This window comes from Spermophilus citellus, assembly GCF_964194105.1.
Source record: "Spermophilus citellus genome assembly, chromosome: 8".
NCBI classification, from domain to species: domain Eukaryota; kingdom Metazoa; phylum Chordata; class Mammalia; order Rodentia; family Sciuridae; genus Spermophilus; species Spermophilus citellus.
Window position 1 is genome coordinate 122,073,942 of NC_138189.1, and position 288,358 is coordinate 122,362,299.

Genomic DNA, 288,358 nt, shown 5'->3' on the forward strand with positions numbered 1-288,358 from the left:
GAGAGAGAATTTTTTAATATTTATTTTTCAGTTTTCGGTGGACACAACATCTTTATTTTATTTTATGTGGTGCTGAGGATCGAACCCAGCGCCCCGCGCATCCCTAGCCCATCCCACTGCCTATTTTAATGCTTTTTTTTTTTTTATTAATGCCTTAAAGTTATACAAAATAGTAGGGTTCATTTTGATATGATCATATAAACATGGAACTTAATTTGCTCCATTTGTCTTTTAAAAATGTAGTTCACAATCAAATATAAATTAATAGATGAGTGAAAGGAAGTCCAGTAGAGCAGAGGAAGGAGAGTGAAAGACAGGAGGGAAGATGAGAGGGAGAGGAGGAGGGATCATGAACTCTGATCGATTTCCATGCATGTATGAGCTTATTGGGATGAACCCAATTACTGTATATAACTATAAAGTTCTAATAAAACAAATCAGTGGGGCTGGGCACATTGGTACATGCCTGTAATCCCAGCAGCTTGGTGGCTGAGGCAGGAGGATCCCGAGTTCAAAGCCAGTCTCAGCAATGGTGAGGCGCTAAGCAACTCAGTGACACCCTGTCTCTAAATAAAATGCAAAATAGGGCTGGGGATGGGGCTCAGTGGTTGAGTGCCTCTGAGTTCAATCCCCAGTATCCCTCCCCCCCCAAAAAAAATAAATAAAACATAAAAAAATCAATGGGTGATAAAAGAAAGAAAATCAAATAAAAATTCAAGGTGGTGTCATCTTGAAAATTGTAGCTAAAAATTTTTTTCTTTTAAATAAAAATGTAGTTCAGCCAGGCACAGTGGCACATGCCTAAAATCCCAGGAGGCTGAGGCAGGAGGATCACCAGTTCAAAGCCAGACTCAGCAATTTAGCAAGCCCCTAAGCAGTTTAGTGAAACTGTCTCAACATAAAAAATAGAAAGGGCTGGGGATGTGACCCAGTGATTAAGTGTCCCTGGGCTCCATCCCTGGTATCTAAATAAATAAATAAAGTAGTTAATATCTGGCCATTCCTGTGCTCAAAATGCTCCAGTGATTTCCCCATTTCCTTAGAGTGAAGAATGAAGGTTTTGTAATGACTTAGAGGCCCCGAGAGCCCCATAGAGGTCCTACCCCATCCATACTTACTTCTTACTTCCCAGCTACACTGGCCTTCCTGCTGTTTCTATCACCTGCTTGCACTCTTCTGCACTTGGTGTTCTGCCTGAGCTGTTCTACCCCAAGTGTTGGCATAGGTTGCTTCCTCACCTCCTTCAGGAAAGGTCTCTTTCCCTGTCAGGAAAAGACTTTTTAAAACTGTATTTCCCTAGAACTGATGGTCAAAGGGCATAACATTTATGTTTTTGTACATGTTGCCAGAGTTCTTTCACCAATAACGTATGAACATGTACATTTCCTCATAGTTTCTCCTGGCCAATTAAAGTTATTGACTTTTGAATTTCTGACAGAGTGCAGTTGTGAAGTGCATTTCTTATGAAGGAGTTATAATATTAGCTTTTTTGATATACACATTTTTTTTTTATTTTAGATGGACACAGTATCTTTATTTTATTTATTTATTTTTTATGTGGTCCTGAGGATGGAACCCAGTGCCTCACGCATGCAAGGCAAGCGCTGTACCACTGAGCTACAGCCCCAACCCGTGGAACATTAGTTTAAGAGACATTTATATTTCCATTTCTGAGAATGGTTGTCTACTTTTCTAGGGATGCTGGTTTTTCTCTTATTTATTTGTAGAAACTCTTTGTACATTAGGCAAATGAACCTTTGGTCTGTGATAGGATTTGGAATGAAATTTTTACATGCATATGTTTTATCTATCTGGAATTCATTTTTGTACAGGTGCAAAGTATACTGCTGAATTTGTTTTTTTCCAAGATGGTTAACCATTTGTCCGACCACCATTTATTAAATGCTTCATGTTTTCTCTGTTGGTGTGAAAGGCTTCCTAGGAGAGATCCTTAGGCAGAATTTAATGGATGGGAGCTGTAGTTGAGGTACAGTGTGTTTTCTTCATGAAACCTGTCCTGACAGACTTCAAGCATGCCACTGAGAGCTACAAACAAGTCAAACCTGTAACATGCTGAAAGCCCACACCCAGTAAATACATGTATAATGTCTCCAAATTGTAGCTTAAGGTGTTGTAAGCACATGATTCTTATATAGTTAGTTCCTCCATCCCACATACATTCTCTCCAATAATGTCAGAGGGTGGCGGGGAATAGCCACATGGTTTCTGGTAGTTTTGTTTTGCAAACTGACTCCATTTATACTCAAAGAAGCTTAATATTTCACTCTGAGCTCTACATAAAAGAGATTTTAAGCCTGCTATTGTGACTTTAGCATTCTTGGCCTATTTAAGTTGGTATAGACATCTTTCTGTACTCAACTAGCTCTGAAACTGAGCCACTGAGTGTGGATGATGAGGGCTCAAACTTTGGACTTGGGATGAAATTTCCAGAATTGACAATATCATGAGACCATTAAAAGCAATTCACTTGGCATCTATTAACTAAGTCACTTTTAGTTTAATCTAGGACAAACATCTATTGCTCAATGATAATTATACTGATCATGATGACACTAAGATACTGTAAAATCCTACTAAACTTTTTGAGCACAATTCTGAATCATCAAAAATAATCTTGAGAAATACAATTTAAGGGGGCTGAGGTTGGGCTGGGGATGTGGCTCAAGCGGTAGCATACTCGCCTGGCATGCGTGCGGCCCGGGTTCGATCCTCAGCACCACATACAAACAAAGATGTTGTGTCCGCCAAAAACTAAAAAATAAATACTAAAATTCTCTCTCTCTCTCTCTCTCTCTCTCTCTCTCTTTTAAAAAAAGGGGGGGGGGCTGAGGTTGTGGCTCAGTGGTAGAGCACTTGCCTAGTATGTGTTGAGGTACTGGGTTCTATTCTCAGCACGACTTATAAATAAATGAATAAAATAAAGGTCCATCAACAACTAAAAATAATTAAAAAAAAAGAAATACAATTTCAGTGTTAAGATTTGGGGGCTGTATTCTTTAATGGGAATATTTACTGATTAGGGGTTTTGTTCAAGATGTAGGCAGAATAAAATTAATCTTGATTCTTCCATTTTTTAAAATTTGAATGACTTAAAGCAATTTACCTAATCTGCATAAACTTTAATTTTCTCACATGTAAAATGATCATAATACTGTTATAAGGATTAGTGAAAAAAATCTATTTAAAGTACAAGTGCTGAGGCACTTCCCCATCTGATTGGCAGAGATTAAAAAGCTTAAAAATACATTTGTTGGTGAGAGTTTGGTGGAACCAGACATTCTTATACATTGCTTGGGGGATATAAATTCGTACAACCATCACATAGAAGAGCTGAGCAATAACTATTAAAATTAAATTAAAAATGTACAGGGACTGGGGTTGTGGCTCAGCAGTGGAGTGCTCGCCTCGCACATGCAGGGCTCTGGGTTCAATACTCAGCACCAAATAAAAATAAATAAAATAAAGGCATTGTGTCCGACTACAACTAAAAAAATATTTTAAAAAATGTACATACAGACTTTTTGACCTTTTGCTAGAATTTATCAAACAGATACAAGTGAGTAAATTTATATCTGTATGTGGATATTTATTGCAGTAGTTTATAATAGAAAAGGAGTGAAAACAATCTAACCCTCCATCTATAAGGAGCTGTTTTAATGGACTGACAATCAAATACCATGCTTAAAAAGGAATGAGAAGCTGGACGTGGTGGTTCATGTCTGTAATTCCAGAGGCTCAGGAGGCTGAGACAGGTGATCACAAGTTCAAAGCCAGCCTCAGCAAAAGTGAGGTGCTAAGCAACACTGTCTCTAAATAAAATACAAAATAGAGTTGGGGATGTGGCTCAGTGGTCGAGTGCCCCTGAGTTAAATTCCTGGAACCAAAGGGGGGGGAAAAAAAGAAGAAAAAGAAGAAGGAATGAGAAAACTTTTATGTTATGGTAAGTGATATTGCCAAGATATATTGTTAATCAGAAAAATCAAAGTGTAGAACAGCATAAATATGGAGTGGAGAGTAAATAATACATGCAGAGTTTGTCTTCTGTAGTGCTGGGGATTGAACCCAGGGCCCTGCACATGCTAGGCAAGCACTCTGCCACTGAGCTACACACCCAGTCCAAGAATATGTGTGTGTATATGTGTGTGTACAAATGCATTTGCTTGCATACTCACAGAAATGCTCAAGAAAATCTCCTAAGAAGAGAGTAGCATTGATTTTCTCCAACTATGGAATTTGGTGTCTGATTAGCCAGGAAACTTTTCACTATGTATTCCTTTTCATCATTTGATTGTGTTTTGTGAATGTGTTTACTTAAAAAAAATAAAATGAATATAAAACATATAGTGTAAGGGTCCGGCGAAGCATCAGAGAAAGAGACCACACGAGACTAGCTTCATGCAATGGCAAGGGGGATTTATTAGGGATCCGTTCCAGTGCGCTGGGGCTCCGTGCTCACTCAAGAAGGGAGAGCAGCCCAGAGCCCAGAGCAGAGGTCAAGCAGAGCTTAAGTACACTTTTTGGAGAGGGCGGGGGGCTTTGCATGCATCAGAACAAATCATCATGAAGCACGGGAAAATTGAACAACAATTCTGATACATGATTAGTCCATTCATTGGCGGGAACAGTTTGGGCAGGGGTGATTGGTCACTTCTAAACGGGGTACACATTTAAACTGATTGGTTCTGGGGCCTATATGCTTACGTGCCATGCTACCTGGAGCCCTTAGGTATTAAACAACCAGGGAATCAATGGAGATATTTACTGGGCAGTTCCCGCATTGTCCTAACAACTTTACAGAGATTACAGGTTCCGGGGATAGCAGAGGAATTGTAACAATAGACTTTTACCTTTTAGCCCAGGCCTTGTAATCTAGAAGCTTTACAATGCCCTAGTCTTTAACACTTTAACTCAGACTTTTGCAGCTTAGAATCAGCTTAGAAATTTTACCTTTACAATAGAACACTCATGACAGAGTAAACCTGCATAAAATATTAGCACTTAAGATTTTAACTTAACGATGTAAGGATGATCTTTCACTATAATAAAGATATCCAGATAATTTTCTATTTATCTGTTTAAAATTTAAACAATAACTTTTTATAACCTATAAGTAATTTTAAACAATTAAATTGGTTTTGTAAATTACAAAGACACTTCCTTTTGTCCATGAAGTTCTACAATTTGGGCCTTTATTGTTTATATTTCTAGTAAGGCTATTAAAACATCTAATAATTTTTAAAGATCTTTTTTGTAAAGAACATGACTAGAAGGGAAAGTTTTCTAATACAAACAAGAACTTCTCATGATTTAATCTTTGACTTGGAAGACAATAAGTATCATTTAACCCTTTTTCAGGTATGACTAAATTTTGAAGAGGAAATGAAAATAGTGAACCTACTTGTTTATAGTTCTGAGTTTTGAGAAAATTTGGATGAATTGAAAACAAATGGAGTATTCTTTTTCCATTTGATTTATATATATTTAGACTGTGAGCAGTTCCTCATCCCAGTAAACAGCCTCACCATCCATTCAATTGCAAATGCCAGAAAGCCAGGTGTTATCCTTTAATCCCTTCTTTGTCACAGCCCATATCCAATCCCTCACCTGGTACTGTTGACTTTATCTGTATATTCCTTTCTCATCCATCCATTTTTATTTATCTTTACAACCACCACCTTAGTCCAAATTTGGTCATCTTTCATCACTAATAACTCACTCACTGTCCTCCTCACATTCATTTTGGCTCCCCTCAGGTCGTCCTCCATGCTAGATTCAGAAATATTCTTTAAAAACATGAATTTCAGGACTGGAGATGTAGCTCAGTAGTAGAGCACTCACCTAGCATTTTAAAGGCCCTGAGTTCAATTTCCAGAACTTCAAATAAATAAAAAATGCAAACCTCTTCATTATCAACCCTTCTGAACTTATTGTTGCTTTTGGCAGAAAATCCTAAATCACAAAAAGTCCTGTCAATCAATAAAACCCAACAGACCCTCTTTATTTAAACTTTCACTACACACAATCTTCTATCAGAGACACCAAGATCTGTTGTTTACAAATCTTTCTTTTAGTTTCCATCTCTGCCCAGAATTAGGGAAGTTCATGGAGATACCAAAAGATTGACATAAATTCTTTCTTTATTTTTTCTAATTTGTTATGCATGACAGCAGAATGAATTTTGATTCATATTACACAAATGGAGCACAATTTTTCATCTCTCTGGTTGTACACAAAGTAGAGTCATGCCTTTTTAAAAAAATGTTTATTTTTTTTAGTTGTAGGTGAACACAATATCTTTACTTCATTTTTATGTCGTGCTAAGGATCGAACCCAGGGCCTCACATGTGCTAGGCAAGCACTCTACCATTGAGCCACAACCCCAGCCCTCATTCACGTCTTTACACATGTACCTAGGGTAATGATGTCCATTTAATTCCACCATCTTTTCTATCCCCATACCCCCTCCCCTCCTCTACCTCCCCTTTGCCCTATCCAAAGTTGACTGACATCAATTCTTTAAATTCTAACCCTTCTGTGTGCAAAATGATTAAAAAGAAACTTTATTATTGTTTTTATTTTCTACAGAAGAATGTGCTATTTTTCTGTTCATATTCTATAGATATAAAATATCTTATAAAAGGTATAAAAACCTGATCCATTTTATCATGTCAGATCGAAGCCAAAATATAGAGCAAGTCTATAATGTTAATGACAGAGGGAGTTCAAGTTCAAGATTCTCTCTCTCTCTCTCTCTCTCTCTCTCACTATATATATATATAGTGACTTTTTTTTTACAAATACTTAGACCAATAAAGATTGTTTGATATTGGAGGGGAGGGTGACTCAGCATAAGTATTTGCCTAGCATGTGTGAGGCCCTGGGTTCCATCCCTAGCAGTTAAAAACAAAAAACAAACAAACAAACAACAACAACAAAAAAAAACAACATACATTGTTAGATTATATCTTTATGGTAAATTGACTTTGGAATCATTTGGCAACTTAATTAACCTCTCTTACCCTTATTGGCCTGGTGAGTAAAATTGAATAACAAGGTTATCTAAAATATAGAGTTGTTTGAGGACTAAATAAGCATGCTAAATAAGCATGCTCTGTGTACCTAGCACAGAGCCTGGCACATAGTAATGATCAATAATAGGTGCTAGTTTTGTTTGTGATAGTCACAAAATTATTTTTAAGGAAGTCTTTTTAGTTCTTTATTTACTTTTTTTTTTTTTTTTTGGTACTAGAAATTGAGCCCAGGGGTGCTTTACCACTCACCTACATTTCCCAGCTCTTTTTATTTATTTATTTATTTATTTATTTATTTATTTATTTATTTATTTATTTATTGGTGCTGGGGATTGAACCCAGGGTCTTATACATGTGAGGCAAGCACTCTACCAACTAAGCTATATCCCCAGCCTTCTTTTTATTTTGAGACAGGGTCCCGCTAAATTGCCCAGGCTGGCCTGGAACTCATAATCCTCCTGCCTTATCCTTCTGAGTTGCTGGGATTACAGGTCTGTGCTACCATGCCTGGTTTAATGTAACCTTTTTGTTTTCCTTTGGGGGAAAGAAATACTGAGGATTTGAACGAGTCTATCAATGGTTTCGTTTGTCAGATGAGGGTAAATAAATACTTTGCAACTGAAAACAGTTTAAATCAGTCTAATACTCCGTGGAAAAGAAAATAATCTTATTACTCCTCAGAAAAATTTTTAGTATTGTTCTGTATAACACAAGCCCTGTCTTTCTGGTGCTATTGTAAACTGATAATCAATATCTTTGTGTTTGTTTTTGTCATGTGGTTTTCAGCTGCTAGAACAATCTCGGCATATTGAGAATACTCAGGCACAAAGTTTGGGGCACCATTCTGAATGTGGGATGGTTTCTACTGGCACCATAGACTTTGCTGTCCCCTGGTGGCATCTGCTGTCTTTCATTGGTTCAATGTTCCTGGTCAGAAAGCCTACAAGTATGAGATACTTATAAATAGTCAGAGCCTAAGAGCTGTTCTTTCATTCTGATCTGTAAATTTTTTCTCTTTTGGAAGCAACACTCTGAATGGCTCAGAGCTGGGATCCATGGTAAGGAAGCTCTCCCACAAGTAATTACCTCAACACCAAGTATTCCTCTGGGAGCAGAATATTTTGTCTCTTTAAAGACTCACTTGTTAGCTAGGTGTAATGGTGCACATGTGTAATTGTAGCCACTTGGGAAGCTGAGGCAGGAGGATTGCAAGTTCAAGATAGCCTCAGCAATTTAGAGAGATCCTCAGCAATTTAGTGAGATTGTCTCATTAAAAAAAAAAAATACTGGGGATGTAACTCAGTGATAGTGGCCCTGGATTCAACCCCCAGTATGGATTTAAAAAAAAAAAAAGAGTTACATATTAACCTCTTCTTGAATTTCTAATTTTGCAGCAGAGCTTGATGCTACAAATAGGATCCTAGAATTTTTTTCCCCAACTATGGTGTCCTTCCTAACTTATTTCCCTTGACATATGACTTGGGCACCACTTTGTGTTTGTCTGGTGTCCTGATAAGGATTCAGTGGTCCACAACCTTTGCCCATGTAAAGGCATACAACTCAGATGTGTGTGAAATACAACTTTATCTGTAATTCACTTATATTCAATTTTGAATTGCTTGTTCTGAAGGATTGGTAATGTAATTGTTGTCAGTTTCTGTTATCCCTCCTTACCCTTACTGAGATTGGATCTTAATTTGAAAAGGTCTGACATGGTGGCAAGTTTTTAGGTTGGTATGCTCTGGTTCTCAATGTCATTTGTCTACACAGGCATCCAATGAGAAATCTGTTCTCTTACCTCAGTTCTCAGAGGCCTCTGCTGACTTCAGAGTTCCCTTCTGCAAGCTATCTTTAAATCTAGAGATTGTCTTTCCTTTTCCATGCCCACCTAGATGTGTAGGGATATTGGGAGCCTGTCTAGTTCCTTTCTACCTACTCCTACATGTTTTTTTCTCTCAGGGCTGCCGTTATTCTGGAGGCTGTTTAGGTATCAGGGTATATGTTTCCTCTGCTCCTGGATCTTAAAAAGCTCATCTATTGAGGTTTTCAGGGATGTGATCAGGGGACTAGGCAACACTCCCGACTCTGGGAAGAGGAAATCTGCTTTGTCCTTGCTTTCCCTCTTACTCTCCTCTCTCTGCCATTTATGACCCTCTCATTCTTTAGCATAGGAGATGGGGTTTGTTTCTGTGACTTAGTTTTATTTGCTTCTGAAAGTGGAGAGCCATGGTCTTACAAAAGATGTTTTGTTCAAATCTTTTGGTGTGTCAATAATTATTCTTTACTTCTGTCAAGCCACGTCTTCTGCAAAACCAGAAAGAGATTCCTTTTTATCCCTCTCCTTTCTTTGCCATTACATCTTTCTCTTAAAACAATAATCATAGAATACTTAGCTGCTTGGAGTGAAGTGATGGTCAATAAGAATTGAGAGAATATTGAGCAAGCTAGGTCTGATGGCATGTTTCTATAGTACCAGTTATTGGCAGGTGGAGGCATGAGAATCTTTTTAGCAATTCTGGAGTTCAAGGCCAGCCTGGGCAACATACTGAGACCCAAGTCTCAAAAACAAAATGAAACATAATATAGGGGTTATGTCTTAATATTATCTATACTTATGAGAAAGAGACTAATAACAATAATTATTATAAGGCTCTCAGCATCTCTGTTCCATTCAAGTGAAACCAGGTCCTTAACCCTAAGAAATAGTGCATGTTCTTGGCTCTTCTGCTATTCCTTGTGAAGGTAAAATGTCAGAATTTACAATCCCCCATCAAAATAAGCAATCTATCAGTAGAGAACATTGTCTACGAAAAGGTTTTTCTTTTCATTAGAAGTTCAGTTTGTTCATTTGGTTTTTACTGTACTAGGGATTGATCTCAGGGATACTTAACCAATGAGCTATATCCCCAGTCCTTTTTAGTTTTCATTTTGAGACAAGGTCTCGATAAGGTGCTCAGGCTGGCTTGGAACTCGTAATCCTCTTGTTTCAACCTCCAGAGTTGCTGGGATTACAGGTGTGTGCCACTGAGTCTGGCAAAATCCAATTTTGAGTGGTTTGGGGAGGTATGATTTTTTCATTTGATTTGGTTCTAGGAATATAACACTTTATATAAAGCTGTTACTTGATTGTGAAAAATCTAGGCACAATGAGAGTAACATTCGAATTAGTCTTTTTGCAAGCAGAAACCTATGTAACAGAAAGAATTACATTATTTTTTTCTTCCAAGAGTGTGGCAGCATCTTCAAAGCACCTTGACAGTGTTAACTTCCATCTTGAAATATATTGAAATTAGTAATAATTACAATATATACAACCAGAGATATGAAAAATTGTGCTCTATATGTATAATAAGAATTGTAATGCATTCTGCTTTCATATATAAATAAAAAAATAATTACAATAAAGTATTAACTATTCAAGTTTAACAATAGTTATTTACACTTATTGAGTCTTACTATGTATCAGGTACTAAAATGCCTCAATTTAATCATTATAGCAATCTTAAAAGAGGTATATATTTTTTATCCTAAGTTTTAGATGACACAAATGAGACATAGTTTAAGTAATTTGTACTTATCAAAACTCACATGCTAGGGCTGGGGATGTGGCTCAAGCAGTAGCGGGCTCGCCTGGCATGCGCGTGGCCCTGGGTTCGATCCTCAGCACCACATACAAATAAAGATGTTGTGTCTGCCGAAAACTAAGAAATATTAAAAAATTCTCTCTCTCTCTCTCTCTCTCTCTCTCTCTAAAACAAACAAACAAACAAAAAAAAAAAACTCACATGCTAATATCTATTAGAATTTTATTTGAACTCCAGAACTCTGATGGCAGAGTAAAAGTGCTTAATTAATAAGAGTACACATCATATAATGATTAGGAGGACAATGGCATAAAAATGACTATTTTAGCAATGATAATCTAAAAGCTGATTGTTAAGCTAGTAGATCAGAATAATAATAATTATTTTTTTGGTACCGGGGATTGAACTTAGAGGTACTTGACCACTAAGCCACATCCACAGCCCTATTTTGTATTTTATTTAAGAGACAAGGTCTCACTGAGTTGCTTAGCAATTCACAGTTGCTAAGCCTGCTTTGAACTCCCTGTCTCAGTCTCCCAAGCTGCTAGGATTACAGGTGTGTGCCACCGCGCCCAGCAGGATAAAAATTTTAATGTGAGTTTATTATTATGCAATTCACCAGTTTGCAGCCCAGACATGAGACTAGGTTAGAGAAAGATTTGACTTTCCTGGTATCAAAGGACATTGAGCAGTTTGAAGTTCATGGTCTACTTTTCAGATAATATTTGTAAATAAACAAAATTCACAGGATTGCAAATAAATCAGTTATTTTGAAAGTTATCAAACTATTAAAAAGCAAATTTGTGATATAATATGCTTTTTACAATGTACTACATTAAATACAACCTAGCAGCAAGTGTAATTATTACTGTATTATGAAAATGCTGAATGATGTGTACAGTATCTTCAGAACCTCAGCAACTGATGTGAAATGAAAATAAATGTGATTACTGTTGGTTAAAAAAAAAAGAATAAGAAATACAAATGGACAACAAATACGTAAAAAAATGTTCAGTGTCCTTAACAATGAAGAAAATGCAAATCAAAACTGCACTGATAGGGCTGGGGATGTGGCTCAAGCGGTAGTGCGCTCGCCTGGCATGCGTGCGGCCCGGGTTCAATCCTCAGCACCACGTACAAACAGAGATGTTGTGTCTGCCGAAAAAAAAAAAAAACTAAAATAAATAAATAAATTCTCTCTCTCTCTCTCTCTCTCTCTCTCTCTCTCTCTCTCTCTCCCCCTCTCCTCTCTCTTAAAAAAAAAAAAAAAAAAAAAACTGCACTGATATTTCACCCCCTCCAGTTAAAATGGCAATCATGAAGAATACAAACAAAAAAGGGACATTGTTACTGGGATGGCAAATTGGTACAACCACTTTGGAAAACAGCATGGAGATTCTTCAAAGACTAGCATCAGAACCACCACATGACTCAGCTGTCCTGTTCCTTGGTATCTATCCAAAATAACATAAATCAGCTTTTATAGTGATAAATTCATACCAATGTTTATAGCAGCACAATTCACAATATCAAGATATGGAATCAGGCTAGGTGCCTGTCAACAGATGAATGGTATATAAAATATGGCATTTATATACATTTTTTTTTGTACTGAGGATTGAATTTAGGGGCACTCAACCACTGAGCCCCAGCCCCAGCCCAGTTTTGTATTTTATTTAGAGACAGGGTCTCTCTGAGTTGCTTAGAGCCAAGTTTTATTCTCAACTAAAACACTCAGGGGTCACTCCAGTTAAACTGGGCTGACTGGGCTGCGCAAAATAACCACACAAGAGACACAAATACCTTTTTCTTTGAGGTTGCTGTGACGGCTCCTCTGACCTTAAGGGTCCACAGGAAGAGAGAGAGCAAGAGAGCAAATGCTGACCCTTTTTATTGAGGAGAAGCTATTCAAATAAGGCAAGGGGTCAGGTTTCAGGGGGCTGTGTCTAGCTTCATGATGTCTGCTGTCTGGTAGATTGACATCTAGGTAGGCCACATCCAAGGGCACAGTAAGATAAGGGGACACACAAAAGGTGTTTCCATGGAACATTCTATCCCAAATAGAGCAAAGGGTTATATTACAAAGGCACAGGTGAGCATAGCTCCACCCATGGGGCTGTAGCAAGACACACCCATGCAGGAGACACGTCCCTGGAACCCAAGAAGGGTGGGGAAAGCTCTGCCACATTTCTGCTACTGAGCGCCTCAGCACCCAGCCAGGGAGTGTGACTGAGTCACATGCAAGGTTGGTCTCCCACAGCTTAGCACTTTGCTTTTTGATGAGGCTGGCTTTGAACTTGCAATTCTCCTGCCTCAGCCTTGGGAGCTGCTGGGATAATGGGCATGCACCACTGAGCCTGGCCACAATTGAGTTTTATTCATCCATTAAAAAAGAAATTATGTCATTTGTTGGTAAATGAATAGTGAACACCATGGTAAGTGAAATACACCAGAGCCAGGAAGCCATAAGTTGCAGGTTTTCTCTCATAATATGGAGGCTAAAGAGAAATAAAGAAAAGGAATTAAAAAAAGGGATTCTGAGACCACACTTTCATTTATATATAATCATAATGCACTAATTAAAAGATGAATGATAACAGAAGGGAGATCAGTAAGTAGAGCAATCAGGTCAGGGGAAGAAGGACAGGGAGGGAAAGTGAATATTCTGGGCAATGAGATTGATCAAATTATCTTATGTATGTTTGAATATGACATAATTAACCCCACTATTATGTATAATTATAATGCACCAATTACAAAAAACCCTCAAACTAAAATTTCACCCTGGTCCCTTGGTCTAGGGTGTAGCTCGGTGATAGGGTGCTTGATTAAAAAGTCATTTTTTGTCCCCCTCCTTTTAAAACATCAACTTTAGTGCTTATATTCAGGGTATATTACATGCCACTTCAAGGTGAGAGTAGAAATCTGTTGCTTTTTTATAATTCTCATTTTTACATATCCTAAGATCAGGCAGCAAACAGAGCAGGAACCTTCATTTCACTGGATGGGAAGGGGGTAGTTCTGAGAGGTGAAAATGAGCTCTGATCTTTCCTTCCAAAAATCCACCCTAGCTGCTGCTACTCAAAGCTTGTGGCTTTTAAGACACTCTAAATGCTGCATTCAAATATCAACGGTTTTGTTTTCTCAGAAGAAAAAAAAGTATAAACATCTAAGGATAACTTATGCCTAAGCACACTGAATCCAAATTGCTTAGCTCTAACAGAACTACAGGTCAAAGCATTTACACAGGTTTTCTTCGTGGATGATCAAATTATAAAATTACAATAATACAGTTATTACAGGTTGGGTACCAGCCCGCAGTCTGTCGGTCATTATGTTAAGTGATTTATGTCTTTAATTCTCCAAATGACCTTAGGAAGTCAGCTTTTTTTTAATACTTATTTTTCAGTTGTAGTTGGACACAATACCTTTATTTTACTTATTTACTTTTATGTGGTGCCGAGGATCGAACCCAGCGCCTCACACGTGCTAGGGGAGCGCTGTACCGCTGAGCCACAACCCTAGCCCCTGAGATCAGCTTCTTTATTCCCATTTTCCAGACGAGAGAATTGAAATCCAGTTAGTAGCCGAGCTGAGGATGGAATGGGAACGACTCCAAAGTTCTCCACACCAAGAAAGGCGAAGAAATTAGCGAAAGAATACACCTAAGTAGGAGAGCAACGGGAAGGAGAGCACACGAAACAGCCACACCTGCGCTCGCCGGGGAGCGCACTAAGGCGGGGGGAGGCGGAGGCGGAGGCGGAGGTGGGATTGTGGATTTCCGGTCTGGCACCGGAAGTGGCTCCTCAGCGCCGCCGCCAGCTTTCCGCGGAGAAAAGCTGCACTGGAGTTTGTGCTGCTAGTGGTGCACGAGGTTCGTGGGTTCTGCTTTTAAACGCGTCTGTAAATCGAGATGTCGCACCCGTCCCCAGAAGCTAAGCCTTCCAATCCCAGTAACCCCCGAGTCTTCTTTGACGTGGACATCGGAGAGGAGCGAGGTGAGCGAAGTTGTTGGCTGAAGGGCCCCAAGAGGAGGGGCTGGGGGCGCTTGGGGGACTCGCAGGGTGCCTTTCGGGCCGGGGGCTGCTCGGTAGCACTGAGGCATGGCTGCCTGGGTCCCATCTGGAGCAAGATGGGCATGCGGCGTGACGTGGAACCAGGGCTTTTGTGCTAATGTTGTCGGTCATGAGGAAGTTTCTGGAAATTTCTAGTTCAGGAATTGTGGCGGTCTTAATATTTCACTTGCCTTCTACCTGTGCACCACCAGCTTGTCACAAAATAAGCTTATTTTATATTTGTCTTGGGGCTCTTCAGAAGCCTCGTGTGTGCGGGGCTCCAGTCACTCAACACGTCTTTTGGCGCACAAAATGTGTGTGTGTGTGTGTGTGTGTGTGTGTGTTTATGCACATATATGTGCACCTGCCATGTTACTTATAAATTAAAGCCACTTTGTTTGCTTAGTGCTTTTTCTTTACTACTAATTTTAGAGGTCAGATAAGCAAACGTTTTTTCTATTTTGGCATTGGGGAATTGAACTCGGGAGTAGCTCTGTTGCCTAGGATACCTACCTGCTTAAAAGTTCCTAAGGCCTTGTGAAGTTATATTTATAACTGAATTGGTCTTCTATAACATGTTACAGTTTCTGACCAGGCAGTGTGTTTGAATGCATGTATGGGACACACACATTTTACATGTACCTTCAGCTTGTTTTGGAGCTAATTCCAAAACAGTTTTGGAATTTTCGCATTTTAAGGCGTTGTATAGAAGAGGAATTTTTTCAGCTTTTATTTCAAAGACCGAACTAGGCAGTTTGCACAAAGTACAGAGAAGGGCTACAGATACATATAAAACTGGGCCAGCCTGACCACTGAAAGGGTATTTTATTTTATTTTTTGGTACTGGGGATTGAACTCCAGCACTGGACCATTGAGCCACATCTTCAGCCCTATCTTGTATTTTATTTAGAGACAGGGCACCTTGATTTTGCTGAGGCTGACCTTGAACTGAATTTGGGATCCTCCTGCCTCAGCCTCCTGAGATGCTGGGATTACAGGTGTGTGCCACTGTGCCCGGCTTCATTTTCTCTTAGTGGTTGGTTGGTGATTGGAAATTCTGAATACAGTTTATTTGGGGGCTCATGGTTTCAGAGCTCTCAGTACACAGACATCTGGCTCTAGTCCTTGGGGCTTTGAAGTGAGGTTGAACATCATGGCAAAGAGTGTGGTGGAGGGAAGCAGCTCACATGATGATCAGAAGCAAAGAGAGACTCCATTCACCAGATATAAAATATGTACCCCAAAGGGATGCTCCCAGTGACCTACCTCTTCCAGCCACACCCTACCTGCTTTGGGTTAACTGAGTGATAACTTAGGCATTAACCCTATCAGGGGATTAATTCAGTGATTGGGTTAAGGCTTTTATGACCTTTCATTTCACCTCTAAGCCTTTTTGAATCGTCTCACACATGAACTTCTATGGAACACCTCACATTCCAAACCATAACACCAAGGGAAATTAAATTTGTATATTGAGATTTCTGCATTCCCATGTACTGCAGCATTATTTGCAATAGCAGAAATAATAGCATCAACCCTGTAATGTCAGTGGATGATTAGATAAAATGTGTACATACACACACACACACACACACACACACAACAAGGAGTATACTATTCAACCCTAAAAAAAGAAGGAAATAGTGTCATTTGCGATATGGAAGAACCTTGAGGACATTATGTTTAAGGGAAATAAGCCAAATACAGGAAGACAAATAACACATGATCTCACCTGAATGCGTCATCTAAAAAAGTTGAACTCATAGAAGTAGAGAGTAGAATGGTAGATACCAGGGGCTAGGGAGAGGTTGCTCAAATGATATTCAGTTCAAGGAGCTATATGTTCATGATATTTTTTAAAAATATTTTTGTTTTAATTGTACATGGACACAGTGCCTTTTGTGGTGCTGAGGATCGAACCCAGTGCCTCACTTGTGGTAGGCAAGTATTCTACCACTGAGCTTCAACTCCAGCCTCTAAGTTCATGATCTTTTGTACAACATTGTGATTATAGTTAATAACAATTATTGTGTTCTTGAAATTACCAAAAAAAAAAAAAAAAGACCAAGAGAATTTAGTAATTCATGAGTGATTTGTTACCATAGTTGTACCAATTATCCTTTTGTCATTTGGTGGTTTGTTTTTGCATACTGACACAATTTCATTTTCTTTTCTTTTAGTTGGTCGAATAGTCTTAGAATTGTTTGCAGATATTGTACCCAAAACTGCAGAAAATTTTCGTGCATTATGCACAGGAGAAAAAGGCATTGGACCCACGACTGGGAAACCTCTCTATTTCAAAGGATGTCCTTTTCATCGAAGTATGTATACATTTTCTGAATTTACCTTCAAACAGACAAATTCTGTTCTTCAGGAGATAGGGAAGAAAACATTGATATGGGAATAAAGGTTAAAAAGTACTGGTGTAGTTAGTTCCTAAGAGGATGCTTTGACATGAGAAGGAATAGTTCAATTTCATAAAGACTGGACTGTGAGGTGGAATTAATTATGGGCGAGTACTAGGGTTTATCTATAGGGAAATGGACTACACCTGTCTTCACAAGTTTTTCTTCACTCCCAAACCATTTGATTGAGAAAGAAAGAGCATAGCCATGATAAAGTGAGCTGGCCTTAGGTAGTTGACTGCCTGGTGACAGAAAAGTTATTTTTACTTCTTGGGCAGGATTGCTTGAGAAGGCTGCAGATTGTAGATTCAGTGTCTTGGACACACTGGTGATTAAAGTATATCATTTTGCACTTTGTAATCATTCTTTTATTTAGTGTTTACTTAACAGTTCCCCCAATAGACTGAAGGTTCTATAAGTTTAACTATATGTTCTTATCACTTTGTCTTTTTAGCACCTTGTATAATTATTGAGTAATCACTCAGTAAATGTTTATTTATGAATAACATGAATACATTTTTTTTTTGTTTTTTCAGTGCCTCACTGCAAGCACTCTATCACTGAGCTATACCCTCAGTCCTGTGGTTATGTTTTTAAAAATAATTTATTAAGAAAAATTAGGATCAATTATTAAATGTTTTAAGCATTTATTTGCTTATGTGTTTCATAAGAAATCAATGTGCTAACAAAATATATGTAGAAAATAGTTAACATAGCAGGCCCAAGGCTGATATCCTTATAAAGGTCTGCTTCCAGGAGTAGCACTTAGCTGGAGTTTGGGAGCTTGGCACTTAAACCATTCCTTAAATCATAAGGGTGATTTACTGTCTCTAGACCGTTTATACAAATATATAACTTATATTGAATATCTGCTTTCTTTTTCTTTTTGGGAGTCTGGAATTTTGGAATATGCTAGGCAGAGTATCTGTGTGATAAGGCCTTCATAAATACCTGGGATGCTGAGTCTCTAATTGGCTTTCTTGGGCACAACTGTTGTACATGTTTCTACATCTTCATTGCTGGGAGAAATGTGTTCCATGATACTTCATGGGAGGGAGGCAGCATAATGAAGCCTGCACATGGATTTCTTCAGATCCTGCCTATGTGTTTTTCCAGCTGTGTATCCTTATGATTATAATACAATCAAATGTTGAGACCATGAGTCCTAGGGATCTCTGAACATGGGAGTGATTTTGGTAGCTCTTGATATAAAGGGATAATTTTACTGAAGTATTTTTATTAGGGTGTAAAAATACTAGGACTAATTGGTCTTCATTCAGCAAACATTATTGAATAGCTACATACATAGTTACAAGGAAGAAAAAGAGTTGCTGTACTTAAAGAACTCATTGGTGGAAGAAATAGATCATTATGTAAAATGAAGTTAGAGTCAAGATATGTTGGAGAAAATTTAAGATATCCAGAGTTTGGGTTTCATTGACAGTTTTACTTATAGGTGATTAGGTGGTAAAATGTAGATTGGACTCAGATTGCAAAAAGTATAGAGTTGTTAAGATAGGTGCGAAGAAAACCAAAGATTAAATGTTCTCTCTGATATGTGGATGCTGATTCACAAAAGGGAGTGGAAAGGAGTGGAGGGGATTGGAATGGGGGGAAGGAGGAGAAGGGAGTGGGAATGGGAATGGGAAAGACAGTAGAATGATTTGGACATAACTTTCCTATGTTCATGTATAGATACATGACCAGTATAACTCCACATGTACAACCACAAGAATGGGAAGTTGTACTCCATGTATGTATGATATGTAAAGTACATTCTACTGTCATGTGTAACTAAAAAGAATAAATAAAAAAGATAGGTGGAGAAAGACAAATGGGAGGATGTTGTGACTAAAATGCTTTAGGAAGTTGTTTTTATTATTACCTATTCATTAGTTAATATGGCTGAAGCTATCCATGTGTCAGTCACTAATAGCCATTCTCCTTTTTTTGTAGTTATTAAGAAATTTATGATTCAGGGTGGAGACTTCTCAAATCAGAATGGGACAGGTGGAGAAAGTATTTATGGTGAAAAATTTGAAGATGAAAATTTCTACTATAAGGTAAAGTAGAGGAGAAAGTATGTATTTTTGCTAACATAAAGGTTACAACACATGTGAAATATATTTGTTGGATAGTTTTAAAATACCAAAAAAAGACCTTAAGTGTGCCTAGATTATGCTTTACTTATAAAAGGAATCATTTTTTTTTTTTGGTGGTGCTTGGACTTTTAAATCTAGGGTCTTACACATACTAGGCAAGCCCTTACCACTGAGCTACATCTCCAGCCCAGCATCCATCTTAATATGGAAGGTCTTCATCCAGTAATAATTTTTATTTGTCAAAAATACTCTATTATTTCTTTGTGGTAGAGTTTTTACATGCTTTGTTTAAGCCAATGAGTTCTCTTAAGATATGTGATAAGGCCCCAATAAATACCTGGGATGCTGAGTCTCTAATTGGCTTGATAAAATGAGCCCATATGGCAAATTGATTCCAGGAAAAATGTTTTTGTTGTAAAGATGATAATTTGTGCATCTTTATTCTTGAATTTGAAGAGCAACAAAAATCATCGCTAATATCCATGATGTCAGGGGATTTGCAAACTAGTGGATGTGGTTAATGTCCAAGCTTCTAAAGGACATTAGTGGTACCTGTGCCTTCTTCATTGGCTCAAGATCTAATCGGGGTATATTGCATCATTCAAGTTTTAAGAATGGACATGTAAGTACAAAAGTAAAGTGATATCTTTGGAAATGAGGAATATGAGCAAGGTAATGAGGAAAGTTTGAAAAGCAAATGTCATCATTCTTTTTTTTTTTTTATATATTTTATTTTTTAGTTTTCGGCGGACACAACATCTTTGTTGGTATGTGGTGCTGAGGATTGAACCCGGACCGCACGCATGCCAGGCGAGCGCGCTACCACTTGAGCCACATCCCCAGCCCTGTCATCATTCTTTTAAATAGTACTTATTGGCTGTAGTTGTATGCTCAGTTCTATCACTGGAACCAGAAAGATTATAAAAATGAAAGGCCTTGATGACAAGGAATTTATAATTTTACCTTGGAGACAAGATTTAAAAATATGGGACAACTAGAGAATAATATGATACAAATAAATTCTAAATTGAGTGAATATACTTAACTTGTATAAATTTGATCCAGGTTGAGGATCCCTTGTATGAAATGCTGAGAAACAGAAGTGTTTCAGATTTTGGAGTTCCTTGGATTTTGAATATTTGCATCTGCTTTCCTAGTTAAGCATCCCTAATCCCCAAATCTGAAATCTGAATTTGTGAATGCTACTGCACAAACATTCAGATTTTGGAATCTTTTAGATTTTGGATTTTCACATTAGGGATTCACAACTCAGTAATATAAACTTTATGTGTGCTCTGGGTCAAGGGTGTGATTTATATGACCCAAGTTATTAAAGGAGACATTGAGGAGGAATGGGTAAGCCTGGCTTTGCAAGGTGACTGAAATTTTTTTAGGCAAGAAATAAAATAAGTAAAATTGAAGGATTATGGATGAGGACAAAGACAGTGGAAAACTGAGAAAAGTAGTTAAAATTATAGCTAATGTTTTGGGGAAAGCACCAAAAGAAGCTAATGGAAGAATGTAAACCAAGATAATGTAATGATTTCATGCATACCAAAAAAAAAAAAAAAAAAAAAAAGGAAGCTTCTGGAAAGGAGACCTGCTTCTTGTCTTCTATAATTTTGGTAGCCTTGAAAGCTGAATTATTTAGATTGGAGAGATAAAAGGCATTTTAGGTGGAAAAACTTAGAGAGTTAGAATTTATCACCAATGAGGAGGTATTTACAAAGCCGAAGAAATAAAATAGAAAAACGAAGTTTTCATGACAGAACTATTGAACAAGGTAGAATTTTGATTTCAAGATGTAGTTAGCAGTTTCCTTTGTACACTCCCTGAAGAGTTAATTTACCTGATATAAAAGCCACAAGGTTTAGATTCTTTTGTGATTAGGAAAGTACCTTAACTGAATGACTAGTCAAATTCAATATCCCATTACTGTTCCCAGTTGATGGATGTGTAAAGGAAGAATAATAATGTAGGCCTATTACTGAATGTGGGAAAACCCTTCAGGTCTTCAAGAGCATCCATCATAAAAGGGTAGAAATATATTATTAGATTATTTTAAAGATGAAGTGTATCATCTTCTTAAAGTGACCAATTTAGAAATTAACCCCCATTTCAGTTACCTTATTTGATTTCATTAGCTTTTCCTAAAGTTTAAGAAGTGATCAAATACCCCCTATTTTGTTCATTGAAGGTTTCAGTTTAAAGGTAATAGAACATTTCTTAAATAAAAGTATAGTCTGGGTATGTAACTCAGTGTTAAAATACTTGCCTAGTATGCTAGAGGCCCTGGATTCAGTCCTAGTACCACAAAACAAAAACAAAAAAAGTAAAGAAAGAACAATTAGTTTGATTTAATGGTAGAATGGCTCATGTTACCAACTATCCTGACTTTATGTGAGTGGTCAGTAAAAGAACAGTTTAGATTAATACCCTAATTTTCATTTTCTTTGAATGATTTTTTTTTTTCCTACAGCATGATCGGGAGGGTTTATTGAGCATGGCAAACGCAGGCCGCAATACAAATGGTTCTCAGTTCTTTATCACGACAGTTCCGACTCCTCATTTGGATGGGAAGCATGTGGTGTTTGGCCAAGTAATTAAAGGCATAGGTGTGGCAAGGATGCTGGAAAATGTAGAAGTGAAAGGTGAAAAACCTGTCAAAGTAAGTAAAAAGTTATAGTGAAATATACATATTGTCATAGTTTCTATCTTAAAATGTTCTAGTGATTATTAAATTAGCTGGAAAAATTGGAAAATGTTAGGATGATTTTGATTTAGGAGCCTGCATCTATCACTTTATTTTTGTACCTATTGTCTAAAGGAAGCTTTTTAATTCTTATTTCAAATTTAATGTATTTTTGCTAGATTACTTAAAAGTCTCCCTATACCAGCAAAAGTTTTGATCCAGACTGTGTAATAATACACAGTAGAAAAAGGATAGCAAACCTAGATTCTTATTCTAGAGATTTGGCCTTGATCATTTTACTGAATTTTTTTGGCCTGTTTTCCTCATCCATTGTTCCTAAAGTGTTTAGACTGTATGATTTCTGAAGATACTTGTGTTCTAGATGTCTGTGAATCAGAATGACCATAGTATTGTGCATCTTAAGTTGTAAGTGGGCATTGGAAACTTAGTTACTTGTAGGAGACAAGCTTTGGAATTCAGAGTATGAAGGGAATTATAGTAAATTAAAAGTTCATACCTCACCAAAAAATAATTAACATGGAGAATGGTAAAATTAACAATTTACTATGTGTACACTGAGCTTCTGAATACTTAAGTAGATAGTGATATTGTTATATTAGTTGGAATAAATAAGTAAAAAGGGCATTATTGTAATTACAATAAAAGTTTTCTAACTGAAGTCTATGACTTCGGTAGTGTTGTTATTTATTATTTATTTAAAAGTATAGCTTTTAAAGAAGACTTTTTAAAATAATATTTCATTAATATGGTAGTATATTTCTACAATTCCATTATTATTTTTACAGTTGTGCATTATTGCAGAATGTGGAGAACTCAAAGAAGGGGATGATTGGGGAATATTACCAAAAGATGGTTCTGGCGATAGTCATCCAGATTTCCCAGAGGATGCAGATATAGACTTAAAAGATGTAAGTACTTTCAGATTAGTACTTTAACAAATAAAAATTTTTAGTGCAAAAAGTTTGGGATTTTGTATCACTCTGTATAATGATAAAACCTATCATATTACTTGTTAACTTCCAATGTGTTTGTATTCCTTTGTACAGGTAGATAAAATTTTACTAATAACAGAAGACTTAAAAAATATTGGAAATACTTTTTTCAAATCCCAGAACTGGGAGATGGCCATGAAAAAATATGCAAAGGTTTTAAGGTAATTAAACATTTTAAATAAATTACTGTTAAGATCTTGTAAATTGAATTATAAATTGAAATTCTAAATTCCTCATTGTATTTTGGCAAATTCCTTGTGGAATAAACATCTGTGTTTGAAATAGTTGCATTTCTTTTGTTGCTGCAGCTTATTTTGAAAAATTTCAAAATACAGAAGAGTTGAGGTGTAGATAATATTGTATTTTTGCTATTATATAACATCGTGAAGGTGTAAATCAGTTTGACCAGAGTTTGTTCACTTTGTACCAGTGGAATGGATGTGTCTGTTCCAGGAGACCCTTTTCCCCATGAGGTGATACTGAGATTATATGGAAACCCAGAACCCAACAACCTTTCACACAGTAGTTTTAGTGTCATTAAAGATCCTTACCCTTACTTATTACACTAATTGTTGGAGAACTGTGATATTCTACAGTTGTTAGCTGGCATTCTGTGTAAGAAACCCCTGCCCTCCATTTGGTAATGTTGTAGACCTGTGGTTTTTTTCATTTTGGTTTATTAATGTAGCAATACTGTGATTCTTTTTGGTACTCAAAGAGTTTAATATTGTTCAGTGGAAGCCCATTTCATTTTGACTTGCTGGTTTTTTTTTTTTTTTTTTTTTTCAGAGCCTCACAAATGCTAGGCATTTTTTCAGAGCCTCACAAATGCTAGGCAAGAGCTCTACCACTGAGTTATATCACCAGCCTCATTTTGACAATCTGTGATCACTTGCTTGCTTTCTGACACAAGATTTGTTTCAGAGTCATCTTATAATCACGTGGCTTTTGTATCTGGTATCAGCACTTTCTCTAAGGAGCTCTGATTAATTTCAAAGAAAGAAAAGTTTAGCAGCTCAATTCTAGGGGCTTGGTATGCTCAGTTTCTTGGTCTTTTTCAGTGAACAATTAAAAATGAACACTTAATGGTTGTTCTTCACCTTTTGCCAGTCAGTACCCTTCTGGTATCTTCCTGGTTCCAAATACAATTACATTGGAAAGTACCTAATGGGACCTGAGTTTTAACTTAGAGGTGTGTTACTACTACTGCACAATTGATTTGGGAAATTCTTTTTTTTTTTTTTTAAACTGGGGGTTGAACACAAGGGTGCTATACCACTGAGCTACATCCCCAGCTTTTTTTTATTTTCAAACAAACATTGCTAAGTTGCTTAGGGCTTTGATAAGTTGCTGAGCCGTTATCTTGAACTTGGTATCCTTCTGCCTCAGCCTCCTGAGTTGCTGGAATTAACAGGTGTGTGCCACCACACCTGGCTCCTGGGAATTGTTTGTTCTTTTTGAACACTTTGGGAAAAAATGTTTTAGGAAATAAAAATACCCCATAAAGAAAATGACCTTCAAAAGAAAAATAATGGGTATGAGAGTAGAGCTCAGTGGTAGACTGTGTGTTTATTAGGGTGCTCGAGGCCCTGGGTTCAGTCTCTGGCCTGAAACAAAAAATAAAAATAAAAAAATGTTTAATAAGAAGATTGTGAAGATTGGATATTAAATTAGTATCTGCTTTTTTAAAAATATTTGCCTTTTAGTTTTAGATGGACACAATATTTTTATGTGGTGCTGAGGATCGAACCTGGTACCTCACGCATGGTAGGCGAGCGCTCTAACTCTGAGCCACAACCCCAGCCCTAGTATCTGCTTTTTTTTTTTTTTTTTTTTTTTTAAATATTTATTTATTTATTTTAGTTCTCAGCGGGCGAACACAACATCTTTGTTTGTATGTGGTGCTGAGGTTGGAACCCGGGCCGCACGCATGCCAGGCCAGCGCGCTACCACTTGAGCCACATCCCCAGCCCTAGTATCTGCTTTTTATATCAGAAATGATGTAACATTTTTTGGTATTTTTGAAGCAGTAGAGTAAGTCTTGTTTGTGTGGAATTACATATTGCTTTTATTAATTTTTTTTTCCAGATATGTGGATAGTTCAAAGGCTGTTATTGAGAAAGCAGATGGATCTAGGCTGCAGTCTATAGCCTTAAGCTGTGTGCTGAATATTGGTGCTTGTAAACTGAAGATGTCAAATTGGCAGGGAGCAGTTGACAGTTGTTTAGAGGTAACTCTGTGTAATATTGAACTTTTTGAAGGAGAGGGATTTTGGCTTACCAACTTGAACAAAACCACTTTTTACATATCTGAATATGTCTTATTGCATATTGTCTCTAAATATTTTGGACCTTCAGAACTTCCTTTCAATCCATTGATTTTGCTTTTTTTAAATAAATTAAAAAAATTTTTTAGTTGTAGATGGATACAATACCTTTATTTTATTTATTTGTATGTGGTGCTGAGGATCGAACCCAGTGCTTCACATGTGCTAGATAAGCACCCTATCACTGAGCCACAAGTCTAGCCCCTCATTTTGCTTTTTGACCCTGTGTACTTAATATCTTTGAAAGACTTTCCTATTTTTCTCTTAAAGCATTTGTCAGTTCATGTATTCATTTAAGAGCACCTATTATATGCTAAGCATTGGAACACAAAGTTAGGAATGACTAGGTATGTGGGTTGTGGAGTTAGGCATGCCACACCCCCAGTGCCTTTACCATTGAACTCTACCCCTAGTCCCAGCATGGTTTTATTTATTTATTTATTTTAAAATCAATTTTTAGTTGTAGTTGGACACAGTGCCCCTATTTATTTATTTATTTATGTGGTGCTGAGGATCAAACCCAGCGCCTTGCACATGCTTGTCAAGCTCTGTACCGCTGAGCCACAACTCCAGCCCCACCCAGCATGGTTTTTCAAATTAGACCTCTGCCATTCAGCTAATTTTGTGATCTTGTATAGATTCCTAATTTTTATAGAATCTGAATTTTGTTTTCTATAAATTGAAAATAATACCTACCTGATGGGATGGTTGTAAAAGATCATAAAGCAAGTTTTAAGTACTTAGCACTGTGCTTGGCACATTTTATGTACCCAGTGAATTTAGTTTGTTTTTAATTACAAGATTCATATTTCCAAGAAACTTAATAGATTTAGTTTAGGAGGGGGCCAGTTTCTATTTAGGGTCATCACACCTTGTATGGGAGAATGGTACTATTTGGAACACACAGAAAGGTCATTTGTCTTTATGAGGGCTATCTAGTTACATTAACTGATAAAGCTAGAAAGCATTACCTTTCTCAAAATAGATCGATTATGACTCTCTTTCCTCTTATATAGTTGTTTGAAAGTATTTCCAAACTAAATGTTTTGATTTTTGCCCACTAAGCTATAGATTAGCTATAGAACTGAAATGAGATTCTGTACTAGGGGTGTAGTTAAGTTGTAGAACACTTGCCTAGCATTCATTTATGAGGTCCTGGGTTGAATCCCAACACTGCTACATTTAAAAAAAAAAAAATCTGCTTAGAGTAGGTGAATAGAGGATAAGAAAATATATTTGCAGTTTTGGGATCAAATCTAAGACTCTTACTCATGTAAGGCAAGTGTTCTAGCAGTGTATACCCCCAGTCCTAGAATATATTTAGAAGGGAACATACAATAGAGGAAAAAACTTAAAAAAGAAAAAATTGATCTTTACTCTGGGTCTCCATAACTTGTGAGGCAGATGTTTCCTTTTCAGTAAATCTGTGATTATTGGCTTTTAAAATATATAAATAGAATGTTAATTTAAAAATGCTTATTTTAGTGAAAAGATCTTTATAAAGTTACTCCGGTTCCCAAGAAATTTAGATTTCAATTAAAAGCATGTATAGTTAGCCTTCTGTATCCATGGATTTCATATTCTAAGATTCATCCAGCCTCAGATTGAAGATTTCTTTTGTACTAAACATGTGAAGACTTTTAAATATATGGGAGGAAAGGTATAGGTTATTATATGCAAATACTGAACCATTTATATTAAAAATTTAAATCTCCAGATTTAATTTGCAGGGGGTGAGTTGAGCTGTCCTGGAACTATTCCAGAGACACTAAGGGACAACTTGCAAACTTTCATTTACAGTGTTTTCTTTTATAAATACATTAGTTAGGACTGAGTATGGAGAGAGAGAGAAACCACAGTGCTGAGGAGCATGTTAAAGATACGGACAAGAAACACCTTCCTCCTCCATATAGTGCCCTCTGCTGACAAATTGTCACACTATGCCAACTGGCAAAAGAGAGCTGTTCATAGTCTTCAGCTGAAGTGGATTTGAAGGTGTCAGGCAATAAATGAATCTGAAAAATGTATTTATTTAGATAGTTATAATTTTTTAATTTTTGTAGGCTCTTGAAATGGACCCATCAAATACTAAAGCACTGTATCGAAGAGCTCAAGGATGGCAAGGATTAAAAGAATACGATCAAGCACTGGTAAATTTTGTTTCAAATGTTTTACAATAAACAGTTACCTTTGTAAATTAGATCTTAATTTTTCACAACTTTTTTTTTTTTTTCCAATTAAAGGCTGATCTTAAGAAAGCTCAGGAGATAGCACCAGAAGATAAAGGTAGGTTGGCTGTTTTTGTAGTCAAAGTTCATTTAGCACTTTAAAATTATGCTCATGAACTGTTGTGCTCTTAACTTTGGCAGATATCAGGCATTTGTTCAGTGGGTCTTATAGAATGCCTGTTACTGGGCCATGTATATCAGTGAATAAGACAAGGTCCTCCCCTGATAGAGCTTGTTTTCATTCCTCTCAAGAATGCACTAGTTTTTCACAGTGCACTTAATATGGTTTATTCTGCCTTATCATTTGAGATCCTGTTTTTGTTACTATGACACTCTTTGAAAGGTCAATACTCAGGTATAGTATTCATTGTAAATCTAATTTTTGGGACCATTCCTTAAGTGGAACATCATGGCAAGTAATCTAGTATTCTAGATACTGGATATGTTTTGGAAAAGCTATGACAAATAAATTTATTTCTTTAAAATAAACCAAAAGTGAATAGCAACACCAGATCTAAATATTTATCTCTTTGGTCCCTTGTTGCTAAAATAAAACAAGGTAGTTACTACTCTCTCTAATGGAGATGGAGAAACAAGTATTGATGTGATTGAGTTCTCTCAGTTGGCAGTCTTCTGAAATTATGCTTCAGGGTTGTTGTGAACTCTGCTTTCTTGGAGTAGAGTTTTCTGTTAATAGGGTTGTTATTTTATCCAGAAGAAAAGTTTTGTCAATGGGGAGGAGGAGTTGTGATATTATAATCGTTTGTTGGTCATCCTAATTTTTTTGTTTTGAGAAATAACTCATTGCCTATTTTTTTTTTTTTGCAGCCATCCAGGCAGAATTGCTGAAAGTCAAACAGAAGATAAAGGCAGAGAAAGATAAAGAGAAGGCAGTATATGCAAAAATGTTTGCTTAGAAAGGATTCAATTTTGCTTAAATATTATGCATTTATTGTATAAAGGCAATAAGACAATGTAAGAGTTATTGTCCTTTGACATTTCAGTTCTTCATTGTTTACACTTTAAAATACTGATACAGGTTCCCTGTTAATAAAAAGTGGCAAAAAATACAGTGAAGTTGATTTAAAAATTCTATCTGTACTTTCATAAAGAATGGTGTGCAGTTTGCTTTTTTTTTTTAGTATTTATATTTTAGTTATAGGTGGATACAATCTTTATTTTATTTTTATGTTGTATTGAGGATTGAATCCAGTGCCTCACGCATGGTAGACAAGCATTCTACCTCTAAGCCACAACTTCAGACCTCCAGTTTGCTTTCAAACTCCTTAAGTTATATCTTGTTGAATGAACTGATGAACTTATTTGTATATTGTTTCCCTCAATCCTTATACATTATGTGGTAAGTTTGTGCTGGTGTTTTATGCTTAGAGATGACACATAGGATTTGGCAGTTTTTCTGTGAAGGGCCAGATAGTAAAATTTTTACAGTCACCATCTAGTCTGTTACAATTACTCAGTTCTGTAGTTATAACTCAAGACAGTGTATAACCGATGGGCATGGCTGGTTCAGTAAAACTTTATTCATAGTAAGTGCTGAGTTAGATGCTAATCCCTGGTCTAGAATGTATATTCATTTTTACATTTGAAGATTTAAATTTGGTAAATCAACTGTATAGTAAAGCCCAATAAGGCATTTTGCTGTTGGTGCTGAAATCTTGAACAATCAAAGAGGTAAGTAAATGCTACATAATTTTTAGTTTTATTGTATGTTTCATAATTTTTATGAAATTTTACATAGATATAGTATAAAACATTTATTTCACCAATAGTTATTTTGTGAAGGAAACTTGTTAACTTCTGAATATTTTAATGTTAGTTTGCTATACATTTACATTTTAAATGTAAATGTGCCTGAAATGAAATAAATTGCAGTTTACATTCCATTATAAGCTGGTCCTCCTCCACCTTCGGGCACCACCCAGTTAATATTCTGACTTGGATCTTTAATATCACATGTTTTACAGTGCACACAGTTCTGAGCATTTATCTGTAACCGAAATCCATCACCTTGTTCCAAAGGTACAAATTCATAAACTCCTGAAAGTAAAAATGAATAATGTTAATGGAGTGGTACTAGGGATTAAACCTTGGGCCTTGCATATGCTTGACGAACACTCTCTAAGCGGTATATCCTTAGCACTTTAATTTTTTTTTTTTTTTTTTTAAATTTTGACATGGTCTTGCTAAGTTGTCTAGACTGGTTTTGAACTTGTGATCTTCTTTCCTCAGCCTCCTGAGTAGCTAGTATAACAGGGGTATGTCACCATGCCCTGATCAACAGTAGAATTAAAAATCCTCACCTATAGAAACCTTAGAAGTTTTTTTCTGAATGCTAGAGAATGTCATTATATAATGACAATCTTGGTGTGTGCTACAGGCTGCTGTTAGTTTATAAATGTATATAATAAGATGAAGTAGAGCAGTACTGATTAGGTGAGTCTAACAAGGGTCTTTGGTACTTAGCCATCTTTGAGATACACAAACACACACACACACACACACACACACATGCTATAGCTAATAAAAGAAATCCACCTCTTGTCCTCAGGGAGTTTATAACCCCACAGTGATAACCTGATTTCTTAAAAAAAAAAAAAAAAAGTCTAAAAAAGGTCCTTGCATTCGAAGGGCTTGCTTACATTCTAATTTCACTTGAGAATGTGTTTATTCTCACATATCTGTATACTGTTGGTTCTACCATAGCATTTGAGACCTGGTTTGGATTAATCTTAGCTGAAAGCAGTAAGAAGATATCATATTCATGGTGAATTTAAAATTTAGGACCATTCCTAAACTCAGTATGGCCGTAACCTAGTCTAGCATGTGTGTGCACACAGGAGCTGCCATGACAAAAGTAACTTTTTTTTTTTTTAAGAGAGTGTGGGGGGGGGGGAGAGAATTTTTTTTTAATATTTATTTTTTAGTTATTGGCAGACACAACATCTTTGTACGTGGTGCTGAGGATCGAACCCGGGTCGCACGCATGCGAGGTGAGCGCGCTACCGCTTGAGCCACATCCCCAGCCCCAAAAGTAACTTTTTAATAACTGTTCTTTGTTACAAGAACAGAGGTGGTATTTTGTGTTCCATAATCCTTATCTTGGTCTGACATTTCTGGAGAAATGTCATCTGAATTAGGTTTAACCAAAATTCCCTATTATTTTATCATTGTTAACTATTAATGCTAATTGCAAACTCGTTTAGGTATGAATTTCCTAAAAAGAGCTGAGTGTAGTGGTCATAACAACAATTTCCAAACAATGGAAATAAATAATTCCTAAATGGAATAATTTCTAAAATATTTGAAGCAGATATCTATTAATATTTAGGAATGGAAGGAAATTATTACCTGCAGGGCAGAATCGCTGCTCAGGCCCATCATATATGGATAGATTTCTGTTTACAGGTATGCTGTCATCCTTTAAAGTTAAATGTGCTGGCTGGTCATGTTCATGATTAGTACCACTTAAAGCCACAGATGACAAGAGATCAAAACTGATCTGTCCGTCAGGTTTTGGATATTCAATAGGTGTGCAATCTTTGGCTGGCTTAAGCTGATCAGAGTCAGAACCTTCAACAATTTTCAGAAAAATAAAATTTAACATAACAACAGTTTTCAAGTATATGTATGTTTTTTTTTAAAGAGTGAGAGAGGAGAGAGAGAGAGACTTTTTAATATTTATTTTTTTTAGTTCTCGGTGGACACAATATCTTTGTTGGTATGTGGTGCTGAGGATCGAACCCGGGCCGCACGCATGCCAGGCGAGTGCACTACCGCTTGAGCCACATCCCCAGCCCTATGTATGTTTTTTGATGCTGGGGATTGAACCCAGGCTCCTGTGTATGCTAAGCACACCCTCTACCACTGAGCTTTATCTCCAACCCTCCCTACATTTCTACCTCTTCATCAGTGCCTTGTAAAAGACAGGCAAGTATTCTTAACACTGAACTGCACCCCTTCCCACCCTCAAGTACTTTCTTAACATTATAAAAACCTGAAAATAACGCCAAAGAAATACGGCTTTAATCCTCTAGTTACAGATCTTTGAAAGACAGCAATTATAATTTCTCTAAGCAAGCAAGCTTATAAAACATGAAAAGATAAGGTCTTTTTCTCCATTAATTAGTAGATCCCATTTATAAGCTTTTAAAGATTATAACATTGACATTTTAAAATGTTTGAATTACCTTTATGTTTTAGGGTCCATGGTTCCATTCCTCTCAATATCCAGTAAAATATTCCAGTGTAAATCATCCCTCCATATAAACCCAATGCTCCATGGCAGGAAGGTCTTATATTTCTAACAGAATACAGCTCTTTCCACACCCAAGATTTCTTCAAATTGTCCTCATACTCGGTTACATGGAGCCCTTTCATGAAAACCATGAAATGTTAACTGTAAAACAGCCTTAAGCTGCATAAAATACTCTATTGTTAAAGGTATTTTGATAATGAAATATCTGATTAGTAAGTCGTAAGTAATTTTTAAATGTTGGAATCTTCCAAAAAGATAATAATTTGATATACGTTTGTTGACAGTAAACATTTGCTTTTTATTGTTTGTGGGTGCTGGGGATCAAATCCAGGTCTTTGCTTATGACAGGCAAGTACTCTACAATTGAGCTACAGTCCCAACCCTGAATACTTAACACTGGTAGTAAAGAAAATTAGTTTGAAAATTCAGCAAAACTGAGAAGAAAGCTTAAAAAGTTCATGCTACCAGTAAGTGAAAATTTGTATAGTTCATCACAGAAAATACCAACTGTGTCTGGATTGAAATATTTCCATGTGAAAACGTATTTTGAAGTCCTAAACTCCAAAATTTAAGACTTTTACTTTATAATAGGGTGGTTCCAGATGTAATTAAGGCTTCCTGGAGTAGAATGGGTCCCTAATTCAATATGACCAGTGTTCTTTTAAAAAGATGGAGACAGCGACTAAATTTCCAGAAGCCAAGGAATATTTAAGGCTACCAGAAATTGGAGAGGCAAGATAAGATTCCTCTACAGAGACTTCAGAGAGGCAATATTCCTGTTAATCCTTGATTTTGTGCTTCTAGCTTACAGAACTTGGAAAGAATAAATTGTTGTTTTAAGTTACCTAGTTTAGGATACTTTGCTATGGTAGCTCTAGGAAATTGTAATACCTAAAATATGATACACTACCTTTAGGATTTAAGAAGACAATTGGTTCTTCTCATTGTCTTTCATGAACTCCACAGTGACTATGCTTTTTTCAGTTATTGTTTCCTGTCCTCGCTTCACTCCTTTTTCTCACAGGCTTTATTCCTTGCCTTTTGTGATACACTGGCTCTAGTACTACGTGTTGGTATTATGGGTATATGATACAGTTGAAGTATGGCTGGTGGTCCAATAAGGAACAATACTTGACAAAAACATTAGGAAAAATTTCTACCCAACCATTCCATTTCTGACTTAACTTTTCTGTGTTGTACCTCATCCCCTTCCACTCCCACATGCAAGGCCTCCATTCCTACAAAGACATTTGAAGGCATAACCAAGCTGCATAGTTTTTAATTTCCTACAGTGTACATGCTAGGTAATTACTCTACCAGTGAACTGTAACCTCCCATCCCCCAAGTTGTGTAATTCTAACTCGTGGAACATTTGTTATCTGTGATTTTAAGGAATAAAGCTATTATCAAGTTATCTATTCAGTTACTGCACTGTGTGCCAGGTCTTTAGGATTCAAAATGAACAAAGTCCTTGCTCTCTTGGAGTTTTCATCCAAGTGGAAAGTGTAAAAAGTATAAATAAGTAAATGATATAGTATGCCAAAAAGTGGGAAATGCTGAAGAAAAATGTTAGGGGTGGGGATGGGAGTGCTACATATTGCAGATTAACTGTTGTGGGCAAGAGAGGGTCACTAGAGTGAAGTTTGAACAAAGGTAAAGGATGAATGAGGGAGCAAGTTATGAGAAAAAACCTTAAGATAAGAGCAAGCATGGCATGTTTCAGGAATTACAAAGAGGCCCATGTGGCTGGAATGGAGAGTGATAAAAGGTGAAGTTAGAGGGGCAGGGTAACTTTGGTTTTGAGAAAAACAGAATCCCTTGAGGGTCTATTTAGATAAAGGGTTTACTGAGGTGTGAGTGCTGGCTGTTCTTCTCTACTACATTAGAAGGGTCATTTATATGCCTGTGCTTGCAGTGTTTGCTAAGGAATGCACACTGGTATTTGTGCATTCTTACTGTGTGCCTTACATGTATGCAGTATAAATGCAGTATTGTCAAATCTGGAATAGATTCTGGGGACACCACTGGTACTATTTTTTTTTTTTTTTTTTTTTTTGCTACATAGGAGACTAAGCCCAGGGGCACTCTACCATTGAGTGTATCCTCACTTTTTATTTTTATTTTGAGACAAGGCTTGCTAAATTGTGGAGGATCAGCCTCTAGAGTTGCTGGGATTATAGGCATATACCACCATGCCTGATAATTATTATACTTCTGATATGAAGAAAACAACATTGTTTTAAAGTTCTCTTGACAGTAAGTACTGAGAATATGTATGTATGTGTATGTGTGTGTATATATATATGTATATATATATATATATATATTTTTTTTTTTTTTGTATAGCATATACCTTAATACTGTTCACAAAGGAACAGATACAGTATACATCTTTAAGGTTAACTGTAACACACATAACCTGACAAAACTATTTCCTGTAGTAGGAATTTCTTACCTATTGTCTTTGATTGGAGATTTTCACTAGTTAGTTGATTAAAAATTGATTCTGCTGCCAAACTTCCACTTTTCATTGCAGTATGGGTACCTTTGATCTTGGGAACATTCAAGAAGCCAGGGCTACAACCAATTAGTAAACCACCAGGAAAGGTGAGTTTTGGTATAGACTGAGGAAAAAAGGTTCAGAATATACTGTTAGCGCAAATTAGGCAAAACTGAACACGCCAAAGTCTTCTACAGCTATAGGGAAAGGTTGAAAATAAATAAATGAAAATGAATGCAAGAAGGTAAAGAAATAGAGCAAGGGCAGTTTTCATTTGCCTTCCCTAAGAGTGAGGACTAGGACTATTGCTGTTTTTCTGTTAAAAAAGTTTTTCCTTTCCTTTCAGGACAGATTTAAGATAGAAACATGTTTTAAAATGATTTTATTTATACATATCTATGTCACAGTTAAAAATGTTCTCTAAACCTGGATGACTACATTCTTAAGTTGTGATTTGCTTTTACATGTATTCTGGGAAAATACATGATTTAGAAGAAATTTTTATCTATCCTTTTTATTTCAGTTTGATATCTAGGGATGGAAATCTGTGATATAATTATGTTACCACTACAGCTAGGCTAAACAATATATTTTGATTAACTTAATGAGCTGAATTTCCAAAAAAATTTTTTTAAAAAATATTTTTTAGTTGTTGATGGGCCTTTATATTATTTATTTGTATGTGATGCTGAGAATCGAACCCAGTGCCTCCCATGATAGGTAAGCACTCTTCCACTGAGCTACAACCCAGCCCTCCAAAATTTTAAGACACATATTTGAACTCCAGTAGAGTTTTTTTTTTTTTCCCCCTGTGGGGGTGAGAGGTTTACTGGGGACTAAACCAGGGGCAATTTACCACTGAGCTACATCCTCAACCCTTTTTTATTTTGAGACAGGGTCTCACTTAAATTGGCTAGGGCCTTGCTAAGTTGCTGAAGGTGGCTTTGAATTTGAGATCCTCCTGCCTCAGCCTCTTGATCCTCTGGGAATATAGGCATGTACTACTATGCCTGCCCAGTATACATTTTGGATTAAAAAAAGAATAATGTAATAAAGGGTGGCAATATTTTTAGTCAATAGGAGACTGTTTTTAGTTAACAGAAGAGTATATGCTGCTCACAAGTGTAGCAGTTGAAATAGTGATGGGTACATGGGAAAATGTACTCCATAGTTTAAAAAGGAAAGAGAGAACCAATGCAGAATTGTTCTTCCTTTCTGTATTTTTGTTCTCCAAGGGCTTCCTAAATTAAGCCATGGGCTTTTGTTGAGAAAGTGATGAGGTGGTAAAAGTTTGGCTAATAATAAAGACAGACTTGAAGAGGTGGTTAACAGGGAAACCACTGCCACCAGCTGCAAAAGAGACATGGTAAGGCCTGGCATGGTGGCACATGCCTGTAATTCTAGTGACTTGGGAAGCTGAGGCAGGAGAATCAAAAAATTTTGAGGTCAGCCTCAACAACTTAGTGAGACGCTGTATCAAAATAAAAATAAATAAATAAAAAGGCCTGGGGATGTATCTCAGTGGTAAAGCATCCCCAGTACCAACCAACCAACCAAAGACTAAGACATGGTGAAGGCTCTGTGTCATACCTCCTATCAATGACAAATAAGGATACGGAATAAGCAAAACTTACAGATAGAAGGAATGCTGGTAAAAGATAAGTATCAGGGCCCAAGTCCTTTCATAGTTTTTGTGGTAATAAATTCATGACTGTTCCTCAGACCAAACTCAATATTAGAACCACAGAACAGCAATGAATTAGGATCACAAAGCAGTGGAGAAAAAGAGCTTTTTGGAATGCTACCAGCTGAAAACAGATAATGGTTAGGGACTTTGATAATGCCAATGTTTTTCTTAAATGAGGTGGTGACCTTTTTGATGCTTATTTAAGAGCTAGAAATGTGTGAAGGACATATATTGTTAGTTTAAGTTCTTTGAAACTGGGGGCTTAAATCCCATGAACAAAAATGTTACAGTAGGGTGGAGGCAGGATGTGTTTATTTTTAAGTTCTGGGAGGATACTATCCTGGGGGGCAGTTTTACTGAAAGCTGGACATCATGTTAGGAAGTGAGAGACAAAGGAAAAGACATGCTGAAAAATGTTGGACAATATTTCTTAGTTCAAAATAATTAAAACAATGTTTCTAATTACTGTCTCTCAAGATTTTCCAAAAACTTAGTGGGAATAAGTATTTGAATCTTTGATTAAGTGAGTATATTCAGGTAAAAAGTGCTTGTTTGTAGTCATCTCTTTCTACTAATCTGCAAATCATTTGAGATGTTTAAGTACATAAGGCAATGTTTTTAAATGAAAATTTGTATACTGAGATCTTTATATTATAAATTACACAGCAGAATTAGATTAATAGACAATATGAACATTATTTAAAGGAATTCAGTAGGCTTGAAGAGTTATGCAAATCAATAAATATGTCTAGCAAATGAATTACTACTCCAGAAACAAAAATACCTAATGAGAGTAATCCCATAGCAGAACTTAAGACAGTGTTAAGATTTTAGTGATTATGTTTATAATATACATAATGATTTTACTTTTCAATTATTGTTACAGTAATAATGCATTTAGAGCTTCATTTTAAGGTTAAGCCAACCCTCTTCTCCCATTTTTCTATTATCTGTTTATTTTATAATAAATTTTAAAAATCCAGTTTCCAAAATAGTGTTAGATTCTTAGAACATTGGAGACAGAAGGGATCATCTTTATTTTTACATACAATCCCTTATGGCCAGAGAAATTAACTTGGTCAAAATCATTTGGTAAGTTTTAGAGCTGGTTTTTAGAGCATCTTACTTGTCTAATACTATTTTCACAATAATAATAATGGTTTTAATCATAGCCATCTAGATCTTATTTCATTGTTTAGTATATTATTGATACATTAACTATATTTGAAATGATTTATTTCAGACATATAAAATAGGGGAGTTAAGGTTAAGATTAAGGTTGCTGAAAATTAAATTTACCTTCGAGTTTCCTGGCAGTTAAGGACAATGGAAATATCATGTGTCACAGAGTTATCACTTTGTGGTTGAAAATAAACTGACAAGACCCTCATGAATCTCTAGAGATCAATATATTCTTAAAATTAAATTCATAGTATATACAATTTAATTACCATGTACATGGTTTTATAAAAATTTTCTTTCTATGAGATAATTTTCTATTCTTTCTCAGTTGGTTATAACTTATTTTCAATTTGGAATTGATAATACATAAATAAGGAAAAACCAATTGGAAGAGTTACCTGAAAGCCACCTTCATTGAGAGCTCTGGCTCCATAGGCAATTCTTTTTCCACCTTCCAATGTTGGCTGAATGCTGGGATGGTGTTTCCACCTTTGGAATTCTCTGAATGGACTCAGGTATGGATTTTGATAGTCTAGACCAACCTTAAAATGTGTACATTTAAATTTGACTATTTATAAGCAAATAAATATGTTAAATTTCTCACATGCAAAGTATCTGTAGAAACGTATACAATAATGCAAATTTAAACAAGTGATTATAAAATCTGTGTGGAAAAGAAAGCATAGACAAAAGGTTACCATGTGTTTATAATCAGCAAAACTTAAAAAATTTGGAGCATATTAACAAATCACTGCTCTGGAAATAAAAGTCCAATATGAAAAATATCTATAGGTATCTCAGATTATGCTTTTACAAAAGGAGTTGTAATTATTTATTATTCATTTATCAATACCAACTCTAGGAGTCAACTAATAATCCACTACTACAGTACTACTAGGGCAAAAATGAAGAAAAAGGATGTAAACTACATTTAGAAAAAAAAGAATAAGGGATATAGGTTATATTTACAAGGCATTACTAAAGTGCTGGAATTACTAACTACACCGTTTTTCTTTGGTTAGATTAAATGAATCAATATCCAAAGGTGATGCACTGAACACTTGACCAGAGGTAAAAACACCTATATGCATAAATTTAACAATGTGTTATGTACAATCCTACCCATGACACCAAATGCAAAGTATAGAAACTCTTACTTCTCTTTTCCTTGAAATGTTCACGATGTAATTTACTGCAAAGATGTAGGTGGTCAAGAAAGAAGAAGCTACTTATATTTTTAAAAAGTTGTAGGTTCAAATCCAGTTTGATTTCATATTTGGTGGCAGCATGCCATAGTGGAAATGGGCTTTGAAGGCAGATAACTTCACGCATGAATCCTGCTTCCATCATTTGGTGTGCTTGGAAAAACCGTTTAACTTGTTTGGACTTCAGCTTTCTCATAAACTCTAAGGATATGCTTACTTCATAGGACTCTTGGGAAAGTTAGTAATATCAGTAAAGTGTCTAGCATGGTGCCTGGAATGTAGTAGCTGCTATTATTATATGTGTTTCTAAGTCCACTGATTTTTATGATAGTGATAAGCACTTTACATATTGGTAAAATTGAAAAACAAGATTTAAATGAAAAGCATTTTATATTTCCTGATTCAAAACGCTTGCTTTACAAAACTGATGATCCTATAATTCTACCAGATTTTTTCTGTAATGGGGATATAACTTACCACAAAACCAAGAGCTACGAGGGGTTCACCTTCATTTAAATGATAGAGGAAAGATCCTCCGTAAGTATGCCTGTCTAAGGGCCATCCAACTGTGTGATCCACTCTCCCAGGTTTCCACTTCTTTTCATCAATAATCCATAACTAAAAAACAAAAATTCAAAATGTTCCTACAGTATTAATTATAACAAAAACTATAATGTGCAACAAAAAACTACTTCATATATCAAAGAATTATATCAATTGTAGCATATTTATTTATTTATTTTTATGTGGTGCTAAGACTCGAACCCAGTGCCTCACACATGCTAGGCAAGCGCTCTACCACTGGGCCACAACCCCAGCCCAATTTGTAGCATGTTGAATCTGAGTAAAGAAATGAGTTGGAAAAATTATGAACCCTTTTGGGCTGGGGCTGTGGTTCAGTGGTAGAGCACTGGCCTGGCACACGTGAGGCCCTGGGTTCGATCCTCAGCACCACATAAAAATAAAGGTATTGTGTCCAACTACAACTAAAAAATAAATATTTAAAAAAATTATGAACGCTTTTTAAGACAGAGTTTCAAACTGGCCAAACTTTTGTGTGATTATAGAAAACACCAGTGAAAGGATGAGGGAAACTTCTGGGGTGCTGGTAATGTTCTCTGTTTCCACCTAGGTGACAAGTTATATGAATGTGTTTACTGTGTTAAAATTATTGGGGCTGCACACTTGAGATATGTTTATAATACATGAGCTATTCTCCATATTTTTTTGGACTTAGGATTTAATCTAGGGACGCTCAACCACTGAGTCATATCCCCAGCCCTTTTTGTGTTTTTTATTTAGAGACAGGGTCTGGCTCAGTTGCTTAGGGCCTCACTAAGCTGCTGAATGAAGCTGGCTTTGAACCTATAATCCTCCTGCCTCAGCCTCCTGAGCCACTGGGATTATAGCGTGTGCCATCCTGCCTGCTTCCTAATTAAATTTTAGACTGCAGATCAATATACTATGCCTGGTGTGTACTGTATAAATTTTAAATTATCTTCATGATACTTTTTTTTAGTACTGGTGATTGAACCCAGGGGTGCTCTACCACTGAGTAACACCCTAGCCTAAAAAAAAAAAAAAAAAAAAAAAATATATGAGAGAGAGAGAGAGAGAGAGAGAGAGAGAGAGAGAGAGAGAGAGAGTGTTGTAGTTGGACACAATACCTTTATTTTATTTATTTTTATGTGGTGCTGAGTATTGAACCCAAGGCCTCGCATGTGCTAGGCGAGTGCTCTACCACTGAGCCACCACCTCCCCCGCCATCTTTTTATTTTTTATTTTGAGATAGGGTCCTGAAGTTGCCAAAAGTTGGCTTCAGACTTTTGAAACTCCTGTCTCAGGCTCCCAAGTAGCTTGGATTATAGTTGTGCACTACTGTGCCTGGCTCACCTTACAATTTTGAATAAACACTTCTCTGTATAATGTGGCTATGCTACAACAGCATATGGATAACAGGTCTGATTCTACTAGGGCAGATGGTATTATTATGAAAAAAAATCAAGGTTTAAATATTTCCAAGACTCATTTGATCAACACTTGATAAAACAATTTCAAATGTAATAATTTAGATAATAATTTGATCAGTAGTATTTTCTAGCCCTTTGAAAACTATCCCAAATATTTTTAGTTTAATGAATGTTTCAAGTCAATGAAAAATACAAATAAATTTAATTGAAAATTAAGTTCTACATATCAAAATTAGAATTGTAAAAACAAATCAGGATACCTCCTTCAGTCCAATCCCATAGGTTTGGGGATCACAATTGGCCCTCAAATCAAATTTCTTGTATAGTTGCTTGGCTAGGTGTCCATGGCAACCCTCCGCAAAAACTGTGACTTTGGCATGTAGTTCTAGTCCCCGCTCAAATGTTGTCTAAAAAAGAAAATCATGTTAAATGACAATATAACATACACATTTCATTCAGTCTTAACTCAGGTATAGAAAAGACAATGCAAAAATATAATAGGAACAGAACTAAGGATACTGTTTATTATTATTATTTTTCTACTTAGTTGTACATGACAGCAGAATGCATTTCAATTCATGATACAGAAATGGAGTCCAACATTTCAATTCTCTGGTTGTACACAATGTAGAGATGCATCATTCATGCAATCATACATGTATGTAGGGTAATGATGTCTATCTCTTTCCTACCCCCATAACCCCTCCCTCCCCTCCCCTTTGCCCAATCCAAAGATCCTCCATTCTTCCCATGCACCCCCCACCCCTGCCCCCAGCACAGATCAGCATCTACTAATCAGAGAAAACACCCAGCCTTTAGTTTTTTGAGATTGGCTTACTTAGCTTATCCTAATATTCTCCAACTCCATACATTTACCTGCAAATGCCATAATTTTATTCAATTTTAATGCTGAGTAATATTCCATTGTGTATATACCACAGTTTATCCATTTATCTGTTGAGGGGCATCTAGGTTGCTTCCACAGTTTAGCTATTATGATTCAGCTGCTATAAACACTGATGTGGCTATGTTACTACAGTATGCTGATTTGGGTATAGACTGAGGAGTGGGATAGCTGGGTCAAATGGTGGTTCCATTCCAAGTTTTCTGTGGAATCTCCACACTGCTTTCACCAATTTGTAATCCCAGCAGCAATGTATGAGTACACCTTCCCCGCGCCCCCATATCCTCTCCAACACATTGCTTGTATTCTTGATAACTGCCAAAGAATACTGTTTTAAGTAGAATCTAATTTAAATTTTATATCTTGTGTCTTGTTTTTACAATAAAGGATGCTCATGCTAAAACAAAAATCCTCTACAAATGCATATAAAGTGGAAAGGTCATTTTCCAACTGTTCCAGATTTTCCAGTTTTACTACTAGCAGCAAAACCCACTTAAATAGCTTTCTTGTGAATCATTCCAGAAAATTACTATGAATACAAAATTATAGAGAGCTTATTTATATCCTTTTATAGGATCAGGTTAAATTCTTCAGTTGATTTTTTTTTCTTTTTTGCTGAACAATTTGTATGAAATGAAATGCTTTTTCCTACTATAAAATGAACTACAATGAGCATTTTTCTCTTGTAATATATTTTGCATTTATGTCTGATACATGGTAGATGCTCTATTAATAAAGTTTTTGAACAAAATAAAAATAGTCAGGAAAAATCTCTTAGAAATATATCTTAATGTTTTTCTATTCATATGTTTGCATGAATATGTGTGCACAGATATAGTCATACAATTAAGAGGTTTAAAATGACATAATTTACAATTATTTTCACATTATAAACTGATTTGCCTAAAGCAATATACATCAAATAAAGCACTTATCTTCAATATTTGAACAGATTCTCAAGTTTTCAACCAAATTCCAATAGTTGAACATTTAGGTTGTTTCAATGTTAATTACTGCTAGGATCAATACCCTAGGTTCTAAATATTTTCAGTCTCAGTGGTAAGAATTATTTAATCATTAACTTATTTTTGGTTACTTGAGTTTGAACATTTTTCATGTTTTTTGGTAACTTATTTTTCTTATGAAGTGTTTATTCAGGTGAAGTAAGAAAAGACAGACTGACTAGTGAATTGGCAAGCTAAGGTATATGACTCTTAACGAGTTGTTTCAGTAAAATGTCAGGGAGGAAAACCTGGGTTAAACACACTGGTAAAACAGAGGAAGCAGAGGAATCCTTGATTTTTTTTTCCACTTAAAAAACTTAGATTTTGAGTCCCAAACACTAAGAATCCATTACATTCTTCTATGTTCTTTTAGGTTAATGTTTTTTTCTCTATTTTTTTTAAAAATTTTTTATTGGTTGTTCAAAACATTACATAGTTCTTGATATATCATATTTCACACTTTGATTCAAGTGGGTTATGAACTCCCATTTTTACCCCGTATACAGATTGCAGAGTCACATCAGTTACACTTCCACTGATTTACATATTGCCATACTAGTGTCTGTTGTATTCTGCTGCCTTTCCTATCCTCTACTATCCCCCCTCCCCTCCCCTCCCCTTCCCTCCTCTCTCTCTACCCCCTCTACTGTAATTCATTTCTCCTCCTTGTATTATTTTTCCCTTTCCCCTCACTTCCTCTTGTATATAATTTTGTATAACCCTGAGGGTCTCCTTCCATTTCCAAGCAATTTCCCTTCTCTCTCTCTGTCCCTCCCACCTCTCATCCCTGTTTAATGTTAGTCATCTTCTCATGCTCTTCGTCCCTACTCTGTTTTTAGTTACTCTCCTTATATCAAAGAGGACATTTGGCATTTGTTTTTTAGGGATTGGCTAGCTTCACTTAGCATAATCTGCTCTAATGCCATCCATTTCCCTCCAAATTCTATAATTTTGTCATTTTTTAATGCAGAGTAATACTCCATTGTGTATAAATGCCACATTTTTTTTTATCCATTCGTCTATTGAAGGGCATCTAGGTTGCTTCCACAGTCTTGCTATTGTGAATTGTACTGCTATGAACATCGATGTAGCAGTGTCCCTATAGCATGCTGTTTTTAGGTCTTTAGGGAATAGACCCAGAAGGGGAATAGCTGGATCAAATGGTGGTTCCATTCCCAGCTTTCCAAGAAATCTCCATACTGCTTTCCAAATTGGTTGCACCAATTTGCAGTCCCACCAACAATGTACAAGTGTACCCTTTTCCCCACATCCTCGCCAGCACTTGTTGTTGTTTGACTTCTTAATGGCTGCCAATCTTACTGGAGTGAGATGATATCTTAGGGTGGTTTTGATTTGCATTTCTCTGACTGCTAGCGATGGTGAGCATTTTTTCATGTACTTGTTGATTGATTGTATGTCCTCCTCTGAGAAGTGTCTGTTTAGGTCCTTGGCCCATTTGTTGATTGGGTTATTTGTTATCTTATTGTCTAATTTTTTGAGTTCTTTGTATACTCTAGATATTAGGGCTCTATCTGAAGTGTGAGGAGTAAAAATTTGTTCCCATGATGTTGGCTCCCTATTTACCTCTCTTATTGTTTCTTTTGCTGAGAAAAAACTTTTAGTTTGAGCAAGTCCCATTTGTTGATTCTAGATATTAATTCTTGTGCTATGGGTGTCCTATTGAGGAATTTGGAGCCCGACCCCACAGTGTGTAGGTCGTAGCCAACTTTTTCTTCTATCAGATGCCTTGTCTCTGGTTTGATATCAAGCTCCTTGATCCATTTTGAGTTAACTTTTGTGCATGGCAAGAGAAAGGGATTCAGTTTCATTTTGTTGCATATGGATTTCCAGTTTTCCCAGCACCATTTGTTGAAGATGCTATCCTTCCTCCATTGCATGTTTTTAGCTCCTTTATCAAATATAAGATAGTTGTAGCTTTGTGGGTTGGTTTCTGTGTCCTCTATTCTGTACCATTGGTCCACCCGCCTGTTTTGGTACCAATACCATGCTGTTTTTGTTACTATTGCTCTGTAGTATAGTTTGAAGTCTGGTATCGCTATACCACCTGATTCACACTTCCTGCTTAGCATTGTTTTTGCTATTCTGGGTCTTTTATTTTTCCATATGAATTTCATGATTGCTTTCTCTATTTCTACAAGAAATGCCATTGGGATTTTGATTGGCATTGCATTAAACCTATAGAGAACTTTTGGTAATATCGCCATTTTGATGATGTTAGTTCTGCCTATCCATGAACAGGGTATATTTTTCCATCTTCTAAGATCTTCTTCAATTTCTCTCTTTAGGGTTCTGTAGTTTTCATTGTATAAGTCTTTTACCTCTTTTGTTAGGTTGATTCCCAAGTATTTTATTGTTTTTGAGGATATTGTGAATGGAGTGGTTGTCCTCATTTCCATTTCAGAGGGTTTGTCGCTGATATACAGGAATGCCTTTGATTTATGCGTGTTGATTTTATATCCTGCCACTTTGCTGAATTCATTTATTAGCTCTAATAGTTTCTTTGTAGACCCTTTTGGGTCTGCTAGGTATAGAATCATGTCATCTGCAAATAGTGATAATTTAAGTTCTTCTTTTCCTATTTTTATGCCTTTAATTTCTTTCGTCTAATTGCTCTGGCCAGTGTTTCGAGAACTATGTTGAACAGAAGTGGTGAGAGAGGGCATCCCTGTCTTGTTCCAGAATTTAGAGGGAATGCCTTCAATTTTTCTCCATTCAGAATGATGCTAGCCTGGGGCTTAGCGTAGATTGCTTTTACAATGTTGAGGTATGTTCCTGTTATCCCTATTTTTTCGAGAGTTTTGAACAAAAAGGGATGCTATACTTTGTCGAATGCTTTTTCCGCATCTATCGAGATGATCATATGGTTCTTATTTTTAAGTCTATTGATGTGGTGGATAACATTTATTGATTTCCGTATATTGAACCAGCCTTGCATCCCAGGGATGAATCCTACTTAATCATGGTGTACAATTTTTTTGATATGATTTTGTATCCGATTCGCCAGAATTTTATTGAGGATTTTTGCGTCTAGGTTCATTAGAGATATAGGTCTGTAGTTTTCTTTCTTTGAAGTATCTTTGTCTGGTTTAGGAATCAGTGTGATGTTGGCCTCGTAGAATGAATTTGGAAGTTCTCCCTCTTTTTCTATTTCCTGAAATAGCTTGAAAAGTATTGGTATTAGTTCCTCTTTAAAGGTTTTGTAAAACTCTGCTGTATACCCATCCGGTCCTGGGCTTTTCTTAGTTGGTAATCTTTTGATGGTTTCTTCTATTTCCTCAATTGATATTGGTCTGTTTAGGTTGTCTATATCCTCCTGTCTCAATCTGGGCAGATCATATGACTTAAGAAATTTATCGATGCCTTCACTATCTTCTATTTTATTGGAGTATAAGGATTCAAAATAATTTCTGATTATCTTCTGTATTTCTGAAGTGTCTGTTGTGATATTGCCTTTTTCATCCTGTATGCTAGTAATTTGAGTTCTCTCTCTTCTCTTCGTTAGCATGGCTAATGGTCTGTCGATCTTATTTATTTTTTCAAAGAACCAACTTTTAGTTTTATCAATTTTTTCAATTGTTTCTTTTGTTTCAATTTCATTAATTTCAGCTCTGATTTTAATTATTTCTTGCCTTCTACTTCTTTTGCTGTTATTTTGCTCTTCTTTTTCTAGGATTTTGAGATGAAGTATGAGATCATTTATTTGTTGGTTTTTTCTTTTTTTAAGGAATGAACTCCATGCAATGAATTTTCCTGTTAGAACTGCTTTCAATGTGTCCCATAGATTCCGATATGTTGTGTCTGTGTTTTCATTTATCTCTAAGAATTTTTTAATTTCCTCCTTAATGTCTTCTATAACCCATTGATCATTCAGTAACCTGTTGTTCATTCTCCAAGTGATGCATGATTTTTCCTTCCTTCTTTTATCGTTGATTTTCAGTTTCATTCCATTATGGTCAGATAAGATGCATGGTATTATGTCTACTCCTTTATATTGTCTAAGAGTTGCCCTGTGACATAATATATGATCTATTTTTGAGAAGGATCCATGTGCTGCTGAAAAAAAAGTGTAACTGCTTGATGTTGGGTGGTATATTCTATATATGTCAATTAAGTCTAGGTTGTTAATTGTGTTATTGAGTTCTATAGTTTCCTTATTCAACTTTTGTTTGGAAGATCTGTCCAGTGGTGAGAGAGGTGTGTTGAAGTCTCCCATGATTATTGTATGGTGGTCTATTAGACTCTTGAACTTGAGAAGAGTTTGTTTGATGAACATAGCTGCACCATTGTTTGGGGCATATATATTTATGATTGTTATGTCTTTTTGGTGTATGGTTCCCTTGAGCAGTATGTAGTGTCCCTCTTTATCCCTTTTGATTAACTTTGGCTTGAAATCTATTTTATTTGATATGAGTATGGACACTCCTGCTTGTTTCCGAAGTCCATATGAGTGATATGATTTTTCCCAACCTTTCACCTTCAGTCTATATATGTCTTTTTCTATCAAATGCGTCTCCTGTAGGCAGCATATTGTTGGGTCATGTTTTGTGATCCATTCTACTAGCCTGTGTCTCTTAATTGGTGAGTTTAAGCCATTAACATTTAGGGTTATTATTGAGATATGGGTTGTCCTTCCAGCCATATTTGTTTATTTATGTTACTGAATATGGTTTGTTTTCCTCTTTGATTATTTTCCCCCCTTTACTGTCCTACCTCCCACTGTTGGTTTTCATTGTTATTTTCCATTTCCTCTTCTTGTAATGTTTTGCTGAGGATTTTTTGGAGAGATGGTTTTCTAGCTGCAAATTCTTTTAACTTTTGTTTATCGTGGAAGGTTTTAATTTCATCTTCCATCTTGAAGCTCAATTTTGCTGGATACACAATTCTTGGTTGGAACCCATTTTCTTTCAGTGTTTGAAATATGTTATTCCAGGATCTTCTAGCTTTCAAAGTCTGTGTTGAGAGATCAGCTGTTATCCTGATTGGTTTACCCCTAAATGTAATCTGTTTCCTTTCTCTTGTAGCTTTTAAAATTCTCTCCTTATTCTGCATGTTGGGCATCTTCATTATAATGTGTCTAGGTGTGGATCTCTTATGATTATGCACATTCGGCGTCTTGTAGGCTTCTAGGATTTGGGATTCTGTCTCATTCTTCAAGTCTGGGAAGTTTTCTCGTATTATTTCATTGAATAGATTGTTTATTCCTTTCGTATGGACCTCCATGCCTTCCTGTATCCCAATGACTCTTAAGTTTGGTCTCTTTATGTTATCCCATATCTCTTGGATGTTCTGCTCATGGTTTCTTAACTGTCTTGCTGAGTTGTCTATGTTCTTTTCAAGTTGAAATACTTTGTCTTCATTGTCTGATGTTCTATCTTCTAAGTGTTCTACTCTGTTGGTAGTATTCTCAATTGAGTTTTTAAGTTGGTTTATTGCTTCCTGCCTTTCTAGGATTTCTGTTGTTTGTTTTTTATAACTTCTATCGCCCTGTATAGTTGATCTTTTGCTTCCTGGATTTGTTTGTGTATTTCATTGTTGAAGAGATCTTTCTTTGTCTGATTTTGCTGTCTAATGTCTTCCTTGAGACTCCAGATCATCTGAAGCATGTATCTCCTGAATTCTTTATCTGACATTCCATCTGCTGCAGAAATTACCTCTTCTAACGTTGAGTTGACCTGCATTGCTTGTGGTCCTTTCTTTCCTTGTCTCTTCATACTGTCGCGTTTCTTTCTGCTTACTGAGACTGTTGTGTTGTTGAATTTTCCCCCTATATATTTGTATTACTCTTGTATAGTTGCAAAGTCTCCTGCGCAGGCGCGGGCAGGTGCTCTGCTCCTCCTCCAATTGGGGCGCTGTGCCTACCACATCGGCAGGCCGCTGGGCCTGTTCTGCTGGTTGGTAGCAGGTGCGCCTACCTTGCAGGCGCGTGGGGCGTCTCTGCCACTCCCAGGTTGCTGGGCCTGACCTGCTGGTGGGTTGCAGGTCCAGCTACCTTGCAGGCACGGGGGAAGGGCGCACACCTATTTGTATTTAGACAGTTACGCGAAATGGAGGACGTAATGCTTGGGATGAAAGTTGGGGGGAAGGGGAAGGTAGGTGCTCTTGAAAAGAAAGAAGGAGAGGGAGATAGATAGCATAGAGGAGAATGGAAAGAGCCGTAAAACTTGGAAGCGGAGGGAGAGAGGGCAAAGGGAGAGAAAAAGTTAAAATGAAATAGGAAATAAAATTAGGTCTTAGAGATCCATTTTCTTCTCTTCCCATAGGCAAAGCTGTGCCCTCCGGGCTGAGTTTTGCCCTCAATGTGTCAACAGCAATCCCTGTAAGGCGGTTCCTGGGAGTCTCTCAATCCTGTTGGTCCAGAGCCGTTTCACTTCTACGGCCCCTCCTCCCCTTCCTCCTGCCAGCCAGCCAGGTCCTGCTCACCGGAGGCAGTTCACCAAGGATTTGGTTACACTTTCAGCCCCACCGAGTGCTCTATTTCCCTAACTACTGAGCACTCTCGTTGTCATTCATCTAAGCCCCAGTGCTGTGGAGCTGTAGTCTGGGAGTCAACTGTTTGATTTTTCCGTACCCCTTTGGTGGGCACACCTTCGGAGTCTGGCAGCTAAGACCATTGGTGTCGCTGCTGGTGGTAATAGGAGTTGGGGGTCTAGGATCCCCTCTACTTCCCTCAGCCCCTTCAGGCACAACCACACTGCTGGCGTTAGGAGGAGTTGGGGGTCTGGAGTGTCCTCTGTTTTCCTCCGCCCCTAGCATCACTCCCTCTCAGTTCGCGGTTGGAGGATTTGGGGGTGGGGAGTCTTCTCTGCTTCCCTCTGCCCCTACAGTCACGCCCTCGTCATTGGCAGTAGGGGGAGTTGGGGGTCGAGAGTCCTTTGGCCCTTAGGGTCACGCCCACGGAGAGATTTTGAAGTTTCCCGGTTGTTTGTATCTGATGTGGGTGGGAGTCACACACCTGCTAAAGTAGATTCCTCTGGGAAGGAATCTCTTTGGCCGAACTTTGTGACTTCCCCTCTCTGCTATGGCGGGCCCCTGGCTCCTTGCCGGAGTGTCTGAAGGGAGGGGTGGAACTGGCTTTTCTCTGGTCTGACACAATCTCTGGTTTTAGTTCCCAGTTCGCTATTTCATAAAGGGTTGGTTATATTCCCTTCACGCTGTCTGGGGGGGGGGGAGCCGTTCACCGGGTGGGCGGGGCTATCTGCTGGGCCAGGCGGGGACACTTCTCGCTGCACCAGGCTGCCGGTAGAGCTGGGCAGCTGCGGCCGCGTGGCTAAGATCCGGGCGGGTGGAGTGGCCGTTTGCTGAGCGAGAGCAGGGCCTCTCGGGACGGCGAGGTGGCGGGCGCCGTCTGCGGGTTTGGGCGGGCCGCGCCGCTCGGGGCCTCCGGCCGCTTTCTGAAGCGGCTGGTGGCTGCGGGGCTGGACCTCCGCGCCCGCGTGGCCGGCCAAGATCCACTTGTCTGGGACAAACTGACACTTCTAATAAACCTACCAGTTCCCGGCAGGTCCCCTCTTCACGGAATTTTGCTAGAAGTTCCTCAGTAGGTAGACTGCCGCTGTTCCAAAGGGTCTTTCTGATCCCGTTAATGTGGAGACATTGGAATCGCTGCTTCCTCGCCGGCGGCCATGTTGGATCCCTTAATATGTTTTTTTAAGAGATGGGGTCGTTTTATGTTGCCCAGGCTAGTCTCCAACTCAGGGGCTCAAGTGATCCTCCTGCTTTGGCCTACCACTATGTATACTACCAAACCCTGTTTCTATCCTTTCATATCTATATGAATACAATATACAAAATATACTTTTATAAATATAAAGCACAGAACACAAAAAAATTTTGAACAAATATGAGAACACAAAAAATGAAATATCAGAATGGTAGAATTTGTGTGAATTTTGTTGTGACATTAATGACTTATTTGATATTGATAAATTATTGTCATCATGTAAGAAAAATAACCAATTTTCTTTTGTTACTATAAGATAACAGTTGTCTGTTCACTTGGCAATGACTCGGAATTTCTGAGTGCATGTTTTAAGAAACAACTGCTTAGCCAGTCCTGGTGGTGCATGCCTGTAATCCCAGTGGTTCAGGATGCTGAGACAGGAGGATCAAGAGTTCAAAGCCTGCCTCAGCTATTTCGTGAGGCTCTAAGCAACTCTGTAAGACTCTGTCTCTAAATAAAATATAAAAAGGGCTGGCGATGTGGCTCAGTGGTTAAGCACCCCTGGGTTCAATCCCAGTACCAAAACAAAACAACAACAACAAAAGAAACAGTTTCTTTACTGGGCATGGTGGTACATGCCTATAATCCTAGTGACTTGGGAGGCTCAGACAGGAGGATTTCAAATTCAAGGCCAGCCTCAGCAAAAATGGGCTAGGGATATAGCTCAGTGGTAATGCATCTCTGGGTTCAGTCCCCAATATTAAACAAATCCCCAAAGCCCAGTTTCTTTATCTCTACTGAAGGACTTGCTGAACCCTAATACCTCAGATGATTCTGATGTAGCCACTTAAATTGCTATATAGGAGGACTCCTGAAATAGGTATAACTTACAAACTTTGCCATTTGCTTTCTCAGCAAGAAGTAATGAGAAGCATGAAGATCTACTGGAGCAAACTAGACAAAGTCCTAGTTTAAAAAGTGGTAGAAAGGGGTATAAACTATCCATAAACATACATTTACTGAGACCTAATTATGTACCTGGCATGGTGCCAGGCATTAGATCATTTCATCTCTGTCCTCATGAAGCTTATGATCTAGTTGCGAAATCAGATAATAAAGCACAGATATGTAGTTAATTAGAATGTGAATTTGTGTTTTGCTCTAATTGGAAAGCAATGTACTTTTTTCTTGTCTTTTCCAATGAACCTTATAGGTGAGAACTCTATAAACTAATGGTTTTTCTTCCTCAGATTCAAAAACACAAATTGTGAAAATGTGAAAACCATTCAGCTGTACATTTTGAATGAGAAAGGCAACCAGTTTTATATCTACCAAAGGACTTGATGGTTAAAATCAGGTCAAAGTCTATCATTGTTCACCTACTGATAATAATATAAATGATTCTTATCCATAGGAATGAAAATTGTGGAGGTGGCAATGCAGGTGACTGATGACCTATATACACTTGTATGTGTTTTGAATTTTCATTGAACCGGTAGTGATATCTTATTGAGTGCCTTATCAACTGAATGAAGTAAAAATTTTGAAATGTATTTTTTTTTGTATATTTGCATGAATTATTGTATCTATTTAAAAATTATTCTTTTTTTAAAAGGAATCACTTTGTTTTTTAAATATTTTTTTTAGTTGTTGATGGACTTTTATTTTATTTATATGTGGTGCTGAGAATTGAACTCAGTGCCTCATACATGCAAGGTAAGCACTCTACCGCTGAGCTACAACCCCAGCCCTAAAAAGTTATTCTTAATTGTTGTATCTACTTGCATAAATCATGTGTAGCTCAAATTGCTTTTATATTTTTAAACAAATATTCCATACTAATAATTATATTCTAAAACCCACATAATTATGTGTAGTTGGAGCAAGACCTAAATTACTGAGTTTGGGTGTGCTCTCTTTTTTTGTCAATTTGGTAGCCATGTTACTATTACCTTTGGTGCACCATCCTTTTGTATTCCCACATCGTTAGTGGCAATTCCTTTTACACTACCATCCTCATGGAAAAGGATCTAAAATGACAAAAACAAATTTGTTATCACTTCAGGATTCATACTAACCTTGAAAAGGAAGAGTAAACAGCCTTTGATTTCTTAGAATGTGAACATGTTCTCTAGATTATAGAAACACAGGCTTTGAAATGTTAAGGCAAAAAAGAGACATGCTTTTGAGGTACTCTCTTCTGGAGTACAAAAGAACATGAGTCATACTGATGGAAATAACAGCAATGCCATAAGCCTGATGAGGAAGAAAAGGAGGAGGCAAAAAGAGGTTAGTAAAATAAACTGATAATATTAAAAAAGAGACTCTCTTCAGATATAAAATCATATGTAAAGAATCTGAAATGAGAGGCTAATAACATGGATAGAGAAAGAAACTTTGAAGAAAGCCTAACTTCAATGAATTGGGACCCCCCAAAACAAAAGGAGGATAAAAACTTCCCAGTGGTGATTATAGTTTATTTTCAGATCAAGAAGGAGGGAGGAAGATAGATCGAAAGTGTAATTTTGCAAATGAGAAACAGTATCACTCTATAATCCTTATATTGGTTCCATTACACATTTTGTACTTTTCTCTCCAAAGAGCATTTTTCTTCAGAGAGGAAACAAACGACAGATTATAAAGAAACGAGAGTAGAAAGGCAAAACAAGGGTTAATAGGAATGGATATGGGAAAAAATGAACTGAAGTCTAGTTTAGGGTATCAAAACAAAACTGGAAAATAGATCAATCTTCTGTTGGCAACAATCATTAAAGAACTGAGGAAAAGATATGGGGGGGAAATAGAGGAAAAGAGGAGAAAGACAAGACATTCTCAGTGTGTGCATATAATCAAAAAGTGAAAATCAGGTTCTACAAATCACCTACCTGTGATTTTGACACTGATCCCAATCAAGAATGTCTAATAAGGAGAAATGTAAATCCCACACTGGGGTCCAAAAAACCAAATGCATATGTATCAGCTGGGAAAACAAATTTGTAACAACATGTATAACAGGGATCTGTGTTTTATTTGACTTATATACTGTAATGGTCAAAACAAATTTTTAAAATCTGAATTTTTCTCAGTACCAAAGAAAACTGTCCCATCCCTCACTTTTCTTTCAGCATTTCTTCTAGCCAAGCTCTAACTGCAAATGCTTAATCTGTCCCAGATATATGGGAGTCTTTTAAAAAATCTAAATAAACACAATGATAGTTTTACATTCCAAGGATGTCTCCTTAGGGCTTTGGAGTTGTCACTCTGAAATGTGAACATCAAGAAGGATGCCATCAGGTCTTTTTGTCTCTGGGAGTTTGGGTTGCCTGAGTCCAAGTAATGTGCTGCTTATCAAAAGAACACAACTTTTATTCTTCCTTTCAATAATGACAATTATTATATATTTTGTAACAGATTGTATCTAGTTTGCTGCTTTAGAAGGAAGAGACTTCTTGACATTCTTTGCAGTCTTGGTTTAATGTTCATTCAATAATAAAGCTATTTCTTTTATTTTAAACAATTTGTGGAGAGGATTCTTCTGGGTTGGCAGAAGATTTTAATAATTTTCCCAATAACACATAATGAGGATCAACAGTTTGATGTAGTTGCCAAGAAAATTACTTTCAGGGAACAGAAGTTTCTAGTATGAAGAAGATAACAGTCCTGTTCTATATTAGACTTGAAGTAATTTATTCTGGGTGAAGTATAAAGGGGGATAAAATGATATGAAGTCAATTATTAAGGGGATAAAAAGGAACATGTTCTGAAGACAGCAACGAGAATACTCAAGGAACTCAAATTATATCATGTGATGACTGAAAAGAATATTTAGTCTTGGAAAGAAAAAACTCCATAGTAAAGGTGAGCCAGGAGACAGCAAGGCCTAAATATAATTGGAAAGTTGTCCTCGAAAGGGTATATGTATTTGTTCTGTATAGCATAAAATAGTATTTTCTGTTCAATATAAGGGAGAGGTTACTGTTAGTCTACACACCCAGAAGAGTATTTTTCATTCCTTATGGTGTTTAATCAGAAATTGGAAAATCACTTAATGAGAGTACAATACAAGGAATTCAAGTACTTTCAGATTTGATCTTTTTAAGGTTCCTCAATCTTATAATTGTTAATTCCTATGCCATTTCTAAAATATATCTTCACCTCTGTAAAATTATTGGTTTATTTACAGAAGAAAAAGAAATTGTTTCCTACAAACATTAAAAACAAGACTATACAAACCTCGGCAGCAGCATACCCTGGATACACTTCAACACCAAGGGCCTCTGCTTGTTCTCCCATCCAACTCACTAAATGTCCCAAGCGTACAATGTAATTGCCATGATTGTTCATTGGAAGACCTACAAATACATGCTTAATTTGTAAATCTGACTTTTTTGGTAATAAACATTTTAAAAATATACTTTTTAATTTAATACTTAAAATATACTTTTTAATTCTAATCAACTTGTACTTCTGCATATATGTATACGTTATCTTGATGGTCATAATTTCAATACTTTTTATAATTTTGATTTAATTTAGTTCTAATTTACTAAATTAAAAACATTAAATTAAAAATTCCTGGTTGGCTTCCAAGGCTATCATGATTTTTCCAGACTGGAAGTCAAAAGAACTGGGTTTTACTCCTGCTTTCCCACCAGTTAGTTGTATATCTTTGGCTAAATATTTCAAACCTCTGAATATCGGTTTTCTCATCTGCAAAGGAAGGAATTTCTCTAAATGAAATGTACTTCCTTTCAGGTGTGGAATTTCACTGTTCTAGAACTATTTTCTACCTGGAAGAATTGGCACAGGAATTCTGTATTTCTCTGTTAAAATCCCAAATCTGTCTTCTGTTACAGGAGTGTTAAGTGGAGCCTAGAAACAAAAGAAAGAAAACTTTTTAGTTTTAATTTGTAAGGGCAAAAAACCCCAACAAAAACAAAACAACAAACCCCACAAAAAACCAACTACCTTTTGAATTTAGTTGACACAATATGGAAAGGGAATCCTCTCCCTCATCTTCCTTTCAGGCTTTCCTTTGAAAATCTTTTAACTGCAAATCCTTTTTCTGTCTTTTTGAGTGGATGGGCATCTTTTTAAAAACCAAATAAGTCTCTTTCCAGTTTTGCATCCCAGAAACCCCTTTCTTGGGGGTCTGGGAAACATCTTTGCAATGTGAACATTATGTTTCCCTGTCCCTATAGGAGTTTGGCCTAGATGCTTGACTCCAAGTTGAAATTTCTTGCTTTTTGAAAAAAAAAAATTAGAAAAGTTTTATTTTTCCTTTGGATAAAAGCAATTAACATACATACAATGAATTTCATCTCCAAATATGTATGTGTTTGTGTGTATGTACATACATGTGTGTATGCGTATGTATCAAAGCAATAAAGGGGTCTGACACAAAAAATGTTTTCTATCAGAACTGATATCATACTGATAATAATTCAATGATATTTCTGCTATAATATTGACCAAATATTTAATTGAGCAAAATTACTTTTATTTTCAAGAGTACAATCTTTTGTAAAGGAGAGCAAAATGAAATTTACTCCATATAAAAAGAATACAGATGATATTTATACACTTTTTTGATTTTTGTTTTGTTTTTGTGTTGCTGGGGATCAAACCCAGGGCCTCATACATGCTAGTTAAGTGTTCTACCACTAACTTACATCCCCAGCCCAATATTTATAAACTTTTTTGTCCTTCAGCCAGAGTATTAAAAGACACTGAATATCTAACCCTAGAACAGGATAGGCATTAAAAAACTGAGACTGTAAGATTTTAATAAAGTTCACAGAAATTTTATTTGAAAGAAGTAAAACTAGCTCTTGGTCCTCTGCATATCACACCTGTAGCTTTTTTTGGTGAGTCATGAGAGGACACAGCAACTAATTTCTTTAGAAAATTACATTATCCTCTTTGGCTTTAGATATAACATTGTTCTAGAAAATTTTATATAATGCTTTAAGAACAATAATACAAATATCTATAGAAACAAGTTAAAAAATAAAAATAAAAAAGCACAAATACTCATGGATCTTTCCCAAATCATGCCTTCCCATAAGTCCAGTACATAAATATAATATGTAGAAGGCATTATATAAAAATAAGAGTAAAAAATCTTTTTTTTTTTTGGTACTGGGGATTGAACTCAGGGGCACTCAACCACTGAGCCACATCCCCAGCCCTATTTTGTATTTTATTTAGAGACAAGAGTCTCACTGAGTTGCTTAGCGCCTCACTTTTGCTGAGGCTGGCTTTGAACTCGTGATCCTCCTGCCTCAGCCTCCCAAGCTGCTGGGATTATAGGTGTGCACCACAGCGCCCAGTGAGCCAATATATTATAATTCTAATAAGAGCTAACATGTTTGCAATTTTCAAATTTAAACATCTATACATATGTATACAATTACCCCCTAAAAGAATTACATGATAAGGGTTCTTCTATTCCAGTAATTTGGAAAAAGAGATACAGTATAGACTCTATAAAAGAAGCAATTTTTCATACCCCCCTTTCCTTCCAGTCTGGGAAGAGTTCCTGAAAAGCACGCGGATCAAGGCAAGCCCCTGAGAGGGTATGAGCGCCTATCTGAGCAGCTTTCTCCACTAGACACACACGGATGTCCTTTTCATGTTCAGCAGCCAACTGCTTTAAACGAATAGCTGCAGAGAGCCCTGCAGGGCCGGCACCAACTATTACCACATCCGCTTCTTCTGCAAATCTTTCCATATTCACTCCTGTTAAAAATAAATAAAATTAATATTAATTAATTTTAATATTAAGATTAATATGACCTAATAATCACAAGAAATTACATCCTGGTATACAAACCACCTGCTATGCTTTAGTGTTACTTATAGAAATTCCCTCTGTTTTGCATAAAGATACTACATATATTATTGTATAAGTTTGATGCTCTCTTAGGTTCTATCCCAGCGCATATCTTATGTTAGCTTCCATAAAGCAACTTTTGACTTTGAGATTATCATAAATTTATTAAATATTTACTTATCTATGTAGTAATATATAACACACTTGGTAAAGCCATAAAATATTATTAGATGATTTTAAATTATCATGAAAAATAAAATATTCCTCTCCACAAAATGATATAAAGTATCTAGAAAAGTTTCAACAATTTTACACAAATTATTACTTACCTTCCCATCGCTTGTCTTTATCCCGGGGATAAATAGTATAGTGGGTAGTGATTTGAGGTACAACAGAAGTTGAAGACCATCTTGTAGCACAGAGAGGTAGATAATTTTTCTTAATTTTTAAGGCATGAAAGCAATGATAGGCTGTATAAAAATTATGAACATTATTTTATTTTTTAAAATTAGTTCTCGTTAGGAGTAAACTGAAAAAACATAAGCTGAATGACTTTTTTTTTTTTTTATCATTATTGTTTGTTTTGGTACTGGGGATTGAACCCAGGGGTAACTAAACCACATCTCCAAACTTTTTTTTTCAACGTTTTTATTTTGAGACAGATACTCCCTAAGTTGTTCAGGGGCTTGCTAAATTGCTGAGGCTGGCCTTGAACTTGCAATTCCCCTGTCTCAGCCTCCAGAGCCACTGTTGGGATTCCAGGCATGTGAAACTGAGCCCTGCTTGAATGGCTTCTTAAAAAATGATTCAAATGTGAGCAGATTCTATTCTTTCTTAGATAGGCAATTCAGTTAGCATTTGGTCACAAAGTTTGTGAATTTTAGATATTTAAAAACTATCTAATAAATAAGAGAAGGGACAGAATAATGAACTAATAAAAAGAGTTCAGAAGTAGAATACACAAAAGGATGTGGTATATGATAAAGATGCTATTCCAAATCATGAGGAGATAGTCACTTATTAGAGGTACAAAAACAGATGAAAGCCATTTGGAAAAATGTATATCCTATTCCTTATGCCAAATAAATTCCCTTTCAACAAAGATTTTGACAGAAATATCACAGTATAAAAAACTGAGATATGCCCATAAAATCTTTAATTTTCCTCCCTTTGAATGTGAGCTGGACTTATAGCATAGTTTCTAGCAAGAAAAAATACTAAAAGAGAAAAATATCACCTTTACAGTAGAGAAATATGACTTTAACCAAGTGATCAAGTTTAAATATCACCAGCAAGACCTATTGGTATCATACATCAATATGCTGCAATGAAAAGGATTCTTCACTTCTATAAAATACACGCTCAAAATCTTTAATCTCTTTGTAATCAAGATAAATCACAAGACATTCTACAAAATACCTGACAAATATACATAAAAGTCTCAAGGTCATGAAAGATAAGAATTAATATAGGAACTGTCACAATTAAGTAGACCAAATAAAAGCAAGGTGGTACTCTGGACTGAATACTGGAACAGAAAAAGGAAATCTGAATAAAGTTTGTAGTTAATTAGTAGTATTTCATTAATGTTAATGTCTCAGTTTTGATAATTATTCTATGGTTATGTAAGACATTAAGCTTAGCAAAGGGTATATGGGAACTCTGTATTATCTTAGCAACTCATCTAAGTTAAAAATTATTTTGAAATAAAAAGTTAAAAGATTATGGTAGTATAAAAATTAACTCAAAAAGAAGTTCAAAGACTGAAATATAAGAGTTAAAACTATAAAATATTGGTGTAAATCATTGATATGACAACCAAAAGCACAAACAAAAGAAAAAAATAATTAAAATGCATTTCACCAAAATGAAAAACTTTTGTGCTTCTAAGGATACCATTAGAAAGTGAAAAGTGGCCTGGGGTTGTGGCTGTGGTAGAGCACTTGCCTAGCATGTGTGAGGCACTAGATTTGATCTTCAGCACCACATTAAAAAAAAATAAATAAAGTTATTATGCCCATCTACATCTAAAAATATTTTTTTAAAAAAGAAAATGAAAAGATAATCCATACAAGGGAAAGCATAATTGTAAATCATATATGTGATAAGAGACTTGTATCTAGAATATCTTCAGTCTATACAAAGAAATCTTATATCTAATAACAAAAAGACACATAAACCAATTAAAAAGTGGGCAAAGGATTTGAATAGATGTTTTCCCAAAGAAACACATTAAAAGATGCTCAACATCATTGAACATAGGGAAATGCAAATCAAAACCACGAAATACCACTTTACATCCACTAGGATGGTTATATTCAAGAAGACAGTACTGGCAAGGATGTGGAAATATTGAAAACCTCACATACTGCTAGTGGGAATATAAAATGGTACAACTTTTTGGGAAACAGGTTAAACAGGGTTTTCAAAGATAAATGAAAACATGTCCACACAAAAACTTGTACATAAATGTTTATAGCCACAAAGTGGAAAAAACCCAAATGTAAACTAGTAAATGGATAGTGATGTACTCATACAATTAAATAATACTCAGCAATAAAAACGAAAAATTGATAGTACTGATAGATGCTACAACATGGATAATCCTTGTGAATAACATTGCAAAATGGAAGAAGCCAACCACAAAAATACAAAAGTGAAGTCTATCTCATCAGTATTTGAATTTATTAATAGCAATGATGTTTTTAGCAAGTTACTTCTCCTTATCCATTTACTATAAGGTTTATAGTCAATCTATGAAGGATCTAGAATATATCTTATACAAAGCAAGTTTTAAATACCTATTTGTTAACTGGATAGGTGCCTTTCTAGTTAACAACTGTTATAGAGAAGCCTGCAAATCTCTGTTTAATTTCTGGTATAATAACAATAAGGCCTTTCCTAACTTTCAAAGTGTCACTACTATGAAGCATCTATCTACAAATGAATAAACTTCTAAAAATGTGTTGTAAACAGTAAATAGCAAAGATGAACAAAATAATTGGATTTGGACTGTATAATTTACTCTTTTGTGGACATACTGATGGCTAAGAATTTTATCCTTTCATCACTTTATGAGATATATGAGGCAGCTACAATCCCCATTTACAGAAGATACAAATAAATTCAAATGCAATCTCAATTTTAACAGTCTGTCAAGTTATGAGACTATTAATCAACTTGAAATTATCTCTGAAGTCACTGAATTTGAGGCTGTGGTAAAATTGTTTTCTTTCTTTCCAATTAACTGAAGATGACATGTTTGAATAAAGATCAGCCTGGCAAACGCTAATTAATTTTTATTTAGTACCCAATTGCAAGGTGAATGTATCCTCCCCACCTCCATGTACTGGGGATTAAAATCAAGGGTGTTCTACTACCAAGCTACATCCCCAGTCCTGATTTCTTCCAGGGGATCTTAAAAAAAAAAAAAAAAGTCACAGCCTTTTCTGAAAACAAATGAGACCTCTTACTTTAGAGATTTCAACAGTTAGGCACTGTGAATTTGGGTTAAGAAGTGAAGTCACAAAGTCCACTGAACCCATAACACCATCATATCACTCACACTGATTTGGACACTGCAGAACACTGGAGTTCCAACTCTTTGCTCACACTAGTGCTAACACCAGGTTAGGAAAATGGCAATGAGTAAGTATTTAAAGAAAAAAGAGTTACTGGGCTAAGACTGAATGCACCTAAATTAGGCTGTAGAGTAGATAGCATCTGACATTACCAATGGTCAACAAAACAAAGAATATCCATGCATTAGGTGCACAACAGATTCATGGGTAACAGAAACTTTATAAGCGGACCAAATTTAACAAAATTCTACTTTCATGAAATTTAACATGAACATCTTGAATTTTAAACATTTATTCTTGTTTAAGGATTATTTTATAACCAAAACTTCGTTTAAAATATATAGCAAGTTTTAACTTGGAATTTAAGGTCTTCTAAACTTTGTTTGAATTTAAAAAATACATATTGTTTTAAAGTAAAACTTTATAAAAACGTGTAACAGCGTCAAGGTGCACCCATAACGATAAGCCTCTAGTTAATTTTAGATAATGCAGAAAAATTCCTAACTCCAGATATAATTTGTGACTTGGGCAGCATATGAATGTTAATCACGATGTGACAAATCAGACTTCAAATTCTTAAGACTGGACTAGGATCACTGTAAGACGAGTCAGGTCAGGACCAAGAAGAAAAACTGTACAAATATTATTTTTTCCCACTCTTAACAAGGCAACATATAGCACCTGAGCTTTGGGATGTGCATTAGGACCAAGATTTAGGAACACTCAATTCAGAAGTCCACTGAGGGGGCCGTGTTGACAACTTTCCTCTGCCCATGACCTTTAACCTAGTTATGAATTCTCCCAATTGTGGCAACCCCAAGGGGAGGAAGCCAGGGTCCATTTCCAGAGGCAGACAGCGTCCACCTCTGCCCCAGTCTAGCCTGAGAAAACAGACGAGAGGTGGGACGGGAGGGGTGTCTACAGCCCCGAGGCGTGGGCTAGTCTGTTTCGCCCAAACTCCTTCACCTTCCTTCACTGGTCCCCACCAGGAGTTCCCTCTCACCCGGGCAGGACAGCTTGGCTAGCCGCACCAACATGTTCAAAATAATCAGGACTTTCTCTGTCGGACACCACGGAAGAACTTGTCTGAGACTCGCGGAGGGCGCTGGACCTCTATGCCACGGGGGGCGCCATCACCTGCCAGGTTACACCTACTCTCCGGCTAAAGTTTGCCTTTCGGATCCACCGACCGCCCTTGCTTCGCGGCGTACCCGCCTCCCTCCCTGTCTGCGCGGGCGCCACGCATGACGCGACAGCAAAAACAGGTTTCCGGGTCAAGTAGCAAAAGAGAAAGAGACTTCAAGTCCCAGGAGCCCTGCGGCTTCAGGTTGAGGATTGAGCCTGCGCTTCCTCCTGACCCACGCACCAGTAGGCCAAAGGTCTAGCTCTAAAGCCGAATTGGGGCGGGAGAGTCGCGCAAGGTACTCCGAAAACGCATGCGCACGAGCAGTAAGAGGCAGCTGGAGTCGGGAGACGCGCACAGCACCCTGGGAGTTGTAGTCTTCTGCCCCGACAGAACTGGAGGCCCAACAGGAGGTTTGCGCAGGAGCGGTGAGCCGCCCAAGGTGACTTGACTGACGTCTGATTGGCTGTCGCGAAAAACGAAAAGTCTTTGTGGTCTTGGACGGGGCGGGACTTCGGGGGGGAGGAGGCGGAGCCTCTGGGCTTTGGGCGCGAGCGATTGAAAGACTGTTGGTGTCGGTTCTGCTGTTTAGGTCCGGCTCTGCGGTCCCAGCCTTTTCCTATGGCTGACCCTGAGGAGTTTCGTGTTTCTTCGCCTCCCCCACCGCCTCCCTCCTCTCCCTCTTCTTCCGACGTTTCTTCAGCATCTTCCCCCGGTGTCCCAATGAGTTTGGGCTGGCGGGATTCGAGCAGGAGCAGTGGCCGAACCGTGGACCCGCTGGAGGAAGTGGAGCTGCAGATAGGAGATGTGAGTGTCGCGTTGCTCTATAAGTCTGGGACCGCGTCCCCTTTGGGGATTCTCTTAAGATAGACCCTACCGAGCCCGGGAGGCGGAGGGAGCCGGGCCCAGCCCTACACCAGCTCCCACATCCGAAGGGTGGGCGATGCTAACGGCTAAAGTGCCAGCCCATACAAAAATTCTGCCTTTAGATTTCGAGTCGAGGAATTAAGGAGCTGTCTCTCCACTGCCCCACCCCTGTTGTCTTTTTGCTTCGACTTCTGGTTTCAATCATCTGCTGTAACCCGAAACCATGCATCTCATCTGCGCTTGTTGGTGCCAGATCTTTCTGCCCGCTCTTCTCCCACTTTTAAATGCGCGATCCGGTAGCCTTGCTGCCTGTTGGTGATTTGGACCCAGCTGTGATTTCTTTCTGAGGTACTTAGAGCTCGCTGTTCTACTTGGCCATCTGCCCAGAGCCAGCTGGTAATGCTATTGTCTCCCAGGCTTGCTTTGCGCTGGACCCATCTGGGAGGGCTTAGTCACAGCCCCTGACGTCTCTGTCGGTTTCTTTAACTGTTTAGTACAGGACTTCTCCCTATGAATGCTAAGGAATGCATAGTCTGGAAGATTTCTATTAAATCTCCGATTTTCAGAAACTAGCACCTAGCCTCCCAACCTTATCACATATACCATTGGAGCCCAGTGGTGGGGGTCACAAATTCCGTATTTATGGACGCTTGAGTGTGCCAAGTGGAGTGAAGTTTGTAACGCATGACCTTCCTGGGGTAACTTGTGGAATAGACCTTCCTGTGCACATTGGAAACTGGGGACTGAACTCGACAAATTCTTTTCCTTCCTTCCTTCTTTCTGTCTCTTTCTCTCTCTCCCTCCCTTCCTCCCCCCCTCTCTTGATGAATCAGGATCTATTTTTACAGAATAAGACTAGTTACAAGTAAATATGTAAAATTAATTCCTGGTGTGTTATCTGGGAACAGTGTTTGCTTAGGTTCCCTGAAAGAGTTAGCATATTAATTTGAAAATCTATTACTTTTAAAGAAAATAATTTGGGCATTGGGTTTAAAGTATTGAGCGAATTTAACTTAGACTATAAAATGAGATGAGAATTTTAAAAATAAACATTTTTTTTTTTTTAAATTTCAGGCAGCTTTTTCTCTAACCAAACTTCTCGAAGCCACATCTGCAGTATCAGCTCAAGTGGAAGAGCTTGCCCTCAAATGTACAGAAAATGCACGTTTCCTTAAAACCTGGCGGGACCTCCTGAAAGAAGGCTATGATTCTTTGAAACCTGACAACTGATTTGGCCTGCTTAGCTAGCTGTTCCAGCAATGGACCGTGTAACATACTTCTTAACATACGATTTTTGCACATGTACTGCATACATAGGATGATCTCTTTCCAGCAGTTCTGTATACTCACAGAACTTTTTCTTGACTTTTATGAAAGCAGAATACAGATATTTTTGATGCAGACCAGTATTTGTTTATTCTTAAATACTTTCTGCCATCTAAACTTGTGTAGAATCCTTTATGGAAGTTAATTCCATCAGTAGATAATGTTAATAGTGCCACAGGACTACCAGTAGCATACTACACAGAACATTATTTAAAAGAAGGTGCAAGAATAGTAGAATTTGAAGTTGAGCTTCAATTTATGGCCCAAAGGAGGTAACTAAGGTTTCTAATGATGAATCCACCTCCATTAGGGTAAATTCTCCAAAACCAGTGACTAAGTCTTGCTTTTATATCCTTAGCACCTGAAACAGTGTCACACAATACTTGCTAAATGCTTGTTGAATAAAAGACTTGAGAAACATAACTAAAAGCTTTTTTTCCTTCATGTTTTTAGCATGAAGACTGTAATTGTTTTTCAAAAATGTATGAATCTGAACTTCATTGACTTGAAGGAAAACATTGTTTTTTAAATGGGGATTTGAACTTTGATGATAGTTTCTTAAAATATAAATTTTTTTTGCCTTTCTAAGATGCTTTTTAAAAAAGGATGTCTGAAATGAAAGCACATCTGGAAAGAATGCATGTTTTTGCCCTATTTGTGGTTAATTGCTTTTATCGTTAATATTTCTTGTATTTTACGTTTTGAATGTTTGAGTACTATCTTAAAAATATCTTATCAAATTTTTGATTCAGTACTATTACTGAGTTGCAAGTTACTTACATAATAATTCTAAAGAAATTGCTCTGTTTCCAGTATATCAAATTTAAATGAAGTAATTGTTTTCATATTATTTGATCTCAGTGACAATATTCTATTTTATGTGTCTTGTATCTTATATTGCTTTTTGTTGGTTTGTGTCGTGTGTCAACAACTAAGCTAGCTCTAATGCTCTACTATATATAATTTTTAAACATATTTGATGTGGCATCTTAATTCTTTGTAGATATGGAGATGTGTACAGAAGTATATTCTTAAAGCCCCATAGTGGGGGTGATACAAGGGGACATATGGATGGGCAAAGAATAGTTTTGTTTAGCATATTAGGTCATAGTTCTTGATTAATTATTTTAAAGATCACACATGTTGTGTGATTTTTATACCAAAGAGATGCTTACTTCAGTATTATAAAAATATTTTTCTTATATATTCTGAAAGTTGCAATTTTTAAAATGTCTAAAAATAAACTTATTAAAAGCAAATATTGTTTTCATTTCTTTGGGCTTATTATTTTAAAGTTTTTGATATATTGCAAATAGGACAAATGATCGATTTAAAGAATCAGTGTATTCCAGGCTAGGGTTGTGTATCAGTGGTAGAACACCTGCCTCTCAGGAGTGAGGCACTGTGTTCGATCCTCAGCACCACATAAAAATAAATAAAAATAAATATATTGTGTCCATCTACAACTTAAAAAGAGAATCCATCTTCAACTTAAAAAAAAGAGAATCAGTATATTCCTACAATGAAGATTTTATAAATAGCATTTTCCTATTTTATTCAGATTTTTGTGTGTGTGTGTGTGTGTGTGTGTAAATGTTAATTTCAGATATATTGAAAGCCTACTTTGTTACCTCTTCGAACTTGTTCCCTCCTTTCTTCCCTAAACGTAACTACTGTCTTAGAGATGGTGTATATTCTAGTTTGTGTGTTCATATTTTTAGTGCACAGGTATTTTTTGAAGCACTACAAACTATTGTTTTATGTATTTTTATTTGGTAGCTGGCCTGCAGATGGCCCTAGTGGTCCCTTGCCTGCTGATATCCATGTCCCTGGGCACCACTCGGTAGTGCTGATGTGTATAACCACCAGAATATCAAGAAAATGCAGTGAATGATTTCTCAGACCCTATTTTTGTCCTTTTTCTATTTTTGTCTTTGATCTGTTAGGTATATTTCAACCACCTTATCTAGACTGGTTTGTCTTTATTTTGATTATGGAGTCTCCTTGACTAATGGTTTTTATTTTTAATGTACTCTTACCAATCTTTCATAGTAGTTCTGTTTTTTTTTTTTAATAGGAAATGTCAGTAAGATATCCTATTAGTCCTTCTAATAATTAAAAAATATATATTTAGGTGTTTAATCCAACTGAAATTTTTTTTCTTATTGTATGATTTTAGAATCTTTTTTATTTTTGCATGTGTATAACTGTTCCTCCAAGTACTCGTTTCAGTGCAACATCTGTTGTTCACTTACCATGTAAAAGTGCCAGTTCTGAGCTCCCTATTCTTTTCTTTTGATCTATTTGCTTACGCACCCCCAGCCAAGTCTCTATGTAAATTTCCCTTGTTTTAGCTGTACCATAAATGTGATTTGTATGTATTTCCCCGCATCACAGTTTTTTTTAAGTTAAAAAAGAAAAAAAAATGTTACTGATTTCTAATTGTTTTGAGTTGCAGTCATTTTAGGTTAATTCCTCCGAAGGATTTTATAACAATCGTTCTGTGGGTATTTTTTGTTAATTCCTTAGCTGTAAACTTAAAGCTGCTGGTGTTTGGAATCCAGTAGCCCACAGCTTAGCTTTGCATACATTGGTATTACCATGTGTGGTGCACAGAGAAGTTCATTTTTGTTTGGTATGGGGTCTTCCACCAGGGATCAAGCAATTCTGCTTCAGCCTCTCAAGTGCTCAGACTATAAGCATGCACCACCATATCTAGCCTGTGATGATGGTTAATTTTATAATGTAAATTTAACTGGTCCACAGGTGTCCAGATATATGGTCCAACACAGCGTTCTGGAATTTTCTTCTTTTTTTTTTTTTTGATGAGGTTAATTTTTAAATTTATAGAATGAGCAAAGTAGAGAACGTTCTGTAATATAGGTGGCCTCAACCAATCACTGAATGTCTGACTAGAACAAAGGGTTGACTGTCTTTCTAGCAAAAGGGAATTTTGCCTGACACCCATTGAACTGGGAATTGGCTCTTCCTGGTTCTACAACAATCTCCCATCCTTCAGACTTGAACTGGGTCATCAGCCACCAAAATCACAGGAGTCAATTCCTTGTAATTCTTTCAAATACACACAATTTAGATGCATATACATATATATATATATTTTTTTTCCTACAGAGAACTTAGTAATATACTATTCAAAAATAAAATGGTTGTATTTGTATAACATTCAATTTTTCCCTGAGATGACTTTATTTTTGAGAACTCTAAAAACCTATAAGAATCACTTGATGAAATAAGAGCTTAAGATACAAAGACTTGTTAAAGATATTTTCAGGGCTGGGGATGTGGCTCAAGCGGTAGCGCGCTCGCCTGGCATGCGTGCGGCCGGGGTTCGATCCTCAGCACCACATACCAACAAAGATGTTGTGTCCGCCGAGAACTAAAAAATAATAAATATTAAAAAAAATTCTCTCTCTCTCTCTCTCTCTCTCTCTCTCTCTCTCTCTCTCTCTCTCCCTCTCCTCTTTCACTCTCTCTTTAAAAAAAAAAAAAAAAAAAAAAGATTTTCAAATATCCCCATGAGACATGATGGTCCAAAGTAGGTACTGGAAATTGGGATAGACAAGTGAAAAGATTTAGATGTTTTGCAAGGTTGCCCAGGCAGCCTTCAAATCTGTGATTCTCCTATCTCAGCCTTCTGAACCACTGGGATTACAGGCATGTACTACCTGTATTTGAATTAACTTGGTGCTTCTATTGCGCTTCCTATGGAAGCTAGTAGAAGCTAGTTATATGGAACTTTAGTAATTACTTATCAAGTTAAATATAAGTTACTCTGGGGAGGGGGAAGGGTGACATCTAGAAAATCCTCTAAAACACTTTAAATATAAAAAGTTTCAGATGAATATTTTTGTAAATCCTTTGCGTTTCTAAGACATTTAGACAGGTTAGGTTCATGATTTTTGTAGGATTAAATTTTTTCTGCCTTTTTTTCCATGATTATTGCTTTTCTTCCATTTTAGAATTTTGTGTGTGTGTGTGTGTGTGTGTGTGTGTGTGTTCGCGTGCGCGCGCACACACTTTAGGGATCATGCTCAGGCATGCTAGGCAAACTACCACTGAGCTACATCTCTAGTCCTAGATATTTTTTTAAAAATTCTTTAATATGATTTAGAACTTTTCTATTATTTAGAAGTTCTATTTAGTAGTTAGAACTTCTAAATAATGAGTAATGAATAATCCTAAAATAATCTTATAAAAGAATGTAAATGTGTTAATTTGTGGAGATTTTATTATTTTTTTGTAGGCTATTTTAACATTTATTATAATTAAAATACTAGTAGTTATATTATTTAATGTTATAAGCAGAACTATAGCTTTCTAATATGTTCTGATTTTTGTTGAAAGTGTTTCACATTTTTCATATAGAAAATTTACTGTGATCATTCTGAGATAGGAATTTGGGGATACAAAAAAAGGGAGAAATACTGAATCTCAAAGTAAGGGCCCATAAACCATTGAAAATGCAGAAAACATCCTTGAACAGTTGCGATTCCTGAGCAACCCAACCCTTGCCCTTGACCCAAGAGATGGCCTGCAAAAAGTAACTGGGGCAATGCCAAGTGCAGGGAAAACAAGTGAGATATTGTGTAACTTGGCCATGACTCCTCCTTTAGTCCAACCCCTAGCAACTGTCCCTCTATAAATATTAACATGTTGTACTGACAGGTTGCTGTTTCTCCTTCTTGAGATGGTCCACATTCTGCTTTGAATGTGTATTCCTTGATTTACCTCCAAAAATTCTTGCTCTTACGATAGCCCACATTATGCCTTGAAAGTGCCTCTGCTTTCCTAAATAAATATGTCTCTGACTGGCACATGCTGAAATTCACATTTTTTTTGTGTGTGTTTGTTTTTTTGGTACTGGGGATTGAACCTAGGGACGCTTTACCAGTGAGCTACATCCCAGCCCTTTTTATTTTTTAAATTTTAAAAATTTTAAAATTTTTAATCAGCATCTTGCTGAATTGCTTAGGGCCTCATTAAATTGTTCTCAAATTTTTAATCCTCCTGCCTCAGTCTCCGGAGTTGCTGGGATTATAGGTGTGTGCCCCCTGGCTACGTGCTGAAATTCTTTCTAGAACGAATGCCAAGGACCCCACTATCTTGAGTGGAGTTTCCCCTTCTCTCCAGGAATTCCTCGGACTTTCTCTCAGAAATATCTCTTCTCCTGTGACAATTCCAAGTACAAACAGTAGGAACTCCAAAGTAATCCACGTTTTTAGGTAGTTTATTTTCAAAATGATTCTATACAATTATATATTCAATAAATGCAAATATTTTTGCTTCCCATATTTTTATGTTTCAATCATTTTTGCTGTATTTAAAACTACAGGAACACTCCAACTTGTTTAAAGGTTTCAAATTATGAAAGCAAGAAATTCTAATAGACCAATTAGAGACCACAGAAGAACAAGTAGCTAAAAAGTTATATCTTATGAACTGGTTGTGCAAATAGAAGGTAAAGCTATCTTTTGATGACAACTATTTTCTCCTTGGTATGAAACATCTAAGTGCAAACCTTTCCTGAAGTTAGGTTCCTGAATCAGTGCAGTCTAGCTCTTTTTTTCTTTTAACTCTTCTACTGAGACATAATTCACATACCCATAAAATTTACCCATCCAAATGATACAATCCAATGGCTTTTAGCATAATTGCAAAATCGTTTATCCATCCTCACAATCTTAGAACATTTTTTTTAAGCCCAGGAAGTTATCCTGCAATTCTTAGCACATTCTCAATCCCCACCCATCCCTTAGCAATCTTTCTGTCTCTTATGAATTTGCTTACTCTAGATATTTCAAGTAAGTGGAATCATACTGTACTTGTCCTTTTATATCCAGCTTATATTCTTCATGTTGTAGCATGTATCAGAACTTCATTTCTTTTAATGGCTGAATGATATTCCATTGTATGTATATATACTACATTTCGTTTATCCGTTCATTGATTGATAGGCACTTGAGTTGTTTCCATCATATGACTAGTATTAGTAATGCTGCAATTAATATTTGCATGAAAGTATATATTTGAGTCCTCTTTTAATTTTTTGGGGAGGTTTGTATCTAAGAATGAAATTTCTGGATTATGGTAATTTAAAAAAATATTTATTTTTTAGTTTTAGGTGGACAAAATACCTTTATTTTACATTCATGTAGTTCTGAGGATCGAACCCAGTGCCTCCTGCATGCTAGGTGAGCACTCTACCACTGAGCCACAACCCCAGCCCCTGAGTTATGGTAATTTTATTTTTAAATATTTTTGAGGAGTTGCCAAACTTTTACATGGGGGCTGCACCATTTACATTTTCTACATGCCTCTCCAACACTTACTTAATTTTTATTGGTTGATAACTATCCATTCTAGTAGGTGTGAAGTGTTTTCTCATTGTGGTTTTAATTTGCATTTCCCTGATAATTAGTGATGTTGAACATCTATTCATGTTCTTATTGACCAGTTTTTATGTTTCTATGGAGAAATGTTTATTATAATCCTCTGTCCATTTAAAAATTTTCATTGTTGCATAAGTTGTAAGAATTTTTCATGTATTCTGGATATTAAGCTCTTTTCAGATATATAATGCTCAATATTTTCTTTTATCCAGGAAGGTTGTCTTTTCACTGTTGATAACCTTTGATGCACAGCAAATTTTAAAGTGGATGAAATTCAAATTATTTTCTTCTTTTGTTGTTCATGCTTTTGTTGTCATATATTTAAGGATCCTTTGCTGAATCCAAAGTCTTGAAGATTTACCCCTATGTTTTCTTGTAAGAATTTTTATGGCGTTAGCTCTTACATTTAGGTTTCTGATTCATTTTGAATTGCTTTATATATATTTTGTGAAGTTTGGGTCCAACTTTATTCTTTGGCATGTGAATATCCAGCCAGTACACCATCTTTTGCTGAAAAGACTGTTCTTCACGTGACGATCTTGACACTCTTCTTGAAAATCAATTGACTGAATAAGTGAGGGTTTATTTGTGAACTCCCAATTCTGTTCCATTGATCTGTTTATCAATGCTAGCTTTCCGCCTTTACTCCTTTGCAACATTCTCATTCCTCTTCCAATCCCACGCGATGACTTTCATTTAAACCAAAGCACAAAGTGTGCAGGAAGTGACAGAGAGGTGCTGTTTTTGGATTTATAGCAAAGCATCCTTTGTTTATAATAATAAAGGTGTTTTATTGGAGTGTATGAAATAATAAGTATTCTTTTTTTCCCCCTAGTGCTGGTGATCAAACCCAAGGCCTTGTGCATGCTGGGCAAATGCACTACCAGCAAGTTATACCCTCCGATCAAGAAGGAGCCTTAAAAAAAAATACTAATATTTTGGAAACAATTAAACATTTTCTTTGATGCTGTTATATTGAGTATTCCAAAACCTTAAATCTTTACTTAAAAATGTCTATGATTCTTAAGTTTGCTTATGCATGACAGATGAAGCTCTAAACTAGGAACGGCTGACGGGCTTTGTGTGGCCTTTGTAGTTAAACACAATTTACAGATTGAAGAGATTCTGTACTGTCTACTTCTGGCAATTTACTGCAATGCAATGTGCGCTGTGGGTACTGAATAAATGTATTTAGAAGAATTAATCTCTCTGAGTATATATCTCTTAATTTTCTGTGCAAAATGTATATCTAATATATATGCAATATAATTACCTCCCTTTGTATGAGCATTAGATTCTTTATTTTTCCTTGTGTCCTTGTATACTAATTTGTCTTAGACATTATTATAAATTATTAACTTTTTGGTATTTGTTTCATACTAGGAAATGCCTCCTGAAGCATTCTATTCTCTGAGAAGAAGTGGGTTTCAGGGTTGGTTATGAAAAGGAATTGAGTCGAGTTGATTGAGAAATTAGTGACATTTCACAGGGGTCTGTGAAAGCAGCAGGCTTCTTTGACTCAGGTGGTATCTCCCGCAGTGGCCACATTTCCACCCAGAATGAGGAAGTGTATGTTTTCTGACTTCCTTTGCTCTTGAGAGACCTTCTTTGTCTGTAGTTATACCAAAACTGATGGATCATTTCTTTGAATGGTCTTGTGGTCAGAGTATAAAGAATTGGGTTCAAAGCACTGTTGATAGGCAGAATAAAAATCACAGCCCAAGAATTTATGGTATCTGGAAGAGAGAAATTAAATAGACTGAGTGTGTATATATATGTTTACAAGGTGTAGAAACCCCCTTTCCATTATCTTCTACCCTCAACCCCTTTTGAGTCTTATTTTTTTCCTTTGATGACACATAATTAATTATCAAGTGTACATTGTTTTCAGGTGTATTTCTTGAACACCAATATTTGATGGGGGTGCTGGTGACTCAAAGAAACAGTTTTACTTGCTAAGTAGCTTTTCCCAGGTAGATCAACAGAAGTACTCCAATAGGTAGGAAAATTTGCCACAAAGTCATGACATAGTAGTATGATTCCATTTTAGGAAGCACTAGCCTTCAGTATTTAAATTATACCTTTTCAAATGTTTTAATTACTAGGTGGCACATACACTATTCCTCAGAATATGTAGACTTCTCTTTAATAGATTCCTTTTGATTATTTGGTTTAAAAAATAGATATGAATGTTTAGGCTTTTGACCAAATATTCATTCCAGTAAAAACATCTCTGGATAAATTCATTGTAAAAGTCATCTTAGCAGCTGGGATGTAGCTCAGAGGTAGAGTGCTTGCACAGCATGCATAGGCTCTGTGTTTGATCCCTAGTCCTGGAAAAAATAAATCACCTTAGCATAAATGCAACTACCAAATACTCATTTTCTTAAAACTATTTTGTGGTACTGGGGATTGAACCTAGGGCCTTGCATATACTAGGCAAGTGCTCTGCCACTGACATACATGCCTAGTCCTCAGATGTTTATTATAATTTAATTGATGTTGTCTTTTTTTGGTTCATAAATACTATAAGATAAACAAAATGAAAATTTTTTGTGCGTATCTCCATGCATATATGTAAAATTTCAATTTTATAATTTAGTATATAAAACACATTTTAAAAACATGAATATATATGGCATATATTACCATTAATAAGGCTTTTTAAATTATGGTTAAATATGCATAATGAAATTTACTATTTAAACCCTTTTAAATATACAGTTCAGTAGCATGAAAGATGTTCATGTTGTTGTACAATAATCACCACAATCCATTTCCAGAACTTTTTCAACTTCCCATGTGGAAACTACCCCTGTTCAGCAATGACTTTCCATTCCACACCCCTAAACCCTGGCAACAACCATTCTAGGTTCTATGCATTTATTCATGTAAGAGGGATGATAAAGTATTTGTCCTTTTGTGTTTGGCTTATTTCATTTTCCATAAGGTCTTCAAGGTTCATCCATATTGTAGCCTGTGTCAGAATATCCTTCCTTTGTAATGCTGCAGAATAATCTGTTGTGTATATATATTACATCTTGTTTATCCATTTATCTATGTATGGACACTGGTATTGCTTATTTTTTTGACTTTTGTGAATAATGCTACTATGAATGTAGACATACAAATATCTATTTGGGTCCCTGCTTTATATTATTTTGGGTATTTTTCCAGAAGTGGAATCTCTGGACCATATGATATATCTATGTTTAATTTTTGGTAGAATCACTGCATACTGTTTTCCATCTCTGTCGCACCATTACGTTCCTGTCAACAATGCACAAGTGTTCCAATTTCTCCACATCCTTGCTAACACTTGTAATTTTCTATGTGTTTGAAAATAATAACCACCCTAATGGATGTGATATACATTGTTTTAAAATGATAACAGTGTTTTCTTCTATTATTCCTCACACTCTAGGGTAATGTTCTCTAAATTACATATATTACAGGATAAAAAAATTCTTACATTCTGAAAAAAATGAGGTAATTATTTGATAACTGTTTTGATATTTCTGTTTTCCTTGTTGGGCATGTGATTGATCTCAACCCTGCATGTCACGGATATTGGTTATTGTCCCTTTGTTGCCCCCACAGTAATTTTATTGAAACCGGGGATTGAACTCAGGGGTGTTTAACCACTGGACCACACCCCCAGCCCATTTTTATTTTTTATTTTGAGACAGAGTCTTACTAAATTGCTTAGGGCCTTGCTAAATTGCTGAGGCTGGCTTTAAACTTGTGATGCTCCTGCCTTAGCCTCCTGAGCTCCTGTTCCAGGCTTTTCCCCCTAGTAATTGTATCATTAGACTTTTATGAAAGAATGGAACAGCTTCCTCTCAGGAAACATTTTAGTGATGAGCGGAGTGTAAGTACATAAAACCTTCACTCATAATTCTTGAAACTAGTTAGTGTTAGGAATTTTAATGGCCTTTCTCAGAAGAACACTGCACAGATTTATTATTTCTTTACAGAAAGAAAAAAAAACTTTGTACCTGGTATTTCTATCTGAAGAAGTGAAAGAAATTTCAGTATAAAAATGGGTATCCAGCATAATGCATCAGTAAATACAATAAAGAAAAAACGCTTGGCAAGAATCATCTCTTTTTTAACTTGATTCCGTAATTCAGTTGCTGTTACAGTGCTTTGATGAACACTGTAAAACATTCTTCCATAGGAAAAAACTATAATTATAAATGCCACCAAGTTAATACCTGTTTAGAAAACAAAGAATAGTAATAATATATATGAACATTCTTTCAAAACAAGCAAATAAAACATGCCCTTAGGTGTTATTACTGAATATACAAAGGCCATGCTTTTTTTTTCCATACAGAATTATTAAGGTGCACAAAAACCTTGAGTTTCCTTTCTTGCAGCTCTGTGTATGAAACCCAGGATCAAGCACTCTGTTGATGAGCTGTATCTCCAGTCCATCATGAATTTTTTTTAAGTTGAAGTATTATTGAAATGATAAAGAATGATAAGATGTTTAATTTTAAAATGGCATATTAAGGTAAAATTCTGGTTATTCAATAAATATCTTGGGCCTTTAACTTTCTGTATTAGTCATTTTTTTCATAATTCAATTACATTGTACTACACTCCAGAATATTTTTATATTGCTAGTTTAGAACAGTTGTATGTATACTCTTAGGCCAAGATTGTGTGGTTACAATCCTGAATTTGAAAAGATAATAAATACCATTATGTTCATATTGTAAATATATGTGTCAAAGAGCTCAAACATTTTGCTTAGTGATATTAGGGTGAATACATGAAACTCTAGTGTTTAGTTCCTTTTACTGAATGCATCAGATTGACAGTTATATGATAAAAAAGCGATTTGGAGGAAGAAAGAATACCTATTGGGGATTCTGATAGAATTTAAATCCTCACTAAGAAAAATGAATGAGAGGATTTGAAATAAAAATTTGGAAACATTAGAAGGCACAATGAATTTCTTATTGTGAATTATCTCAAAATTTAATAAAGGGGCATATAAAATAAAGTTTCTTACCAAGAAAAATTGTCACTGAATAAATCTGGGCTCCAGTATTTTCTGTGTCTTCTGAATGGAGAGGGAAACATACTCCATTGGTGCCATAGTAGTTTTTGAAAAAATCCTTATTGCTTAGTGGAATGAGAGCCACTATGAACCCAGTCATCCAAATGAGAATCAGAACTGTAACTGTTCTACATTTTCGAGGTCCTAAACATCTAAAAGGATACACAATGCAGATGTACTTTTCCAATGTCAGAAATGTTAAGAGTAAAACGGATACTTCTGTGGACAGAATGGCCAGAGATCCGGTAAGCTGACAGTGAATACTTTCTCTCCACAGCTGAGCATGCTTATTGTATTCTCCTCGAAACTTGAGATCAAATGCTCCGATCACAAATAAATAGATTCCCATTAGGCAGTCAGCACCTAGAGGGATCAGACAGTTTCATAAATTTAGAGAAATAATAGGCATAATGAATTCATCAAGAAGCAAGAATTTTTTGTGTGTCATGTTGGAGTGGAACCCAGGGCCTCTAGCACTGAGTCACAAACCCATCCCAGTAATAATATTTTTAATAATGGAAAAAATAAACCATTTTTTTTCTGTCTTAGGAGGAGGCAATTTTCCTCTCCTAATATTTCACCAGATGGGGGTGTAGCTCAGTGGCAGAGTGCATGCTTAGCACGAGGGAGGCCCTGGGTTCATTTCCAGCCCCACCAAAACCAAAATTCATTTACTGATGAGGACCAATTCATCAACTGCCTTTGGTAACCACTCTTAGAACCATCTACTGTTAATTATCAAAGCATTTCTCCATTTTCCTTTAAAACACAAATCAATAACAGCAAGAACTTGTCTATTTTGTTCTGCATTATAGACCCATCACCTGAAAGTGTAGAATAAATGAATAAAGTCCAATTTTGTTGAATGTTCAGTCAGGGACTGGGGTAGGGACGGCATTCTTTGTTTCAGCTTTTCCATTGAAATTCTCCTTGCTCAACAAGCTGAGGATATTATCCAAAAACCCAAAGAAAGTAATTCAGGAGTTTCTGGATGGAGTAATGACTATGAATTTTGAAGTCTATCAATTTAGAAGATACAAATAATTACAAAGGGTTTCACAGTCGGTCCAATTTAGGAGGCTTAAATTACTTACTAGAGCTGTCCTAAGCAAAACTGTCCTCTCTTCCCATTTTACAACCTTCTTTGTCTACTTTTAGGTTCTCTCATTCCCTAAATCAGCTCTCAGTGTGTATACTACTTGGCATTTTTGCTTTTTAAGCAAATAGAAAGTGCTTGAAATATTTTGACTGTGCAAACATTCTGCACTAAGTCCCTAAAATCACATCATTATATAAATCACAAAGCTAGCCCTAATTCTTTAACACTGAAGTTAGACTGTAGCCTTCATTAGGAAAATTGAACTTAACTCAAACTTTTGTAAAAGAGTACAAGGTGGTAAACATTTGGACTTCTGCTTCTTACATAGTTTGTAAGGAAAAAAGCAATTAGCCATTAGACTTTGAATAAGCTTGGGGGTAGTTCATGTGACAGAACACATAAAACAATGAACATCTTGACATTTTACTTGCTTAAGGGATCCTAAATAGGTTCTATACTATGTGACCCAAACTGTAAACATCCTGAGGGCAGGTTTCTTGCTTGTTTTTCTTTGTAATCCTCATTAACAAAATATCTTGTAATCATATTTCAAAAACATTTAAAAAGTTAGTACTTATCTGAAAGCATTTTTATTTACATATTTCAAGTTATAAATGGAAAAGCTTCTAGTAGCTCAGAGACCAGAAAAAGAACTAGCTGCTAAGTCACTGTCTACACGAACTAGACATGCAAACAAAAATGTAAGCATCACTGTGGGTGTAAAAATGTGACCATAGAAGGCTACAATTTCACTTGTAGTAAAAGATTTTAAATGCTTTAACAAAATATCCCTTCAGAATCACTATATGAGAGAAAACTAGTGAATGAAAGCTTCATTAATCTATGTAAGGTGACTGAATATTTTTACTTTAAAACCTAAAGCTTTCTTATCACTAAAGTAATTCTATTTTTATTGTAAAAATGTGAAAATGACACATAAATAATAAGAAGAAAAATTAAAATTCCACAATTATATCAATGCTTTTGTTTATTTCAAAACTATAATTTCTCTTTAACCAGGATATACTCACAGCACAGAGAAATGATTGATATGGCATGCAGCTTGTTCTCAGATCTGATATAAGGTCGCATACAAATGACAAAAATATTTCCAAAGCAAGTAACCACAGATACAACCCAGACAAACACTCTCTGAATGATGCTTGCCAAAAGATTCTCAAGGGATGAGATTCCATCAGTGTTTGGTTTACAGCTTCGAACATGTGGTGCATATCCACAATATTGGAATTTCTTAAAATATCTGGTATACAAAGGCAAGACAAAATAAGATTTTAGATTTAATTCAGTGTCACCATACACTAATATTTATTTTCAGCATTTTCTCAGTAGATGGAAGATATCTTAATATGAGATTCAGAGGAACGCAAAGCACTAGAGATCCTGAAGTTTTAAATTTAATTCTCTTAAACTTGATTTCACTGTCAAAGAATATGTGAGTGAGAGTAGCAAAGAAGCATGATGAATATACAAGTGTTAAACATGTCTTAGAATATAAATGAAGTGTTAGCTTGTGAGCAAACTAATTTAGCCAAATAAATCAGCATTCATTCTATAAATGCACTGTTTGACAGCTCCATTGCTTACTCCATTGCATTGATCTTGCTTTTTAGCCCACAGGCGAAAAAATTAAGCGCTTTCTCTTTTGTGCACCTGTGTCCTTCCTTCCTTTCTTCTTTCTGTACTGTGCACTGAACTCAGGTGCACTTCTCCACTGAGCTATATATCCAGCTCTATTTATTTTTTATTTCAAGACAGAGTCTCACTAAGTTGCTTAGGGTCTAAGTTGCTGGCCTCAAACTTGGAATCCTCCTGCTTCAGCCTCCCAAGCCACTGGATCACAGGTTTGCTCCAGGCTTCCATGACTTTTCTGTTGTAGAAGTTATTATGGTATCTGTAATTAGCTGGTGACATGCTTATCTTTCACACTGGAACAAAATTAAGGGTTCAATGACTATTTGTTGAGTAAATGCTTTCATCAGTAGAGAACTCGCTTCTTGATAAAGACATCACCTGGGGCTGGGGTTGTGGCTCAGTGGTAGAGAGCTTGCCTAGCATGTGTGAGGCACTGGGTTCAATCCTGAGCACCACATATAAATAAATAAAATAAAGGTCCACTGACAACTAAAAAAAGAAAATGAAAAAAAAGGACATCACCTGGATAATTAATAAGTACTACTGTGTTGCTAACAACTCCAACACCATTTATTGAGCATTTTTTAGGCAACAGGAATGCATTCTCAAACAAACTCCACATATAGGTGTCAGTATTCCCATGAAAGGAGATGAATCTTCAACAGAGGCAAATTATTTCCTAAGAAAGTTTCTAGTAATTGTAGAAATTGGAATTCAAATTAGATCTATTTGGCTCTAAAGCCATGTGTGCTGGCAAAACATAGAAAGTATCTTTACACTTTAAATCTATTAATATGTTCAACTAATTTGCCAGCTATATACTGAACATTTGCATCCCCCTCACTCCAACAAAATTCATGTGTTGCTCTCCTAACCCCAATGCTTTTTGCATTCTAAATACACTTTCAAGAGCCATAGTAATGAAAGACAAAAACTTGATGATTACAATTTATCCCATCTCACTCAAGTTTGATTGCTGATAGTTCCATCCTGTGAACTTTTCTCTGTGCACTTTGGTGGCGATGAGAGCAGAATGTGAGGGAAGAAGGAGTGTTGACTGCCCTTTTCCTTTGCTTTATATATTTTAGGCCTAAGTTTTGTTTTTAATCAATAACATTATTGTAGATCTTTGTTTTCTAGTTTGGGAGCTTAGCCTGAAGTCACCCATCTAGTAATAGTATACTGATTTCCTTTGAGGGAATTACTTCTTCTCCCTATGAGAAGTCATATGGAAACTTCAATGAGGCATTCCTTTATCCCCAAGCAAGATCAATTAGACTCTTTCTCCTGGAAATCTGAGTTGTACTGACAATATTTAGACAGATCAGCAGTGCCTGGAGGAGACTGCTGTTTAACTCTTCTGCCTTTGGTTCCTACCCAATTCAAGCTTGCTTTTTTAGTTACTTCTTAGCTTTCATGAGCTATACTATTTTTTTCCCTAATAAACTGTTTTGGTTAATTTAGCAGACTGTTTTGTGTGCAATCAATACAGAGCACTCTCTGAAGAATCATGGAAAACAAAAACAGTACCCTGTGTAGACTTAAAGTATAAGCAAGATTACAGAGTTGGTAGGGACTGATAAGACACTTCTTACTGAAAATTAATTATCATGGTATGGAGATTATTTTAATGCTTTCGATAAGGTGGAAATCAATTAAAAATATTTTTAAAGCATATAATCAAAGGCACAACCAGACACACCATTTGAATAAAAATTTTCAAGGTTTCCATTTCAGGTATGCTTGCTCTGATCATGCTGGACATCGGGGACCCTTTTCAATGAGAAGTCCTCCTTTCCTTCTTTCTTTTACAGCAATTATTTATTTATGATTATTTTATATTGTTATATATGTATATGTATACACGCATATATATTTCTACTTCTTCTGATAATGTGTACAAATTCTTAGCTCACTAGGCAAATGTCAATATCTTTGACTATATTATCAGAGCTGAGAGCTTCTTACAAGAATGAGCAGGTTCCTCCTATACTCATGTTCTCTGATGCTTACAAAGTCTCCTATGAAATTCTTTATGACTGTGGAAAACTAAAAATCATCCACCCAATGTCAAAGTTTTTAGAGTTAATTATTGTTTATATATATGTGAGTCTGTTTAGGCTGCTGTAACAAAAATGCTATATATTGAGTGGCTTAAACAATACTTTCTCATAGTTCTGGAGGCTGGGAAGTTCAAGATCAAGGTGCTAGCAGTTTCTGTGTCTAGTGAGGTTCTGCTCCCTGGTTCATAGATGGCTGTCTTCTTGCTATGTTTCACATCATGGAAGGGGCAAGGGAGGTCTCTGGAGTGCCCTTTTTAGGAGCACAAATCTTATTCATGAAGGCTTTGCTGTAATAACCTAGGGATGGATATATATATATATATATATATATATATATATATATATGTATATATATTTTTTTTTGGCGGGGTGCAGTGCTGGGGATTGAACGCAAGGCAAACACTCTACCAACTGAGCTATATCCCCAGCCCCTGCCTTAATAACCTAATCACCTCCCAAAGGCTTACCTCTTAATACTGTCACATTGGGGTTAGGATAGCAACACATGAATTTTGTTGGAGTGAATGGGATGCAAATGTTCAGTATATAGCTGGCAAATTAACTAACATATTAATAGATTTAATGCATTGGGTACAGATATATTATCACAATACATGTGCGAACTTAAAGAGTTAAATAAAGTTGAAGAGCGAGAATATCAACTTACATGTGAGAAAGATTAAGAGGTCTAAACATCCTTTGTTGGATATTTGAAATTTCAATTCCTTCTAGGCTGCTAAAAATACCAAATTAATAGTCAATCAAAAAACATATGTTAAACATGATATAATAAAATAATTTTTTTGAAGGACAACTTAATAAATGTTTTAGTAAACACAATATAAATGAAATATTCATAATCAGCTTATCCTAGTCACCTCCCCAGCTCCTCCTTTTGATTGTGTTATGCATAAACATATATTTCTCCTATTTGAGTATTTTGGATCCTCACAAGTCATGGCACAATGCTTTTTGCATTCTAAATATTCAATAAATACTTATAGAATAAGTGAACAAGCACTACTTTCTGGAAAACATTGCCATAGACTTTAGCATCTGAAAATTTTCTAATAATTTTTGGTAACAATTTTTTTCTAAAAACATATTTCACTGAGAGAACACAAATTAAATGAACTAACGTTGATATTTTTAAGGCAATTCTTAGATGTTAACAGAATTTTGTCTTTGTGTGTGTGTGTTTGGTGCAAGTTATGATTTACATGATGTAGAATATTCCCTCCTAGAGTAAGGATGCCTTTAATAAATTCTTAAACACCCAGAACTAAAAGAGCAATATGCACAAATACCTTCATAAAGTCAAAGCAAACAATTTAAGTTCTTAGTGACTTACAGAAAAATATAAAATGAGTTATCATTACTTATTTTTTTTTCAGTACTAGGGATTGAACCCAGGGCCTAGCATATACTAGGCAAGTGTTCTACCATTGAGCTACATCCCCAGCCCCTTATTATTTAGTTTTTACTTTAGTTAACATGTAATACAAAAGTAATACCTTTCTGCTTGTTCCCATCAAACACTCATCTTTATATTTTTATAGAGATTTACTAAAATCCCCGAAATAAAGCTCATAAGAAAGTTTCTAAAACATATACGTTGTTAGTACTGAAATAATGATTTTTTCATAAAACTATCCCCAATGTTGTACTTACAGAGACTTGAGTTTGACTAGATAATCAAATTGATCTGCTTGAATTTCCTGGATCGGGTTGTAGGAAATATTCCTGTTTTTTAAAAAAGGCAACATTCTAAAAATGGCTGAGTAAAGAAAGTATATCTATTGACCTCAAATTACTAAATATTCACCAAGAAAATAAAAAGTATAGCACCACTCAGAATGAATAAAAGGCTTAAATGTAACACCTGAAACTGTAAAACTACTAGAAGAAAACACAGTAAGAAGCTCCATGACGTTGTTCTGGGCAATGGCTTTTTGGATATGATCCCCAAAACATAGGCAATAAAAACAAACATAGACAAATGAGACCAATTTAAACCAAAAAGCTTCTGCACAATCAAGGTAAAAACTCATCAGAGTGAAGAGACAATCACTAGAATAGGAGACGATATTTGCAAATATGGGGAGAGGTTAATATTCAAAATGTATAAGGTACTCAAACAACTCAACAGCAAGAAAACAAATAATTGAATTAAAAACAGACAAAGGGCCTGAACAGACACACAATTGGCCAACAGATACATAAAAACACTTAACATCACTAATCATCCGAGAAATGCAAATTAAAACCACAGTGAGATCTATAACCTCACATTATAGCTCATTGTGTCTTTAAAAAATGGTAAAATTAGGGCTGATGAGGATATGGAGAAAAGGGAATCTTTTTACACTGTTGGTGGGAATGTAAATTAGTATGATCATACGGTAATTAGTATGGAGATGCCTCAAAAAATTAAAAATAGAACTATCATATGATCCTAGCTATATATCCTAAGGAAATGAAGTACCTATGTTGAAGAGGCACTCCCACGTTAATTACAGCATTATTGACAATAGCCAAGGTACAGAATCAACCTACATGTCCATCAACAGATGATGGATGTTTGGTATGCTCTAGCCAATTCCATAAACCAAAGGCTGAATGTTCTCTCGCATAAGTGGATGCTGATTCATAATGGTGGGGGTATGGAAAGAATGGAGGAAATTTGATTGGGCGAAGGGGAGGGACAGGGCATGGGGGCAGGAAAGATGGTGAAAATGAGATGGACACCATTACTGTAGGTACATGTTTGACTGCACATATGGTGTGACTCTACATGGTGTACAACCAGAGAAACGAAAAGTTGTGCTCCATTTGAGTACAATGAATTGAAATGCATTCTGCTGTCAGATATACCTAATTAGAATAAATTTTTTAAAAAAGAAAATAGTATGGTGTACATACACAATTAAATCCCTTAAGAAAGAAGGAAATCCTAGCATTTGGAACAATGTGGATGAACCTGGAGAACATGACTCTGAGTGAAAAAAGTCAGGTCCATGATCTCACTCATCTAAAAAAGTTGAACTCACAGAAGTAGAAAGTAGAATATTGGTTTTCCCAGGGGCTGAAAGCAGGAGCAGGCAGCGGGAGGGAGGGATTGGGAAGGCATTTGCCAAAGGGTACAGAGTTTCAGTTAGAAAGAACAAGCGCAAAAGATCTGTTGCACAACATGGTGATGATAGTAATGATGTATTGTGTTCTAAAAATTGCTGAATGTTTTTGAATGTTATCATTAAAAATGCTAAAGATTTTGAATGTTATCTCCACACACACTCACAAAGTGATAAGTACCCAAGGTAATGCATATGTTAATGAACTCAATTTAGCTGTTCCACAATGTACACATATTTCAAAACATCATGTAGTACATGATAAATATGCACAATTTTTATATATCAGTTAAAAATGTGTAGGAAGTACACCTGCCTCATATAGTTGATTGTACATTTAAGTGAATGGATGGAGATAAACACTTAGAACAATGTCTGGCTGATAATAAGTACTTCATGGCAAGAGCTAATATAACTTGGGAAGAGGTGGAGCTGTCAAGAGGGCCTGGCCAGAGAAGTGATGGGCCACCCAGAGAGAGCCATACCTACTTCATATTTTGCCTAGGATTCGATGTGGTTTATATAAAACAAAAAGTATTTCATTTAATCAAAATTTGAATTAAAAGAATCACATTGTGTATCTTTTACAATAAATTTTATGTCAAAGAGTGACATACTGTATTTGCAGTTTGTGAAACATAAAATGAAAACTAGGCTTTTCATTTCATGTAGCTACTATTAGGCTATATCTAGGGACAAAGAGAGATAAGAGTGAAAGTATAGCTGAGTCCATAGGGAGGACATATCAGAATCTGTTTTCCCCTCTGGCTGCACTCCCACTCACTATCAAGATTCTTTGTAAAATACTTTGAAACAGAAAGCATTGATTAAGGGAGTTTCTCAGAGAAGTTTTAAGTTTAAGAAATTTACTCAGTGCTATAGGGACACAGCTACAACAATGTTCATAGCAGCACAATTCACAATAGCTAGACTGTGGAACCAACCTAGATGCCCTTCAATAGATGAATGGATAAAAAGAATGTGGCATTTATACACAATGGAGTATTACTCTGCACTAAAAAATGACAAAATCATGGAATATGCAGGGAAATGGATGGCACTAGAGCGGATTATGCTAAGTGAAGCTAGCCAATCCCTAAAAAGTAAATGTCAAATGTCTTCTTTGATATAAGGAGAACAACTAAGAACAGAATAGAGAGGAAGAGCATGAGAAGATCACCACTAAATAGGGATGAGAGGGGGGAGGGAAAGAGAGAGAGAAGGGAAATTGCATGGTAAAGGAAGGAGACCCTTATTGTTACACAAAATTACATATAAGAGGAAGTGAGGGGAAAGGGAAAAAAAACAAGAGAGAGAAATGAATTAGAGTAGATGGGGTAGGGAGAGAAGACGGGAAGGGAGGGGATGGGAGGAGAGGGGAGGGGAGGGGAGGGGGGATAGTAGAGGTTAGGAAAGGCAGCAGAATACAACATACACTAGTATGGCAGTAGGTAAAAAAGTGGATGTGTGACCGATGTGAATCTGCATTATGTATATAGGGTAAAAATGGGAGTTCATAATCCACTTGAATCAAATGTATGAAATATGATATGTCAAGAACTTTGTAATGTTTTGAACAACTAATTAAAAAAAGAAATACTATTAATGTTATAGATTGCAAAGTAACATCTATAATATTGATTTTGATTTTGACCAAATTCTAGAATTTGAGTTTTTAATTGGGGAGCAGTTTAATCCCTTTATATTTCTTATAGTAACTGATGAAGAGTATTCTTATTTTTGTGATTTGGTTTTTTTTGTTGTATGCTGTTTTCTTGTCATTTGTATCATGCTTTATCTCTTATTTTGATTTTATATCCTATAGTGTTTAAAGATAGAAATCTTATTTTTAATTTGATTTTATAAATAATCAGTCTGATTTTTAAAAATAAATAAATTGCATTTGGCAATGAGGAACAATTAATAACTTTCAAATTCTTATAGACATAAGAATTGTCGCCTACATTTTTTTATTCATTACAGTTCTGTATTTCCTACAGTTCATGATTTTCTCCTGAATAATATAGTGAGCCGAAGTTCATCCAGCAGACTCCCATGTACCTGGAATGGCTGGTGTCCAATCTCAGATCTCATTACTTTTAAAACTAGTAATATCACTGAGTATGGAACTATATTATTACTATATTATCATAGATTTATAATTAAAACTATCCCTATTAAGCATCAGTTTTAGCTTTTATAATGTAGACCTGCAATCATGGTATCAAGAAAATCCCACACACACATCATATGCTTTAGGTTGCTGTCATTTCATATGTCTTTCAGTCCTTTCATGCAAAACTAGACTGGAAACATTGGATAACACTTCTAAATTACTTGTTTGTTTTAGGTCAGTTTAATAGTAGTTCACTATCTTTTAAGACGAGAGAGAATACCTTATTGTTGCCTTTTGACATAAGGAACAACTTGACTTGGCAAGGAATCCTTTTTGTGTTTAAGGAAAGAAATATTTGAGAAGACAAGTGTTTAAGAAAAAAGTAAGCCTGATTATAGTTCACACTATGAAACTGATTTACTTTGCTGTTATGCATTTCTCCTTGCTCCTTAAAATGAAAAGCCTTGACGGAACCTGACTAGTAGTCTTTTCCATTGCATTTATTCACTATTCAATAAGTCTGTTTGTGTTATAGAGTCACACCCTCCTTTTGTTCAAGGACAACTTGTACATCACCTTCAATACTTGCCTCTATTTGTATAATATGAGCTTATTTCTTTAGAATAAATCAAAATTTGGCTTAATCTCTAAAAAAAAAAGAAATTTACTCAAATGTCATGTATAACAAAAGGAAGTGGACTCAGCAAACTAGGAATAAACAGAAACTACCTCACATAATAAAGGCCATAGGTAAACTCCATAAATAATATACTTGATGGTGGGCTGGAGTTGTGGCTTAGCGGTAGAGTGCTTGCCTAGTATGTGGGAGGCCCTGGGTTCAACCACATGAAAATAAATAAATAAAAATGAAGGTATCGTGTCCAACTACAACTAAAAAATAAATATTTAAAAAAAATATGGGCTGGTGTTGGGGCTTAGTGGCAGAGTGCTTGCTTGCACATGTGAGGCACTGGGTTGATCCTCAGCACCACATAAAAATAAACAACAACAAAAAAAAGATATTGCATACATCTATAACTAAAAAATATTTTATATTTATACCAAAAGGACTTAAAAACAGCATACTACAGGGACAGAGCCATATCAATTTTTATAGCAGCACAATTCACAATAGCTTAACTGTGGAACCAACCTAGATGCCCTTCAGTAGATGAATGGATAAAGAAAAAGGTAGCATATATACACAATGGAATTTTACTCAGCAATAAAAGAGAACAAAATCGTGGCATCTTCAGGTAAATGGATGGAGTTAGAGAAGATAATGCTAAGTGAAGTTAACCAATACCCCAAAAAACAAATGCCGAATATTTTCTTTGATATAAGGAGTCTGATTCATAGTGAGATAGGGAGGGAAGCATGGGAGAAATAGATGAACTCTAGATAGGGCAGAGGGGTTGGAGGGGAAGGGAGGGGGCATGGGGTTATTAATGATGGTGGAATGTCATGGACATTATTATCCAAAGTACAGGTATGAAGACACAAATTAGTGTGAATATATTGGGTATACAACCAGAGATATGAAAGATTGTGCTCTATAGGTGTAATAAAAATTGTAATGCATTCCACTGTCATATATAAATAATAATATTTTAATAAATAATATTTATATATTATATATATATTATTTTTTTAAGTTATAGATGGATGCAATATCTTTATTTTGTTGGTAAAATACCAGAAGCTTTTCCTTTAAGAACAGCTTATTTCTTTTCATCACTTCTAACTCACATCGTATTCAAAGTCCTAGCCAGAGCAATTAGAGAAAAAAAAGAAAAAAAAAGGATCCAAATTGGAAAAGAAGATAGATTATTTCTGTTCACAGATGATGTGATCTTTTATTTATTTATTTATTTATTTATTTATTTATTTATTTATTTATTTATTTTTATGTGGTGCTGAGGATAGAACCCAGGGTCTCATCGGTACTAGGCGAGCGCTCTACCGCTGAGCCACAACCTCAGCCCAGATGCTGTGATCTTAAATGTAGAAAACTCTAAATACTTAACAAAAACAACAAAAATGGTAACACTACTAAATCCAGCAAAGTTGTAGGACACAAAATCAACACATAAGAATCAGTTGTGTTTCTCTACCCAGCAAACAATCCCCAAAAGGAATTTAGGAAAATAACCTCATTTACATTAATATCAAATGAGTAAAGTACTTACTTAAGAAGGTGAAAGATATGTTGTATACTGAAAACCACAAAACATTGCTGAAAGAAATTAATGACATTTTTTATGACTGTTTCCTCCAAAACTTAGGTTGAAGTTTAATTGCCTTTGCAACAGTGTTGAGAGATGGGGCCTTTAAGAGGTGATAAGTTCATGAGAGCTCTGCCTCAAGCATGGATTCATTCCATTATTGCAGAAGCAGGCTTCTGATTGCAGGATAAATTTACCTTCAGCTGCTCCCCCATCCACTCTTTTCCCATGTGGTACATTCTGCTATGTTATGTTGCTGCAAGAAGGTCTTCACTAGATGTAGCCCTTCAGTTTTGTATTTCCCAGTCTCTAGAACTGTGAGCCAAAGAAGCTTCTATGGTTTATAAATTACACAGTCCGTGGAATTTTGTTATAAGCAGCAAAAAATGGATTAAGTCAACATCAATGAAAGGAAAAACATCCTATGTTCTTATGGAAATTCAAGGGAGCCCAAATGACCAAAAATCTTGAAAAAAAAGAATAATAAAGCTAGATATCTCATGCTAACTGATATCAAAACAGTATAAAGTGATAGTAATTAAACACTATGGTACTGGCATAAAGACAGACATGCAGAGCAATGGAATAGGATGCAGAGCCCACGAATAAACCCACACATAAATAGTTAAATGATTTTTGACAAGAGCGCCCAGGGCTATTCAATAGGGAAAGGAGAGTCTTTTCAACAAATTGTGTTGGGAAAACTGAATATTCACAACCAAAAGAAAGCAGTTAGACTTTCATCTTATACCATATACATAATTAACTCAAGATTGGTCAAAGGCCTCAACATCAAACCATAAATCTCCTAGAAGGAAATAGGGGGGAAAGTTTCATGATTTTGGATTTGGCAATAATTTCTTTATTATGGCAGCAAAAGCATAGGAACAAAAAAAATTGTAAGAACTGGATTATATCAAAATGAAAATCTTATGCATCAAGGGACAGTATAACAGAATTAAAATACAAATAAAGGGCTTGCAAATCTTATATCTGAAATGGAGTTAATATCCAAAATGTATGCAAAGAGCTCCAAAAAATCAGTAACAACAAAATAATTCAATTAAAAGATGGGCAAAGGACTTGAGTACATCTTTCTCCAAAAAAAAAAAAAAACCATACAAGTGATCAATAAACACATGAAAAGAAACTCAGCATCACTAATCATTAGAGAAATGCAGATGAAAACCATAAGGAGGTTCAATTTCATATCCATTAGGATGTCTATTATCAAAAAACCAAAATTATTACGTGTTTGGAGGACATAAAGAAATTGGAACCCTTGTGCACTGATAATGGAAATGTCAAATGGCTCAAATCCAGTGGAAAATAGAATCAAAGGTAGAATAAAAATGGAATTGCCATATGATCTAGCAATTCTACTTCTGGGGGTATACAGGTGGTCTCTGACTTAACATGGTGTGACTTGCGATTTTTCACTGTATATAGCATAAAAGCAATTCACCTTTGAATTTTGATTTTGGTCTCTTCTTGGGTCAGCAGTATGTGGTATGATAATTGTAGTGAGCTGCAGCACTCATGCATTCACAGGGTAAAAAAAAGGATAGTCTACAGTGTATAATGTTGGTAAATGATGCTGTGTAGTAGTTTATGTGTATTAAGTGCATTTTTTAACTTATGATATTTTCAATTTATGATGGGTTTATTGGGATGGCATATAACCTTATTGTAACTGAGAAACAAAGAATTAAAAGTAGAAACTCAAACAGGTATTTGTACACCCATGTTCATAACATTATTATGCACATAGCCAAAAGGTAGATGCAATCCTTTTCCATTAATTGATGAATGAATAAACACAATGTGTGGTATATAGGTACAATGGAATATTATTCAGCCTTAAAGAGGAAGGAGATTCTGACACATGCTACAAGATGAATAAAATTTGGAGACATCATGATAATTGAAACAAGCCAGCTACAAAATGACAATTACTGAGTGATTTCAACTGGATGAGGTACTTAGGCTAGTCAAATTCATGGAGATGGAAAGTAGAATGGTAGTTTCCCAGGGCTGTCGGGGAAGGGTGAATGGGGATTTAGTATTTCATGGTTACGGAGTTTCAGTTTTGCAAGTTGAAAAAAAAATTATGGAGGAGGTTGGTGGTGATGATTACAGACCAATGTGAATGTAGTTGATGCCATTCAACTGTACACCTACCAATGGCTAATTTTACCTTATGCTTATTTTATCACAATTAAAAACATAATAAAATAAAGCAATGAGGTGGGGAAATTAATAGAAGTCTTACAATTGTGACAGCTCCTTCAGATCCTTAAATATACGTGGTGGAAGATTTTCAATCTTATTACAACCTAAATCCCTAGGGAAACAATTGCAAACGTTATTTTCTGAAGATTTTATTTGTTGTTCTGATGTATGTTATGAAATCATCATATAACTTCTCAACAATGTTGTTGGTGAGTTGTGTTAATTAACAAAAGTTTAAGAGTGTATTTTTGGTGCTGGGGATTGAACCTAGGGGCCTTTTGCATGCTGAGCCTATGACTTACCACTGAGCTAAATCCCCAACCCTGTGAAGCCAAAGTGATTTTAAAAAATGGATAAAATGAGAAAATATTTAACAAATATTTTATCCCATTTCAGCACTTCATCAGAAACAAATACTTACGATTATTTAATCTGGTTTTAATAGTTTCAATGTTCTGAGTTTTCACTGTACAATAGTGTAAAAGCAATTTACCTTTGAGTTTTGAGTTTGGTCTCTTCCTGGGTCAGCAATATGTGGTATGGTACAGCAGTGGGCTGCAGCACCAATCGGCCATGCAGTCACAAGGGTATGTATGTATCACAATCTTTATTCCTCCCCTTCCCTTCTTTTTGTGTTAGAGTAAGAATATGGTTTGGAGTCTTATTTTTTTTTTCTTCTGCTTGAGTTTATTGTGATTATCAAATGGAAGTCTATTATTTCAAAAGCAAGTTTCTTTCCCGGTGAAATGCATGGGATCTCACATTCTCCTGGATAGGATTCTTTGTGATCTCATGTATGTCTAGGAGGTCTCCCTAATAGGGTATGACCCTGAAGCTTAGTTGTAAGGTTTTAACTGCAGAACCTCTCATGGAAGCTTTGACAGTGGCAGATTCTATGAGAAAGGACTCAGATTCTTGGAAACAAGAGACAGTTTCAGCAAGCTTGAGCTCTCTAAGGTGATGGGGAGACGGAAAAGGAAGCCTACCCATTTCCCCTCTCCACCTCCAAATTACTTACCAGTTGGTTTATAAATCAAAATTCAGGTTACTCAACTTTGGGGGACAGGATGATTTTAGGTAGAGTTCTAAACACTAAAAGTAAGTGGATAATATAATCTGACAAATGCTATCAATGCCTTTGCCGTGAATGCCTATTTTCATACTGCAAACTAAACCTGGAGACTATTTTTGTCGTTTACATATTTATGGGCAAATTGTCTATGCAGATGAGTTGTTCTGCTTTGATGATCAAATGAATCTTTCTAAAATTTCATTCCTTTCATAAAATCTCACAGTAGCTTCTTGTTGCCTAGATGATAAATTCAAAACTGCTTGGTGTGACATGAGATGTGTATCAATATCTGTCATTCTGACGTCAGTCTTTCCAGTCTCCTTTCCTATCACTTGCTATTCACTGTAACTTACACCATGGTCTGAAAGCACTTCAGTGTTCTGACCTCTGCACTTTGGCCTGGGTGCTTTTCTTTTGCCTATCCTGGCCTTTCCTCCTTGCCCTTTTGGTGATCTCAAATCATCCTTCAAGATTCCATTCAAATGACATTCCCTTTTAACCTCCAGTGCCCAGGAGGTTAGGTCTTCTGTCCCTATGCATTCTCCTACATATTCTATCCCAGCACACATGACACATATGGTACATGGAACATCAGGTGAACATTGCTTCCCTTCTGAAAGATGTGAGCCCCTTGAGGATACGAACTATACCCATTCAGTGTGGGCTATCCAGTGCCTCACTCAATTTTGGACTAGCTGTTTTTTCCATCCTGGAAAGAAGACTCTTAATAGGCTGAGTCTGCTTCATATTTAGGTAAGAGTTGATATGATTAAGTTCCTTGAACAGGAAGCCAAGTGAAATATTGATCATCTTAGAAAGGCGACGTGCAAAATTTAAAGTAGTCCTCTAGGTATTAAAACTCAAAAAATACGTTTAACAATTTCTGGTGGAAGTGTGGGTTTTGGCTATCAGAGCAAATTCTAATATATAGTTTTTATAGCGGGAATTATGTAATGAGATAGTATTGGCCTCAATCCTAAGTGACATGTAAAAGTTTAATTTTCTTAGCTTTAGTTTAGGACAGCTGGGATAAACTTAATTGGACTCAAGGTTCATTTCTGGAAATGAAAGGTTCATTTCGGGAAACATCTACTGTAGTTGTTGACTTTATTTATTTATTATTATTTTTTTTTGGGGTGCTGGAGATTGAACTCAGGTCTCACCCATGCTAGGCTAGTGCTTTGCTACTGAGCTACGCTCCCAGCCCATTAGCAGTTAACTGTAAACCATAAATAAAAGTAAGCACATGGCAAAGATTTCCTGTCACAGGAATAAGTTAAAGTCCTCTGTGACAAGTGAATCCTGTGTTGTCAATATATTTACCTTCATTAGCTCTATTGATGTGATAAGGGTCTGGAGGAACACACAGTAGAGCCCAACCCTCCTATGAAGGGGAAGTTGAGATCTAGACTCATCCATTAAAAGCTATCACTTCTTAGAAACCTTGCCATTTTTCTCCTTATAAATCTGAATTTTCAAGCAAGTGTCTACTATGGGATGGGGCAGGCCACAGGTAGGACTAATTATTGGCCTGTTACCCTCTTTGCAGCTTTGGTTATTCTTTCTTTTACCTCTGAACCTAGATTAGCACTGGTTACGGACTAAGCTATTTGTGTTCCATATTCTTGGTCTTTAGGGATATATAAAATCTGCACCTGGTTGCCACCATGAAGACTAGGTTGTGTAGTAATTGTCCTCTAGTGCTTTCAAGTTGGATAAAACAGGAGAAATATGGATCCCTTGACTAGCTTGTATTTTAACAGTTAAATAATATCTTTGGATCATCTAGATGGATTTTCCCTGTTACTGAAAATAATTTCCTATGTGCTGATGATAAGGTTCAGTTGCCATATGCCAGAAGTCCTCACAACAGGCCTTGGTTCTAATTATCTATTGAGATTTTCTTGCATGTTTGTGAATGATTGGGTATTGCCTATTAAAAAGTGTTTCAAGCTAATAATTACAGAAAAATGTTGGATTTTTTCTTTCCTTCTTCCCCCCTCCTTCCTTTCTTTCATTCATACTGGGTGTTAAACCCAGGAGTGCTTGACTACTGAGCCATATCCCCATTTCTTTTTATGTTTTTATTTCGAGACAGTGTCTTGCTAAGTTGCAGAGGGTCTCGTTAAGTTGCTGAGGCTGGCTTCGAACTTGTGATCTTCCTGCCTCCAGCGTCACTGGGTTGACAGTGTCCTACTAAAAATGTTTAGTTTTCAATGGTTTGTCTGAAAGTGTTTTGAAGCAGAATGCAAGATTGTTTTCTGATGAATGCTCCTGTTCAGGAATAGGTATTCTCTCTACCTGTTTCAGTGCTTAGCTTAGGTATCCAGGTGTCATTTCATAACATTCTAGTTATGTTCATTATGTTTCATGGAAAAACTTTAATAAACCAGTATTTTGCCCAGATAATTGTCAAAATGCACAGATCTGTCCATACTTTGGATTTTTCCCCAGAAAATTGATATTAAAAAATAAACATTTTTCTGAAGGTGTGCACTTCATTAATTGTTCCATATTTATTTTATCTTGACAATCAACTATTCTGTGGTTGGGCCATAAGGCTTTGCTTCACCTTTAGTCATTGGTATTCAAGCAGAAACATTATAAAAATACTTTTAAAATTATCTCTTTCTTCTGTTATTATAGATAGGGATGTTATTCATGGCAGTATCTAGTTTCCTTATGAATCCAAGGTTATCCTTTAGTTTCAGAATCAGCAAATTGAGGACTTTTAGTCTTTTTTTTTTTGTACTGGAGATTGAATCAAGGGGTGCTTTACCACTGGATCACTTCCCAGCCTCCTTTTTTTGAAGCTCTCACCTAAGTTGCTTAGGGCATCACTGAGTTGCTGAGGCTGGTCTCAAATTTGTGATTCTCCTCTCTCAGCTTCCTTAGCCACAGTAATAACAGTATGTACCACCATGCCCAGCTGGTGTCTTTTAATCTTATGATCCCTGAATACAAACCCTCTAGGAAACTTAAATACAAAATTGTGTCCCCTTTGAAACATTGGAACACGGTGGTATAGAATATATTTATTTATTCATTTTTCCCTGGCCTTATACTTTCTCTACAGCTGTGTTTCCTTTATCCCACTTTTCTCAAATATTTATTTCATGTTTATTTTTGCAAGCCATCTGAATTCCTTTGTGTCCCAAGGTACATATAATTAATGTTCAGAGAGAATGTTAATATGTTTAAAATATTTTCATGTATAACAAATATGAAATAAAATAATGGTAAAAAATTCTTAACAATTCTTTGAGTCAAACTTACAATTCATCTAGTTTCTGGAGATGTGCAAAACTATTTTCACTTAAGTGATTAATTTTGTTTTTCCTCATTACCCTGAAATAAAAAAAGAAAAATACATTTTTACATCCTGAGGTACTTATTGATTAAATTACTAAAGACATTATCAGTATGCAAAGATAACAGTAATGAATATACAGTGCATGTTTCACATGAGATATTTTGAATAGTATGATTAATGATCTAATTCAATTTTGATATAAAGTTCCCAAATTATCCCTCCATCTCTCCCTACTTCTCTTTTCATTCATCCTTTCTGTGCTGGGGATTGAACAGAGTGCCTGTTGCATGTTGGGCATGTGCTCTACCAGTGGGCTACATCCCCAGGCCTGGCATCCCAAATCTTTTAATGAGGATAATAAAATATACTTCTAATTTTTTTTAAGAGAAAGTGAGAGAGGAGAGAGAGAGAGAGAGAGAGAGAGAGAGAGAGAGAGAGAGAATTTTTAATATTTATTTTTTAGTTCTCGGTGAACACAACATCTTTGTTGGTATGTGGTGCTGAGGATCGAACCCCGGGCCGCACGCATGCCAGGCGAGCCCGCTACCGCTTGAGCCACATCCCCAGCCCCTAATTTTTTTTAAAAAATATTTTTCTTACTTGTAGATGGACACAATACCTTTTATTTAACTTTTTTTTTTTTTAACGTGGTGCTAAAGATGGAACCCAGTACCTTCCACATGCGAGGCGAGCGCTCTACCACTGAGCTACAACCCCAGTCCTATACTTGTAATTTTTAATTAGAAGTATAATTATAAACAGAAAAGTGTGTCTAACATAATACTCCAAGCATGCTTACTCATTTGGAAGTTGATGGGATTTAGGGTGGAGCTGAGTAAGGAAGGGAAAGTGATCTAAGTTAGATGATATCAGAAGAGTCTCAAGTTTGGCATGCTGAATGCTGAATCAGACTGTAACTCTTGATGGTTTCTTTTCCTTCCTTCCTTCCTCCCTCCCTCCCTCCCTCCCTCTCTCCCTTCCTCCCTTCCTTTCTTCCTTTCTTCCTTCCTTGCTTCCTTCTTTCTTTCTTTTTTTTTTTGGTGCTGAAGATGGAAGCCAGGGTATTGTGCAGGCTAAGCACACTCTTTACCACTGAGCCACACCCCTAGCCTCCTGACAATTCATTTTGCACTGATCTCATGTGTTACCAGCTAGCATAAAGGACTACTCATGGGAAATCTTTAAGGGGTTTCAATTCTTTAAACACTGTGTGACATGCCTTAAATTTGACCTTGTCTCATCTATAAATATTTAACTCCTCCTGGTACTCCAAACCATTACCACAGTCTCCTAATGACCCTGGGCCAAAAAAGCACAAACACTTGCCAAGAAGAAACCCACAGATTATTTCTTCATACAGAAGTTTCACTAAAATGAAATGCAAACAGAACAGAAAAGATGTTATTAGCATTTCAGATATCTATTTGTTCTGTGTTCTTTAGGTGCTCATTGGTTTCCTTTTGGGTAATTAGTATGAATGTCTTGCATAGCTGAATATGAAGCATCCTAAATCTGAAGATTAACTCAGTGGAAGAATTAAAAAATTTCAGTGACTTTGAACCCATATGGATGGAAGGGTGTATAATTGGATAAAACACATTGTTACATTAGTGGTAGCTATGGTATAGCTTACATACAGGGTCCTCTAGGATGATGATTTTAAGAGTTTTCCCATGGTAACCTCTAGTGAAATATGTTTACTCCTAGTAAAAATGCATTTTATATTGGGACATAAAATATGTATACACCCATAGCCTAAGTCTCATTTCTGCGTTGTACTATGATATAATCAATTAAATTCTATTTTATTTATAAATGCTGATCAGGACATTCTAAATTGATTGAGCTATACTGATTTCATTGCCTACTCATGAGTTGCAACCAAGAGTTTGAAAAATATTTAGGCAAAGTAAGCTGTGAATAAAGGAATTGGATTTTATTTTTGTGTATGTATATATGTGCACCACTGGGTACCAAACCCAGGGCCTCATGCATGCTAGGCAAATGCCCTACCACTGAGTCACACCCCCAGCCTGGAAGTTGGATATTTATATTGAAGGAAGTCCCCCTGTCCTTTACTTTCACAGGAAGGAAAGGTCATGTGGACTTAAAATAGGCAAGAGGAGGAAGAAGAAATTATACTCAGCAATATTCAAAGCTTTATCCTGGGCCTGGGGTTGTGGCTCAGTGGCAGAGCACTTTCCTAGCATGCATGAGGCATTGAGTTCTATTCTCAGCACCACATATAAATAAATAAAAAATAAAAGTACATCAACAACTAAAAAATATTAGAAAAAAAGCTTTATCCTTATGTTCATAATGACATCCTCAGGGGTTTCAGATAATACAGTGTCATTGTGATGCTTCATGTATGGTTAAATCTGTGGTTACCCTTGATTTGAACTTGGAGTCCTTCAGTTTCAACAAATGTGAATTCCAGGGTGGATGTTTGCCATAATCACAATGCATGTGTTTGGGCTCAAAAAAAATGATACCCCGAAGTATGGCACTTTGGTGTGCTGTGTACTTGAACTGAAGGACATTAGAAGGATCTCGGAAGCAAGATCTTAACTGCCATTCTTCTGCCCTTCTGTTGCTCCCATTTTTCCCCCAAAGCAGGCCATAGAATTTAGAGCCCGTCTCCCCCAATTCAGCCATAAAACCTAGAAATACTACTCTGGTCTTCTGCCACCTTTCTGCGTAGGAGCTGGCCTTAAGGACATTCTCTGACCTGCCTTGTCTGATGGAAGGTCATAAGATCCTCGTTCCAGGAAGGGTACTGCCCCACACCTGACAGGAAGGAATGGCATACACAGAAGCAAAGAAGAGTCTGGACAGGCCTGGCTGGGTTTCCTCTCTCAGTCTCTTACTAGTAGGTCACACCCTTTCATCCAATCACATTTCTATACTGCCGTCTGGTTTTCACTGAACCTAAGCATTAAAAAGGTCAGTTTCCCCATGGATCTTTGGGTCTTCCTAAGGCTCCTGGGCCATGCTAAGTTTTGATTAAATAAGGTCTGTTCTACTTTTCTCCTGTTAACTTGTATTTTGTTATAGGAGCATTGGTAGAGGCTGTTGTGGTGGACAGAAATCATACATTTCTCACCCTACACATGTTGAGGCTGGCTTTTGTCCATTTAAGGGCTTCATTTGGTTTGTAAGGAGACATAATACCACTTCAAAAGCACAAAAATATTACTTACAAAACAGTTAAATTACTGCAGGAACTAAACGTCAAATTTCTTAAATTATGGATATGGTTGCCTTCAAAGTCCCTGGAATATAAAACATAAAACATGATCAAGCTAAATTTTAATTGCAGATAGAAATAAATTGATTAAGAATTATTTGTGTTCTAATAAAATATATTGTTCTTTTACATTCTGTTTATTTCATGTAGACCTTCACTTGTAGCCACTTACATAATACCATAAATTATAATATGCATGTATGTAGGCATATATTAGCACTCTTACTGTTTTTTCTTTATTAATAATAAAAATGTTTTGAGTCACTCCTGTATCTTATGTTTTTGGAGACATGTTATTCTGAGAAATTAAAGAGAATGAGAAATCAAAGTGAAAACCTTTGTTATGATAAATACCTAATTTATTAACAGATATTTAATAGTGAACACATTAAACAATTATTCAGAATTACCAAGTGGCATTTCCCTAAGTGATATGATTTCATTTTGCTATAGGCTGCGTGAGATTCTATTATTGCTGCAAAGCTGCTACTGCCAAGATAATATTAAGCACCTGCCTTGTTAGTCTAAATACTCCTCAGAAAAAAATCTTCAGTAGCTTTTTTGCCCCTGGGATTATACTCTTTTTCTTTTTTTTCTTTCTTTTTTAATATTGTCACAAAGAGCACACTTTACCACCACAAGCAATCCTATCTGAGCAACAAAATCTTATCAAAAAGTTTATTTATTTGTTACGGTGATAATGATCAAACTTAGGACCTCTTGCATTCCAGGAAAGTGCTCTACCATTGAACTATATTCCCTACCCTTTCATTTACAAGCAGATATATGTTAGAAGTTTGTAGAGACGACAGCTGAGGTTTAAGGAGACACTACATTTCCAAGTTAAATCCTGGCCCTTAAGTCTACTTCGTGTGTCCCAACACAATTTACTGGTTACTAAGCTATTCACAAATTATTGTGATTGAAATACAGGGGTGGAGGTGTGATATAATTCCTAAAATTTCTAAGGAAAACATGGGGAGCATTAATAGATATGCCTGTAGTCTGTCAGTGAGTCTGTGGTGGGAATGCTCAGTTTTATTTTGGGCACTGCATTAAAAATAGACACTGACAAAGCAAAATATATCAGGAAGATTTGTAAAACTGGGATTAAGTGATCTTGAAACCATACCAACTGACGAAAAGGGAGTATGTATTACAGCAAAGAATAAGTTAAGAGATATATTTGAAGTCAGGCTATGAAAGAGATTAGAGTTTTTCTCTGTTTCATCAGAACACAAAATTAAATTTACTGGTTGAAGATACAAGTCATTTCAAACAGAAGCTCAACCTCTGTAGCAAGTTATGGCATTCAGAGAATGCTTCTCATTGGCATCTAGCAAAGGCAATATATCATATCTTGATAATTTTGTAGATAAGATTTCTGTACTGCAAGGAATATTGTATTAGAATCAGAAATCTTTATTCTAGATAACACCTATAAAGAAAAAGTTTTGTTATTTCATTAAAGTGGAAGGTAAGTGCTTATGGTATTACTTTCTTGGTCTTGGGTTTGGCCCAGGCTTTTGGCTTCTCAATGTCTATGGTCAATGACAAAGGCTATGGTTTCCTTTTATTTTATTGTTGTTACCATGAAACTCCCACCAGGTGGCGATGTTCTTTCAAACTTCACAAAGTATAGAGTTGAGCTACATAGGTAACTGCTTTTTTTGCAAGGGGGGGATAGATATTTTTTTAAATTACTTTAAGAATTTTGTTCTAATTAGTTAAATATTTTTATTGTATATTCTTAGTTGTATATGGACACAATACCTTCATTTTATTTATTTATTTTTATATAGTGCTGAGGATCCAACTCACTGAATTACAACCCTAGCCTATGTAACTTTTTTAAGCTTTAAGCAAAAATATTTATTAGTACTAATTTACTACTTTGTAAAATTCAATAAGAGGTGCACACTGAAGCACTAATTAGGAAGTTTTTAAAAAAATATTTTTCAGTTGTCAATGGACCTTTTATTTATATGCAATGCTGCGAATCAAACCCAGTGCCTCACATCTGCTAGGCAGGCGCTCTACCACTGAGACACCACCCCAGCCCCCAAATAGGCAGATTTGATTACATTTTTGTTTAATTTGATTTTGAGTTTATTTTAACCTTGAGTTATAAATTTGCTTTGGCTTTGTTCCTAAAATAAGGGAATCTGGTTTGTGAATATATATTAACCAAGGCAACAACAGCAACAACCAAAGAACAAAACAAAACAAAAATCTGCTTCTTGCTTCAAGGTCTAAGGGACAAGAGGTAATTTTCCCACAGAATGTCTAGACCACCTTTCCTAATTAGCAAGTCTCTGAATGTGACAATTTTATTTTTCCCTTTTTACATTGTAGAGCTGTATCAAAATGAAAAATTCACTATTTCTTTTTCTTTAAAAAAATTTTTTTTAGTTGTTGATGGACACAATACCATTTTTTAAAATTCATTTTTTTTTTTGTGGTGCCGAGAATTGAACCCAGTGCCTCACACATGCTAGGCAAGCTCTCTACCACTAAGCTACAACTGCCTACCCCCTTTACCACTTCCTTCTTCCTCTCTGTCTCTCCCTGGCATGTGATGTAAATACTTTTGCTCTGCGTATACTCTCACCATGATGTGCCACTACAGAGCCAAAAATGCGACAATTGATCATGGACTGGAAACTGTGAGCCCAAACAATCCTTTTCTCATTTTATAAGTTAATAATATCATGTATTTTGCTACCAGGACAGAAAGCTAACTAAATATAGGCAGTTTCTATTTTTATTTTTTTGAGCAACATCTATCCTGTTTTCCACAATGGCTTTGTTCCCTTTTCTCCACATCCTTGCTAACACTTATTGTCTTTTGATCAGGTTTCCTAAGAGGTGTCAGGTAATATCTCATTGTGTTTTTACTTTGCATTTTCTGATATCTGGAACCTTTTTAAAATTTTTTTGGTACTGGTGATTGAACCCAGGGATACTTAACCACTGACCACATCCTCAACAATTTTTTAACGTTTTATTTTGAGACAGGGTCTCACTAAGTTGCTGAGGGCCTTGCTAAATTGCTGTGGCTGGCCTTAAACTTGTTAAAGGTTTGATAGAGCCCTTTCTGCTTCTGACTCCTGAGTGGCTGAGATTACAGGTGTGCATAACCATTCCTGGTACCTTTTTGAGTCTTGAGAAATATCTATATGAGTCTTTGCCCAGTTTTCTTTCTTTTTAATATGACTAATATAGTTGGCCTTAGTTTGTTATTTTAAAATACATTATTATATGCTTTCATAGGTTAAAAACTTTCATTAGATGTTTTTTTAATGTATTTCTTCTGATATTTAGCCAAATTTGAAAATTCTTGGTTGCCTTCATAACTTTACCCAATGCACTGAATCTTTGCTTTCTTTCGACAATACTATTTAATTTCCTATTATCAGATATGATGAGATTAGTATATATTGTCTATGTTTTTGGTCCTCTACCTCTCTCTTGTCATATGATTTTGGTCATTTATATGCTATTTTTTTTTGGAGTTCACCTTCAGAATATCAAATATTCTTTCTAACATCCATCCATCTATGCATCATCTTATTTTCAAGGACATCTCCTGATTCCTAGCTAATTTCTTTATAGTTCTATGGTTTTCATTTTGTATTTTGCTTTATAAAATTTTTTACTCATCTAGGATTAGTATGTCTTTTTAAACAACTCTTTTATCCTTATATTCTTATTTATCCTTAATATTCTGAAATCTACTTTTCCCATATTAGCATAGACCCTCTAAGTTTTTTTTTTTTTAAATCACTGTTACATTTCCATCTCTATTTTGCAGTATGTGATATTTCTATTTTATTTTCTGGTTGCCATATGAATTTTTTCTTTAGTTTAGGTTTTTAGCAGTTTGGTGATGGCTTTTTTAGTGTTTTTCCTACTCTGCTTGAGGTTCCTACATTCCTGGATTATTGTATTACTTTAAGTTTGGAAAATACTGGGCCTTTCTTTCTTTCATTTTTTAAAATAGTTTGCTTAGTTGTAAATGGACACAATACCTTTATTTTGTTTATTTATTTGTATGTGGTGCTGAGGATCGAACCCAGTGCCTTACATGTGTGAGGCAAGTGCTCTACCGCTGACCCCAGCCCCAGCCCCTGGGTCATTATTTCTTTAGCCATTTCTTCTGTCCAGTTCTTCCTTTCTTCTTTTTCTGTGGTTTTACCTATACTTTTGTTAGACATTCTATATTTTCCTACAGCTTTGGATTCTCTGTTTGGACTTTAACCACATTTTTGTTTTGATTTGAAAGTTTTCAATTGGCCTGTTTTCAAAGTCATTGATTCTTTTCTCAGCTGTGTTCTACTGCTAAGCCTGTTGATATCATCTTCCAACGTAATTTTATAATTTCCGTCTCTTTGATGACGTTTTCCATATGTTCATACATTTTGTTCGCTTTTCCACTTATCTTATTAATCATAAGTATTTTACTATCCCAACTTGGAAGCTGTAATTCTGAGCTATTGCCAGGTTGGGTTTTCAGTTTATTGATTACTTTATAATTTTACATTGGACTTAGTTTTTCCTTTTTTAGGAAGTGGGACTTTCTCAGCATGGCTTCCTTTCATCCCCAGAAGCCAGTCTTATAAGACTATGGCTTGGATAGCATCCCCCAAAAGCCCATGTGTTAAAGGCTTGGTACCCAAGTGATGGTGTTATTGGGAGGTGGTGAAACCTTTAGGAGGTGTGGCCTAGGGGGAGGAAGTTAGGTCTTTGGGGGTATATCCTTGGAGGGGATATTGTGACTCCAGTTCTTTCTTTTTTCTCTTTTGATTCCTGGCTACTATAAATTGAGTAGCTTTGTTCCATCAAGTATTCCCTGCCATGACATACTGCCTTGGTGCAGGCCCAAAAGCTATGGAACCAACTGACCATAGACTGAAACCTCTGAAACCATGAACCAAATAAACCTTTCCTCTTTGTAAGTTGATTCTCTCAGGTATTTTGTCACAATGACAGGAGGTTGACTAACAGACAATTTCCTGCCCTGACCTAGAAGCTTTGTATCAGTGCGAGATCCTGGGATACAGAGGTTTTCTGCCAGTACCCCAGGACAGAGTGTTCTAGCCTCTCCCTCTCCTTTTGTAACAGTGGATCTTTCCCTAATCCCTGGGTGCAGGAGGGTTTCCTGTTCCTCTTCCAAAACTTCTTAAGAGATGATTTTTAGTCAAGAGAATCGGGTGGGGGAGGGGAGGATAAGGTTATATCTCCTGGGGGGGTGGGTGGGCAGGTTTTATATCTGTGTGTTGTCAAGGAGAGCTGTCTAGTTTTTCGTGTGAGCTGGTGAGGCCAGTCAAAAGCAGCCTGTTATGGATAGTGGACTCCCCTGAATGCAGGGTTCTCAGTTACTCTAACGTGTTACACTAACCCATGCTTAACTGTATACGTTTATTAAAATTTTAGCAGTTTTCTTTGCACCTGCTCTCTTGATAGCCAACTCTTATCCCTACACTCTGCCAAAGGTGAAATACAATATATGTCCCAGCTCTCTTTGTAACTCCTTAGAATTCCAGTTACTTGGTTGTCTTATAGCTCTCTGATGGGCTCTTGAAAATTAGGATTTTGTAGATTATAAAGCTCTTTCTTATTGGGAGAGAGAGAGCAATATTGTCTTGTAGCTTTCTAAATCCTAAGCACAATATTGCTGTAATGGAATTGCAATATAGTATATGTACTAGTCTGTGAATTTCTCTCTATGAACCATATTATGTTCTTGAAATTGAGCCATGTTGACTGAAGTAGTGCTGTTTTATTAATTATCATGCTGTGTATGTGTGTGTATCATGTTTTATTTCTCCATGCATATCTGTTTTCTATTGCCTTCCTCACCTGCATTTTCAAATTCTTCATATTGGCTTAGTCTGCCAATGGATAAATGACTTAGTTTCATCTCAGGATAAAAGTTTACTTCACTCTCTTGACCTTTGGGAGAGTACATTGGCTATTGCCCTATGTTCATCTGTTTTTAATTAATTTTATGTTTTACTTTTTGAATTTTCCAAACTTTATTGAGGTTTTTACATTTCATTCCTTTGAAAGAACTATATTAAAGATTTTAATCTATTATCTGTCAAGTATTGTGAAGCTAATTTCCTGAGCTGTTCTTTTTATTTTAATGTATTTTTTTTCCCTGAAATCTGAGTTAAAAATTTATTTTTGGCCAACAAATCGGTTTTTTAATTGCACTTTGCAAAATGGAAACTCATATGCAAAATAATGATATTATAATTGGTTTTAAAGTAGATGAATGCTTATGAAGCAAAAACTATTAATAACATTAAAATTGGGCTAATATTTACTATCAGTTACTTTTGATAGCTAAAATTTATAGATAATAACAAAAAATTGTAAAGTCCATCCTTTTAGTAATAAATCTTAATCATTTTGATGTCATCTGATACATGATATATATATTTTGCTGCCTTTTTAAAGGCAAAAGAAATATTTATTGTGATATGCATATAATAACTCTCATATTTGTTTCTGATCCTAATGCACAGGTTTTTTTCTTAATGATGGGGACAGAACCCAGGGCCTTGCTCATGCTAGGCAAGTGCTTTACCACTGATCCACACCCCCATTCCCGCAATGCACAAATTTTTAATTGCTAATTTACTTATGTGAATGCTGATCAATTGTGCTTCATTATTAGGTTTGGATTGCTAGGCATGTAATAGCTGTTAATGTACTTATCTGAAACAAAATTCAATTACAATGAAGAATACTGAATAAATTTGCCTGCCCTTTTATGACTAGCTTGTCATCAATGTTAACTGTCATACCAAGGTATCTCCTGGACTTAAAACTCCAAAAAGACTTTTTTACTAAAATCATCTCTTAATCAAATTTCTAAGGCTATTTATAGTTCTAACAATTTTTTAAAAATTGTAGTGGATACAATACCTTTATTTATGTGGTGCTAAGGATCGAACCCAGGGCCTCACATATGAGAGAAGAGTGTTCTACCAATGAGCCACAATCCCAGCACCTAATTCTAACAATTTTATAAAACATTTTGTTATCTACACTGTCAGCCCATCAAAACTGAATATAGTCTCACTATTGCATTTTATGGAGATGTTTTTAAGTACATCATTACTGCCATATATTACTCTCAGTAAAGGGAAAAATCATTCATGTTAAAATCACCTCTCACAACCCATTGTAGATAGGCCCATGATGATTGGCCAGTAATTATTTTTGTGAAGTTTCTTTTTCCCAAAGTGGTTCCAAGTTAGTATATTTTGAAAAAAATATCTTTGCTTTTCATGCATGTCTCACTTGTGTTCTATTATCAACTTGAGAGTTGATACTTCTCACTACAATCAATGTTTCTAACTCTAACTTTCACCCTTCGTTTTATTGGGTACTTCTAAACTGCTGTGAAGATAGAGATCAAACAACCACTTCTGGGAATTTCTTATAAAACAAGAGGCAGAAGGAGTTTTTATATATGTAAATTAGTTTGTTGATTAGCCTTTTAAATAGTTATTTTGGTTATTTTTAAAATTTTATATTTTTAGAGAGAGAGATGAGACAGAGGGAGAGAAGAGAAAGAAATAGAGAGTGAGGGAGGGGAGGAGGGAGAGAGAGAGAGAGAGAGAGAGAGAGAGAGAGAGAGAGAGAGAGAGAGAGAGAGAGAGAGAGAAGGGGGTTATTTCTTTATTATTTTAAACCTATATTTTAAGTAGACCAATTTACTGGATAATAAAATTAAATTCTGGATAGCAGAGTGACACTCATTATTAAAAGCAAAGCTATTGTATAAAAGTCCCATGGAATTCGATGGACATTATTACCCTAAGTACATGTATGAAGACAAGAATGGTGTGACTATACTTTGTATACAACCAGAGACATGAAAATTGTGCTCTATATGTGTAATATGAATTATAATACACTCTGCTGTCATATATAACAAAATAAAAAAACCAAGCACCAAAAAAAAAAATGTTCCATGGCACCTATTCTAATTAGCCTTGAAAGATAAGTACTACATATCATATTCTCAATATTCAGATTAAATTCTTAAATAAATGGAACTAAAATGATCTACTCTTTTTGTAACAACTTAATAGGTAAGATTGGTGGGGGAAGGGAGAAATATTATGTAGATCCCATAACATCCCTTTTGCCTTTCTTTTTCCTGGTTCTCAAGTTGTTGTTGTTGTTTTGAGATATTTCATTTTGGTGAGAGTTTAGAGAAGTTAGATCATGGGGATATAAAATACAAAAATAGGCCAAAGTAATTTGAAAAAATGTGATGTGATAATAGCAATACAAGATGAATATACAAGATTAATTAGGCAACGTAGAGATTTTAGTCGACTTCTTTCAAATGAGATACCATCACTTACAGCCAATGTAGCTTTGGCATGTGCTGACAAAGTTTATCTGGTAAATGTGTCAGGACATTATTCATCAGCACCCTGAAAAAGAAAAGAAACCAAAGATGTCACATTTTTTTTCTGGTTCTTTTTTTAAGGTACACATGGTGTTATCATTATTCTTATAAAACCATGCAAATCCACGAAGTTAGTTGTCTTCTCTATTTACTCTGTGAGTCTTGTTATATTTAAATGCTTGATACTAATAAAATTTCTACAAATAGCAGTTATCATATGGAGGAAGCAACAAAGTTAGTAACTGAAAAAAGATGATTTTAAGTGAATTTGCTTTTCTTTACTGAGATCAATGTGTGGTGGTAATGGTATGCTTAAGAATAGTTCAACAAAATGTGATAGACTATATTCAGTTTTGACAGACTGACATTCTAGAATAAAAAAGTTTCTTTTTTTTTTCGGGGGGTACAGGGGATTGAACTCAAGGGCACTTGGCTATTGAGCCATATCCCCAGCCCTATTTTGTATTTTATTTAGAGATAGGGTCTCACTGAGTTGCTTAGTGCCTCGATTTTGCTGAGGCTGACTTTGAATTCGTGATCCTCCTGTTTCAGCCTCCTGAGCTTCTAGGATTACAGGCATGCATTACTGTGCCCATCTTAGAAGACAAAAATTGTTACAATTATAAATAGCCTTAGAGAATAAGAATAAGAGATAGTTTTTAGTTGGAAGAGCTTTTTTGGGGTTTTAATAATTCCAAGTTTAATGTTATTATGTTTAAAGCATTATTTTTTTATTAATTTTTAAAATTTATATATGACAATGGTATGTATTACAATTCTTTTTTCCCCCCAGTCTGGATTACTTTATTATTAAAATTTTTTTCATATCTCTGGTTGTATAGAAAGTATATTCACACCAATTCATGTCTTTATACATGTACTTTGGATAATAATGTCCATCACATTCCACCATCATTTATAACCCTATGCCTCCTCCCTTCCCCTCCAACTCCTCTCCCCTATCTAGAGGTCATCTATTCCTCCCATGCTCCCACTTCATACCCTACTATAAATCAGCCTCCTTAGATCAGAGAAAACACTTGCATTATTTTTTTTTTTTTGGATTGGCTAACTTCACTTAGCATTATTTTCTCTAACTCCATTCATTTACCTGCAAATGCTATGATTTTATTCTCTTTTATTGCTGAGTAATATTCCACTGTGTATATATGCCACATTTTTTTTATCCATTCATCTATTGAAGGGCATCTAGATTGGTTCCACAGTTTAGCTATTGTGAATTGTGCTGCTGTAGTCAGAGAAATGCAAATCAAAACCACCCTAAGATACCATCTCACTCCAGTAAGATTGGCAGCCATTATGAAGTCAAACAACAATAAGTGCTGGCAAGGATGTGGGGAAAAGGGTACACTTGTACATTGCTGGTGAGACTGCAAATTGGTGCAGCCAATTTGGAAAGCAGTATGGAGATTCCTGGGAAAGCTGGGAATGGAACCACCATTTGACCCAGCTATTACCCTTCTTGGACTATTCCCTGAGGACCTTAAAAGAGCGTACTATAGGGATACTGCCACATCAATGATCATAGCAGCACAATTCACAATAGCTAGACTGTGGAACCAACCTAGATGCCCTTCAATAGATGAATGGATAAAAAAATGTGGCATTTATACACAATGGAGTATTATGCAGCACTAAAAATGACAAAATCATGGAATTTGCAGGGAAATGGATGGCATTAGAGCAGATTATGCTAAGTGAAGGTAGCCAATCCCTAAAAAACAAATGCCAAATGTCTTCTTTGATATAAGGAGAGCAACTAAGAACAGAGCAGGGAGGAAGAGCATGAGGAAAAGATTAACATTAAACAGAGACGAGTGGTGGGAGGGAAAGGGAGAGAGAAGGAAAATTGTATGGAAATGGAAGGAGACCCTCAATGTTACACAAAATTACATATAAGAGGTTGTGAGGGGAAAGGGGGGGAAAACAAGGGAGAGAATTGAACAACAGTAGATGAGGAAGAGAGGGAAGATGGGAGGGGAGGGGGGATAGTAGGGGATAGGAAAGGTAGCAGAATACAACAGTCACTAATATGGCATTATGTAAAAATGTGAATGTGTAACCAATGTGATTCTGCAATTTGTATTTGGGGTAGAAATGGGAGTTCATAACCCACTTGAATCAAATGTATGAAAGATGATATGTCATGAGCTTTGTAATGTTTTGAACAACCAATAAAAAAAATTGTGCTGCTGTTAACATCAATGTGGCTGTGTCCCTATAGTATGCTGTTTTTTTTTAAAGTCATTTGGGTATAGACAAAGGAGAGGGATGGCTGGGTCAAATGGTGGTTCCATTCCCAATTTTCCAAGAAATCTCCATACTGTAATGCATTAATTTTTATTTATGTCTTTCCCTTAAATTAAAATGTTTCCTTTAATTTAGTACTTACAAGAGAATAAGAGAATTTAGTCCATAAAATGTTAGTGGGGAAATTCGACTGAGGTGATTATCTTCAATTATCCTGCCAGGCAGAAGAAAAAATTGATTCACTTATCTATTTTTAGAACATAAAAACTAATACTACGTAATGCTACGTAAATTAAACATACAGCCATTCTAGTCTGTGAAGGTCTTCAAAAACACCTGGCTTCAGGAAGGTTATTCGGTTATGACTGAGGTACCTAGAAAGGGAGAAATGACTGTAATAAATCTGTACCTTTTTGACACTTCATAATTAGGAAAGTAAAATAGCTATCATTCATTTTAAATGTTCTTATATAACATTCTTACCCTGCCATTTCCCTGCCTTTGAATCTTTAGGAGTGCCTGTTAATTACTGTATCATCTGCAGCTTTAAATTTTCCCCATAATAATTAATCAATTTCTTTTCATTGACCTCATTTATCCATCAACTTGTTTTGAGTACCTACTCTATGACTACTATGGTTTGGATAAATTTCCCCCAATGGTCCATATGTTAAAGGCTTTGTTCCCAGGGTGGTGCTTTTGGAAGGTGCTGTGGATGGAAGATGGGGCCTAGAGAGAAGTCCTTAGGTCATTGGGGGTGCGACTTTGAAGGGGATCGGGGACCCATGGCTCCTTCCTTTTTTCCCCCTCCTTTTTCCCTAGCGACATGCACCTACCATGATGGCTTTAGGTAGGCCTAAAGCAATGGGGCCAATCTATCATAGATTGCAACCTCTAAAACTGTGAGCCAAAATAAACCTTTCCTCGTTGTAAGTTAATTGCCTCAGGTATTTCATGATGGTGACACAAAGTTTGAGTAACACTAATGATACTGTTCTAGGTTTATCATCCTATTCTTTGTGAGGCTTTGAATCTAAAGAGGAGACAGGATGTGGATGGGCTATTATGCAACATACAGAAAACAGAGGGAAATGTATCCTGTAGGGTTGTTCTGACATTGCAGAGCAGAAAGCACCTGATTTGCTAGTGTTAGAACTAAAGAGCACAGAGGAATGAGGAGACAGAAAAGTCTCACTAAAGGAAGCACAGCTGAGAAAGGTTTTGAATGAAGGCTTGGCATTCACAAAGCAGGAGTTATTTTAGACAGAGGAAATAGCTTATGAAAAGACAAGAAGTTCAAAGAGTAACAAGTTAAGGCATCACCAGGTAATTTAGTGAGGCCTCACCATGAAGGAAGACAGACAGGAGATGGGCCTGGAAGAGCTGGGGGCCTGTTCTGGGGAAAGGTGATCGCATGTTTTCTTAAAGAGCTTGACGCCTCACCCATCCAACTTGATTTCTCCTCTGCAAGTGGACAAACTCTCTGGTATATTGTGTTCATCTCTTCCTTTAGCCATGTTCATTTCTATCTCAGTCTCTCTAGTGTGATTATCCATACTTATCTGCTATGAAACAGTTTGATTCCTTACTCTTCTGTTTATTAAACATGACCTTGACCAAGCAATCAATTCCTGTAAGCTTCAGCTTCCTCAACTCTAGAATGGGCACAGTATCAACATTACTTCATAGGGTTATTGTGACATTTGGGGCAATGCGTGCCATAGCACTCTGTAGGTTAATTATTTATTACAACAATGTCTCTGAATTTTCCACTCCAATTTCTTTCTTTTTCTTTTTCCTCTTTGCTTGTGGTTAATATACAAGTTATTAGTTCAAATTTCACTCCTGTGGATATATGGAACCTATAGATTTCTTTTCTGTACTCTTACGTATTAGAGTTGACATCCTATAAAATCTTGCCAGGAATCTGTTCTTCATTGCCAGATTTGACTTTTTTCTTGGCTGACCCCCAGGTTAAAGCCACTTCCTTCCCTCCTTTGTAAACCTGGAGCCCATCTGGCCTAGACATGGGTAAGAAATAGCTTTAGGAGCCAGGTGCAGCGGCGCACACCTGTAATCCCAGTGGTTTGGAAGGCTGAGGCAGGAGGATCATGAGTTCAAAGGCAGCCTTAGCAATGGTGAGACGCTAAGCAACTCAGTGAGACCCTGTCTCTAAATAAAATACAAAATAGGGCTGGGGATGGGGCTCAGTGGCCCAGTGCCCCTGAGTTCAATCCCCAGTCCAAAAAAAAATAGCTTTAGTACCTCCCCTGAACACTTCTGAAAGCTGTTTTACTTCATGCTCATCTGTGTAGCCCAGTCCTGTTAATTTTTCAGAATCATCCTTGGCTTTGAGCCCAAAACCATCACTTTTTACAGCGAACCCTAATAGCGATTTAGGTCTGAACAATGCAGGTTTAGGAATAATGTTTTCTTCATCAGTCTCTAGTTATTGTGCACATGTTAGTGTTGTTTCCTCATCTTAGATCATAAGCTTCTAGAGAACAAGAGGACTGAACCTCCCCAATCTAGCTCAGCACTCTACCTGAACTACTCAGGTAGCAGCTCCTTGAGGCAGCGTGTCGGATTCATTAATCCTATGGCCCCCACAGTGTCAACCTGAAGACCTTGCACCCTGTAGAGGTTAATGAATACTTTTAGATAAAAGAAGAGTTGGTATTTTATGATTATTTATGAAAAAATAGAGTTATGTGGCATCTTTAACCCTCAAGCAATATTCTAGTGCCAAGGGACAAAAAGATGGAAAGAAATGGAGGACACTTTGACATGTGTTCTCCAGTTTTTGTGCTGCCTTTCTTCTTATCCACTGAATATCAACCAAAGAGATTCTGTTTAGAAAGTTTTGCACAGATTCATGGAGAGAAAGATAGTTAGGAGCCAGATGAGACTGTATCCTATACTGACTTTGGGCACTTTCATAAGAAGGGCAGGGGTGAGGGAGAAGGCAGGATGACACAGCCACAGTGGCTCTGTGAGTCTTTGAGTCTCCTGTAGCTTCCCTCTCCTTTGTATATCCTTGCTAGATATTCTTGGCCAAATTTCACTCTCTGCCATTATGAACTAGAAATAGGATGGGAACGAGTTTCTCTGGTTAGGATAGAGAATGGGGTAGGATAAAAACCAAAGGGACAGAAATGGGACTCCAGGGAGTTATTTATGTGATTCAGGTTGTATTTGCTTCTTCTAAGAGGCTGCTTGATACAAAATGGATGGATACATGAACTTTGAGAAATTCTATTTACAAAAGCTTTGCTCTTAAGCACAATGATGTACCACTTCACACTTATTAGGATAGTTATTGTCCAAGCAAACAAAACCAGAAAATGACTAGTGTTGGTGAAGATGTGGAGAATTTGGAACTCTTATGCATTGCTGGTGAGAAAGGAAAACGGTGCAAACAGCTGTGGAAAACAGTATGGAAACTCCTTTAAAAAAAATCAAATGTAGAACTACCTTGTGATCCATTAATCACATTTCTGGGCTTACAGAATTGGAAGCAGGGACCCAAACAGATTTGTACTCCCATGTTCATAGCAGCATTATTCACAATAGCTGAAATGTGGGACAACCCAGATGTTCATGACAGGTGAATGGATAAGGACAAGGTGGTCTACACATATAGTGGAATATTCTTCATCCTAAAAAAGGAGGAAATTCTGACACGTGCTACAGCAGGAATGGACATCAGAAACATTACATTAAGTGAAATAAATCAGATACAAAACACACATATTTTATGATTCCAATTATATGAAGTTCTTATAATAGTAACTTCAGAGAAACAGAAAGTAGAATGGTGGATGCCAGGGGCTAAAGGCAGGGGAAATGGACAATTTAAACAGATGTGGAGTTTCTACTGGAGAAGATGAAAAGTTCTGGAAGAAGATGGTTGTGCACAACAAAGTGGCTGTGTCTAATAACTAAATTGTACATTTAAAATGGTTAAAATGGCAAATTTTATATTATGTATATTTTACCACAATAAAAATCTTTGATGATGATGATGATGATGATGATGATTTGGTACTGGAGATTGAACCTAGGGGCACTTTACCACTGAGTTACATCTCCAACCTTCATTTTTTTTTTTTTTTTTTAAATTTTGAGACAGGATCTCACTAAGTTGCTTACAGGTGTGCACTACCACATCTGGCAAAATCTTTGTTTTTTAAAAACTTATGGTGCTTTATGTATTTATAAAAGCAGGATTAGTGAAAAAAGAATAACTGAAGGGCTGGGGGTATATTATTCAGTGGCAGAGTGCATGCTAGCAGGCACAAAGTCCTTGTTCAATCTTTAGCACCAAAAAGCAAAAATAAAACAAACGAAACTGAGTAACTGGGGAAGTCCTTGCATTTTTTATTCTTTATGAATATGCCATTAGGCTTTTTAAATTTGACTAAGTTCATTCAACCATCATGTCTCCATGGCTAATTTACACAGAGTGCTTACTATGTGTTAGGCTCAGAGTACTTAATGCTGCCTAGGAATTTTCTCATTTGTTTTCAACCATGATCCCGAGAGGAAGGTATTATTATAATTTGTACTTTACAGGAGAGGGAACTGATGCTTAATAAACAAACAAACAAACAAATAAATAACTTGCTCAAGGTCACTTGTAGTGAGTGATGAAATCTGTCTGACTCTGAATCCCATGCTCAGTCACAATGCCATGTGTCCCTTGGCATTGTCCTGAGCAGTGGGCTGGGCTGGATTGGAATAGGTCAGACTGATAGAGCTCTGTGGTGTGGGCAAATGAATTAGCAGTGGTACTTACAGTTTAGTAAGGCTGTGCAGTCCTTTGAAAGCAGAGATGGATACAGACCTAATCTTATTGTGTTGCAGATACCTGAAAAATGATTATTGATAAGGAAAACAATGAAACAGTTTCAGTTTTGCAAGATGAAAGGCATTCTGAGGATGGATGGGGCTGATGGTAGCATAATAATTCACATGTACTTAAGGCCTCTGAATATACATTTCAAAATGGTTAATATTGTAAATTTTATGTTATCTGTATTGAACCAAAATTTAAAAATTGGAAAAAAAGTTAAACATAATAAAATAACATAGAGAAAGTGGATATCATGTCTTTTTTTAAAAAAGTTTTTTAGTTATAAATGGACACAATACCTTTATTATTTTATTATTTTTATGTGGTGCTGAGGACCAAACCCAGGGCCTCATACGTGCTAGGCAAGTACAGTATCACTGAGCCACAACCCCAGTTCCAAGTCTTTTTGTTTTGCTATTAAATTCATGTATGCTTTGGTTAGTATTTATTTAGAAATTCTGGTTATAAAGATGTAGATATTAACTAAAATTTACAACTTGAATTTACTAGTGATAAAACTTTTATGTGTAGTAAAGCAGTCACTAATGAGTTAAGCCTAGATGCCAGACTTTTTAAAACATTTCCTGCTATAATTATTCAAATTTTTAAGTAGTCAAATTTTTAAGTAAATTTTTAACATAGTGCTGGCAAAACTGTAAGTGTATGACAGCTTTAATACTACACAGAATATTCCATGTTAATCACAAATCATCCAAGCCAATCAACTTTAATTTTATTAGACACCCCAAGCCTTGTTCCAAAAGTGTTTGAGGCAACTTACAAGGAATATAAATGGCAACAGTAAAAAATATATATTAAAAAAGTCAAGTCTGAAAGAATATAAATTAGACTGGAGTGAGTGTCAAAACAAGAATGCAGGCTTATATAGGCAACTCAAGTAATGCTGGCAGTTTGACCTTCAGTTAACTGGAGGTCAAAAGAAAGAGGTATCAGTCTATTGTAATGCATAAGCCCACATAAACCTTTGCATTTCTATGTGTATTTGTCCTAGGTTGTGGGAAATGACAAAATAAGGGTAGCAAGGCTGCATTCTTGTTTGGAATGTGGGTCGCCTTTGTTCTTTAGGGTGTTCTAAATTTATACATAATTCATTATAAATTTTAGGAACAATAGAGGGGAAATCAATGACCAGAATAGATTTGCTATTCTCCAACATGCAAAAAAATGTAACTTTGATTGTAAAATGTTTTATGAAATTTACTATGCATCTAAAAATTTCATATGACATGCTGTGGGCCTAATCATGTAACAGGTAATTAATCTTTCTCACTAATTCAAAGAAAAGCTTTAACATATTTATATGTTTATTGTAACTATTGTAATGACTTAGTCAAGCTATACTTTCAATAATCAAGTAGAAGCTTTTTTCTTCTTTTTGTTATAAAATTATTTTGATCATTTTGTTACTTGAAACAAATTGGCTGTTTAAGAATTAATTCAAAAAAATGTTTTTTGTGCAAAAATGCTCAACTTCTGTGTTATGTAAACCTGCATTTGAAAGACTTATAGTCTAACTCCTTTTAAACTTATGAACATAAGGTGGTGCTACAGATCAGAAAAATTCTTTAGACTTCAGAAATTAGAAACTAAAATAAGAAAGTAACTTCTTGAAGTTTTTATATTAGGTCTAATTTTAAAATTTAATTTATTTAATTTGTTGTTGTTATTATTTTTGTTGGTGTTGCGGATCAAAGCCAGGGCCTCTAGTAGAGGGTTAAGTTTGAAAAGCTCTTCTCTGTATATTGATTAATGTTCAGCAAGAAGTTCTAAAAAGTCATTTGCATTCAAATTTTAATTTTCAAGTATAAAATAATTTTTTTTCTGCAGATTATATAAGGTTTTAGAACATTTAGCTGAATGAGTAGTTATTTTTTTATTTTGATTCTATTCTATTTTTACCTGTTCTCTTTAAAAAAGTGCAGACATGGGGCTAGGGGTTGTGGCTCAGTGGTAGAGCGCTTGCCTAGGATGTGTGAGGCTGTGGGTTCAATTCTCAGCATCACATATAAATAAATAAATAAAATAAAGGTTTGCCAACAACGAAAAAAAATTTTACAAAGTGCAGATATGTATTACTACACCAGGTTTCTCTAGCATAAAAAGAAAACTAAAACCAATACATCTATAAAAATGATCTGAGGAACTCTGAGATGTTTTCTAGCGCCTGTGATTTAGTGACAGAGTTAACACAATAATTCAAGTATATGACAATAAGATTTAATCACAAAGTTAACCTGAATCACAGTTAAACATCACCTGGGTCACTGTGGATGTTGAGAGTACATACATAATTCTCAAGTGAAGGGGAAAAATCACGTCAGATACCACCTGAGGCCAACATAAAACGACATACAAGGCCAATGTGAAATGGAATCAAGTTCCCCCAGAACATGCCCAGAGGTTTCAAACCATGACTTGCTGTGTTATGTAGAGACCAGATTTGTAAACATATGGAAGAAAATTCTTCACTCTTTAGTCTTGATGGCAAATTTGGCAAAAGATCATTGCATTGTTCTCTAAGCTGGGCATTGAGGGGATCCACGCTAGGCTCATACAGAGTAAAAGCACCTGTGTACGTGTTTCCACTTTGGGGAAGTGTGGTAGAGAATTCACGCACACATGCTCCCATCTCTTTGGGAACAGGTATTTTAGGTTTTTTTCTAGAATTCCTTCTAGAACTATTCAGAAAAGTCTCCAGGTAACAGATGAATAATTCCCTGAAAGGAAATTAGATTTAAGCAATGGTATAAATGTTGGGTTCTACCACCCCCAAATATTAATTTTAATATCATGAATTTATTTTTTTCTTACAGCTTTTGAAGATAGTGGTACTTCCTGAAGCCATCAGGAGGAAGCTTTCTTAAGATGTTCCACTGGAGTGACCTGAAATAAATGTAAAATGTACATAAAGTTTTTTTTTTTAATTTGATTTCCTCACTTTATTACTTTTAAATTACAACATAAATAACTATAAACTGTATTTACTTTAGTACCAGATTTCAGGAAACATTTTACTTCACTATGTCACTCTCATATCATTTGAATTAGGTTTGTCAATTTTATATTGTTAAATATATTCAGATTTTCTTAAATTTAGATTACATTATAATTCTGACAAAAATTAAAAAATAATAAAATTTGGAGAAAATTGATTTTAATTTATATACTTTATTTTTAAATATTTTTTAGTTGTAAATGGACAAAATATCTTTATTTACTTATTTTTATGTGGTGCTGAGGATTGAACCTAGTGCCTCACTTGTGCCAGGCAAGCGCTCTACCACTGAGCTACAACCTCAGTGCTATATTGTTTATTTTTAATTAATAAATATCAGAAGGCATTTGATTTTAATGACAATGAAAACAGTGTTTTTGGGGGCTGGGGTTGTGGCTCAGTGGCAGAGTGCTTGCCTAGCATGTGTGAGGCACTGGGTTAGATTCTGAGCACCACATACAAATAAATGAACAAAATAAAGGTCCACCAACATCTGAAAAAATTAAAAAAAAAGAAAAAAAAAGAAAACAGTGTTTTCTGTTTAAAATATACTCAAAAGCTCAGTTTTGTGATTTTAAACATATCATTGCCTACATTCACCACCTTAAAATTAATTATTAAGGGAACTGCTAATTAGTATCTATAGTTGAACTATGTTTACTCAAGAAGTGGTCATTTCCACTTCCAATAAGTTGTTTGGAAAGATTTCCCTTGTATCACAAACTTACGAAGTTGTTTGTCATAGACCAGTGCCCCATAATTGTGGCTCTATTGGAAAAATTCTAAATTTTAATTTTTTTTAAAAAACAAAAGCAATGTACTGTACTAGAAACAAAACAAGCCAAGTTAAAAACAACAACAACAACAACAACAAAACAAAAATAAAAAAGCCAAGACAAAAGAAGCTGGGGTCTCCTGCATGAACCACTGATAACTTTTCCAAGTCAGTTTCCATAACTGGGAAAGGAGAGATTTGGATCAGAAGAGTGGTCATGTGATGGAGCATCAATGATTGCTTAACTATCTGAAGTCATCCCCTGAGCTGCTGGCTGTCACCTTAGCTGAGAATCCTTTCTAGTAATGATTCTAACTTGATTTAGATTCCAGATTATACTTCATGTCCTGTTTAAATGTTTGTATTATGTAAAGATAAATTGTTAAATATTTGGGTTTAAGATCTAGGTGAAAGTTCAGTGTGTTCTTAAAAATGCATTCATTCATTCTTCCATTCTTTTCTCAAAAAGCATGTGTTTTTGAGGCACTGGGTTCAATCCTCACCACTTGTACTCTGTCCTTAGGAAACTTATACTCTATTTGGAGGACAAAAGACATACTTTATCTACAAAAAGAGTCTTTTTTTTCAGTCAGGGCTTAAAAAGTAATCAGCATATTATATTTTTATTATATTTATTTACTTATAAATGCATTTCAACAACATTTATTTAGAGATCATTAAACTGTTAGAAATTTTGGAGGACATATAGGAAAAATCATGGTGTAGGACCCCGTAGAAATTATGGCATTTCCGTTTTTCAGAGAGAGACATTGAGAATCCCAAGACTGCAAAAGGGTGGGTCTGAAGGAGGCAGCATTTTGTATCACTCTGTGACCTGGACTCACTGAATCCCTTTCTCTCGCCATGCACAAAAGTTAACTCAAAATGGATCAAGGAGCTTGATATCAAACCAGAGACAAGGCATCTGATAGAAGAAAAAGTTGGCTACAACCTACATACTGTGGGGTCGGGCTCCAAATTCCTCAATAGGACACCCATAGCACAAGAATTAATATCTAGAATCAACAAATGGGACTTACTCAAACTAAAAAGTTTTTTCTCAGCAAAAGAAACAATAAGAGAGGTAAATAGGGAGCCAACATCATGGGAACAAATCTTTACTCCTCACACTTCAGATAGAGCCCTAATATCCAGAGTATACAAAGAACTCAAAAAATTAGACAATAAGATAACAAATAACCCAATCAACAAATGGGCCAAGGACCTAAACAGACACTTCTCAGAGGAGGACATACAATCAATCAACAAGTACATGAAAAAATGCTCACCATCGCTAGCAGTCAGAGAAAGGCAAATCAAAACCACCCTAAGATTTCATCTCACTCCAGTAAGATTGGCAGCCATTAGGAAGTCAAACAACAACAAGTGCTGGCGAGGATGTGGGGAAAAGGGTACACTTGTACATTGTTGGTGGGACTGCAAATTGGTGCAACCAATTTGGAAAGCAGTATGGAGATTTCTTGGAAAGCTGGGAATGGAACCACCATTTGATCCAGCTATTCCCCTTCTGGGTCTATTCCCTAAAGACCTAAAAACAGCATGCTACAGGGACACTGCTACATCGATGTTCATAGCAGCACAATTCACAATAGCAAGACTGTGGAAGCAACCTAGATGTCCTTCAATAGACGAATGGATAAAAAAATGTGGCATTTATACACAATGGAGTATTACTCTGCATTAAAAAATGACAAAATTATAGAATTTGGAGGGAAATGGATGGCATTAGAGCAGATTATGCTAAGTGAAGCTAGCCAATCCCTAAAAAACAAATGCCAAATGTCTTCTTTGATATAAGGAGAGTAACTAAGAACAGAGTAGGGACGAAGAGCATGAGAAGATGACTAACATTAAACAGGGATGAGAGGTGGGAGGGACAGGGAGAGAGAAGGGAAATTGCTTGGAAATGGAAGGAGACCCTTAGGGTTATACAAAATTACATACAAGAGGAAGTGAGGGGAAAGGGAAAAATAATACAAGGGGGAGAAATGAATTACAGTAGAGGGGGTAGAGAGAGAAGAGGGGAGGGGAGGGGAGGGGAGGGGGGATAGTAGAGGATAGGAAAGGCAGCTGAATACAACAGACATGAGTATGTCAACATGTAAATCAATGTAAGTGTAACTGATGTGACTCTGCAATCTGTATACGGGGTAAAAATGGGAGTTCATAACCCACTTGAATCAAAGTGTGAAACATGATATATCAAGAACTATGTAATGTTTTGAACAACCAATTAAAAAAAAAAAGAAGTGAGAATACTGCAGGAATCATGGCCGCAGTGCCTGTGCAAGGCTCCAGGCCTCAGGGTCAGAGTAGGTCTCCCAACTACTCATCCACGCAGGACTACTGGGTGTCCAAGCGGGACCATTGGCATCAGCACCTGTGCAAGACTTTCCGCCACCCACCAAAGCAGAAATCTCAGATGCAGCTCCCATGCAGGACACCTGGCAGCTACCCACGTGCAGGATCTCCAGTCACCACTCCTGTATGGACCCCCATCAACCAACATGGGGTTCCCCCTGTTGCCTCCATCTTGGGACTCTGCAGCAATGGAGATAATCTCCTACCTGCAGTAGCCCACCTGCACCAGGGAACTTCACACAGGCTCTGAAGACAGCCACAGCCACATGCTGCATGCCACAGACCCAGTCTCTGAACTCATAATCCAACACCATTGCCCAGCTCCTCTGACCAGACCTGACACCCCATCACTGAAAGCAAATATTTCCAACTTGGGTCACCTTCATTACCATCTTTACTGGGGGCAACTCCCAGTTTGGAACTCAACTGGCCAGGTACCTGGTTTCTAACTCCCTTCTCTCCCCTGCAACTGCTGGCCCGGTGCAGTATCTGCCTAACAAAAACCCAGCTCTCAGTGGGGCAGGTGCACAGCACGCCCAAAGCACCACAATCAGGAGCCCAATAAAAGGTTCCTAATTAGAAAGCAGTAATGGAGAGGGTGAGTGTGATACAGTTTAGAGACTAACAGAGACTAGGAACTGGGAGTCTTCAGGTGAAATAAGGAGATAAGACCAGACGCTCACTTCACAGAAGCAGGCCCAAAAAGAGATCCTTGAGGTGCAGTCTCCTTTTGGGGGACCAGCGAGTGCCACACCCCACTTCCAAATGCCCTCAACCCAGGACTAACCCACTCTCCCTGGTTACCTTCACCATCCTGAGGGTGGAAATACCAGCTAATAAGAGATGACCCCATTTATTAGATGAGAAAGGAAGCAGGAAAGATACTGATCTCCAACCAAAACAATCCTTGTTTCTTCCTTTGAGATTTTTTTCTTTCTTCTCCCACCCTCACATCCCCAACATATGTGAAACCAAGTACTTTGCATGAAATAGGGTATTGAGGACTGAGATGACTGAACAGTATATTATAGTTGTGTTATGTATTCTTTTATTTTTCTCCAATTTTTACTGTTTTAACATTTTTATTTTTCTTAATATATATGTATTTGTTTTATGTACTCTACTGTATTCCCACTTACTTGTCTACCCCAAATTTCCTCTCTACTCACCTGCTACTAATCTTCTTCTTTAGATTTTTCTTTCATACTTCCTATGATATAATAACTCTATATCCTCATCTCCTACCTCCTCTGCATATCTTCCTACACCTCACACCCGGTTCTTTGTCCACCATCAGAAACTATAAAACCTTTTACAAACCTACTGATTATATTATAGATAATAATTGAATTTACCATTTCTGAATATTGTGACAAAACCCTAAATGCCTATTAGCAACTATTTGTTTTTAGGTGGTATTTATATTGGGACTTGCTAACATTGTCCTACCCGGCAAAGGAGAGGTATTGGAACCCTACAGGGGCACTATAAGCCTATAGGGTAAAAATGGTAATGCTTCGGATTCACAGTGCTAGAAGGGAAGACACATGAGCAACATGAAAAGACAAGGGACGAAAGTGGCTCAAACAAATCAAGATACCACAGTATTAAAATTCATGGCCAGCACAGCAGAAGGAATGACGGAGAAATAATTGGTGATGTACATAATTAAAATGTTCTGTGAATTAAAGGATGATACAAGAGAGCAAATACAGGCAGCAAAAAATCATTTTTACAAAGAGCTACATAGGGCAAATGCAGGAAGCAAAAGATTACTTCAATAAGGAGATAGAGGTTCTAAGGAAAAACCAAACAGAAATCCTTGAAATGAAAGAAACAATAAACCAAATTAAAAGTTCAATTAAAAGCATCACCAGCAGATTAGAGCACTTGGAAGACAGGACCTCAGACAATGAAGACAAAATATATAAACTTGAAAAGAATGTGGACCACACAATGAAAGTAGTAAGAAAACATGAGCAGAACATTTAAGAATTATGGGATAACATGAAAGTACCAAATTTATGAGTTATTGGGGGTACAGGAAGGCACAGAATTCCAAATCAAAGGAATGAACAATCTATTCAATGAAATAATATCAGAAAAATTTCCAAACATGAAGAATGAATTGGAAAACCAAATACAAGAGTCTTACAGTGTGCCAAACATACAAAATCACAACAAATTCACACCAAGGCACATTATAATAAAAATTCCTAACATACAGAATAAGGAGAGAATATTAAAAGCCATGAGAGAAATGAATCAGATTACATATAGGGAGAACCAATTAGGTTATGTACAGATTTTTCAACCCAGACCCTGAAAAGAAGATCCTGGAACAAGATATATCAAGTTTTGAAAGAAAATGGATGCCAACCAAGAATCTTGTATCTAGCAAAATTAAGCTTCGGATTGAAGCTAAATCTAAATGATGAAATAAAAACCTTTTATGATAAACAAAAGTTAAAAGAATTTACAGCTAGAAAACCTGCATTACAGAACATCCTTGGCAAAATATTCTATGATGAGGAAATGAAAACAACAATGAAAATCAGCAGAGAGAGGTATTACACTAAAGGAAAAACTAATCAAAGGCGAAACAAAGTCAAGTTAAATAACAAAAATATACAAAAATGGCTGGGAATACAAATCATGTCTCAATAATAACCCTGAATGTTAATGGCCTAAACTCATCAATCAAAAGACATAGGCTAGCTGATTAGATGGAAAAAAAAAAAAAAGACCCAACAATATGCTGCCTCCAAGGGACTCATCTCATAGGAAAAGACATCCACAGACTGAAGGTGAAAGGTTGGGAAAAATCATACCACTCACATGGACTGTGGAAGCAAGGAGGGATTTCCATTCTCATATCAAATAAAGTAGACTTTAACTACAGTGAATCAAAAGGGATAAAGGACATTTTATACTGCTCAAGGGAACCACACACCAACAAGATATAACAATTATATATGCCCCAAACAATGGAGCAGCTATGTTCATCAAACAAACTCTTTTCAAATTCAATAGTCAAATTGACCACAACACAACACAATGATTTTGATTGACTTTAACACACCTCTTTCACCACTGATAGATCTTCCAAACAAAAACTGAACCAAGAAACTATAGAACTCAATAATACAATCAATAACTTAGACTTAACTGACATATATAGAATATTTCATCCATCAATGAGTGAATACACTTTCTTTTCAGCAGCATATAGATCCTTCTCTAAAATAGACCATATATTATGTCACAAAGCAACTCTTAACAAATACAGAAAAATAGAGCTATTACCCTGCATTCTCTCAGATCACAATGGAATGAAAGAAGAGATCAATGATAAAATAAGAAATAAAATCCACTCCAACACCTGGAGACTAAATAATATGCTACTGAATGAACAATGTGTTGCAGAAGACATCAAGGAGGAGATTAAAAAATTTTTAGAGGTGAATGAGAACTTAGATACAATATATCAAAATCTCTGGGACACTATGAAGGCAATTCTAAAAGGAAAGTTCATTTCATGGAGTTCATTTCTTAAAAGAAGAAAAAGTCAACAAATAAATGATTTAACATTACATCTCAAAGCCCTAGAAAAAGAAGAACAAATCAACACCCAAAGCAGCAGAAGACAGGAAATAATTAAAATCAGAGCTGAAATCAATGAAATTGAAACAAAGAAACAATTGAACAAATTGACAAAGCAAAGAATTAGTTCTTTGAAAAAAATAAATAAAATTTAAAAACCTTTAGCCATGCTGACAAAGAAAAGGAGAGAGAAAACTCAAATTACTAACATTTGTGATGAAAAAGGAAATATCACAACAGACACTACAGAAATACAGAAGATAATTAGAAATTATTTTGAAAACTTGTACTCCAATAAAATAGAAAATATTGAAGGCATCGACAAATTTCTAGAGTCATATGATTTGCTCAAATTGAGTCAGGATGATGTACACAAGTTAAACAGGTCAATTTCAAGCAATGATATAGAAGATGGCATCAAAAGCCTACCAACCAAGAAAAACCCAGGACTAGATGGATACACAGCTGAGTTCTACAGACCTATAAAGAAGAACTAATACCAATACTCTCCAATTTATTTCAGGAAATAGAAAAAGAGGCAGCACTTCCAAACTCATTCTATGAGGCTAATATCACCCTGATTTCAAAACCAGGCAAAGATACATCAAAGAAAGAAAACTTCACACCAATATCTCTAATGAACATAGATGAAAAAATTCTCAATAAAATTCTGGCAAATCAAATCCAAAAACATATCAAAAAGATAGTGCATCATGATCAAGTGGGATTCATCCCAGGGATGCAAGGTTGGTTCAACATACAGAAATCATTAAATATAATTCATCCCATCAATAGACTTAAAGATAAGAATCATATGATTATCTCAATAGATGCAGAAAAAGCATTCAACAAAATACAGTACCTTCATGTTCAAAACACTAGAAAAACTAGGGATAACAGGAACATATCACAATATCATAAAAGCTATCTATGCTAAGCCCCAGGCCAACATCATTCTAAGTGGAGAAAAATTGAAATCATTCCCTCTAAAAACTGGATCAAGACAGGAATGCCTTTTCACCACATCTTTTTAACATAGTTCTTAAAACACTGGCCAGAGCAATTAGATGAAAGAAATTAAAGGGATACAGATACGAAAAGAAGAACTCAAATTAGCACTATTTGCTGATGATATGATTCTATACCTAGAAGATCCAAATAATTCCACCAGAAAACTTCTAGAACTAGTAAGTGAATTCAGCAAAGTAGCAGGATATAAAATTAATACCCATAAATCAAAGGCATTTCTGTACATCAGTGACAAATCCTCTGAAAGGGAAATGAGGGAAATTCCCTCATTTACAATAGTCTCCAAAAGCATAAAATACTTAGGAATCAACCTAATTCAAATAGGTGAAAGACCTCTACAATGAAAACTACAGAATGCTAAAAAAAATAAATAAATTCAAGAAGACCTTATAAAATGGAAGGATCTCCCTTATTCTTGGACAGGCAGAATTAATATTATCAAAATGATCATAGTACCAAAAGCACTACACAGATTTAATGCAATTCCAATCAAAATCCCAATGACATTCCTCACAGAAATAGAAAAAGCAGTCATGAAATTAACCTGGAAAAATAAGAAACCCAGAATAGCTAAAGCAATCCTTAGCAAGAAGAGTGAAACAAGTGGCATCACTATACCAGAACTTAAACTGTACTACGAAGCAACAGTAACAAAAACAGCATGGTATTGGCCCCCAAATAGCCTAGTAGACCAATGGTCTACCAGAATAGAGGACCCAGAGACTAACTCACATAATTACAGTTATCTTATGTAGACAAAGGCACCAAAAACATACATTGGAGAAAATATAGCCTCTTCAACAAATGGTGCTAGGAAAACTGGAAATCCATATGCAACAAAATGAAATTAAACCCCTATCTCTCACCATGCACAAAACTCAACTCAAAGTGGATCAAGAACCCAGGAATTAAACCAGAGACTCTGAATTTAATAGAAGAAAAAGTAGGCCCAAATCTCCATCCTGTCAGATTAGGCCCCAACTTCCTTAACAAGACTCTTATAGCACAAGGATTAAAATCAAGAATCAATAAATAGGATGGATTCAAACTAAAAAGCTTCTTCTCAGCAAAGGAAATAATCAGGTGAAGAGAGAGCCTACATCTTAGGAGCAAATTTTTACCACTCACACATCAGATAGAGCACTAAACTGTAGGGTATATAATGAACTCAAAAACCTAAACACTAAAAAACCAAATAGCCTAATCAATAAATGGGCCAAGGAATTGAAACAAACACTTCTGAGAAGATTATATACAATCAATCAACAAATATATGAAAAAATGTTCAACATCTCTAGAGATTAGAGATGCTCTAAGATTTCATCTCACTCCAGTCATAATGGCAGCTATTAAGAACACAAACAACAATAAGTGTAGGCGAGGATGTGGAGAAAAAGGCACAGTCATACATTGCTGGTGGGGACTGCAAATTGGTGCAGCCAATATGGAAAGCAGTATGGAGATTCCTTGGAAAGCTGGGAATGGAACCACCATTTGACCCAGCTATCCTACTCCATGGTCTATACCCAAAGGACTTAAAAACAGCGTACTACAAGGACACAGCCACATCAATGTTTATGGTGCACAATTCACAATAGCTAAACTGTGGAACCAACCTAGATGCCCTTCAGTAGATGAATGGATAAAGAAAATGTGGTATATATACACAATGGAATATTCCTCTGCAATAAAAGATAATAGAATCATGGCATTTGTAGGTAAATGAATGGAGTTGGAGAATATGGTGCTAAGTGAAGTAAGCCAATCCAAACAAACCAAATGCTGGATTTTTTCTCTAATATAGGAGGCTGATTCATAGTGTGGTTGGGAGGGGGAGCATGGGAGGAATAGACGAATTCTAGATAGGGCAAAGAGGTGGGAGGGAAAGGGAGGGAGCATGGTGGTAAAAAAGATGGTGGAATGAGATGGACATCATTACCCTAAGTACATGTATGAAGACACGAATGGTGTGAATATACTTTGTATACAACCAGAGATATGAAAAATGGTGCTCTATATGTGTAATATGATTTTCAATGCATTTTTCTGTCATATAACAAATTAGAATTGAAGAAAAGAAAAAAAAAGAGAATCCCAAGACTAAGGAAGCACGTTTAACATAACTAAAAGAGATGTAAGACCCTGTGCCTAATAAAAGAAAAAATAGGTCCAAATCTTCACCATGTTGGCTTAGAATCTGACTTCCTTAACAAGACTCCTAAAGTACAAGAAGTAAAAATTAAGAATCAATAAATGGGATGGATTCAAATTAAAAAACTTCTCAGCAAAGGAAACAATTAATAATCTGAGGAGAGAGCCTACAGATTGGGAGAAAATCTTTACCACATGCACTTCTGATAAAGCATTAATTTCTAGGACATATAAAGAACTCAAAACACTTAACACCAAAAAACCAAATAACCCAATCAATAAATGGGCTAAGGAACTGAACAGACACTTCACAGAAGAAGAAATACAATTGATCAATAGATATATGAAAAAGTGTTCAACATCTCTAGCAATTAGAGAAATGCAAATCTAAACTACTCTAAGATTTCATCTCATTCCTGTTAGAATGGTGAAAATGTGGTGAAAAAGGTACACTCATACATTGCTGGTGGGACTGCAAATTGGTGTAACCACTATGGAAAGCAGTATGGAGACTCCTCAGAAAACTAGAAATGAAACTACCATTTGACCCAGCTATCCTACTCCTTGGTTTATACCCAAAGGACTTAAAATCAGCATACTATAGTGACACAGCCACATCAATGTTTATAGCAGCTCAATTCACAATAGCTAGACTATGGAACCAACCTAGGTGTCCCTCAACAGATGAATGGATAAAGAAAATGTGGTACATATACTTAATGGAATACTACTCAGCTTTAAAAAAGAGTAAAATTATGGCATTTGCCAGTAAATAGTTGGAGAATATCATGCTAAATGAAATAAGCCAATCCCACAAAACCAAAGGCGGAATGTTTTCTCTAATATGTGGATACTAGTTCACAATAAGGCAGGGGGCACTAGGAAAGAATAACATTACCTTATTTTAGGTAGAGGGAAGTGATGGGAGGGGAGGGAAGGGGATGTGGGGATAGGAATGATAGTAGAATGAAACAGACATTATTACTGAATGTATATGTGACTACATGACCAATATGATTCTGCAACATGTACACTTAGAAAAATGAGAAATTATATCCCATCTATGTATGATATATAAAAGTGCATAAATGCACTCTACTGTCATGTGTAACTAATTAAAGCAATTAAAAAATAAAAAAGATATGCAAATTAACTTTTATGAGAGGACTCAAGAGGAAGAGGCTAATTGTACCTACACAGAGAGCTAGGGAGGGCTTCTGAAGGGGAAAGGGAAATTCATTTGAGAATTCCTAAGTAATATTTCTTAGAAAGTGTGGCACCATATTAATCAAGAATACCTACAATTTATAGGGTATGCCTTTCTAAATACCAAATATTCTAACAAATAGTATTATTTATATTTTCATAATATCCTATTGAAATGGAAAAAAATAGATTCTATTTTCTTTGATGAGAACAAACCAAAATACTTTTAAGCGTTGGGGTTGTGGTTCATGGTAAAGTGCTTGGCTGGCATGCATGAGTCCCTGGGTTCAATCCCCAGCATCAAAAATAAGATAAAATAAAATAAAATAAAATAAAATAAAATAAAGTGCTTTTAAAACATAATAGATCATTATACTAAAAAATTGATATTATAACTGACTTTTTACAAAGGCATATATATGAGTATGTATATGTACATAGTCATGCACATGTATCCATATATATACACATGCATATATGTATATATATTGTGTATGACAGAGAAACTGACTAGTTTTGTCATTATCAAAGCTAGCTTTGGTTTTTATAAAGACAGCTCTGAGGATTGTAGATGTAGTTTTAGTGATTAAATTTTAGGATCTTTAAAAATTTTTTTTTGTAATTATAGGTGGACAGAATGACTTTGTTTATTTTTATGTGGTGCTAAGGATACATCCTTGTCCCTTACACATGCTAGGCAAGCACACTGCCATTGAGCTACAGCCTCAGCCCAAATTCTAGGATCTTAAAGTCAATTCTCAAACAATGTTTAGAAAGCCAGAACAAGGTATAAATATTCATTTCTATCTGTTTGTCTGTTTCATTCTTTAGCATTTATGTGAAACACTTTCAATAAGTCCCAACTTCAGTAAATGCTCCTTGGATTATAGGCTTCTTTGATACTTTACTTATATATGATTTAGTTCCTTTTGACATTTTCCTCCAAGAGTTCCAACTTAAAATCTGGAACTAACTCAGTAATGAAATTTGATATTTAGTTTTTTAATGTATTTGCTGTAAAGCCAAGAGTTCTTTTTCCTTATGGAATTGAACTAGCAGACTGGGCAAGGTATAAAGCTGAGCTAGTGTTCTGCAGAGAAAAGTATGGGACACTGGATTCAAGTGGTTCACCCAAAGTAATATATTTCCTCCCCACTCCCAGTGCTGTGGATTGCACTCAGAGCATTGTGCATGTAGGCAAGTGCTCTACCATCAAGCTATACCCACAGCATAAAAATGCTGTAGATACATACTCCTGAGCATTATTCCTGTGTCTTTCCAGAATTTCCAATGTCCATATCAAATTGAAAAACAAATAATTGTCCTAATTGTCCCCAGTTATGGCAACCATGCCTTCCCATTCTCAATTATTTGGCATGGGAAACTTGAAATCAGTGTTGAGCCTGCCTTCTTCCTTGCCTTCTGGTAGATAAGCATTCACAAAGATCTGGTTCTAATGTGTTTAATACTGGGGTTGAAAACTGGCAGGTCAAAGACTGACACACATGTCTTTATGTATGTGTGTATGTATTGGGCCAGAATAGCTTTTAAAAAATTGAATCAGAATGAATTCAACTGAATTATGCACCCTTTGGGTGGGCATGCTCTTTCTAGGAAGTTGCCTCACCCCCCTCCATTTCACCAGTTTTCTTCTTCTGTTTCTTTCTTTTACAAAGATTAGTTGAATTGTTGAAGAATGGATGCAAATCTTTCTTAGAGGAAAATGAAAACCAATATTGGCAGCATTGGGATATTTTTTGATTTGGATTTTCTAATAATTTGATATTAAGCAGTGAGGGTGATAATGATTTTTTTTTCTCTGAAGATAGGATGAAATTATAAATTCTTATACCCTGCATTTCCAGTTAAGATTTAAATCACACAAACTCTCCACAGGACCTCAGTTTCTTTGGGGAAGTCATTTTTTTTTTTTTTTTTGTAAAGTAGGACTAATTACTATGAAAAAGAGCTGTGCAGAGGCAAGGAGAGAACAGAATGTTGGAGAGCTTTTCTCTTTCCTTAGTTCAGGTGAGATGTTGGTTTCTTTGGAAAACAAGTTTTTGTGGTTTAACCTCCTGGTGTTTTCAGTTCATGTTCTCAGGTTGCTATCTCCCCAATTTCTGGCCAAATCCCCAGTTTTTATGATTGATATCACCCTGTATAAGACCTCTGCACTGTGGCTCTTCCATTCCTTATTTGTCAATCATTTGAGTTGTATAAACAGTTTGGTTTGAGAAAGGCAAGACTTGCCAACTTTGTAAACTCACATTTTGTCCCCTTTCACCCAAAAGTCAGAGCCAGAAGGCATCAAAACATCTGGATGAAAAAATTCAGTAAAAATATTGATTTAAAATATCCATCTTTCACTGATTTCTTTTTAAAAGTCTCAGCCAAATGCATGTGTTTCTGTTGCTGAGGTCTGGTTGAATTCAAATTAGTACCACCAGAAACTTAGAACCACAAGTACTAGAAATCAACAGACCATTTATTATGAGAGTGATCTTTTATACACACATAAGTTTGAATAGTTAGGAAAAATCAATGTCAATATCTCTGATTCAAAATGTGATTTGGAAGTATTAATTTAGATATAAAATTCTGGGAATATTTATCAAACTTATTTTGCTTGTTTTTATTTGTATCTGAGAGTATATTAAAACTTATGTCTAAGAAATTCTAAAAGAGGTCTTTGAATAAGTTTCAAGTAAAAACTCTATGTAAAAGTCAGATGTGGTGGCACATGACTGTAATCCCAGCAGCTTGGGAGGCTGAGGCAGGAGGATTGCAAGTTCCAGGCCAGCCTCAGCAGTTTAGTAAGGCTCTAAGCAACTTATTGAGATACTGTTTCAAAACAAACAAACAAACAAAGTAAAAGAAAGCCCTATATAATGGTATAATAAATAAGTGCCTTTTTCCCCCTTTAGTAGCACATGCAGTTGATGACATCTTTCATTTAGATAAAATATGGTGAGTTTAAATATTTCATGGGATTAAATAAGTTGGGATAATTTAAAAAAATATTTTTAGTTGTGGATGGACACAATACCTTTGCTTATTTATTTATGTGGTGCTAAGAATTGAACCCAGTGCTTCACACGAGCTAGGCAAGTGCTCTATCACTGAGCCACAACCCCAGCCCAAGTTGGGATAATTTAAGGTGGGATCTAGCATTTAATAAATGTGAAATAAATATGAGCACTCATAACTGACCTAGGAAACAATGACATCATCTTTGAATAATTTTAATAATGACACGTCTTAATTATGATACAGTTTTACAGGTACTATTCTGTTTGTAAGGATGAGCCATTCTTTTCTACTTACATTATAGTCACATTTGAAGAAACTGATGGAACAGCTCGTAGATTGGCTTCATCACAGTCAAGCTGTAGACCTCCGCAAAAACAATGCCCAGGCACAGAACCAAGCACTGAACAAACAGAAAGGGGTAAGGGGTGATGAAAGTGGGGGACCAGGAAGAGGAGGGCAATGAAAAGAATTACTTAGTACAAGAGTATGTCATTGCCTTACCTGAGCAATGCTTTAAATTAAGGTTCCAAAGTTGACTTTTAGTTTATCTTTAAAAGGATGCTAGAACATTAGCATTTGGAAACATACACACTTACCAACCCGTCCATTTTTTAAAAATAGAATAATGTTCTTTTCCATTTTTTGCAAAATGAATGAAATCATGTTCCTATGTCACCCAAGGAAAATGTGATATATTAGGGTTTGATGATCATGGAAGGTTCTATTTAAGAAGGAAGTACTTATTTATAGCATCATCAAAACTTTTATAGGACTAAGTCACTTTTAACCAACAAGGAAGAGGAGAATTAAACACTAAATGATTAGTGTGGTTAGATTTTTTTCCTGGAAAATTCAGGAGTTCTTCAATAGATTTTTGTTTTAAACAATGAAATTTTTAAAATATATTTTTTAGTTGTAGTTGGACACAATACCTTTATTTTTATTTATTTATTTTATATGGTGCTGAGGACTGAACCCAGCGCCTTGCATGTGCTGGCAAGCACTCTACTGCTGAGCCACAACCCCAGCCCCTCCCTTTTCAATAGATTTTTAAAAAAGAATGCTTCTTTGGCCTATGTAGAGATGATGGATCTCTAAATCTTCATTTATGTGAGTGGACATTTTTTTCCTGCACAGTCATTCTATTTTTACTCTTTTTGGTGTTGGAATAAGAAAGAATGAGATACACCCCTTTGGCCATCTGGCCTTGAGGCTTAAGGATGTGATTCAATGAATCTGAAGTCTATTAGAGCCTCATATGATGTTTTTATATAGCATGATAGAATTATTGTTCAGTGTAATAAATATAGTCTGATTCCTGCCATGATGGGGAATGGACAATGACTGAGAGCAATGAGGAATACTTCCCATATGCATTTACTTCTAGAGCCTTAAACTTTTTAGCAGTTGCTACGGACTCAAATATCTATCATGATCAGGCAAAGTAGTTTCTGGATGTCCAAATGGGTTGATTTCTCCTGTTGCCAACTTAAATAGGAATGAGTGCAGCCAAACCTACCAACATTTGCAAAGAAGCCAGAAATACAATATTTTATATATAATTACCCATTTAAACATGATAATAGTTAATTTAAAACATCCTAGGAAAAACAAAACTTTCTATGAGAAATTTTCTGCTTGCAAATTTCCAGTTTCTGATCTTTGCAGTAAAGCTTCCAGAGAATAGGCAAGTGTCTCAAATTTGAAGCAGAGGCTCCTGTGAAGGATTAGCGAGCACAGCTGGCTACAGGCTTTGAACTTGGAAAGTGCCTGTTTGCTCAGGTACTTGTGATGACAAGTGTTCTTCATCTCCTCCCGAGTAACTGCAGAGACTCTTTCCAGGGTTACAGGCGTTTAGGATCATAACCTAGTTTCACTGATTATGTATTTGCTGAAAACTCTTATTAAACAGCTTTATAGTTGGAGTACCCATTTTGGCCATGGATGGCTGTCTAAGTTAAATCCTATCTACCATGTGAGTGCATGTTTATGTTGTGAGGGTGGGATGATGAAGGCTGGGGAGGAAGATGTAAGTCCTGAGAAGAAGTGAATAGAAGATCAGGAAAAGAAGGCAATGAAACTAGCATTCATTGCAGTGTTTTTTCTATATATATAGACTGAATTAAGACAATACATATCTTAAGTACAAGGTTATCTGTAATAGGGAAAAATGAAAAAAAAAACATAGAAATATTCAATGACAAAAGAATAAGTAAATTATGTCACTTAAAAGATAACATTACATATATCATTTCCCAAGAGCTTATAATAACATGAATAGCTAATTATGCTAAAATGCTAATTGAAAATATGATAAAACTGATTGGTACAGGAAATTATTTGAAATTTTATTTCAACAAAGTAAAAAAAAAAAAAAAAGACAAGTAATGTACCAGCAAATGATGATAATAGCCTCTCAGTGATAAAAATGATGATTGGTAAAAAATGTTTTCCAAATCTTTCAAATTTAAACTTTAGACAGTGTATTGGTTAATCATAGATATTATTATTTTCCATGATATTGATCTTGAGGAGTGATTTTTAAAATGTGGATTCCTCACATTCTTTCATCTAGCCAAAATGATTATAAGCCATCTTCAGTTTAATTTCCAGTAAGTCCCTATAATAATCTGATTTAAAGAAAGTGGCACAATTAGGAACCTTAATTTAAGTTTCACCCCCAGATATTATTTGTCACTTTTCATTTCATTTTATTTACCATGTTTGAATCTGAAAAAAGATATTTAATTATTAATTGCAGTTCCCCAAATTGTCTCAAGAGGACTCTAATGAAAAATTATGTGTTTATATTATATTTACTGTGTACAGGAGTTTAGGATTCTTCTGTAATTGTACTTGTGACAAATTTTCTTCCAGAGTGCCAGATCAGGTAAAAACTTATTTCTCTTGCTGACTTGGTCTGTTTTTTTCCCCTTTGTTTTTCCTTTACAAATGAGACTATGTGAATTATATAACCTGTTATTTTTCCTCTTTGACTTAATGACTACAATATTCAGAACTAAGCTTTGTGTGTGGTTGCTGAGCTTTCTCAGTGAGGATTTAGCCATACTTTAATTGTAAGTTGCTGAAAATTTTCTTGGGAATAACATGAGATATAAAAAGATTCAATTAAAATTTAAGAAATGAAAACAAAATAATAAAGGGAAAAATGCATTTTAAGATAACACAGCTTAATTTGTCACTATTACTTTTTGGCATAATACTAGTTGTTAAATTATACCTGTTAACTCTTTTCTTTGCTAAAATCTCTTCTCTTAGCTGGGTTAGTGGCATATTCCTAGCAACTGGGAGGCTGAAGCTGCAAGATGGCAAGTTTGAAGCCTACTGCAGAAATTTTGTGAGGTTCTAAATAATTTAGCAAGATCTTCTCTCAAAGGGCTTGTGGTGTTGCTTAGTGGTAAAGTCATCCCTGAGTTCAATGTCCAGAACAAAACACACTCACAAAAAAGCATGTAGCTGTTTTTTTTTTTTTTTTGGGGGGGGGGGTGGGTGCGTACCGGAATTGAACCCAGGTGTACTGGACAACTGAGCCACATTGAAGGGTTATGGAAAATAATATTCCTACAAGATAGCCCCCAGGAAAAAAACAGAAAGACAGTGTGGCTCAGGAGGATGGAGGGAAATTAGCCAAATGTTACACCTCTCCCAGTAAATCCTTTCCCAATAACAATGGGAAAAAGCAAACATTCACCCCTTCCCAACCACAATGGGTTCTGCAGGGAGGAGGAGGATACTGAAAGGCTGGGCCCTAAACTTTGACCTTCCCCTATTGCCAAAAAGTCCTGAAGGAAGGCACAGTTAACTCTGGGAAACAATGAATCCCAGAGGAAGAAGAAAAGCAGTGGGTGGGATCTGAGCTCCTGTCTCCTTCCACTAACAGTGCGTTTCAAACTTTTGACCACTGCCTTCTGAGTTAAAGTTTTAACCTGCACAACTAGTTCCCTGACTGTCCCATCCGCCGCGTGTACGTTCACAGTTTCCAATGACTAATTCACCCTCATTGTAGACTATAAAACTCAGACTCCTTCTTAACCCGTGGGCTATTTTTGTACCCAGAAAATGAGAAAATCTGATTGACTCCACTTCGAATAAAGGAAAGCTTCTTGATCCAGTTGAAGTCTGCTTCTGTCCCGGTTATTTGTGCCTTTATAATGGTGCCCAAACAGTGTTGGTTATTTTTGCTTACATACATCCTCAGCCCTATTTTTAATGTTATTTAGAAAGAGAGTCTCACTGAGTTGCTTAGCCCCTCAATTTTGCTGAGGCTGGTTTTAAACTGAGATCCTCCTGTCTCAGCCTCTCGAGCTGCTGGGATTACAGGTGTGCACCACCCTGCCCTGCGCTTTTAGCTTTTTAATGATAAAATTATTTGGTCTCCATCCTCTTGGAGGCAGGTTCAGGGATGCTAAGGTAGATTGATGAGTAACACAGGAGATTCCCAGGGAAGGTTATCTCCTTTAATTCAGGACTGTTAGTATTTTATCTCATTTGGATAGTGAAGACAAAAGATATTGAAAATTTGAAAATCTAGGCTTTATAATTTGTGGTAGACCATAAGGGATTCCCCTCCTAATGCTTGTTGTCTGCTCTCAATGCTGGGAATTGAACCCAGGGGATGCTCTACTATCAAGCAACACCCTAGCCCTTTTTATTTTTATTTCATTTTGAGTCTGGCCAAGTTGCTGAGGCTGGTTTTGAACTTTAGATCCTCCTGCTTGAGCCTCCCGAGTAGCTGGGATTAAGGAAATCTGCCACCTGGTTCAACCCTCCTTCTTAATCAAGATTTTGAAAAGCTGAGGTCAAAATTGCAGATCGAAGGCACAGACCTTCATTTGCATAATTTATTAAAATAGAAAAAAATATTTAAAAGGAATTATTTTCATGATATAAAGCGTTATAGAATCAATCCTCAAGTTTATAGCCTTCTACATCCTCTCTGGTGTTTTTGTGAGTTTTTGAAATATTGACTAAACAGAGGTTATAATTAATAGGTTTTCATAGCTCTGAAATATAGCTTAGACGCCAGAAGATTTTTCACTTGCAGCCATTAAAATCAAACAGCTTCTTTGCTTTTCTATTTTCTGTTTCCTTTGCATCAGGTTTTATAGTGATAGTAAAAGGGAAATTACATAAAATAGTAACCTTGACTGACATTAATTTTACTCACAATACCTGACATGATTGATGACTTTCATCCTTAAGATTCCATGAGTTTATTTTAAAACAGAATTTCCAAATTTAGGATGCATCCCTAATAAAGTTTGAAACTGGAAAATTACAAATAACCTTTCCATAAAATTATACATAGAATCCAACTTTTAAAAGTTTCGTGTCTTATAAAGAGTTTACGGAAAAGGAGGCTCAATTACTCTGATTACTTACAGCATTCAGATGTTTTTGTCTCAAAGGAATATGAGGAGGTCATTTCATTGTGGTTGCCAAAATATTTGTCGAATTGCAGAGACCATCCATTGTTGTCTCCTGGGGGCAGGTGGGGAGGAAAGATCAGGAAATTAAGAATAGAACAAAACAGATATATTCTGGTGTGCTGGGGGAAAATAGGTCCTTAAAATAAGCTGGCGAGTCTCAAACTTAGTGAGAAAAGCATCATCTAGAAACCTACCAATGTGGATTTCTGGATCCCCTATGGGGTGCTGGGATGGGCTTGTGGTGTCTAACAAGCTCTGTAGTGATTCTGCCACAAGTAATACTTGGGCCATACTTGAACAAGCAGAATTTTAGGCATACCAGAATATGGCACACTGCTTTTAGCATTTTAATTGTTTCTCTAAATCTTCTTCAATCATTAAAACCGACATTGGAGATAAATAAACATGGGTGGGTGGCCATGATGATCATATTTAAAAATCAAAGAAAGCAACTGCCCAAAGCAATGGGGCCAACTAGTCACGGACTGAAACCTCTGAAGCTATGAGCTAAAATGTTATGTTTCCTCTTTTTAAGTTGATTTATCTCAGGTATTTGTTATAATAACCGAAAGCTAACTAACAGGAAGCTACAAGAGGAGGGAAAGAAGATAATGTTTTAAAGAATTTTATGACCTTTTGTTTTTAAACATAAGGGACAATGAAACTAATCATGTGATGAAATGGAGATGTAGGAAGCAGCTTCTATGGAGCTCTTTCTGTATGGAACAAATCTTTATCTTCCTGATGGGGATTTGAATGGGATCCTCTGTAGAGCTTTAAATTATTTTCCAAATGCCATGACTTTTTTTTTTTTTTTTTGGCATTGGAGATTGAAGCTTAAATATAAAACCACATCCCCAGCACCATCCCCCTTCCTCTTTTAAACCGATTTTGAAACAGGCTCTCGCTAAGTTGCTTAGGGCCTCACTAAGTTGCTAAAGCTGGCTTTGAACTTGCCATCCTCCTGCCTTGGCCTTCCAAGATGCTAAGCTGCTGTGACTACAGGTGTGTAACACAGTGCATGGCTGCTATGACTCTTTAAGAATGCTCAAACATGTAAAGACAGACAGACAGATAGATAGATAGAGATTGATAGATAGAGATATTGATTCTACAAATTTGTCCTATTTCTGTCATTATTAAATCTGGCACTGCTTTTAGGAATTATTTCTCTTATATACCAGTACAGTAGAGTTATTGGCCTTGTACTCATCCAGTTTTCTCCTCATTTTTTTTGCTGCAGTTTTCAAGGAAAAGTATAGAACATTCTGGAAATGCAGTATCCTGAGGTAGGAAGGAATTGCCTGAAACAGCCCAATCCTTTTTCCTATCCTTGTAGGGAGTGTTGACACCTTGAGTTAGGCAGTAACTTCCTGGGACAGTCAAGGCTTTGTTCCTCCCTTTCCTAGAAATGGGATGTCTTCAAAGCTTTTCCCAGGGAGTCAGGTTGCCCCTGAGATACATAACTAGAGCAGTTGCCTCCCAGGGTCCCTCAGCCCTGGTACATGTAGGGCAGGTGTAGTCAGCAATTCATACTGTCGGCAGCTTTCCCAGCTCACTATGAACCTCAGGCGTCTTTTGTCCCTTGCTACCTATTTCTATGTAGAAAATTTGCCCCATGTAATGTGTGTAGATGTTTTATCTTCTTGGAGTCAGACAAGTTGGTAACTAGCATACAGGGAGTCTGCATTGAATCATTTTTGTATAATTTATACCTGAGACTTGAATTCAGATATTACAAACCTATTTAGTTGCATGGATTTGATACAATTGACTTCCTGGTACCCATGGTTTCCACTCTGATCAGCAGATTTTCAGGTTATGTCTCTAGTCCACACTTTTTTTCTACTTTATAACACATACACAGTTTACCTCAGGTACCTCAAACCTCACACTTCCAGAATGGAACTCATTATCTTTTCCCATATAAACTTGTTACTCCATAAATTATCTGGATTTGTGAATAGTCCCCACAATCTATCAAACCGCACAAATGAGAAAGGTTAAATTTACCAGAGTTTGCTTATAAAGTGCATGATTTCCCTCTTTTTTGCAGACTATTTTCCTATTTTTCAGCTGCTCATTCAGACCTCCATGAAAATTTCCTTTGGGAAAGTGAAGGAATCTTAACATAAATGCTATCTACACTTGTAAAATCAAATGTCTTGTTAGCAGTCCTACTAAAAGTGAAAAATTAGAAGATAGATTATTTAAACAGTGCAATTATAACATTCCCCTTTCTTTTGCATTCCTCATGGGTTTCAAAACTTCTTTACTACAGAAGATCTCAAGTTGAACAAAAGCAGCAAAGTTTTATGATATCTCAATTCAGAGGGAAATGATGAATGGACCTCAAGTTTACCAAACATAGACTTCAGCGTGGGTCTCTGGCAGGCCACCAGTAATGAGGCGGACAAAGGACAACAACCAAGAAAAGAGCAAATACCAGCCATTGAGCACCCAGGAACCAGTTCAAGATGCCTATCTGACTCCTAACATAAGTGGATGATATCATAGGCTGAGAATCAGGAGGAGGGAAAAGGACATTTGAAAGACTGAGCACAGATAGCTAAATAGAGACTAACTTCTTGAGACTATGGTGGAGTTTCTGGGTTAGTTCTTCCTCCATTCTACCTTCAGTTAACCATGCTTCCTTCTTTGGAAATTGGTAACTTAAATATATATTTTCCAGATCCCAAGCAAGTAGGGTTCTTGTTATTGATAAACCTCTACTAATTGGCGGCAGTCTCATGAGACTTGAAGTTTGTAAATGCTAGCTTCCCCCAGTACCTAGTGGCAGTGGGGGTAGTTACTGCCTCCTGCCCAGTCTCAGGGCTTCAGCTCCATTGTGCACAGATTTAACAAGAAAATGGTGGATACAATCTGCAAAAAGAGGGAAATCACACAATTTATAAGCACACTCTGGTAGATTTCAACTTGATGTTGAACTTGCAACCACAGTGGAGTGATTCTCATCTCATACTTCTGCTTCTGCAGACTTTATATGGCATTCCCTGGCTGAAATCCCCGCCCCCCCACTTTTTTTTCCTAACCTCTTTCTTTTCTGTTCCCTCTGGAAGGGGTTTCGGATAACAGACTTTGAAGAAACATTAGGTGGGTTATCTAACCTGATTGGTTTTGAAGACAATGGGAATCCTGTTACCATTAGAAAATGGGACTTTCTGGGGAAAAGGACCCTGTACAATATCCTCTTCGCCTCCTTGCACCAGGCTAAAGGTCAAGTGTTTCCAGAGAAACTGTCCTTGTTCATGGGCCAGGTGGCCCCAGCCCACGTGCCCCATCATTCCCTTTCTGGAGCCAGAGCTTCTTCCCCAGATCCCCGCAGTGCTGTCCATTCTGTGTGCCCTTTGTGTAGTGACAGTCTAGAGGTGGCAATAGAGGTGTGTTGCTCTCTCCTGTCCATTCATGCACCTCCAGGATTTTAAAGTTCTTAGATTTTAATACAATTTCTATTCCTGACCCTGAAAAAAAAAAAAAAAAAGAAATGGGACACAGTGACAAAAACAGCCATTTAAATGATTTAAATGATCACTTATAGCTTCCTGGAAAGATGTGAAGTTTAGATTTTGGCAAAGTGGTTGCTGTGATAAATCATTAGACTAAAAATAAGAAATTGGAAGGGTTGTAAGATGGGATGGCTAAGGAGATAGGCTCTGGAGAGATTAAAGAAAGAAAATGATCAGCTCAGGTTTTTACATTATCAGCTTCAAAAAGTTCAGAGAACCAGGGAACTTCCATGATGACTCTATGATTATCTTTTATCTCCCATGGCCTTAGGTCATACAGCCACAAATCACATAGAATCTGATCCAAGGAGTCACTAAGTTACACTATAAGTTGAATTCACATTTTGCCATATTTTAAAAGTGAGCACTAGAGGATTGATTTAGAAGAAACCCTGTAAATTTTATTATTGGTGGATTGTGTATTCAGTTGGATTTGAGAACTCTAAATCCTGGTTCCTCATAACCTCTCTTGTCAGCAGAAGCAGCTCCCTTTTGCTGATGAGTTTAGATGGGGTTTGTTTGAAAACAACCTAATCACTTTATTTGAGGTAATAACTCATCAACTTTCCTCAGGTCCTTTCATTATTACCATGTTTCTTTGCTTCTTAATCAATTATAAGCAGACTCAGATCCCAGAACACCCCAGAAGATAACAACAAGTTGCACTTGATTTTTCTATTATATATATGCAGAAACCCAAGGAGTTTGTGAGGGACTGGTTTATCGGCGTGCTAGACCAGGTGGCAGGACTATAACCCTAGATCAGGCACAACTAATTCACATCTCAGAGTTTCTGGATTCAGTGTGATGGCTCAAGACTAATTTGCTGGATTGGAGACTGAAATATGAACCCAATGTTGGTGCTGTAGTTTGGTCTTAAATATCCCCAAAAGGCTTGATCTCTAGCTTGGCAATATTGGGAGGTGGTGGGATGTTGGAGAGGTGGCGCCTAGTGGGAGGAAGTTGGGGAGTTGGAGGTGTGCCATTGGAAGAGATGGTGGGACCCTGGCCCCTTTCCCTCTCTCTCACTTCCCAACCATGAAGTGAGTGATTTCACTCTGCCATGGACTCCCTGCTATGGGTTCTGCTTTTCCACAGGCCCAAAAGCAACAGGGCCAACTAATCATGTACCAAATACTCCCAAACTGTGAGCCTAAATAACAACGCTTTTCTTTTCATAAGTTGATTATGGGATCCTGACTAACACAGTTGGCTTGGAACAAATGAAGTTAGAGGCAAATGCATGTGCAGACTGAGGAACTGAGTGGGTAGATTATACAGGACATGGCCATTAAATTGTGCACCTACCACGGGCGTCTGGAGGAATATACTACAAATTGACTCACCTGGCCTCTATTTGACTCCACGCCATCAGTGTGTGCCTGTGGAGCAGAGACTGAAAGGCTTAAACATTAAGTCCTAAGTTTTCAATTCTGCAGATATTTTAATGAAATTGACACAGGTGCATTAAAATGGTTGGAAGTCATAATCTAGGGCTTATCTATTATTGTTCTAATTATTGTACTATAATTATATATGTAATTGTTGTATATCATATACTTTTTTTTTTATAGGTGTTCTACATCTGGGACAATAGGACAAAATAGGTAAAAACAGCAGTTCACATTTTCTACATAGCTAGGATTTGAGAAACATTGACACATACTTTGTTTGGTAGAAGACCTTGGGGAGTATAAGATCATTTTCCTGTTGCCGTGTCTCAAACTGAGATGCTTCCAGAAGCAACTGTAGCAGCAGCAGGACTCTGCAGGTACTACCCCTGCAGAGGAGTCCAGGGGCATTTGTGTTGGGACAGGCAGGGGTGGTGGCAACAGCACATCCGCTTCTCTATCTGTGGTTTAGTCACTGATGGGAGGGCCTTGTTGACTTCTGCTCCCCAGCCCTTTTCAGAATTTTGTAATAAATATGTAATTCCTGTTTAATAGGCCCAGAGTGGATTCTATTGCTTGTATTAAACCCTGACAGAAATAGGGACTAATTTAATTACTGCATTAAAATTTGGTTTAAATAAGGACATTTAGTAATTTTGGGAGCTGAGGTGGGATCTCCAAAAGTAGTGCATTTTTTTCCTGGGCCCATGAGTTTCGGTGTGGTTCAGCTGCATGGTCCCAAGACAGCGACGGTGATGATGCTTTTTAGCATTTTCCCTATGGGTTCTGGAGATAGTGCTGGGAGCCTTAGAAAACACCCTGTTCTGCTGGGCTCCAAATCCCAAATTGTTTCTTGGGTGTCAGGTTTTGAAGCTTGTGGTGTTGGATTTTCCCCCTTTCCTGGCATGGCAGTTTGTGGACCTCTTGGCACATGATCACTACTTGTTTCATATCTTTATTATAAGAAAGCGGAATTCTGTGAAAGATTTTAATTTTTTCATTTTAACAGAGACGTTAAATATAACATTCAGCACTGAGAGAACTGGTATTTAGTGTATATCTACTATTCTGTACTAGGTACTTAATTTTATCCTTATAATAACTCTGGCCATATTTATAATCTGCATTTACAGATGAGAAAAACAATTCTGAGAAGTTTAGTGATTTGTATTAGGAGCAGAATTATTGAAAAAGAACTAAAGCATTAAAATAATAAACTAAATTTGTATTTTCTTTTCCAGGCCCAATCAATTATTTAATCAGTTTATAGCTCACTTATAGAAGTTCAACTTTCAAGTTATATCAGCTTTAAATATTTAGATATGACTATTTGTTGTACATTTTTCTGTTATTTGTTTCTTTTTTCTTTTTTTGGGGGGAGAGGTACTGGGGATTGAACTCAGGGGCACTCTACCACTCAGCTACATCCCAACCCTATTTTATATTTTATTTAGAGGCTGGATCTCACTGAGATGCTTAGTGCCTCCCCATTGCTGAGGCTGGCTTTGAACTGGTGATCCTTCTACCTTAGCCTCCTGAGCTGCTGGGATTACAGGTGTGCACCACCAAGCCCAGCTCTTTGTTTCATTTCTGTTATTGAAACTTGTTGGGGCTCAGAAGATGAACCCCAAACAGCACTTTGGTGTGCTGAGTGCTTTTGACTAAATACATTGGATGACCTCAGATGCTGCTTTAGAGGCAAAGTTTCATTCTGAACGTCTTCTGCCCTCAGGTCTCCCATTGTTCTTCCTCTCCTAAAGTCGTAGAAACCAGAGTTTCTCTTCTCCAAGAAAGATCTTTGAAACTAGAAACCTTTCTTCAAAGAGTGGCATAACCCAATCTGTGAAATATGGTATATTAAGAACTATGTAATGTTTTGAACAACCAACAATAAAATATTATTAAAAAAAAATAAAATAAAATAAAGATGTTGTGCCCACCGAAAATTAAAAAATAAATATTAAAAAATTAAAAAAAAAAAAAAGAGTGGCATAAGACCTAGAACTATCACTCTAACCTTTCCCTGCTGTTCTGCATAGGAGCTGGTCATAAAGGAATTCTTTGACTTGCCTTGTCTGATAATATATTATAAAATTCTCATTCCAGAAGGGTCCTGACACATTCCTGGGAGGAAGGAATGCTACACAGAGAGGCCAAGAAGAATCTGAGCAGACAGTCTTGTTGAATTATCTCTGTCAGTCTAGCAGCATTAGGACATAAACTTTGTCCAATCACAATTCTATATGACTGTTCTTCATTGACTCTAAGCATAAAACCATATAGGTCTCCCTAGGTTTTGGGTTTTTATTTCTGAAGGCTCCTATGTCACATAAAACTTTGATCAAATAACTTGTTATACTCTTCTCTTGTTAGCCTTTTTTTCAGTGGGGGTTTGGAGATTGATCCCAGGGGTACTTTACCACTGAGCTGAAGTTCTTTTTATTTTGAGAAAGTTCCTGAGGCTTTCATTAAGTTGCAGAGGCAAGACTGGAACTTGTGATCCTTCTGCCTCAGCCTCCCAGGTTGCTAGGGTTACAGCTGTGTGCCACCTTGCCCAGAAGCCTATCTTTAGTTATAGGGGTATTGGCCATGATACCCCCTTTCTGCCCCTTATATCAGAATTGTGTGAATTATACAAAAATTCATTTAATTAACAACCAGAAGGAATTATTAACTGGAATTGAAGTTTATCATCATTTTTATTCCTAGAATCAGTGAGAGTATTGCAAACCATTGAGGTATTACTGGGAAAAAATGTACAAAGAAATTAATTTTCATAGTACTATGAATTATTATACATTTATAAATGTTATAAATGAAATATGTAAGTAGATGAATCATTTAGCTCTGGCTGTGTCTAGGCATTGATGATTCCTACAGCCAAGTTCCTGTGTACCTGCAGAGGATCAGTTGAGAAGTGGGCATGCGTGGGTCTGAAGGATTTGACCTCACGGGCTGCTGGGGGCTCATGTAACTCTGAAAGGAGCAGGTCACCCCGTTTGTGTTCATGTTTATGTTCATATTCCTGACACTCCCCTCTATGCTTCAGAAACAGTGAGGGAAACAGGTGGGGTGACAGCATTCTAGATGGTGGGGCTGTAATGTGGGCAGTGTGTCACTGCTGATATAAAACTGATGGCTGCCAGAAGATGCTGAGTTTTTCCACTCTGCTTCTTTAGTAGGCTCTATGTTTAGCTTAGTTTTTATAAATGAGCTATTTCAAGTTGTTGCATTTTTAACACTTATAGTGCAGTAACTTTAAACCAAGGCTTGGTGCCCTTTCCTGGTCCTTTGTCCCTCACCATTTTTCTTTCTTATTCAAAGGACTACAATTAGTGTGGCCTTAACTGCAATGTTTTAGTCCAACAAATCAAAATGATGTAGTGTTTCTGGTTTCTTCTTTGACTTTCTTGTTCCTATTCCCTTTCTTTCCTTTTCTATTTCATTGTACCTACACACACACACACACACACACACACACTTACACACACACACACACAAACACACACACACAAACACATGGGAATGGGGGAAAAAACCAGGGAGACAGAGGGAGGAAGAGAGTGAAAATGTCAGGATGGAACCGGGGAATTTTTGATCAGCAGAAAGAAACAGGACAAACCTGCTTGTACTTTCCCAGGTAAGAGCACGTATTTTGTGGAGAAATTTCTTTTTAAAGAAGTCAATGAGAGATTTATTTTTTTTTAAATAGCAATGTCATCAAACAAATAAACTTTAGTAATTAGTTTGTACCTTCCTTCTGCCTTCCCAAGGCATTTTCTTCTCCTTACCCTTTACTTCCTCCCACCAGAAGGCAGGAATATAGAACATGAGAAACGTTGCCAAAATCACAAAGTTGAAAAGTTAGCATTTTTAAGAAAACAGCTTTTGGTATATGTGTTTCTAAATTTTAAATCCTATATCCTGGATATTTTAAGGATGCATGGGGCAATGAGTAAAATGATTTTTTCATACATTAGTAAGTGTCTTGCTAAAAATTGATTCTCTGATTTTTCTTGAGGCAAGCCAGGATAATGTAAAGAGCACTTTCTATTAAAAAAAGAATTTTCACCTAAAATGATATTATGATTCTGTAAATAAAAGTCAGAAAATAGATCAAGAAAAGTCTGTTTTTGCATGCTGCCTCAGCTTAATATTTACTGAATAAATAGTACTGAAAAAAATCAATCAATGAATCATTGGAGCTCTTTCCTTAAACATATTTTGAGGAAGTGAATCATTCATTTCACAACTTGATGATATTCACCTTGGATATTTGTTTAGAAAAGGGAAGATTTCTGGGCTTTACTTCTTTTCCTTAGGTCAGCATCATATCTGGGAGTGGGGCTTAGGACTCAGTCTTTTCCAAGTCCCCCAGGTGGCACAGCTGCAGGTGGTCCTCCGCACACTTCTGGGATCATGCCTAGATTTCATGATGTTTCAGTTTTTTTTTTAATTCTAGAGGTTTTGGGGATCAAACCCAGGATGTTGTGTACACTAGGCAAGCAGTGTAGCACTGAGCTATACCCCCAGGTCTGGATTTTGAATAATCGAAAATTGAGAGACTTATCTCTTCATTAGGTGGGGTGCCAGAACAAAGCAGAGTGTGAGATGTTGTGTGCTAAACAATCTGTCCTTTCATTAAAATGAGGGAAAACATCTGCTAGACTATAAAGCATACATACTATTGGCTCATGAATGTGAGCCAATATATAAAGTTTGGATCTATGCAAAGTGGATCATTCCTTATTCCTTATTTGCTCAACTTTCAGCACCCATTCCTGGAACACAGTGGAATATCTTTTTCTCATAAACTAATGATCCCCAAGAATAGAGATGAATTTGAGCAAGGTGCAGGAAGCTTGGTTGTGGGGGGTAGGGGAGCAATTCACCAAATGAGTTATGGGGGTTCTCCATGGATTTTAATAACAATGGTGGTTTGCTGGACAAAATACATTTGTCTCTTTCTGGGGTCTTATGGCCATTGGAGGCAATGTTTTGAAGAAATTAAGGGCTGTGACACTATCCTGGGCATCTTTTAAGGCACATTGAGGCTGCTCAAATCTGTCTTTTATGTCCTATTTAGTAGGATGTATTCTGATAGGAAAATCTGTGTGGAAGTAAGATAAATATATCTACATGGAGGTAACATCAACATCATAAACATGATTAAGCATTGTTGCTTTCTCTCTCTCTCTCTCTCTTTTAATTGTATTCTTGCTATGTTGCTCAGGCTAGCCTCAAATTCCTGGGCTTAAGCAATCCTCCCAACTCAGCCTCTCAAAGCTGGGACTAGAGGTGTCCACCAAAATGTCCAGCTCTAAGTTTTATTAGATAAACATATTTGAAGTTAAAACCAGGCCTGCCTTTTTGGAAGAATTCAAGAATTCAGTTACTTACATTATTTTGAGAATAGTAAATAGAAAACCAGTAATTTTTAAAATGTAGAGATTTATGACCCCTGTCACTTTTTAGCTTTAAATGACAAACTACCAACTTTAATGGAATTTTTTGAAACGAGAACAACTAACCTAACTTCTATATCAAACTGCTATCATTCTGATTGCTATATAAGAAGCTTATTTAGGGAATGATAGAATATTTAGTGCTCCAGAATTTTAAAGGCAGGACCAATTAAAAATTGAAAGTATCCTTGAACATACTTCAGTCTTCTAATCCTATTTAAAAAATATATCATTGCCATCACACCCATAAATAAGTACTGCTTATCTGGTTCTCATAGATTAGTAAATGCCAAGCTAGGTGCCAGAGAAATACACTGAGGTATTAACAAAGTTTTTCTTCCCTTGTATTCCTTGTACTCTCTGCCCTTTTCCCTATCTTAAGCAGCTAGAATTTTCCATTTTCCTTGCCTGAAATCAATGACACAGAAGTTCGCAGATAACAAAGGAATCATATTCTTTGATATTTGACTTTCATATGCTTAAGTTTGATCTATAATAAATTTGTAAAACCGAAAGAGCTGAACTTTGCTGTTCACAGACTGGGCAAAATACTTGGACCACAAAGGGAGAGTGGAGAGTCTTTTTCCCCTTCTTCCCTGAACCTGAGTTGAATCTGGGGGAAACTATACATTCCCCACACTGGTTTCTGGGTTCTGGGAACTGAGGTGTCGTGCACGTGTGTGGCAGGACCCATGGAATCACTGCACAGCCTGGCTTGACAAAGGAGGAATAGAGTACGAATGGCCCTAAGGGCCGAGGCAGATGAAGTGAACTTGACTGTGAAAGTTCTGCAGGGGCTCAGTCTGGCTCAGGAGTAGCAGAACGTTTCCCATGAGCCCTGGAATGCCAATGATGTAGGCCGGGAGGCACGGGATGTGATAATGTCTACAGTAGGCAGGAGATGACAGAGCAATGACTTATGGCAGCAGACCAGATTGATTTATGCACATCCCAGGGGATGCTGTGACACTGCATGATGGCATTCAGCTAGACTCTCTGCCCTGGTGGCCCCACCCAATGTCCTGGCTTTACATGGACAGCTGAGCTCAGCAGCAATCCCAGGAGAAGGGAGATAAATAAGACCTTTCACTGACTTGGTTAATGTTTTTTACCACTTGGAAGGATGAACACTTGCAATAGACAAGGGCTCTCCACTGAGCTACACACCCAGGCTCTTGAAGCTTGTAATAGAAATAAATTTTGGCCATAGAAAAAATAAAGATTATATGAGTAAAGATTTTTATTCACATGAGAATTTGAACTGACTGTCATATCTGTCATGTGTGGTGCAGAGCTTCAACTTTCCCCCAAATAATACTTTTCTTATGGGTTGTCATGAGGATTGAATGTTGTAAAATATACGAAGCAGCCGGAATAGTACCTTATATATAATAAGTGCTATAAGAATAAAATTGTTATTTTAAAATAGGAAGTTCATCTAATTTCTCAAATACTATTTTCTAAAAAGAAAATAGATGCTTAATTATGATTTAAAAGGAGGCCCCATAGAATTAAAATTTTATCAATAGGAGATTTATTTGAAGGCGATACCAAATAGTAATGATTATTAGCATGGCCCTAGTCTTTCCTCGCCAACAAAGAACAAAACAAAAACAGCTGCTATGGTTTGGGTAAGTGTCCCCAAAGGTCCATGTTTTAAAGGTTTCATTCCCAGCCCATGGCACTACTGGGAAGTCTTTAGGTCAGTGGGAGCATGCCCTTGAAGGAGATGGTGGGACCCCATCTCTGTCTCTTTTTCATTGCTCTCCAGCCACGATGTGCTCAGCTTTGCTTCTCCTCATGCTCCTGCCATGCTCCTCACCCCAGGCCTAAAAGCAACAGCATCAACTGGTCATAGACTGGAAACTTAACTGTGAGCCAAGAAAAAAAAAGTCTTTTTTTTTTTATAACTTGATTATCCCAGGCATTTCTTACAGTGATGGGACACTGACACATAAGCTGAACAATTAGGTATATATTCTGACCAAGCCATGATTTCAGAACATCTATGTAAGCTTTCTGTACTTCCATTTTCTCCATTCGTAGAGTGGATATAATTTAATATCCAATTTACATTGAGGATAAAATGTAAGAATGGATTTAAAGGATTAATACTGTGTCTGGAACACAACAAACAATAAAAAAATAGAAGATGCTATTAATTTTATTATTAGAACTCTTATTAAACAAAACCAAATATTCCTAGGAAGGTTAAAAGGAACTATCATGGGCTGGGGATATAGCTCAGTTGGTAGAGTACTTGCCTTGCATGGGTTCAATCCCTGGCAAAACACACACACACACACACACACACACACACACCACACACACACACACACACACACACACACACAAAAGGAGGTGTCACAAGTTGTCATGTGTGGACTAAGGTAGATGGACTAAAATGGTTTTTGTAACGTAAACTATCCTGTGCTTAGCAGCATTGCCAAATAAATAACAGTATTAATAATAGACATCTAATGGAGTGGGGAAAGGCAAAGCATTTAAGATAAAATTTGGAAGGAGCTTGCTATAGTTTGGATCTTTTATGTGTGTGTGTGAAAAAGGAAAAAGAATCTTTATTTTTTGCTAGTAAAGGAGAAACACAAGGATATAGTTTGGCTCTCCAGTGTCTTTTAAACATCCATGTGTTGAAGGCTTGGGTCCCCGGGGTGGTACTATTGGGAGGGAGAGGAACCTTTCTGAGATAGGGCCTAGTGGAAGGTTTTAAGTTTTTGGGAACATGCCTTTGAAGGTTTGAAGGGGATTGTGAAAACTGGTTCCCTTTTCTCTCTTCTTCTTTTTTGCTTTCTGGTCATGCAGTGAGTGGTTTTGCTCCACCATGCATTCCCACAGTCCTTGATCACAGGCTCACTGACCAAGGACTGGAACCTTCCAAACTGTGGACCCAAATAACCCTTTTCTCTTCATAAGTTGATTTTCTCAGGCATTTGTTGGCGTGACAGAAAGCTAACACAGAGCTGGGAGAGTAAACTTTTTGCATAATCATGTTCATCCCTCCCAAAGAAGTTTTATAAGCCAAGGGTTGTCTTTGCTATGATAGCCAAGTTGACTTTGTACTTAGTGATGTTTGTTCTTTCAACTTTGTATGTATTTGTGAGGAGTGAGGCATATTTATAAGGTAAGTGCTAATTAAGTTGAACTTGAGAAAGCCTTTGTGTATTATATATTTAAAATTCTTTTCTGTGCATTATCATGTTTTGACATCTTCATCTTTTGGCTAGGGAGAGCTGGCCCCCTCCAAGGCCCAGCCAATTCTCACTGAGAACAAAGAACCTGGCTAGGAGTATGCCTTTCATATGCAAACTAACTAGTCCAGAGCCAGACCTTCTTATCTGGCCTGTACACCTAGGAGGCCATATTCCTCTGCCTTTATCATCCCAGGGCCAGGTACCAGGCAGTAAAGGACTATAGTTTAGAGCCATCTAAAATTATTCAGTTGTAACCTGTTCACCCTGCCTTGCCTTTCCCATGGAAACCGCAATAGAGACTCTTCCTGTCTTCTGACCATCCTGGTATCTTTCCCTTGTATCCTGTGTGGAACACCCTGCCTCCTATCTCTGGGACCTAGGAGTATGATAAACTTGTTCCTCTGAGCCCCTCCTACATCTTCTTTTTGGCTATATTTGTTTGGCTATTATATAGAAGAATACAGAATACCCGCTGAAAAGCTTAGGACAGCTATTATATGAACAGCAGAGAGAACTGTTAGGACAGCCATATGTGAATAGCAGAGAGAACTCATCTTCAGGGAGTTTATGCCACATGCAATTATGCATAAGAATGGCTCATCAGAAGTGGTATCTGACTAAAACCAGACTGTTCTAATCTGGCCCAGGTTTTGTGTTGACCTTTCTCTATTTTTTGTTCTACCTATGTCAGTTTTCTTGGGCTACTATAGGAAATCACCCCAAAATTGGTGGTTTAAGACAACAGAAATTTATTCCCTCACAGTTCTGGAGCCTGAAGTCTGAAACTGAGGCATGGGCAGGGTCACGCTCTCTCTCAGCTCTAGAGGAGGATCTTTGCCTGCCTCTTTTAGCTTCTGGTGGCTCCTGGCATTGCTCAGGGGTAACAGCATAACTCTAACTTTTGCCTCTGCTTTCACATGGCTGCCTTCCCTCTGTCCTGTCTCTATGTCATTTTCTGTCTCCTGCAAGGATACTCTCATTGGCTTTAGGGCCCACACTAAGCTGGGAATGATCTCAATCCTTGCCTTCAATAAATCTGCAAAGATCTTGCTTCCAAATAGGGTCACATTCTGAGACTCCAGGTAGGGCATGGATTTTTGGTAGATACTGCCCCAAAATGTATTTGAATATGTTTTCCATTTTCCCTATGGATTATAGAAATGCTAATGAAGACCAAAAATATCTTCATCCTTTTCCTATAGATGAGGCTGCTAGAGTGCAGAGGAGGTGTGGGATGTTCAAAGAACAAGTCTACAGAGAAGAGGAATCAGATCTTGGGTCTCCACATGGAGTAAGTCAAGCTGTCTCCAGGATGAAGTTGTGTTATTGCAACTGCGAGGGGGAGCTTGGCTCAGTCATCTGTTTATAACACAGAGGACGGAAGGCTGGCAGTTTCTAATCTGGAAATGTAAAGGGCTCCTTTTAAATAAAAATCTATATGTAGTGAATTAATTCAATATCATCTGAGAATGGGCAACTGCTCTACCACAGAACTATATCTCCAGCCTGCATCTCAGAATTTGATGCTATTTAATATTGCATTTTTCCTACTGAGTTACCATTCAGTTTGAAATGAACATAGATAATTCCTAAATGAAAACCCTCATATATTTGTAATCAGGTTTCCTTGGTATTTGCCCAGACATATTCTCCCAAGTATCTGAGAGTTCTAGCTGAAAAAATGAAAGATCTCATTTTTTTTTTCAGTTTGTTATAGTCATACTGAACATAGTTCTGATGACTTAAAAATTTGTTTTGGCCTCTACTCTGATTGCATCTGTGAAAGTTCTGAGTAAAGATGGGTCAGTGACATGTAGCAAAAAACATGCAGAAATTATATGGGACTTGTATTAAATAGTAAAACTCATTGTACTTTTGTATGTTGAAATTTATCTGTAAGAATCAAAGTTATAAAAACAGTACAGTCAATTTCGACACAATATGTCTATATATGTATATAAATTCTATATTGCCAAACATTTTAGAAAGAAAGGATTTCTACGAAATCAACTGAAAAAATTAAAATCTATTGCTTTTGCTTGCATTGTGTCCAGGAAAAGTGTTCAGTGTTTTAATGTCTTAATGGTTTTTACACTGAGATTTTATTTTTAAAGCTTATTAAAGTTACAGTTATGGAGAAATTACTTATGGGTTTTTCTGAGGAAACCAGGACTTTAAACTTAAATAATTGTACTTGTTTAATATGTCTGTGATAGTTCAAAAGCAACAGCTCTTTCCAAACTAAGTAGTTCATCCACAGTTCAGTATATGGGGAATCAGATGGTGGTTTTTTTTTTTTTTTTTGTGTGTGTGTGTCCCTCAAATTTTATTTCCACTATTCCTATTTGACCTATTTTTCCATTTTAATGATCATTGTTGGTGACAAGGTTTACATAGTTTAAGAGAGTAAGGGAGAAGTTTTTGGAGTTGATTATCTTAAGAGGTCTGATTAAGGAAAGTTTCTCTTTCCATTAAAAATAGACATTTTATTTGACAATATACTGTTTAGTTCTAAATCATTCTGAAAATGATTTTTAACTGTGTTTTTTTATAAGTGTTAAAATATTGTATTTTACATGTTTGTAAGTGTATCTAATACTGCTTATTCAAATATGCATGACGTTTACATATTCTGCAAGAACCAGTTTTCTGACTTAATTTAAATAACATTAAACAGCTGATCCATAATGGGGGGAGGGGATATGGGAAGAATGGTGGAACTTTGGATTGGGCAAATGGGAGGGGGGTCTTCGGGTAGGAAAGATGGTGGAATGAGAAGGATATCATTGCTCTAGGTATATGTATGATTGCACAAATGATGTGACTCTACATTGTGTACAACCAGAAAAATGAAAAGTTGTGCTCCATTTGTGTACAATGAATCAAAATGCATTCTGCTGTCATGTATAACTAATTGGAACAAATAAAAAATACTCATTAATAAAAAATAAATAGCATTAAACAGAATTTAAATAAGCCTGACTTAAAATGAACAGCCTTGGGAACACAATTCATCCAGATACTATAAAATGAAAAAATTAAAGAAACCCCCCCACAAACTACACAGCTGGCACAGGAAATTGAATCAATGAGAGGCAAACAAAAATAATTCCACTCATAATTTTTATCACCTGGACTCTAAAGATGGTGATGAAGTCTGCCACCTTCCCTAAAACGTTCCAGCTTTCTCAGGCACAGACAGAAGCAACATGCCAACTGGCCATCTTTGAGGTTTTGAGCAGAGTAAAATTGCTTTCTATTTCCAGATGGCTGCCACTACACATTAGGGTATAGAATTTCAACGTACTAATTTTGGGGGGATATAAGCATTCAGTCCATAACACCTGTATCCTGGTAAACATCTTAAATAAAATATCTCATTGAGTCCTCTTAGCAACCCAGATAGTCTTAATATTCTCTTCTTACAGAAAAGAGGCATTTTTATTTTCCTTCATAGCCAGAATGTTAAGTCCAGATCTCCAACCCCTGAGCCCGTTCTTTTAATCCAAATGCCCTATCCCCTCCCTCTGAATCCCTGATTGGGGACTCTGGAGAAACTTTTGTGACTTGAATGATTATTAAGGTAGGGATTGCTACTCTTGTTCCTTGGTTCCTTTAAACTTAGCATTGAAGCCAGAGTTCCCCAACTTTTTCTTTTTTTTTTTTTCCCATAGAGAACTTACTTTGGATGGTGAATTTAGAGCAGCTACCAAACTCCTTTTCCAGCTACCTGTGGCCATTTCAATTGATGCAAAACTCACTGTGGTTCTGTCTAGGACATGGTCTCAATCACCAGCAGGTTGAGAGGGAAGCGGATGGCAGCGTGCAAAATGCTGTTTGAACCTAATTTCTTTTTAAGATGTACTCTTCAGTTATTTTAGCAATATGCTGTTTTATTTTAAAGGTAATTTTATAACGTTCCAAATCAAAGGTAATTGTTAGCTCACCAGTTTAGAGACGGTAATTACTATAGAGTTACCACCACCACCTCGAGACAGTGTACCAAAAGGAGAGTGATGAAAATACAGTAAGATCAAGTTAGAAAAATGTAAAAGTTTGGGATCAGGAGTGTAGCTCGATGGTTGAACACTTGCCTATCATGCTCCAGGTTCTGGATGCATCCACACTCTACAAATAACAATAGCAAAACAAGTCAAGGTTTATTGTCATACGATAAGAGAAAGTATAATTTACTATAGGGGGACTTTGACCCAAGTGGTAAGAAGCTCAGAGGCATATAGAGTGGCTTATCAAACAAAGATGAAGTTGTCAAGCCTTTACAATTATGGAGTACTAAAATGGGGATTCCATATGGCAGGGGATTGGTTAAAAGTGAGTTCTTTATATCAATTTAGGGAGAAAATTTTTGTTTCCTTTGTGCTCATCAGAAGCATTTACAAGAAATAACTAAATTTGCCTTAGTTACAAGTGTTATTTACAGGAGTTAAATTTTGCTTAGGTGGCCTGTGGTTGGGGAATTTCAAGCCTGGTCTCCATCTTATTTTGTTTTAACCAAAATGTAATTCCTATGAGGTATGCCTCTAAAAGCCTGCCTGCTACACTTGTGTGTGTGTGTGTGTGTGTGTGTGTGTGTGTATGTGTGTGTGTGTGTGTGTGTGTGTGTGTGTGTGTGGTGGGGGGGTGGGGAGTGTTAATAGCAAGGATTCTTCAGGGAATATTATTTGTGTAGCACTTCAAATATTGACATTGTAATGCATGTTTTTGTCCTCCAAAGGTAGTACCATATTTCTCCATGAATAGAAATCTTATTATTTTACATTATTGACCCAAATCTTATTTTTTTCCCTCTAGTGTGCCACCTCCAGGAAATTCAAGTTCTTTTTAAAATTTGTGTTTCTAATATTGTGGGTATGTGAACGAAATCCTATCTAAGAGCTATTTTCTCAGGTATTCTATTTGTCTGTAAGCCCTACTTACTGGCCTTATTAAAAAGTCATAAGTAAGGTCATTCTTGGTTATAGGCAACTTGCATTTACATATTTTCTTTTTCTTTATTAGGAGGTGTCACTTTTCTCCCTAACACTACTGCTAACGGTAAGAAAGGAACAGTACCTAACACTTACGAAGCATCTACCACGTGTCTGGCATTCTCTAATCCTTTACACTTAATCTCCCCAAATTATCAGAGTGTGGTACAATCATCAAGCTATTTTATAAAACAAGAAAACTGACGCACAGAGAGGTTAAGAATTGTTCCTGAATTTATGTGATTGATTCTTCTGGGACCCAGGTTCTGGGCTGCCTGGTTCCAGAGCAACAGTCTTAATTTCTACACCGTGAGGACTCTAAGACATGAACCAGGCATGTTCATGGTTACAACACTCTGCACAAACACTGCTTTCCTGAAATATTGACCGTGACACTATTATACATAAAAGAAAGGATATTTAAAACCAAGGAAATAAATGTAAGATCCCTCCAGTAACCTGTGTTTTGTATTTCAATGGAATGTTTTTTTTTTTTAAAGAGAGAGTGAGAGGAGAGAGAGTGAGAGAGAGAGAGAGAGAGAGAGAATTTTTAATATTTATTTTTTAGTTCTCGGCAGACACAACATCTTTGTTGGTATGTGGTGCTGAGGATGGAACCCGGGCCGCACGCATGCGAGGCGAGCGCGCTACCGCTTGAGCCACATCCCCAGCCCCTGGAATATTTCCTTTTCTATTTCTTTTTCTGTTGAGAGCAGTCTCAGCAATGTCACTGTCAGTCCTTTGAGCCCCCTTTCTTGCTAGGACTCTGGGGACTTCACTCACCACAATCGTCCTCGTCGGCCTGATTCCCACAGTCGTCCACGCCGTTGCAGTGGAGAAACTGAGGCAAGCACTTTGTGATGTTCCCACAGGGAAAATGTCCGAGGGAGCACTGGACATCCTGTCCACTTCCATGAGTGACTGTGATGAAGAGGAGACATAACATTTGGAGAAGTTATCACAATGGCATTGCAAAACATGCATCCCACTGGTATTTTCTAGCCATATGGCTTTCTCATCCCGGCTTGTACAATCTTCCACGTGGCAGCTTTACCTTTCTATTCCAGTGCCCACTATTTCCCGAGGACCTAAACTTCAGTATGAGGCTCTTTTCCATGTCTCTAGAAGATTCTAGAATTTGCTCTTCTGTGCCTCTGTTCATGCTGTTTCTCACTTGGGAAGTCCTCTCTCCAATAATTCTAAAAAGCATGAATTTGCTATATTCTTATTATGGGCTCAGGATAAGGGCTGGTCTGATATCAGAGGAAGAAGACATGGAGGACAACAGGAAAGCACATGCCACGGGCTCATGGTGTTCCTAAGTGTGAGGCCCCATGCAGGATTTTGGGCATATAGCACTGAATGAAACAGGGTTCCTGCCCTTGTGGAGGTTGCTTTCTATTGGGAAGACACACTGTGAGAGGAACAAAAAGAACAATAGCAAGCTCTAGAATGGAAACTCTGTACTGGGGCTTAGCTGGGGTTTTCTCTATGAAATTGTGCCATTTAAACTGAGTTTGGAAGGAAGAAAATGAAATCACCTTTGGGGCTGGGAAGTGCTGGTGGTTGAAGTGGTTATGAAGAGTTTTATGGCTGGCTTTGGGGGAAAAAGGGTTCTGGTTTCTATAACCAGCAGCGGAGGAATGCCCCAAGAGGGCAGGAGAAGGTTAAGAGAAGCTTTGCTTCTGAGATCTTCACTTGGGGGGTATCATTTTCTGAGCCCCAACAATACAGTAATTGTGAATACCTGTAAGTACACATTCATTTAAAACCCACAGAAGGTGCAACGCCAAGGATGAGCACTAATGCAGACTACAGATGACCATAATGTGTCAATGTAGGGTCACTGTTTATAACAAATGCGTCACTGTGGTGGGGGATGTGGAAGGTGGGGAGGCCATGCATGTCAGAGTACCTGGAAAGTCTCTATGCCTTGCACTCTATTTTGTTGTGGACCTAAAATGACTCTTAAAAAGTCTGCGTTAGCTGGGCACAGTGGCACATACCCGTAATCCAGAGGCTTGGGAGGCTGAGGCAGGAGGATCAAGAGTTCAAAGCCAGACTCAGCAAAAAGTGAGGTGCTAAGCAACTCAGTGAGACTCTGTCTCTAAATAAAATACAAAATAGAGCTGGGATATGGATCAGTGGTTGAGTGTCCCTGAGTTCAATCCCTGGCACCCCTCACCCCAAAGAAATTTGCTTTAAAAAAAACGGCACTGTTAAACCTTCAAAGTCAGAATAAGATGGTTATATAGAATGTTATAAATAGAATAAATAGAATGAATAGGACTGTAAGAACTTTGAAATTACAAAAAGCAGTCTATAAGAGTCTCTCCCTACCAGACCTCCAATCTATTCCAAAAGTCAATTCATTAAATATCATCACACATAGGTTCTCCAATTTTTTCCATTTCTTTAATTTCATCTCCCCACTGCCAGAAAGAAAAATGCATTATAGATGAAGTCCTTGCCATTATTTGTTTGTGGTCCTGGTTAGGGATGCTGAAAATTATTTGTTGAAAATAAAAATTAGAGATACAAATATAAGAAGCAAAAGTTGTTCCATGAGTTTTTGGTGGAAACCTCAGATCTAAACCATAACATTGGGCATTATCACTAATAAACTCTCAACAAACAGACTAAGGTATATATATATATATATATATATATATATATATATATATATATATATAGTTATTAATAACCATACACATTTATGTAAATACTTCTTGATGTATCTGTAGATATTACAAATTGTGAGCTAGTCTCCAATTCCTATCCCACCCTATAAGGGGCTGGGGATATAGCTCAGTTGGTAGAGTGCTTGCCTCACACACACAAGGCCCTAGGTTCAATCCCCAGCACCACAGAAAGAAAGAAAAAAAAAAAGATCCAGTCTAGGTTTCTCCTCTTGAATTTCTATTTCTCCCTTTTCTGACAGTGAAGCACCTGCTTTCTGTTTTCTTTAACATATTTATTGTCTTGATAAATCCCCTTTCCTGTGTGGATGCTCTCTTCCCCTCACTCCCTGCAATGGGCAGCATTCTCCCATGAGCATGCTCCTCACCCTGTTTGATACCAGGCACTAGGGGCCACTATGGACACCCTCTTCCCCCAGTGAATCTCTGAAATTCCCACCTGGGCCACTGCAACTCCTCTTTCACTCCCAGCACAGAATACCTTCCTCTGATCCACCAAATGGCTTTAGGACTCAATTGTTCAGGACAAGAAGTAGAAAGGCACAGGGCCAATAACTGATCTTAGTGGGAAAATTTTGGAGAAATCAAAAGCAAAATATAAAGGAGTAGAAAAAATGTTTCCTTTTACTATGGAACCATATCTTTAAGACAGCAATGAGCCACCCTATAATAGTATTAATAAATACAAAAAGTGATATTGTGTCCCTGGAGCTACAAAAGTAATAAAGTTGTTCTTAGAGTTACAAAAGTAATCATTCACAGAGGGACAAGTAAACATGGTGTGGTTGTGTAACCTGGACACCCATTGCCTCTGGGTGCTGTTTCTGTCCTGGGCCAATGATACCACAGGAAAAAATGTGAAAGTTTGAAGTGGAACAAAAGAGAAGATTCCTGTACTAGATTATCTCTAGCTCACATCTTCTTTGAAATATTTTGCAACTCTGTTGGTTGCAGCAAACTTATAATAATGTAGATAATGATTGTCCATGAAAATGCAGATTTTGTGATTGAAATGCAGATTGTGGATACATTGAATTTTGTCCCATGGATAGTGGGTTCATTTTGGAGGGTATAAAGCAAGCTTATTTCAGCCTTCATGTTGGTGCTTTATGTGTGTGCTTTGATTTTTCTTTTGAATTATTTGTAGCACCTTACTGGTTTCCTCATTATTCATGTGAATCATGGCTTTATCTCCTCTTTCTCTGCCTTCTCCTAATTATTTTGAGATTATTCTTAAAAAGATGTGGGGACTCACTTGGAATCCCAAATTGAGATTATAAGGTGAAAACATTTGAGAATCAACAGATACAGAAATAAACCTTCTCAGAACTTTCCTTATCTGACTAAAAGCAGAAACTTTTGGGAAATAAATCTGGCATACTCCCTCTTTAGGGGGAGTTTACTCCTAGGAGAGAGACCAAGAGTAAACGTACCATAAATCCCTTCCTTAGGAAGATTCATAGTCTCAAAGGAAGTATAGAGCATCCACACCTTCATGCATCAAACATCACAAAATTTATTATCTTCTATGCATTCTCCTAAAATCCTCTTTGCCTTTTCTAAAGAAATCTACTTTTTTCTTTTTTCCCATAGAAACGTTTCCTGTTCAATTTCCCCTATTAAGTTAGCTGTATTAGCCTCTAACATTAATCATTTAGTGAGCTAGCAACTTTTTTTCTTAGCTTCTGAATATGATCTTTTTTCCTCCTATTTTATCAGCCTTTTATTTAATTTGCAGGTCCCTTTTGCATAGAACCTGACAGCAGCAAAGTTCTAAATTGAATACAGGGGATGTGGGCTTTAAGACCTATTGACATCAAAGAGCATGCACTTCCTTATTGTTGAAGCTTAGGGAAGAATCATTGCAGGTCTAAGAAACTTGAGATACTATGTTCTGATAATAGAGTTGTTGGCTAAAAATAACCTGGCTTGTTTGAGATGAAACCCCTGCTGATGTGGTATGGTAAAATTCTCCCATTAATGGATATGTGTATTTGCAACTATGACAAATTTTAGAATTAAATATAGAGATGATAAAATTAATCAAATCTGTAACATTGGCACTGTATCTTAATGTAGGAATAATCTGCTTATTAAGAATTTAGAGTACTTTTAATGTTTAATAGAACTAGGCAATTTAAAACATCAGATTAGAGATTCAAGATGGCAGATTAGAGGAAGGCTGCATTTCCAGTTGCTCTGTGGCTCTGGGTTCAAGCAGCAGGAGTACTGCTTCTCAATGAGACTCTGGGAATCTACTGAGATACTATGAGTTCATTCTGCTGCTCAGCTATATCCAAAACCCAGCTTAGAGATGGCACAGCATGCTTCATGCACAAATTAACCATACTCAAACTTCAGTGATACTTTAAAGAAAAGGGGAGAAACACCCCAAACCAACTACCAGGCCCCAAGTAGAAACAGCTAGGGAGGATCATCAGTTCCCACTCATGTCCATCCAGTCCTACACCAAAACCCAGAGAAAATTAGCCAAAAACTGTGGATACCACTCCTGTGAGAGGGTCTCAATCTAGATTGCTCCTATACCCCTTTAGAATATACCGAGTTGTTAAGTTGTTAAGTGTTAAGTTGTTAGGTTGTTAAGTGATAAAGGGTATACCTTGTATACCCTTTTATATACAACACAATTGCTGGGTCTCCAAGAAGAAATTAAAAAAAAAATTCTTAGAATCAAATAACAATTGTGATATAACACCCCAGAAGCTTTGGGACACTATGAATGTGGCACTAACAGGAAAAATTGTAGCTTTGAGTGTTTACATAAAAAATCAAAACAATCCCAATAAACAAACTAATGATGCAATTCAAGACCATTGAAGAAGAATAAAATGACAATTACAAAAAAAATTAGAAGAAGAGCCAAAATTAGTAAAATAGAAAATAATAATAAAAAAAAAAACAATGCAAAGGATCAATGAAACTAAAAGGGTTGGATTTTTGAAAAGATAAACAAGACAGGTTAAGCCCTTAAGAAAAATGGAGAAAAAGGAGAAATCTCCACAGACATCACAGAAATCTAGGGGATCATTAGGGGCTATTTTGAAAACTTGTACTCCAATAAATTGGAAAACCTAGGAGAAATCGTTACATTTTAAGATCCATATGACCTGCCAAATTTTATTAAAATGGATTATACTTTCAGGTATAACTAAGAAGAACCAATAGAATTAAAAAAAAGACCTAGAAAACCCAAACAACCTAATATCAAGCAATAAAATAAAAGCAGCAATAAAAACACTTTCAACAAAGAAAAAGTCCAGGGCTAGATAAATTCTCAGCTGGATTCTACCAGACCTTTAAAGAAGAAGTAATGACAATGCTCCTCAAATTACTTTATGAAACAGAAAGGGATGGAAGACTTCCAAGTCCATTCTGTGAAGCCAGTGTCACTCTCATACCAAACCAGATAAGGATACAGCTAGAAAAAACTACAGACCAATATCCTGATGAAATTAGATGCAACGATCTTTAATAAAACATTATCAAATTGTATTAAACAACATACTAAGAAGGTTGTTCAACATGACCAAGTTAGTTTAATTCCAGGGATGCAAGGGTAGTTTATTATAATAAGCAAATAATAAATTATGTAATTAACAAATTATGTAATTAACCACATCAGTAGAATTAAGGACAAAAGTATTCAGTCATTTTGATGGATACAGAGAAATCCTTTGGCAAATTTCAACACCCATTCATAAGGAAAGCACGAAAGAAACTAGGGATAGAAGGAACCTATCTCAACATAATTAAGGCCATATATGACAAAACCGAAGTCAACATAATAAATAGTTAATAGGGAAAAACTGAAAGCATTTCCTTTAAGATCCAGAATAAGATGAGATGATACTTTCACCACTCCCATTCAATACAGTCCTAGAAATTCTGGTCAGAGCAATTAAGCAAGAGAAAGGAAATATAGGGATAAAAATAGGAAAAGAAGAAGTCAAATTATCACTATGTGCAGATGATATGATCCTATAACTAGAAGATCCAAAAAACTTGCCAGAAGAGAGCTAGAGCTAATAAATTCAGCAAAGTAGCAGGTTAGAAAATCAATATACAAACAAATCAATAGCCTTTCTATTCACCTATAATGCCAATAATGAAACTACTGAGAAAGAAATTAGCAAAGCAATACCATTCACAATAACCTCAACAAATAAAAACAAAATTAGGAAAAGAATCTAACCAAGAAGGTGAAAGATCTCTACAATGAAAACTTCAGGATACTGAAGGAACAAAACAAAACAGGACAAAACAAAAACAAAAACAAAAACAAAAAAAGAAGAAAAAGATGCAAAGACCTCCAAAGTTTATGAACAGAATTAATATTGTTATAATGACCATGTTACCAAATTGATATACAACTTTAATACAGTTCCCTATTAAAATCCAAGAACATTTTCTCACATAACTAGAAAAAAAACAGTTCTAAAGTTCATTTGGAAGAACAAAACACCCAGAATAGCCAAGTCAATTTGCAGCCAAAAAAGCAATGCTGGAGGCATCACAGTACCTAATTTCAAGTTATACTACAGAGCTATTGGAACAAAAACTGCATGATACGGCATAAAAACAGACATGTAGACCAAAGAATAGAAGACACAGAGACAAATACATTCAATACATTCAGATACAGTCATCTGATACTTGATAAAGGTGTCAAAAATATATGTTGGAGAAAAGACAGCATTTTAAACAAATGGTGCTGGGACAACTGGTCACCCATATGCAGAAGAATGAGACTAGATTCCTGTCTCTCTGGACAAAAGACGTAGGAATAAGACCAGAAACTTTGCATCTTCTATAAGAAAACATAGATCAACATTCCAGCATACAGGTACAGGAAATGACTTTCTCAATAGGAATCCTAAAGCTCAGGAATTAATACCTAGCATTAATAACAGGGGTGGCATCAAATTAAAAAGCTTTTGCACAGCAAAGGAAACAATGTGAATATAGTACCTACAGAATGGGAGAAAATTTTTGATAGCTACTGATAGAAGATAAATACACAAAATACATAAAGAACTCAAAAAACTTAACACTGAAAAACCAATAACCCAATTTAATAAAGGGACAAATGAACCAAACAGACACTTCCCAAGAGAAGAAAAACAATTGACCAACAAGTATATATATATAAATGTTCAACATCTTTAGGAACTTGGGAAATACAAATCAAAACTACACTGTGATTTTATCTCATTCCAGTTAGAAAGGCATCCATCAGGAATACAAACAATAATAAAATTTGGAGAGGATATGGGTTAAAAGAACACTTTTACATTGTTGGGGGAATTATAAATTAGTGCAACCAGTATGGAAATTGGTTTGGAGGTTCCTCAAAAGACTAGGTACATGTGACCCACCTATAGCACTCCTTGGTATTTATCCTAAAGAATTAGCTGGGCGTGTTGGCACATGCCTATAATCCCAGCAGCTCAGGAGGCTGAGGCTGGAGGATCTTGAATTCAAAGCCAGGTTCAGCAACTGCAAGGCGCTAAGACTCTAAATAAAATACAAAATATGGCTGAAGATGTGGCTCAGTGGGTGAGTGCTCCTGAGTTCAAGCCCTGGTGATCCCTCCCTGCCCCCCCCCCAAAAAAAAATAAGAATTAGAGTCATCATACTACAGAGATTCATGCATACTCATGCTTATAGCAGCACAATTCACAATAGCCAAACTATGGCAGCAGTCTAGGTGTCCATCAATGGATGAATAAATGTTGGCAGCTGCCAGGATGCAGCTGTCCTGATGCACCAGGTTCTGAACAATTATTGCCTTCAGTCTGGCATGGTAGTGCCAGGTCACAGTAACGAGGGTGTTAATAACACGTGGATCCAGGAGTAGGAGTCACACGCTGGGGTTGAGTTACACTCACCTGTTCCTTTGGAATCCTACCCCTTTGTTCTTTTTGGGATAGAATGTTACATGGAAACTCCTCTTGTGTGTCCCCTATATAGAGAATTCCAGTGGCTCTTTCTCTTTCCAAGGACCCTTAAAGTCAGAGAGCTGTCATGGATTTTGAAAAGGTACTTCTGTGTGTTTGTGTGCTTTCTTTGTCGTTTTCTTAAGTTATTGGAATAGATTTTGTGAACTCATGGAAATTGGTTTGGAGGTTCCTCAAAAGACTAGGTATGGTATTTATCTAGTATTTATCACTCTTTGGTATTTATCCTAAAGAATTAGTTGGGTGTAGTGGTGCATGTCTGAAATCCCAGCAGCTCAGAGGCTGAGGCAGGAGGATCTTGAATTCAAAGCCAGGTTCAGCAACTGCAAGGCACCAGCTAGGATAGATGGAAATAAATGAATAAATGTTTTCTCTAATATGTGGATGCTAATTCACAATAAGGCAGCGGGCACTAGAGAAGAATAGCATTACCTTAGATTAGGTAGAGGGAAGTGATGGGAGGAGAGGGGAGGAGATGTGGGTCTAGGAAAGATGGTAGAATGAAACAGACATTATTACTGTATGTATATATGTGACTGCATGACCAGTATGATTCTGAAACATGTATACTCAGAAAAATGAGAAATTGTATCCCATCTATGTATGATATATCAAAGTATATAAGTGCATTCTACTGTCATGTATAACTAATTAAAGCAAATAAAAAATTAATAAAAATATTATACACACAGTGCAATTTTATTCAGACATAATGAAGAATAAAGTTTTGTTATTTGCAGAAAAATGGATGAACATAACAAAATACTAGAGAGTATTATGTTAAGTGAAATAAGCCACATTTATAAGGTGGTGGGTTGCATGTTTTCTTTCATATGGAGAGAGGATAAAGGAAAAGAGAGGCAGTGATGAGGATCTCATGAAAAGTGAAGGGAGACCAGTAGAAATGAGGAGAGGGAGCAGGGGAAGAGAGGAGGGAACAGAAAGGGGAATATTGATCAAATTATATTGCTATATCATGTGCACATGTGAATATGCAACAATGAATCCCACTATTATGCACCAATAAAATATGGAAATTTATCAGATTAGCCTACTAATTTCAATTAAAAACAGGTAATTGAATTTGAACTTGTGACAGACATATAAGAGAATTTGACTACATTTATAAGCAGCACTGGAATATTTAAGAGAACTTGACATATACTATATTTAATTATGTTTTGTTAGATTTTCTGGAGTTTCAAAGCAAGCATTTAAAATAAAATGAGTCAATATATGTAAGATGCTTTTCAAAGTAGCTCGGTTATTTAACTAACAGTGTTGAATGGGACTGATTGTTACCGGGAGTTCAGTTTGTCCAACTTTAGTTAAACACATAAAATAAAAATTAAAGGTGATTGGTGTTATTTGATAAGATTTATAAGTAGAATGATAAGATTTGTAATTCAAAATTAAATACCTAAAGTAAACTGGGTATTTGAATTTGTTACTGTAAGGAATTTGTTATAGTTTGTTATGAGGTGTCCTCTGAAAGCTCTTGTGTGAGTCAATGCAAGAAAGTTCAGAGGTAAAATGATTGGATTATGAGAGCCTTAACTTAATCAGTGCGTTAATCCATTTGGATAGATTAATTGGGTGGTAACTGTAGGCAGGTAGGGTGTGGCTGGAGGAGGCCTGTCTTTGGGTCATGCCCTTAGGATTTGTACTTTGTTTAATGAGTGGACCTTTATTTTTGCTTTTTTGTTGCCATGAACTGAGCTGCTGTCCTCCTCCACACCCTTCTGCCATGATGTTCTGCCTCATCTCTGACCTAGAGCAAAGAAGTCGGCCATCTATGGACTGAGACCTCTGAAACCATGAGCCCCAGATAAACTTTTCCTCCTCTAAAATTGTTCTTTTTAGGTCTTTAGCTCACAGCAGTGATGAAGCTGACTAAAATAGAAATTATATCAATATTAAACCCAAATATGATACACGCTGTTGATTTGCTGATTAAGTAGTAATTATAGAAACCCTTCTCTCTTTTTTTATTTGTTGTTTTAGGTATACATGATAATAGGGTGTATTTTGACACATTATACCTACATGGAGTACAACCCATTCCAATGTTGATCCCATTGTTATGTTTGTACACGATGTGGAGTTACACTGGTCATGTATTCATATATAAGCAGAGGAAAGTTTTGTCCAATTTATTCTACTGTCTTTCCTATTCCCATCTTCCCTCCCTTCCCTTTATTCCCCTTTGTCTAATCTAATGAACTTCTATACTTCTCCTTCCTACCTTTCATTGTTCTGGGTTAGCATCCACATATCAGAGAGAACATTTGGACTTTGTTTTTTCGGGATTTGCTTATTTCACTTAGCATGATATTCTCCAGTTTCATCCATTTACCAGCAAATGCTATAATTTCATTTTTTCTTTATGAATAATATTCCATTTTGTATATATACCACATTTCATTATTCATTCATCTATTGAAGGGGCACCTAGGTTGGTTCCATAGTTTGGCTATTGTGAATTAAGCTGCTATAAACGTTGATATGGCTGCATCACTGTAGTATGATGATTTAAGTCCTTTAGGTATAAGCTGAGGAGTAGGATAACTGGATTAAATGGTGTAGAAACCCTTCTCAAGGAAAACCTTGTCTTGGTTTCCTTGCTTCTTGTGGCTAACGGGCACATGTCTGGCAATTGGGGCAGCATAGCAGCCCATGGAGGAAGTCCTGCATGTGTTAGCTTTTCTGATGCAAGAAATAGATGGAGCTGGGGCCATGACGACTCCCACTTCGTGTCTTAGAAGCTTCGTGTCTTGAAGCTAATGTGATGTGTGGAACCAAAGTGACTATGAAGAAACAAGCATGCTGGCCTAACACAATCAAGAAAACACACAGGTGCCAGCCCGGAAATCATAAGAGTACTCAGACTCCTTCTTAGGTGAGAAAAACCAAACCCTCTTGGTTTAGGCTTTGTAGGTCAGATTTTCACTTGTTGCAAGAAAATGCATTTCTCACCAGTAACCAAGAAACTCAAAGGTGTCTTTTCTGCACGGAGAGTTTCTTTCCAAAATAAGAAAAATCTCAGATTGGCAATTTATTTGAAAGGATGATTAAATGAATGAGCGAGAGACTGATGGGGCTTGTAAGAATAGCAGTAGCAGGAGGTCACACTTGCAGAGCCTCAGATATGAACTGTCACACATTTCTTCAGAGTCGGTGGGGTTGGAGCTCCCTGTTGTGCTTATTGGATGAAGTGGGAAACAAAATACCACTGAACTATAAAATCTTTCCCTAGCACCTAGTCTACTGGAAGCCCCAAGGGAAATATGTGGGAAGTAAAAAGAAGGTGTAGGGTATGGGGAGATGGGAGACTGACATCCAGCCAGCATGATGTGTGATGTGCTCAGTGAGAAAGGATGGTCTCCGGCAGCCCTGCCAGCTTCATCCCCTGTGGCCACTGGGCTAGCTCCCTCCAAGTCAATGAGGGAGGAAAACCCAAGGAAAAGCTGTACATTCTCTCACTTCCTGTAGACATTATATTAACTCTTCTGGAATTGAGCAGAGCTTGTCTTTACTCTTTGGGAGAGAAAGTCCTTACCAACTAAAATAGCTTGTAAGATTTTATTTTATTTCATTTTATTTTTAACTCTCCTCTAATTGCAACTTAGTATCCATTTCTCAGATTTTTCCCTCTCCCTCCCTGCTTCCTGTCCTCCCTAGCTTCCTGTAATTGCTTTTCTACTGCCAGTTTCCAGGAGACCAACTTTTTAACCTCCTACCTATGAGGGAGATGATGAGGTACTTTTATTTATTTTTTAAAGAACACTTTATTTCATTTATTTATTTTTATGTGGTGCTGAGGAAGGAACACAATGCCTCACACGTGCTAGGCAAGCACTCTACCACTGAGTCACCCCCTCAGCCCCAGTACTTTTCTTTTTGTGCCTGTCTAACTCCACTTAACATAATGATCTCCAGTTTCATTTGTGTTATTACAATGACAGATTTTATTCTTTTTCTAAATGGCTAAATCCAGGCATCTTTTGATTATAACAAACTATTTTGAAATTATAGTGACTTAATGTGATTATGAAAATTAGAAAAAAAGAAACAGAAAATATGTTGTTAAAAATTCTAGGCTTCATTACATTCCTTCGTACATGTTAAATTTTTTATATCCTACTTCATATCTTTCCACGTTGCCAGTGTAATCATTATTATTACTTTTAATAGTTGTTAGTCTTCATTCTAAAGATACCAACATTTTATGTATCATGTTTACAAGATTCATTCTGAATTTGTCGGCATATTCTTATCAGTGAGTGTCATACCTTCTAATGTTTTCTTCTGATTGTTTTCTTTTTAAAAATCTGTTCTAATTAGTTATGCATGACAGTAGAATGTATTTTGACACATTGTAGACAAAGGGAGCATAACTTCTCCTTCCTCTGGCTGTACATGGTGCTGAGTCACACCAGTAGTGTAATCGTGTTTATATATAGGGTAATAATATCTGTCTCATTCTACCATCCTTCCCATCCCCACCGCAACACCCCTCCCCTTTGCACAATCCAAAGTTCCTTCATAAGTGGGCCAGCATCCACTTATCAGAGAAAACATTAGGCCTTTGGTTTTTTGGGATTGGCTCATATCACTTAGCATGATATTCTTTAGTTCCATCCATTTACCTGCAAATGTCAAAATTTCATTTTTCTTAAAGACTGAGTAATATTCCATAGTGTATATGTACCACATTTTTTTATCCATTCATCTGTTGAAGGGTATCTAGGTTGGTTCTATAGTTTAACTATTGTGAATTGAGATGCTATAAACAATGATGTGGCTGTGCCACTGTAGTATGCTGAATTTAAGTCCTTTGGGTATAAATCAAGGAGTGGGATAGTTGGGTCAAATGGTGTTACCATTTCAAGTTTTCGGAGGAATCTCCATACTGCTTGCAAGCTTTTTATAACAATGTTTTATATGAAGGTATATTATCAGTTCTGAGGTTTCTCTGACTTAAGGGTAATTTAATTTTACTTATCAAACTTATGGTAATTCACTAATATCAGCACAACAGACAGAAGTATTTAAAAAGTTATTCTAGAATTTTGCAAGAACATTAATTTGCCATAGAAAAGACAACTGTATCTTGCTATGAATGAATTTCTGCCTTCTTGATTTGCATGATACAGTCTGAACTTCCTATTAAAGTAGAAAAAAGAGAAAGCAACTTTTCTTTTTGTTGTTAATATACAAACCACGGTATTAGAATGCACAGCCATTTGTATTAATATTGGATGTGTAATTGATATACAGGATTACTTTTTATAGCACATCTGTTTCTGGTATAGTGAAGAAAAAGTGCTCAGTATTGGAGTTCAATACACTAGGCATTCTAGTTTTCATTGGTTATCCCTGTAGATCTCTGATCTTCCACAAATTTATTTTATTTTATTTGTTTATTTTTTTGAGACAGGGCCTTGCATATTGCCCATGTTGGCCTTGAACTCCTGGGCTCAAGTAATCCTCCTGAACTTTCCTGAGTAGCTGGAATTACAGGCATATACCACCCTCTGCAAATTTTTTGAGGTTATGTCTCATTATCTAGTGTTATGGTTTGGATGTGAGGTGTCCCCCAAAAGCTCACATGTGAGACAGTGCAAGAAAGTTCAGAGGAAAAATGATTGGGTTTAAGAGCCTTAACCCAAATAGTGACTTAATTCCCTGATTGGGATTAACTGAGTGGTAACTGAAGTGGTAGGCTGTGGTTGGAGGAGGTGGGAATTGGGGCATGGCTTTGGGTATATATTTGTCTCTGGCCAGTGGAGACCTCTCTGTCTGCTCTCTGATCACCACTGAGCTGCTTCCCTCTGCTGCACTCTTCTGCCATGATGTTCAGCCTCACCTTGAGCCCCAAGGAATGCAGCCGACCTTCTGTGGACTAAGACCTCTGAAACCCTGAACCCTAAACCCTGAACCCTAACTTTTCCTCCTCTACAGTTGTGCTGGTCAGGTCTTTTAGTCACAGCAGCAAAAAAAAACTGACAAAAACATCCAGGAATTAAGTAATCACATTAATTCAATGGTTTAAAACATGGTTTAGTAAAATAAGGGTTTCAGGAAGATGCACCAGAAGTTCTGCAAGTCTTTGAATTGAATTTTATTAAAAAAATACATTTTCAACTAAAAGTATATCAGTAAAAGCACACCTGACTCTGTTAAACATGTAACAATTTTAACATTGTGTAACTGGCACATTAACTTACACAATCAGGTCTTAACATCCCATTCTGTTTAAATGAAAAGCTGGGTTTCAAATTCTGTGGAGGCTAATATTTTTTTTTTAAAGAGAGAGAGAGAGAGAGAGAGAGAGAGAGAGAGAGAGAGAGAGAGAGAGAAAATTTTTAATATTTATTTTTTAGTTTTTGGCGGACACAACATCTTTGTTTGTATGTGGTGCTGAGGATTGAACCTGGGTTGCACACATGCCAGGTGAGCACACTACCGCTTGAGCCACATCCCCAGCCCAAGGCTAATATTTATATAGCTGCTGCCTATAACCACTAGTTTAAAATTCTTGTGTTTACCACTACTGTTATTGACTGGTTCTATGATAAATATATATTAAAAATGTATTGAGAAGTTTTAAAGCTGCTAATCACTTAGCTTATATCTTTGATTACATTCTTTCATGTCTTTAACTTTTTTGTACCCTAGAGCTCATTTATTAATAATGACCAATAGCAGCATATTGTACAATTATATAATCTTGGTTTCTCAAGCTTTCAATATCTATGCCCACTTTTCTTTTCTTTTCTTTTCTTTTCTCTTCTTTCTTTCTTTCTTTCTCTTTCTCTCTTTCTCTCTCTCTTTCTTTCTTTCTTTCTTTCTTGTGCTGAGGATTGAGCCCAGGGCATTGTGCATGCAAGGCAAGCACTCTATTAACTGAGCTTTATCTCTAGCCCTTATGCTCAGTTTTGAAGGTTAAATATATTTTAGACAATGTACCTGAGGGCCAGATGTGTTTCCCATAGCATTAATATGTATTTTGCTAAAGATTATATATATTTGTTGTGGTTCCCTATCAACCAAGAATATTTGGTCCAGCTTTATTTTTTTTGTAGTCATTAAGGAAGAAATTAAGAATAGTTTTCCAAGAATAAACTTATATTAAACTATTGGATAAACCATGTTGAAGTATATGTGCCATACTCGACCCATTCCTTTATTCTGCCTGCCTATTCTTTACTGAGAATCTCTATTTAGAAGGTTTTGTGTTTTGGGGTATAAACAAAGAAGACTCAATGATTTTGTGATGTGAAGCATCAATGTAGGAAGCAACTACTTTTCTCTCTGTGTTTCTTGTGTGTATTGTGTATGTGCATATTCAAATGAGCACAACAAGCATTAAATTACAAAGGACACAGAGTGTGATGGGAAAGGAGATAGCTTCATTTGAATCTTTTTTTTTTTTCTGTTTTTTAAGTTCAACTCATTTAGTCCCAAAGGTGATAGCAGTCTCTTTTCAGATAAGGAATACATGGTTGGGATAGGAAAGTTTAAGAAAACAGAATATGCTGTAGGTATTGCTAAGTTTGAAGGGAAAATATGTGGCTTAGGTGTAGATGTATTTCTCAATAAGTTTTTGAAGGCTTTCTGACTACCTGAATAAAGTATTTAATATATCTGGATTTTCTATGTGCTGGAAATTTGCATGGCACTGGAATCAGGAAATTAATAATTTTGACAGAGATTGGGAGACAAAATAGACTCAGAACTCAACTAAAACACTTTGCAGAATTTCAGCTATGCAGTGGAAAGTTGATGAAGGTGAACTTGTGACACGGATGAGAAATTTGGCTTATGAGTTAATACTTAATGTTGATACAAATGCAATTGCTCTTAGTTGTACTTGAAATTAGATTGTCATGATTACAGCTTTTAATTTGAATGTTCTTTTTTTTTGGCGATGCAGGGTATTGAACCCAGGGCTTTGTACATGCTAGGCAAGCACTCTACCAACTGAGCTATATTCCCAGGCCTAATTTGAATATTCTTTTTTTGACTTTATTATTATTATTATTATTAGTTGTTTTCAAAACATTACAAAGCTCTTGACATATCATATTTGATACATTTGATTCAAGTGGATTATGAAAAATTTGAATATTCTTATCTCATACAAAACTACACCTAAAACAATTTATTGACTAATTGAAAAAAAAACATGAATAGCTGAAGAATAACTCCCACATGTAAGACCTTAAAAAATATTAAAGTTAAACATTTGAGAGTGTCTTTGAAAAAAGGCTTAATTTTAACAGCAACAGCAAAAATATTGTTGAGTCAGCATTTAAATCTTCCTTTTCCGGGAAATCCTTTGAGATTAAGAGGTTGGAGAAACAGGAACAATCACCTATGTTGGTTGCCAAATGAGACCCAAGTACTGATTTTCGGTGGTCTTTTTCTGTCAGAGAATGAGTTATTGCCATTCTTCTTGACTAAACAAATGTGTGTGTGTGTGTGTGTGTGTGTGTGTGTGTGTGTGTGTATGATGTGCCTGTGTGAACTGTGGTGCACAGAAAAGAAAAAAATAGCCTTGGCTTTGTATAGTTGTTGTGACTTTTTCATGAGTCCCAGTGTAATTCAATTGCCAAAGTCAGAGAACAAGAACAGAGAAAAACATTTTTTTTTTTAACTTATGAGGTTTTGAGAAAATTGCCAATCCCACATAGTAAGGACTAGCTATCATTTTTTGGAGAGACTTGATTTGACCTGGATTACATTCACACCTTGAATTCTTATCTCAGAGCAAAAACCTTAGACTTTTATTAAAAATTTCTTGGAAGCTAAGCTCCTAGTGATTTATCATTAATGGGAAAATCTTAACTTTTTACTCTCTGATAGACCTTTAGAAAAATGTACAGGCATTTATAATCCTGTTTAGGGAACTCATGAAAATGGCAACTCAGTGAAATTATTGTCCTCATTCTACAATAACATTAAGCCTTAATATGGAAAACTAAGCATTAGGCATTAATATGGAAAAAATTGCTCTGAAATCAATACAGTCACTGCATTAAAGGCAGTTTTGTTTATATAAACTTAAAGTAGATTAGCATAATTGGCATATGTAATTAAAATGTTTATAGTATTTCTGTACAAATATGACTTTTAGAAGCACTAAGATATGAGTTTCATTGAATTATATGACTGATTTCCAGCATTTAAAATACTTTTGACTATCTATGGGAAATATACAATATTCCTATTTTCTTAGATAATTGCCTGAAGTCTTAAAAGTGTATAGGTAGTTTGCTAAAATTTCTTGTTAGGAAGGTTAAGGAAAAAAAAAAAAAAGCAAACCAAACCTAACAAACAATAACAAAAAAGTCCACTAAAACTAAACTAAGAATACCATATAACAAAGACAAACTTTCCCTATATTCAACTCATTTATTTTTAAATTTTTATCTTCAGGATGACTAGCAATAACTATTTCAGATATACAGAAACAAATAAACATGAACATAATTATTAATGAGATTATTAAATAAATTATATAGTACAATTAAATAACTGTATATTCACATGTACATATATATCAAGTTCAAGAATTTGAAAAAATTGAAGATACACATCTGGTATGAAAAGATATTTAAAGTTATGCCATTGAGTTGCACAAACCATGCTGAAGAAGTCAATATAATTTGAATTAAGGATGTAACTGAAGATCCAAAGCCAGTGAGCAAGTACAGAGAAACATTTTTATCATGGGGTTTTTAGGAAACTGCCTGTTTCCATAGAGTAAATTGATCCTATGGCTGGTTATAATTTTGGGAGACACTTGATTTGACCTGGCTAATACTCAAATATTGAATTCCTCTCTCATAACAGGAAACTTTAGGATTTCAATAAACATTTCTTGGAAACCAAGTTCCTAATGATATACTTGAACTTATCCAATTATAATATGTTAACAAGAAATTGTTAACAGTGGTCATCTATGGGAAGGTGGACAGTATTTGTGAAGGTGAAAGAGGGGCCTACTTTTCACTTAATATCTTTGGGAAAATTTCTGTTAATAATAAAAACTAGGGAAGATCCAAGATGGCAGGCTAGAGGGAAACTGCATTGTGTGGCACTCTAGGACCTGGGATTTAAGTAGTGGGAATACTGTTTCTCTACAAGTGATTAGAGGACCCCCAACAACTTCTCCCACCCAGGAATTGGCCACCGTGCTGCGCACATTTACAGGCCTCAATGTCAGCACAGGACTCCTGGCCACTCATCCACACAGATCCTCTGGGTGCCTGAGTAGGACCACCCAGCATTAGCACCTGCAAAGGACTCCTGGCTGCCCACCCATGAAGGAATCCCAGCTACTGCTCCCACACAGGACACCCGGCTGCAGCTCGTGCACAGGAACTCCAGCTGCTACTCTTGTGGGGACCCCATCTACCAATGTGGGGCTCCTCCTGTTGCCTCCATCTTGGGGCACTGCAACCACTGCTGCAGTTTCCTACACCTGGGGACACTGCCCTGGGTACAGTGACATCCGCCAGCCACAACACTGCGTGCCACAGAGCTGCATCTCTGAACACGCTGCTCAACGCCACTGCCCAGACCCATCAGACCCAAAACCCTAATGCTGAAAGCAGCCACCTCCATCTTGGGATACCTTTGTGGCCATGTTTAGTTGGGTAACTCTCAGCTTGGAACACGCACGGGGGCTTAAAAACAGTATCAAGCTACCAAAAGTCCCCAACTCCCCTCTCTGCCTGGCAGCCGCTAACCTGGCATAGCATCTGCTGCTACCTGGCCTGTCCCTAGCTCACAAAACCAGGTCCTGAACTGCCCAATATAAAACAGCTCTCTGTGACAGGTGTGCTGCCCCCAGAGAGCAGCCAGTAAGACCTCCGGAGAGAAAGGTTTCTGATTGGGAAGTAAAAAGAGAGGTGTGAGTGAGATACAGTTTAGAGATTAAAGTAGAGACCAGAAATTGTTAGGTCTACAGGTAAAATATAAGGAGACAAGACTCACATCACATGAGCAGGCCTCAAAGGAGGTCCTTGGGGCTGCAGTCTCCCATTGGAGGACCGGCAAGTACTATACCCCACCTCCAGGAGCTCTGCCCCCAAGACCAATCCTCTCACCTAATAACCTTCACCATACTGAGGGTGGAGATACCAGCAAACAACAGACAGCCTCACCTACTGGATGAGAAGGGAAGCAGAAAAGATACTGAAAAAATACAAAAAATACAGGAAAAATACAGGAAATATAGAAAACAATCCTTATATCTTCCTTTGAGATTTTTTTCCCTCTCTCTTCTCCTGCCATCACATCCCCAACATTTGTGAAACCAAGTACTTTTCATGACTTAGGCTGCTGAGGACTGGGATATCTGAATAGTATATTACAGTGGTGTTGTAAATTCTTGTATCTCCTGTTTTTACATTTATGTTTATGTTTTTTTTTTGTATACTGTCTTCCCACTTTTTTTTGTCTCCCTAAAGTCACTTTCTCTCTTGTCTCCTGCTACTAACCGACTTCTTTAGATTCTTCTTTCACACTCTCTAATACCTAACAACTCTATATCCTTACCTCCTATACCCTCAAAATCTCATCCTACATCTCACCCCCAATTATTTGTCCACCATCAGAAATACACACTTTTGCAAACCTACTATTTATATTATAGATAATAATGGAATTTAGCATTTCTGTATATTGTGACAAAACCCTAAATGTCTTAATAGCAGCTATTTGGTTTAAGGTTGTATATTGTTTGTATTGGGATCTGTTCACATTGTTCTCCCTCTTAAAGGAGAGGTATTGGAAACCTGCAGGGAAATTATAAGCCTATAGGGTAAAAACTGTAATGCCTTGAATCCACAGTGCTAGAAGGGAAGACATACAAACAACATGAAAAAACAAGGGAAGAAAGTGCCCCCAACAAGCCAAGGTACTACATTATTAGAATCCTTGACCAGCACAACAGAAGAAATGACAGAGAAAGAGTTAGGATGTACATAATTAAAATGTTATGTGAATTAAAGGATGATATAAGAGAGCAAATACAGGCAGCAAAAGATCATTTTGATAAAGGGCTACATAAGCAAATACAGGAAGCAAAAGATTACTTCAATTAGGAGATAGAGGTTCTGAAAAAAAAACAAACAAAAATCCTTGAAATGAAAGAAACAATAAACCAAATTAAAATCTCAATAGAAAGCATCACCAACAAATTAGATCACTTGGAAGACAGGACTCAGACAATGGGGACAAAATATATAATCTTAAAAACAATGTTGACCACATAGTGCAGATGGTAAGAAACCATGAGCAGGACATTCAAGAATTATGGAATAACATGAAAAGACCAAATTTAAAAATTATTGGATAGAGGCAGGCATACAGTTCCAAACCAAAGGAATGAACAATCTATTCAATGAAATAATCACAGAAAATTTTCCAAACCTAAAGAGTGAATTGGAAAATAAATACAAGAGGCTTATAGGACACCAAATGTACAAAATCTCAACAGATCCACACCAAGGCACGTTATAATGAAAATGCCTAGCATACAGAATAAGGAGAGAATTTTAAAAGCCACAAGAGGAAGGAATCAGATTACATATAGGGGAAACCAGTTAGGATATCTGCAGATTTTCAACCTAGACCCTGAAAGCTAGAAGATCCTGGAACAACATATACAAGCTCTGAAAGAAACTGGATGCCAACCAAGAATCTTATATCCAGAAAAATTAAGCTTTATATTTAAGGAAAAAATAAAAAACTTCAATGATAAACAAAAGTTAGAAGAATTTACAACTAGAAAGCCTGCACTACAGAACATCCTTGGCAAAATATTCCATGAGAGGAAATGAAAAACAAGAATGAGAATCAGCAAGGGAGGTATTACACTAAAGAAAATACTAATCAAAGGAGAAACAAAGTCAAGTTAAATAGCAAAAATAAACCAAAATGATCAGGAAAACAAAACATGTATCAATAAGAAACCTGAATGTTAATGGCCTAAAGTCATCAATCAAAAGACAGACTGGCAGATTGGATATACAAAAAAGACCCAACAATATGCTACCTTCCAGAGAAACTTCATCTCATAGGAAAAGACATCCACAGACTGAAAGGTTGGGAAAAAACATACCACTTCCATGGACTGTGGAAACAAACAGGGCTTTCCATCCTCAAATCAAATAAAGTAGACTTCAGGTCAAAGTTAATCAAAAGGGATAAAGAAGGACATTTCATACTGCTTAAGGGAACCATATATCAACAAGACATAATAATTATAAATATATATGCCCCAAACAATGGAGCATCTACGTTCATCAAACAAACTCTTTTCAAGCTCAAGAGTCAAATTGACCACAACAAAATAATTCTGGGTGACTTTAACACACCTTTCACCACTGGATAGATCTTCCAAACAAATTCTAAACAAAGAAACTATAGAAACTCAATAATACAATCAATAACAGACTTAACTGACATATATAAAATATTTCATCCTTCAACAAGAGACTAGACTTTCTTCTCAGCAGCACATGGGTTCTTTTCTAAAATAGACCATATATTATGTCACAAAGCAACTCTTAACAAATACAAAAAAAAATAGAGATACTACCCTGCATTCTATCAGATCATAATGGAATGAAATTATAAATCAATGATAAAATAAAAAAAATAAAAGCTACTCCAACACCTGGAGACTACCTAATATGCTATTTAATGAGCAATGGGTTGCAAAAGACATCAAAGAAGAGATTAAAAAATTCTTAGAGGCCAATGAGAACACTGATACAACATATTGAAATCTCAGGGACACTGTGAAGGCATTACTAAGAGGAAAATTTATTACATGGAGTTCATTCCTTAAAAGAAGAAAAAGTCAACAAATAAATGACCTAAAATAACATCTCAAAGCCCTAGAAAAAGAACAAATCAACACCAAAAACAGTAGAAGACAGGAAATAATTAAAATCAGAGCTGAAATCAATGAATTGAAACAAAAGAAACAATTGAAAAAATTGAAAAAACAAAGAGTTGATTCTTTGAATAAACTAAAAAAATTGATAAACCGTTAGCCATGCTAACAAAGAGAAGGAGAAAGAAAACTCAAATGTCTAACATCTGAGATGAAAAAGGAAATATCACAATGAACACTACAGAAATACAGAAGACAATTAGAAATTATTTTGAAAATTTGTACTCCAATAAAACAGAAAATATTGAAGACATTGACAAATTTTTGTAGTCATATGATTTGCCCAATCTGAGTCAGGATGATATACACAAGTTAAACAGATCAATTTCCAGCAATGAAATAGAACATGCCATCAGAAGCCTACCAACCAAGGAAAGTCCAGAGCAGATAGATACATAGCTGAGTTCCACAAGACCTTCAAAGAAGAACTAATACCAATACTCCTCAAATTATTTCATGAAATAGAAAAAGAGGGAACACTTTCAAACTCATTCTCTGAGGCCAATATCACCCTGATTCCAAAACCAGAGAAAGACACATCAAAACAAACAAACAAACAAACAAACAAAAAACTTAAGATCAACTGTAATGAACATAGATGTAAAAATTCTCAATAAAATTCTAGCAAATTGAATACAAAAATATATCAAAAGGATAGTGCACCACGATCAAGTTGGGTTCATCCAGGGATGCAAAGTTGGTTCCACATATGAAAATCAATAAATGTAATTCATCACATCAACAGACTTAAAGATAAGAATCATATGATCATCTCAATAGATGCAGAAAAGCATTCAACAAAATATAACACCCCTGTATTTTGAGATAATAGGAACATATCTCAACATTGTAAAAGCTAAGCCCCAGACCAACATCATTCTAAATGGAGAAAAATAGAAAGCATTCTTTCTAAAAACTGAAACAAGACAGGATGCCCTCTTTCACCACTTCTATTTAACATAGTTCTTGAAATTCTAGCCAGAGCAAGTTGACAGATGAAAGAAATTAAAGGGCTACAGATAGGAAAAGAAGAATTCAAGTTATCACTACTTGCTGACGATATGATTCCATACCTAGAAGATACAAAAAATTCCACCAGAAAACTTCTAGAACTAATAAATGAATTCAGCCAAGTAGCAGGATATAAAATGAACACCTATCAATCAAAGGCATTTCTATACATCAGTGACAAATCCTCTGAAAGAGAAACTAGGAAAACTATCCTATTTACAATAGCCTCAAACAACAACAACTTGGGAATAAACTTAACAAAAGAGGTGAAAGTCCTCTAAAACGAAAATTACAGAATGCTAAGGAAAGAAATTAAAGAAGACCTTAGAAGAAAGGGAAAGATCTCCCTTGTTCTTGGATAGGAAGAATTAATATTGTCAAAATGATCATACTACCAAAAGCACTACACAGATTTAATGCAATTTCAATAAAAATCCCAATGACATTCCTCACAGAAATATACAAAGCAAATATGAAATTCATCTGGAAAAATAAGAGACCCAGAATAGCTAAAGCAAGAAGAGTGGGGCTGGGGATGTGGCTCAAGCGGTAGCGCGCTCGCCTGGCATGCGTGCGGCCCGGGTTCGATCCTCAGCACCACATACCAACAAAGATGTTGTGTCCACCGAGAACTAAAACATAATAAATATTAAAAAAAAATTCTCTCTCTCTCTCTCTCTCTCTCTCTCTCTCTCTCTCCTCTTTAAAAAAAAAAAAAAAAAGAAGAGTGAAGCAAGTGGCATCACTATACCAGATCTCAAACCATACTACAGAGTTATAGTAACAAAAACAAGCATGGTATTGGTACCAAAATATACTTGTAGATCAATGGTACAGAATAGAGGACACAGAGACTAACCCACATAATTACAGTTATCTTATATTAGACAATGGCGCCCAAAACATACATTGGAGAAAAGGTAGTCTCTTCAACAAATGGTGCTGGGAAAACTGGAAATCCACATGCAAAAAGTGAAATTAAACCCCTATCTCTCACCATGCACAAAACTCAACTCAAAGTGGATCAAGGACCTAGGAATTAAACCAGAGACACTGAGCTTAATAGAATAAAAAATAGGCCCAAATCTCCATCATGTCAGATTAGGCCCCAACTTCCTTAATAAGATTTCTATAGTACAAGAATTAAAATCAAGAGTCAATAAATGGGATGGATTCAAACTAAAAAGCTTCTTCTCAGCAAAGGAAATAATCAGTGAGGTGAAGAGAGCAAATTTTTACCACTCACACATCAGATAGAGCACTAATCTCTAGGGTATATAAAGAACTCAAAAAGCTAAACACCAAAACCCTAAATAGCCTAATCAACAAATGGGCCAAGAAACTGAATAAACACTTCTCAGAAGATGATATACAATCAATCAACAAGTATATGAAAGAATGTTCAACATCTCTAGCAATTAGAGAAATGCAAATCAAAACTACTCTCAGACTTTACCTCACTCCAGTCAGAATGGCAGCTATTACGAAGACAAACAACAATAAGTATTGGCAAGGATGTGGGGAGAAAGGCACACTGCTACATTTCTGGTGGGACTCAAATTGGTGCAACAAATATGGAAAGCAGTATGGAGATTCCTTGGAAAACTTGGAATGGTACCATCATTTGATCCAGTTATCCTACTCCTTAGTTTATACTCAAAGGACTTATAAACAGCATGCTATAGTAATGCAGCCACATCAATGTTTATAGTAACACAATTCACAATAACTAAATTGTGGAACCAACCTAGGTGCCCTTCAGTAGATGAATGGATAAAGAAGCTGTTGTATATATATATACATAATGGAATATTACTCAGCATTAAAAGAGAGTAAAATTATGGCATTTGCAGGCAAATGGATGGAGTTGGAGAATATTATGCTAAATGAAGTAAGCCAATCCCCCCAAAACCAAATACCAAATGTTTTCTCTGCTATGAGGATGCTGATCCATAATGGGGATGAGGAGTGGGAGGAGCATGGGTGGAATGGAGGGAAAAGGGAAGGTAGGGGAAGAGAGGGGGCAGCGTGGTAGGAAAGATGGTAGAATGGGATGGAAATCATTACCTCAAGTACATGTATGAAGACATGAATTGTGTGACTCTACTTTGTGTACAGAGACATGAAAAATTTTGCTCTGTATGTGTACTATGAATGCATATGTATTTTGCTGTCATATATAACAAATTAGAATAAATAAATAAAAAATGTGGAAATTAAAAAATAATAAAAAACTATCTGAATTTATTTATGATAATTCAAATTTGTGAAAATAAAAACTATTTTTAATATTAGTTTTCTTTAGACCTTTAGAAACAAGGTGGGACCGACCAGTGGTTCTCAAGTACAGATGAATTTGCATGCCAGGGGACATTGGAAATATCTGGAGAATTCTATTTTTATACAAGATGGGGGTCTTACTTTGTTGCCCAGATTGAAGTGCAGTGGCTATTCACAGACATGATCACACTACTGATACTTAGTGTAAACATCTGACTTGCACACTATAGCTCATAATTCCTGGTTTCAAGGATCTTTCTACCTCAGCTTCCTGTGTTGTTGGGATTACAGGTGCATACCACTGCAATTGGCTGAGATATTTTTAATTGTCACAACTTGGCAGTGCTGCTGGCATCCAGTAGGTTGAGTCTGGCGGGGGGGGGGTGCTGGTAACCTTTCCACAGTGTAAAAGACACTTCCCCCAAACAAATATTTATTTGTCCTAAAGTCTTGGTAGTGCCTATGTTGTGGGACTCTGGACTAGCATTAGTGAATGCATTAGTCAGATTCCCACACTGTGACAAAACACCTGAGATAATCAACTTAAAAAGAGGAAAGGTTTTTTTTTTTAGCTTACATTTTTGGAGGTTTCCGTCCATGGTAAGTTGGCCCAAATCTTTTGGGCCTGTGGAAAGGCAGTATATCATGCCAATGTACATGGTGGAAAAGGCCTATTCACCTCATGGTAGCCAGGAAACAAAGAGTGATAGGAAGGAGCCAGGGTGCCAATATCTGCTTCAAGGTCATAGCTCACTCTCCTAAACCTAACTTCCTTCTCCACCTCTTAAAGGTGCTACCACTACTTCCTGGTAGCAGTACCGCTGGGGACCAAGCCTTCCATATAAGAGTCTTTGAGGAACACAACCAAACAATGGCAGTGACTAATTAACAGGAAAAACATTCCGTGTCAGCAGCCTGCAAAGACACAAGCTCACTTAAGGAACAGGCAATTAATTACTTTTGTGGCTGTTTGTCTTCTAGTAAAGAATTTACCATTGATTTTGAGGTTTTTAGAAGTATTTGGACATTATCAGACAGAGGGGTGAGTGCAGCTCTTGTATTTCTTGGAAGGTTGTTTTTGACAAGTGACTTGGGGAAGAACAGCCCGTGTCCACAATGCCAGGGAGGATGTTCCTGTTCACTTTAGTTATTAGGAATTGTAACTATAATAACTACAAGGACTATTAAACAATGGATTGGGTTACTGAGACAACCTTTGGAGGTTTGGAAAAATTAGATGACTTAAGCATATTCTGCCAAAATTGAAGAACTCAGCCACAAATTGTTTTCAGGCAGCTTGAATTAGTTTCATGAATTTATAAATATCATAAACAGATATTTAAAAGAAGCTATTCTTTAAAGGAAACTTTTAGACTTTAAATTTAAGACTTTGAGATGGGGTACTCTGTAGACACAAAGCTCAGTAAGTCTTTTAAAAAACATTTTTAGTTGCAGATGGACATGATAACTTTGTTTTATTTATTTATTTTTAATGTGGTGCTGAGAGTGGAACCCCGTGCCTCACATGTGCTCCACTGAGCCACACCCCCAGCCCAGTAAATCTTTATTGAATGAATAAAGAGAAGTTTATGCAGAGTCATCTGGACTCATGAATCTGGCATTTGTGGATTTGCAGCACTTAAAATGTACCCCTTGTAGTCTTACAGCAGGATTCTCTTTTGTGAAAAAGGCATCTTGGTGCTTGAAAAATGATACCCCAAGGTGAAGTCCTCAGATGAAGGTTCAGAAGCAAAGTTTCTCTCTGTCTTCCTCTTCCCCTCCTGGCTCTCATTCCTCGTTTCCCCTTTCCCACAGGCAGGCCATGGAAACTGGAATTGCTCTTCCCTAAGGCAGATCATAGAAACCAGAACCCCATTTCCCAAAGCCAGCCATAAAACCTAAAATTATTGCTTGGACTTTTCCTTGACTTTCCGTGTAAGAGCTGGCCATCAAGGAATTCTCTGGCCTACCCTGGCCCAAGAGTAGGTCATAAGATTTTTATTCTGGAAAGTGCTGCCCCTACCCAAGAGAAAGACAGGCTGTGACTGAGAGGACAAGAAGAATTTGAACAGACAGGCCTTCCCCGCACTCTATTCCTCTTAGATCACACTCCATTTGTGCAATCATATTTCCACATGTTGTCCGTGCTTCGTTGAACCTAAGCATATTATTAGGTATCTCCTCCGTATCTTTGGTCTTCATTTCTGAAGACTCCCCTGTCATATAAAAGTATGATTAAATACATTGTTATGCTTTTTCTCTTGTTAAATTGTCTTTTGTTATAGGGGTGTGGTTATAATGGGCAGGCAAAGGTTCACCCCCTTCTCCTCCCTGCCTGCAAAACCTCAGTTACATCCAAATCAGTTCCTCTGTGACCTGCCCTTGTGTGGCTAAACATGACAGGAGAAAAGCAAGGATCCATTTCAAGTCCAAGACTCAAATCTGGGGTGGCCCTTTAATGCTAGGCAGCAATTGTTTCCTCTCTCTTTGTTCCTTTTCCCAAGAACTTTTCCTGTCCCATTGGTATAAGAAAATTATTTTTTCTTTCCTCAAACATCCAGCTTCTATCTCACCTTTCTGCTTCAGTGATGGAATCGAGTCCCAGTACATCTCCCCAGGAATAGCCTCCCTGTGCTATTGTTACAGAGCAGCTGTCCTTAGCCCTGTCTGAGGTGGGTCCTTCCCCTGCACTTCCAGTTCCATCCACGCCTACACAGGACACCGCCCAGTGATTTTCCCTTCTTTCTTAAGCATCATCAATTTTAGCACCTTCCCAGATCATTCCCAACACATTCCATATATCCCATCTTAAAAACAAAGCAAAACAAAAACAATTTTCTTGATCCAATTTCTCATACCACTTAAATCCCCATTTCTTATCTGCTCTTGTTAGTAAACTTAAAAAAAAAACCCTCTATATTGATGACTCTGATATGATTTTTTGTGTGTGTGTTTAGCTTTACTTCTGAAGTTTTGGAAATCTATTGAATACATATTATCCTTTCCTTTGTAAATCAGGTTATCAGGTTGAAAAGTGTGGTGATGCCTTTAAGACCATTTGGAAGAACTTTGTTATATAAATTTGACCATAGAATTATGCTTTTGGAATTCTGCCAACTTTTTATAGTTTTTTTTTTCCACCAGCTACCACTTGAATCATTAATTTGTCTGGCTGTGTAGTTCCACTGCTCTAATTCTCGTTTTAAATTTATTATTAAAACTGCTGTGGCTAAAAATGCAGATATTCACATATGTTAGACTTATGTGTAAGAAATGAGCAAAGAAACTATGAATGAGAGCCTGGAAAAGAAGGGATTTATTTTATTTCTTTCTCTCTCTCTCTTTCTTTCTTTCTTTCTTTCTTTCTTTCTTTCTTTCTTTCTTTCTTTCTTTCTTTCTCTCTTTCTTTTTTAATGCCTGGGATTTTAAGAATCACAGGTTTTGAGGGTTTAGGATAGCAATCCTCAGTTGTGTGGGATGTCATTATAAATTTTAGTTAGGGCTCAGTACTATCCTGCTACAATAAGCCTTCAATAAGCATTTACTGAGCGAATACACCTAATTTCTAACACAGAGTGCAGCTGAGGTTTCTGGATCTTGTATCTGTATTTTACAAGCATATGTCTCAATGACAGAGCTCTTTTTCTTGAATACCTGTCACATTCTATCCCAACTCACTGGTGTGATAACAGCCAGTTTTATTGATTATGCTGATAGCTCAGCCAAGAAGTAAAGATCCTAAATCAAAAATACAGTTGTATTTTTTCTTAATAACTCTTTAATTTAACATCTTATTTCCATTCCTACTGACTCAGCCTTACTTCCAGTCTGTATTAGCTCATGTCTAGGTAATAATTATTTTATATTTATTTTTTAGTTGTAGTTGGACACAATACCTTTATTTTATTTATTTTTATGTGGTGCTGATGATTGAACTTTGGCCTTGTACTTGCTAGGTGAGTGCTCTACCGCTGAGTCACAACCCCTATTATATATTACCAGCCCCTAGGTAATATATTTTTGATATTTTCCTTTTGATTACACTTTAGCCTTATGGTTTAAGTGTTGCCGATTAGCCACAGTCTCCATTCCCCTAGTATGTGTGTGTCTTTATTTAAAAAGTTTCTTTTTTTGAAATTTATAATTGATAAAGTTGTATATATTTATGGGGTACAATGTGATTTTACATACATATATTGTGAAATGATTAAATCAAGCAATTAACATAGCCATTATCTTACACACTTATCATTTTTTTGGTGATGAGAACATTTAAAATCTACTCAGCAATTTTCAAATGTATAATACATTATCATGAAATATATTCATAAATCTCTGGAACTTATTCATTCTGTCTGATTGAAGTGTTTTACTCTTTGACCAATATTTTTCCATTTCCCCCAACCAAGCTCTCTTCCCCCAAGTCATAAGTATCCATCATTCTACTCTTGACTTGTATGACTTTGAATTTTTTAGATTCCATGTATAAGCAAGAGCAAGTGATATTTGTTTTTCTCTACCCGTTTTATTTCATTTAACATAAATGTCCTCCCGGTTAATTTATGATGTTACAAATGGCAGGAATTCCTTCTTTATAAAGCCTGTGCAGTATTCCTTTATGTGTTTAATATATATGTAATATTATATTGAATTTTCTTTATTCATCATCTGTGGATGAACACTTTGATACATGATCTACATTTTTAAAAAAATCTAATAGTCCATTATATTAACTTTTCACTCTGGTCAGTAGTTTTTTCTTTCATGGTTTTGAGTTTTTAATATATTTGGGGCACTAAGCTAAGTACTTTAAATGACTCATTTCACCTTATCCTCCTAACAATGCCATTAAACAAGTATGACTATTGTCATGATTTTACAGTGCAGGAAGATATAACATAGAGGAGTAAATTGCTTAGGGGTCACAGAACTATTATGTTGTAGAAGTGTATTTAGACCCATATCTGTCTGATTCTAGAACACGTGTTCTTAACCACTGTGTCTCTACTAGACTCCCATGTAGACTTACTTATAAACTCCTGAAAACTTGTTGATACTTCTGCCTCCTCACACCCCTTTTTCTATCCCCAACTTTATTTTTTGGCTTATGAGAGTGTCTCTGAATATCTTTTTTTAATCTGTCTAAATCTTCAAGATCAAGTTCAATTATACTCTCTGACTTCCTCCTTATAATTTCTCTTCTGAGTGTTCTGTTCCCCATTGAAATCCTTCATTAAAGAGATGAGATGCCACCTGTTTTGGTCAGCTTTGTTGCTGCTGTGACTAAAATATCTGACCAGAAAAATTGTAGAAGGGGAAAAGTTTATTTGAGGGCTCACAGTTTCAGAGTTCTTAGTCCATAGAAGGCTGGCTCCATTCCTGGGGGGCTCAAGGTGAGGCTGAACATCATGGCAGGTGAGCATCATGGTGGCAGAGTGTGGCAGAGGGAAGCAGCTCACATGGTGATCAGAAAGCAGAAAGAGAGGTCTCCACTTGCCAGATACAAATATATACCCCAAAGCCACGCTCCATTCCCACCTCCTCTAGCCACACCATATCATTCAGTTACCACTCAGTTAATCCCAATCAGAGGATTAATGCACTGACTGGATTAAGCCTCTTACAACCCAATCATTTCTCCTCTGAACCTTATTGCACTCACACATGAGCTTTTAGGGAACACCTCACAACCAAACCATAACATTACCTCATCATCGTATTTTATTTTCATCTAGAGTTTTCCAAGGTATTTTTCCTTAAGTTTAGAGACAAACATATTACATCTAAATAAGTATTTTCTTAGGGTTTCTTGACAGAAATATTGGAGAAGGAAGGTTTATAAATTTAGATTCATGGTTCATGTGAAACAATGATTTCCAATGAAGAATTGATTATCCTTTATCTTTAGGAGTTTAAGCAAGAAAATTAAAAAGAAGAAAAAATATATTTGTCTCATAAATTCTCCTCTCTAGTGAAGTTTCAAGAAATAACTGAATTGGTCAAGTCTCATGGAGAACTTTATATTTAAATGCACAAAGTACTTTCAAAAGGGACCAAACAGAGTAGAATGCAAAAAATAGGCACCAAGTATTCTGAGTGGCAGATACTACACGAGATGTTCAGTAAAGTTATGTTGTACTCTTGTGAAAAGTTTTGATGGGCAAATTTAGGCAAGTCACTTTATCTCAGCAAACCTGACATTTCCTCACATGTCAAAAGAGGAGGTAATACCAGCTGTTATAATATATTTGATTCCAGGTGGAGATGGAGTGTTAATAAAGAACAGTTTGAAAGTTCATTTCTCAAGAGGAAGTACTAGTGAGAGAAGCTAAATTGAGACAAACTGAGAAAAAATATGAAACGGGATTAAGGAAAAGTGGAGAATAAATAATATAAATACTGTTTTAAGACTCTGGGAAGCTGTTTGCTGCCTGCCCATTGTCAAATTCCCCCTTTCCTCTGAAAATAGGACCCCCATTTTGTTTGTGGTGACAATGTGTTCTGCACCAGTAGACAAGATGACTCAACTGAACAACAACAATAGTACTCTGGTTTCCTGTTTCCTTGGTAGTTAGGTGTGGCTATGTGACCAAATTCTCACCAAGGAGACCTAAGAGGTAGAAGTCTAACTGGGAATATCTGGAAAAGCTACTGCATTCCTGATGAAAGAGGGGAAAATTCAACTGTATATCATTGTTTTCCTTTCTTCTGCTTTGAACCTGGACTTGATGTGTGGAGCTACAGTGGCCATCTTTCCATCCTATAGAAGAAAGTGTAACATAAAACCCAGTGCATACAGGGTGGTGGAGTGGGAAGGATAGGAAGGCTTGGGACCCTCCCAGCATGACTGAACAGCAGACCCAAGGCCAGTAAGCACTTGCTTTTGTGTTTCTGTGAAAAAAATTAAGTTCTTATTTGTCTCAGCCACTGTCACTTGTTCTTCATCTTTGTTGCTTCTAGAATGAATTTTTAACTGATCCAAAGAGGCTGATGAGAGTAGCAAAGCAGACTGCCCTGGAGGGGAGTACAAAAACCTGTGTGTCTAGATAAAGGAACCTGAGAATGATTGTCCAAAAGTGAAGGCCAGGGGTGGGGTTTAGAGGAAACATTTTAGGAATGACTTGAAAAGTTAGTCAAGAGAGCTAAGTGTGATGCTTTTGTTGAAAGATTGCCTGAAAACAATTAGAAAAACAAATGACACGTGAAAACAGAAAGCTCTTGTAAGCAAAATTGATGCCAATCTGAGAAGAACTCAATCTTGAAGAACTCGGTCCCCATATTCAACACGTTGCTTGCTCTGGTATATATCTATGACAACTTTTGCCACAGTCTTGTACTTTTAGGTATATATGAAAAAGGATGCTTGGATCAGATAAACCAAAGTTGAAGAATATTCTATTCTAAGTAGCTACTGGTCCCCATTCTTCAAATCTCACATTGTCTCCGGATTGAAAGAGACTACATTGCTATGACCACTGAAGGCCATGTGTGATCCTGGATCAGGATTGTGATAATTGATAAAATGTGAATATGAATTTTAGCATAGATAGTATTATTTTATGAGTGTTAAACTTCTTGCATTTACAATTGTATGGGGGTGAAGAAAATGTAATTCTTACAAAGTAAAAGGAGAGTATTTAGGAATAAAAGGTCAAAATGCCTGCAACTTCCTCATTTTGTAAGCAAAAATATGTATATATGTTTGGTGAGGGAGGTACAGCACATGTGGCAAAATGCTAACACAAGGTGAATCCAGGAGAAATCTTTGTAGGTATTCATTGCAATACTTTTGTAATATTTTTGCATGCTTGAAAAATTTCAAGATAAGAGTTTTAAAAAATAAGTTTGATAATCATCTCTTTAACTTGAGGCTGAAAATGGTTTGTGAAGTTTCCAGGTTTTTAAATTTTCACTGTTTTGGAGAAACTTTGGCTCTTTTTCTGCCTGGTACTTGAGTACATGCCCACACAGTTTTTGAGTAAATAGGAAACTACCTAGACATCACACATGGGTTCCATACTTCAAGTTTTCTGAGAATTCTGGATATGAAGCAAACAGAATTTTATATGCTAGGAATATTATTTATAAAACATTTCATTTTATTTCACCTGTGATTTTATGACTTGGAACCTAGGGTTTTAAAAATCTTTAAACAAAGGTCAATCTCAAAGGCATGTAGAGACTGTAAGAGTTGGAGAAGCTTTTATTGACCATGGTGCCTACTGGAGATCTTACCTTTTGGGAAAAAAATAACAATAACAGAACTCTGAATGTCACCAAGGGTATCTCCAGGCAGTAACTGTAGTCTAATGGCATGCCGCTAGGCCACAGGTTTAAGTGGTCACTGCTTCATTTTTGGATTTCCTGTGGTGGCTAATTTTTTGTTAATGACATCAATTGAGGGCTTAGGACTTAATTTCTTGGCATTTTCATGCAACTATTTATTATTCAGCAAAACCAAAAGCTTATTTAAATTTGAATGCCATGTTCTCCTGCTTTGACCTTTTCTTGGAATGACCACAACCTTGTTCTCTACCATGTGCTCCATATACTTGTGGGGCTGCCACTGGGCGGACACTGTTGTTCTTAGAAGTTCCTGGTAGTGACTCTGTGGGCTTCATCAAGGTTTTATTAAACCTCAGTTTTAAAATTTAACACAGGGGTTAGGAACTCTTTCCCTGGTTGTTTTGCATGGTTGAATAAAATTAAAGGATTGAAAGGGTGTTTTCTGTTGCCTTTCACGGAAGTCAAAGTACAAAAATGAATTACCTTTTGTACATCCATTGGTCTTTACTTCCAGATTAGTTCTATTGTAATTAATAACTCTGCTAAAAATATACCTCATGGAATCTGTATCATCCAATCAATCTCCAATTCATGCACTCATATGCACCATGAGCCAAACAAATACTGGCTAAGATGCTAATTGTTACATGTGGTCCACTTTGATACTAAGACCTTCTCTGAAATCAAGTGGAAATTACTTACACCTTCTTTCTCTTGTTATAAATGTTCATTAGGAGCTACTTAATACTATTCTTAATTTTTGTAGGGCATCCTCACTTCCAAAGCTTTCCCGATTGCCTTTTAATGAACATTCCTACCCATGGGCATTTATTTCATGTTGCTGGCTGCCTGACTTCCTTTTTCTGTCTATGCTGCCACCTCAAATTAAGAGAGAAACCTATGAAGGGAGGTGGTTGCTGATTCAGGTCACTGGGTTAAATAGTGAGAAAGGATTTATTTTCTACCACTTTGGTCATACTCTTGTTATTACTGTTGCTACCTGGGCTTGCTTTGTTGACTGCCTGTTGACCTGCTCATTAGTATCCAGCTCACTAGACCAATAAATGGGTTGGATGCTCATCTATAGGAAGAGGAAGCACCATTGTTTTATAAATGAATTATTAAGCAGAGAAGCCATGGCTTACATGATCATTTTTATTTATTTATTTTTAATGAATTCTTTCTCTTAAAAAAAATCTCTTTAGCTTCTCTTTGACCCTTACAATTCCTTTTGCATCTGCTCATCTTTAAGGAATAAACAATTCCCTTTCTCTTTGTTCCTCATCTTCCACCTGCAGTCTTTCAGCAAGTGTGGAGACTCTTTGTCTACAAATATCCTGAATGTCAGATTCTTTCTCTAGAGTGTGAGCCAGCATGATTTCCAACTCGCAGTCATCTCCCACTTGGACTTCCTTCCAGCTTACATTCCTGCCTCTTTTCACCCTCTTCTCCGTACAGCAGCCAGAGGGATCTTTCAAAAACAAATTAGACCATCAAAGTGACCTTACTCAGAACTTCTACTAGCATCTCATTGTTCTTAAAATAAAATCCAAATTTTTGACCTTACATGAATGGGTCATTCCTACTCACTGACTTGATTTCTTTTTACTTTTCTTCCTTTAGCACTGATCTTACTTAGGGTCTTTGAGTTTGCTGGTCTGTGTTCTTGGATTCTTTGATTCCTGGATCACTTCAAGATCAGATGTTCTTCATTTTTGAGGTCTGAGCCTAAGTATCTCTCCCTTAGAAAGACTGTTTAGGATCATTGTAGCTAAAGTCTCTCCATATTCCTTGCTAGATACTATCCTATTCCACTGCATTTTCTTTATTCTTCACAACACTAATGACTATTTGAGAATTTTTTTCTATTAGTTTACTTTTTTTGTTATTCAAAAATCACCACCAGAATGTGAATTCCTGCAGGTGGTAGATCTTTCTGGTGTTGTTCACCACTGATTTCTTATACCTATATTGGTGCTAAGCACATGGTAGGAGCTTAAAAATTTGGTTGAAAAAAGGAAGAATGAATAAGTGTTTGTGTATATGAAATATTTAGAATAGTATTTTAATGATGGTAGTGTTGTGACAATCTGTTCAGAACTCATGGAAAGTGGTTCTTTTTTTTTCTTCTTCCAGACTTTGGCTTCATTAGTTAAAATTCAATTTCTATCCATATCTACCAAGGGCATCCTGGGTTGAGTATTAGTGTAGTCAAAAAACAAGTCCTTGTACCTCAAAGGACATAGCTCTATATCAGTGTCATGGATATTTTAGGGGTCATAGATTTCATCTATGGAAATAATAGATTTTGGAAAAAAATATTTTTTTGAGGGTGGGTGTGGAGAAGCAATGATAAAGGGAGGAGAGGGTTAGAGGAAGAAAGAAAAAGAAAAATATTTTAAGTTAAGACTAGCTCTACAGTAAAATTAGCAGTGGGGATAATACTATATATACTACTATTATGGTTTATCATCAGATGGTGGCAAAAATCCTAAAGAGAGGTTGGATTTCAGATTTAGGTTTTAGAATGTATACTTGTATTAATCAAGTGAAATTGACAAGTTGACATAGATTCACTCTTTTGCGGAAACAGTAGATAAAATTTTGTGTTTTACATATGTTTGAAATTCTTTAGCTTACCAGTATAAATCCTATGCAGTCCATCAATATTGCAACTCCAGAATGTATATAATTTTCTGGCTACATTATTTTGAAAGGTGACTACAGTTTCTAAAGAAATTTTTAATTTATACCAGAAGAAGAAAACTTAGTCCAGCTGAGGGTGAATCACATTTTTCTTCATAAATGTAGTGAAACTATTTTATAGTTTTTTGAGAACATATAGTTTTCTAGTCATATTAAAAGTCACTAGCAATTCTTTTATTTTTTGCACAAAGCACACAGTATTTGCAAAATGAGCTTGTTTTCAGTCAGATATCTTTTACTTCAATAATTAATTACCTGTCAAAATGATATAATGTATTCTTATTATAAAGATGTGCTTGGCAAGTTGCTTCTCTTGCATAACCATGGTTCTGCAATTTTTAAAGAAATTGGAAATATGCTGAGGAAGTGAGGGTATCTTGGATGTATTTTCAATAAAGCACATTCCTCATTCAGCACCATTTCATCCTCCTCTTATAGCACCCATATAAAGGAAAATCCAAGTGAGCTAATGTAATGTGTACACCTGTGCATAAAGCTTATCATCAGTAGTGCTATTGGTTAAAATGTAAATATAGTAAAATAAGGAAGGTGAAATTATATTCTTTTTTAATATTTATTTTTTAGTTGTAGTTTGATGCAATACATTTATTTTATTTATTTATTTTTATGTGGTACTGAGGATCAAACCCAGGGCCTCGCACACGCTAGGTGAGTGCTCTACTGAGCTACAACCCCAGCCCTGAAATTATATTCTTACAGATACTAGGCCTTGGCCCTCTGAGCACAACATTTTAAAGTATTTTTATCTGTGCTGTTTTCCACTGTTGTGATTTTACTGTTGCTGAATAAAATTTCTTAAATTTTCTGACTGATTTAAAACTTCTTGGGAATGAGAAATAAGAGATAAAAATTGGACATTTGTGGAATGCAATGTCAAAAATGCCAGAGAGGGAAGATGGGAGGGGAGGGGAGGGGAGGGGGGATAGTAGGGGATAGGAAACATAGCAGAATACAACAGTCACTAATATGCCATTATGTAATAATGTGAGTATGCAACAGTTGTGATTCTGCAATCTGTAGTTGGGGTAAAAATGGGAGTTCAAAACCCAATTGAGTCTAATGTATGAAAGATGATATAGCATGAGCTCTGTAATGTTTTGAACAATCAATTAAAAAAAATGCCAGTCCTAGTGTAGTCAGGGAATTTAAAAGTGTATATTATATTCTACATGTATTATTGTGTATCTTATAGGTATGTGTCAGGGAGAAAATACATAAAAATGTAATTAAGTCCTAGGAAAACATCATGAAAACCAGCAGCTGATTGGACTTGGACTTCTATCTGTCTGGTTTAAGGTGACTCAAGAGCAATGGCTATGCTTCCTTCAGGGATTGTGTTTAATTTCCCACATGCTAACCTACTTTTTTGCTTTTGCAAGTTGCCAGGGTCACTTCTAAAGAATAAACCTCTATATCATTCTGTGCAAAACCTCCATTTCAGTTACTCATATTTTACAGTTCAGATTCTGGAGCATGACATGCAAAGAAAGACCTTTATCGTCTGGTTCCAATGATCTTCTCTAGCTTTATCTCCAAGTGCTTGTTCTTAAGCCACCCAGAACTTCTCATCATTTCCTGCACCTGCCATGTCCCTTTCTGACTCTGACTTTGTGCATGCTGTAGCTGTTCATGCAGTGTCCTTTTCCCCAGGAAGCAATATCTGCTAGATCTAAATTGAGTTCACTTGCCAGGTTAGCTTGTTCCTCTGGACATGGGAATAGGAATACTTGTCCTATAAAATAAGAGCTCATACACATGATTATGTAATATGGGTTTGCTGTTTGTGTATTGAGTGAAAAAACTCAGGCTTGGAAATCAGATAAATCTGGGTTCAAGTCTTAAATTAAATATTTATGAGGCTGTGACCTTGACAAATTCCTAAATCTGAGACTGTCCTTTATCTGGAGAGGAAACATTACCTTTCTGAATTTAATTAGATGACAAAAGTGTTAGTCTTTTAAACAGAATCTCAACAATTTAATCATCACTACAAGTTCAGCAAGGTAAATAATTCAAATTAGTGATTAAAATATGGTAACTTTGATATAGCACATTTTGTGGTACCTAAGAACATAAAACAAAGCATATTAAAATATATATTACAATTTTGTAAGGATTTCTCCTGAATAAATTGAAAAGTAAAGTATGTCTCTCAGGAACTAATTAAAGAGAAGTGTTTGTGATATATCATCTTCTAGGAGGATGGTATTATGATGTCAGGTTATTCCTTTTCCTTCCAATTATTTCTTGTAAATTCTATTGTTTTAGGCGTTTTGTCAGAAAACAGTTGTGGAAGAATACTAATAGAAAAGTCTAATCATTTGGAACTTTTCACATTTCAAATAATATGTCACGATGTTTTCTTCTATAATACTGTGTTTTCTTCTCTAATTCTGTGTTTAGTATCATTTAGAACAAAGGAAGGAAAAGAAAGACTATTGTGAAATGTAGGGAAAGAGATTAAAAATAAAAATTACACAAAAGGAAGGTGTAAGTGAAGTAAGAGAAACCTGACTAGGCAAAAGAATGGAAAAATAGGCAGAAACGGTATCCGAAAGAATATAGGATGCTGGGTTTGAGTTTGGATCAAATAGCCTGAACACTTTTTTTAATGTGAATTAAAAAATTGCCAGCTAAAAATATTCCTTTGATAAAGTGAATAAAACTACCTACCATTATGCACATTTTGAAAATTTTGATTCTTGCGTAGAAGGTTCTTGAAAGTGGGGGTAAACATACATATTCACTTTTGTCTGCTGACCCTGCTAAAACTGTGCTATTATATGAATTGTAAACCATCAAAAGGGTTTATGTTTTACTGAGATATTTCATTATAACTATTAATTTTAAATAACCATGACTTTGTGTTTATAATACTTGTTTACCAAAGTGCTGCCTGATTTTATGATAAATCATGCTTTTATCACAATTATATATATATTTTTTTCTTTTCTGCCACTAATAGTTGGCATTTGGACTGAACTTCCCAGGAAGGTAAAGCACAAAAGATCCTTTCTGGAATAGTCAACTTCTTAGCTTTGAGTTTTAAAACTTAAAAGTCATGACTTTCAGCTGCAAAAACCAAGTGCTTGAGAGAGAATATGTTACACACTATATATTATCTATGTATAATATTAAATTACATACATATTACCTATATGTAATATGTTACATACAATATATATTATATACATATTTTAATTTTAGCAGCTTTATTTTTTAAAATATTGTTATTAGTAAATTATACCATGGTGGTTTAGAATATCAAGAGCAAATATACCAAAGGATGCAGAGCATTGAGTCTTTCCACAACCTCTGTAGAGAGGCTTAAGAATATGTGAAGCCCTCAAAGCAGTTATCCTGAACTTGGTGAGAATTTCATGGGAGAATGAAGCATCCTGTCCCCTTGGGAAGTGAGGTGGTGGAAATGACCAAGAGTTTGGGGCTTACCCAAACAGCACTGATTCTTATCTTAAGTCATAATATGCAGCCCAAGGAAAGGGAGGGTCCCTAGAGGAAGCCAGAGTCCTGTTTAATATGAGAGGGCTGGGTGGTAATAGTGGAAGGGAGAGTTAGGGGTGGGGTTCTTTGAGGGCTTCCTAAGCTCTCTAAGAAGGTAACCTTGGCATTGGTTGTATGAGAAGCATGTGGATTAGTTGAAGTAATGGAAGAGTGATGCTTTGTTAGGTGCTAAAGGCACCTTGTAGTAGTAGTAGTAGTAGTAGTAGTAGTAGTAGTTTATAATATTTCCTTCCACTCTCAACTGTCAAGACAGAAAATGCCAGAATGCTTTTTTAAATTTCATCCCTTTAAACCTCCAACCTGTGCTTTCTGAGGAAAGAAAGAAAGAACAAAAAATTAAATTGTTCTGAAGAAAATTTGAGTAGAAAATAAGTTTGTGCCCAAGAAGGCCCTGTGCAGCAGAGGAGGGAGGGGCTTGTGAGTGGAGGAAAGAGGGCAGAGTGAGCCCAGGTGCCTTAGGTCAAGGAGAGTCATCCTTTGTGTGAAAAGTCAGAGCCTCTTAGGGATTAAAGAGTCACAGAGAAGAGGAGAGGGTAATGAAACCAATTTATTCAACACTGAAATAAGAATTATGTAGATCATATACAATGGAATACTCTTCAGTCCTTTCCAGAGGTATGAAATAAATCCATTTGGAGGCAGGGTAACATGGAGTGGCTATGGAAGGCTTGCACTGAGCTGCTCCAACACCTTAGTTTGATGCCTACCCAGATCATGAGCCATTCTACTGAATTCTTTCATCTTTGAGGGTTTGCTTTATGCCACAGACATTATTTATTTACTTATTTTTTGATAGTTAAGAGACAAGTTTATTGTATTATAGTTATTGTTCAGTCTGTAAAATAATTTCATCATCTTCCTTCAATAATACTTAGAAACTGCCTTTCTAATAAATCAAATTAAACCATATCAATATTTTGGGCAAATTTGTATTTATACATATTTCATCAAAGTAGCATCCTTAAGACATTATTTATTTTTATTCAACACCAGTAACATTATTTTTAATTCCTTCTCCTGTAAACACACTGCTGGTCAAGTTCCAATCTTTTTCACCAGTTCCATATTCATTCATTCATTCATTCATTCTACTCTCTTAAGGCATTTATTATAACTATCTTATAGGAAAACATTGAAAGGATATACTAATGATGAAATATTTGTCCTTGACCCTTTTTTTTTGTTTTTTAGTTTAATAATGTTAATCTGTGTCTATACAAATTTAGATGGAAAGAAATGAGATTATTTCATTTCTTCTTATAGATCCTTCTAGTTAATGATTGTACTAGATCACAGAATAATATGAACTTGCTATATGTATTATCGTAGAAACTTGAAAAAAGATGTCTAAGAGCATCAGTATTGAACAACAGATTTGTACAGCATTTCTCCTCTATTAAAGTGGACTTGATGACAAAGGACTTGTCACATTATTTCAGGTCAACACTGGGGATGAGTGCTCAGTTGTCAAGAGCAGTTATTGAAAGTCAACAAACAAAAACAATCTCTTTTTCCAAAGGGATTAAATTGTTGAGCTTTTAGCTCACAAGATCAGGGGTAAGGACTGCAATTAGAAGGGCAGAAATAAAAAAAAAAACCCAAACTAAATTTAACTTAGACAAAATAGCCACTTCTAATCTTAACATAAAGAAGGAGGTTAAATGGAGGTTAAGGGAAGTTTACAGAAAGCTTGGCTGATGACGTTTTCTTGTCTAAGTTTGAAATGTGTGAGAAAGTAGAAACATTTATAAGCCATGAGGCTGTTTGCAATTTCCAACAAATGGGAAGGTAAAAATGGCAAATGTTCTGGACCATTGAAAATGACTCAAATGTTTCTAGCCTGCTCTGGGAAAAACCTATTAAAATATCAAAAGGCTGAGGTGAGGCATAGAGAATGAGAGAAGAGGATAAAAGGGAAAGACAAGGATCAAAGATTTTGTGAGTGAGTATAATGCAGAGTGAATTGTGCTCCATCTCAGCTGCCAGGGCCCAATGCACCTTGAAACCTAATCAGTTATTTTCAATAGCTTATATCTGCAATATGTGGCATTCATAAGAATGTCCAAAAAGGCTTTAGAGGGCAGCCTAACTGATTTTCCCAGTAGATCCAAGCACAAATATCTATACATTTTGTTCAAAAATTGTCAGTTCGTATCCATTTGTATTTTTATTCTATTAATTTCAAACCAGTAAAGTCAAATTTATCTCTTTAAATGGCTGCAACTACAAACACTTGAAGGATCCCAGCCTCTTTATATTGTGAGGATCAGGAATGGAAACCTTTTTTTTTTTTCTCAATACTGTAAAAAATTAGCTTCAAACATCCATGGATCTAGGCAACTGCAAAATAGGAGGAGGAAGGATGGGTGTAATCTGCAAATAGAATGATTAATAGGCAACTCCTCTCTGTGAAAGTCTCAACTGGTGAGGAATACTAGGGAGATGAGTTGGGTAGAAATAAGAATTTAGATTGCAAGATTTGGGCTCAATGGAGGACAGTTTCTATTTTTGGATATTGTGTTAAGAGCCATGGTGAGAAAAACAGAGACAGAACGGATAAGAAAAAAATGGAGAAATCAAGTATAGCATGCATATAGATTCCCTTACCTTAGAGTCTTTAAGGTGAACCCCTCAAGGACTGGGTTCATGGTGTGCCTGCATGTGATGCAAAGGGCCACATTGTTGAAGGGGACTTAATTCTCTGGGGAATAGATAGGAGCTTGGGCTGGAGAGGAAACATCTCTAGTAAAGAGATTTAGTGGATCTTGATCTCCGAGCATTTAAAAAGCTTCTTCCATTGAAGGGCTAATTGCAAACATGCATTGGGAAGCTGGGATTGAAATGTTCCTCTCTGATTGTGAGATTGACTTAAAAATGTGTGTCTACCAGGTAGATATGGGAAACATGATTAGTGATTAGTGATTTAGTGTATTGGTCAAGACTTAATATTTGAAGCTTGGGTTTTGGTGGATAATAAATGTAATCACTTCAGTCTAGGATCTTTCTATTTGAAGGTGATGTTTTACTCATCTGATATTTTCTGCCTGTTTGTCCTAACATATGCAATTTTGATTCTCACATTTAAAAGTGACCAAAAAATAATAGAGCTAAAAATAAAAGGGAACACAGCCCTAGTTTTCTTCTTTTGTTAAACAATAAGGGTATTATTCTTTATATGCTTTACATTTCTTTCCAACTCAAAAAAGTATGATTTTATGAAACTAAATTTAAAAAAGTACTTAAGAGATGGACTAGAGTTGTGGCTCAACGGTAGAGCACTTGCCTCACATATGTGAGGCACTAGGTTCGATTCTCAGCATAGTATATAAATAAATGAATAAAATAAAGGTTTATCAACAACTAAAAAAATTACTTAGGAGAATTAAGTAGAAATGATCTAACTTGATAGCATTTCACTTGAGGCTCAGACTTCAGCAAGCAAAAAAAAAAAACCCTTCATATTATTATTCCTCAAATGAATTAGATAAGAACCAAGGGAAAAGATGGTTAGGAGACGGCAGCATAACTGAATGTTTTAATCAGTGAAATAGCTCTTATAATTGGGTGGCCTCTCAGCTCAAGTGCATACTCCATTCTCCAACAGAAACAAAAAATTACTTACAATCTCAACTGCCTTTTTAAAAAGGATGAATCTTACCATTAAAGAATTCTTCTAGCCTTTTGCTGTCCCATTTTGTAGCTAATCATGGGGGTGACCTTGACTAAAGGTAGACCTGGAAAGAAAGGGGTGAAGGGGAGAGTGCTGTGTCCTTCTGCCCTATAGAATGAGCAGCTCCTGGGGCAGAATGATGGGAAGTTGGGGAAGAGCAATGGGGAGAGAGAGAGTCAGAGGGGATTGCTGGCACAGTGGCCTCTCTGAGGCCCAGGGCAGTGACTGAAAAAGCCTCATGAGCTCCATTCCCAATAATTAAAGCCCAGATTTTTTTTTGAGGACAGTGATTTTTATTTAAAAAAGATATATTCATTAGTGTAGAGGTTGAAGCAATAAAGGGATCCCAGTTAACTCAGTTAAGATTAAAACAATAATCAAATGAATCTGTTTAACCAAAAAACCAAATATCCAATTATTTAACAGAAAAATATCCATTTCTAACACAAATAATGGGAGCTCTTACTTTACACTGTTCCATTTTTCACCTGATACTTCTTTTTGTTGTGATAGAGAACATAAATTAGAAATATTCACAACTTGTCCCTGCTAATCTCCAAAGAAGGAAAGGCTCTTGGTTTCAGTAATGGGTTCTTCTTTTACTTTTTTTGTACACAATATATCTATTTTATTTATTTATTTTTACGTGGCGCTGAGGATCGAACGCAGAGCCTTGCACATGCTAGGCAAGCACTCTACCGCTGAGCCACAATCCCAGCCCCAGTAATATGTTCTTGTTCTAATTAGGGTAATGACTGAAGCTGCAGAAGATGAGAGTGAATTGGATCACCATACAGCAGATAGGAAATGGAGCTACTCAGGTTGTGAGGATAAGGAGGGGAGAAAGAATCAGGGAGGAGGGTGGTGGTAAGCTAATATAGGAATGAAGTCAATACTTATTGATACTATGTCTAGAACTCAGTGTCATGCATTGTAAGTAAAACTGCTTTCAAAGTGCTTTCTATACATTCAAGTTATTTCTAATGTATACTCATTTACCAATTGGTGTACACTGAAAATGTATACAGATAGATTACCAGTTCATAAAAAGAGATACACAAATCCCCAGCATGGGTTCATTCAACTTACCTGGCCTCATACCAGGTGGTGAAAACCTGGATTTACTGGTTTTTGAGACCTTGGCCTGGCCCATATTTTCTTACTGATTAATTTCTAAAATGGCTGAAGCCCAGTGGACTAGATTAGAGTTTATGTGAAGTATTTTAAAATTTTAAGACATTATCATTTTAGAAAGTATTAGAACCAAATTGTGTCTTATTGGCATAAAATTTTTAAGAAGAGACATGGATTCAAATCTCTTTGGAACACTTCCTAGAAGGTAATGCTAAGAATGCTACCTAATATTTCTTATTTTTTCATTTTCTATTTTGCAAAGTGGGACTATCTCATAAGTTGTTATAGGAATAAAATGAGAGGCTTGTAAAGCATTTAGCATGATTCCTGGTCCATGGAAAGGTCTAAGAAGCAAACAAAAAACCAACCACACCCATAATCATAAGGCTTGAAATCAAATGGTTTAAATAGTTTTTCAGACAAAAATCAACCAACCAACCAACCAACCAACCAACCAACTAACCAACCAAATTAAAAACAAACAAAACAAAACCACAGACCTAGCTAGAATCTGCAACTCCAGGCATTTCAATTTAACAAGTTTATACTGATGTAGGTGAAATTTAGTTCACAAGTGTATTAATTTGTATTCCTGTATGTAGGTGGTATATTGCATTTGAATAGATTTAATTCTTGCCCCACTTGAAATTTAAGTCCAAATTCACAATAAGGACAATATAAAATTGTTAGCAAACTTCAAAAATGTAAGTTGTCACATAGGTACTTCTGTAGCCTGCATATTGGTAAGTTAACTCTCCCATCTTACTAAAGTGGGTAGTTAAGCCAGTACTGTCCTCATCAAGTTAGAGTTCTGTTCTGGAAATTTCTATGTCTTTACCCTTCTTCACAGTTAGAGAAGATAATTTCTAGAACTTATGCCAGTGCCAGGATCCAAAGCAAAGTCCAGGTGGTCTTATAAGTGCCCATGGGAATCTGAAAATGAGGACCCTGTCAGCTGGGCCAGTCCTTGGCAAAATTCTAAAGTAGACAAAGCAGCTTCATTTCCTTCTTCATCACTTGTTCCATGCCTATGTAGGTATTAAGTAAAAGGATTATTTTGCTTAATGACATTGTTTAAGCAATAAGTAAAATATTTGCTGATAAGGGTTTTTGATACAATTCATTCTGGGGATTTTTTTAAACTTTTAAGTTTGAAGTGATAATAGACTCAGAAGAAGTTGCAAAAATAAACAAACAAACAAAAAAACCAAACAAACTCAGAGTAGTCCTAGGTATGCTTCACCCAGTTTCCCTGTTGGTAAAATCAGACATATGTATAGTACATTATCGAAACTGAGAAATTAACATTGGTACAATAAGATTGACTAGACTACATACAGAGGAATTTTTTTTTAAATACTGAGGAATTTTTAAAGAATGAAACATTCTCAAGGTTAAAAGGATATCTTAATGTCACCTCTGTCTGTGAAAATCTTAGCTTTGGCACCTGTCTTATTGAATGGCAGTCTGGATTAATGTGCTGTTTTACTCTACCCCTTCAGAGCAGGAATCCTGCTGTATTCACCCTTTATTCCTATTACTTATTAAAGTACCCGGCATTCAATAACTTTTTTTGGTTAGAGGAATGACTAATAGCTATTTACATCTATAAAGGGTATTATGGTTTTTGAAGCCCATTTATGCATGCTATCTCTCCTGAGAGTGATCATGGTCTAGGTGAAAGAGAATGAACTGAAAGTATTCATTAGCTTGAGTATTGTGACAAGGCACTGAATGTCCCTGAGTCATACATTTTCATGTGCATAATTGTATCTGCATGACAGTTTTAAAGATTCAAATAGGCAGATGGGGGCTCTGGGAGGTAGATAGGGTAAAGTATTTGATTGCCATTTTACAAAAAAAAAAACTCAGAGAGGGTAAATTAATTGCTGAAAATCATAGAACTAGTACATGGCTGTGCAGCTAAGCACCTCATTCATGATATCATGTTTGTCTTTGCTGAGAAACAGGAGAGTGGTCTAAAACAAAGAAAAGCAAACAAGCAGCTATGGGACAGTTGCAGAGGTTTAAGAATTTCTCCTTATGTGTGGTTGTTGATTTTCTTTGCTATGTGTACAGAAAATCTTCACTTAGAAGGGGGTGGTGTGATGGGCTCCATTAAAATTAAGCCAAGGTTGTGGGTTGTTGTTTCAGGGATCCCTGCTAAATGCTTCTCACCCTAACACTCAACTAACACCAAGGAATCTTGCTTGTTCAACTCTGCATCCAATGCTTATGTTCTCAGTCCCTATAGAAAGCATGAGAAGATGAGAATTCGGAACTCTTGAGTACTCATATTCAAATTTTTTTAATCGAAAGAGAACTTAAATTTAAAAAGATGGAGGGTTTTGACATTCTTATCATGTTTTCCTATTTTCTGCTTATGAAACTAGTTTCTTATTAACCAAAGAGTACATGCTAACATGGAACTTTTTCAATAACCTAAAATGACTTAGGGATATATCGACCAAAATTGCCCCACAGCCAGCCTTGAACACCTTCACATGCCCTAGAACCCTCCTTTTACTAGAAATGCCTATTGGAGAAATACTCCTTTGGATTAGTCAATCTATTAGTTTCACTGAAAAGTAATAGGCGATGGTAAAATTTGTTAATGATTTACAAGGACTGTTGGCTGCAAATTTCAAAAGTTCTGATGCCTTCAACATTGAGTTATAATTAAAAACATTAATTTTTTTTGTTGGTGGTTTGCAATTTGACTTTTCTTCCCTCCAGTTAAAAAATGGGAATGCCAATAATTAAGATTAGAGCTTCAGAAAGCTAGGATTAAAACATTTCTCCAGGATTCTCAGTAGTTTCTTTGGTTTTGATACTGTCCCAACCTTTGACCATTTAGGGGAAGTATTCTAAAGGTAAAGAGGAGAGAAGAAAAAAATAGCTGTAGTGTAGTGCAGGCTATTAGAATTAAGAGACTTAACATTGAGAGTTACCCAGAGAATTTCCTCAATAAAATATCTTTGTGTAAACAAAACTTTTGCAAACTCTTCAAAGATTAGAGGAATATAAACATCCTCACGGGTTCTAAAATTTTGGAAGCCCACACTCCTAGAATCCTAAGGTATTAAGGATACTCAGATAGCTTCTTTCTTGGCTTGTCTTTGACTTTCTGATGGTTTATTACCTAAGAAACAAAGACACATTATTTCTACCTACATATAATAATTCTAATGAGGCTTGATGCACAATGATTCTTTCCCTTGAATTTAAAACAGGATATTTTTTTTCTTGAAAGATAAACCATAGCACATATAGAGGAAGCAAAATTTGCCATTTGGAACTCCTTGTGTGCCTATGTTTTTCTTTGCCCTGTGTTTTGCCTTGTTTTTCTTTCAAGGAATAGTGAGAAACCTGGCTAAATAAGAAGAGTGCTAGGGCAGCATCTCTCTGTGTGGTTGAACACCCATGAGGCAAAGCATTACAACTACACAGAAACTGGACCAAATGTCAGGACTTCCTCGGGATATTTCAATGGACATCTCCTTGGACACAATTTCTTTAAGGACTGATACACTTTAAACATAACATCACTTAAAATATCAGTTATATAAATTGGTTGTAATGACTCATAGGTTTGTGTGGCATATGGGTCTTGCTGAATATTGATAATGACAAAATATTCCAGTTTTCAATACAAATACCAGGTATGTACTAAGAATAATAATTCTGAAGTAAGACTAGAATTTTATCAGAAAGTGAATCTTTAGCTTAAAAACAGGAATGTAAGTAATGAAAATTCATACTTGTGATTATTTTACAAAATACTTAGTATATATAAAATAAGATGCTGAGCATACTTACAATATTTTCCAATCACTAAGATGTAGACGAAGACAGGACCAGATGCCATTTCCTTCTTTCTGAGGAACTGATTAATGAAAATGAATAAAATTTGTCTTGGTTCTGAGTCGGGTACAGCTCACGGTGGTTGTGTGCTATTTCTGTCTGCAATCTTAGCAGCTATAAAGCGATCCTCCCTCCTTTCTCTCTCATTTTATTTCTCTCTCTCTCTCTATTCCCTCTTCTTTTCTTTCTTTCTCTCTCTCTCTCTCTCTCAGGATCTTTCCTCCCCGCCCTCTTTCTCTAAAAGTCTTAATATTCTTCTTTACACATACATGTGCACATGCACATACAAACGCAGGCAGAGCTGAGCAGCAAGGAAAAGTTTCAGACAGAGAACACACAGGCTCTGTTCCCTCTAAACATCTTGTTTCTGTGTCCTGCGACAGTCTACAAATAAGGGTGTGTGTGAACGCCGACAAATGTCTGCTCTGATCAGAATCACACTTCTAGAGAGAAATGGAGCTCGAGATAGATTCCGAACAAAAACACAAGATTTTTTCCCCCTTGACAAGTGATGAGGAAAAGAACAGAGCTACACAGAGCAAAATGCCTTTGTGGAGTGAACGATAGGGGGGGGAATTAAAGTGTAACTACAGCAGTCTTCTGTAATTTGTGTTTGGAAATTCTAACAATAGGACATGGTTGAGAGAAAAACACAGAGGAATTTAAAAAAATCTAAAATTCTTCTGAATTCATGAATTTATCTACAGCAAAGATCATGACATGTCATTGACTGTGGAGTAATTTTCTGGGTTTGCATTGTAGATGACTTGCCACTTTGGAGCTGTGTAGAAGCTTACTTTTTTAAAAAAGTAATTCAATACTGGAATCTACACTAATCTGTCTTCATTTAAGATTTATTTAATGAAGACAATTTCTTTTGGTAAGAAATGTTTATAGTTAACTGAATTTAAATGCCCACTAAATATTTGGTATTTTAATAGTACTTGAAATGTTTTAAGAGGACGTGTGAGTGGCTAGTGGATAATTTAATACTGTAAAAATACTGTTTCCTAGAAGGATGCTTTGAGACATATGAAGGGCAATGTCTAAAGAAGGACCCAAAGAAACCTTTGAGTAATAAAGCTGAGGAACTTACTTTGGAAATTATCCCAGTGTAAAGGAAATTACAGATGCAGAGGTTTTCAGGCTTAAAAAATTATACACATACATGTACAATTAGTTGGCCAGGAGCCAGAAAGTACTTTGTAATTATTTATCTTTAATCTACTCAAATTATCAGTGCAAAATTTCAAAATCACTTCTCACTTTAATTAAGAATATAAAGGGGTGGGCGCGATGGCACATGCTTGTAATCCCAGCAGTTTGGGAGGTTGAGGTAGGAGGATTGTGAGTTCAAAGCCATCCTCAGCAACCTAATGAGGCCCTAAGCAACTCAGCGAGATCCTGTATTTAAATAAAATATAAAAAAGGGTAAGGAATATGGCTTGGTGTTTAAGCACTCCTGATATATATATTTTCAATTCCTGGTGTATATATATATAAAATGAATTTTATAAAAATAGATATTTACTTGAAGAAGTCATTTTTGATATCTGTGGGATGCCACTTCTTTTTTTTTTTTAAAAGAGAGAGTGAGAGAGGACAGAGAGAGAGAGAGAGAGAGAGAGAGAGAGAGAGAGAGAGAGAGAGAATTTTTTTTTAATATTTATTTTTTAGTTCTCGGCGGACACAACATCTTTGTTGGTATATGGTGCTGAGGATCGAACCCGGGCCGCACGCATGCCAGGCGAGCGCGCTACCGCTTGAGCCACATCCCCAGCCCGGATGCCACTTCTTTCTTAGTTTTAGCAAGGCAGGGAAGAATCTGGAATATTAGTTTTATATAAGTATGTTGGTGGGAGAAAACTAAAAGTGAGCATAGAGAGCCCTTTCCATTTGCAGTACTACTGTTGGTAACCTTGGGCTGGAGGATTCTTTTTTTGTGAAGGGCTGTTCTTTGCCCTGTTGGATATTTAAAAGCATCCCTGTCCTCTACCAACTGGGTGAGGATAATACTCTGCAGATGTGAAAATTAAAGGTGTCTTCAGACATTGGCAAATACCCCTTGGGGACAGGAAGCAAATTCACTCCTGATTAAGAACTAATGCCTTGTAACCAAATACTCCCTTGAATAATGATTAGTATTGATTTAACCAGATTATTGAATAGAATACTTTGCACCTAAAATTTGAGTTAAAATATATTTCTCATTTTCTTGTTTTGCAGTCTGAAGATGTACATTAAAACAAACATATGGCATGTGTTCTTAACCTTCTCTTCCTGCCCACATTGTTCAATTATAAACTTGCATTAAGGACCTGATAGAATCTGGGATGTTAATTCCTTCCCTTTGGCTGAGCATTGTCCAAGTTTTCTACCAAAGATTGAATCAAGCCAGACAAGCATTATTAGCCCATCTAATCTAGATCCACAGTAACCTGTGGTTTCCCATCTTATCATGACTGAAGATCACTGTGTTCTTTTGTGCACCATTCTGAACCTATCAGCCACCATCATTTTCAACAGTGGAAACAGCCATTTTATTAAATATTATTTTTGATTGTAGACAGGAATTTCATAGAGCAAGAAGTTGGGAAAATCTCAGTCAAAGCCTTATGATGCAGAGATATTCAAGTAATAGTTCACCAGCCACAAATTAAGTATATCAAGTACAATCTGAGGGCAAAACGTTCATGCCATCAAATTGTTTATCCCGTGGATCCATTTCTAGTTGACAGATGTCAGTCAAGCAAGACTCTTAAGGTGCTCATCTAAGTCACATCCAAAGACAATTTTAGCTATCTTGATTTAGTATCAATTAAATACATGAGAAATGAGATGGCCTTTGGAGAAAGATATTAAGCAAAACATGCAATTAGGATAGAGCAACTAATAGGCACAGAGATTTCAAAAGATGTTTTACCCCAAATATGAACAATTATGTCTCAGATAAAAGTGACCAGGAACTATTATGTCGTTTTAGCAGAAAATTAACCATTAAGTAGCAAGCCAAGCCCCAGTTCATATGTTGTCATACATCCTATTGATGGTTATAATAGGAACATAGAATGTAGTGACCCTCTGCAAAATTGATAGTGTGAAGAGTATGATGGCAGGGCAAGAAGCAAAACTCTCTCTCTCTCTCTCTCTCTCTCTCTCTCTCTCTCTCTCTCTTTCTCTCTCTCTCCCTGTCATCTATTCATCTATCTATCCATCCATCCATCCATTCATCATCCATCCATCCATCCATCTATACATCTATCCATCCATCTATCATCTTGAGCAGTAATACAAATTGATGGCATTTGTTAAGTGCAAACTCTTTTTGTAGAAATTACTATTATTAACCTTGGTTCCCTCAAACTTTTACAATAGAGACTCCTTCTATCTAGATTATGCCTGTCTGGTTCAAGACTGACAGTGAAAAGGAGTGATTTAGTCTGTTAGATAACAGTGTCGACCTTGCTTTTTCGTGTCTGGTAAGCTATACTTTTAGCCAGGAGTCACCTTCCTTCGTTCTTCCCCAACAAGCTCATTATGCTAAGTCATTAAGCTTCAGTTACTTCAGATTTCTTGGGTGAACTGCAACTCCCCTGCCACAACAGAAGCCTTGCATTTAAGCTCTTCTCACTTGCCTAGGATTTAATTTACTCTTTGCCCCTGGGATCGTCCCTACAGGAGATTTTGTGCTCTTTGCCCTAATCCCAGTCTTGTTCCCTCCAGGTGCTATCAGTCTGCTGCCGATGCCTCGGCATGCCTCATCTGAGACGACTTGACTTATAGAAGGGTTATCTCCTACATGTTGGGAGGCAGAATAAATTAGAAAAGTGAAAGAGACTTGTTCCAGAAGTGCCAGGAGCAACTTGGGAACTGGAGCCTTAGTTTTGTTATTAATTAGACACATAACCTCTGATAAGTAACTTAAAAGCTCTGATCTACAGTTACTTCACTTATAAAATGAAAAGTCGATCTTTTAGATGCAAAACAGCTATGCTATTTTGTGAAATATGATATTCTGCTTTAAAGTAATTTATAAATTAGCTATGGAGACAGAGGCACATACATGAATCGCCCAAAGTATATGTTTATCAAATATCTCTATTAATTCAAATGGGGATGCCATTAATATAATGTTTAAGGAGATACGAAAGGGTATTGGGGAGACAGGTATAGAGAGCCTGGTAGGGCCACCCATGGAGGTTTTCTGCAGAAGGAAAGATGTGCTGTGAGGGTAGAAGGCAGAGAAGCACGTGGATGGAGACTTCACATTGATGGAAACTAATGTGAACAACATTTTGTATCAGAGACAAATGGGAGCAAAGTATGAGCATGTGCAAATGGCTAGTTGAGACAGGCCTAGCACCAGAAAATAACAGAAATTATTAAAGAGCTAGCGATGAAGCTATTGGGGAGTGCCAAATATTAGGCTGATTAATTTAGAATAATAGAAAATAAATTATGTAAGGTGATATTAATTTCTGGGCAATGGAGTAGCATAATCAAATGAAGACTATTAAGAAAACTAGTCTCATGATCATATGGTACAAAAGATAAGAAAAAGATCATAATCAGCGAAATGAAATGAGGCTTTTGAAGACAGGTATTTCAGTCAGCTCTTATGGTTTGGTGAAGCCATGCAAACACTGTATGAATAAGACCAGAGAGAACACAGTCATAATTGTGCTTGATCATGAACACACTTCTTTTTTTTTTTTCAGAACAGGGATCTCCAATAGAAATACAATGTGAGCTACATATGTCATCTCAAAGTTTTTAGCAGCCACATTAGAAGTAAAAAGAAAAGTAAAAAGAAACATGTGAGATTAGTCTAACTAATATTTTCAAAATGTTAGCATTTCAACATGTAACCAATATAAAATTGTTAACGAGATGTTTATTCCCTTTTTAAAAATACTGTCTTTGGGCTGGGATTGTGGCTCAGCGGTAGAGTGCTTACCTCGCACATGTGAGACCCTGGGTTCGATCCTCAGCATCACATAAAAAAATAAATAAACAAAATAGAGATATTAAAACAAATAAAAATACTGTCTTTGAAATTCTGGTGTGTGTTTTACACATGTGGCACATCTCACTTTGGACTAGCCACATGTGGCTAGTGGTCATCCTATCGGACTATTTGATTCCAGTGGATGGTACAAGAAGATTTAAAATTCCATCAAGTTACATTTTATCCTACTGTAATGTAAATGAACAGAATATTACGTGTATAAAGATTTGTAGTTTTTAAGTAATCTTTAGATCTGATGATCAAGTAAAAATGATAATTTCCATGATTAAGCCAAATTTTAGTAAAAATAATGGAGACAATATAAGATTGCCACACTTAATTTTTTCAAGTAAAAACATTAATACTAACAACACAAACCTATCATTTTTCTTTTGCCTCCATTTGATAAATGTACGGACATTTTTTTTTTATTTATTGGATGTTCACAACATTACAAAGCTCTTGACAAATCATATTTCATACATTAGAATCAAGTGGGTTATGAACTCCCATTTTTACCCCAAATACAGATTGCAGAATCACATCGGTTACACATCACATTTTTACATACTGCCATATTAGTGACTGTTGTATTCTGCTACCTTTCCTATCCTCTACTATCCCCCCTCCCCTCCCCTCCCATCTTCTCTCTCTACCCCATCTACTGTAATTCATTTCCCTCCATGTTTGTTATCCCATTCCCGTCATAACCTCTTATATATAATTTTGTATAACAATGAGGGTCTCCCTCCATTTCCATGTGATTTCCTTTTTTTTCTCCCTTTCCCTCCCGCCTCATGTCTCTGTTTAATGTTAAACTTTTCTTCCTGCTCTTCCTCCCTGTTCTGTTCTTAGTTGCTCTCATTATATCAAAGAAGACATTTGGTATTTGTTTTTTAGGGATTGGCTAGCTTCACTAAGCATAATCTGCTCTAGTGCCATCCATTTCCCTGCAAATTCCGTGATTTTGTCATTTTTTAGTGCTGCGTAATACTCCATGGTGTATAAACGCCACATTTTTTTTATCCATTCATCTATTGAAGGGCATCTGGGTTGATTCCACAGTCTAGCAATTGTGAATTGTGCTGCTATGAACATCGATGTGCCAGTATCCCTGTAGTGTGCTCTTTTAAGGTTTTCAGGAAATAGTCCGAGAAGGGCAATAGCTGGGTCAAATGGTGGTTCCATTCCCAGCTTTCCCAGGAATCTCCATACTGCTTTCCAAATTGGCCGCACCCGTTTGCAGTCCCACCAGCAGTGTACAAGAGTACCCTTTTCCCCACATCCTCGCCAGCACTCGTTGTTGTTTGACTTCATCATGGCTGCCAATCTTACTGGGGTGAGGTGGTATCTTAGGGTGGTTTTGATTTGCATTTCCTTGACTGCTAGAGATGGTGAGCATTTTTTCATGTACTTGTTGATTGATTGTGTGTCCTCCTCTGTGAAGTGTTTGTTCATGTCCTTGGCCCATTTGTTGATTGGGTTGTTTGTTTTCTTATTGTCTAATTTTTTGAGTTCTTTGTATACTCTGGATATTAGGGCTCTATCTGAAGTGTGAGGAGTAAAAATTTGTTCTGTACGGACATTTTAATATCACAGAATTAGGGAACATAATGTTCAAACACATAACAGTCCTCTAAGCTGAGTATGTTCGATTTCATTAGAATGATGACATTGTCTTTATTTCTCTCATTTCACTGCAAATGAGTAGAGATTTCTCCAGATCATGTCTCTGAACCATAATTGAGAACCACTGATTTAGTCGAGGCTCAGCATCTGTTTGGTAACACAAATCTTTTAAAATCCTGGTGGGATGCAGCAGCCTCAGCTCTGTAGCTCTCTGTTGGCTGTGACTAAAGTTTTGAGAGCAATGGTCAATAAATCTAGAGGAGTTCTTTGTCATCTCCCTTTTAGCACCTGCTGTACTCTCCAGCCCTTAGTTTTAAGACTACTATCCTGGCTTCTTCATGGGAGGGGAGTAATAGAAGGCTCAGGCCAGGATGTATTGCAGTGATTGGCACTTGATGAAGGAGGGCATTGTCCTCTCTGCAACTCACAGCTTGTCCAGCGGGGAATCTTGGAGAAAAGTAGGGAAATCATGGCTTTACCTTTCTTAATTTCCATCTAGTATTTCCCTTCTGATTCAAGGCACTAACTTTTGGTTTGATTGAATACATGAAGTTTCGCAATGCTATAGAAAATGTTATTATCTGACCTATGGTAATCCTTGCAGAAAAGGCCTCCTTTAAAGTTTTTTTTTTTTTTTCCCTTTTGCTTTAGAAGGTCTGTCGGGATAGATGAGATTATGCTGTGATTAAACTACAACCACAATCATTCCAGTTATTTAAATTCACAGAAATTTATTTCTTACTTTACGTAATTGCCATGGGTCAGTAGGGGGCTCTGGTCACCATAGTCTCACAGACAATAGACTGATGAAGATTCCATATGCATACATGTCCAAAACCATCAAGGCAAGAAAAAGGCAACACAGAATATTGCACAATGGCTTTTAAAGATTCTTCCTGGAAGTGATATACATCATGGCGGCTGCGTGTTTTATTGGCTTAGCTTCAAAGTGGTAAGGAAAAGAAAGACAATCCAATTCTGTGCCTACTAGGAGGAGAGCCAGAAATCTTTTGATAGAGCACTCATGACAACCTGAGTCTGTCTTTTTGATCCCCTGTAGACATGACACACTCACCTCCTTTCCAAGGTGGCATTCTTGAATTTATAGTCAGTCTCAGCAACAAGCTCGAAAGTTCAGGGTCACTGTGTGATCCATGCTCAGTAGTTCCTATATGACATCTAGATGTGGGTTGTCCTGAGTAAAGATCTATGAACTGAAACCCCAATATACCATGTAGAACAGGGACAAAATACTGCTATAAATGGTCTCATTGGAAAGGAGATGGTTAGGAGTAACCTTGAAGATTGTTATTTGTAATAATTCTGAAATCTTGCTGGGAAAATGAGAGAAGTCTCTTTACCCTGAAGATGGAGAATGTCTCTTAATTAGGCCCAGAATCTGCTTTCTGGAAAGGGAGGCCAGGTTCATTGTTCATTCTGGCCCTTACTTTGCACTTGTGAAGGTCCTTCCTTTGCTCTTACTTAAATTCTCCACCTCTGAAGTAAATGTTGGACAATATGCCTTCTTTGGGGACTGACCAGTGCCCACAGCCTCTTTCCAGACTTCAGTTAGCTGGGTACGCAAGTTAGTTGGATTTAAATCAGTCTCATGAGTCAATAGTCTGTCACCTCTAGAGTACTTTTCTCTGAATAGTTCTGTGGACATAATTCTTTGATTTGCTAAGCTGTTCCTCCTTCCTTTTTCTATCTTTAATTTTTTTTTGCAGTTGTAGATTATTTTATTTGTTTAATTTTTGGTAACTTTTTTTTGTAGTTGTAGTTTATTTTATTTTATTTTTATTTTTTTTAGGCAGCTCTAGGATTGAACCCAGTCCCTCACACATGCTAGGCAAGTGCTCTGGCACTGAACTAGAGCCCCAGCCCTCCTTTCTCTATCTTTATCCATTAAGAATCTATTAAGTTTAAGTTGGACAGTCACTTTCTTTGTCATTTTTCTGAGCCACTTGATTCAATTGAAAGGATGCACAGAGCCATGCTTAGAGAAATTTTAGTGCCTTCAGAGATTTTAACAATGAGTCAATGATGTAATGACCAGAACTTTATTTTGATCCTTACTGAAAGGCTGATTTTGATTGACCTTTGCTGCTGAGAGAATTTTTCAATTTTATCTTTTTAGTGCTTGTGGTTGAGAAGCAGTTGAGAAATAGTTTTTCCAACCCACTAAAGTTCTAAATTTCTGGACCCAATTGTTTCTTTTTGCAAACTGGTGAATTCTTTTACTAAGATAATTTGTTTTCAGTAATATCATGTGAAGCACAAACAACAGTAAATAACACAGGATACTAAATTTCTATGATTTCCTGACACAGAACTATAAACTCATTAAGTCCACTGTTTGCCAGGTTATCACTGGTGACAGTGTTACTAAATGCATTGTTGTTACTTAACATATATCACTATCTGGCAACAGTTTTCTTCCTGACTGCCACCTGGCCTTTAAGCCAATGACACATTTTATTTTTGTTTTTATGCAACATATCACATGCTAGTTACCAATTTCTGAATCAGTCAGCATATGCTAGATTGCTCTGCATTAAAAAAAGTTTCCCACAAAAGTTTATTTCTCACGTTGTGATCAAGCATGGACTCATGCTGATAGTAATCTACCTTGTGGATACACACATTTCCACAATTGGTGTGGTGAGAAAAAAGGAAGGCAATGAACCATGCCTTAGTTCTAAATCACAACAGACAATTGTCTAATTAGATACTTTCTCAAAGAATAATTAGATTGTCAACTTCCCAGTTTAGGATGAAAGAATCATCATTGCTTTCTAATCCTTTTTAACTCAGTTATATATACATTTTTGCATCTTTACTATGACCATCCATTTCCCATTTTTGTATTAGTCAGGACCCATTGGGGTGCAGGTGACAGAAATCCACTTCTACTGAGGTCAACCAGGTATTTCTCAATATGTCTCTTTCTCCTTTATTCCCTATCTTTGACTTCTTTCTGTTTATTTCTCACTTTTGCTTCTCTATACCTTATTTTTTCTTAATTTAGACTTTCTCTATGTGATTGAGGTAATGATTGCTGATTACCCCTGGTTCTTTTCTTTTTTTGGTCCATGATCTCAAAGTGAGGAGACATCATTGAATTAGCCTAATTCAAGAATTAGTGGTTTCTAATAAAAAAAAAAAAACAAGGGAGAGAATTGAACAACAGCAGATGAGGTAGAGAGGGAAGATGGGAGGGGAGGGGAGGGGGGATAGTAGGGGATAGGAAAGGCAGCAGAACACAACAGTCACTAATATGGCATTATGTAAAAATTGTGAATGTGTAACTGATGTGATTCTGCAATTTGTATTTGGGGTAAAAATGGGAGTTCATAACTCACTTGAATAAAATGTATGAAAGATGATATGTCATGAGCTTTGTAATGTTTTGAACAACCAATAAAAAAAAGAATTAGTGGTTTCTGATTTGGGGTGACATGTTTAGTTCTGATCTAAGCATTGTTTCCAGGTGTATGTAATTATATCAGACTAAATAATGTTTTTATTTTTTTTTGCCTTTACTAATTATATTTATTTACTGTCACTTATATTGTTAGACAAAAATAATCTTAAGCATTTATTTCTCATAGCACAATAATTTGCAACTTTAATTCTTTCACTAATTCTTTTCCTTTTCATTCTTTTCACATTATTTCATTACTCCTTTTCCTTACCTGACTTTCCCAAGCTGATTTGCCTCTGTGTTTCTTCTGCCTCTGAGGAGCTTCTGCCTGAGGAAGACTGTGCATCTCTGTTCCTCTCTTCCTTTTTATGTGTTATCTTGATGATTACAAGGCAGTATAGAACACATTTTCAGAAGACAGAGGATAGGGAGGATTAGCGGGCAGTTCTAGTCCACCACAGTTAACAGAAGTTTCCAGTAAGTGCAGAAGGAAGTGGTATTAAGCCTGAGATTATAGGAGATTTAAGAGTTAGTGAGCAGTATGTGTAAAAGGAGAACAGGGCAGGTGAGGAGGCTGAGGACTGAGGAAAAGAAGGATATGCAGAGGAAAAAAGACAACTGGCAAATCAATGGATCATTAAACTAATGTCAGTCGAATGAGAATACGGTCATGACTTATGAGTTGCATGTGGAGCTTATGAATAACATGATGTGTAACTTCTATTATCATAATCATAAATGCAAATATTAAAATATATAATTATACAATTAAGTTTATGATTTTGCTATGTGAAGACATTTCATTTTTGTTATATTTTCTTTCCTCCTGGTGAGAAAACCCTCTCCAGACTTTGCTACTGAAATAAAAAGGTGTTGGAGTAAGAAATCCAAGTTGTGAAAACAAAAATGTGTCTCCTATTTCCCATTTACTCCTTCAGATGACAAGTTCAAACTGGAGTTCCTGGTATTTCTAATTTATGTTCCAGATAACTGGCTATTACTCATGTTTGTGTGTCAGAGGATTTCTCAACTATTGTTCCTTGCAGAGACTAACCAAACACAACATATAACTGTGTCTGACTGTAAAAAACCCAAGGAAGGCAGGCTTTGACAGTTCCCCATTCCTACCGTGTTTTCACATTGCTTTTTTCTTTCTGAAATATGAAGTTAGGTTTTCTTTAAAACGTGTCCATCTGTAAACATGTAAAATAGTCACATAATTTTAAGGGTCAAATATGTTACCCATCTGCTATAGGGCTAGAATAAGATTCCTGGGTGGAATCTTGCAAGATGTTTGTGAGCATTGCCACCAAAGTGGGTGAGGTGGAGAGGAGGTGTCAGGTCCACAGCAGCTTCAGTCATAGAACAAGAGAGTGAATTACTGAATAAAGGCAAATGGAAGAAGGAAAATTCAAATTAAAAGTATCAAGAGTCAAACAGGGACTTACTAGAACTGTAGAAGAGTACTGTATTAAGCATTAATGCTCAGTACAATGAAAAGAAGCATAAGATAAAGCTCTGGAAGAGGATGCTGAATGGACTGATGTAGTGAACCGGACCTCTTGCATTTGAGACAATTTTAACCTTAGCTGATGAGACATTTTAGCCATTGTCTGGGACTGAATACCTGGTGATTGTCCTGGAGGAGAGGAGGCTGGGAAGATAGTGGCACATTACAAGATTAGGAAGAGGGCACTTTATATCAAATTAGTCAGATGATGGCAAACACTGTTTACTTGCATATCTGCGATGATCATCCACTTTTTTTGTTTTTCTTTTCTTTTTTTTTAATTTCTTACATACATGACAATAGTGGAGTGCATTACATTCATAATTATCCATTCACAGCACAATTTTTCGTAACTCTGTATATAAAGTATGTTCACGCCAAATTATGAGCTCTCTCTTTTTTTGGCATTACAATTCTTAATGCACCTTTGTACCACAATTTATCATATCTCTGTTTGTATATTAGGTTTTTAGGTTATTCAGTAGCTAGCTCCAGCTAGCTACAATTCTTAATACACCTTTATACCACAATTTATCATATCTCTGTTTGTATATTAGGTTATTTACTAGCTAGCTCCAGCAATTTATTCATCTTTGCTAATTCTGACCAAATGCTTTTCAAATCTTCACATCATTGTTATTCACATCAATGGGTATCCTTAGCATCCTTGGAACAAATTTCTTAGAAGGGTTGTTAGTAAGACCATGCTTAATTACTAAATGAAACAATAAAAGAAAAAACAACAATGCGAAGTCCTGAAAATTAACCCCATCGGAAAGGTATCCTTGTCACAATAGAATTCTCTTCATCAGCACTGGTCTGTGTGTGGTAGAGAAGCTATTTTTTTCAGAGAGTTGAATAGTTAGAGGAGGCAAACTGGATGCAGTGGTGTATAACTGTAATCTCAGTGGCTTGGGAGGCTGAGGCAGGAGGATTGCAGGCTCAAAGCCAGCCTCAGCAACTTAGGGAGACCCTAAGCAATTTAGATAGATCCTGTCTCAAAAAAGAAAATAAAAAGAAACGAGTTTCCAAACATTTTGTTACTTTAAAAAAGTGCATCAATAGGCATAAAAATATACAGGACCCCAAATCAATTAAAAATAAGACCTTAGTACACGTTTAGTAATTTGCAGTTTTAAATCCTTTATTAATAAGTAAAAAATATTTCCTTTAAACATTAATTTATACATAAACTAGTATGGTACTAGTTTTTTAAAATAATATTATTACTTATTTTCTAATAGAGTGTGTATAATATTCCAAGGTAAATTGATTTTTTGATTAGTTGTCACCACATAAATGGGTAAATAATAAATATTGCAAACTGGAAATTTAAAAATTTGGTTTTGTTTTAGTTGTCACCACATAAATGGGTAAATAATAAATATTGCAAACTGGAAATTTAAAAATTTGGTTTTGTTTTAGCAAGAGGTATTGGTTTGCTGCATATTTGGTAGCAAACCATAACTATATTGTCTTGCATGAACGTAGGAAAAGGATTTTATATTGTTAGAATATGCTTAAGAAGTTTTGGAAAAAATCTATAAACATATAAAAGTAAATTTTAGTTTAGTTGTTTATTAAAGGTAAGGTAGTGTTTCTAATTTTATGTTATATTGAAATGCAAGGCACATATTCTTTGGAAAATTGTGTACAAGCTAAAATAAAAAAAGCTGTGCCTAAACTTTTAAATATGAAGACAAAAATAGATTCAGTATAATGATGTTATATCTATATTTTTATCTTTGTATATTTGCAGTGTTGAAGATTGAACCTTGGGCCTTGTTCATCTAGATAAGTGAGCTATCACTGAGCTGCACCCTAAACCCAGACATATTTTTGACATTTAAAGAATGAATATTTATAATATTATTATTTACCAAAATTCTTTTAAGAAATCTTGCAAGGTCATGGTAAGATACATTTTAGAGTTAGATGTATGAGTGTTTCAATTTTCTTGTAATAGTGATATATAAGTTGTTTTGGTTATAGTGTTTTTTTTTTTTATTGGAACTGTCAGACAGTACAGAGCAGTGATTCTCACAGTGTTGTTCTGGGACCTGATTAAAATACAAATTCTCAGGTTCAGTCCCATAGATTGAAGCAGAAACCCTGCAGGTAGGACCAGAGATGTGTGGTTTCACAAGCCCTCAAGATGGTTCTGATATTCAAGTTTCAGAACCATCAGTCTAGAAGGACTAGAGTTGGTCTCTGTGAGATGAAAAGCAGTGAAGAATTTTTGTCTCTGGGCAAGGTATTGTTTTTGTTTTTTGAGAAGGCAAATCCAAATTGCTAGAAGAATAACCATCCACAATGATCATCAGACTATAACAATGGGATTTCATTGTGTGGTAGCATTGGAAATTGGCACTTTGGAGGTCAAACCCCAGTAACAATGCAAGAGGACTTCAGGAGAAAGTATACTAATTTCATATCCATGAAAGTGTATTGCTAAAGTGGTTAGATGTTGTCATGGGACTTTGTGCCAAGAGCTAAAAAGAAATCAAGCTGGTTTAAAAGAAAATACAGCCCATGCTTCCTGTGCTTTTTATGTGCAGAACATTAAATTGCACATCGTACTTACCACATGATTGTCAATTATTATTATTTTGTAGTATGAACACTTAAGTTTTGCCCATTTAGAAAAATTTGTTGCAAATGGAAGCATTTCCTTCTTTTTAAGGCTGAATAATATTCTATGTATATACTCTATTTTCTTTACCATTACCCATCAATGACATTTAGGTTGTGGGTCTTATTTTGGTTGTTATGAATAATGCTGCAGTAGCTCAATTCACAATAGCCAAGCTATGGAACCAACTTAGATGCCCTTAAACAAATGAATGAATAAAAAAAATGTGATATATATACACACAATGAAATATTAGAATGAAGAAGAATGAAGTTGTGGCATTTGCTGGTAAACGGATGCAACTGGAGATTATCATGCTAAGTGAAATAATTCAATCCCCCCAAACCAAAGACTGAGTGTTCTCTCTGATATGTCCATGCTAACACACAATAAGGGGGTAGGGAAGGAAGAATAGAAGTTCATTGGATGTGAAAAATGGGAATGAGGGGAAGGGAGGTGGGATTGGAATAGGAAGGATAGTAGAGTGAATCAGACATAACTTTCCTATGAAGATGAATACATCACCAGTGTAACTCTACCTCATGTACAACCACATAAATGGCAAGTTATACTCCATATATGTATGATATTTCAAAATATATTCTACTGTCATGGATGACTAAAAAGAACAAATGGAAAAATTTAAAAAAATTCTGCAATAAATGTGGGAGTGCAGTTGTATCTTCTGCATACTGATTTCATTTCCTTTGGTTAAATATCTACAAGTGGGGTTGTTGAATCATATGGCAGTTATGTTTAAAAATTGTTAAGTTCTTTCTCATCATAGCTTTATTCATTCTTCCACTTATTTATTTATTTCTTCACTTCCTCAGCAAACATAGCTTGAATGCTTGGCAGTCCTACTGTACTTTTCTGGTTGCTAAAGATTTAAATAAGAACCAGAGTCCTGCCTTCTAGTAGCACATTGCTTGGGGTTGGGGGATGATCACCGAAAAACACAATTCAGTCTAGTGAATGCAGTATAAAATAAGCACAGCAGAGGGAAAGGGGATGAGGTTCATCACTGTGCCTGGTGTTGGCTTCATAGGGATGTGACCTGCACAGTTGCCTAAGTCTCCATTCTCAGAAGGGCTGCCTGCTGGGTTTAATGCTCTGCTGTCACCATCTTGAAATTCTTAATAATTTAAGTTTTGCATTTATGCTCTAAGTCTGAAGGGAAAAATAGAGCACATGTGAAAACACAGGAGGTGCATGCAACCTTTGCCTTCCATTCCTCTAGAGCCACAGAATTCCAGCAGACACCTGATGCATGGGAGCTCAGTGAGACCCAGTGGGAGTATTAAGAAACCGTGTCACATGTATGACAAAGGGAGGCACAGGCAGCCCTGGGAGGTTTGCTTTCCTTTAGAACCAGAATTGCTTCCAAATTGGGCAAGAGTGTTCTAAGAAACATCAATGACTAGGACTCCTAAGACATTCTTCGTTACTCTTGCTACTTCCCTGCATTATCCAACAGTTTGTGTTGAAAGTCACCACATAGAGCAAAAGTGAAAAATGGGGCTATCCATATTTCTTTGTCCTTTCAATCCTTCCTTATTTATTAGGAAGCCCAAAGTTGAGAGTATTGATAGAATGTGCTATAGAAAGAAGTGGAAATGAAAACTGTGGAGTTCATTTTGTGCAGTGTTTCCTCTGTTGTGCTAAGAACAGAATGCATATTCATGTATGATCCACGTGCAATACAAATCACAATCTTGGTGGTTTTGCATATAAGTTAAATGCTCTTAGCACTTGAAACTGGCATTGTGCAATGCAAAGATAAAGACCAAAATTCATACTAGTGATTTAAAAACTTAAAAGTTCTCTCCTTAAAAGAACACTAAAAACAACAACAACAACAAAAAACCCTGCTGTGACAAGCATAGGGGTCAGGGAGAAAAAAAAGGGGGAAGGAGAAGAGAGAGAGAAAAAAAGAAAAAAAATTATATTTTTCTAATTTGAGTAGCACTTTCCCCCTGTGTTTTGAAATACGAGTCCCAAATTTTCATCTTGCACCTGGCCTGCAAATTACATGGCTGGCCTTGTGCCTGCACCGGTAAGCTGTGTGCAGAAGTCAGTTTTCCCCTCTATTTTCTTGGCTTTTAGGAATCTGTCCACACAGGAATGAGAACTTGGCAGTCACTTTGAAAATACTGCTGTCTCCAACGGTATTCATTTAACATGAATCTTCAAACAATGCATCAGTTAGGCTGCGGGTGTAGCTCAGGGTAGAGGCTTTGGGTTTCATTCCCAGCACCACAAGGGGGAAAGAAAAGGGAACCAGTTCATAAGCTATTTGATTGCAGAGACCATCTTCAACCTGAACTGTTTAATACCCAGATGCTTTTCCTTATTTCAGATGAAGGTATTTGTTATGCCTGCATCTCGAAAAACGAAGTTTAATATTTCAAAAATCTAATTCAAATGTTGTTATGAGTTCCTAAAAGTGGAAATGTAAAATACTTTGCCTGAGGCAAAGTTTATTTGCAGTTTATTTAGGGCGATTATGAAACATGACTTAAATATTAAAAATAAGGAAATGTCTCAGTTCAATAACAGATAATGCTGATTATTTCCAGTACCAGTCACTTGATAATTATGATTATTTTCTACTAATAAGGAGGACTATGTTTTATTAGAGACAAGTGTGTGCAGCATTATCTGAAAACTGTTGAAATGACTTTTGTTGTTTTTACTCAAGTTGGTCAATAAAGCAAACTTCATTTTCCTGTGTAAACATTTATTGCCTGAGTACCCTCAGACATTACATTTCACAGTGTTTAGCTTATAATAAAGATCCTTTGAGACTTAAAATCAGCATACTACAGTTGTGCAGCCACATCAATGTTTATAGCAGCTCAATTCACAATAGCTAAGCTATGGAACCAAACTAGATGCCCTTCAACAGATAAATGAATAAAGAAAATGTGGTATGTATACACAAAGGAATATTACTCAGCCATAAAGACGAATTAAATTATGGCATTTTCTGGTAAATGGATGGAACTGGAGATTATCATGCTAAGTGAAATAGCCAATCCCCCCAAACCAAAGACTGAGTGTTCTCTCTGATATGTCCATGCTAACACACAATAAGGGGGTGGGGGAAAGAAGAATAGAAGTTCCTTGGATTCATCAAAGGGGAATGAAGGGAAGAGAGGTGTGATGGGAATAAGAAAGACAGTAGAGGGCTTGGTATATAGTTCATTTGGCAGAGTGCCTGCCTCGCATCACATAGCCCTGAGTTCAATCCCCAGAACCACACACACACAAAAAAAAGTCAAGAAAGACAGTAGAATGAATTGAACATAGCTTTCCTATGCTCATATGAATATACCACCAGTGTAGCTCCACACCATGTTCAACCATAAGAATAGGATCCTAATTAGACTAAGTAATACTCCATGTATGTGTGATACTGTCATGTGTATCTAAATATAAAACAAAATAAAAAGAACAAACAAAAATGATAAAAATTAAATATACTTGAGTTGTCCAATTTGGTTGGCTTTTAGCAATATTGACAACTGTTGCATTGATTCCTATCTATGTCTCAGTTATATTATATAGATATATTATAGAATAGAAGAATTTACATGAATAATAATGATTTTTAATTTTTTTTTACACAAATGAAACACAACTTTTCATTTCTCTGGTTGTACACGATGCAGAATCACACCATTTGTGCAATCATACACATACATAGGGTAATAATGCCCGTCTCATTTCACCAATAATAAAGATTTTTAGTAACAGAACAGAAAACTGATGATTATAGATGTCAGGGATTCATTCATCGAGTCACTTTATTATTCAGTTCTGTTTTTTTATTAATACACATGTAAAAAAAGTTTATTATTGATGGACCTTTATTTATTTATTTGTTTATATGTGATGCTGAGAATCGAATCCAGTGCCTCACACATGCTAGGCAAGCATCCTACTACTGAGCCACAACCCCAGCCCTCACCTCTGTGTTTTTATTTCCTCTCTTTCCCCCTCTACAATGCCACTCTGAATTGTTGCTTGTGGTATTAGGAAATAAATGGGAATATATTTGCTCACTTGGACATCTAGTCATTCAATTCAAAATGTTTATGAACTCCCTGAATCTAATCTAGTTTTGAAACAAGGAAAGGTAAAAATGAAATTTAAAAATCGTGATTATCTGGGGCTGAGTTGTGGTTCAGTGGTAGAGCGCTCGCCTGGCACGTGCAGGGTGCTGGGTGAAATACTCAACACCACATGAAAATAAAATAAAGGTAAAAAAAAAATTATCTCCAATGTCAGTCACTTGATGATTCTGCTTCTTATGCTCCAGGCACTGGGATTCAGAATTCGCCCACAGGGAAATTTCTTTTTGAGGAGGAGATACGTATGCGCGGCTTGCTGAATGGGTCACAGAAGGTCTTGCTGAAAGTTCACATTTGAGGGGAACCCTCAGCAATAAAATGGGGAATTCTAATATTTGACAATGTTTTTTTTTCTCCTGAATCCAATCTTACATCTTTATGTGTAGAATATTATATTAAATTATTAAATTCTCTTTATATGTAGAATATTATATTCTTCGGAATAGTCTTCTGGGATGTGCTCATTTTGCAATCTAGATCTCTGGTTCGAAACCTTTTTGGGTAATCAATTTTGGAGATCATGGAGAAAGAGAAGGACTGCACAGATAAAGTGAAAATGCTCACCAAATCTTTTTTTTTTTTTTTATGTTTAAAGTACACATTTATTTGAGTATGGCTATAAAATATCATGAAAACACACAAAAAATGGTAAAATTAAGTACCTTTGAGGTGTAGGATAGGGAAAGGGACCTTAAATGAATTTATGTGTAAGGAGACTATTATCAGTTTAAGAAAATTTTTAAATGTGAATTCTTTTTTTCTTTTTTTTTTTTATTTTCTTTTTTTTAATTTTTTTTTTACATTTTTTTATTGGTTGTTCACAACATTACAAAGCTCTTGACATATTATATTTCATACATTAGATTGACATGGGTTATGAACTCCCAATTTTACCCCAAATGCAGATTGCAGAATCACGTCAGTTACACATCCACAATTTTACATAATGCACTAATAGTAATTGTTGTATTCTGCTACCTTTCCTATCCCCTACTATCCCCCCTCCCCTCCCCTCCCATCTTCTCTCTCTACCCCATCTACTGTAATTCATTTCTCTCTTTGTTTATTTTCCCATTCCCCTCACAACCTCTTATATGTAATTTTGTTTAGCAATGAGTGTCTCCCTTCATTTCCATGCAATTTCCCTTTTCTCTCCCTTTCCCTCCCATCTCAAGTCTCTGTTTAATGTTACTCTTTTCTTCCTACTCTTCCTCCCTGCTCTGTTCATACTTGCTCTCATTATATCAAAGAAGACATTTGGTATCTGTTTTTTAGGGTTTGGCTAGCTTCACTAAGCATAATCTGCTCTAATGCCATCCATTTCCCTGAAAATTCTATGATTTTGTCATTTTTTATTGCTGCATAGTACTCCATTGTGTATAGATGCCACATTTTTTTTATCCATTCATCTATTGAAGGGCATCTGGGTTGGTTCCACAGTCTAGCTATTGTGAATTGTGCTGCTATGAACATCGATGTGGCAGTGTCCCTGTAGCATGCTCTTTTAAGGTCTTCAGGGAATAGTCCGAGAAGGGCAATAGCAGGGTCAAATGGTGGTTCCATTCCCAGCTTTCCCAGGAATCTCCATACTGCTTTCCAAATTGGCCGCACCAATTTGCAGTCCCACCAGCAATGTACAAGTGTACCCTTTTCTCCACATCCTCGCCAGCACTTGTTGTTGTTTGAATTCATAGTGGCTGCCAATCTTACTGGAGTGAGATGGTATCTTAGGGTGGTTTTGATTTGCATTTCTCTGACTGCTAGAGATGGAGAGCATTTTTTCATGTACTTGTTGATTGATTGTATATCCTCCTCTGAGAAGTGTCTGTTCAGGTCCTTGGCCCATTTGTTGATTGGGTTATTTGTTATCTTATTGTCTAATTTTTTGAGTTCTTTGTATACTCTGGATATTAGGGCTCTATCTGAAGTGTGAGGCGTAAAAATTAGTTCCCAGGATGTAGGCTCCCTATTTACCTCTCTTATTGTTTCTTTTGCTGAAAAAAAACTTTTAAGTTTAATTAAGTCCCATTTGTTGATTCTAGTTGTTAACTCTTGTGCTATGGGTGTCCTATTAAGGAATTTGGAGCCCGACCCCACAATCTGTAGATCGGAGCCAACTTTATCTTCTATCAGACGCAGAGTTTCTGATTTGATATCAAGCTCCTTGATCCATTTTGAGTTAACTTTTGTGCATGGCGAGAGAAAGGGATTCAGTTTCATTTTGTTGCATATGGATTTCCAGTTTTCCCAACACCATTTGTTAAAGATGCTATCCTTCCTCCATTGCATGCTTATAGCCCCTTTATCAAATATAAGATAGTTGTAACTTTGTGGGTTAGTCTCTGTGTCCTCTATTTTATACCATTGGTCCACCCGCCTGTTTTGGTACCAGTACCATGCTGTTTTTGTCACTATTGCTCTGTAATATAGTTTGAAATCTGGTATCGCTATACCGCCTGATTCACTCTTTCTGCTTAGAATTGCTTTTGCTATTCTGGGTCTTTTATTTTTCCATATGAATTTCATGATTGCTTTATCTATTTCTACAAGAAATGCCGTTGGGATTTTGATTGGCATTGCATTAAATCTATAGAGAACTTTTGGTAATATCGCCATTTTGATGATGTTAGTTCTGCCTATCCATGAACAGGGTATATTTTTCCATCTTCTAAGATCTTCTTCTACTTCTCTCTTTAGGGTTCTGTAGTTTTCATTGTATAAATCTTTCACCTCTTTTGTTAGGTTGATTCCCAAGTATCTTATTTTTTTTGAGGATATTGTGAATGGAGTGTTTTTCCTCATTTCCATTTCAGAAGTTTTGTTGCTGATATACAAAAATGCCTTTGATTTATGCGTGTTAATTTTATATCCTGCCACTTTGCTGAATTCATTTATTAGTTCTAGTAGTTTCTTTGTAGACCGTTTTGGGTCTTCTAGGTATAGAATCATGTCATCTGCAAATAGTGATAATTTAAGTTCTTCTTTTCCAATTTTTATGCCTTTAATTTCTTTCGTCTGTCTAATTGCTCTGGCCAGTGTTTCGAGAACTATATTGAATAGAAGTGGAGATAGAGGGCATCCCTGTCTTGTTCCGGATTTTAGAGGGAATGCCTTCAACTTTTGTCCATTCAGAATGATGCTAGCCTGAGGCTTAGCATAGATAGCTTTTACAATGTCAAGGTAAGTTCCTGTTATCCCTAGTTTTTCTAATGTTTTGAACATAAAGGCATGCTATACTTTGTCAAATGCTTTCTCTGCATCTATCGAGATGATCATATGGTTCTTATCTTTAAGTCTATTGATGTGGTGAATAACATTTATTGATTTCCGTATGTTGAACCATCCTTGCATCCCAGGGATGAATCCTACTTGATCATGGTGCACTATTTTTTTCATGTGTTTTTGTATTCGATTCGCCAGAATTTTATTGAGGATTTTTGCATCTAGGTTCATTAGAGATATTGGTCTGTAGTTTTCTTTCTTTGAGGTGTCTTTGTCTGGTTTCGGGATCAAGGTGATGTTGGCCTCATAGAATGAATTTGGAAGAGCTCCCTCTTTTTCTATTTCCTGAAATAACTTGAAAAGTATTGGTATTAATTCTTCTATAAAGGTTTGGTAAAACTCCGCTGTATACCCATCCGGTCCTGGGCTTTTCTTGGTTGGTAGTCTTTTGATGGCTTCTTCAATTTCATCTATTGATATTGGTCTGTTCAGATTGTGTGTATCCTCCTGACTCAGTCTGGGCAAATCATATGACTTAAGAAATTTATCGATGTCTTCACTATCCTCTATTTTATTGGAATATAGGTTTTCAAAATAATTTCTAATTGTCTTCTGTATTTCTGTAGCATCTGTTGTGATATTGCCTTTTTCATCCCGTATGTTAGTAATTTGAGTTCTCTCTCTTCTTCTCTTCGTTAGCATGGCTAAAGGTCTGTCGATCTTATTTATTTTTTCGAAGAACCAACTTTTTGTTTTGTTAATTTTTTCAATAGTTTCTTTTGTTTCAATTTCATTAATTTCCGCTCTGATTTTAATTATTTCTTGCCTTCTGCTACATTTGCTGTTGTTTTGCTCTTCCTTTTCTAGGGCTTTGAGTTGGAGTGTGAGCTCATTTATTTGTTGGTTTCTTCTTTTTTTGAGGAATGACCACCAGGCGATGAACTTTCCTCTTAAAACTGCTTTCATTGTGTCCCATAGATTCCGATATGTTGTGTCTGTATTTTCGTTTATCTCTAAGAATTTTTTGATTTCCTCCTTTATGACTTCTGTAACCCATTGATCATTCAGTAACATATTGTTCATTTTCCATGTGATGTAGGATTTTTCCTTCCTTCTTTTATCATTGATTTCCAGTTTCATTCCATTATGATCAGATAAAATGCATGGTATTATCCCCACCCCTTTATATTTACTGAGGGTTGCCCTATGGCATAATATATGGTCTATTTTTGAGAAGGATCCATGTGCTGCTGAGAAGAAAGTATATCCATTTGATGATGGTTGATATATTCTATATAAGTCAGTTAAGTCTAGGTTATTGATTGTGGTATTGAGTTCTATAGTTTCTTTATTTAACTTTTGTTTGGAGGATCTGTCCAATGGTGAGAGAGGTGTGTTGAAGTCTCCCATAATTATTGTGTTGTGGTCTATTTGATTCTTGAATTTGAGGAGAATTTGTTTTGTGAATGTCGCAGCACCATTGTTTGGTGCGTAAATATTGATAATTGTTATGTCTTGTTGGTGAATGGTTCCTTTTAACAGTATATAATGACCTTCTTTATCCCTTTTGATTAACTTAGTCTTGAAGTCGATTTTATTCGATATGAGGATGGCCACCCCTGCTTGCTTACGAGGACCATGTGCGTGGTATATTTTTTCCCATCCTTTCACCTTCAGCCTGTGTATGTCTTTTCCCATCAGATGTGTCTCCTGGAGGCAGCATATTGTTGGATTTATTTTTTTAATCCATGATACCAGCCTATGTCGCTTTATTGGAGAGTTTAAGCCATTAACATTCAGAGTTACTATTGATATGTGGTTTGAACTTCCATCCATGTTTGATTGTTTATCCTTTTTTAAAAAAAAAAAAATTAGTTTGTCTCTCCATGATTGTCTTTCCCCTTGCCCTCTGTCTTTACTGCGGCACTTCCCACTGATGGTTTTGGTTATTATTTTTTATTTCTTCCTCGTGTAGTGTTTTGCTCAAAATGCTTTGCAATGCTGGTTTTCTGGCTGCAAATTCTTTTAACTTTTGTTTATCATGAAAGATTTTTATTTCGTTGTCATACCTGAAGCTTAATTTTGCAGGATACAGAATTCTTGGTTGGCATCCATTGTCTTTCAGTGTTTGAAATACATTGTTCCATGACCTTCTTGCTTTCAGTGTCTGTGATGAAAAATCCGTGGTTAACCGTATTGGTTCACCCCTAAATGTAATCTGTCTCCTTTCTCTTGTAGCTTTTAATATTTTCTCTTTGTTCTGTATATTGGATATCTTCATAACAATGTGTCTTGGCGTTGGTCTACTGTGATTTTGTGTGCTCGGTGTCCTGTATGCATCTTCAATTTGTATATCTGTTTCCTTTTTTATTTCTGGAAAGTTTTCTGTAATTATTTCCTTCAGCAAGTTTCTCATTCCCTTGGTTTGAATCTCTGTACCTTCTTCTATCCCGATGACTCGTAAGTTCGGTTTCTTAATGTTATCCCATAATTCTTGGATGTTTTTCTCGTGATTTTTTACCAGCCTTTCTGAGTTGGCTAGACTCTTTTCAAGATGGTATATTTTGTCTTCATTTTCTGATGTTCTGGTTTCTACTTGCTCCACTCTGTTAGTGATACTCTCAATTGAGTTTTTAATTTGGTTTATCATTTCCTTCATTTCTAGAATTATTGTTTGATTATTTTTTATAGTCTCTATCTCCTGATAAAGATGCTTAACTTCTTCTTTTATCTGTTTGTGAAATGCATTCTCAATGTGTTCTTTTGCTGCTTGAATTTGCTGTCTTGTATCCTCTTTAAGGTTCCATTCCATCTGTCTTAGGTGTTCCTTGAGTTCTTTATATGACCATTTTTCTGATGACTCTAGGTCCTCCTGAATATTTAGGCTGTCCTGCGTTGTTTGTACTCCTTTTCTTCCTTGTTTTTTGAAGCTGCTCATGTTGCTTCTTGTTCTGTTTGACTGCTGAGTTACTGTTTACTCCTATAAATTAGTTTGATGCTTGGGAGGAAAGGTATTTGAAGGGAAGGGAAGAAGTCTCTAAAGAGAATGAGAGTAGGCAGGTAGAATTCAAGAAAAAAGGGGGGATAAGAAAAATTAGAAGACTAAAGAAGAAAAAGAATAGGAACTAAAAAAGAAAAAGATTAAAAAAAAATAATAATAATAATTAAAAAAATTTAAGTTAAAATTAGTAGAAAAAAAATTTAAAAAAATATTTTGTAAAAAAAAATTAATAAAACAAGAAAGAAAAAAATGAAAATGAAAGAAAAACCTAGATCAAAAAAAAAAAAAAGGAGAAAAGAAAAAGAAAAAAAAAACCTAATAAATGCAGTCTTAGAGTTTGATTAACTTCTCTTCCAGTAGATGGCGCTGTGCCCACCAGGTCATGTTTCTCCTGTCAATACGCGGGAACCAATCACTGTGCAGCAGCTCTTCCCAGACTGGGCGAGTCTCCAATCCTGAGTGTCTAGGGCCTCCTCTTGTGTCTAGTCACTTCCCACTTTTTCTCTAGCCAGGCCCCTCTCACCACAATACTGGCTACACACCAAGTCTGCTGCTCCCGGGAGCCCTGTTTTCATGAATGACTGGGCACACTCTTCCAGTTTGCCATTCCCTCAGACCCTAAGCTGGTAGAGTTTGGGGCTGAGAATCCTCAGCGGCTTTTACTTGCCCTCTGGTATCCACTTCCCGTAGGTGGTGCAAGAGACCTCAGCAGTCAGCCCTGGTGGGAGCGGTATTTCCGCTTGCGGGACCCGCACCACCTCTGATTCCCTCGGGCTGGCTGAACCACTCACAGGAGAGCTGGGAGGTGCCCTTACGGGAGAGCTGGGAGGGGCTCTTAAAGTTTTCCCGATGTGTGGAGAGGCAAGGCTATGGGATCACACACCTGTTTCAACGCAGTTATCTCCTCCGCAGCAGTCTGATGACACGGTTTCCCTTTGCCGGGAGACTAATTCAACGGGTGGGTCCTTCTCTCCCAAGCCCCGTTTCAAACCTGTGGCCACTACTTATGAAGGCTCGGTAGGCATTTACCTTCGTATGATGTGAAGGGCTGACCAGTTGTTTCAGTGGGATGAATTAATGCCGAGTCATAGCTGTTTGTCTGCGGGAAGCAGGTGACCGGGAGTTTGAATTCAGCGGGTCAGAGCTCAGTGCGTGTTCTCGGATCACTTGGATTTTAAATTGTCGCTCATCTTATCAGCTGTTTCATATAATTCGGCAGTTCATTCGCGCGGTGAAGAGTCTGCTCTATGGTGCTCCACGGGAGGCGGCGCCAGCAGCGGCGGCGGCAGTGGCGGCGGCCTTCGGGACCCCCGGGGAGGGGGTGCGGGTTGGGGGAGGGGAGGCGGCGCCTCAGGGCCGCGCGGTCCGGGTACCGGACACGCAGGAGAGCGGGCGGGGTGGGGGAAAGAAGTTGAGATCTAAATTTAGAGACTGAGCTTGGGAGGAGAGACGGCTGGGGAGAAAGAAGCAAGGCGGAAAGGCGGAGAGGAGAAGGGGAAGGAGAAGGAGAAGGGGCTGAGGGATCCGGGCGGCTCGGGCTGCAGCCTTACTGCTCGCGCTGAAGTCGTGCTGTACTCCCTTCACCTTGGCTGGATTAGTGGCTGATTCACTCCACCTAGGCCCCTTTCTTGACACGGTGCTGGGTTTTTGTCGACAGATCTCCTTTAATGATCTTTACCTCATCTTTTCAGACGCCGCGGTGCGGGGCTCAGAGCGGCTTACTCACTTCCCGCCGCCATCTTCACTTTTCCCTCACCAAATCTTATACAATTTTGAGGGGATTAAAGGAGCCCTTTGGAGGCTGGGATTGTGGCTCAGTGTAGAGCGCTTGCCTAGCACATGTTGGGGCTAGGTTTGATCCTCAGCACCACATAAAAATAAAATAAAGGTATTATGTCTAACTACAACTAAAAACCAAAATATTAAAGAAAATTAAAACAACAACAACAACATAAAAAGGAACCCTTTGTGGAGTACTCATGGCCCTGAAAGGAAGGGTCCATGGAACCCAATTTGGGGACCTCTCTTTTACTTGCTCTCTCTGATTGATTTCAACCGTATGGGTGGTTTACCTTTACCAAGAACTCTTTGAAATCTTTGTCTTCAACCCAGTTTTGTGGAGCTCTGTATATCTGACTGCATCCCAGACATTTCCACTGCAAGATCCAAAGGCACTTGGTTCAGTACATCTAACAGGACCCCCCCCCCCCCCCCCCCGCATCATCACCGTCTTCTCCTTTCCTTCAATGCTCTGCCTCCTGCACACTCTCTTTTGGTGACTAACAGGCCAATCACTGAGCTGTGCAGGCCGGAATCCTGGTGTCAACCACACTTCTGTCTTTCCCTCTCTCTGTACATTTGGGATCAAATATCCTTCCAATTCCCAGAAGCTGCCACATCTATCACTTTCTCTCAGTCCCAATACCATATGTGGTCTGTAATGCCACACCCCTAACCTGTATTTGTGTCTTGTAATCTCCTTCATGGATCTTTGCAGAGAGTGGGGTGCAGGATAGAAGTCTTGAAGAATTTTGTAAATAGTTGGAAAAACGATTCAGAAAAACGAATGAGTTTCCTGATCTGGGATTGCTCAGTAACACTGCAGTCCAGTCGGTTCTCATTAAGAGGATTCTGTTTTATACCCTAATAAGTTTTTCATTAAATAAAAAGCATGCAAAAAGTTATTACTGCGCAATATCTTTTTCCTAATCTGAAGACAGTTGTGAAGTTTCTCATTGACTTTTCCTTGAATAGTGAAACAGGTTCACTTCTTTTAATTTCTACATATTTACGTCTGCATTACTATCTTTTGGGTCTTTTCAATATTTTCCTCATACAAGTTTTTAAAAATATATATTTTAGTTGTAGATCAACATAACGCCTTTATTTCATTGGTATGTGGTGCTGAGGATCGAACCTAGTGATTCACCTGTGCCAGGGGAGCACTCTCACCACTGAGCTACAGCCCCAGCCCTTCCTCATACATTTTAATGTTTAATTCAGAACTGGATGTTGAATTTTGATAATTCAATCAATTCAACAATTATACATTCTCTTTTGGGGATCTTATGGTAAAAGGGAGTTAGGATATACTGATTAGATTTACACATAATACAGTCAGACAAAGAAATTTAAGAAAATGTAACAGAATGTAATAAAGCTATATTTATATATATATAAAATAAATCAATGTGTTTGGCATTGAGATGGAAAAAATTAAGACAGGTCATAAGCCATTGATGGAGCGTCAACTGTATACATGCATTTCAGTGACTTTCGGAGTTTCAGGAAAATCTTATTTGGAAATGATTATGGCAGTTGAAAGAATGTCTTCCCAGGATACTCCAGCTGTGCTCTGGAGCCCCTAGAGGGAGGGATTGTACTCTGATTTTCACCCAGCTGGAATGGAATTAGGGCCCTGACTTCTCACTTGTACAATAGTTTGCTTTTAGATATTTGTCTTTTCTATAAGATGGTACTTAAATAACAGAGTTCCAGGAAAGAGAAATAAAACTCATCATCATGAATGAAGAATAAAGTTACTCTGTACAAAAATATTTCTTTTGATTGTTTTGATCCTTCTGCTAAAGGTCAAATATTAAAATTTCATTAGGTAGGATATTTGTGTTTACTATATGGCTGTATGCTGTGTGTGACTGAGCTGAGATTGAAGACTCTTGAGACTTTACTGTGGGTCTAAAGTGAAAAAGTTATTTCATTTTTCTTAGCTGTAATTTTGCATAATTATGGACTTTTTAAAAATTGATTTTATCTTTTAAATACACTACAGTAGAATGCATGACAATTCTTATTACACATATAGAGCACAATTTTTCATATTTTTGTATATAAAGTATGTTCATGTCAACTCATGCCTTTATATGTACTTTGTGTGTTTTTTGCACATATTTTTGTATATATTACACATATATACCACAATTTTTCATATCTCTGTTTATATATAAAGTATGTTGACATCCAATTCGAGTCTTCATACATGTATTTTGGATAATGATGTCCATCACATTCCTCCATCCTTGCTAATCCCCTGCCCTCTTCTTTTCCCTTCCACCCCTCTTCCCTATCTAGAATTCATCTAATCCTCCCATGCTCCCCCTCCCTACCCCACTATAAGTCAGGCTCCTTATATCAGAGAAAACATTCGGCATTTGTGTTTTGGGGATTGGCTGACTTCACGTAGCATTATCTTCTTCAGTGCCATCCATTTACCTGCAAATGCCATGATTTTATTCCGTTTTAATGCTGAGTAATATTCCATTGTGTATATATGCCACATTTTTTAATCCATTCATCCACTGAAGGACATCTAGGTTGGCTCCACAGTTTAGTTATTGTGAATTGTGCTGCTATAAACATTGATGTGGCTGTGTCCCTGTAGTATCCTGTTTTTAAGTCGTTTGGGTATAGTCCAAGGAGAGGGATAGCTGGGTCGAATGGTGGTTCCATTCCCAGATTTCCAAGGAATCTCCATACTGCTTTCCATATTGGCTGCACCAATTTGCAGTCCCACCAGCAATGTATGAATGTACCTTTTCCCCCACATCCTCGCCAACACTTATTGTTGTTTGTCTTCATAATAGCTGCCATTCTGACTCGAGTGAGATGGTATCTTAGAGTAGTTTTGATTAGCAGTTCTCTGATTGCTAAAGATGATGAGCATTTTTTCATATATTTGTTGATTGATTGTATATCCTCTTCTGAGAAGTGTCTATTCAGGTCCTTGGCCCATTTGTTGATTGGGTTGTTTGTTTTTTCAGTGCTTAATTATGGGCTTTTAGCAGTGAACAAAACCCAAGGAAGTGTCTGGGCTGGCCTTCTGATTTTGTGAATAAGTTATAATTACTCATATTCTGTAGCTGTTATATTTAAGGCTCAGAAAATTGACTTTTATTAGATCTGTCTGATATCTAGTGCTATTGCAAATTAATCTTTCATGTAAGCATACGGATTTTGTATTAAACATATGTGCCATGCTTAAATACTTTGCCAATTAATATCCAGAAAATATGAACAAAAGAGTGGGTCAAGGGATGTGGTTATGGCTCAGTGGTTGAGCGCTTGCAGAGTGTGTGAGACACTGGGTTCGATCCTCAGTACCACATAAAAATAAATAAAATAAAGGTATTGTGTCCGTCTATAACAAACAAACAAACAAACAAATAAATAAATAAATGTTATTTTCTTCTCAATAACAACTAACAAATTAGCTCATTGTCCACTCTGAGGCTTGCTATTATCCCAGGTGACTTGCAGGTCCACACAAATATCCCATATCATTTTTTAGAAATTTCATTACCTCCGTTGACCTTTCTCTCCCCTTCACATTAGCCCATTCTCTGAAGATATATTTGAAATACCATGAAAATTTTTTCCATCTCTGAATAAAAACAAACATCCCACTGTGTACCAGTCCACTAATCATTCCAGATGTCCATTGTATATTGTACAATCTTATTAAGAGTTTGTAGCCAAGCCAGCTAGATGTGTAACAAACATTCACATGCCCTCTTTAACACAGAGTCTTTGCTATATAACATGGAGTCAAGCATTACATTTCTTAGTCTCTCTTGTATTTAGGTGGAGCCCTAATTCTTTCCAAGGACTCTAATGTGAGTGATTTGGTAGTTCCAGGCCAAAACCCAGGTGGTTAAGAAGCAAGTGTACTTTCTCTAGTTTGCTGGCTGATGGTCATGCTCAGGGGTGACATTAGCAAGCATATGTTGAAAATGCCAAGTCATCTGTTCACCTACGTCCCCAAATGACTGTTAGAACAGAACCCCACATCTACCCTAATTAGGAATACTCAAACAAGTGATTTATTGTGCCGCAGTCCGGCTGCAGCAAAATAACGGGGGTGGGGGGGGGATGACGAGGAACTTGTTTACATTGATACAGCAGGAGTGGGAGCCGTTTATTGTAGGACTGGAGGGGTATTTATACATTCCACACAGCTTATCTTAATTAACATAAACTAGATACAACAGTCAACCAATAAGGAATCTCTACACTTAATGGCTCGCTGGCGTTACTTCACAAACCACTCCCCTTGGCAAAATGCCAGGTGCCATCCTGACTTGTTTACAGACTCTAACATTATTGTATTAAACCATTAGAATATTAGTGTTTGTTTTAGAAGCCACTATTCATCTGGTGGTTATTAATAACTTAATATTTACTTCCTTGATGTTTCCCTGTCCATTTTCTTTTATTTTTTCTGTATTCAGTGTATATTCCTTGACTAGTTGACTTGTTAAAAAAATATTTGGGACATCAGTCTATTGCAAACCTTGAGCCATATAAATTTTTGTTAAGAAAATTGGTTCCTGAACTGACATGTTGGAGTGTTGGGTCTACATTTTCTTGTAATAGATGCAGGGTTTCTGGTCTATTTATTGAGTGTCTGATCCATTTTGAGTTGAATTTTGTGCAGAGTGAGGGATAGGGGTTAATTTTCATTCTACTACACAGAAAACTGGATTTCCAGTGGTTAAAAAGACTATCTTTTTTTAGCACCTTTGTCAAGTATGAAGTGAATCTATTTATGCAGGATTGTGTTTTCTATTCCATTGGTCTTCATGCCTGTTTTGATGCCAGTATCATAATATTTCTGTTACTATAGCTCTGTAGTATAATTTGAGGCCTTGTATTGTGGCACATCCTGCTTCACTTTTCTCAGTAAGGATTGCTTATGTTTCTAAATGAATTTCATGATTGATTTTTCTATTTTTATGAAGAACATTATTGGAATTTTGAATGGAATTGCACTGAATCTGCAAAGAACTTTTGGTAGTCTGGCCATATTGATAATATTAATTCTGCCTACCTAAGATAATGGTCTTCAATTTCTTTCTTTGGTCTTCTATACTTTTTATTGTAGAGGTCCTTCACCTCTTTTGTTAGAAGGATTCCCAAGTTTTTATTTTATTTTATTTTTTTGAGGCTACTGTTAATGGAATAGTTTTCTTAATTTCTTTTTCCGTGGACTATATGAATGTGATTGATATATGGGTGTTGATTTTGTGTCCTGCTACTTTGCTGAATTCATTTATGAGTTCAAGAAGCCTTCTAGAATAGTTTTTTGCATCTTCTAAGTGTAGGATTATGTTGTCAGAAAACATTATTTAAGCTCTTTTTTCCCATTTGTAACATTTTAATTTCCTTCACTTGCCTAATTGCTCTGGCTAGAGTTTCAAGGGCTATATTGAATATGAGTGGTGAAGGTGGCATACCTCTCTTGTTCTTGTTTTTTTTTTTTTATAAGAGAGAATGATGCTTTCAGTTTTTATTCATTCTGAACAATGTTGACCTTACATTTGTCATATATAGTCTTTACAATATTGAGGTCTGTTGCTTCTATCTCTAGTTTTTCTAGTATTTAAAACATGAATGGGTGCAGTACTTTTCTGCATCTGTGGAGATAATCATGTGATTCTTGTCTTCACCTCTATTTATGTGAATAGAGTTTTATGTGAATTACATTTACTGCTTACTGTATGTTGAATCAACCTTGCATTCCTGGGATGAAACCCACTTGATGATGTTGCACTATCTTTTAAATGTGTTTTTGTATGAAGTTTTCCAGAATTTCTTTTTTTAATGTAAATTTTTTATTTATATATGACAGTGGAATGCATTACAATTCTTATTACATATATATAACACAATTTTTCATATCTTTGGTTGTATACACTGTATATTCACACCAATACTCATCCTCATACATGTGCTTTGGATAGTAATGATCATCACATTCCACCATCATTAATAACCCCATGCCCCCTCCCTTCCCCTCTAACCCCTCTGCCCTATCTAGAGTTCATCTATTCCTCCCATGCTCCCTCTCCCTATCCCACTATGAATCAGCCTCCTTATATCAAAGAAAACATTCAGCATTTGTTTTTTTGGGATTGGCTAGAAGTTTGCTGGAATTTCATTAAGAATTTTTGCATCTATGTTCACCAGGGATATAGGTCTGAAGTTTTCTTTCCTTGATGTGTCTTTGTCTGTTTTTTGTATCAGAGTGAAACTGCTTCATATTGAGTTTAGAAGAGTTCCCTACTTTTCCATTTCATGGAAAAATTTGAGGAGGTTGGGTATTAGTTCTTCTTTAAAGGTCTGGTGGAACTCATCTGAGAATCCATTCAGTCCTGGGCTTTTCTTTGTTGGGAAGCTTTTGATGGCTGATTCAATTTCATTTCTTGAAATTGATTTTTACATTTTCTATATCTTCCTGGTTAAATTTTAGTAGGTTGTATCTCTCTAGAAATTTGTAGATGTCTTCAAAAATTTCTAGTTTATTGGGGTATAAATTGGCAAAATAATTTTCGGTAATTCTTGGGATTGCATAAGTGTCTGGGTTTTCTTTTTTATCTCTGATTTTGAAATTTGAGTTTTTTTCCTTCTTTTTTTTGTTAGCTTGGCTAAGGATTTATGGATTTTGTTTATTCTTTTAAAAACCAACTTTTTGTTTTGTTGATTTATTAAATCATTTTCTTAATCTTAATTTCATTGATTTCAGCTCTGATTTTAATTATTTCCTATCTTCTACTGATTTTTGATGTTAGTTTGTTCTTTTTTTCTAGGGCCTTAAGATGCAATGTTAGACAGATGCACCCACACTGGCCTCTGCAGGGCCCAGGCACACAGTGTGCTGGGTCTGCCCCTTTCCTGGCAGAGTAGACAGTCACCAGAACCTAGCCTCTGGCGCAGGACCACCCCTTCTGACCAGTGCCAAGATCCAGCTCCAGCGGTGGCTCACAACAGCCCACGCAGGATCTAGAATTTCAGTAGGCCCGATTCACCCCTCCCCTGGCAGGGCAGATACTGCCAGAGCCTAGCCTTTGGTGTAGGACCACCCCTTTCTACCAGCAGACTACTGCTGGAGGTCAAGCCCAGTGGCCCAGATCCACCCACTCCAACTTATTCAGGTCCCAGACACAGGATGCAGTAACATCCATTGAGGGACACCAGCAGGGTCTGGAAGATCTACATCAAAGTGAGGTACAGACAATCTACACAGGTACTACAAGAATATAGGAAAGAAACTGTAATAGCTCAGATCCACACGGCAAGAAAGGAAGACACATAGACAACATGAAAAAACAAGGGAGGAAAGTGCCCCAAACAAACCAGGACTCTATAATAATAGAACCTATGGGCAACGAAGTTGATAAAATTTCAGAGAAGGAGTTCATAAGGTTCATAATTAAAATAATCTGTGAATTAAAGAATGACTTAAATGAGCAAATACAAGAAAAAATTGATCACTCCAACAATGAGATAAGATAACAAATACAGGTAGCAAAATATTACTTCAAGAGAGAGATAGAGACCCTGAAAAAAAAAATAAGTCAGAAATCCTTGAAATGAAGGATACAATAAATCAAATAAAAAACTCAATAGAAAGCATTACCAACAGACTAGATCACTTGGAAGAAAGAACGTCAGATAATGAAGACAAAGTATACAATCTGGAAAATAAAGTTGATCACACAGTGAAGAAAGTTAGAAACCATGAACAGAACATACAAGAATTATGGGACAGCATCAAAACACCAAATATAAGAGTTATTGGGATAGAGGAAGACATAGAGTTTCAAACCAAAGGAATGCAGAATCTCTTCAATAAGATAATATCAGAAAATTTCCCAAGCATGAAGAATGAGTTGGAACACCAAATACAAGAGGCTTATAGGACACCAAATGTACAAAATTAAAACAGATCTACACCAAGGCAAATTATAAAGAAAATGCCTAGCATACAGAATAAGGATAGAATCTTAAAAGCTGCAAGAGAGAGGAATCAGATCACATATAGGGGGAGACTAATTCATACCTCAGCAGATTTTTCAACCCAGACCTTCAAAGCCAGGGGATCATGGAACAACGTATACCAAGCTCTGAAAGAAAATGTCTGCAAACCAAGAATCTTATATCCAGCAAAATTAAGCTTTAGGTTTGATTATGAAATAAAAACATTCCATGATAAACAAAAGTTAAAAGAATTTATAACTAGAAAGCCTGCACTACAGAACATCCTCAGCAAAATATTCCACGAAGAGGAAATGAAATACAGTGATGAAAACTGGCAGAGGGAAGAATTATACTAAAGGAAAATCTAATCAGAGGAGAAACCAAGTTATGTTAAATATCAAAAATAAACAAAAATGTCTGGGAATACAAAACATGTCTCAATAATAACCCTAAATGTTAATGGCCTAAACTCACCAATCAAAAGACATAAATGAGCAGATTGGATTAAAAAAAAAAGACCCAACAATATGCTGACTCCAAGAGACTCATCTCATAGAAAAAGACATTCAGAGACTGAAGGTGAAAGGTTGGGGAAAATCATACTACTCACATGCTCTATGGAAGCAAGCAGGGGTGTCCATCCTCATATCAAATAAAGTAGACTTCAAACTAAAGTCAATCAAAAAGGATAAAGAAGGACACTACATACTGCTCAAGGGAATCATACACCAACAAGACTTAACAATTATAAATACATATGCCCAAACAATGGAGGAGTCAAACAGACTACAACAAATAATTCTGGGTGACTTTAACACACCTCTTTCATAACTAGATAGACCTTCCAAACAAAAACTGAATAAAGAAACTATAGACCTCAATAATACAATGAGTAACTTAGACTTAACTGACATATATAGAAAATTTCAACCTTCAATGAGAGAATATACTTTTTTCTTAGCAGCATATGGATCCTTCTTTATACTATATCACAAAGCAACTCTTAGTAAATATAAAAAGGTAGAGATACTTCTCTGCACTCTATCAGATCATAATAGAATAAAATTAGAAATCAATGATAAAAAATAAATAAAAGCTAATCCAACACATGGAGACTAAATTATATACTACTGAAGAACAATGGGTTATAAAAGACATTAAGGAGGAGATTAAAAAGTTTTTAGAGGTGAATGAGAACATGAATATAGCATATGAAAATCTCTGGGACACTATGAAAGCAGTTCTAAGAGGAAAGTTCATTGCATGGACTTCATTCCTTAAAAGAAGAAGTCAACAAATAAAGGACTTAACACTACAACTCAAAGCCCTAGAAAAAGAAGAACAAATCAACACCAAAAACAACAGAAGATAGGAAGTAAATAAAACCAGAGCTGAAATCAACGAATTTGAAACAAAAGAAACAATTTAGAAAAATTGACAGAAAATGAGTTGGTTCTTTGAAAAAAATAAATAAAATTGACAGACCTTTAGCCATGTTAACAAAGAGGAGAGAAAACTCAAATCACTAACATAGGTGCTGAAAAAGGAAAAATCACAACAGACACTACAGAAATACAGAAGATAATTAGAAATTATTTTGAAAATCTACTCCAATAAAATAGAAAATATCAAAGGCATCAACAAATTTCTGGAGTCATATAATTTGCCCAAATCAAATCAGGATGATATACAGCATTTAAACAGATCAACTTCAAGTGACAAAATAGGAGACACCATGAAAAGTCTACCAACGAAGAGAAGCCCAGGACTGGATGGATACACAGCCCAGTTTGACAAGACTTTTAAAGAAGAACTAATAGCAATACTCTCCAATTTATTTCAGGAAATAGAAAAAGAGGCAGCACTTCCAAACTCTTTCTATGAGACCAATATCACTCTGATTCCAAAATCAGGCAAAGACACATCAAAAAAGAAAACTTCAGACCAATATCTCTAATGAATATAGATACAAAAATTCTCAATAAAATTCTGGCAAATTGAATACAAAAACACATCAAAAAGATTTTGCACCATGATCAAGTGGGATGCATCCCAGGGATTCAAGGTTGGTTCAACAAACAGAAATAAAGATAAGAATCATATGATCATCTCAATAGATGCAGAAAAAGCATTTGACAAAATACAGCACCCCTTCATGTTCAAAACACTAGAAAAACTCTGGATAACAGGAACATATCTCAACATTATAAAGGCTATCTATGCTAAACCCCAAGCCAACACCATTCTAATGGAGAAAAATCGAAGGCATTCCCTCTAAAAACTGGAACAAGATAGGGATGCCCTCTTTCACCACTTCTATTCAACATAGTTCTTGAAACACTGGCCAGAGCAATTAGCAGACAAAAGAAATTAAAGGGATACATATAGGAAAAAAAGAACCCAAATTGGCACTATTTGCTGATAATGAATCCATACCTGGAAGACGCTACAAGTTCCACCAGAAAACTTCTAGAACTAGTAAATGAAATCAGCAAAGTAGCAGGAGATAAAAATCAACACCCATAAGTCAAATGTATTTTTCTATATTAGTGACAAATCCTCAGAAAAAAATGAGGAAAACTACCCCATTCTCAAACACCTCAAAAAAAAACCCACACAAAAACTTGGGAATCAACTTAACGAAAGAGGTGAAAGTTCTATGTAATGAAAATTACAGAACTCTAAAGAAAGAAATCAAAGAAGAATTTGGAGGTGGAAAGATCTACCTTGCTCTTGGATAGGCAGAATTAATATTATCAAAATGACCATACTTCCAAAAGCACTATACAAATTTAATGCAATTCTGATCAAAATTCCAATGACATTCCTCATAGAAATAGAAAAAAGCAATCATAAAATTCATCTGGAAAAATAAGAGACTCAGAATAGCTAAAGCAATCCTTAGCAGGAAGAGTGAAGCAGGTGGCATCAATATACCAGAAATTAAACTATACTACAGAGCAATAGTAACAAAAACAGCATGGATTGGCACCAAAACAGATTGGTAGACCAATGGTTTGGAATAGAGGACACAGAGACTAACCCAAAAAACTATAATTATCTTATATTAGACAAAGGTGCCAAGAACATACATTGGAGAAATGATAGCTTCTTCAACAAATGGTGCTGGGAAAACTGGAAATCCACATGTAACAAAATGAGATTAAACCCCATCTCTCACCATACACAAAACTCAACTTAAAATGGATCAAGTATTTAGTAATACAACAAGAGACCCTGTGTCTAATAGAAGAAAAAGTAGGCCCTAATCTCTATCATGTGGGATTAGGCCCCAACTTCCTTAATAAGACTGCTTTGGCACAAGAATTAAAATTAAGAATCAATAAATGGGGTGGACTCAAACTAAAAAGTTTTTTCTCAGCGAAAGAAACAATCTGTGAGGTCAACAGAAAACCTATACCTTGGGAGCAAATTTCTACCCTTCACACATCAGATAGAGCACTAATCACTAGGGTACATAAAGAACTCAAAAAGCTAAACACCAAAACAAACAAACAAACAAACAAACAAATAACCCAATCAATAAATGGGTCAAGGACCCGAAGAGACACTTCTCAGAAGATTATGTACAATCAATCAACAAATACATGAAAAATGTTCATCATTAGCAATTAGAGAAATGCAAATCAAAACCACTCTAAGATTTCACTCCAGTCAGAATGGCAGCTATTATGCATATAAACAACAATAAGTGTTGGCAAGGATGTAGGGGAAAAGGTACACTCATATCCTGCTGGTGGGACTACAAATTGGTGCAGCCAATATGAAAAGCAGTATGGAGATTTCTTGGAAAATTGGGAATGGAACCACCATTCGACCCAGCTATCCCTCCCCTTGGTCTACACCCAAAGAACTTAAAAAGAGCATACTACAGGGACACAGCCACATCAATGTTTATTGGAGCACAATTCACAATAGCTAAACTGTGGAACAAACCTAGATGCCCTTCAGTAGATGAATGGATAAAAAGAAATGTGGCATATATACACAATGGAATATTGCTCAACAATAAAAGAGAATAAAATCATAGTATTTGCAGGTAAATGGATGGAGTAAGAGAATATAATGCTAAGTGAAGTTAGTCAATCCCCCAAACCAAATGCTGAATGTTTTCTTTGATATAAGGAGGCTGATTCATAGTGGGGTAGGGAGTGGGAGCATGGGAGGAATAGAGGAACTCTATATAGGGCAGAGGGATTGGAGGGGAAGGGAGGGGGCATGGGGTAATTAAGGATAGTGGAATGTGATGATCATTCCTATCCAAAGTACATGTATGAAGACAGGAATTGATGTGAATATACTATGTATACAACCAGAGATATGAAAAATTGTGCTCTGTATATGTAATAAGGATTATAATGCATTCTGCTGTCATGTATAAATAAAAAATTTACACAAAAGATGCAATGTTAGATTATTTATTTGGCATCTTTCTATTATTTTAATGTATGAGCTCAATATCCTGGAGATGAATGCTCTATTGAACTTTCCTCTTAGGACCATCTTCATGGTGTCCCAGAGATTTTAATATGTTGTATCATTATTCTCATTTACCTGTAAGTTTTTTTTTATTTCTCTATTGATTTCTTATGTTATCCACTCATCATTCAAAAGTACATTATTTAGTCTTCAGGTCTTATAGTGGTTTCTATTTTTTTTTTTTTGAATTTTTACTTCTTTTTAGTCATTCATGACAGTAGAATGTATTTGGCATAGTATATATACTGGAGTATAACTTCCCTTTTTGTGGTTGTACATGGTATGGAGTTACATTGGTCATGTATTCATATATGAATGTAGGAAAGTTATGTCTGATTCATTCTATTGTATTTATCATTCCCATCCCTTATTCCTTCCCTCCTACTCTACCCTGTCCAATCTGGTGAACCTCCACTCCTTGCCCACCATCCCCACCAATTGTGAGTCAGCATCTGCATATCAGAGAGAACATTTGGGCTTTGTTTTTTTGGGATTGGCTTATTTCACTTAGCATGATAGTTTCCATGTCCATCCATCTACAAGCAAATGTCATAATTTCATTCTTCTTTATGGCTGAATAAGATTCCATTGTGTAAATGTATCTTTTATTTATCCATTCATCTGTTGAAGGGCACCTAGGTTGGTTCCACAGATTAACTATTTGAATTAAGCTGCTATAAACATTGATATGGCTGCATCACTATAGTATGCAGATTTTAAGTCTTTTGGATATATGCCAAGGATTGGGATGACAGGTCACATGGTGATTCTATCCCAAGTTTTCTGAGGAATCTCCATACTGCTTTCCAGAGTGGTTGCACCAATTTGCAGTCCCACCAGCAATGTATGAGTATACCTTTTCCCACACATCCTCACTGACATTTATTGTTACTTGTATTCTTGATAATTGCCATCTGACTGGAGTGATATTTTCATTTCTCTGATTGCTAGTGATGTTGAATGTATTTCCATATATTTGTTGACCATTCTTATTTCTTCTTCTGTGAAGTGCCTGTTAAATTCCTTTGTCCATCTATTGATTGAGTTGTTTTTTTGATGTTAAGGTTTTTTTTTTTTGAGTTTTTAATATATCCTGGAGATGAATGCTCTATCTGAGGTGAAGATGGCAAAATTTTTCTTCCATTCTGTTGGCTCTTTCTTCAAGTCCTTGATTGCTTTGCTGTAAAAAAGTTTTTTAGTTTGATAGTGGTTTCTATTTTTATCTGATCATTGACCTCTAATTTCATTCCATTATGATCTGATAGAATTCAAAGTATTTTTTTTGTATTTGCTAAGATTTGCTTTGTGTTCTAAAATATGGTCTATATGGTCTATTTTAGAAAATGTTCCATGTGCTGCTGAGAAGAAATGATTAAATTCAGTCGTTGATGGATGTCCTACATGTCAGAGCCTTCCTCTACTCCAGTGATTCTTAAGTTTGATATCTTGATATTATCCCAGATTTCTTGAATATCTTCATCATGGTCTCTTAATATCTTTCTTTATACTTAATTGTATTTTTAATATACTTTGTATTTGAGACCTGAAAATCTATCTTCCCAGTGGTCTAGTTTCTTGATTATGCTTTCTATTGGATTTTAAAAAAATATTTTCTTTAGATGTCAATGGATCTGTATTTTATTTATTTATTTTATGTGGTGCTGAGATAAAACCCAGGGCTTCACACATGCTAGGCAAGTGCTCTACCACTAAGCCACAATCCCAGCCCCTCCATTGGATTTTTAATTTTGTTTATTGTTACCTTCATTCTGAGGATTTAAGTTTTGGTCTTTTCAGAATCTCTATCTCTTCATTGAAGTGATTTTTCACTTCCTGCTTTTCTCTCTGATTTTACCCCTTACATCATCTTTTTAGCTTATAGAATAGTTTAACTGTGAACTTTCTAAATTCCTTCTCTGACATTTCTTCCACTGTGGTGTCAAGGAAGTCCGTAGTTGAAGCATTTTGGATTGTTTGGGATGGTTTGTTCTCTTGTGTTTTCATATTGTTTTTATGTCTACCCACCTATTGGTATAGTTCTGAATTCTTTTAAGTGAAGGGCTATTTTATGAACTTTTTTTTTCTTATGAGCTCTGGGTTGGGTGAATATCCAGATAATGATATTTTAATTCAGTGTGTGCCTTCTGCTGATCCCAATATCAGTCCCACTTTAAGTAATACCACTGAGCTCTATTTACTACAGTCACTTCTGAGCCAGGCCTCATTCTATATATCCTTATAGGAACCTGTTGAATTTCATGTCTGCTGTTTCTCAAATCTAGGTATGTACCTATAATAAAGTTCTCTCATTTCTGCTTTTCCTTGGCTGCTTCCTTTCTATGTTGTGAGTTGATTTGGACTGCTGCCTAGCTAGTTTCTGCAATCTTTCTTGGCATTCAAAGAATTTAAAATACAGAGTCTTCAAAATGTATATACACACAATATTTCAATAATAAATTCTGATAGAAAATTAATTTTTAAACAGGACCTGGTGACTTTTGTTATTACAGATAGTAAGCAAAGTTTTGTGGAGCACAGAGGAGAAAATTCTGAGGATTTGTTATCCGATATGGACCTTAAAGAATGTGTGATTCTGACACGAATAAGTCAACAAGTCACAATGTGACCTATATTGTGACGTTAACAGAATTCAAGGATTGGGGGCAGACCAAGAATGTGGAGTGGTTGGCAGAATAGAGGATGACTGAACTAGGGAAAAAACTGAGGGTCTACACATAACTGAATATCAAAAGCAGGTTCACAGTCTGAAGTAGCAGAGAACTTAAAACATGGGGATTGAAGTTAAGTCAAAGAGCAAATGGCACCAGCTCTTAAGAGTGTATTGTTATAGGGGATGGTGATGGTGACAGTTACATGTACGTGTGTGCACGTGTGTGTGTTTGTGTGTGTGTGTGTGTGTGTGTGTGTGTAAAAATACATGTTTGCTGCTGAAAGAGAAATGATTGGACAAATTCTGTCGGCAACATAAGTGGTTCTCCACCTTGCTGTTATTCTCCCTGGGCACCATGTAGTATTCCTGCACAATGCATCCAAGGGACCAGAGACCGAATTGTTTTTGTTGAATAGTCAATTTTGATTTCAGCTAAGGTTCAGAGAGCACAGGAAATCTGAAATAATGTTATACAAATAAATAGGCTGGAGGTAGAATGTTGCAAGTCTCATTGTTCTTTAAATGAATGTCTAATTATAAAATATAAAACATGCATGGTGTGTCAAGGATAAAAATAAAAATGGAGAGGCATTGGTTTAGGGCATTTACAAATGTTCTGGAGGCCATTGTTAGACCTCAGACCATCTGCAGTTGAACCTTTGAATTGGGCAGTAGACACTTCCTCTCCCACATGACAATTTAACCTTTGAAACACTGTTGACCTCTGATGACCTTCTGTACAATGGACCAAATTGTCCAGAGATCAAGACAATACCCAAATTCTGTCTTAGAAGACAGCTTAACTATTGCCAGCATCAGTCACAGTTCCTGGCTAAAAGTGGTATGATCTCCAACACCCTTATAGTTTAAAGCTATAAATACAGACATCATTTTGTAAAATCTCACAGCACAATTTAACGACTCTTGAATCTGTGTTTTCCCAAGATTGCAATCCAAATAAATGTATTGTTTTTGTCCTTGAATGGGTTCATTTTATCTTCAATGGATAGTTGATAATCAGAGTAGCTAAGTGCTTATCATGAAAAACTGTTAGTCATACCTCTTTTAATTCTCTACTTCTACCCCAGAAAAAGCTATTTTTAAACTGTTTATTCTAGCAGTTTCAGTCTATCACCAGATAATATGCACATATCATTCTTAATTTATTTATTAATTCTAGATATGATCTACTGGCTTTCTACCATGATAGATGTAAAACAGAACTCATTTTCAACCCCAAACTCATCCCAACCTGCACCTCTTTAAAATGCAAATGTTTCTAAACTGGTTAAATCTCCTTTATTCTCCAATTATTCTCATAAGTCTTATCTCATCTTACTTTTATAGACCCTCAGAGAAATCTCATCAATTCTTATTTTCATTTGCTGATAAGTCCTGAATCAGCATCTCCAGCAAAGAGCAATCTTTTGAGCTCCATACTTGCCTACCAAATAGATCATCCTCATTCTCTCCAACATCCTAAATCTGGATGAACACAGCTGCGAAGGAACATACCTTTCTTCCAGAATTCACTCTTCTGATGCAGCCCCTACCTCAGCCAGTGGAATCATCATCTTTTTGCTCCACCAAGGTAGGGGCAATGAGAAGACTTCCTTTTTTTTTTTTCCCTCTGAAGGTTTTCTGGAGAGAACTGACAATGCATAGACTAAATAGGAAATAAGATACCCAAATTTATTACATGTGTAGAGGCAAGCATGAACATGATTCAGAAACATATCTTTTTCATGGAGGAGAAGATAGACAATTTAAATGTAGAAAGATAGTAAATGGTTTTTAGGGGAATGCCCTGGGCTCAACAAACATACAATGGACATAGACAAAGTTCTTGGGCCATGGAAGAGATTGTAAATGATTCTCTTTGGAGTAGTGGATGAGAATGAAAGAGAAGACGATGGTGCAGGACAAGTCTGTTCAGGTGTGCTGTTGAACTTCTGTGTTTGTTCCTGTGATGGGAATTTAGTTAATGAAAACTCAGGCAGGGGGCCACAGGCAGTTTGTTTCTTCTTTGGCAGGTCCAGACTTTAAGAAGACAAGGCGATACCAGAGTGAAGCCTCTTCCAGCATCTGCAGCTCTCTAAATTCCTTTGATTTAAAGTAATCTGCACGCCAGAGTGCCATATTTTGGGGTGATAGTCTCTGAACTCCTTCACCTGGGATCTGGGAGTTACTCTTGACTACTTTATCTTCCCCTTTCCTGATTATTAAGTGCCCTCAAATCTATCTTATAAACATTTCTCAGAATCTGTTTCATTTCCTAATCCTTACTGCCCCCAGTATAATGGAGGCCATCATCTCAATTATTCTATCAGTGTGTCAGTGTCTTTCTTTGGCTCTCTTCACCTTTATCTGGACACTTTTTCCTCTCCATTGGCTCTGACGAATCCCTACTTATCTTTCAGGCAGATTTTCATTGGAAGACAGAAAAGAGTCTAATATATGAGGTAAGATGCTCTTGCTAAGAATTCCCACATCATCCTGAATTTTTCCTATCCAAAATAGTATCTCACTTTGTTGCATAATGTTTTTCTGTTGGCTTGTTCTATAAATTAATTAAATGGTATCTACACTATTCAATGTTGTATGACTGGTATATTACAAAAAATCTGAAATGTAGTGGAGACTTGATATATATTTGAGTGTTAATCAAATGAATGAATGTTATGTTTAGTGTTCCTTTGGCAGTTCTTTCCACATTTTTAATAATTAAATCATATTCCAAGATGTATTTTGATAAAACAAACAAATGCCTCATTTTTTAAAAAAATACCCATAATCCTGAATTTTATTAATGAATGGAATTTTATCTTTTATTAACTGCAAAAATATTTTCACTCAATCTCTTGTTTTTGTCAAGTATGTGCTCTCCCCCACTTTCTACTTATCAGGCCTCTGGAGCCTCCTGGTTTCTCAGGACTTTTCTGTAATAATTATGATATGTTTTATTTATTTATTTTTTGCTACTAGGGATTGAAACCAGGGGCACTTAACCATTGAACCACACTCCCAGTCCTTTATTTATTTTTATTTTTATTTTGAGACAGTGTCTCTTTAATTTGCTCAGGGCCTCACCAAGTTGCTGAGGCTGGCTTTGAACTTGTGCTCCTCCTGCCTCAGCCTCCTGAGCCACTGGGATCACAGGTGTGTGTCACCATGCCCAGTGTATGATGTGTTTTAAAATTTATTGTGCATGTTAGTTTTCTGTCTCTGTAACTGTTATGGTTTAAATCTGAAACGTTCCCCCCAAAAGCTCTTGTGTTGAAAGCATAGTCTCCAGGGTACAGAGGTGGGATTTTGGAAAATATTGGATGATGAGGATTTCAACTTCATCAGTGGATTAATTTACTTAGGGATTAATAATTTGAATGGGCTACTCAGAGGAGATAAAAACTATAGGCACATGGGGCACTGTTGGAGGAAGTAGGTCAATTGAGGCATGCCCTTGGGATTGTGTCTTGTCTCTAGTCATTTCTCCTCCCCACTTTCTAGCTGTCACAAGTTTACAAGCATTCCTCCACCATACATTGCTATGATGTTCTATCTTACTGTAAGCCCAGAACAAATGAGTTGGTCAACCATGGACTGAAACCTCTGAAAACAAGAGTTAAAATAAACCTTTCCTCTTCTAATTTGTTCTTGCCAGGTACAGAAAATAGGTACCAGAAAATAGGATCACTCCTGACCATGTGGTTCAGAAGCTTTTAGATTTGGTTTGGGAAAAATCTGATAAAATTTGGAGATACAGGCTAGAGAAATCTTCAGATATTGTAAGTGGATCTTAATGGATGGTTCTGGCATAATTTTGGAAGACCAGGATGCCAATAGGAATATACACAGTAAAGATTGTATTCATGAAATTTCATATGGGAATGAGGATTCTATTGGGAATTAGACTAGAGACCATTTATATTATATTCTGTAAAAAAGTCTCATTTATGTTTTGTCTATGTGCTAAGATTTTGCGTGAGGTTGAATTTAAAGACTATGAACTAAATTATCTGATGGAGGAAAATTTAAGGCAGCAGAGAATTCAAGCAGTGGTGTTGGTATTACTGGCTGCTTTTTAGCAAGGGTTATTATGCTAACTGTGGGAAAAAAGCAGGGCAGAAAGGTTTGAAAAGTGTGTGTAAAATCGGGGCCAAAAAAAGGTGTAGTTGCTGAAGAAATTACCACCATTAAAGAGAGACCAAGTATTTTGCACCGAGGCAATAGACAAATTCCTTGAAGCATCTTAGGAATCAGCTAGACTCTCTCCACTGTATGGGTAAGTGTGTAACAGTGAAAACTTGTTTGAAATACTTTTTTTTTGTTTGTTTGTTTGAGAAAAGAGTCTGGGGCTGTCCTATTTCCATAGGACCTACTAGGATGTTGTTTCCCTAGGTTTTGCTTCATTGGGTACTCAGAGGTCACCACAACTGTGGAACAAGGGGCTGGCTACTGTTTGAACTAGGGCAGGCACTGGCATTGCCCACGTGGCACTGATTTTGCAGGCAATAAAGAACACAAGAAACAGGGTCATGGAGACTTCATCAGGATTTCAAAGGAAGGCCTGAAAGGTTGGACAGTGTATCCCAGGATCAGAATCTCTTCAGGTAAGCCATAGCTATGATAGTGAAGATAAAGCTGAAATGGAGACTGAGGAAGTTAGAAATTCCAGGAAGGTGGAGGGTCTCTCAAGTTAAGCTGCATGCAGTAAACAGAACCAGCCCAAGAAAGAAGCATGTAGGCTACAACCAGCAAGGCCATAGGGGTATAGTTGCTCCAGCCCTTTAGGGCCCATGACTTGCCACCATGTACCCCAGATGCTGGACATGTAGTTATAGAATTTAAAACTTTTGGGTTTTATTTTTCTTTGGTATCATCCCTTCTTTCTAAGCTTCTGTTCTTTCCTTTTGGAATTGGAATGTTTACTCTGTGCCATTGTATGTTGGCATTACATAACTTTATTATTAATTTTTATAGGGTATCACAGCTAAGAGTTTGCCTTGAGTCTCAGAGAAAAGTTCAGACTTGAACTTTTGAGCAAGGCTGGAACTGCTAAGACTATAGGTACTCTTGGAGATGGACTGGATACATTTTGCATTGTGAGATGGGTATGAGATTTTGGGGGCAGGAAGCAGAATGTTATGGTTTGGATCTATAATGTCTTGCCAAAAGTTCATGTGTTGAAAGCATGTTCCCTAGGCAGCAATGTACAGAGGTGGGCTTTGGGAATCAATTGGATCATGAGGGCTCTAACCTCATCAGTGGATTAATCCACTTATGGATTAATAACTTAGATGGACTACTGGGAGGAGGTGGGAACTACTAGTAGGCAGGAAGGACGTGATTGGAGGAAGCAACTCACTGGGGACATGCTCTTGGGGATTATGTCTTGTCCCAGGTCCCTGCCCACTTACTCTCTCGCCATATCTCTGCTTTCTGTCTGTCATGAGCAAGAGCTTTCTTCTACGGCACCCTTTTGCCATGATTTTTTGCTTTACCTCAGATCCACAGCAGTGTAGCTACCTGACAATAGACTAAAACCTCTGAACCTATGAGTCAAAATAAACCTTTCCTCCTCTAAGTTGTATTTTTTTTCTAGGTATTTGGTTACAGTGCTGAAAAGGTGACAAACACAATAGCAAATATCTGAGAAAATCAATTTATGATGAAAGATGGATTATTTTGGCTTACAGTTTTGGAAATTTTAGTCTGTGATAAGTTGACCTCATTGCTCTAGGCCTTATGTGAGGTAGCACTTCCTTAAAGGGGCATGAGATAGAGCAAAAACCACTTGGCTCATGGCCAGGAACAAAGTGCTTCCTCAAAGGCACACCTCCAGTGACCTGAAGACCTCTGAGTAGGTCCCATCTCTTCAAGGTACCACTACTTTCCACTAGTGCCACATAGGGGACAGAGCCTTCATCACATGGGCTTTTGGGGAATATTTATCCAATCCATAGTTTTCATCAAGATGGTTCCAACTACAAATATACTAAAGTATTTTATCAGAAAAGACAAAATTGAATAGAGATGAAAATCTTAAAAATGTTCATCTGACAATTTAGTTTATGCATTAGTGAGCTCTGGACCTTTGAATGATTCTCCTAATTAAGCATATCCAAACACCTGCCATTTAATATCTTAAACAGAAATTTCCTCAGTTATGAATTTAAAAGAGTAAGTCAGAAATATATGATGGTGTGATGGCCACGTCATATAATGACTCTTTACACAGTGGTAAAAGGTAGATTCAGACACCTTAAAATTTTGAGGACTTTTTTTTTCTTTTATTTTCCTTCTTTCTTTTTCTTTTTCTTTTTAGCAGATGGTGATTCATGAATTGGACAAATCCAGATCCTAGGGTGTTTTGGGTTCCAATGAAGGAGAGATGAGGGGATAGGAAGGTTTTTATAAAATGATTAGAAGCAAAGGAAAGAAATTAGTGAGACTCAATCTAGTTTTAAAGTCCTTAGTTAGAGGTTAGTTTGGTGCTTTCTGATGGTAAGAACTTAAGTTTTATTTTTCTAGGATATGATTGTTCATTTTTTAAAATCCCAGTGTGATTCACATTCAAAGCCTCAAGCTTGCTGGGCAGGTGCTTTAGTATTGACTAACATCCCTTCTCTGAACTGGGTCTTGTTTTGCTTAGTAGCAGCTCAGGTGCTAATGCCCCCTCAATCTTATGTCCTCTCAATTAATTATTTTTAACAATAGTTTAGAAAAGTGTGTTCTGTGCATACTGAAAATTCTTTTAGTGGCTAAGAAGGGGATTAATCTGTTGCCCCTCTTCAGATTCATATGTTGAAGTCATAACTCCCAGTGCCTTGGTATGTGACTATATTTAGAATTATGTCATTATAATATGATTAGTTAAGATGAAGTCAGAGTAGCATGGGCCCCTAAACCAGTAAGGCTGGTGTAGTTATAAAAAAGGTAAATTTGGACACAAATGCAAAGGGAAGATGATTTGAAGGAGTATAATGGTAAGAGGATCATTTATACATCAAGGAGAGAGACCCAGAACATATTCTTCCTTCATAGCCCCCAGAAAGAAATTATGTGAAACCTTATTTTATGCTTCTAGCTTTCAGAACTCTGATAAAATAGTTTTCTGTTGTTTAAGTCACTGAGTTTGTGACTTGTATGGCAGTTCTAGACATACTGGCCATGGTCTAGGAAATCAATAATTGGTGCATTGATGAATGGATGAATAAATAAATAAATGCTTAAATAAGTGGGGGAAATGATTAATAGGGATGAGCAGAACAAGAAAAAGTCCAGTCAGTTGTTAAGTTATCCCAAAAGTTTGAAATAGTTCAGTGGGGAATTTAGTGAGAATAGTAAATTTTGAGTTGAGTTTTGTGCATGGTGAGAGACAGGGGTTTAATTTCATTTTGTTGCATATGGATTTCCAGTTTTCCCATCACCATTTGTTGAAGAGGCTATCTTTTCTCCAGTACATGTTCTTGGCACCTTTGTCTAATATAAGATAATTGTAGTTTTGTGGGTTAGTCTGTGTGTCCTCTATTCTGTACCATTGGTCTACCAGTCTGTTTTGGTGCCAATACCATGCTGTTTTTGTTACTGTTGCTCTGTAATATAGTTTAAGGTCTGGTACAGTGATGCCATCTACTTACTTCTTCCTGCTAAGGATTGCTTTAGCTATTCTGGGCCTCTTATTTTTCCAGATGAATTTCATGATTGCTTTTTTCTATTTCTATGAGAAATGTCATTGGGATTTTGATCAAAATTGCATTAAATCTGTATAGTGCTTTTGGAAGTATGGTCATTTTGATAATATTAATCCTGCCTATTCAAGAGCAAGGTAGATCTTTCCATCTTCTAAGGTCTTCTTTGATTTCTTTCTTTAGGGTTCTGTAATTTTCATTATATAGATCATTCACCTATTTCATTAAGTTGATTCCCAAGTATTTTATTTTTAAGGCTATTGTAAATGGTGTAGTTTTCCTCATTTCCTTTTCTGAGGATTTGTCACTGATATACTAGGAATAAAACCAGAGATCCTGTGTCTAATAGAAAAAAAGTAGGCCCTAATCTACATCATGTGGGATTAAGCCCCAACTTCCTTAATAAGACTCCTTTGGTGCAAGATTTAAAATCAAGAATCAATAAAAGGGATGGAATCAAACTAAAAATTTTCTTCAGCAAAAGAAACAATCTGTGAGGTCAACAGAAACCCTACACCTTGGGAGCAAATCTTTACCCCTCACATATCAGATAGAGCACTAATCACTAGGTATATAAAGAAGTCAAAAAGCTAAGCACCAAAAAAAAAAAAACCCAAAACAAAAATCCCACAAAACAACATCAACATCAACAAAAAACAAACAAACAACAACAACAAAAACCCCCAAAACAAACCCAAACAAACAACCCAATCAATGAATGGGCCAAGGATCTGAACAGACACTTCTCAGAAGATGATATACAATCAATCAACAAATATATGAAAAAATGTTCATCATCTCTAGCAATTAGATAAATGCAAATCAAAACTGCCCCAAGATTTCATTTCACTCCAGTTAGAATGGCAGCTATTATGTAGACAAACAACAACAAGTGTTGGCGAGGATGCCCCTCATCCTTTTCCCCCCAAAAGGCATACTTATACACTGCTGGTGAGACTGCAAATTGGTGCAGCCAATATAGAAAGCAGAATGGAGATTTCTTGAAATATTGGGAATGGAACCACCATTTTACCCAGCTATCCCTCTCCTCGGTCTATACCCAAACGACTTAAAAACAGCATACTACAGGGACACAGCCACATCAATGTTTATAGCAGCACAATTCACAATAGCTAAACTGTGGAACCAACCTAGATGCCCTTCAATAGATGAATGGATAAAAAAATGTGGCATATATACACAATGGAATTTTACTCAGCAATAAAAGTGAATAAAATCATGGCGCTTACAGGTAAATAGATGGAGTTGGAGAAGTTAATGCTAAGTGAAGTAAGCCAATCCCAAAAAAACAAATGCTGAATGTTTTCTTTGATATAAGGAGGCTGACTCATAGTGGGATAGGGAGAGGGAGCATGGGAGGAATAGATGCACTCTAGATAGGGCAGAGGGGTTGGAAGGGAAGATAAGGGACAAGGGGTTATTAATGATGGTGGAATGTGATGATCATTATTATCCAAAGTACAGGTATGAAGACATGAATTGGTGTGAATAAACTTTGTATACAACCAGAGATATGAAAAATTGTGCCCTATGTGTGTAATAAGAATTGTAATGCATTCTGCTGTCAAATATAAATAAAAAAGCATAATAAATTTCAAATTCAAATTATGATAATTGGAAGGAAAGTGAAAAACCAGTGGCTTAGAAATGATTGAATGGAGCAAGGCAAGAATAATCTCTTCTCATAGCACTGAATTAAATGGGGAATTAGAAAATGCGAACTTTTCATACATGAGCAACTGGGGATGTGGTACAGAAGATGCACCTCATCTGCTGAACTCATGTTCAGTGATAGCCATTGACATATTCATCCAGGTCTCTTTTGAGTCACAACATCCACAAAGCAGTTGGGTGCTAGAAGCCCAAGGTTGTGGGTACATGCTAATGTTTTTCTATTTTGATAATTTTGTCACTCTCTTTGAATAGGTCCTTTGGATATTTTCCTCTTATCTACAATGATAAAGTTGTAGATGTTTTCAAATGTCCTTCCTCTCATCTCCATAGGTGCTTTGAACACACAGTAATATGCTACAGAAGCCAGAAGGGAAATACAAATGCTTTCTGGAAGATAAATGTTAAAATTTAGTCTTTAGGTTTCAAAGATGTGTATGACAGGCAATATTTATATATGCAAATAACAAGTTATAGTGGATAAACTGCCTTTCCATAGAAAACAACAAAATATTAAGAAATAAGGCACCAGTTTATAAAGATAGCTTGTTATATTTGCAATTTTGGTTCACATAGGAAAACATTTATAAAATGATGTTGGACTCCTGAAGAAGCGATGGCATGGTGATAACTGCAGAAAAGTCTCTTTGTGCCTCATTACACTCCCAGGGAGGTTAGTGTCCCCTGCAGCATGGTGTTTGTGGAGTTTGCAGTCTCCAGGCTTGATTCCCAATGACCTGGAAGTGCGGCCCTTTACTGGACCTAGGCTCTGCTTTTTGGAAAAACTTTCCCATTTCTAATTTTTGTTCTTCCACCTGCAACTGTTGTGCTTCTAGTGTTATAGATCTAACTGAAACAAATTTATCTCTCAGAGTCATATAGTTGACCCATGCTCAGGAGAGTTATACAGAATACATGTGTTTGCATATATTATGGTGGACTGATTAGGCTGAGAAATAGATAATCCATGAAAAATTCTGGAGTTGATACCCTACTGCTTATGTTATTCCAAATAATGAACGTGGTTTTCCTGCTTTAGGAAGTTGTAGAGGATAAAAATGTGCTATTCCAAAATGTGCTACTTTGGCAGACAGAGTATTTTGAACTGGAGGCAAATAAGAATCTACAGAAGTGGAAAGATGCCTTTCTGAAGTTCCCTTATCCGATTAAAGCAGAAACTTCTCAGAAATGAAGACCACATAAATCAGCTCTCCTGGGCAAGTTTCATGACCATGGAAAGTACAGAAAGTAGTTGTTGAGAAGGACCTACATGAGCTAACCTAACTCTCTCATGTTCCTCCACATGTTTGCTTTCCTAGTTTGTAGTTTGACACCGTTGGGAATCGGAAACAATTTTCCTTTGTCTTGTCATTTCTCTACAAATTTATTGTTTTTTGCTTAGTTGCTACACAAGTATAAGTTCTAACCACCCCTGTGAGTCACTCATCACTGAGTTTTCATCTGTGTGATAGGTATTATATTAATAAACTTCTCATGTTAATCTGTCCAATTTACTGGGACCCAGCTCATGAACCTAAGATGGGTAGAGAAAAAAATTCCACTCCTTTCAAAGTTATCTAAGCCCATATCCTGTCTATATAACTTGGAGAGCTACCAGAAGACACACCTTAATTTGAGGCATAAGGAGGAAATAAGATACACTACACAACTCAGGAAACTGCCCTCTTTGTGTAACTTTCTCAGTTCCCAGTTGCTATCCAACCCCTCACTGAGTCATGCTACATGGCTAACTTTTTTTAAAAAAAAATATTTTATTTATTTATTTTTAATATAGCTTTCCTAGCAGAACTACAAGACTCTGGTTTGTAGCCTCTTGCTCTGGAGTAAACTGATATTCTCTTTTCTACCTGTACCTTTCTTTCTTATCATGATCATGCTGTTTGCCTTAGTTTGTTTCATGAATTCAACCTCAATCTCTAGTCAAGGTCTTTCTCCTTTTTAATAAAAATTCTATTTACTTAGAAGCATTCTGAAAGTCAACAACACAGCTGCAAAAAGATTTTTTTTTCTTCCAATTACGGAGTGATGTTCAGTTCACAGAGCGGTTATTTTGTTTTAAGCCACATCAGACACAACTGAAGATGAATAAACTAACATTTCCATATATAATTAATCTGTACTATGTACCAATAAAGACCTGCTAAAAATTTCCATGCCAACCCTCATACTATAGCAGGTAAGGTTAATGGCTATTGAAGATACCACCAGAATACAGCTATCTAAAGGTACACAGAGCTGCCCAGTGCCCAATGAGCTCTTACTTGCCCCAGCATTGTCTTTGTGGAGCTCAATGGACAGCAATGGCCAAAAGAATAGAAGCTAGATGAAACCTCTTTTTTCCTTCTTCTTTGTAATTAGCTAAGGTTTTTTGTAACTCTTGAAGGACCTACCAAGTGACTAGACATACCTCAAACATTGCAGAAACATAGATTGATGTTTGCACAATTTTGTTAGTCAGCTTTCTGTTACTGTGACAAAATTCCTGAGAAGTGTCAACTTGAAGGAGGAAGGATTTATTTTGGTTCTGGTTTCAAAGGTTTTAGCCCATAGTTTGTTCATCTTATTGTTTTGGGTATATGGGTGAGGCAGAAAATCATGATGGGGGAGCATGTAGTAGAACAAAATTGCTCATCTCATGGAAGTAAGAAAGCAAAGAGAGAAAGGGTTGGGTTCATAATAGATCTTCAACTGCATGCCTACTTCCTTCCTGAAATTCACCTTCTAAAGGTTCTGACATCTTCCAATAGCAACACAGCCTGACTATCAAACCTGTAGCATATAAACCTTTTGGGGACATTAAAGATAAAAACCATAACAGCAGTTAGTTAATGGAGACTGTCCTGACTCTGCACACTGAACTCAATTACATTCAAGTGGTTAAGAGATGGGCAAACAGACTGTAATGATGTCCAGGGAGCTTATAGTTCAGTGAGCTCCTTCCAGAATCTCACAGTGAGGTTATATGAGAACTAATGGGAAACCAGTGAGAAACCAAGGAAATTTTCCCAAATACCAGGTTACTAGTGTAAGTGAACACATCCTCTGCCAAATCTGAACCTGAGTGCTCTGCACTGAACAAGTAGTTACAAGGAAGGTATCTTTATTTCTCAGATGAATAAATGAAGACTTAGAGAAATCAAATGGCTTGCTTAAAGTCACAGAATTAGATGGCATTTAAGTGAATTAAGTTAGATGGCATTTAAGGGATTCAAACCTAGGCGTGTTTAAATTTATACCATGTGTCTTGACAGGGAAGTTGCTTTTGTTGTTACATTACTATTGGGAAACTTTGGACTTAACTACTGTCAGAGAGCCTTGCTCAAAAGATTCTATGAGTGACTCCTTCTGAAAACTACTCTTTCTCCAGTTTGCTCTTCAACTTTCATCTAATGCTGCTCCACATTCTTAGGAATGTGTCCTGTAAATGTTTTTTACAAGACAAGAACAAAGATATCTGATGCTTCCTTACATAGTTATTCCATAACCTCCCTCTGCTCCCACAAAACATATGAACTCACATGATCCCGGTTATTATTCCCAGAGGGACATTAGAAAGAATTTATGTGCATGTGTGTGTGCGCGCACGCACGCATATGTATTAGGGTTGCAAAGATAAAACATCATGCACTGCTGCTATCCTTCACATCTTTTTATTTTCTTTAGTAATCATGCAAGAGTGCAAGAGTCACATGTGAAACTAATTACAGAAAGTCATGTGAGTGGGGTGCCAATAAAAATGCCAGGGTTTCACATCATTAATAAAAAATTGCATATGAGAAAATTCTGATTTTAATAAAAATGATTTGCAAAAAGAATCAAGTACCTCTGTGTTTGAGAATGCTACTGTTTGGATGCCCCTCGTTTTCAATGAGATGATTCTTTGAAAAACCAACATCTTGTTTGGTTTACCAAAATTCCTCATGTATTTTGTTTGGCCTTTTCTGCCCACTTCACTTAGCACATTGGGTTTTACCCAAACGTTTTTATACACACTGTATTATTTGACCATCTGCTGTCTTTGACACGTTGTTTTCCCTTTCTGGGTTTTTATTTATTTATTTTTAAAAAGTTGTCTCTCAGTGAATTGCTCATTTAATCACATACACTGATATTCACATGTCCATGTGAAATTAAGATCATTTATTGTTTTTGTTTTTAAAGGAGCATCATCTTCCTGTTTCAGATGTACATAGTTCCCAGCTTGTGCATAATATATGTTTTCACAGACAGCTATTAGTCCTGAGTGGTGGATTGCAATGAAAAAAGTTGGGACAAAATGGCATAGATATGCAGAGAAGTGGTGGCTGAGGCGTTGAAAGGGAAGCCTGAGGTCACACGTTGAAGAAAGCAAAGTAAATTAACTTTGCAATATGAGAAAAGTAAGTGTTAAATATTCAGAGGGTCAAGCTGACATCAGAATCAATGGTTCACTAGTGACTACGTAGTCATGGAAAGGCTCCTAAAGAGTTGGCAGAGAGATCATGAGGTGGTGGTGCAATTCATACCAACAAAACAAATAAACAAACAAAAAACCAAAACAACAACAACAACAATAAGAAAACAGAGAATAAGATTTGTCAGAACAAGAATATAGAGGCCAGGAAGAGTATAAGAGTAATAGCAAGTGGTAGGTCCATACACAAGTCAGATATGGATATAATTCCTCATCTAAGGAAAAGAGAAGGATGATATTTGGATATTGGGTGATATTTCCCAGGCTAAGTAAGGAAAGGCATGGCATTAAGGTATGCTAATTAGATTATCTAAATAAAGGGGAAGGCTAATTCTTTTGGGACAGTGACTTATGAGTGCCATATTCTGAAGATTAATGCTATAATACTGGTAGCTGGAAATCTCACTTGGGAATTATGTCATAAAATAAATACCAAATGCTGGACTTGTTGGTACCAGATATCAACTTAATTATCTATGAACAGGTGTTCCAGCTATATATATGTGCCCATCTTTTAAATAGTATTATTGTGTTTACTTTGCAATAATCTGAAAATGTATCTCTGCTATAAATAGAAAGGAAACATGAAATTACTACAGAAATTCCAGTGTGAGGCCAATATTTTTTGAAAACAAGCAGTTCATTTTTTCCTATAGAATTAGTACTCATGTCCCTTGCGGTGTCAGAAAACTCCAATTTTAAAGGCAAGCTCAGAGTTGCCAACCACTTGACGAAGTCACCAATATGATTCATGAATACAAAATGGGCAGTTTTTGGAAAGGCCAGACACTGGCTTATGCAACTGGTCTGAAGACAGACACAGCAGATGGCCCAAAAAGGCAGACTTTGGAACACTGCATGTGTATCTTCCCATAAATATGAATTGTTCTTGAAAAGTTTGTTTCATTTCTTGGATGCTAGAGTCTTCTTCCCCACCAGGGATGAATGTTTCCATTCACTGATGTCAAAAGACTAAATCCCACCATTTGTTTGGAAATCTCAAACATCTGAGCTTTAAAAGAGATACTGGTGTTTTTCTTCTTATTAGCTACCTGAAACTCCATCAAGAATCTTGAAGTATAATTTGTATAAATTGAGACACATTCATGGAAAAAGGTGTTATGGTGCAAACCACTGGGATTGTGGGATACTGATATCAAAATTAAAATTTGACTTAATTTCTCCCTGTCCCATTGATTGATTTTTTTGGATGACTTTAAATGAGTCATTTAATGATTTTGTATCTCAATTTTCCATCTGAAAATGTAGATAATGTTGACACATTGTACAAAAAAGAGCTTACTTCTAATAGTAGGTCTTCAGAAACATTGTATATATGGTACTTATAACATTGTCTATCTTCCAAATGAATTAGTAAGTGCAGTACATTATGAAAAAAAATCATACATGAAGAAGGCAAACTCTTGTCTGAATCTGGTCTATGGCTGGTAGATGAAGTTTGATATCCATTACCTTTTTTTTCCTTTCTAAAATACCAATTTTCATTCTTTTTAAAATTTATTTCTTACATACATGACAATAGTGGAATGCATGACATTCATAATTATCCATTCACAGCACAATTTTTCGTAACTCTGTATATAAAGTATGTTCATGCCAAATTATGCCATTATACATGAGCTCTCTCTCTTTTTTTGCATTACAATTCTTTTTTTTTTTTTTTAAGAGAGAGTCAGGGGGGGGGGAGAGAGAGAGAGAGAGAGAATTTTTAATATTTATTCTCTAGTTCTCGGCGGACACAACATCCCTGTTGGTACCCGGGCCGCACGCATGCCAGGCGAGTGCACTACCGCTTGAGCCACATCCCCAGCCCCGCATTACAATTCTTAATACACCTTTATAGCACAATTTATCACATCTCTGTACACAAGGTATATTGACACCAAATTCACATCTTCATACATGTATTTTGTATAATATGATCATCTCCTTCCACCATCCTTTATCCCTTCTCCCTTCCTTTCTCTCCCACCCCTATTCCCTATCTAGAGGTAATCTTCCTCCCATGCTCTCCTTCCCTACTCCACTTTGAGTCATCCCCCTTATATCAGAGAAAAAATTTGGCATAAAATACCAATTTTCTTAAGGAAAACAATGCTTCTTCTTTCAAATTATTTTTCAAGAACCATTTAACTTTGCTTATTGCATTTTTATTCTGAATAAATCATGGGTCTTTAAATGAGCCTTCTTCCTGAATATTTTAGGAGTAAATCTTTGAAGTACAATCTGTGGTCCTTTTATTTTATAGTAACTGATTCTCAGACACCTCTCTGAATTTAAACTGAGTATAAACTTTCTAAAAAAATCTATCTTATAGAACTTGCCTTAGTTTAGCATTAAAATACTAATTCGGATTCTGTTGTTAATTTCAGGACGAGGAGAAATCAGTAGAAAAAGGAGGACACTCATTATTAAAAGTGATCTCTAAATCCAGTGATTGATTGCTTGGATTATTTTAATGAGTATATAATGAGATTCTTGATTCTAATCACACATAACTTAAATGTGGATTAACTGATTTTGTTATATGAAGCTGGGCATCAAATATAGCTACTTCATGGAATCAACCAGGGAACTTAAAGTTCATGCACAGTTCTTTTCTCCAGAAATTCAGATCCAATTGATGTGGGTTTGGCTTTTGCAACGGAAATTTTTTAAAAATATTTATTTTTTGTAGTTGTAGTTGGACACAATAACTTTATTTTATTTATTTATATGTGGTGCTGAGGATCGAACCCAGGACCTTGCACTTGGAAGACGAGCGCTCTACCACTGAGCCATAACCCCAGCTCCTGCATCAGGAATTTTAAGATGATTCTAATGTCTAGCCCTTGATCTGGAGATAGGACATGGTTGGTATATCTGCTCCAACAATGACTTCCTCAAAGGAGGAGAAGGTGCAAAACAGAGGGCAAATGTTATGGTTACCATCACACCTCTCACCAAGATAGAGCTTCACAGTGATAGAGGGTACCGCTCTTCTCATCCAGAAGATTTAGCCTTGAAACATACAGCCTTGGATTGGTGATGAAATTATCTAGGTTTCTGGAGGGTTTATATAATTCCTTGATGTGTACATTTTCTGTATTATTTTTTAAATATTTATTTTATTTCTTAGTTTTAGGTGGACACGATATCTTTATTTTACATATATGTGGTTCTGAGGATCGAACCCAGTGCCTCATGCATGCTAGTTGAGCCCTCAACCCTCAGCCACAACCCCAGCCCCTTTCTGTATTGTTTTAATAATTGGTGGTAATAAAACCTGTGGCTTTTTCTAATTGCAGTCTTCTGGCGACAAAGAATAAAGGCATCGTTCAAGACTGCACTGTAATTTCTCCTTAGAAATCTTTGAGAACATTTTCTTTCTGAAGTACAATGAAAATCTCTGTTTTCCTTGTCATGTACATTGAGTTAAATTAAAGAAAGTCTGAGTGATATTTTTTGTTGTGAATAGATTTTGAAGAATTTTTTAGAGAAAGTTGGATTGGCTTTCCTACAAGCCCAATGATTCAGAAAATACACCAGGTTCCTTTCTAGCCAATGATCAGTGAAAACATTGTATCCTTTAATAAGAGCCACTACTCATGGAATAGGAAAGGTGGCATAAACAGTTTTTCTCTGATTACATATGTCATCTGGATGCCTGTCCTGTGTAAACCTGGGTGATGAGGTGACAATCACCTCATCTCCCATGCTCCTTCATGTCACCAAGTAAGGTGTACCATTTGGTCCTAGTTTGGAGAAATTTGGGATTTAGCATGAACTGCAACTGAGGTTAACTCTGCAGGTGATGATGCCACCTTCTGATTCTAGAATTTACTTCTATGCTACTTTAGTATCAAAGTAGCTTAGGAAGGCTTATTACTATATTTCCATTTGTCTTTGGCTTATAATTTAAAAAGATATTTGCTTACCATAAAACAGTATTCAGATAAGATTTCAGTATTCATGTAATAAAATAGAAAAACTTTAATTAAAATCTGAGTGAGGGAAAATATGAAATAATGCAAGATAGAGAAGAAAGAGTGTAAACTAGCATTCTACAGAGCTACTAAAGTTGAGCCACAGACTTGGTTCTCATTTCCTGTTTTTCAAAGACAAAGAAGGCAAAAGAATAAGATCATGTGTTTTTATGCCATGTTTAAAAGAGAAAATACACCAGCACTTGAACATGTTCTCATTCTTCTCAGAGAAATGAGACAAGTACAATCTCTTCAAAAATCTGAGTGTGGGAGGCTCAATTGTATTTTCCATGTCCATCGTAGCCAGTAAATTCCTTAAATACTTAGTGACTGATACTTCTGGCAACAGCTTTGGGAAGGCTGGTTACCAACTTACACTTGTTCCATGGATCCAAAGGCTGCTATGGCATCTTTTATTTTAGATCTCATTATCAAGGAAATCTAAAGAGATTTGTGAAGGCTGGATTTAAGCTCACCTTCCAGTTCTCAAATAATTTCAGTATTATTGTTATCTGCAATTCATTTTGATTCATTCATGGTGCTAAAATGCTAAACCAGTTGGATCCCTGTGGCATTTAATTCATATAGTAGCTACAGACTTCTCGGGGTGATATTACAACAGGGGTTCTTGTCCTTAGCAGTGCTTCAATCTCCCATGGAAAAATGTGTAACTATTCCCAGTAATGTGTAACTCCCCATAAATCCCACAGAATGACAGAATTTGGGGTTGGAGATCTAGTATTGATATTTAAAAATGTTTTGCAGGTACATTTGATGCAAATCCAGGATTGAAAAATCATTGCAACTATTATCTGCCCAAGAAAGATATATACATGAATATGAGGGAGATGTGGGAGGGTCTATTAACAATTCATTTAGAAAATCAATTGGAACCAATTTCTATATAATTGTCTAGAATATAGGCAATTCTTCATAAAAATTGCCACACAACACAGTTTATAAATAGCATGGCATTTAAAAAGGATAATAGCATAGTTTATTGGTATTCCCATAGCACATTTCATTAAAAACAACTAGATGAAACTTTTATATTAGAACTTCTGTAATAACAACTTGATCCAAAATAGAGGTAACTCCTTGCCATCTCTGTTTCACTCCCTGATCTCCTGCATCTTTATGTTCCACCTCCCATTTACATTAAGATGTTTTTTTTAAGGGTCCCTTAATAAGGTGGAATGGAAATTATGTGAATCCAAGTAAAGTCAAAACGACTTTCAGAAATTTCCTATTCATTGTGTCTCATTTATAAGGTTAATATAGCCAAGAAGAGACAGTCTGGAAAACACGATTGCTGTACACAATGTTACCCCAGACCACTGCCCCTGATGGGTCAATGTTACAAACAGGTTTTTGATGCTGAATTACCATTTCTGGAGTTTGATGTCTAGCTTATCTCTGAGGTCAGATTTTACTTTCTTTTCTTCATAAACTTTATTCATGCTTCTATTATATTAAAGCCTCATTTTTTTATGTCAGTGTGATTAATTCCAAGTAGGAGGGTATTTTAAATGAGAAAAGTTGATGTGATACCATGGAGGGGGATAGAATACAAAATTTATTGTTTGACCACAAAATTAATTTGATACTCTACCATTTAATAGGGCTGACTTTGAGTCTTGTGGTTCATGATCAGAATCCACCCCAAGATCTCATTAACAGGGGTTTTAAATTCCATCCTTTTTATCCTAAAGCTCCTTCTCTTTGCCTAGAGACCACTCTTAAACGTGTGCCAGGGATGCTTTTCCATGTCTCATCTATCCTTTCCTTGATGTATCAATCCTCTTCTGCTTTTCTGCATTTCTTTTGTTCAATCTCTGAGTCTGTTATGGTTTGGACATTAGGTGACTGGCAAAAGCTCAGGTGTGAGACAATGCAAGAAGGTTCAGAGAAATGATTGGATTGTGAGAGCCTTAACCCAATTAGTGAATTAATCTCTGATGGGATTATCAGAGTGGTAACTAGAGGCAGGTGGGGTGTGACTAGAGGAAGTGGTTAATTGAGGGCGTGGATATTGGGTATATATTTCGTATCTGGAGTTGGAGTCTCTCTCTCTCTATGCTTCTTGATCACCATGATGTGCGTTGCTTCTCTCCACCACACTCCCACCATGATGTTCAGCCTCACCTCAAGCCCCAAGGAATGGAACCAGACTTCTCTGGACTAAGTCCTCTGAAACCGTGAGCCCTCAAGTAAATTTTTCCTTCTCTACAGTTGTGCTGGTCACATCCTTTAGTCACAGCAAAAAAGCTGACTAAAACTGATTCTCTTTATTCATTTCCTCAATAAAAGATGAATGTTTCCATTTTGGGATGCAGAAATTATCATTCCTCTTCTACCCGCTACATATTTAAACTGTCGCATGAGGAAATTGCTATTTTATATTTGGGTAGAAACGCAGAGGGCAGGTTTTGGCTCTTCATATTACATATATATTTCATTATGTTTGGAATTGAAAACTTTTGACTCCAATGTCTGCAAATAAGTTAAGAATGATATTTCAGTTGAATACCACTTAGCTGTGTTGACTAAATTTGTTCTAAAAATTGTTGTGTAAACATTTTTGCCTCTGTTGCTCTTTTTGAGTGATTTTTGTAGTGAATAATTCTTGCCAAAGGCAAGAATGCTCTTTGTTAAGGGCATCTCCTGAGGTCACTGTTGTGCATTTCTCTCCCAAAGACTTGGATTCCTTACATCTGAATGTGGTCATTATTAGTTTGATTCATGTGGGCCATCTTAAGTCCTTTTACTGGTCTTTGTTCCTTCATTCTGATTTAGTCATCTGTGTTACCTTATTGCAGCCTCTGTATTCTTGCAGTTTTGTATTCCTGTAAATTTGGCTTTGTTTGATTTTTTTTTTCTCTCTCTCCTTGGATATGCTTTCTTTGAAGGTCTTACTCTCTCTCCCTAATGTAATAACTAACTATCCACTAACTTGTTTCTTGTCGATAGTCTTTCCCATCCCTCCAACTGCTACACTAATACTCTCCACATGCAATATGTTGTCCATGTAATATAAGACCTTTCACATGTTGGTCTCCAGTGCGTGCATCTCTCTTTGCTCTCTGAATGGGTAGTTTTCTTGCTGCACTGTACTATTTACTCTGGACCCAGCTAACTTAACTTCTGGCACCATTTGAGAAAGTTCAGGAGTAGATTGGTCTTCCTCATCTGAGGAAAAAGAAGAACAGTACAAAAGTGCAATAAAATAATGAACAAAGAACAGTAAAACATTAGTGTTTTGCACTAAAAAAGTCCTTGCAGAATTGAAGCTGCTCCTTTGAATTTGAGTTTTCATTTTGAGGATGATAAATCGAGGACTCATCCTCTGTCTATAGATTGGCAATGTAATGCTTACTTGGCCATTTTACTCTTCTACCTGTGTTCATTAATCATTGATTATTTGCACTGAACCTCAGCGTCATTGACATATTATGCCTGTTATTTGGTGCTTGAGCCAGAATAGTAGGAACAGCTCTATATCTCTTAATCTGATCTGAATTAGGTCAACCAGAAGCCCTATTGGGTAATCAAATTTATGTTATTGCAACTGCCTATTAATTCATTTTTCATGGTTGTACCAGTTTTAATTAGTGGGTTTGATATCTCATTAGTTTCAGCAATTCCTGGAAACCTGAATCTAGAATTTTCCTGAATGAACAGTTTTGATTTTTTCTACCCTCCTTTTTACTTCTGTTTGCCTCTTAAGAAGAAGCTGTTGCTGGACCAGCATGAATGGTTTATTCACCTTTAGCTGGAAATTTGGCACATATAGGAATCTTTCTGGAGCTTACATTGTAAGAGCTATTAATTTTATTGCAACAGTTTTTAACCTAAGATTGCTAGCCATATATTAATACGAGACACCACAATTTTTCTGATCAGCATGACTCACAACTGTACCCTTATTAGTCTTCCTCCCAGTACCAGCTGCTTCTGTCACCAAATTACTGACAGACTGTAATCTTAAGGCCCTTGTTTTTTAACTCAGATGGAGGAGGAGATCCAACTTTATACTAATATCTATTCCAATTTATTTGGTCACCCAGAAATATATATTCTTATTTTACTCAGGTTGGGAAAACTTTAACATATTATAATCTATTATTCTGGAGAAAAAAAGAGCCATTTTGTTATATAGGTATGGTGTGAACCATAATATCAATTGGCTTTCTAGGTTTTATTGTGTGGCTCCATTGGGTATTTATAGTAGGAACAGATCTTGATAACCAAGTGTATTTATGTCAGTTACTCTAATTATTGCTGTTCCCATAGGAGTTAAAGTTTTTAACTGACTAGAACCATCCACAGAAGTAATATTAGATGATCACCAACTATATTGTGAGCTGGTTAACGTTGAAGGTCTAATAGGAATTGTTCTAGCTGATTCATCACATTTTCTCTATGATGAGTAGGATGTTGCAGCAATTTCCACTATGTTTATTCAATATAGGGGTCAGTCTTCATTATTGTAGGAGGATTATTTACTTACTCCCACTATTTTCAAATGATATGCTTGGCTCAACTTAAGCCAGATTTACTTTTCAATAGTATTTGTAGGTGTTAACTTCTTTCTGAATTTCCTTCCTCTATCAAGCTTGCCACAATCACATTTCAGTTATCCTAAAATGTATACAACATGAAACACTGCCTCATCTGTGGGCTCATTTATCTCAGCACCAATAATATTCAAAATTTTCATAATTTGAGAAGTCTTTGCTGCAAAATAAAAAGTTCAAACAGTATACATTTTAACTATAAATCTTAAGTGACTTTATGGTTGTCTAACACTGTATTACACACATTAGAACCCATGTACAAAAAACCTTCAAATAACATAGGAAAGATCTGGTTATGAGTCAGTCCCATAACCATTATAACTTTCTCAACAAGGTGGTATTAGTAAAAATATTATGCAATTTTGTCAAAGGTGATTTTTAGGTTAAAAATCCTTTATATCTTAAAAATTTTTTTTTTTTAAATTTTCGGCACCAAGGATTGAACTCAGGAGTACTCAACCATTTAGCCATATCCCCAGCCCTATTTTTTATTTTATTTAGGGACAGAGTCTCACTGAATTGTTTAGTGCCTTGCTTTTGCTGAGGCTGCCTTTGAACTTGTGATCCTCCTGCCTCAGCCTCCTGGGCTGCTGGGATTACAGGCGTGCACCACTGCACCTGGCAAAATCCCTTATATCTTTATGTAACATTGCCTGTGATAGAGAAAGTCTTACAATTTCATGCTTACTCTAATAATTGTATTCTTAATTGTTTCTTTAGTCCTTTATATTATTTCATTAATATTAACAATATTATTAACAATATTAACAATAATATTAACAATATAAACTAATCCACACGAATCCTTTGGATATTTAAGAAGAGACAGTATGACCTATTTTACCCAATAATATTTTAATCTTAATTTATTTATCATCTTTATGAATCCTATACAAATGAGGTGAAGTAAATAACACTTCCCTATAATACTGAAATTATGAGGATACAGATTATGTGGATTTAAATTTTGATTTCCACAATAGATTTGAGCCACCAAATTTTAACTATTCAAAGTTGATAAAAGAGTAATCCTATCTTCCTATAACTTGGATCTGGAATGTCCCCCAAAGACTCATGGATTGAAGACTTGGTCCCCAATATAGCAATATTCTGGGATTGGGGATTTGGGGAAGTGAATGGTTCATTAAGGTTCTAACCTTATCAGTGAATTAATCTGTCATCCACTGATTTATTCATAGCTATATGGACTATGAAGGAGTTGAATGAACTATAGGGAGTTGGTAGAAACTGTAGGAAGTGGGACCTAGTTGAAGATAGTGGGTCCTTGGGGTTTTGCATTTGTAGACCATATCTTGTTCCTGGCCCCTTCCTCTTTCTATCTGCTTCCTGGATATAATAAAGTGAGCAGCCTTGCTTTGTCACACCCTTCTGCCATGATGTTCTGCCTTACCACAGGCTCAGAAACAACAAAGCCAGTCAATCCTGGGGTGAAATCTCTGAAACTGAGAGCCAAAATAAGTCCTCCTTTATTAGTTTAATCAGGTATTTTGTCACAGTAATGAAAGGTAGATTAATAAATATCTGTATAATACCAATTTATTTACTAATCTCATATGAAGATGTGTTATAATCCTGAGCTATTCCATCATTAGGCCTAAAATTACACAATTCTGGGACATTTAAATCACACCAGCCCAACATCCATATGCTGTACTATTGGACAATGTTGAGAAATATTTGGGCCAAATCACAGTTTTATGACTATCATACTTGGGATAGTTCCACTTTGAAAACTTATCAGTATCCAAGTTATAATGTCATTGTGAAGCTAAATATCATTAAACTTTTAAGTTAAAGACTGAGAATATTAATCTCTCCACAAATGAAAATACCACAGCTAGATAAATCAACACAATTTATTGCTATTCTAGCACTATTAATTTTATTTCAATTAAAAATTTCAAAGTACATCCATTCTTTAGATCCATCACCAAAGAATACTAAAACATGCAACCCCTTAACAAAGAAAGTAAATAAAAATTAATTTAGAGATCCACCCACACCAGCCTACATGGGACCCAGGCTCACAGTAGGCCCGGGTCCATCCCCTTCACTGGTGGAGCAGACACCTACCAGAGCTCAGCCTCTGGCACAGGACCACCTCTTCAAACCAGCAGACTACCCCCCCCACACACACACACCTGGGAGCCTAAGCCTAACCCACTTCTATATTGGGACACTGCAGTCACTGCCATAGCCTTCCTCATGCAGTAGCCCCTATCTTTTTGACAACAGACAGGGCATAGAAGCAGCTGCATCTCAGAGCAGGCATCCCAAAGAGAGTGTGAGGCCCACCCTTTCAGCCCTATATATCTATAAGACATTACTTCCATCTTAGGGCACCTCAACTATTATCTTGAGTTATCTTGATTATTATTGCCACCAACTTTAGATGCAGTAGCATACATTGAGGAACACAGGCAGGGTATGGAAGTCCAACCTCAAGGTGAAGTACAGACAATCTGTATGGGTACTACAAGAATATATGGTAGAAACTGTAATATCTCAGATCCACACTGCAAGAAAGGAAGACATAGAGACAACATGAAAAAACAAAAGAGGAAAGTGGCCCAAACAAACCAGGATACTATGATAACAGAACCCATGGACAGTGAAATTGATGAAATGTCAGAGAAGGAGTTCAGAAGGTTCATAATTAAAATGATCTGTGAATTAAAGAATGACCTAAAAAAGCAAATACAGGCAAAATTGATCACTCCAACAAAGAGATAAGAGAGCAAATACAGGTAGCAAAGATTACTTTGAGAAAGAGATAAAGAATTTGAAAAAAAAAAGAAAAACAAAAAAAAAAAAGAAAAAACAAACCAGTCAGAAATCCTTGAAATGAAGGATACAATAAATTAAATAATAATAATAATAAAAACTCAATAGAAAGCATAACCAACAGACTAGATCATAATGAAGACAAAGTATACAATCCGGAAAATAAAGTTGATCACACAGTGAAGATATTAAGAAACCATGAATAGAACATCCAAGAATTATGGAACAGCATCAAAAGGCCAAATATAAGAGTTATTAGGATAGAGGAAGGCACAGAGTTTCAAACCAAAGGAATGCACAATCTCTTCAATTAGATAATATCAGAAAATTTCTCAAGCATTAAGAATGAATTGGAAAACCAAATACAAGAGGTTTACAGGACACCAAATGTACAAAATTAAAACAGATTTACACCAAGGCAAATTATAATGAAAATGCCTAGCATACGGAATAAGGATAGAATCTTAAAAGCCACAAGAGAGGAATCATATCACATATAGGGGGAGACCATTTGGTATCTCAGCAGATTTTTCAACCCAGACCCACAAACCCAGGAGATCATGGAACAACATATACAAAGCTCTGAAAGAAAATGGAAGCCAACCAAAAATCTTACATCCAGCAAAACTAAGCTTTGATGATGAAATAAAAAATTTAGCTTTGATGATGAAAAAAAAAATTAGCTTTGATGATGAAATAAAAACCTTCCATGACAAACAAAAGCTAAAAGATTTTACAACTAGAAAGCCTGCACTACAGAACATCCTCAGCAAAATATTCCATGAAAAGGAAATGAAAAACAATGATGAAAATTAGCAGAGGGAAGAATTACACTAAAGGAAAATCTAATCAGAGGAGAAACAAAGTCATATTAAATACCAAAAATAAACAAAAATGCCTGGGAATACAAATCATGTCTCAATAATAACCCTGAATGTTAATGGCCTAAACTCACCAATCAAAAGACATAGACAAGCAGATTGGATAAAAACAAAGCAAAACAAAAACAACAACAACAACAAAACCCCCCAAAGCCCCAAAAACCCAACAATATGCTGCCTCCAAGAGACTCATCTCATAGGAAAAGATATCCATAAGACTGAAGGTGAAGGGCTGAGAGAAATCATACCACTCACATGGACTGTGGAAGCAAGCAGGGGTTTCCATCCTCATATCAAATAAAGTAGATTTCAAGCCAAAGTCAATCAAAAAGGATAAAGAAGAACACTACATACTGCTCAAGGGAAACATACACCAACATAACAATTATCAACGTATATGCCCCAAATAATGCAGCATCTATGTTAATCAAGCAAACTCTTCTCAACTTCAAGAGTCAAATAGACCACAAAACAATAATTTTGGGTGACTTTAACACACCTCTTTCATCACTAGATAGATCTTCCAAACAAAAGCTGAACAAAAACTATAGAACTCAATAATACAATCAATAACTTAGACTTAACTGACATATATAGAATATTTCAACCTTCAATGAGAGAATACACTTTCTTTTCAGCAGCACATGGATCCTTCTCTAAAACAGACCATAATTTTTACAACTCTTAGCAAATATAAAAAGATAGAGATACTACCGTGCATTCTATCAGATCATAATGGAATGAAATTAGAAATCAATGATAAAATGAGAAATAAAAGCTACTCTATCACCTGGAGACTAAATAATATGCTACTGAATGAATAATGGGTTGCAGAAAACATAAAGGAGGAGATTAAAAATTTTTAGAGGTGAATGAGAACACAGATAAAACATATTGAAATTTCTGGGACACTATGAATGCAATTCTCAGAGGAAAGTTTATTGCATGGAGTTTATTCCTTAAAAGAAGAAAAAGTCAACAAATAAATGACTTAACATTACATCTCAAAGCCCTAGAAAAAGAACAAATCAACACCAAGAGCAGTAGAAGACAGGAAATAATTAAAATCAGAGCTGAAATTAATGAAATTGAAACAAAGAAACAATTGAAAAAATTGACAATGCAAATAAATAAAATTGACAGACCCTTAGCTACGCTAATGAAGACAAGGAGAGAAAAAACTCAAATTACCAGCATACATGATAAAAAAGATAATATCACAACAGACACTATAGAAATACAGAGGATAATTAGAAATTATTTTGAAAACTTATACTCCAATAAAATAGAAGATATTGAAGGCACCAACAAATTTCTTGAGTCATACGATTTGTCCAGATTGAATCAGGAAGATATAAACAAATTAAACAGACCAATATCAAGTGATGAAATGGAAGATGCCATCAGAAGCCTAACAACCAAGAAAAGCCCAGGACCGGATGGATACACAGCCAAGTTCTACAAGACCTTTAAAGAAGAAATAATACCCAATACTCTACAATTTATTTCAGGAAATAGAAAAAGAGGCAGCACTTCCAAACTCATTCTATGAGGCCAGTATCACCCTGATCCCCAAACTAGGCAAAGACACATCAAACAAACAAACAAACAAACAACAAAAAAACCTTCAGACCAATATCTGTAATGAACATAAATGCAAAAATTCTCAATAAAATTCTGGCAAATTAAATACAAAAACATATTGACAAGATTGTGCAATACGATCAAGTGGGATTCATCCCAGGGATGCAAGGTTGATTCAACATATGGAAATCAATAAATGTAATTCATCACATCAATAGACTTAAAGATAAGAATCATATGATCATCTCAATAGACGCAGAAAAAGCATTTGACAAAATACAGCACCCTTTCATGTTCAAAACACTAGAAAAACTAGAAATAACAGGAACATATCTCAACATCATAAAAGCTATCTATGCTAAGTCCCAGGCCAACATCATTCTAAAGTTCATTGAGAAAAACTGAAGGCATTTCCTCTAAAAACTGGAACAAGACAGGATGCCCTTTTTTTACCACTTCTATTTAACACAGTTCTTGAAACACTGGCCAGAGTATTAGACAAATGAAAGAAATTAAAGGGATACACATAGGAAAAGAAGAACCCAAGTAGGCACTATTTGCTGATGATATTCTATACCTAGGAGACCCTAAAAGTTCTACCAGAAAACTTTTAGAACTAGTAAATGAATTCAGCAAGGTAGCAGGATATAAAATCAACAATCATAAATCAAAGGCATTTCTGTATATGAGTGACAAATCCTCTGAAAGGGAAATGAGAAAAACTACCCAATTTACAATAGCCTCAAAAACAAACAGACAAACAAACAACAATAACAACAACAACAACAACAAAAAAGCCAAAAAACTTGGGAATCAACGAAAGAGGTGAAAGATCTATAGAATAAAAACTACAGAATCCTAAAGAAAGAAATCAAAGAAGACTTTAGAAGATGGAAAGATCTACCTTGCTCTCAGATAGGCAGAATTAATATTGTCAGAATGACCATAATTCTAAAAGTGCTATACAGATTTAATGCAATTCTGATCAAAATCCCAATGACATGCCTCATAGAAATAGAAAAAGCAGTCATGAAATTCATCTGGAAAAATAAGAGACTCCAGAATAGCTAAAGCAATCTCAGCAGGAAGAGTGAAGCAGATGGCATCACTAAACCAGACCTTAAACTATACTACAGAGCAATAGTAATAAAAACAATAGTAACAAAAATGGTATTGGCACCAGAACAGACTGGTAGACCAATGATATAGAATAGAGGACATAAATACTAATCCACAAAATTACAAGTATCTTATATTAGACAAAGTTTCCAAAAGCATGCAGTGTTTTTGGAAACTTCAACAAATGGTGCTGGGAAAACTGAAAAATCCATATGCAACAAAATGAAATTAAACCCCTATCTCTCATCATGCATAAAACTCAACTCAAAATGGATCAAGGATTTAGGAATAAAACTAGAGACCCTGCATCTAATAGAAGAAAAAGTAGGCCCTAATCTCCACCATGTGGGATTAGGCCCCAACTTCCTTTATAAGACTCCTTTGGCACAAGAATTAAAATCAAGAATCAATAAATGGGATGGACTCAAACTAAAAAGTTTCTTCTCGGCAAAAGAAACAATCTTTGAGGTGAATAGAGAGCCTACATCTTGGGAGCAAATCTCTATCCTTCACACATCAGATAGAACACTAATCTCTGGGGTATATAAAGAACTCAGAAAGAAAGAAAAAACAAACAGCAACAACAACAACAACAAAAAACCCCCACAAATACCCCAATCAATAAATGGGCCAATGATCTGAACAGACACTTCTCAGAAGATGATATACAATCAGTCAACAAATATATGAAAAAATGTTCATCATAGCTAGTAATCAGAAAAATGCAAATCAAAACTGCTCTAAGATTTCATCTCACTCCAGTCAGAATGGCAGCTATTATGAAGACAGACAACAATAAGTGTTGACGAGGATGTGGGGAAAAGATACACTCATACATTGCTGGTGGGACTACAAATTGGTGCAGCCAATATGGAAAGCAGTATGGAGATTTCTTGGAAAATTGGGAATGAAACCACCATTTGACCCAGTTATCCCTCTCCTTGGTCTATACCCAAAGGACTTAAAATAGCATACCATACAACACAGCCACATCAATGGTTATAGCAGCACAATTCACAATAGCTAAATTGTGGAACCAACCTAGATGCCCTTCCATAGATGAATGGATGAAAATAATGTGGCATATATACACAATAGAATATTACTCAGCAATAAAAGAGAAAAAAACCATGGCATTTGTAGGTAAATGGATGGAGTTAGAGAAGATAATGCTAAGTGATGTTAGCCAATCCCCCCCAAAACCAAAGCCAAATGTTTTCTCTGATAGAAGGAGGCTGATTCATAGTGGGATAGGGAGAGGGATCATGGGGGGAATAGATGAACTCTAGATAGGGCAGAGGTGTGGGAAGGGAAGGAAGGGGGCATGACATTAGCAATGATGGTGGAATATGATAGACATTGTTATCCAAAGTACATGTATGAAGACACGAATTGGTGTGAATACACTTTGTATACAACCAGAGATATGAAAAATTGTTGTCTATGTGTAATAAGAATTGTAATGCATTCCACTGTCATATATAAATAAAAATTAATAAAAATGAAAAAATAATTTACCTCTTTTATTACTTCATATTAGAAGTACCTATTACTAATGATTTAATTCTCAAATATTCTATTCTCTAATCCAATAAACTTATAAATAATCAACTAGTATATAATCCATAATAATTAGTGCAACTCACACTAAAACAAGTAATAGTGATTCATAATATCAAAGAATACACCTCTTGAACTCTAATAATAAGCTCACTCACTTGTTGACTCAACAAATTTACTTGGGCTATTATCCCACTCATTTCCACTAAGCACTCAATTCTCATTAAATCTAGATACAGCTATGGCACTATGAGTGGAAGCAGTGATTACTGGCTTCTGCAACAAAACAAAAGCATTACCAGTCTACTTTCTACCACGAGAAGCATCTGTCCCACTTATTTCTATGCTAGTGATTTTGGACCCCATTAGCCTATTTATACAACTCACATCCCTAGCTGTGTGATAAATGGCCATCATTACAACTGTCCATCCACATATACACTTTGTTATAGGAGACACTTTAGTGCTAACATCCATTAGACCTACACTGACCTTAATAACATTTGCTGTTCTTACCTCATTATTCTTGTATTTGCTATAGTTCTGATTCAAGCTTACATCTTCACACTCTTGGTTAGCCTTTATCAACATGGCTACTTGCTGACCCAGCAGATACATACCTAACCTGTAGTTAATCCCATTTCTGTCCCCTTAGAGGAGCATTATCAGTCCTGCTCATGTCATTCAGGTTAGTAATGTAATTTTATTTTAACTTCAATATTTTACTATCTCTGGTCTTATTAATCAATACATGAACAATATACCAATAAGGAAGAGACCCTGAGAAAGCACATTTCAAGGTCACTGCACATTAATTGTCCTAAAAGTCCTATTATATGAAACATCTCTTTGTTATATTAGAAAAATTCTTCTTTGTAGTCTTCTGAGCATCACTCTAGTCCCAGATTTAGGACCCAGAATTACATGTTGACTACCAACAAGTATTCTTCACTTATCCCCCAGAGGTTCCACTACTACTCAAACCGTCAGTGCTACTGGCCTTAGGGTGTCAATCACCTGAGCCTACTCTAGCCTCCCAGAAGGTAACAGCAAATCCATACTTTAACTCCCTCTTATCATAACTTCAATAGTCACTTATTTTATTTTTCTATAAGCCTCAGACTATTTTGAAACATCCTTTTTACCATTTCTGATGCAGTATACAGCTTAATGTATGTAGCACAACAGGTTTCCTATCTTCTGCTTCTTTTGTCAATTAAAATTTCACTTTACATCTAAATTACTATTTTGGATTTGAAGCCACTGCCTGACATTGACATTTTGTAGAGGTTATTTGATATTTTTGTTTGTTTTTATCAATGAGGATTCTGTTCTTTTAGTATTACAGGTGTGTGCCTCCGCACCTAGAACACACCTGGAAATCTTAATTATTTACTTTAGATTATCTACCACTGTTATGATTTGGACCTTCAATGTCCCCCAAAGGCTCAGTGTTGAAGGCTTAATCCCCAATGCATCAATGTTCAGAGGTGGGGTTTGGGGAAGTGACTGGATCATGAGAACCCTGACTTTATCAGTAGATAAATCCATTGATTGCTGAGTGGACTTTTGGGAGGTGGTGAAAACTGTAGGTGTGGGGGATGGTTGGAGGAAGTAGGTCCCTGGGGGCATGCCTGGAAGGGTATTTCTTGTCTCTGATCCCTGTTCCATGCTCTCTCATTCTCTGCTTCCTGTCGGCCATGAGCTGAGCCGAGCAGCTCGCCACCACCTCAACCTTCTGTTCTTTTTTTATCTGACCTAAAGCAATGAAGTTGTTGGGCCATGGACCCCAAGTCTTCCCTTTTCTAGGTTTTTTTTTTTAATCAGGTATTTGCCACAGCAACAAAGAGATGACATAACCATTATACTAACCATCTTTTAGCTTGTGAGGATGCTATAGGCCTGGTGTTACTAGTAATGGTATCTAATATTTATGATCTTGGCTATGTGTCAGACTTAAATCTCCAACGTTAGAATTTGCTATATTCATAGTTATACTCACATCATTAACATAATACTCTAAAAATTCCATAATCTGAATTTATACAACTCTCCACAGCTTATTGATTAGTTCAATCAATTTATTTCTCTAAAACCAATTAAAAATAGGCCAAACTTTTCATTAAATTTTCCTTAATCAATTAACCCCTCTTTTAACGTTAGCTATCTGACTAATTGTTCTTAATCATTCCAAAGAATCAATTATCTTAAAAAAATGCAGATTTCAGTATTCAGTTTTTTAAAAAAGTTTTTGATAAGTGCATTATATTTTACTCTTTAATATTTACACTATTGCTTTAGTGCTGAGAGCCATTGCCAAGTAGGAATGATGCATGGCATGACCCAGGTCATTTGCAGTGACATTGCATGTATGCTTGAGTAAGGTGACCTTGCTTAAGGACCAGGGCGGATCCGGGTTTAGGGTGGATCAGGTTTTAGGGAGTATCCTGCTCCTTGGGTTGAGGTTTAAGGTGTACCCTGCTGGGAATAGGGCGTATCCTGCTGCCTCCAGGCACCTGCTCCTTGAGTTCCCATTGAGTTCTCCTGGGATTCAGAAAGTATTTGGAATTCAGAGCCTGGTGGAACGTGGATTTTGCCCAGAACATGTGTGTAGAGTGCCGGTGACAGTTCGAGAATAAAGAGTTGCTGTTTGAATCTACAAGGTGTGTGGTGGCTCGTGATTTTGTGCCCAGCCAGACTGCGGCACTTTAGAAAGTATTTTTCCCAAGTCAAAAATAATTCTATATTTAAAAAAAATATATATAAAAGTAGTTTATTTTCCCATAGAGTAAAAATCCAAGTATAAGTTCTAGAATAATAAGTTTTTTGTTTTGATAATAACTTCAGTTTTGGTCATCTCATTTATTAACTCCAGCTTACATATTTAAATAAAAGAAATGTTATTAGACAGCGATTACAATTTATAATTGTAAAGTGCTTTGAGTAAATAGTACCTCCAGAGTGATTGTGTCCCTTCTGTCACCAACTAATAAAGGAGCAGTGAATGTTCATCTCATTTTATTAGTAGACCATACACTGCTGCAAATGCTAAGTCTCTTTTCCATCTCCTGCTTATTTTGTGTGGATGCATGGGTTGGTTAGAACCACTCACAATCTAATTATTAATCAACAGTGAGATGAGTTTGGTTTGGATTTTCAGTGAAGATTGAAGGTGTCTATCTGAATCACTTGATCTGACTTTTCCTGTGTAGCAAGAACATATGTGTGTGTGGATGTGGGGGTGGGAAGGCAGTGCTGGGGATCAACACCAGGCATTATCCATGCTAGGCATACTCTACCACTGAACTACATCTCCAGCCCTAGAGCTACATCCCTATCCCAAGCATCACAGCCCCGGACCTAGAGCTACATCCTTAGCTCCTAAGAACCCTGAGCTGCTTCCTCAAAAGTAGCTGTGACGGTGGTTGCATCTTTTGCCTGTGTCTCAAAGTCAAAAGATGTGGTTGCCCCTGTCCTAGATTGGGGCTTCTTCTGCAGATGCTTGCTGTTTGCTTATGTTAGTCTTGTTGCTCCAAGTCATGAAAGGGTAGTTTTGTGCCTTTTTTTTTTTTTTTTTTTTGTTATTGGAAATTGAACCCAGGGGTGCTCTACCACTGAGCTGCATCCCCATTGCTTTTTTAGTGCTGAGGCTGGTCTTGATCTTGTGATCCTCCTAAGTGGCTGGTAGTGTTTTTTCACATTTGCATAATTTATTATTATTTTTTTCACCTCTGTTACATAAGTTCTGGAAGCTCTGTGAATCACTGACACTAAAAATAAGAATACAATAATCAGAACGTCTGTAAATCAAATAGCATCCCCAGGCTTTGGAATTATGCTTGAACTTTGTGTCCCAAATTTGCATGGTAACAAAATGACCATCCACCTCCAAATCTTTATTTAAAAGATCCACACCTATCATAGAGAAGAACTGGGCATCAAACTTATTAATTACATATTGGTTCATAAAAGAACCCTTCCCAACTCCACCATCTGCAAAGGTGATTAAGAAAGGATGTTTTTTTCTTGCTATTATTAATCTTAAGAATTCAAGCATCATTATCTCTTTGAGTTTTTGGGAAGATGCTCCCAGATAATGCAGAGAAAAGTATTTCATCACCATGCCAAGCTCATTAGAGGAGTGGAGGAAGCTTCTTGAGAGGATCCCCTGGAGCTCCAGGCCACCACTTGAGTATCCTACAAGTACAGAAAGAGTGCAGGGCCTGCAGAGGTAGGAGGTCAGGCAGGGGTCATATGTGGGTTTCCGTTGTACTGTTGTACCAGATGGGTGGGGATCGAGTGTTCAGCCTTGAGTGGGGTTGAGTGTTCAGACTTGACGCAAACAGGTGATAAAGGACCAGACAGAGGGGGGTTTGAGTGCCCAGGTTATCCTGCGGCTAACATTTGTTTAGCCTGCTCTGCAGACAACTTAGTTCAGACTGCCCTGCACCTAACACCTAGCCCTATTTTGTATTTTATTAGAGACAGGGTCTCACTGAGTTTCTTAGCCCCTCGCTAAATTGCTGAGGCTGGCTTTGAACTCGAGATCTTCCTGCCTCCACCTCCCAAGGCAATACTAATCCCAAACTATTACTCATTGAGGAAATCATTAGGACAATTAAGTGCAGGAATTTATTTCCTGTTTTACAAAGTGATTAGCTTTTCTCTTACTTATAGCATTAATTTATAATCCTAAATTCTGTAGGCTCATTAATTTTTAATAAACCCTTTGTCACAGGACTCAATGGGTCTTCCTCTTGGTGAGAATCAAACCAGAATAGAATACCAAGAATAGGTGTCAAACAGAGAGAAGTTCATTTACAGCAAGTAAGGAGACCCCGGGGAATCACTTCCAAAGCTGTGACTCATGGAAGTTGAAACTTATTTGGAAGGGGGTTCAGATTCAGGAGGAGCAAAGGCTTCATCACATGCATGGGTGGGGATGATCCTTCTCAGGCAATGCTCCTTCTCAATTCCCATATTATGGAAATGAGGTTTTAGTTTTACCCTGGGTGGAGATTTTAGTATTATAATGAAGTAAATTCACCTGTTAGTCAATACACATACTATTTAGGGTAGCTTGTGGAACATTACTTTTGAAAAACAAATCTAAGATTCTTTTTAGAAAAACAATTTTATCTCGGGGTTCAGGTTGCTGATTGGAAGACAGCCTTGCATTCTGATTTCTCGGGCTATTCCTGTGCTAACACTGTTGAGTTCAAATACTACCAAAGTTCTGATCTAATGCTTTCCTATGATAGCATGCATAATAGCATTTATAGTAAAAATAGCCCTTTACAGCTTCTACCTTTGATTACTGAAATCACATGTAGAAGCCCCAATCATTCCGTCTGTAGTTCTTGCAGCTGTATAACTAAAATTAGGAGGCTATGGTATAATATGAATTACTGTAATTTTAAACCCACTAATGGAATATATAGCCTATCTACTACTTATGTTGTCCCTGTGAAGAATAATGCTAGTAGCTGTATTAGTTTGTTTATGCCAGACAAACTTAAAATGACTCATCACATACTCATCCATAAATCACATAGCATTAGCAGTTGTAGCTATTTATATATAAATGACATGCAGTTTTACAGGAGCCACAGCCCTAATTGCTCATGGACTCATCTCCTCAGTATAATTTTGCCTCACAAACTTGAATCTTAAGAGAATTCCTAGTTGAATTATAATATTAGCTTGTGGACCACAGGCATTACTTGCTATAGTAACAGTTTGCTGAGTACTAGTAAGCCTAACAAATCTACCTTACTACCAGCTGTTAACCTTATTGGAGGGCTACTTGTAGTTATAGCATCATTTTCATAATCTAATGTACTATTATCCTAATATAAATTAACATACTAATTACTTTCTATACTCCCTTAGCATATCAATCACAACATAACAAGGAAAATTCATATAGCGCATTATCAGGATGAACATAATAGTCTCATAGTTACACATATACTACTTGTATTTTTCCTATTACCTATCCCCAAAATTATTCTAGGACCCATATACTAAATGTAGTTTAAATAAAGAATTAGATTGTGAATCTAATAATAGCAGCTTAAAATTCCTTATTTATCAAGAAAATATACAAGAGCTGCTGACACATGCCTCCATGTATACCAATAAGACTTTCTAAACTTCACAGTATAGAAGTAATCTATTGACCTTAGGAGCTAAAAACTTGGTGCAACTCCAAATACAAGTAATATGTTTACACTCTCTCTCGATCCTAAGCTTACTTACCAGTTAAGTTTTCTGAATTGTTTAAATTCTTGCCAGCATTTGTTAAAATACCACCTCCTCACACTGCATAAAGACATCTATTTCATATGCTTTTATCACCATTTTAATTTCAACTTTAATGCCCCTAGTAATAAGTGATGCTTTTACAATAATAAAATATAAATTTCAGCTATCAAATTCATGTAAGATTTTAAAATAACAAATCCTAATGTACATGGTACCTGGTTAAAGGTAATCTCATAGACATATCATGAACAATTATCTTTTCTGTTTCTTACATTATTGATGTTTCCTGGATAAACAGAAAAAGGAACTTAGAATAGACAAAATAATATTTTTTGTGTATTATTTTTAAACTCATACCTAAAATCACAAGAGTTGTACTTATTAATGAGTTACTATACCACTTTTTACATGGTATACATGTTTTACAATACCAGCATTTCCTTTTTTATGCTTAAAATATTTGCCTATTATGTTTTACTCAATTTTTTAAAAACTGTGCTCTGTGTTTCTTAGGCTGTACTTTCGGTGTGTTTATCTTTCTTTGAGCTATTTCCAACTTGATCTTCATTTTTGTGATACTTTTTCTCTTCTTATACTTCCCTGATGAGCTAATATGGCTTATTTTCACCTTGTACTGTTATTTTTTCATGTTTTCTCAGAACTCTGATTTGTGTTTTTGTCTTAAAGAGATACTTGCTTTATTATTCATTTCAAATTTAGGACACTGTATTTGGCTAATTTTTATTTGGACCATGTTATCATTTTTTTCTGATTGTTGGTCTACATTTCTACATTTCTATTTATTCTCTCTCTCTCTCTCTCTCTCTCTCTCTCTCTTTACAAATAGTTATGTAGATTTTTAAAATATTTATTCTTGAATATGGTGAATAATGGACAATCTACAGGAGAGTTTGATGAAAAGTATCCATATAGTGTTATGATCCTGAATAACAAGAACTCTACTTAGAACATGAATTATTTAGCTTTTCCTCATCTATAGTCAATTAAAAATGACACTATAGGCTGTTTTTAATTTTCATGCATGTCTCCTACTTAGGCAGCGTCTAAATATAGCTAGTCTATGTGATTCTTAAATTAGTTGCACTCCTTCAGGTAGTTTGGATATGATGCCAAGTAGATTCCAAGGAGGCTGGAAATGAAATGAAGTGGATTATATGTCACTAAACTTGTTGCAAGTATAATCATAATCTATCATTATCTATCTATCTATCTATCTATCTATCTATCTATCTATCTATCTATCTATCATCTAACTATATTTTAACATGTTGGTGGTGTCCCATACTTTTTTTGAGCTCTTCAGCTATAAATATGTTCTTTCCATGTTTTCCTGCATTTCCTGATTGAGTTGTTCACAAAGATTTATGAAACTTTTTTTTTAAATGAATTTAAAGTTCAGAATTCTCTGCTCTCATCAAAGATTGATTTACATTTATGTTTCTCATTTCATTAAGAAGTGGCGATGCTTAATTTATTCCACTGTGAATCATCTTTCTCTCTCCCAATCTACTAAGTTTCTCAGTGAAACAAAGGGTCTTAATTTTACTAGGGTTCTCCCCAGGTGAATAGTAGTTGTGTTTTTAAGTAGAAAATTTTTTTTCTCATCTATAGATGCAAGCATCTATAATAATATCTATACAGATTGTGATAATGTGTTCAGAATTGGAAAAGATGAATTCAAAATTTGGGGGGATGTTCTAGATTTAAAGAATATGCTGAGCATCAAGTAATATGAAAATCAGGAAGTGAGAAAGACCACCTGGGTATGAATTGGTAACTGTTGTGGTAGGAGAGGTGAGGTCAAGAAACACTGTTTAACTTTGAACTTGCATTTCAAACCACGTGGGAAAATTGTGCATGGGTGTTCTGGTCTAATTTAAAGGACAGTGTGCTGGGGAAACAAGCATGCCATTTATATTCATTCTTCTACGCTTTATTTACCCTGCCAGGTGGAAAATCCAGTCTGGAATACTCTCACTCACTTTTCAAGGTGTAATTCAAAGGTAATCACTTCTCTCTACCTCCCTAGGCACTTAACTATCTTCCCATCCCACATGGTTTCCTTTTATCTCCTCTGGGCTCCCTCTGTCTACTCAAATGTATGTCCATTGTAGTACTTAGCTGATGTACTTAAACTTTTTCTATTTGTATTAACTCCTTGAACATTAGGATTTAATGTTACACTTTTCAATTCCTAGCACATAGCTCAACGTACACTAAATTCTTAATAAAGTTTGTATATTTCATTAGCTCTTTGTGTTCTTATAACAACATCAAATGCCCTGACATGATGGATGCCTTAGAGAGTTTATGATGGCTAGTTAACAAGTCTTCAATATATCAGTTTTACTTTTTGTAGTGATATCTGAAATATCTATGTACATTTAGATATCTATGATTTACATATCCAGAAACAATTGATATAGTTACAAATACATTTATTATAAAAATGTTTCATTGCCAGTCCTTTTGATTATTCTGTGAAAAATATCTAACTACAAGAAAGATTATGGGGAATAAAATAATAATTTGTGAAACTTCTATTGCTTGTCTTCAGTGAAATTTTTAGTTAATCTGAACAATTATAGTTTTACTAAATCTGGAAGAATATAAACTTCATGCTATGAGTTAAACTGTGTGTCACTCCTGGCAACATACCAGTTGCAAAATGACTGAGAGTTAGTTTGTACGGTTCTGGTGGTCTGTGATCTAAGCATACTGTGTAGGTTGATAAAATGCAAATATGACTTATTTTATTGTTTCTGTCAGTCCTTAGGAAAAATCAAGGGACAAATTAAACAAAAAATTTATTTGAACTGATCAGAGTCACAACTTGAGAAATCACCATTCTAAGCAGTCTTGAATATTTTCTCTGGGCTTTTGCAGAGTTCCAACAAGTTTTATAGGCAAAACCCACAAGTGGCAAGGGCCATTACATCAGTTGTTTATCAAGAGTTTAGACTGATGCAGGCAATGTAGCAAGCTTTTTTACAAGAAGAAACTGGATAATGTAAAGAATATACATGAAGCACTTTTCAGAAAGGGAGTGGGGGAAAGGACAAAAATAAAGAAATTCCTGGGAAGGGAAGGAGGTTAGGGACTAGTGATCCTGTTGGCCATCTATATGATTGGCGTGTTCCACTCTAATAAAGACTAGAGATCTCAGCACACGAACTACAGACATGGTGAGTTTAGGCGTGGGGTTTTCAGTATATGTTAGGAAAGGGCTGTAAAAGCTACACAGGGTCAACAATTCTCTGAGGTAGAGATAGCTGAAGTCTAGTCTCCAGTGACCTTTTGAGCTAAAATTTTGGGACACCCCAATGTTCTTTGTCCCTTGATTTTCATTTCTCCTAATAAATAAAATTTATGGAATCCTCACTATTGCTAGGTTCTGTGCCTAATCTTTTATATAAATTATTGACATTGATTCTTTATTTTATTGAAATAAAACTTCAGAGGAGATTAAATAACATGCTTCATTGTACCTAACAGGCAAGTAACAAAATTGACAGTGACCCAAAGCCCATATTCTTAGCCACTAGGTTATTCTATCTTCTTAAAGGATAATGGGAAATAGTTATGAATTTGACTCAGATTAAAAAAAAAAGTTTGGTGATTTTTCTGATTCTGTTGATACAAACTCAGAGCCAGGTCTGGAGACACTTTGAGGTTTCTTGGCAAATGATACATCTCTACAGAAATGTGCAATTACTATGCAGAGCATCATGGTGTGAACTCATCTGACCTGTGAGCTTGAAATGATAACCCCTGGGTAAGATGACTAAAAGTGTTTGTAAGTTGGAAGAAGCTCATTGCTATGGCTTCCCATTCCCTTTCTTTCTGCCTCAATTAAAATTATGTTAGGAGGCTGGGGAGGGTGAAGAGGCGAAGGCTGTGTCATAGCAGCTTTGTTGCTGGGCAATCAATGGGGTGTGTGTGTTGTGGAATTCCCTAATTTTAAAGAATGAAACACTGTTAGTCTCAAACTAAAAATATAGGCATTACAAATATGTTCACCTTTGTAATAAGAAAATTAAAATTATTCTTAAAGACGAAGTATTTCTTAAACTTGGAAACAAAAATCTCCTAAACTAGTCAGAACCTAAAGATCTAATTTGAACACATGAATAAGACCTTTACACATTAAACCTGAAAAAAAACCAAAAAAAATTTAATAAAAATATTTATAGTAGAGGGGATGGAGAGAGAGAAGGGGAGGGGAGGGGAGGGGAGGGGAGGGGGGACAGTGGAGAATGGGATAGACAGCAGAATACATCAGTCACTAGAAAGGCAATTTGTAAATCAATGGAAATGTAACTGATGTGACACAGCAATCTGTATACGGGGTAAAAATGGGAGTTCATAACCCACTTGAATCAATCTGTGAAATATGGTATATTAAGAACTATGTAATGTTTTGAACAACCAACAATAAAATAATTAAAAAAACAAAAAAACAAAACAGGACATGGGGTATAATGAAAGCCTCTGTGTATACTGATTTGACTTCCTTTTACTCTACAATTCACATTATTCCTAAAGAGAAAAGAGAGAAGTTGGCAGAGATGGAGGGAGCAGCACATCCTGTCTTCACATCGACACAATACCTAGGGTACATGGTAAGCGGTTGAGAGGAAGATGGGTTTCCAGCTCCCCAGAATCATTGCTTACTGTGGAACAAGGAATGAACAGCAACTCCTGTGCTGGCAGTGAAGTGGCCTCTTGACTTCAAAGAACGCCGATGAAATGAATAGGCTAGTATGAAATCTTCCAAAATTAGACCAGAAGATATTCTACCTATGTGGAATGATTACAGAATATCAATTTGCACAGAACTATCAAGCTTGATATCAGATCTTCTGTAATAATTGAATTTTGCTCTTGAATCTGTGATAATATGACTGGATTATTTTTCCAAGCTAGGAGCACCCATGGGTGGTCCCTGTGCATTGCACAAGGTGTGGAAGAAATCCATGACGGCTTTTCACCCACCCTGAGCAGCTGTTATGAACAAGGTTCTTATGAGTCTGTGTATGTTATTTTCATTCTCTGTGTATGTGTGTGTGTGTGTGTGTGTGTGTATTTATGGGAGACAGATCAGCGTACAGAATAGGATCATTTCAATCAATTACTAGTTATTGAATGCATATTATGTACGCTTTGATACAAAGGAATATTTAATTCTTTTTATTTTTTAAAAAAATTTTGTAATATTGGGAACTGAACCCAGGGATTCTCTACCACCATGTTACATTTCCAGCTCTTTCAATTTTTTATTTTGAGGTAGTGTGTTACTAAGTTGCTGGGGCTGGCCTCTATCTTGTGATTCTCCTGTTTCAGTCACCTAAGGAGAACTGATAGGATTACAACGGAGCACCACTGTGCCCTGCTGGGAAGAATTCATTCTTGAAAACACCTATGAAACTTGAAAGAGGCAATGTGGCAGAATGAAGTAGATTATGTTCAAATCTTGGTTTAAAAAAATCTTGGTTTTAGTGTTTAGTGGTTGTTAGGTAAATTTATTTCTGTACCTCAGTTTCCTCATTTACAAAAAAAGGATAATCCCTTTGATCTGCTACAACTTTTGTGTAATTCTGTCTTGTTCATGACTGATAAATGAGAGGACACTGTCAGTATATTGCAGCAATTGTATTGGTTTTCTCTGCATGGTTCTGGTTTGCATGATTAGCAGCTGAAAACAAAATATAGGCTGGCCCTCTACCTTTACCTGTAGCAGATGGTTGGGGAATGCAGGACTGTAAATGATGCAGACTGCCTGCTTGCCCAGTCTTCCAGTTGGCTCAGTTTGACTACAGGATCTGGATGAAGTGATTGTTGGCATGGTTCTTCTGATTTTGGTACACATTGTCTTCATCCCTTATTAAACCGATTCAGTTAAGCAAACCACATTTTTAAAAAAGGCAAAGTCCTGTGTTTCCTAGAACCTTTTTACATGACTGAGAAGGATGCAAACTACACATTAGCTATCATTTCTGTAATTAATAGGTACTTATCATGCCATCATTAGTTTTTTAAAAAAAATTGATGCTGTGGAAGTTACATGTATTTTAAATTATCTGCTTCTAGTTCTAACTTCACCACAAACCCTCTAGTTTTCATGCAAAAATTTGCAATGTGATGTTTTTCATGAATGAGCATATTTCATGATGGTAGAAAAACCTGAGCACATAACATATAAATATTAGAGAAACTGGCACTTGATAATATTTGCAATCATCAAATAACTAAGTTCCCTGCTCCATGATGCTCTGAATCAGGACTACTTACATGGTTGCCAAGGTTGAGGAGCTGCTGAAGTCCTGGGAGGTGAGAGTGTGCACCAAAGACACGGCGTATTTGTGCATGTATTATCAATTCTTGGTCAATGGCAGTAAGTTCCTTACTTGAAAAAAATCAGAATCTTGTGGTGATAGTAAACTTTCCTGAAGAAGCAGTATCCTTTCTGGCTAGGACAGATGTGCTGTTTAGACTAGTAAAATACCTGTTCTGAATAGTCTTTTAAGTTCAAATAAAGCTCTATTTGTAGCCAGATTCCAAATTATAGGGGTATAATGTTTTTGTTTGTTTTTTTGGTACTATAGATTGAACCCAGAAGTGCTCCCCCCCATCACTTTTTATTTCAAAATTTGAGACAGGGCCTGCCTAAGTTGCTACAACTGGTTTCAAATGTGCAATCCTCCTGCCTCAGCCTCCCCTATTGCTGGGATTACAGGCATGCACTGCTGCACCCAGCTTATTTATTTGTAATTATTTATTTAATTATAATTTATTTATTTATACACTGTGTGGTCAGTGGCTGACTCATGCATAGAATGACAGTTTAAGGTAGAGACAAGCTCTGGCATTGTGGCAGTGGAGGCTCCAGTGATTTTAGTTTGCACAAATAACTTCTGCAACCAGGACTTGATGCCATTTTGTTGGTTTATCTTTGAGAATCTTTCTTCCTTTCATTTTCTCCTTGACATTTCTATCAGGCTCTGATTGAATCTGGTCTTGAATC

General features: G+C 36.4%; 4 protein-coding genes across 9 annotated transcripts; 2 read left to right on the forward strand and 2 right to left on the reverse strand.

Moving 5' to 3' along the window:
* Nucleotides 1-14,435: 14,435 nt before the first annotated feature.
* Nucleotides 14,436-28,441, forward strand: PPID (peptidylprolyl isomerase D). 3 transcript variants are annotated; one of them, XM_081303811.1, is made up of 10 exons: nt 14,436-14,634; nt 16,872-17,012; nt 19,053-19,159; nt 21,678-21,866; nt 22,697-22,819; nt 22,958-23,064; nt 24,992-25,133; nt 27,293-27,379; nt 27,473-27,515; nt 28,286-28,441. In XM_081303811.1, the coding sequence occupies exons 1-10, from the start codon at nt 14,550-14,552 to the stop codon at nt 28,372-28,374; spliced, it is 1,113 nt and encodes a 370-aa protein (XP_081159937.1). In that variant the 5' UTR covers nt 14,436-14,549; the 3' UTR covers nt 28,375-28,441. The 3 variants fall into 3 exon arrangements, with proteins under 3 accessions (XP_081159937.1, XP_081159938.1, XP_081159939.1); XM_081303812.1 differs by lacking the exons at nt 14,436-14,634; nt 16,872-17,012 and adding exons at nt 17,071-18,216; nt 18,792-18,849; XM_081303813.1 differs by lacking the exons at nt 14,436-14,634; nt 16,872-17,012 and adding an exon at nt 19,655-19,820.
* A 713-nt stretch (nt 28,442-29,154) lies between these two features.
* On the reverse strand, nt 29,155-61,508 carry ETFDH (electron transfer flavoprotein dehydrogenase). Its single transcript, XM_081303810.1, has 13 exons — nt 61,286-61,508; nt 57,031-57,171; nt 56,378-56,607; nt 54,657-54,738; nt 54,100-54,218; nt 51,819-51,896; nt 40,538-40,684; nt 38,785-38,925; nt 37,501-37,644; nt 34,189-34,357; nt 31,666-31,848; nt 30,827-31,048; nt 29,155-29,515 (listed from the first exon to the last, which is right to left on the reverse strand). Exons 1-13 carry the CDS (start codon nt 61,317-61,319, stop codon nt 29,352-29,354), a joined length of 1,854 nt encoding a protein of 617 aa, XP_081159936.1. The 5' UTR covers nt 61,320-61,508; the 3' UTR covers nt 29,155-29,351.
* Nucleotides 61,509-61,690: 182 nt separating this feature from the next.
* Nucleotides 61,691-64,857, forward strand: LOC308654431 (renal cancer differentiation gene 1 protein). The gene is made up of 2 exons (XM_081303814.1): nt 61,691-62,212; nt 63,347-64,857. The coding sequence occupies exons 1-2, from the start codon at nt 62,027-62,029 to the stop codon at nt 63,500-63,502; spliced, it is 342 nt and encodes a 113-aa protein (XP_081159940.1). The 5' UTR covers nt 61,691-62,026; the 3' UTR covers nt 63,503-64,857.
* Nucleotides 64,858-71,445: 6,588 nt separating this feature from the next.
* Nucleotides 71,446-203,174, reverse strand: RXFP1 (relaxin family peptide receptor 1; the record flags this gene model as incomplete). 4 transcript variants are annotated; one of them, XM_081304133.1, is made up of 18 exons in its annotated part: nt 71,446-71,744; nt 74,007-74,225; nt 75,032-75,442; nt 77,210-77,439; nt 80,562-80,630; nt 81,566-81,637; nt 89,639-89,710; nt 93,947-94,018; nt 97,187-97,258; nt 105,624-105,695; nt 108,084-108,155; nt 108,244-108,315; nt 112,740-112,811; nt 115,629-115,700; nt 130,283-130,388; nt 135,392-135,490; nt 154,805-154,942; nt 203,126-203,174. In XM_081304133.1, 18 exons carry the CDS (start codon nt 203,172-203,174, stop codon nt 71,446-71,448), a joined length of 2,268 nt encoding a protein of 755 aa, XP_081160259.1. The 4 variants fall into 4 exon arrangements, with proteins under 4 accessions (XP_081160259.1, XP_081160258.1, XP_081160260.1 ...); XM_081304132.1 differs by having other exon boundaries at nt 130,283-130,460; XM_081304134.1 differs by lacking the exon at nt 135,392-135,490.
* Nucleotides 203,175-288,358: the final 85,184 nt, after the last annotated feature.

Coding starts and splice junctions, on each gene's coding strand:
- PPID (XM_081303811.1), top strand. CDS start 14,550: ATGTCGCACCCGTCCCCAGAAGCTAAGCCTTCCAATCCCAGTAACCCC. Junction 22,820..22,957: donor CAGATATAGACTTAAAAGAT/GTAAGTACTTTC, acceptor TCCTTTGTACAG/GTAGATAAAATTTTACTAAT. Junction 23,065..24,991: donor AAATATGCAAAGGTTTTAAG/GTAATTAAACAT, acceptor TTTTTTTTCCAG/ATATGTGGATAGTTCAAAGG.
- LOC308654431 (XM_081303814.1), top strand. CDS start 62,027: ATGGCTGACCCTGAGGAGTTTCGTGTTTCTTCGCCTCCCCCACCGCCT. Junction 62,213..63,346: donor TGGAGCTGCAGATAGGAGAT/GTGAGTGTCGCG, acceptor TTTAAATTTCAG/GCAGCTTTTTCTCTAACCAA.
- ETFDH (XM_081303810.1), bottom strand. CDS start 61,319: ATGTTGGTGCGGCTAGCCAAGCTGTCCTGCCCGG. Junction 37,645..38,784: donor TCGTAGCTCTTGGTTTTGTG/GTAAGTTATATC, acceptor ACACATTTTAAG/GTTGGTCTAGACTATCAAAA. Junction 34,358..37,500: donor TCAATGAAGGTGGCTTTCAG/GTAACTCTTCCA, acceptor TTTTTTCCTCAG/TCTATACCAAAACTCACCTT.